Here is a 288,358-nt window from a genome sequence, read left to right as displayed (position 1 = left end):
TCAGTTGTCCGTCTGTCATTAGGCTGTACTGTATCTCATAACATAAACCATGGCAGTTTTTAAATTTTCACAGATAATGTATTCTGTTGCGGCCATAACAACAAATACGAAAAAACGGAATAAAATAAATATTCAGGACTACACTGTGGTAGAAACACGCAACATTATCCTGTTTATGTTCCTTAGAATAAAATTGTCTCAATGTTAAGTAGTTGAGAGTTGAAAATAAGTTACTAAGTAAATATTTTTTTTTCACAAAATCCTTATTTAATAACAATACAAGGAATCATATTAAAAAATGTTATTATTATTCCCTTCAATGGCGGCCTTAAGGCTTAGGCCAATGTCAGTTAAATTAGATAAATATATTCTTCGTCTTCACGTTGTACGGTGATTGTAGTTTTTGCAACTTGATAGCAAAATTCCCGACAACACGCGGAGACAACTTGCGCATTAAAAAATGTCAGACACGAGAGCAATATAGAATTTTGTAATCACTGTTAAAAAAGGTTGGCGAAACCTGAAAAGTTTATTTGACAGTGACAAAGTGACATTGAGAGATTTAACAGTGGCATATCTGTCGTAGATTTTTTGGTCTTGAATTCCAGTTTTTAGTATAGGTATATAGTAAAAGTAATGCATGAAAAATAAAAGGTACACAGTAAGTGAACAATTGTTTCCACTGTTGCTATTTCATTCCATGCAATCGAAGTGAAAAGCGAGTGTAAAACTCGAGCATTAAACCTATTTTCTCCTCGAGGTATCTATAACGTCTTGGATAAAATGGCTCATTTTATGCTCTTGTTGTGAAATCTACTATTGACCTTTGGGTACTACCTGTTACGCGGCAGCCTGTTGAAGATAATTTTATGAGCGACGAACAAAGCAGCCAATATACCCACACTGTACAGCATCGACATTCCAAGGATTGGGATATTCTGAAATTATAAAAATTGGTTGTATAAATTGTGGATGGATGATATTTTAATGGAAACACAATCATGTGCTAAAATAATTAAAAAGCCGATGATAATGCATATCAAAATATTCTAACTTAATATTCAATAATGTACAAATGGAAAAATGTTTTTATTTACGAAGGAAAAGAACGCCTCGTGTCAAGGTTGCTATTGTATGCACAATATAAACGTTTTTTTTCTTTTTCTATTTCAAATATTGCTTTGGCCCAGGGACCTTTTTCTAGTTCCTCAACTACAAATACTACAATGTTTATCAACCATATCCAATTGCTAACTGGTTTTAAATCTTCGCGTGCTAATCGCTTAAAGCATTTAGCGATTTCGCGACATTGCAAGGCTCAAGGTTATTGTTACAATAAATAGTCGTAAAATTTAATTACTAAGATTATTGTTGTGTAACCACACAGACACGACATAATTACCTTTTTGGCACATTCAAAGTCCCAGTTGATATTAAGAAGATTTTCATACAGAGTGACAAATCTATTAAAACTGCAGACTTCTCCGCAATAGGGTATTCTGAGTACATATGGTTCCGCGATTCCTGTAAAATTTCTGTAGGAGATCCTTACAAAATGTTCTGCGGTATTTTGAGCTATAACAGAAAGTAAAAAATGTTATGGAAATCTTGCTGGTAAGTCCTAGGGTAGTAGAAAATTTGCAACTCGAAGGGGCTGTTTCACCATCCGTTGATTAGTGTTAACTGGCGGTTAGGTGTGATGCCGTCTCTCTTTGTTTTGTTGGAATAGACGGAGACGGCATCACATTTAACCGTCGGTTAACGCTAATCAATGAGGGGCTGTTTCACCATCCATTGATTAGCGGTAACCGACGGTTAAATATGATGCCGTCTCAGTCTATTCGAACAAAACAAATAGAGACGGCATCACATTTAACCGTCGGTTAACGCCAATCAATGGATGGTGAAACAGCCCCTCATTGATTAGCGTTAACCGACGGTTAAATGTGATGCCGTCTCCGTCTATTCCAACAAAACAAATAGAGACGGCATCACACCTAACCGCCAGTTAACACTAATCAACAATCTTTTTCTTCCTTTTAAGGTATGGAACCCCCTAATAAACAACTAATAAGCTAGAAAAAATACTTATCATGATTTTCTTCACATAGTTTTTGATCAGATGCAGCTTGGGGCAGAGTTATTATCATTATATTAAACAGGATAATTAATCGTCAGACCATTTATTTACCAGATGCGTTTTCTTTATCAGATTTTTTTCTCATCAAATTAAGTTTCCTGTTTGATTCTTACAAAAAAATTGACAAAAAAACTGGCAATAAACTGGGACTGTAACGCGCTGACGTTGGTTATCATATTCAACATCTCTTTCTACCCTCATCTTATCCCGTGTGATAGAAAGAAGTGGGAAAGCGATTGTTATTCCAAGTGTGTTAGACAATAAGGCCTGTGGTGTCTGATCGATAGAACTCACCTGGTAATATAAATGAACCTAGTTATAATAAGTAACTGATAATTATTGAATCAGTCCAAAACCGCATCTGAACAATATCGTATCTGATGAATATCGTGAATCCTTTACTAATATTACTTACAGTAGAGTAGCTCGAAAAGAATAGTAGCTGTGTAGACAGGGCAATTGCCATCAAACATGCCAAGGGCGTGAAGTACATTCGCGACAGTAATATCGTGGGCGCTGTATATTGACAGTTTAACAGCATTGGAATAGCCAGCAGGATAAGTCAGTGTTGTGTTCGCCATTTTTGTCACTATTTCTTGTATCAGCGGACCAACTTTCAGGCGTGCTAATAATGGTGTCATTGTTGCAGTTCTAAAACTGAAAGATAAACAAACTTTACATTGAGATCATTGGAACAATTATTCATAAATGGCAATCTGACACTGAATTGAAAGTGATCACTCTCAAATTTATAGCATTGTATGATTTTAAGTTAAGCACAATAAGAGGAACATAAACAGTTATCATTGTATCATATTTCTTACCTATAACAGGATGGCTCTCTCATTTTATCAGGGTACACTGTGCGTGTCCAGTTTGGTAATGTGAAGTTGTATAATGTTTCAATATACAAAGTGTTATACACATAAGAAATATCATTATAATCTTTTATTTTAGCACCAGTATATGCAGTCAAATAACTGAAAAGACAGAATACTTGGATTACACAACTATTACCATGCCATGTTACATAAAAATAATAAAAAATATATCTTGAAAGAGAGATATCCCTATAGTAAGTTTAGTTATTCCATGTTGGACTAAGAAAAGGTCAAAATTAGTGTGATATACTTTGTGGCCCCTTACAATGATACAAAGTCTACATAAGGATTGAATAATGGTTTTCAAGTTTTGAATTCACAAACAAGAATGGCTACTGCTGACACAGACTTGTTCAGATTTAGTTGATTTTCTATTGGTTTTTTTTTTCTAGCATAATAGAGAAATGAACTTTATTTCAACTAGTGCATGTTTTCTTGGTGGAAAAAATTGTGCTTCACAAGGATAAAGGTCAAAATGAGGAATAAAGCCAATCAATATAACATACTCCATTAAACCTTGATATTGTGATAGTCTGTCAGTGTACTCCTTAGACTCCTGTAATTCTTCAAGAGCAATATCATAGGCCGGACATTTTCTTTGCATAGCTAGGACTTCGTCTCTGTTGGTAGGCATAGTGTGGACTGGAATAGGCTGCCATTGGAGCTGGTTGTCCCAAATAGAATTACCAACAGGCGGGAATAAACCTAAAAATAATAAAATTGATAGCTTTCTTTTAAAGATATTGAGGTACTTATGAGTCTTATTAGACTGATTTCGAACATGTGCAGATTTACTACCATGGTATGAACCTAATTTATTAGCTAAAAAATCATTTTTATTTTATAACTTCTTTTATAACCACAAGATTAGTTACAAAATCTTTCAAAAACAGACATCCTATAGTTTAAGCACAAGGCAGTGCTACAACTAAACTGATAGTAGTGATGGTGGTGGATTGTCCTAGTCTCCAACCCGCTTATATTCATTGTAAAATAAGTAAAGTCACAAATATGCCAATGTTGCCAAAATATCTATATTTATAAATCTTAACACAACTTACCATACAATTGGTGTATTGCACATCTAGACATTGGCCTATCAATCTCAATAGACCATAAGCATACCCTGGGGCTTTCAGGGCATGAACAATTTGCTAAAGAGTAGACATTAATACATAGGTTATTCCGACAAAACATCATATTATGCCTAATGATTAATTACCTTAATTTAGGTTTAGTACCAAGTCTTATGTTATGAGATAATGATAAAAAACCTCAATTAATTACCTGCAGTAAATTTAGTAGTTGATATGATTTACAAAATGAATTATAATTTCTTTTCTAAATTTGGAACAGTTAAGCAGCGGCATCTAGTTGTAAATATCCATTTTAACCCACTGAATGATCTTTCTATGTCGGCAGTTGTAATAGGTGCATATTTAGATTTCTTGAAGAAATCAATTGTTGCATGATGTGTTTGCCATCGCAGTTCTACTTCATTGCCTTGTAACAAGCACACTAACTTCAATTTATTAAATTTAATTTGATTAGTATTATTTCATCTTACGTTTTTTTATGTTTTAAATATCATGGTTTTTTTTTCTAATTGATTAATTATTCATTAGGTAGAAACCAGTTAGAGTGCACTCTGTTTTTTAACTCAATCAATCATCCGTGCCCCGAAAGTATGACCATAAGTGTATTGTCACAAGTTTATTAGGGTTGTGGGCATTCGTGACCACTTTTACCAGCACTTTAAAACTTTTCTAGTCTGTATATATTATTTATGACCTTGACTGTACAGTGACTTTTCACATTAACTGTTATAAATTGTAACTTTGTAATGCAAGGACTTTCCTCAACTCAGTGGACTAGCCACAATATCATTAACTCATTTTCAACATCTGAAAGGACAATTCACCTTTATTTTCATGATTCTTAATTAACTATGTCACAGCCTATAAAACTATTTACTTATATTATTCTACAAAGTTTTATCCTTAAACAACAACGTGCAGGAAAATGTGGAAACAATAATAACTAGAAGTAACAAAATAAAACATTTTTTACCTGCTAAATTAGCTTCCACTGACATCAATGTGCGGTCTACATCAGTTGACCTGACATGAATCTGGGTTGGATCGTATTCTTCAGATATCATGTGCTGAAAAGATAAAGTAAATAATATTCAAAAAGCAGCTGATAATGAGTTTGTGTAAAAACTAACGCAGGAAACAAGTTACCCTATATCGTTCTCTGAGCCATTTTCCTAATGCGTAATGCTGTTTTTTGCCGGTATTAGTAAGCTGACCGAACTTCACAGGCCACATGGATTCATTTTTATACGGGTCGGTGGGATACGGCTCTACGGGAGTCCTGTCGCCGTGCCTAAAGATAACTGCTGCATATTGTAAAACTAAATCATCCGATCGAATTTGACACAGTGATACGCTTATTAAGGTTATAATTATTACAAACGAAATCATGTTCGTTGCCATTAACATAAGAAACGCGCTCGCATTTTAAATGCACGTTTGTATATTTATTTCGTAGCTAATGTTACACTAGTCACAACTTGCGTTTTTCACAGGTGCAATGAATCAATAGAGGGTAGAAATTTTAACCAACTGGGCGCAGGACCGACGCACGTCCTTCCTATAAACTCGATCTAATTTAATTCTTCTGCCTGCCGGTATTCTCACAACGCGGGGGAATTTGTAACTGTATTACCAGTATATGTATAAAGTACTCTGTGGCTGACACTTATACTATTTAATACGAGAGCGAGAGGGGCGGTACGGTCCGATACGAACTTCGAGTTTCGAGTTTCGTAGTAGCCTTGGGTGTAGTTAATGTACGACTTGTTAATGCACGCTTAATAATGCACGGCCTGATAATCCGTGATTATGTGCACGAATTATCATGTCGTGCATTATCACCCCGTACCGAACTAGCAGGGAACCAATAATGTACGACGTTATAATCCAAAGCATTATGTCTTCCGATTATCATGCCTTACGATTTCCGTGATTGAAAAAAAAAACCTAACGAAGGGCGAGAGTGGCGAGCAAGGCTACCGCCTCGCTCGCACGCCCTCTCCCTTCAACCTAACCCGGCCGGGTCGGTTCTGCTCCGACTATATCGATCTCACTCGCTGCGCTCGCTCGATCCGCGGCGAAAAATGTCTATTCATTCGAATCGATTAGATTCACAGATTATCACGTCGTACATTATCACTACGTACATTACAGCGCGTGCAATATTTTGTACGCCCTGATAATGCGCGACCATGATAATGTACGGCATGATAATCGGAAGCAATAATGCTTCGGATTATCATGTCGTACATTATTGCGCGTACATTCCGAGTTGTACATTATTGTTTCCCGTAGCCTTGCTGCTGCTGGCACGGCTTGTTAACGTTACCAAATTCACACTATAAGTAACGTTAAATAACGGTAAAAATCATAAAAATACCTAGTACCGGTATTAAAATTTAACGTTAATTGATAACTTAACATTATTTTACGTTACCTAATTACCGTTATTTTTACCGGTAAATTTACTTTACATTGTAGGGCTTGTTAATGTTACCCAATTCACATTATTATAACGATACCGAAGTAACACTATCGGTAATTTTTGCTATGCTACCGAGTGTTGCCAATTTAGCGCATACTCGCTCGATAAATGAGGATAATCGGCCATTTAACGTTACCCAAACTTACCGGTAAATAGTAATATAAATACCGTTAAAACGATTTAACGATACTTTTGAATTAACGTTAATTTAATGAATAGCTGATAACGTTACCATTTTTTATACCGGTAAAAAGTTGTATAAGTAACGGTAAATCGTTTAACGTTAATTATCATTTAACGTTAAATCGGTTTGACAGTTGGTAACGTTACCACTTTTTAACGGTATTTAAAGCCCTGGCTGCTGGTGTCAAACTGACAAGAGTTTCTATTGGCGTGTCACAAAATATCATGTCGATATTGTACGTCCGGTAAATAATGTCACCCCCCACGCACGAAATGTACGAACCAGCCGAACTATCATTTGTTTATTTTTATCTTTATCACTATCACTAGGCAAAAGGTACTATCGGGTGAATTCGGGTGTACCAAAAAGGACGCAAGATTATATTTGTCGCCATTTTTGTATTTTAGTGCTGGCAGCCCTAAAAAAAACTATTTGACAGCTGAATGTGTAGGGTTTGTAAAAATGGCGGGTTTTACGAATCTCATTTTAGCCTGTCCTTCTACTCGTACCTCATCCAAAACATACTCTAAATCCTTTACAGTGCAATCTGCCAGGCTGTGGAATCGGCTACCGACCTTCATCAGGCAATCTCCCACCGTGGGATCTTTCAGGGAAGGCTTGAAAAGGATGTGGCTTACACCTTCTCCTTAAATATTTGAGAACATTCCTTTGTTTAATATGCTTATATATTATATGTATTATGGTTACATATATAGTAGTTTATTTAGTTATATAGTAGTTTATGTATTATATTGTTTAAAGCACTTGTATAGTAGCTTCCACTATTTTAACTATTAAACTCAATCTTGGTCGAACCCTAACGGATTGCTCCTCTCATCCACTCAAAGGTTGACTGGTAGAAATCCCTTAAAGGGATAAGTCCGCCTTTATACAAGAATGTCAAAGTTTTTCAATTATATTTTGATCATTTTCTTTTGCACAATAAAGAGTTTACAAACATACATAACTACATATTAATGTACCTACCCATAAAAACGTAGAGAGAATAGGATTGAAAAATGATATGAAATATGAAAAATTATATGATATGAAAAAACTGATAGTTAAATATTAAACACAGGATTTTTCACGCTAGTAAGATTTACCTGGACGTTTTGACCACATGCAGTGGCCGCGTGGTCACGAGTAGACTCACGAGTAAACTGTCTAGGAAGTCACTATTAGTTCCATTCCTGGTCTCATCGCGGTTTAATAAAACCTGAATTGACGAAATTGCCTCTTAATGCCTTAGGTATATCTAAGGCATTATTACAGGTAACTAGATATTGAATGAAAGTGGATGTAGATACTTGCTTAAGTTAGTAGGTAGGTACATTAGTTATGTTTGACTGAGGAGTGTACGAGTATTGCCTAATAAATGCCGGAGACGGAGATGCATTTTGAACTTTGACTTTTTAAGCAGAGCTAAAGTTTTGTTATGTAGGTAGGTTGGTACATACTTGGATCTGTACGTAGGCATCAAAACTCTACGTAAGTAATAACAAAGGCTCATATGAATCCATATTTATCACTCAACCAGTAGCAAGTATTCTGTCGGTGTAGCTGATTTCAGAGTACCTAAACTAATATGTAGCATGCCCTACTCTCCTAATCTAATATAAAGTAGGTACCTACCTAAGTACATACTTATTTAACATAACAACGTATTTCACTTTTTCATATTTTATATGATTTATATTTGTACTTTACACCTAGGTGTATATTAGTTTTTATTGGTTGTACAAATACAACTTAACCGAAAATAAATAACAACTAAATTCAGCAGTGCGTACTAAGGCTCTATTCCACCATTCAATGATAAACATTATGTGACAGATAAAATGTGATGCCGTGTCTGTTTATTCGGACAAAACAAACAGAGATGGCATCATAGATATCTATCACTTAAAACATCAATGAGCGGTGAAACAGGCTTTAAGTGTTATAAATTTAATTGAAACCAACTATTCGATAATGTCTCTTTTTCATTACACCAACACGAAAGGACTAATTCTTCATAGTGAACTCTTACGTCCTTTATTGTAAGTTAGGAGGGTAGGAAGCAAAGCTACACATATTTCCGATGAATATACATAGTAAATTTGTTTGGAATTCCTTACGAACTTTCATCCCCATATTTTCAAGTATGAAAAATGACGAAATGTGAAAAGAGCCAGAACAATGTTTTTTTAGGGTTCCGTACCTCAAAAGGAAAAAAATGGAACCCTTATAGGATCACTTTGCTGTCCGTCCGTCCGTCTGTCTGTCAAGACCTTTTATCCCGTAAACGCGCGGTGATACATGTATCGAGTTGAAATTAAAACCCTAAACTCAGGTCAATAGCCGTGAAAAAATCGAACTTCTAAGTCAACGCAATCAAGAGCTACAGTCATTAAAAAGGTCCATACAAATCGCCTTTACAGAAAAAGTTATAGGGTACTTTCAGCTGTCCTAGAAACTTGAAATTTTGTCTAAAGGTAGCTCTTATAGCAAATTTTTTTCTCCTTTGAACAAAATAAATAAGAAAAATCTGAAAAATCATAATTTTATATGTCTGACTGTCTATGTCAATAAGCCATCTAAAATGACCCCACATTGCGTGCATTTTGCTTATGAGCTTAGAAAAGGCTCTGCTTACACTGGATATTCATAAATACCCTACGTACGGAACCCTTGATGCGCGAGTCCGAGTCGAATTTAATCGGTTTTTTTTTTGTTCTTATCGAATACCTAAACAAAGATTCATCGGTTTATCTGTGATAATGACAACGTTCCATTTAAACTTTCATCCCCTATTTCATCCCCTCACAGGTTAAATTTTCAAAAACGCTGGAACAAATATCTATTTATTTTTTATAAGTGCCCAAATGCCCAGTTTCATAAAGAACCATCGATTTATCTTCGACAATGACGACCTTCATATAAACTTTCATCCCCTATTTCACCCCCACACAGGAAGAATTTCGTTAAACGCGCGAACAAATATCTATTTATCTCTTATCACGTACCTAAAAAATTGTAAAGTTCCCGCGGGACGTGAATTACTGTTATGATCTATTTTAATATTCTTATTTGTCGATGAGAGACACATTGCAGCTTTCTCTTACTGAAAGAATTTTTAAAATCTGCCCGAATTGAATTCACTTATTTAAAAAAAAGAGTCCTTGTCAATCAGGGGTAGTGTAGCTATTTATTGGTAAAATAATTATTTAAATTAGCTCAGTAGTTTCAGAGAACCCAACAGACAAAGCAACAAACAAAGTTGAGTGTTCTAAAAATCCTTCCCTAGTGCACCTCTGTATTAGATTCTTTAGGTCAATCTTTGCTAAATTTCACACTGTAGCATGCTGAACGGTTGTGTTGCTCTAAAGATGAGCTCTGGTTGAGTTCGAAACGTGTCAGTACAATGTGGTGGTGGTGATAGATGGATTTGTGTGATTTGTGTGTGTGTCCTTACAGAGTGGAGGTGGAGGGATTGCATGGACACATTTCATGCATAAAAGTGATAAAAGTAGCTATTACAAAGGTCGCGGGTGAACAAAGTACCTAATTGTGTCAGTTCGTTGAATGTACATGTAAAATTTCGTACATGTGCCCTTGAGGAGTTCCGTCATCAGCAGACGACCCTGGCTGCAGCATTAGGTGGTGTATATCATATAAACGCATTGTCATTGAAATTTAACAATTACGTGAAAAGTCTTTTGTGTGTGCAATCAACTTTTGAGGAGTTCCCTTCTACGAAGACGATCCTGGCCAGGATGAGCAGGATGTCACTGCTAAATTATTGTATTGTTACCAGATTTAGTCCCTAATTTAATTAGTTTAGCTTGTGCGTTTTCTGATCCAGTTGGTATATAAAATCCTCTTTATTCGTTTTATCCCGTGGGATTTTCTAAAAATCTTTAAAACAGTTTTTACCTGTTAGTATTATCTACCTGCATGCCAAATTTGAAGTTTCTAATACTGATAATTACGGAGTTAGGGCTACTTTGAAGCGAAAATAGAAATCCCATTTATTCCGTATCCCGTGGGAATTTGGATAAATCCTGAAAAACATTTTTATCTGTTAGTATTACCTACTCGCATGGCAAATTTAAAGTCTCTTATAATTATAGTTACGGAAATAGGGTCATTAATTGGAAGTGAAAATATAAATCCCATTTATTCAGTATCCCGTGGGAATTTCGGAAAATTCTGAAAAATATTTTTAGCAGTTAGTATTACCTACATGCACGGCCAAATTTAAAGTTTCTAATAATTATAGCTACGGAAATAGGGCCACTTTGAAGTGAAAATATTAATTCCATTTATTCATTATCCCGTGGGAATTTCGGAAAATCCTGAAAATTATTTTTAGCAGTTAGTATTACCTACATGCATGGCCAAATTTGAAGTTTCTAATAATTATAGTTACGGAAATAGGGCCACTTTGAAGTGAAAATATAAATCCCATTTAATCCCTATCCCGTAAGAATTTCGAAAAATCCTTTCTTAGTGCGCGTTATAACATATATTCCTAATTTCAAGTTTCTAGGCCTAGCGGTTTGAGCTGTGCGTTGATCTATAAGTCAGTCAGTCAGTCAGTTTGTTCAATCTATATATATAGATTAAAGTGCTTAAAGTAACGAACTTCCACCATATAATTAAATTTTCATCCCCTATTTCAACCGCTTAAAGTCTCTTTTTCGCGATAAAAGATAGCCTATGTTCTTTCCCAAGGTCTATTCTATCTCTGTACCAAATTTCAGCAAAATCGGTTCAGCGGTTTTGGCGTGAAAGCGTAACAGACAGACAGACAGACAGAGTTACTTTCGCATTTATAATATTAGTAATAAGTAATTATAATAATAATAATAATAGTAAAAGTAATATAATATAATATGGATATAGTTAACTACACCAGCTTAGAGATATCGTTTGTCACTGTCCCGCGGGAACTTTGAAATTTTCTAAGATTTAAACTTCCGACGTCCTTCCTAGGGTTCCAAGCTATCTTCACACCAAATTTCATTTAATTTGGCTCAGCAGTTTAAGCGTGAAGAGTTAAGAGACAGATAGACAAAGAGACAAAATACTTTCGAATTTATAATTATTAGTAAGCATATATCTGTTATATTTACAGGTTTTACCAAGACTTTTTTATCTACTAGACTCGCAAATTCTACACTCACGTAAAATATTAGTTCCTCTCTAACAGGATTTACTCTCAAGTTGTTAAATGCCAGCACACATCGCTATGTAGACATTGTTCTCGACGCGCGTGCGGCATACCGAACACCTTAGACTGGTGTCAGCTGGGGCGCGGGTGCGGCGGTGGAGTCGCACCACAACCGCGGTGTGCTTGTTACTTGCCGGGGTTTCCGCGACAGGAACGGCAGATCAAGCGCGGCCTCCGTCCACTGAGGACCTACTCAGAGGCGCTTCGCGGAACAACAACCGACCGTAACACCAATACCCCCTAGCACCATCCGAAACCCGAACAGGAACAATGAGGATTTTACCCTTGTAAGTAATTTCATATATTTTTAATACGCCCATTTGTTTATCGGATTTGTAGGTATATGAGAATTTACTGCTAGACTTACTTTTCAAAGTTTCGCCTTTCCATTTGATTGTGAAGGAGTTTACGCTCGTGCTGTGCGATTGCATTTGCGATGTTGTGTACTTACGGGACTATAATTGAGCGTAGGAAACTTTCTTGTATAGTTTAATACACAGTAACTTTTTTTATTTTTTACGAACATGATAATAATTAGCGCGGCGATCTAATGTTTATTTCAGATCAATATGGAACACAATTATTTCAGTAATAACTTAGGTACAATCAAGTAAAAGGTTAAACTTAAAAAAAAACAATAAGTACTTATTCCAGAACTGAATATTAATTTCACTGAATATTAATTTCATTTTCATTTATTCAATATTAGTTGGTTCTGGCTAGAATACATCAAAAAGTAGTTGTAAAAGGGTACGAACGTGGAGAACCGGTAGCTTACGAGCTACAAACCATTTACATCACCCACTTTGTACCCAGCTATCGGTAAAACGCGGTAAATAATTACTGCGCATACCAACTCAATCTTGCACAATTTAATCATCTTGTTCGTAAAAATTATCACATTATCTTCCAGATCTATTATTTATCTGTAAGAATTCATCCTGGAAGAATTGAAATTCATCTTTATTAATACTATGCTATGTGTAGGTACCTGAACTTACCTAGAACTCGATTAACGTAAGTTTCGTGACGTCTTTTTTTTTCCGACTGGATGGCAAACGAGCAAGTGGGTCTCCTGATCGTAATGAAATGAAATGACGATTGTTACATTATAGTTTTCTAGATCACTACTTAAATAGTGTTTGTTTTCTTGATGGTATGCTGTAATTCAAACCTACCCTGTAATTTTTGGTTCCGTCATATTTACAGATGAGATTACATTAAGTTGATCAAAGTTATTATATTATTTGCTACAGTTCATTATAACTGTACTACAATATAAATATTAAGTTAAGCTTGCTTATCCAAAGAAAATATAAAATAACGTTTGTTTTTACCAGACTGTCTGAAGGTGGTTTATTGCCCAGGTTTGTCGATCCAGAAAAAGTGGCGAAGAATATGGAACAGAGACTAAATATGTAACATTATTGGGCAGGCTAGACAAAGAGAGATTCCTACTGTACATATTTGTCAAGTATACATCTTGAGTCTTTGTTAAATAAATGCACAGTAATTGCAGCAATAGTACATAATTAGCAACTTACGCTTATATAAAGTTACACTTTTTTTAATTAACTCGCGCATTGAGAACATACTTTTAATAGTTCAAAACTAACCTAATTTGGAAGTAAATTGGCAAATCTTCTAAATAATCATGTCCTGAAATATGACGAAGACGTGAAATTTATTAATACTGCATTATTCATTAAATATTTCCGCATTTTAAAGTGTTCTTAGTAATCGGATATTTTAATTCTAATTTTTAGTACCTAAAGCGATCAATTCGTTATATCTACTAATGATTATTATGATAATTTTGAATGCAATGGCAGGCATGTCTCACCGAGATTTAAGTTTTAAAATTAGAATGTTAACAAAATTGATAGTGTTTAAGCTATCGAGCGCGCCCAGCGGGATGGTGGTATCTAGAGCACGTGGCCGACTTGATACACCAAACCAATTAATTTTCCAATCAAATGACCGATTCAAGAACCGGTTGATAAAATGAGTGTCCCATGTCGAAAGTTTAGTTCACGACCTACGAATACGATTAGGCAACAATGTTATGTAGGATGAATTATTATCTTGGCTCTCTCACGTTTGGGATCTCTGTAGATTCAGCGGAATCACCGTACTTACCAATAAGTCTTATTAAATTTTTTGTCGCATTTAATTCATTCTAACATCCTGTGATGTTTTCTAGTTGTGTTGTGGTGACACTTATTTACTTCACATGGGTATCGATATATTTTAACAAACTTAATATTCAATATTCGCATAGGTATGTATTGGCAACCGACGGTCTCGATTACAACATGTTACCTACCTACTCTTAATTGCCGTTATTAAACTTTCCGAAAATAACGGCAATTTTCAGTATCGATTATACTGCCTAGTGCAACAGGATACATACAAAATTTAGAACATAAGTAGGTACTTAATTACTGAATAAACCAAAAAAAATTCGACCTCAATTAAAATCTGATAAGCTTGTGAAATAGACAAGTTAAAAAACCGGCCAAGAGCGTGTCCGACACGCTCGATTTTAATGAAAATTTGCACTTTAAAGTTGAATATTTCGCAAAAAAAATCAATGAATCGAAAAATCGTTTTATCAGACCCCTAATGGTTTTAAAAAACCTATCCAACGATACCCCACACTATAGGGTTGGGTAAGAAAAAAAAACCCACACTTTACCGTAGTTTTTACGTCTATGGGAGGTACTTACTTGCCCTAAAAAAAAAATTTTTTTTTTATTGTACCATTTTGTCGGCATAGGTTACATATATATCCGTGCAAAATTACAGCTTTCTAGCATCGATAGTCCCTGAGCAAAGCCGCGGACGGACGGACATACAGACAGACAGACATGGCGAAACTATAAGGGTTCCGTTTTTGCCATTTTGGCTCCGGAACCCTAAAAAAGAAACAGAACATCAACTTTATGATGGACTTACTTAAAAATGTACCTACCAAATATTTTGTTAAATCAGTTTTATTACACGTGGGTAGAAACCAAGTTAATATCTCATGATTCACTCAGCATCAGATCAGCTTGCGGACACATTCTTTGTAGCTGCAACAGGTCTGCCCTTATTGGCTAGTAGGTACCTAGCTGCATTCTACTGACGAAAGTGATATTACATTACATTCATATTTGCATTGTTTTATACTCGCGCGAAACAAAAGCGCAACGAAGATGCGATCAAAAACAGCACTTACCCAACATCAGCATTGCCCACCTTACCTGCACTCGCTGAACATTTGGTAATAAAACAAAATTGCACAACGAGACGATTGACATTTGCCTATAAGTTGGAGGAACTCACGGAGCTTTGGTATTTCATACTTCTTTTGCACCAAAGTTTCATGGATTGCGTAATGTAAAAATTAAATTGAAACATTGTGTTAGCGAAGATCTTTTGACATCTCGACTGTTTATCATAATAATCATCTTTGATTGTTATTTTTTACATTAGGTATTCGATGGTTGCTCAATTCCTAGTTACATCACATCATTACAGCGTGTGAGAATGATCACACAAACGTGGGGGAATTTCAATGCATTACGTTCTCATCCGGGTTTTCAGTAGAGTACGTAGGTGACATATACACTTTACTTACAGGCGGGAACGTTTCAAAATAATTTGACGTTATACATATAATTTTCGGCAAACTATTAATTAGACGACTATTTTTGGTCATGTTAACTACAGATTGTTTTAGGTTAGGCGACGCTGATTTATTATACATATAATAACGCTCTAAAGTTTATTGTTAAAAATTATATATTTTGACCATTGTTCTTTTCACGCTATGGATCATAGAATTGTACCTATATATTCATATAATATAATGAAATTAAAATTAAGCTAATCTTTGAATACGTTGTTCACAAATTAGCTTTGGCTATGCCTTCTTCCTTCAAGATATGCGTAAGCGTAACGGTTTACGGTCGCTGCAGGCGCAACACGGGGCGCACGCGCTGGTCGCCGGCGCCGCATTGTACCGCGAGGTCATTTTTTACTTCTGGGTGTTGCTCGACTGACCTTCAAGTTATTTGAGGTTACAATTACAAATTCGAAGCGCCTACACACACTTGACAGTAAATGACACAAACATAGAAAGCTAAACTTTTCCCGACGTGATCAGAAAGGTAATTTTAATTTTCTACTTTAAGTACCGTTTGAACAATACGGACAAAGAATTGTGTAGTATGTAGTCATAGCCGTGGTATCTTGCAACATATAAGTTTTTAGACTTTTGATTCCTCAATTAATACAGTAATAAAATGAACTGTTAAGACTGCAATAAAAGTGACTATCGTGACAACGCATGAGTTCCAAGTTTCGATCGTGTTGTTACGTACGTAATGGGATAAATAGTAGATTGTTCAATGAGGGACTAAAACAAGCCATAATGACACGAGATTTTTAGCTGCCACATTAGAGCGAGGGTCACTCTACTTTTCACTTTGAATGCGAGGAAAAAAACGACGTTCTATACAAAATTACAATATTATTTTTAACCGACTTCAAAAAAAGGAGGAGGTTATCAATTCGGTTGTATGTTTTTTTTTTTTTTTTTTTAATGTTTGTTACCTCAGAACTCCGTCATTTATGAACCAATTCGAAAATTTTTTTTTGAGTTCGTCTAGGAATGCTTTCAATTAGGTCCCATAAGCAGCAAATTAGGATCTGATGATCGGATCTTAAGGAAATCGAGGGAACTCTTCAAATATTGTAGGGACACCTATGGTAATTTGGATATATTTAGCAGTAACTCGTGCATTTGCTCTTGCAAATCATAATTTGGTGAATCGGAACTGATGATGAAGACCAGATTTGACCAACGGAACTACTACTATCAATAACAAGTATTTCACGGGTTAAATTTAAATTATCATGATTAATATACTTAACTAGATAAGCGACTAAGAAGAAGCTTTAAGTTAATGATTCTTTCGAACTGATCTGATGCTGAAGCCAGAAGGTAGGCAACGGAACTCTGTTATAAAACAACGTAACTAAGTCGTGTTTGGGCTTAATGGAATCGTTGTGAGATGTTCTTTGGCTAAAAATCACTAAAAAGTGAGAAATAAAGAAAATTTTTAACAAAAAAGTAAAACCGACTCCAAAAAAATAAAAAAATAACAAAAAATGGAACCGACTACAAAACCCTTGAAAATATTTTTCTAGGTAAGTAGGTACGTACTAGCTCGAAGTCGGTGACTCAGCACGACCCAGCAGGAGGGATTGAAACCAACATAGTATGTAGGTAAGAAGTGAGGTAGACGACTATTGTGAATTGTCCCACTCCTGCTGGCTCGTGCTGAGTCACCGACTTCGAGCTAGTACGTACCTACATAACTAGAAAAATATTTTCAAGGGTTTTGTAGTCGGTTCCATTTTTTGTTATTTTTTTATTTTTTTTCAATACGAGTACCTAATGGACACCTGTTCAAAATTTTAATAACAAAAATATTGGTCCGCAGTTTTTTCTTTTCCTTTGTTTTTTTTTGCAGTGAAACTAAATGATTTCATGTTTAGCCAACAGATTCAAACTCGAAAAATATTTTAAAACTATTATTGGACTACTTATGGATAATAAAACGAATTATACTTAATATGATTCAATATATTCATTTTCGTAATCATTAGTCGTGTTTCACAAAATTAAATATATATTTTTTAATATTTTTGCACAGTTGCCATTTTGAGGTTATTTATACGTCTTAAAAATAATCTATGCCCAAACAATGAAAATGGCGATAATCCTCCATTGACAAACACTGTGACTAGCTGTTTAGGGGTTTCCAAAGTAAATAAAAAAATACTGTAATCCTTAGAGATGAATAAGGAGCCTTAGTTTCGATATGCAGAGAAGTGAAAACAATTAAATATCTAAGTAATATAAAATAGAGAAAGCGCAAAGGGAAGGTGTCGTAAAGTCGGAAGCGGATGCGGAATCGCTGTCCATCTGACCTGACCCTGGGGTCTGGGGTGCGTTATTATTCAACAGTCTATACCGACAGGTTGACCTTTTCCTGCGTAACTCGCTCCACCTCCATCAGTCGCTCTACATGAATTTTAAACTACAGAGACATTGAGTGCATAACTACAATCTGCATCGAGTTCATAATGTATTTGGCAAGGTCGTCCCAAAGCCGGAACTGTCAAGAAACAAGTTTCAGAGTTTTGTTAAAATAATTGATATTTACGTGAATATCTTGACTTAACTATGTTAATTGAGTTAACTACTATAATATAAGCTGGGTTTATATTTATAAATTTAGCCTGAAAAATATTATACCCATAGGTATGGTAAATAAAGCTGAATTGGCGAAAATCGAAACTGCTTGTTGAACCGGATACAAAAAGTGACAGGTAAATACGTAAGTATAGGTACAAGCAGGTGTAGTATATAGATGAACTACGACGTAGGAGCGCTCACACATCTCATCACGGCCAGCACCCGGCACCGCAAATAGAATAGGAACGGATTTAAAGAGAGACTGTATCTCAAAAAAACTACCTCAAAGAACAGAGTTATACCTACGCGAATGTGTGATCTTGCGCATGTTTACAGGCTCTCACGCATTCGCATTCTGCAGCTTCGGTCTCGACATTCACCCAGACGCAGACACATTTTGACATTTAACGTCATTGAACTATTCAGCGTAGGAGTTCGCTTTGACATGCCCCTTGAACTTCAATGTTTTTGAGTAATACTTTTGGCTTTCTATTCTATAGGTAACGTCCACCTACTATAAAACTGATTTATTAAGTACTTATAACATTGAACTATTTATGTTTATATTATTGAATAAATAACTACTTACCACATTGAAACATTTTCGTTATTGATACCTACATTATAAAAATAATAATTGACTAGTAATTTAAAATTTTTACGCAGCCGGTTTTTATTTTACTTTGACTCTGGTACTCGTAAAGATTTTCTAGCTTCGAAATCACCGAACATTCTACAAGTAGGTAACTTGCTCGAAACACCTAATTTAGTTCAATGTATTAATTTATTCATGCACCAGCCTACCTAAAGTACGTAATTATTTTGTAAAATACTACTTATTTATACCTGTTTAGTAATAGGTACTCAATTTACATACTCAGTAGATACTGGAACATAATAATAATAATTTAACATTTATTGCAGGCTTTCGGGGGTTGCGGGGGGGGGGGGGGGTGTAATATTCCCTGAAGAAAATCCCACAAATGTTATAAATGCGAAAGTTTGCAAGTCTGTTTGGTTTGTTACCTCATCACGACTAATCCGCTGAACCGATTTAGATGAATTCGGTGTACATAGTTTGAATTCCGGGGAAGGACATGGATAGTTTTATCCCGGAAAATTGCGTAGTTCCCGCGGGATAGCGATAAACGAACGAAAAACGAACGAGTCGCGGGCAACAGGCTAGTAATTTATAAATTCGAAGTAAAAACTCACATAAACCATAATTATTAGTACCTACCATACAATTAGGTCGCATAATTACAAAGTCACGGTGTTTGTTTTAGGTACCTAATCTAATTAGGTATTTACTCGTATTTGGGTAGTTTTCAAACGTGTCCTAAGGATTCTCAGTGTGATATATCGATGTCCTTGACATTTGAAAACTTGCCGAATATTTTATAAGAATATTGCTTGTTCTAAATAAAATGTAGAAACCTGATTTAAATAAGAACGTATCTCATAATATCATTTAAGTTGTTAGGTATTTTAATAACAAATTGTTTCGCAAGTCGTTCTGCTAGCACGAATACTTACCTACAAACCTACTTAGCTATATTATATCAAAGGAAAATATTTATCAAAGGAAGCCGTGGTGGCCTAGTTGTTTGACCTATGGCCTCTCAAATAGAGGATCGTGGATTAAAACCCCGGCTCGCACCTCTGAGTTTTTGGAAGTTCATGTGCGAAATTAGTTTTGAAATTGACCACGAGCTATACGGTGAAGGAAAACGTCGTGAGGAAACCTGCAACGAACCTGCGAAGCAATTCAATGGTGTGAAGTTTCCAATCCCCACTGGGCCCGCGTGGGAACTAAGGCCCAAGCCCTCTCGTTCTGAGAGAACTGTGCCCAGCAGTGGGACGTGTATAGGCTGCGATGAATAAGTCGTAAACATGTTTGTTTTGTTACTTCCAGGGCTATTCTGGTGGCTTGCCTGGCGTGTCAGGCGACAGCGAGGGCGCGTGCGCAGGATGAAGGAGAGGCGCGAGCGGCGCCTTCTCGCGGCCTGCTCAAACGCGGGCTGCTGCCCAAAGGCAAACAGACCACTACAACCACCACTGCTGCCCCACAGGTAACCATCGCAGATACATGTTTAAGGTAAGCGTCCACTGCATCAGAATCGAGCCGTACCTACGGAGCGGACGGATTTGTTGCTTTGTATAGATTTCTATGGTAGGTACCTACTGCGTGCACTGGATCGGCATTTCTGTGCTATAGAAATCTATACAAAGAAATAAATCCGTCCTGCGTACGTTCCGATTCCGATCCAGTGGACGCGCGCGCAGCTCTAAATCCACACCCGGAACTTACATATTGCTAAAATTACGTTTCGGCCACTATATAGCTGGCGTGGTCCCGAGTAGGTAAGGTACTCGTATACTGCTGCAAGACGAAAACGCCGATATAATTTTAGCAATATATCGTCGTGGTTAGGCCCTGCATGAACATCGCGAAAGTTCAAATCATTAACAATTTTACAGTCTTCCAATTTGATTCCTAGATTACCACAGAACCTTATGATCATCACATTCGATTAGCTTCGCTTGTTGTAGTTCTAAAATGATTAGCTCGGTTCTATAAGGGCTCAGGAATCAAATTAACCCACTGCAGGTACACTAGGAGCGTCCTTATTATTTACTGGTGAGTTGAAATTGATTTTGCTATATATCTCCATAGCATTTTCATTATATTTCATAGAAAGCATTTTTCATTTTCAACCTTTGTTTGGTATACTGAATAGTTGGGGGACCGGAACCTTTGAAAATATTTTATTTACAAGCTTTTATTTAGCTCCACCTGTCCCGTTGTCTGTATTCAAATCTTACAAGTTAAATTCGACCAACTTCTAGTACTTAGTCGGATTGTCTTGAAATTTGGCATACTTATGTAAATCGCGTGACAATACAATAATCTGTTAGTGACATCCTGGTAGTCCGGCCAGGATCGTCTCCACAGGACGAAACTTTTTAGCGGCATCGACTTGAATTTTGGTATGCAAATGTAGTTTGAGTGACAATGCAAGTACAGTCAGCAAAAAAGCTTGTATTAAAAATGTTATTTTACCCAGAACTTATTTTAACTAGTTTACATAAAGGATAATAGGTAGGTAGGTATCTACCAATAGTATAATGCTCAAAGTACAGTTAGTTTTTGTCGCGAACCTGTCCACCTTCAGTGACTCAGCACAGTTTTGTAATCGAACATATTACGTATTTGCAATGTACTACCACATAATGCGACAATTTGGCATGGTTGTCGGATGCCAGTTCAACGGATGGATATTTGTACGTAACGTTTTCTTACTCAATTGAATTACATGTATGTTGACTACATGAAATTAGTGATTAGAAAGCGTACTATCTTGTCTTTGCGTATTAGTTAACGGCCCTCTGCTGGTGTAATGGTTAATACTGTCGTGGAACAAAACCTACTGTTTTCATGGCTGTAGAGGTACAATTACGTTGCGCAACTTCAAACTGGGTCCAAAATCGATAGATACCTACTGCGTAAGGTATTTCACGTGGTTAGGCGTTTGGCGTTCGAAAGCCACGTGTTTTTTTCACTGTTTGCTTTTATAAGAACTCGCAGTGCTTGCTTAAGAACTGCCTTGGTGACCTTTAATTTTTTGACGGTATCTTTTATCGTTCGTTATCCTTATTTATTTTTAATGGATCAATACGATATCTTTTCGGAGCCCATATTGCACAAATGAGATGACTCGTATCGGGTCCATCTGGCTCAAGGCGAGTGGGCCGCGCGGCTGATCCGATGATGCAGTCACCTTCGCGGCGACCTCTACAGATTCCCTTTCCTCGGCGGAATTTCTACCGACAAGAATTCGATACATTGCAACGTCTAGTGGTTATGCATTCGAAACAGCCGGACCTGTTTCCAGGCAGGTCGAATAGTTGATATCTACATAGCGTGAATCTAGATTATCACAAAGTCGGTCAGTCTAATGTAATACCTAACTTACGCTTTCGTGTTTGAAAAGTAGAATATTTACTAAATTTTAATTAAACAAACGGAACTTTCTTGCTTAGTTACATGAAATCTTGTAATTGGTAAGAAACAGTTTTAGGGGTTGTATCCTTACACATTTTATAAATCCGAAAGTGAATTTGTTTGTTCCGCGTTCACGCCTTAACTACTGAACCGGTTGCGACAACATTTTGCATTATGTCGTATTAAAAGATCAAAATAAATAATGGACACCTCATATTTCAAACAAATGAATTGTAACCGTGGGCTCGTTATAAACGATTTCTTCACAGACGAAGTCGCAGGCAACAGCTACTCTTAAATAACTTGATCCATACCACATTAAAATAATCGAACACTATGGAATTAAAAATAAAGCCTTCCAGATATTTAAATCTTTTCTCGAAGACAGAAAATAGGTGGTCTCAGTTCAAATTGACAGAAGCAAGGCCAAATCTGGGGAAGGAATTGTGAACATCGGAATCCCACAAGGGTCCGCCTTTGGAAATACTCCCTTTTTGCCACACGAAAGCTTAAGCTTCTTATTCCTCTAAATTTATGATGCTCATTTTCGTTTACTCTTATCGTACGGCATCAACACAGTAGTGCTTAAAATCCAGAAGCGAGTCATCACTATAATTACAAGCCAAAATATTTCAATCAAACGCGTTAAATTATCCCTGGTAGATTAAACTCGCCAGACCGGGTGACGGAAAGCAGTTCCTCAGCCGTTAGCGCTGCTTGACAAAAACTCGCGCGTTTTGGGCCCTAGACTTCAAAATAAATGTTGGAATGAAACGTTTGAACGCAGACTAAAGAAACTTCTTTTGGAGCGTACTCCTACCTAAAAGGCCGGCAACGCACTTGTGATTCTTCTGGTGTTGCTTGTGTCCATGTGCGACGGTAATCGCTTACCAACAGGCGATCCGTTTGCTCGTTTTCCCCATATTCCATAAAAAAACAAGTCATTACACTACTCCGTAAAAGAGTAAAACGAAATCCTGGTAGTGACATCCTGGGACTGATTGCATAACAAAAGTACAAGCTAATACTATTAGCGATTTTGTATTGAAATTCACTTATACTATTAACTTGTAGTTTATTATGCAATTGGGCCCTGGTGATTCAGCCAGGATTATTTTCACGGAGGGAGCCCCCTTATGGTTAATGGCATCGACTTGAGATTTGGTACGGAAATGTAGTTTAGATGACATTGCTACAGGCACCAAAAAGTACAGTCAGCAAAAATCTTGTATTAAAAATGAAATTTTTAGCAAAAACTTACTAACTTATTATGAAATATTTTTTTACGTTAGGTAAACGATTTTTGATTCTATATTGACATTTAATTATTTCATCAATTGTTTTTAGGGTTCTGTAGTCTACTAGGAACCCTTATAATTTCGCCATGTCGGTCCGTTTGTCTGTCCGCGGCTAAGCTCAGGAACCGTTAGTACTAGAAAGCTGTAATTTGTCCTAATTTTGCATGAATATACAGTCATATCAGTCACGCCGACAGTGGTAAAAAAACATTTTTTTTTAGTATAAGTACCTCTCGTAGACGTGTAAAGTGGGGATGTATTTTTCTCTCGACTATAACTCTATAAGTAGTGCGGGTATTGTTGGTTAGGTCATTTAAAACGATTGGGGAGTTTCCAAGACGATTTTTCGATTCAGTGATCTGTTTGCGAAATATTCAACTTTAAAGTGCAAATTTTCGTTAAATTCGAGCGTCCCATCCCCCCTTAAAATCTAAACTGTTTGGTGGAAAAATTTGAAAAAAAAAACATTTTGGTAGTAAGTACCTATATCACATTTACAAGGAAAATTATAACGGCTAAGATTGCTTGAGAATTATCTAAGGTAAAAAGAAACCCTTAACTTGAAAGATTCCGTACCTACACAATACGAATCCTAGAAAAATATTACTTGATTTTTCGTAAAATGGCGACGGAACCCTATCTTGGGCGTGTCCGACATACTCCTGGACGGTTTTTTTCTTTAAATTTTACATTAGATTGTTATTTTATTTATCTAAATGTTTTATACACATTTTTGATTCTATTATATTATTTAGCTTTAAGTTACGTAGTTTTAAATTTAGAAAGAAAGAAATATGTTTAAATAGTATGACCACCTAACACAAGAAATTCAAGAAAAGAATAATAATGCAACTAACACAGTTTACATCATAATGGTGGTGACACCAATTGTCACCGGAAAAGGGTCCTACTCAGCATGTGTTGCTACATAGTGGGTGCAGCAACGCTGATTTTCTGCAGAGCCCAAATTTTTACAATCTTATTTGACGTTTAATGTTTTAAATAAAATAGTGTAGTTCATTGACAAAATAATGCCTGAATCAATCAAATACAACAAATAACCTGGAAAACATACTCACATGTGGACTATAAAATAATCTAAAGAATCTAACAAGACTAGGTACGCTATAAAAGAGCAGTTCAATTACCAAACACCAAATACATATACAGCATTGAGCGCAGCCTATACTTTCTAGAAAATTCCCAAAAGTTGGGGGCGCCGTGAACATCACGCCCAGGGCGCTGGAAGTGCTAAAACCGGCACTGTACATATAAGAGGTGATCAGTAAATGACTGGTGGTTTTTGTTGGTCAGGAGGAAGTAGAGTACGAGGATGAAGAGTACGCAGAGGGTGAGCAGCAGGAGCCGTCGACGGAGGCGCCGCCGTCCTCGACGGAAGGCAAGAAGCTGGTCGCCGGCGGAGTCCGACCCTTCCGCAGCAACACCGACCTTCTCGCTGCTCTCAAAAGGCGGAGAGCGCAAGCGGCCGAAGGTAACTTCAATTACCTATCTACCTCCCCGTCGGGGTCGTCGGTATATCTACTCACAACACCTGACAAATAAATCAAACAGAAATGTCAACCCCCATAGTTCCCATAGTTCATACCAGTTTATTCATTGAGCAGCCATTAGGGACCAGGTGCTTGGGTGCAGTGAACCATTCATCTCTTACAGCTTGGTAGAGCAACCGTACCTAGATCTGGGTTTTCTTAATTTTGATCATTTTGCTTGTCTAATTAATAATTTAAGTGATTGGTTATGATGAATTGATGATAAATTAAAATAATTAAATGAAGGTAGGTATGTGGCAGCAATATCATATTATGTAATAAGGTGCGAGTGAAACTTGAATCAAAGATTTATGTTATGAGTAGTAAGTATTTAATGTTATTTTTTAGTACAGTAAAGACATCAATTTATTTCGACGTATGTTGCGTTGGTCCTTCACTCTGATGATAGCTAGCTCAAATAACATATAGAATTTTTTTACGTATGTGGTTTGCACATATATTGATCCGGATATGTTTGATTGCAGCTAAACTGAACGGGCATTCTACGGCCGCTCCGGCCGCCGCGTCCCAGGATGGGGCCGAGGCTCCCGCAAAATCAAGTTACAGTAAGTAGATTTATATAACGAATGGCACTAAAAATTTTTTGAATATAATAATGTGTATGTGTTGTATTTATTCGTATTCGAGTATTTATGTGAGCGTCAAAGAAATAAAAAGAGAAACCTGAATAAGAATATCATCGATTACGAAAACGGCATATTAAAAAGTTTCAAACCAATGAACTTAAAAGAAAACAAGTTAAATCATTATTAATTTTAAATTACATATTTGGTATGTTCGTGAAAAACTGATAGTTCCTGATCAAAGAGTCACTAAACGGCCTCGGGGCGAAGAAACTGTATTGGCGCTAAGCTTAAGTAATTAAAGACTATTCATACTTTGAGAGGTAGGGCTGTTCTGAGCGCAAGCGCTTATTCAAGGTTTGTCACTTCACTTCAGTTAGAGTGAAAGGAACGAGCCCAAAGGCCGGGCCTGACGCGTGCGCAAGTTCGCGCATTTCCTATAACTATTTGTTTCAGACAAAGGAAGGAAAAAAGGAAAAGAAGGGATTAGGAGAGAATGGGGGGAAGGGAAGGGAAGAAAAAGGGTAGGGGTGGGAAAGTAACTATGTACTCTTTAAAAGCGAAGGGCTCTTACATTCAGGTTCGCTCAAAAAACATCAAAGATTAATAAATAAGTAAATATCACATAAATATATATAATTTTTTGGAACTAAATAATTATAGCCTAGTGATTTGAAAACCTGACAACGAAGTTTGAGGTCCTGGTGTTGACCCCCAATAGGGGCAACATTATGTATGAAACGAATGTTTATCTAAGATCCTTGAATGTTTAATATGTATTTATCTATATACATATAAATATACAAATGTGTTTACTTACATTAGTTGTCTAGTACTCATTGTTTTTAAATTTGAATACAGATAAGAAAAGATTTAACACCGCTACTCGGGAGACGAACGAGGAGGCGCCAGCGCCGAGCCAACCCGCCAAGCCCACTAGAGGGCGATTCGGAAGACGTAAGATCTGATTTAGCCTATAATATTTAGAAATTATTAACTCTAAGGACTAAGATCATAAAACATAAACTACATAAAACATCCAAAATTTCTTGACATCAGGAAAACGTCACGAAATCTTGTGAGGGAAAAATCGTAATTTTGTAACTAAGTACATCAAAACTTTCTATTGGATCCAACAACAAAGATAATCTGACTTTTTATCACTTTTACAAGGTTTTGTATATATTTAAAAACAAGATTACTTATTTTTTGTGGTGAAATAGCTTCAGGATTTTTTTTAAATAAGTGGACAACAGAAAAATTCGAAAATGGACAACTTTTTGAGAAATAATCACCTAGGAACTTACCTACAATTTAACCCAGGAAAAAATTACCTGTTGCTACTTTTAAAAATAGACGTATTATACCTAATATTAATTAGTAAATACATACATAAAAAGTATGATTTTAATATGGTTAGAAATAGGTATAATTGCTATATTTGTTTTTTGTGAGCTCCAAAAGTCACAAAGTGCACACCGATTTTTGTCGCGATATTGCTCGCGTAAATCATGACATAATGGCATGTCTGACTGTTGATACGAGTATTCAGGTATTTTACTGAATTTCCATGAGTGTTTCACATAATCACTACCCTGACACACACCCGAACTTTCACATTTATTCATAGGTACTTACATTTTAGAAGCATATTATGGTTAGTTTTAATTGTCTTTTTTGTCTTCTGCAGCGGCTGCAAGGTCTATCCCAGAAGACGAGGTCGAGGAGCAGGAGGCCGCCGCGCCCACCAGGACAGGCCGGACCTTCGCTCGGCGAGGAGGCAACTAACCATCATTCAGCTTTACCATCCCTTCGATAACCATTCCTCTATCCCACCTTTCCATCCTAAGAGACCAAACCACCGCAGGGACAACATCGAGAATAATCTCGTGCCGCGGCATCTATCAGAGTTAATTAGTTCAGTGAAAATGACGGAACTCCCAATAAATTATCGAAGGATTGTATACTTACTTTAATAATTGTAAATTATGTATGACTAAGTAATTTTTAGAGTAAACATATAGTTTACAAATACATTTTGCTTGTTTTATTTTTCAGTGGTGCGCCCCAGTCAAACGCATTCATTTGCGTCATGTTTTCGATTATAAAAAATACAATTACGTAGATAGAACTTGAACGTGTATTTTGTTTTGGATTCATATGTGCTTTGAGTTCGACAATCGGACATTAACATGTCAGTTAGTTAAAGTTGACCAAAAATACCCTGTAACGGCTTATCATTAGGTACATTTAAGCTCAATCAGCTGTCTTTTATAATTTTAGAACAAAAACTGAGCAAATATGAGGCACACGTTTTTATTGAATGTTTGATTGAGTAATACATACTAGGGATATAATAATATTTAATAGTAGAATGAACTATTCAGTACGACTGTACACGATAAAATCTGGTCATGAACGATCTGATGTTACTTTGCTATGAATTGTATGCAAGCAGCACTTTTTAAAAGTAATTAGTGGCTATGAAACTACATAATAAAAACATAATCATAATAAAAAGTTAGGGCGTTTGTGGGTTTCAGCTTTTTATATTTCACTGTGCCTAAATTATTTTGTACAACATCTTCTGAAGGTCTTTACTAGGTTTTATGTAATATATATACACACACAAATACACACACACACACACACACACACACACAATCCAATCCACTTTAGAGCTTATTTTATTATTACATTGTCTTTTGACAATAGCTAACATTTTTCAAATTTAGTTCAGATTAAGGTAGCTTGGAAGTGTTTTTGCCTTTTTGACAGAATAATGCCTCTCATATAGAAACTACTTTTGGTGCTTGGATTAGAGTTTTCCCGACTCCCCCAAGTAGAAAACAGTTAAATCATGTTATTTTTTGGAAAGATGATAATCATAATGAGCGTAAAAGAGCTTGTGAAAATATAAATACAATTGTGGCATTGAGGTTGGAAACGAATAAAAAACGCTGTAGGTACCAAGCAATTTAGCCACAGTGGAATACATGAAGCTAAAACTCACAGACGCCCTAACATATTATTATAAATTATAATTGTGTTTTTATTATGTAGTTTCATAACCACAGACTGTTACAAAAAAAATGCAGCTTGAAAATTTGCATACATTACAAAGATGTACACCAGATCATGCAAGCCCCGATGTTATCGTGTACCTATACAGTCTTTATACGATTCACTTGTTGAGAACACGAGTGACCTCGGCAAGGGGAGTGGGGTAGGTGCCGGGTTTGACCAGGTTCACAAACTGCTCTGCTATCTCCTGGCCTACGCGAACCTGGGCCTCCTTGGTCGACGCGCCTGCGCAAAACAAATAAATTCGGTGAATAACGTAACGTATATCTATAATTTTTCGCCATCAATGAATTATGAAGCCTTTTTCCAAATTATTCATTTAGGTACACAACTGTTTCATATGGACGAAACTTTTTTTTAAATATAAAGAAATCAGGATTAATATAAAAGTATGGGATAGTCCTGAAATATTTCCAAACCTAAATAGTTAAATATCAGAATAAATTAGTCGTCCTTATGAAACAGTTCAGAAATTAATCATTTGCGAAACATATTTCCGGCGAAGAGCCAGCATCCCAATATATCCCAGAAACAAGGCATTTTTTCTTCTAAATAAAGTCACAGTTCTGCCGTTAAGGTATTCACGCTACCTGAAAAAAAAAATTACAACTGGACACGTCAAACTAACTTGTGCGCCGCCAGATTAACTGTCTCAATCCCATAGTACCTACTCGTATCTAGGAGAGGTAAGTAGACGACTATTGTTCCACTCGTGCTGAGTCAACTAGGTACCTACTTAGAAAAATATTTTCAAGGCTTTTGTAGTCGGTTCCGTTATTTGTTCTTTTGTTATTATTTTGGAGTCGGTTTTACTTTTTTGTTAACAATATTATGTTTCCGTATGGTTATACTCGTATGTATAAAGTGTAGGTTTACTTATTATGGAAGCAATTAAAAGTCTAAGTTTTAGTTTACTAACCTAAATGCGGAGTAGCAATTACTGCTGGGTGCTGAATAATTTCAAGAGTCAGAGGATCCGTGGGAGGCTCCTGTTCAAACACATCTAACGCTGCTGCGCCCACCTGCAAGTGTTATTTTATGATGAGGTAATTACTTATAGAAGAAGTAGTTTGATAAATTAACATGCTCTACTTGGCAAGGGCAATCGAATAAATGTCGCGACAAATTGAAATTCATCTGCAATAGGGAATATGCGTGGAAGACAATTTTTATCTGAAAAAACTTTACGGAATATTAGGAAAAGGAATGACGTAAAAAACATCAATAGCTACATATCGGTTGGACTGGTGGCCGATGAGGTCAGAAGGTTTTCGAACGGCGTCCGCGGACCGGGAGACGAGCTGGCGGTAGGCCTCCAACAAGATGGAGTGACGAACTGGTCAAGATCGCGGGATCGCGGTGGATGCGGAAAGCACAAGACCAGTCTGAGTGGAGAACCTTGGGGGAGGCCTATGTCCAGCAGTGGACGTCTTTCGGCTGATATGATGATGATGATAAATATTAAGTAGGCGCTTACCTGTCCAGCATTTAGAGCGTCGAGCAAATCTTGCTCGTTTATGAGACCGCCGCGACCGACGTTTACTATTTTAATGCCTTTTTTGCATTTCTTCAACACGTCCGCGTTGATAAAGTCTGAAAAAAAAAAAGAGTCACTGAAAGTTTGTTCTCCGGGTTATCAAAAATAGACAACATCGCTGTCCTGCCGCCAAACCTCTTAGGTACGTGGACAGTAAAATACCATTTACAAAAAAAAAACGAAACAAGAGCTATTCTATTTTAGCCCTCTAGGAAGGAAAGTGCAAGTCACTTGTGTTGCGGGTGTCCATAGGAGGTTGAACTCACTTACAATCAAAGACTATTTTTTTTCGTTTGCCAGCCCATTTTATAACAAGTGTAAAGTGAAAGAAAAAAAATTAATACTCAGGGGAATTTAAATGTAACCATATTATACTAGCCTTTACCTGCTGTTTCGCACACTTAATTCAATAAAACTTAGTACCTAGTGAAATTGAAATTCTAGGATTTCCCAATAATTTTCTTCCGGTTCAAATTTGTAATTTTATCCCTTTCCTGTGGGAATATGGAGTTAAAAGGTAATGTATGTATTATTTTAGATACCTATCCGTTAACTATAAAAAAACAAATTTCATACAAAATAGTCCAGCCGCTTTAGCGTATAAATTTTCGCATTTAAAGTATAGGTGGACACCGAACTGGCACTAACATCATAGTTAGTACAAAGCTATCAATATGGATTCATAATATCGTTGTTATGCTTATTTGGTAAAATGGAAAATTTCACATGATTATCTATAACAATAAGTAAATAAGTAATTAACTAATCATTATCAACGAGCTCTACTCATGCCTAGACATGTTTTTGATATCGGTTCATTTAACACAGACAGTAACACAACAGATAAAAGACCCTTAGTAACTTTGATGATAAGATAACCTTTGAAACTGGGCAAATGCGCTCAGGCAATGGCAAAATAGACAGATACTATGTCGGCCGACATAGTATCTGTCTATTTCGTAAAGGTACAAAAATATTGGTGGAGTAGGTGCAGTGACTGCATGTATACCTACATAGAGACAACATGACATTCCTACATCTACTTGCAGTCATTGCACGCCAATTTATACATGTTATACCTACAAATGGTCCCTTAACTATAATAGTCCATTAAACAAACCCTCATGAAAATCATATTTTGTTAAAATCCTGCATTACAGTGATTAATAAAAAGCAAAATAGGAAACTGAAATCAGACTAAATAATATTAACGCACCGTTAGTTACTCAAATAAAAACAAAATGATTACTTCTCGTAGATTCGATGAGGGGTGTGTGGAGTGTGATGTAGTCTGCCACGGGCCAGATTTGCTCAAGCTCCATTTTAGTGGCATGGAACTGATGACATTGCTCCGCTGACACGAATGGGTCGAATCCCACGATCTGTTTGGACAAAGTTTTTATGATATTAAGTAATATCCTTTATCAAATAGCCACCGAGCCATAACATAGGTAGATAATTTCAGAAACCACAGCCAACACTATAAGTTTTCAAATCTTCCGGCACAAATGCTGGGAGAATATCAAATCATTGGCCAAAGCGTTTTATTTTATTTCAGGTGCACCTACTTCAGCACGGGACCTCTTCTTTTGCCTTATGGTGGCCTTCACCCCCATGACTATCAGAAACGACTTAGCTTAGTATTGGTATTTTATTCAACATAGACGTGCAAAAATTAAGATGCTGCCAAGTATACGAGTATCTATCCTGAGTGGCAATGAAAACATGGCAAAGATGGTTTGTATTCAGGATCAAAATAACATCATCACCTAGACCTACATATAAAGCTACGTCCTGCAGCTGCACGATGTTTTCCTTCACTTTTATAGCTCGTGATAAATTTAAAATGTAATGGTAATGACACACACGAATTATCCAAAACTCAGAGCGCGAACTCGGGCTTGACTTGAACCCGTACGAACGATCCTCTCCACTACATCGTTGACTTTTTGCCGAATTCTTCTCAACAGAGTTTTTTCCAAACCTGTGGTCGATTTTTTTGACATTCATAAGTGCTTACCTAAATTGAATAAATATATTTTTACTTTGACTTTGAGCGCTTTATACTACTTCGGACTAAGTACTAGGACATAATTACTCACGGTCATTCCGAACGCATGCATTCGGATGGCAACCTCCCTGCCGACTCTGCCGAGGCCGAGTATAGCGAGGGTTCTGCCGGCGAGCTCGGTGCCGGTGTGCTGTGTGCGCTCCCAGCGACCTGCGCGCAGCGCCGCCGCCGCTGGTACCACGTGCCTTGCCAGTGCCAACATCAGTCCGCAGGTCAGTTCGCACGCGCTCATCGCATTGGCTCCTGGCGCGCTGGAAACACCTCAATGTCAATGTATAGTACTTATAAAAGAGTAGCCCAAGTCCCTGGATTGGTCAATTCTTTTAAAAGAAGAATTGAATTTTAAAGACCTGGCCAAAGGGGGATTTGGGGTTTGCACTACGAAAGGTTCCGCATATTTTCTCGCGTTAGGAGCTTCCCTCTTATGCAAAATGTTACAGTGTGGAGTCATTAGTTAAATTACTTGTTCTGCCAAATGACGAAAAAAAAAACCGGCTAAGAGCATGTCGGACACGCCCAAGATAGGGTTCCGTAGCCATTACGAAAAAAATCAAGTAATATTTTTCTAAGGATTTCGTATTGTGTACGGAATCTTCCAAGTTAAGGTGTATAGGTGTAGGTATAGCTTGATCTAGATATCAAAGTTTTAACATTTTCTTTAATGTTGGTATGAGACAACAACAAAAAGAACAAACATCACGCCTGTATGTATTCCCAAATGGGGTAGGCAGAGCACACGAAACGTTACGGCTTCGGAGCCACTTTTAAGAATTATCGGTTTTGGTTTAGTTGGTTGGTGGTTGGGTATGAGAAGACAAGGTTAATGATTACTCTTACTTGATGACGCCGATGCCCTTGCTGCCAGCAGCGGCGACGTCGATGTTGTCGACGCCGGCGCCGGCGCGGCCCACTACCTTCAACCTTTTCCCCGCATGTAGAACTTCTTTTGTGACCTGTGACGCTGACCGAACCACCAATCCTTCATATTTCTATAATAAGTCAAAAGAAAAGAGGTCAAGTAAGTTAAAACTCAGTTTCACAATAAACATTAATTAAAGTAAGTATCATCATCAGCTCCACCTAATTTTATAACCTAGCCTTACCTAGCCTGTTGCTCGCGACTCCGTCCGCGGAGAATTCGTTTATCCTCCCCTCCTACCGCCCATAGTCCTTTTTAGGACTTAGCGGTAATTTAATTCGACATTGAACTCTCTCACAAGTGACAGAAAGTTACATGTTCATAAAACAAAAAATTAACTTGGGCCCCAGGAGGTTATCGCTATCCCGCGGGAAGTGTGCTATTTTCCGGAATTCAAACTATCTGTACACCGAATTTTATCTAAATCAGTTCAGCGGTATTTAGACGTTGGTAATGAAATGAGGTAACAAACAAACAAACAGACTTATAAACTTTCGAATTTGTATAATTAGTGGTATTTAATTTAGGATTACATTTTCAGACCTTTTCAAGTCGGTAAGAAAGTTTTTAGGCACTCGCATCTTTTTCTCTGACGTCACACTCGTAGGTACCACACACCAGCAGGGCTACTACGAAACTCGAAGTTCGTATCGTACCGTCTGTCTCACTCTCGTATTGAATAGCATAAGTGTCAGAGAAACCGCACGACACGAACTTCGAGTTTCGAGTTTTATAGTAGCCCTGCTGAGGCCGTATTGCCTAACGTTTCTGGCGCTCGTGATCACAATCAAATGACAGTCGATCGCGAGCATCAGAAACGTTAGTAGAGCTACTACGAAATTCGAAAATCGAAGTTCGTATCGTACCGTCCTTCTCACTCTCGTGTGAAATAATATTAGCATCAGCGGGACGGTACGATGTGAACTTCGATTTTCGAATTTCGTAGTAGCCCTACAGACCACGAAGGAGCCAAGTGTTAATGACCGTTTTGTACCTCCCATAACCGGTTTCTTTTTGGGATATCTTATGCATCGTGGAGATAAGATTAGTCTTCCTAGGTTCGTTCTGAAGCGATAAGGCCGCCTATTGCTTACCTTAGAAAATCTCTATGTAGTTATATACTTGTGTTTTCTATACTGTTTACTGTATTGGTGTGCAATAAAGAGTTATTATTGTATTGTGATTTATAAATATGTAGGTATACAAATAAATTTGCGACACAATGAAAAAATATCAAATTATTCATTAATCATGAAATAACTGTGCATTAAAAAATCCTTACTCTTCAATCCGCAATAACTCCTGGAGATTATTTTTTGAAATCAGTGAAAATAACATAGAAAATAAATGACATTAAAAATTTTGACTAGTCACTAAATTTGGGATATAGAGCTGTAATTTTCTATTACTTACAGTAGCACAATTTTTTACCATTTTCGAATGGATTTTTTATAGACGTTATTTCAAATTTGGTCCCCTGCATGGTCAGCAAAGTACGATACATCTTTTTACTTCCATTTATTAAATTAAGCTGATGCCTACTAGAAATAATGTTCATGCAGGTACCAGACTAAACTAAAGTTGCTCCATATTTAGCCATCCTTATACTAAGTATTTGTTTTATCGAATACTTACAGGGATTTCTTCAAGGAGTTCCTGTTTGGTTATTTTTGCTTTTGTGACCACTTTGATGCCGTGGGAGTTCAGGATTTCCTGACAGTTGGCTCCGACTCCGTCGACAACCAGGACCGATTTGATTTCTAAGCCCATTCTTACCTAGGATCAATGTCATTTGGTTAGATTTGTATCTATCTAGATATGTAATTACTGACGACACCTACTAATGTACTATTATTTGTTACCCACAAATAAAGTGCAACAGCATTTACTTACATAATTCTCTATCGATAATGTAGACTTAGACAATATCTGACGGTCTTTTGCAGCCACTGATTCATTAAAAAACAGGGTCAAGTTTGTCTCGTAGAAAGGTTAAACGTCCAATGAGTACCTACCTACTCGTTAATCTTGACTCACTATGAATTAATAGGTACATAACTCACAAATGGTAAGTAACTAAACCCTTTATTAAACAGTGTAATACTATTACGCACTACAATAAGTAGTATTTAACTTACATGCACAATTAAATTCGCAAACTGCAATGTAAATTCACAATGTTATTCTGATAACATTATAAGTAGGTACGTAACTTAAAAGCCGTATGGCAGAACAAAGAGGCTTACAAAATACTTTGACGAAGGACTTTGATTTAGAATCGCGAAATTATTCATACAAGTACATACCAGTGTTATGGAGTTGAATAATTTGATGATCGTGATGGAACCCGGCGGGCGGCTCGGCAGTGACTGACGCCATCGTCGCCGGCGCAGGATACTACAATCCATAACTCTTTGCCGACGGCTCTCTCGTTAACTACATTAAACGCTTCCAAAGCCAACCGAATTACACTCTTACACTCATGGAAATTCGGCAAGTACACGGCTGAAGCAACCGTATTATTAAGTTGGTGGTTTAGTTTTTATCATCAGACTTATTATTGTGTTGTTGTCAGACCACTTTTATAACGATCGTGTGCAATTGAATTACGCTATGTCAGTGATTGTTGCTATCAATGTTTATCATTCAAAAGTCAAAGATATTAACTGCCAAAAACAGCATATATCCAGAAATATCCAGATTTTAATTTTATCTAGAATAGTTCAAGGATAGGGTAAACCCTCCAGTGAATGAACACTTAAGAAACTTTTCTACTTTGAAAAATCACTACTCTGTACTTATTAATAATTGTAATGGCTTTATGTAATTTAATCAATCGTTATTTAATAAACAAGAATTTAATTTCTGCGATTTTTTGTTACGTGTATAGTTTTTGAGTTATGGAAGAATTTTTAAAAAAGTACCCAAAAACCTAGTAAATGAACGAAAAAGTTAATGAATGAACACAGTAAAACCCAGTGAATGAACATTATTTAGATAGTTTTAATCAACATTTAAAAAAGCATTTTTAACATAAAACGAAGTCTTCTTCTTTAGTTATTATTATATAAAAACTTGAGGTAGGTACAGCACCTTATGTATTCCAATTATGTTTCTGTATTACAAAAATACATAATATATATTTCTATTAAAGTAGGTACAAATTAAGCACCTTAATGTCTTAATTAATTAATGTATAACCTTTTTGTGGTCCAATGTGGTCCAATCACAGCCATATAATCCGAGCTTTATAATAAAACTTAATAAATAACTTTACGTTATTTACTATACTTTTAAACATATTTGGAACCTAAAATTTGAAACACCCATGTGTGCTATATAACTATGCAAGATTATGGAATTCTCGGCCTGATGCTGCAACCAGGATGTCCAGAACACTAGAGGTACACTCTTGATAAAACCATAGCAGATATATCGTGTTTGGATTCGTTTCGATCAATATTTGATTCTACATACAATGCAATGGTGATAACAGGATGAGCTGATGCTGCAGCCAGGATATCCAGCACACTAGTACGCTCTATAAAAAATAATAGCACATATGTCGTGTTTGGATTCGTTTTGATCACTACTTGATTCTACATACAATGCAATGGTGGCAACACGATGAGCTGATGCTGCAGCCAGGATATTCAATACACTAGCACATCGAAACGAAAATACAAAACAGAAAAAAAAAGAAAATACAAGACATGGATGCACAGAAAAACCAGAAAAAGAGACCAGTGCTGGGAATCTAACCCAGGTCCTCAGCAATCCGTGCTGCGTGCTATAACCCCATACACCACACCTACACACACCTACTAGTACACTTTAAAAAAAGTAATATACCAGTTTACAAAACATGAGATAAAAAAAACTTGAATTAAAAATAAAAAAAACCCCCGACACACAAAAAAACGCCTGAAATAAAAGCCGACAAAAAACGCCGCAAAAAAAGACACCTAAAAAGTAAAAAATAATTATGCACTATCTAGCTGTTGCCCGCGACTTCATCTGCGAAGAACTCGTTTATCTCTATCCCGCGGGGACTATGCTGATTTCCCGCAAAATTAGCCTAAGTTAATTTCGTATAGGTAAGTTCCTAGTAATCTTTTTTTATCTAAGCGTCGTAGGTGTCGGGGGACCGCTATGGTTAATTCTTTAAAATCCTAGAATCCTTCTCTTGCTCGGCTTTCAATATACCTAGGTACTTAAGCACTCATGCCAAACAGTTACTTTCCAGCCTTGCATAACAAATAACTATTACAGTTGCTATCAATCAACTTGATATCAATCAATTTGCACACGAAGCTTTGGAAGCAAATTTTGTAGTTGAATTCAAAGCTAACACACATCGCATAAGGTTATTCGCGGAGATGCGATGTCCGTAACTTGAAGACCAAATACGGGGTGACATCTATTTGGCATACTTTTTAATGTCCGAATCTGATTACGCATAACAGGTTTCGCATGATTTCTTTACGCCGAATCTTAGACTTGCCGAGATTTAGTTCGGCATAATTCAGTATAAGCCGAATAAAAGTTTACCCGAATTTATTATAGCATAATATTAACATGGCCGAATTTTACTATGCAAAATTTTGTTTAGCTTAAATGTAATTTAGCCGAATTTTGATAGGCAGAAATCCTGTCCAAATCTATGTCCGAAAATAAATTACCTAATTACTATTGATGACTAGAAAAATAGGTTATTAAGGTAGAATTGTATTTGTAATGGAACGAACAGACACCAGAAAACGAGGCACGGGCATAGAGAAAGAGGACGGGCGGGCGAGGCCCCCCGCATGTAAAAAACAAACAATCCTACGAAAGTTTTTGAAAAAAAAATGAATCTTGGATAGGCGAAACAGTTAAGGGGGGACGGGGGGTTAGTATTTTGTCAAGGCGCGAAGCGTCTTAATCAGGCGGAATAGGAGCTCCGCGCGGAGCCCCGTCGACTTCGCCTCAGAGTCGTTAAATTCATATGAATATTTGCTTTCCAGACATAAAATGGTAACAATATTCAAAGTTACATTAAGTATGCGTAAGTAATTTTCTGCCTAAACAATATTCGGAATTCACAAATTATGCGTAAACTGTTATGCGAAAACAGATTTAGCATAAATACTATTATGCGTAACCAGATTATGCAAAATAGAATTATGACAAAAAATATGCGTAAACAAGGGGAACCCCAAATACGCAGTGTATTGCCGATGTTAGGTACTTCTATGTATGATGTGATGCAATTCATCGTAGAGCAACAAACATCTTGTCGACCCGGGGACGCCTTCTTATCGTCGGTGTTATGACCTTATTTTACGCTTTCCATTGTAATATTTCTTCGGCATTCAATCATTAAACATATGACATAAACGTAATTGAAATTAAATAATTGTGTATATAGTTTTTTTGTGTGTGCCTTTAACTTTTCAGGAGTTCCCTTCTACGGAGGCGATATTCTGGCCAGGATGAGCAGGATGTCACTGCCAAATGATTGGCTTATTATCAGATTTATGTCAGTTTGCTAAATCTCCGGTCCCTAAGTAGTTTTATTAGTTTAGATTTCCAACTCTACGTCGCTATGAGGCCGTATTCTAAAAGTGTATTTAATGAACTCTCTAAAGCTTAGAAACCTTCAAAGAGCGTAGCCGTGTTTGTATGGAAAAGCGGCCCTTTCACCAAACGTTCACTGTATTTTTTTTAATAAGAGCCCTCATTACAAGTATTATTTCCTGTAAGTTTCAGCTTCCTATCTTTGTTATTTTCTGCGATATGATTTTTTTTAAATTTTCTCAAAACTGTTGGTGTCGCTCTTCTAGAAAGAAAGAAAAAAAACTGAAGTTTTATTTACTACATTTATCCAGGTTATTTTTTGGAATACATAAATTACTGTACTAAAAGATTACGTAGCTCGCATTAGCTAATAAGGAAAAAAAACTTTTTTTTGAAAAGTAAAAAAAAAACATATCTCAGAAAATAACAAAGATAGGAAGCTGAAACTTACAGGAAATAATACTTCTCATGAGGGCTCTTATTAAAAAATTTACAGTGAACGTTTGGTGAAAGGGCCGCTTTTCCATGCAAACACGGCTACGCTCTGGTACTAATATAGTACGGTGACTTTCAAGACTTTTATTTGCATTGCACTAAGCTTTTATGTGCGAGTTTAACCTTTTTTGAACAAAATCGGATTGAGTTTTCAAACATATTAGATATGGTAAAATAAAATGTAATTTAAATCAAAATCACTAAGGAGTATTGATATCAAATTCGAAGCAAATCAACCCCAAAATAATTTTCTGCCCCTTTTTAACTCCTTTAGGGGCTGAATTTCAATAAAATACGAAACACGTCTTCCATCAATTCCGTTGAAGAATGTTTATTGAAGTAGATTGGACCAAGAAATCACGCTGTCCCATACAAACTTTGTCCCCCTTTTTCACCCCCTTAGGAGTAGAATTTCGGAAAATCCTTTTTTATTGGATGTCTACGTCATACAAAGAACACACCCTCCAAGTTTCAGGTCTCAACGATAAGCGGCTTAGGCTGTGCGTTGATCCGTCAGTCAGTCATTCAGGACAAAGCATTTTATATGTATACATTACTGCAACCCAAGTTGAGGAGCTTAAATACCTATTTTGGAACTTTTATTTAATTATTTATTAATTAATATAAGAAAAAATACAATTAATCATTTATCTCTTCGTTAAACCGCATCACGGTTTGTATCGATGCTGCATTCCGCAATAGTTATAAATAACAATATTGATGCTTACTCTAATTTACATATTGTACTAACACAATTTCGCAACAACCCACAATTCAGACACAAAAACTCCGTACCTACATCGCACACCGTCGGATGGGCCGGCTGGCCGCGCCGCCCAGAAACCGGTTCACACGCTCTCAATACAGATGCTTCAGATATGCCATTTTTACAATTTAGCATAATTTATCTGTCAGAAATGGAATGTAAATTTGATACACTACATCCATACCATTTACATATACCATGTCTCTCCTTGGTAACACAACCACACTATGATAATAATTTAGCTTATCCGTTATCAGTAAGTAAGTAGATACAAGAAAAAGAAAGGATTGTGTTTAACTGACCCTACCAATGAATTATGTGCATAATAATTAATGGTCCACGCCCTGATGTTGTAACTATTGCGCATACATTCCTACCAAGTTGATCTGGGTTACGATTGATTTTAATTTTAAGTATAGTTTACATATTGATTTCATCCGAGATACCTATTCTATATGGTATAAAACCTGCCTGTGAACTTGATAAATAAGTGACTTTAATAAAATAAGGTAATTGGAAAAAGCCAGTAAGCCGATAACTGATGAAATGTTTTAGAAGTTAATTTAATTGGTAAATGCAATGACATCGACGCCGACGGCGGAATGTAATAGAAAAAAAGCCGCATACGTACTGATAACATCGTTACTTTAGTTAATTATGGCATTTTTTTTGTCAAATTATTATTATTATTTATGGTTGTCCAAGATCTGGGACCCTTAAAGCAGCGAATATTTGTATCAGTACCATATTGTTGCTAATGTCTCGTTAAATTCGAAAATAATTGTATTCATGCATTAACTGGTGAATATTAGTATATAGGTACTGTAGTTATGCGATGAATGATGCAATAATTTCATGTAGAAGCAAGAGGAATAATTTTTCATCAGTACAACACCCATTTACTTACATGTATTTTTCGTAGAACCATAGTAGTTAGGTACCTACATATTTTTTCGTTCATAAAGTACCACTATTAAAATTAAAATAGCTACACCATATGCGTTTGTGTTATTAATAAAAAAAAAACTAAATGTGTATTCTATTATAAGTTTATTATCACACTTACGAAATATACAAAACATATCACGATGGCACTAGCTATCAGTGCTTCAGACATATATAATCACATCGATGTCGTGTCGATGGATGTTGGGTATTTCATTTAATCAACGAATTCGTTACTAAAACCTTAACAGTACCGATAAATAAAGACTAAATGAGTATAATTTTTATATGTAGGTAAGATTTTTTTATTTATTTGAATCAAGATAGTATTTAACTTTAAGTAATTTAACTTGATATTTACCTGTCCTTATTTACATTTAGGCTGTATTTGACAGAATGAAATGCACACGTTCAGTAGGTATTAAATGTTGGTCAATACAAAGATTCCTTGACTTTATAACCAATTGATTATAAAGTCGATGCAAAGATTCAACTTTTGAAACAAACTAGGTAGGTAGTTACTATATCTTTTTTGAGCGAAATATTACAAGTCTTACTTTTTAAGATAATTTACAAAACGTCGTAGGTACCTACTTAATTAACAAAAAACTCAACTGGAGCTTAGTTATTTTCTGTTAGGTATTTGAATTAAGAAAGTATACAGAAATAATGATGTGATAAAATTGTTACACTAAACTCGATGTTTTCCTGTCGCTGTCTAAGGTACCTAAATAACGGCGTTCTTGTGACTCCCTCGTAACAATATTTATGTCTAATATGTACATAACACGTATAAATAGGGTTATGGAAGATCGATTTATCTAAATTCGTCCATTTCTTCGAAATAAAAGAACTATATCCTTAACAGAGTCTAATATGGAATGTCTAGGAATTATTAAAATCTAATTATGCTACACATGAGAAACTGAAAGTAGTAATTTGATGCAAGAATATTACTACCATTTGGGTATTAAATTGACTAAAAGTAATGACATCCTATCTCACCTAGCATATTAAAACCTCTTCAAACATACAATGAATCAGATGTTTCTTTGTGATAAAACCAAGGCCGAATTCTACCTTTCTCGTTGTCACGCTAAACACAAAAAATACTTAAGCATCGCACTCAGAATATTATCGTCTTTCTAAAGATGCATCAAACAAGTGACATTTCTTCTATTTTGCTTCAATGACGAGTTTATAAATAATGACTATATCGTTTCATTGTACGTTAGTTATGCTGTGAGTTGATATCATTGCGCATGTTATGGTAGGCTGGTTTATTTGGGGAGGGTGGCACGCGCGGGGCGGGCCGGGCGCGCGCCGATGCCGCCGGCGGCGCGGCGCCGCGCGAATAGCGCGTCGAGCCCACGGAGCGGAGGCGCCGGCGTCGTCTCCGCTGCTACTTCCGACTCCGTCTCGCTCTTCTCCCCACTCGTGCTCTCTTCCGTTGTCTCCTCTTCTACCTTTTTGGCAGCTTCTGTTGTTGCCTGGATGTAAACAGTGATTAAAAATTTGTCTTATTATCTCGGAGCTTGTGACAGAATAAAGTTTCTTGCTTTTTGAATATGAAAATACTGAAATATAAACATTACCGAGTTAGTATTGTAATTATTTTACAGCTGCTTGTGCATCAAGTTACGAGTCAAACTAGACGTCAAACCAACGGTTAAATAACTTTCAGCATTCAAAAATTATGTTAACCGGTGATTTTACAGGTGGTTTAAAATCTCAATGTGTCAATGGATTATGGTTAAATTTTTCAATTTTATTATATCATGCGATGGTACAATTGCACCCCTTAATTACATTTATTCGGAATATTTATTTGTTAATTTTGAATAGTACCTAATCTTGGAATATACCTTTTTCTTTTGAATATTGCTAAAAGTGGCTCCGAAGCGGTAACGTTACGACATGAAACGTTACCACTAAACTCGCAATTCGAAGTTCGTAACGCACCGTTCCTTTCACTGACGGGACGGCAACATACGAAGTTCGAGTTTTGCACTTCGTGGTATAGGGCCAGGCGTGATGTTTGTTTTGTGTGTGTGTGTGTGTGTGTGTGTGTGTGTGTGTGTGTGCGCGTGCGTGCGTGCGTGCGTGTGTGTGTGCGTGTGTGTGTGTGTGCGTGTGTGTGTGTGCGTGTGCGTATGCGTGTGCGTGTGCGTGTGTATGTGTGTGTGCGTGTGCGTGTTTAAATTAAGTAACTATTAGATACTTACTTCGGTGGAGGGTAATTTCCTTTTGAGTAGAGGATTGGGTCGCCTGGGCAGTGGCGTGGCGGCGACGCGTGGCTTGGGGGATGGCTGCACGGTCAGACGGTTGCGCACGCGCAGCCCGCCGCGGGGCGCCTCGGGCGCCGGCGTCGCTGGCGAGCCCTAATGAACAAACACAGGGTCAGAATGATCTCACAGAACTTGAAACTTAAACCATGTCACTACAAAAACATACGCAACTGTTGCTTTAGGTAGTTTATAGAAAACTGTAATTTTTGGCATGTTTAAGAATGGTTTAAGTTATCTCAGGTAAGGTCAAAACAGGTCAAGTTAATAGGAACAAAAGAAAATCATATACCTTGGAGTAGAGACCATCCTACTTAGTCATTAGAAACATTTGCTATCATTTAGTCCAATGGATACCAATTATTTTTTAAACACCTGTATATTGAAGTACCTATTATTTTTCATTTACCCCTTATAAACAAGTGCAGATTAACTTTTCCGCTACATTTGTACTCTCTTGATGGAATCTTTCTTTCGTTCGGACTGGTGCTGTTAGCCTCCGATAGCTTTTACAGTTTATTGCTGAAGTGATCAAGGGGAAGTTTTCAAACCACATTTTTACTTAGTTAGTTAGTCAATAGAAGGGCGAAGACGAAAAAGTTGCTTGCCTTAACGCGAAATTAAAAAGTACTATCAATTTTTTCCACTGTGACACGAAAATTATCTATACAAATGTTTACATGATTAATTTACGTGTCACAATGAAAAAAGTTAAATAGTCATTTTAACTACCTGCGTTAAGGTCTTCACCCATTTATTACAAAAACCTTGTCCGAAGTAAATAGGTGCCTCTTTAAGGTGAGTACAGCATACCTCAGCATCGGAGTCGGTGGAAACTGCATCAGGTGCGGAGGTTTCTGGGGATTCAGTGGGAGCTTCGGTGGGGGCGACGGACGCACCGGGCCTTGGCCGAATGTTGGGCCTGAGGTTCAGTCTCGGGCCCGGCCGGAGGGACGCGGGCCGTAAGCCTGGGCGGCCACGACTGCAATCGAGAGGAAACATTAGTATAATTGATTATTCAATGGTAGCGGAGAAGCAAGATAAAATGTTGTATTTCAACATTAGTGGGTATTTATAATAAATAAAAATAAGTTAATGGTAGCCTGGAACTATTTACAAGGTATTAAGGTAGTAAGAATTATTAGGTTAAGATATATCGTAGGCGACAGGCTAGCAACCTGTCACTATTGTACCGTTATAGTACTAAAAGCTGTGGGGTATCGTTAGACAGATCTTTTAAAATCATTGGGGCTTGATTGATTCAGTGATCTGTGACCTGTTTGCGAAATATTTAACTTTAAAGTGCAGTTTCAATAAAATCGAGCGTCCCCCCCACCCTCTAAAAATTAAACTGTTGGGTGGAAACATTTCAAAAAATTCAGGATTGTACTAAGTAAGTATATAATTTATAAAGAAAATTATAACGGCTAAGATTGCTTGAGAATAATTAGTAGTTTAAATAAGAGTAAATAGCACCCTAAGGTATAAAATATAAAATTGTTTTTACATAATGGCTACGGAACCTTATCTTGGGTGTGTCCGACACGCTCTTGGCCTGTGTTTTTTTTGTGTTCCGCACGGTTCGTGGACTAGGGTCCTAGGCCTTTAATCATGGTTTCATGTCATAATTGTTGATTTCTCTCTTCCACTGTACTAGCCGTTTTAACATGAAATAGTGATAATAAACACACATACACACGCGCGCGCGCACACATACACACATTCACGCACGCCACACACAATCAGTAATGGTGTTAGTATCATAGAGTAGTTACTTTTTTGAGGGACAAATGCCAAAGAGAATAGAAGCACTACACTACGTATACTATAATAGAATAGTAGCGATGGGGAAGTTTTATCCACTCTACCTACTGTACGGAATTACGGCGCACTGTTACTATATCACAAGTGAGGTGTTCCTTCACCTACCCAACAACACTGACGGGTGCGACAGTAGTCTCGGCGGCGTCGGCGGGGGCTGTGCTGTCTTCTGATGGTGCGCTGCTAGTGGAGCTGCCGCGACGCAGGTTCGGGCGCAAGCGGGCTCTGCAAAGTTAAATCGGTTACTCGTATGAAATACGAAATCCTTAGAAAAATATTACTTATTTTTTTCGTAATGGCTACGGAACCCTATTTTGGGTGAGTCCGACACGCTCTTTGCCGGTTTTTTAATCTTCTACATCCTACGGGAACGAAGTCACAGAATAAAGCTTGCGCATTAAGCACGTCTAGTAATCACATTTTGTTCTTTAGAACAATTTAAATATACTGTTTAATTTTTAACTGAGTCCTAACTGACTTGAATAAAAAATGTATTTAATTTGGAGTATATTTATTTACCTGGGAGCTGGGGTCTCGTTAGTGGCGGCACTGCTGCCGTCTTCCGCTGCGGGCGCCGCTGTCGAGGTGCTCGGCCGCGTCCTGCCCGAGAACAAACCACGTCTACCGAACGTCTGAAACAAAACACCAACTCCATAAACAAAGAGTTGAGAGCTTACTTTACAAATTGTACTTAAACAATCTCTGGACAATTTCTACGTTAACAAGTGCAACAATTAAAGCTGCTCGATGTACTCAAGATAAGTAGTAGAAAGTCAAGAGACAACGAACTAGCATTTTGTAGTACACGTAATAATATACAATAACCGTATAGGTACTGTTTGAACCATTTCATTCCTAAATTTACCGTAGAACGTTCTCACAATAAGTTTTATTACATGTTTTACAATAAATTCCCTTGGCATGCAATGTGATGATGAGATCACACTATAACCTTTTGCTATGAATGGGTCACATCGGTTCGATAGTAGGTACTCGTACATTCCTAGTTCGTCAAGCCTAGGAAACCAACTATATGAAGATAGAATCATCATTGTAACCACGACCATAAGTGGGTTTACGTAGGTATTTAATAAATGCAATACGGTATTTGGCTATTTTCTATACGTTTTATAAATTTAAACTACACAATGCCTGTTGTCGAATAGAAAAACAATGTTTAAGCTACCTTTACAAATAACAAAGTTATAAAGGTTTGAAATTCAAGATTAGACAGAGAAAGACATACTGGCATGTGACGTCACACGCCAGTACCGCCATACTTGCTGCATAGAGAAAAGCGTTGAGTAAGAGACAGGTTTCAAAAAATCACTATAAATCCAATTTTCAACCGATTTAAATTTTCTCTTCGTTAAACACTATATGTATATCTTTATTTTCATAATAATATTAAGATATGGCAAAATCAGGAGTTGTCAAATACCGTATTAGTAGGATTCTGGGATACGATGGAAAGTGGGATAACACAAGAGTTAATCTTCTATGTCTCCTAAAATTAAGATATTCAACTTAGATCAGCTCTCTGGCGCGTTTTCTACGTAAAATTATTATACCTAATAAGTAAATTCGTCACACAATCGCAATGCAATTTATCGCTTCAGCATTTAAAAATAATCTAGCAATTTATATCATTTTAGAAATAAATGTTATTCCAAGGCTTGGAAACGTACCTTTGGTAGGGAAGCGGACTTTTCTACTGGGGCTGCTGATGGCGAGGAGGATTCAGCGGCCGCTGCAGTAGTTTTGCGCACGCCGCCCGGCTTACTGAACCGACCTGTTGACAATTCAAAAAGTTCCATTTTTATCACAGGCCGATACAACTCCTTAACAAATGATTAATTACGTATACAAAGGCATAGTTTTTTTTCTAGACTAGAAATTAAAACGGTCAAACTTGTTATGTATGTTATGAACGCACAATTTTCAATATTCGTTGAACATACTCGTAAGTACTCGTGGGGGAGGCCTATGTCCAGCAGTGGACGTTTTTCGGCTGACATGATGATGACTTGATGACTCGTAAGTACTTAAGCGAATTTAACTGATAAATTTCTAATCTAGAAAAATCAGTTACAGAATAAGAAGTAAGTATAGTACAGGAAGGTAACGAATTATAGTTATAGCACTTATAGCATATACTGGGTACATATATATAACATAGCAAATGAAACTTGTTATAGCCGCGCCAACTAGAGATTAAATTGTGTCCATGAGCAGGCTCAATAAGTAAAGTATTAGCATTGCAAGACAATGAATTCGCACAGCAAGAAATTAAGTTGCAACTTAACATCGCAATAGCAATAAAAATATCGTACCTACCACTAGAAGATAACAAATAATAATCTAAAAACTGGCTTTTCATCCATCAACAGCTTTCGCCAATTCAAGAAAGCAATTTTGCATTCTTAAAGAGAAATTTACCTCGTGTTCTGGTTGAGGTTTCTTGTGGAGCCTCGGTAGCCGCGCTTGATGTGGTGGAGACGCGTGCGCGCGCGCCCGGTCGGCCGCGGAAGCGCAAGGGACGCGTGGGCGCCGCGGTGGTTGTGGGAGCCGGCGTGGTCGTTGTGGTGGTCGTGGTGGTCGTGGTGGTGGTGGTGGTGGTCGTGGTGGTCGCCTCTTCCGTCGTGCTCAGAGCCTCCGTCGTGTAAGATTCCTCGTCAGTCATGGTGGAACCTTCAAAACCGAGCTCGTCTACTGTCGGGTTAACATCGTTATTCAAATTTTCGCCAGCCAAATAAGCGTAGAGGTCAAGAGCAACCTTTTCCATGGCAGTCATGGTTGTGTATTCAGTTGTTTCTTGGTCATAAGGCGTCGTTTGTTTGTAGTCCGGAGGAAGCTTCGAATCGTCAAGGATTTCTTGGAATCGAATAACTCCTGACAAGCTGTGGCCTTCTCGTGCCGAATCTTTGCCTTGCGACAATTCGGTCGTAGATGGTACTTCAAGTATTTCTGTGGTTGTTTTGCTTTCAGAAGAATATCTGGTCGGTAACTCTTTATATTGCTGAGGGATATCGCCTGAGTTCGTTTTGAAGCTATCTAAATCAACAAGTTCAGAAGCGGGCCGCCTGAAAAATAATCAAATTAATTAACATTTAGTTAATGAGGTCATTCAATTTATTTAATAACAATAAAATATATCTGCGTGTGTAAAATTAAACATACTTAAAACAAACTTTTGCTTTATAAGCGTTTTTTATATCCGAGGCGATTGAACAAGTCATAATAATTTATTAATTCATATAGTTAACGACCATTATTATTACCATATTTACAATTAGGCACGAAGGAATACTGACGGTTAAATTTTTATCTAGGTGGCTTGTCTGACGCAGATATTGGAGTATTTACCTGATATGCGCTCGGGTCCTGCTCCTCGTTTGGCCAATGGACTCATCGGCAACATTATCGATCTGAGGTCGTCCGCGTTGTCTGGTCGTTTCCGATGATACTTCTGGTACATACGTGGTTGAGCTGGCTGGAGCCAGGTTACGACCACGAGGTGGGAATCGCGTGCTTGATGGTAGCCTATAGAGAGGGAATATCTACGTCAGCCATACAAATAACATTAAATATAAGTAAATAAAATATAGATAGCTATTTGGGCTTACCTGTCTTCAACGTTCTCCTCCTCGACTGGAGCGGGTGCGATGGTACGGCCACGCTGGCGCCCTCTACCTGATGCTGGCACTACTTCATTCTGTTTCTCTGGTGCAGTCGTAGTCGTAGCGCCGGATCTATCAATAGAACTATATTTGCTCTTTGCTTTGATTTCTTTGCCGATTTGGTTATCGGTCTCCGCTTTTTGGGGACCGTCATGAGAGTTGTGAATAGGTTCAGTGGTTGTTGAAGACCCTTTCTCTTTGCTGTCTTTTTTACTCTCCTCGTCCTCGTCATAATAGTAATAAATATACTCATATTCATAGTCTTGTCCGTTGGGTCCTTTCTTGACTTGGATACGAGAATGTTGTTTTTGTTCTGAGCCGGCAGTTTCCAGTTTAACATTTGATGACAATAAACCACTGTTTATATCTTCGATAGTATCGAAATTGATAGGAATATAATCGTAACCCTTATTAACAGCAGGTGTGGTAGTTAAAATAGGTTTTTGGGTCGTAGTCCCTGATTTATCATTTAGTTTTCCCGATTCAGACATAGCTTCCAATGCTACTTTCATTTTTGGATTGATATCCTCATCTTTAACGTTTTCTTTTATTTTGATGTCTTCTATTTTGGATACTGGAATATCAATTTCAATAGAATCGGCGATTTTTCCTTTCTGTACTTTTTTGAGTATTGCTCGTTTATCTTCCTCAATGGATACAATACCTTCTGAGGCGTGTTTACCTCCGACTTTACCACTGTGTAATTTTTTGGTGATCTTGTCATCTTCTGGCCTAAAATTTCGATGTTGTGGGTGTTTTTCGGGAATTTTATGCGAGGTCTCAAAATTTCTTAACGGAATTTGTTGACCTGAACTAACTATAACATATTCTTCGCCTTGCCGTGGCTCTGTAATAATCTGTACCTCAGCAATAGCTTGGTAGACTGTGCAGGCTAGCAAACATCTGTAACAATAAAATAGAACAGAGTTAGATTTTAATAAATTTGGGGAATCATTCTCGCATGTCTTGAAACACGCTCAGTGAGAATGTAGCTATGGTAGCATGAAATTAAACGATTTATGAGTCAGAATATCACATCTGGCTGCTGCGCCTACGAGTGGCTTGCAGCCTCGCGAGTCGCGACCCGAGACAAAGGTTCTGACTCATCCACGGGTTTCATCACCGTGGTCCAGGCGCGCGGCTCGATTTCGCTAGCATTCCTACATATATTTCAAGTGCGCCGGAGACGCTGCCATATATGCACAGCTACATGCAAGTGAAACAACACTATTACTGTTACATGTTTCGTAAACCTCCGACGCCTTTGCATACACCTATCAATAAATAGGTATCTTACACAGCCACAGTAAAGTATTGAATGTTGAGAAATTATGTGAAATGTTTCTGGATGACTAGAACACAAACAATGTCGAAACATTGCAATACGTTGTTGCAAAAAAGTGATGTGGTCGTGAGAAGTATAGCGAAAACCAGAGCGTGGGTGTTCATTACTCTTAAGAATTCCGCACAAGTGCAAATCGATGAGGTAATGCGACATCGCGAGCACTTTCGCTTATAGAGAGATTCTCACGCGACGCGACGCGACGTATGGCATCCATCGCCCGCGCGATTTCCGCTTCGTACGGTCAAGGACTTTAATCCACAAGCCACCATTGAACCATTTCACAGTAAACGTCATAGTGACATCGGATTAATTAACAAGGAAAGGAAGTTCCATGGTGGCTCATGTATGAAAGTCCTTGAGTGTACCTACCAAATAGATGTGGCTGTCATCGTGTTGCATTTCCTAAAAATATTAATCCCATTGTCAAGGTAAAGTAAGTATGGCGTTGAATGGATTAAAAAGTTGTATGATTCGTATCGCACTCGCTTTGATTATGACTCCAATTATCGAAGTCGGAAGAAGGCGGCTTCCGCCCATTTTCCTGCAAACCTCGTTGTGGCACGCGAAACTGACGTGATAACAAACGGTGATATGAGCAATTTTCGAAAAGAAATTTTTAAAATAGCGAGCATAGCCGCTTAGTTCACAACATAATTTAAAATATGTATCCAGTTTATATACTTATTAGATCAATTATACTGATAGGCTACATCTAGAAGTTAGGCATTGAAATGAGTCTCGGTGGTAATTATCCCGCCGGTGCCAATGGACCGGTACAAGTGATACCGGTTTCAAGAGTTTCAATTTCACTAGACGTAAGGTCGCACCGCTCACAAGGCTATTTGAGCGTACAGACTGACATTATCAAGCTACGAGCACTGTGATCCCTGGTTTCAGTGCGCATTCTAGGTAATAAGTACCTATACATACAAGTACGTTGTTGACAGTCGTTAATATTTGGTAAATAAATGCGATGTCAATGAGTGATGAATATATTTTGAGGTACTTACCTAAATATAAATAAAATAAACTTAAACTTTTTAAATTATTTTATGATTTCTACAACCAGTGACCACTCCATTCCCTCGTAAATAAGAAACAACGTAATTAACCTTTTTTATTTCATTCTTTATTGCATTTTCTCATCTTCCTTAACACTACTGCACTCAATAATAATATCTGTTTAACAAACAATAAAACTAGACTTTTGTTACTAAAACACGAATCTTAAATTACAAATCGCGACTTAATTGGAACGAGCTAAACGTGTTTTTGCATTATGAAATGTACCTAATTTACAAAAATTACTTTTCAAAAATGTTAGGTGTAAACAAACCAACACAGGACGTCAAAGATTGGCTAATGCGTCGAGTAGTAGGTAGTAGGCGCAAGGCTAAGCTCATTATACTTCTTAATTAAGTTACTCGTTTTAGACTATTCTTGCGTACGGCTGGTTAGGTACGCGTCGTTGGATAAGTTATGTCATTGTTAGCGAACAACGACCATGAAACAACCGTTAAATAAAAAGATCTTAATCAGAGAGAATAAAGCGATAACATTAAAAAAACGCACGTCACTCACGGTTTTTGAGGTCTCCGAAATGTCAAATCTCATAGTTTTTGGGTGAGCTACGTGGGTTTATTTATAATTAGAATAATCTTGTGGATATTTTGCAATATCTGAAATTAATTATGGCAAATATGCGTTCCGGGGCAATGAATGTCTGTGTTTTGAGACAGTTTTGTTTGTCGGAACCCTTTGTCCTCCCTTTTTTCCGAACAAAACGGGGACTATGGAACACTGTGGCATGCTCGATATTTTTATGGTACGGTTTTAAGTTGTATTAAATATGATTTTAATCTAAACTTTGTTTTCACGCCCGTAATAACAGACTTTGAAAGCCATACTTAAAAACCTCACGCAACAGTGCGCCATCTAGTGAGACAAAAAACGATAGCCCTCATTGGTAGTGCTACGAAATCGTAGCAACTCTCGTGGCGTAGCGTCCTTTGATATAGGTCATTTCGTAGCAGATGTACAGGAGACAACATGCACTTAATATATAAAAAAATGCACTATATGAATGGAAAGAGCCCGAGCAGGTCAAACTCTAGTTTCAAGGGCAAGGTGTTGCCAGCATTCGCAGCTTGCGACTTGCGTTAGCTACATAGCACCTTATAATTAGACACCTCTCGGCTCATCCCGAGGCGTGAGTGCTGCTAAAAACGCCGTAGCTAGGCTTAAGCATAAAAAGACAGAGTATTCTTTTATTATGAGACAATAACGACCTGGGGCGGCATATGCAGGCTAGTTTAGGACATGTCTTTAATGGTACAGAATCATTTTTGGTGTATTTGGTCATTTCTAAATTCGCTATATGTAACGTTGTTTGTATCACCGCATCACATTGTAAAATCAAAAATGCGTTACAGAGAAAACACATCGTGTCCGTGTACACTAAAAATATATCGATACAAAAAACACATTTCATTCTTATTAGGTACCAATTATTCACAGAGGTGACATAACGAGCCAATGACTAGAAACAGGTTTGCCGGAATATTTGTATAAACGATGTTGATTCCAAGCTACGATCGAAATTATTTGATCAAACACTGATTGTTGTTCGTGGGAGAGCAGTTACCCCAAGCCGCCAGCAGACAGTAGATCAAGGACCCAGCGTATTTTTCACACGGTGCATAGGCTAGCAAGTGTTAGTTCAACAACTCTGTGTTATGTAATTACGTTCTGCAGATGAAAGACTTAGCTGTCATCTTGAAATAATAATATATAAGTAGTTAAATATACAAATACAGGTGTCTAGACACTGAATTGAATACGTCATTGTCCCGATCGGTGTCGAGACTCTTGATCCGTGGGGTCCTAGCGCTTTGAAGCTTAAGATTACGAAATGACAACAGGTAATTAGATATCACTGGGGACTGAAGACCTGGCAGCTTTCTCAGACAAATAATTAGCTTAGCTATTCAGGGACGGAACGCTGCTACTGGACAGCTTCTAATGCAGAAGATATCTTAGTGAGTGCGAGCCTGAGCAAATGTACAGTCGAGTTCATAAACTTTCGAGCAAAAATTGGATCAAAAATATCGGAAGACGACTCTATTGTTAACAGCGTAGAAGCGTGTTCAGATATTTGATTAAATTTCTCACAAGTGTATGAATTCGACTGTACTATGAATTTTTCGGTGAAGGAAAATGTCGCAAAGAAGCTGCAAATCCTCAAGTGGCGTTCCCAATGTGGCGTACTATAGCCCAAAGCCCTTTTAAGCCCTTAAAAGAGGAGTTCTTTGGCTAACAGTGGGAGTATGTAGTTTAATTATAAAGTATTTATACAAGAAACCCAGCGTGTCCCATGTTAACGAGAACCACAGTTATTAAATCCAGTCGTGTCTGTTGTATTGTGTGATCTGCATCAGAATATTTTAAATGACCATTCAAGCAAGGTGTTATGGTGTGAATTGTGAAAACCACTAATTATCAAGTGGATAATTATTACCTGTACAACAAGTTGCTATTCTTAAGTAGGAGAGCTGGCACCAACTTTTGGGTAGGTATTTTAGGCAAGAAAAAAAACTTGTCCCATTCCTCTCCTAAACCCCAACACGGAACTGTAGACCTGGCTGGCAAGTAGCGGGGCTAAATCAACCCCTACATTTATTTGTATTTAAATGTATTTGAGGCAACTAGAAAATGTTAATAGGGTATTATTTATAATTAAAAAATAACATTTTAAAAAAGACAGATAATTTTGGTTAGACTTTCTACCTGCCAGGTGATCTAACCACTTGCCAAATTTACATTTTTATACTTTTTTTTCAAAATATTTTTGCACGCGCCTTGCAAAGTCCTGACTAAATCGTCTCGCTTTTTTTTAATTATTTTAACATTCAGCTACAAATAATTTTAGTTTTAGTTTTTTTACTTTAATAGTAGTTTTAACCCTATGGATATTTTGTATTTTCTTAACTACAACATATAAATACTTTCTATATTCTAACACATTTTTGGAAAAAAAAAATTAAAAAGGTCTGCAGGTCCGCGCAGTTCCGTGTTGGGGTTTTCAGCTTGCCTCAAATACCTACACAAAAATAGGTGCCAGCTCTCGTACTATCAAACTCATTATTTGCTCACTTTTGTACTTTATCCTTTTGCATCAAAAATGTTATAATTATAATACCTTATCGTTTTGACGACGACGATAATTCGAGAAAGCTAAAAGTGAAAAGCTACGCTGTTGTACCTAAGTTATCCAACATACATACGAAATGCACTAGGTTTTATGTTGTATACCTATATCATTTTGAAACGCACGTTATGCAAGTATCATTAAACAATAAACCAATGAACGTCAACCACTGATGACTTTTGTAGAATAAACATCTACGCAACATATTTAATTGAGAACTCGTTATGTCTACAGTCTATACGACGTACTAAAAAAAAACCGGCCAAGAGCGTGTCGGACACGCCCGAAATAGGGTTCCGTAGCCATTACGAAAAAATTAAGTCATATTTTTCTAAGGATTTCGTATTTTATACGGAATCTTCCATAGTTTAGGTATATTTTATACCTTAGGCTGCTACTTATTTACTTTTAAACTACTAATAATTCTCAAGCAAACTTGACCGTTATAGTTTTTCTTCAAAGTTTGATATACTTACTACCATTACCATCATGATTTTTTCAAATTTTCCCACCCACCGGTTCAGATTTTAGAGGGGGGGGGAAGCTCGACTTTAATGAAAATTTGCACTTTAAAGTTGAATATTTCGCAAATATATTACTGAATCGAAAAATTATCTTAGCAAACCCCTAATGGTTAAAAGACCTATCCAACGATACCCCACACTAAAGGCTTGGATGATAAAAAAAATCACCCCCACTTTATGTCAATGGCACCCTAAAAAATTTTTTTTATTTTATTTTTTTATTGTACCATTTTGTCGTCATAGTTTACATATATGTCCGTGCGAAATGACAGCTTTCTAGCATTGATAGTCGCCGAGCTAAGCCGCGGACGGACGGACAGACAGACAGACAGACATGGCGAAACTGGTTTCGTTTTTGCCATTTTGGATCTGGAACCCTAAAAGTGACAATTAACTTAATTGTTACCAAATTAATTCCAATTTGCGTATGCGTTGTTTGCGTTGGTACGTAAGTACTTAATGATGTGTCTGTGTACAGAGGTACCTATCATAACTTATAGATATATAATAATAAAGAAAAAATATATAACATCTAAATACTAATGTTTGTGATGTCAGTCAATTTCTGGATTACTTGACTTTATTAATCTGATATCGATTGATCAACATAAAGTATAATATACATAATTATTGTCACATGGAGAAACCCGGATCTGAATAATTTCTCTATCCGGATGCCAAGTTTACATAATCGACTGGCTGTCATTAAAATATTTGTTAAGTCGACGTAAGTACTTGCTGCCACTTATACATTTTTATTTAGGCAAATTACATAAAAAATTATTCGTGCCAAAGATTACTTTAATCTACATTTAAACGTGTACTGGTTTTAACGTATTATCATATATCACGCCAATCGGTTAGTTCGACTCAATCAATTCACAAGTTGCAACATCTAATGTTCATGATTATTAATAAAAATTGTTTTGTGTGAAATATTATTGTCCGATTATGCCAATTAGCAAAGTGTTCAAGGTTTGTAAAAGGCTAAATTTTTATTGAGAAAGGTTTCTCAATAAAGTTAAAGTGGTTTTCGTAAGTCCTTGTGCTCCGTTGTTCAATCGACGCTTTGGATCTTAGTCATGTTTTTACGCACCCGTGTCGTGAACTTACTGTTAGTGGCCTGGTACGGTCAGCATCGAAATTAGCTGCATAATTTTGTACTTTGTCTTTTTACAGCAACGTAGTTACTTAACACGACAAAGTAAAAAAGTGATCCGCTACTTTTGATGCTGACTGTACCTACACTCTCTGGCACGTGGGGAAACCTATGAGGAATTTCAACAAATCACAAAACTGTATTAACTAGAAGATTATTTAAAATGCGGCGTCTTTCTTTACCGATGCAATGCGATCACTTGCTGGGAGCAAATGAATGAAAGTTCAACGAAGGTCTCATCGGCTCGATCCGTAACCTGTCTATTCCAGCTGTCTCAAAGGTCACATCATCTACTTACAGTAAAGGTAGGCCGACATCTATGCTATACGTGACCGAGCATTTCCTGTCTCCAAGAATAGGTATCTTTCTATCAAGGCAATGTAGGTATCGGTTGGAGACAATAACTGTAAAGCAGTGTCCTGAGACAAGGTCCGAAGCAGGCACGCGGCGGCGAGGCCACTGGTGAACGTACGGCTGGTCCACCAATTACGTGGCAAAATAACTACCGATTATACTTATTTCCCGGATTTACTTACAAATTATGAAAAATTTAACCGATTTTAGTGAGGAGTTAGTGCCTATTTAATCCTTATTGCGTGATTACAATGGTTTCAAACATTCTCACGCGCGCATAAGCTTAGATGTGTGAGCATTCCGTAATCTGTGATTATTGGCAAGTCGTATCAAAAGCCACCTACCTACCTACTTCGTGAAGACTAAAAGGATCGGGAAAGTATTACATAATTTTATATTATTTCTACCTCGTAACACGAAGATGTAATAATGAGAGAAAATTCCTGCAATTGTCTAGCATAGACAATGTACGTACTTATTTAATATAAACGTGATAAGTAGGAGTGTGCACATTAACGTAACTGGTCATTACTTAGGCGGTGTGAGAAAATGGTTAATTGCTCCATACGCCAAAGATACAATGAGGGCTATCGCGTATGAATTCGCCACTAGAGGCGCTAGTGTAGCGTGAGGTCTCCGAAATGACAAATCTCATAGTTTTTGGGTGAGCTACGCGGGTTTATTTAAAATTAGAATAATTTTGTGAATATTTTGCATTACCTGAAATTAATTATGGCAATTATGCGTTACGGGGCAATGAATGTCTGTGTTTTGAGACCGTTTTGCCTTTCGGAAACTTTTGTCCTCCCTTTTTTCCGAACAAAACGGGACTACGCAACACTGTGGTTGCTCGATATTTTTATGGTACGGTTTTAAGGTATGATATTAATCTAAACTTTGTTTTCACGCCCGTAATAACAGACTTTGAAAGCCACACTAAAAACCTCACGCAACAGTGGCGCCATCTAGAAAGGCAAAAACGATAGCCCTCATTGAGCAGTGTTATAATAATGTTAATGTGTTGCACTAGAAAACGCTCTCGATGCACTATGTACCTGCTCTAATAGAAGTTCGTGATTTAAAAGAGCGCTCCTTAGATTACGTTGTTTTTACTTTCAAATAAAAAGTAAGAATGACCTATGAATCAGAGGATGTAATAAAAATTCTGTAGTTGTGCGGCGACGGGCTGTATTTCACGTCGGCGGCGCTTCGTGCGTGTATACCGCGGTTGTTGGCCGAAATATAACCGAATAAAATGAAAAGCAAGATTAATAAACTTCCTTTTAATGAACAAGTATTAAAATAAAACTGAAGTTGTTAATCTTTACTAATACTAACTATGGGTTTCTCTAATTTTTCGGTGAAAATTGTTTTCGTGATTATTAGTTCCCAACCAAATTTTCGCATAATACTTTTGCTTGTACGAGGCTCATTAAATATCCAGTTCAAGCTTGAAAGGTCTCTACTGATGAAATCTACGCTCCGCGAACCTGCTCAGCTCCAAAACCCGAGAGCTTTCAGCTCAAACTTCAAAACCGTTTCGAATGCCTGTGTGGCGACGTGGACAATTACAACGACGGGTTTGTGGAAGCTATACATATGGTCGGGTCTAACTTCTTCAAAAAACGCCAAACTATAACAAATAATATCTCCGCTCTGGCCTAGCTCATGGATTGACACAAAAATGCTGCTACATTCCTCTTATGACGCTTGTCGGTATCGGGTTCAATAGGGGCAAATCTCAAAGTCTCTGAAGTGTGATGTACGCCGATTTAAGGCCAAAAGCATTGAAGAGGCTATTAAGCGTAAAAGAGGCTCTAAGGTGTTTACCAGGGATCTGTCTGTTAGTCAAAGCCGGTTAATGAAGTTGAAGACCGACGACGGCAGCATTATTTCATCGAAACCTGAGCTGTTGGGGAAGTCGAGAGGAATTTATGGATAGCGACACGACAACCCGAACACATTTCAAAATCTAGCTAAAGACCCGAGCGCTAGATTAACCCGACACTATCACGAAGACATCCCGGAAGTCAGTGACAAAGCCTCGAGTGACGATGAAATTACAGCCGAACTCCTGAAGGAGGGTGGTAATCCAGTCCTTAAGGACCGCCAGACGCCGTTTAGTTCCGTCCTCCACTAACTAGAACGCCGAAATTATGGAACAGAAGACAGTGGTGGTGCTCATCTTCAAAAAAGATGATAACACATTGCTGAAGAATTATAGACCCATCTCACTTCTGAGCCATGTTTACAAGCTGTTTTCCAGGGTCATCACAAATCGACTCGCAAGCAGGTTTCACGATTTCCAGCCTCCCTAACAAGCCGGCTTCCGAAAAGACTTAAGTATCGTAGACCACATGTACGTTGCGTTGTGGCAGGTTATACAAAAGACCGAAGGTATAACCTCCCCCTTTGCCTTGCAGTGGACTACGAGAAAGCCTTCGATTCGATCGAGACTTGGGCTGTGCTGCAGGCTCTCCAGCGGTGCAACTTGACTACCGGTATATCGAAGTGTTGAAATGTCTGTACAAAAACGCCTAGGTCCGTCCGACTACAGGACCAGAGCACGAAGCCTATTCCTCTGCAGCGGGGAGTCAGACAAGGAGATGTGATCTCTCCGAAACTGTTCACCGCTGCATTGGAGGATGCTTTTAAGGTTCTGGACTGGAAACGACGAGGCATCAACATGAATGGCGGGTACTTCACTCGCCTTCGATTCGTCGACGATATTGTAGTCATGGTTGAGACGGCTATGTATACCTGGGACAAACGGTCCAGTTAGGTAGGTCCAACTTCGAGAAAGCTTACACTACAAATAAACAAAGCAAACTTGTGCGCTAAATTTTAAATTTGAAAGTTTTAGGAGGTAAGTAACTTCAAAAGCCATAAGTCTGAAGACACAAGTTATTAAAAGTGCTTGCTTGTTTGAACATTAAGTCGATTATTACTATTTAAACACAAGTCAAAATACCGAAAAGGTTTTGTAGATATTTAATACCGGTATTAAAAAAGGGGAAAAAATGTCCGGTATCCCGGTTTTTCGGTAATACCGAATACCGGTATCCATGCCCTACTCTCGATGCACTATGTACCTGCTCTAATAGAAGTTCGTGATTTAAAAGAGCGCTCCTTAGATTACGTTGTTTTTACTTTCAAATAAAAAGTAAGAATGACCTATGAATCAGAGGATGTAATAAAAATTCTGTAGTTGTGCGGCGACGGGCTGTATTTCACGTCGGCGGCGCTTCGTGCGTGCCGCGCATACCGCGGGCGCTGGCCGAATACCTACATAATATCGACGAATACCTGCTTGTTACGCTAAATCCCTCGCAAAAGGCTCTGAACGCGAATAATTTCAACTAAACAATCGACAATAATGTATAAAAAAAACTGGGCGGTGGTAATCTCTTACCATCAGGAGACCCACTTGCTCGTTTGCCATCCAGTCAAATAAAAAAAAAATAGTCTTAGTCTAAAGATATTCACAGTTCAAACATCTATTAATTAAGTATTTTGTGAAATTTAATTAGGCAAGTACCTACCTACTTACTATTGCTTATTACTCATGTTTAGGTAGATTAAGATCCCGGTTGCTCGAAATTAAATAAATTGATTCAGCAATTTAATTAGGTAGTTAGTTGATTGATCCGTCTAATTATTATTGATTTAATACTCATTCTCAACGAGATCTGAGAATGGCATGCTGGCTCATAAACGGACATTTTGTTGGGATTTTTTTTGTTTGTTAATCGATAAATAAATAGTTGGTAATTAAATTAAATTTTAAAAAATAATTAAAAATATAATTTTAAAAAATATACATATGTAATGAATTACTATTTATTTATCGATTAATAAACAAAAAAAATCTAACAAAATAATATTCATCCGTTTATGAGCTAGCATGCCACAGATTGACACAAAAATGCCCAAATTAAACTTATAAAACTTCTCTTTTGCGTCGGGGGTCAAAAATACAAATTATACAAAGTGTTTTTAAAGTCTTCCGGAATATTTCAAGAGGTTATTAGGGCAGTTTGACTGAACGCCCCTGTAGAGGGTTTTCACGGAAATTTTTGATTTAAAGTGTAGTCTTCACTCCTTTGATGCGATGCGGTAGATAGATATACTTTGAATATCGACCAATATATTTAAAAAAAATTAGCTACCCAGCTACGTGCTGAATAAATTTATTTCAGAAGTAAGAGACACGCTGTATAATGAAATCATTTCAATTTCATGCTATATTCTAAATTGTAACTTTATAATTATTTACAGAGACCTAATTTGGCATGCAATTTAATGCAATCTGCAGTTTATGACATGAAACGAGCCAACCTCTTAACACAATTAATCAACAAGTGTGTTAAATAAATAATAGATGTATTTTGTGCAATTTAATTATGTACTCACTAGCAATATCGATTTATTATTAAAAAGAATGTTAGCTACGAGTACGTTAGCGATCTGTTTTATCAGCAGATTTATAGTAAGTCGTTATTGATTGGTGTATATATCTCACTCGTAGCAAAAATAATGTTTAATTATAGAGAGTATCGATAGCCGCAAATTTTCATCTCCGGCTTGCCTAAATCAAACTGCCGGTCACAAGCCTCGTCTCAGAATGGGAGAGCTGGGGCTATAGTGCGGGTTGGGAACTTCTCACACCATCAAACTGCTTTGCAGGTGTATGAATATTTCAATGAAGTGTTTTCCTTCGCCGAAAAATTGTCAGTAAAACTACAATAGCATACATAAGTTTCGAAAAAGGCTTAGGTTAGAGACCGGAATCCACGATCCTTTCCTTAGAGGCCATAGGTCAAACCAGTTTTTTTTTCATAAATTTTAACGTAAGTATCTAAACATTTTGCTACAACGTGTCTACGAGGTGTTCGCGCGTTCGTACTGAGGGATGGGCCGCATTACAAATACTCGATTATAGTTCTAATCACGGGCTCGGTATTAATTGTTACGTGACCGTAATATAGTGCGTTAGGTTGACGAACTTTGGTAGGTACCGTTCCAAGCATTAAGAATCACGTGCAGTCCTTTGGTGGACACGTAGGCATGTGTGAAATGTTTACGATCTGTGATCGACGAGAGGTAAATAAATTTCGTCATGTTTTAATTACCTATCCTATACAAGGTGTCATAAAATGAATTCGTTATATTTCAGCCGATGTGGTTGGGCTAATTTTACTGAACACCTTTGTAAAGGTTTTTGTGGAAATGAAGATGAATGTATTTTTACGCCCTACGCTTTGAAGATTGGTCTATTGTTGAAAGTGTTTGAACATTTATATATTCAAACACTTTTAACAATAGACTAGATAGAATAGATTTTATATGTTTATATGTGGGGATTAGCCCGAAACATGTCGAGCTAAACTCGATTTAAGACGTGAGTTATCCGGGTCATTATATTTAATATAACATTCAACGTCAAAGGAGTATGTACCTACCTTGTCAACCAAAATTAGTAATATGGTTTTTTATACAGACATCAATAAGAAAGTGCTTTTGTAGGTACCTTTGTCAGCAATCAATAATCTCATACAAAATACTGAAAGAGCTGAGCTTTGAAATTACATTAAATCTTTTAACACGATAATTATTTCCACGTTATAAATGTAGTTATAGCTTTTATGTGGAGAATGTTTTTTTAGTTTTGGAAATTATACATTGACACACTTACATTAAGTTTTATTACACACACGAGTTAACCAATTAATCGTTAAATTTAAAGGCTGCCACAAATGGGCTTTTGGCTGAAGCAACGCGACAGAGAAGTATTTACGTCATGCATCAATTAAAAAATGTTTACAGCCGACACAGGGGTGGTTGCCCACGTGGCAGGCACCTTGATACTTGCCAAATACGCTTCTCCAAGCGGAAAATCAACTTTTACCACAATGCCGGGGTAACATGTTTCGTAAAGCAGGAACTGTGCGTGCGCAGGCAGCCGCCGACGATCCGGCGCCGTGAATTAACTTGAGCCACGTGCAGTAGGTAACTACGTACCACACCTTTATTTACGAAGCTATTTTCGATAATTTATTTTGTAACGACATAAATAACTGGCGAAATGCTTTGGCGACTATTGAGAGATATATCAAGTTTCAGACACGTACAGAACAATATTAAAATTTGCAAAGTAGAGCTTGTGAATTTCAAATGGGATGTCAACCTGATGTTTCAATTTAAAAATTTAACTACATATATATGTCTGTGACTTTTTTCTTAATCCGGTTTCCGAAACGTGGAGTAAGAGGTATTGTTATCACAAAAAAGTACTAAAACTGTCAGAGCAAATATATTCACAGCCTCGTGGTGATGCTGCAGGGATGTAATTTGAATAGTCAAACTAGCAGTGTGTATGTATATCGGGAATTATTTAAACTGGAAGTGATTTATTTAAACATCCTAATAATACTTACTTGCAAATAAATCATTTTCAAAGTCCAAAAACCCCAAGTTCCAAACATGTGAACTAAAATTAAAGTTGATAAATGGTAGTTAGCTTCGCTACCGCTGCGAATGTTAAACAACAAGACGAGGTATTAATTAAACGCATAAATTCCATTAAACCAATGAAGGTTGAAACAAAGATACCTAAAACTTTTCGGATCCTTTGCAACGTTATTTAATCATCCGGAGAATATAAGCAATTTCTTAATGTGACTGATGCGACGAAAGTGACGCTTACAAAATATGAAGACGCGCACGTTGATCTGGGCCCGGCGCCCGCGCAGCTTCTTAATGTCACTGATGCAACGCCGTTCAATATGAAGACGCGCACAAATATCCGCTTACGTTGATCTGGGCCCGGCGCCCGCGCAGCTTCTTAATGTCACTGATGCAACGCCATTCAATGTACTTATACTTTATTAGTCTTAATCAATACGGATGAAACTAAGTCAAACGATAGTTGGTTTTTACATCATTTCAAACGATATAGTATTAAATTAGTTTAAATTGTAGGCAGTGCTGGCAATGCTGGCATGATACTTAATGGTTTAATTGTTGTTCTTTTATACTTCTCTAATACAAATATAATTCGGAATTCCTTGTTTAGTTTTCGTTTAAAATCATATTTTTCCTTACTGTGATATAAGAATTTAAAAAAAAGTTGAGTTGAGTGATTTTCATTAAAGTCTGCTATCATGTTGGCATTGGAAAAAGCGGCAAAAAAAGTAGAATAGGCAACAATTGACAAAATGTAAATACTTACACGCTATACATTGTCTGAAAGCCACCTTCTTTGTACCATGTTTGGTTTGAGCAAATAAATTACCGATTACATGCTTATTACTGAATTTAGTTCGGATTTACAGTTTGCGTAGCCCGACACGCATTTGGCCGGTGTTTAATAAGTGATCGAGCCTTTCGCTATTGGGCCAAACTTCTTTCACTTTAACTACAGCTATCAATTTATAATGCAGTTATGAGACAATTAACTATTGCTCTCCAGCTCAGCTCACTGACATCTAAGTCACGATATCATGCGAAACATCATAACATGCGGGCTATAAGAGCACTTACGTATCTAAGTCCAACTTTCTTCAGTAGGCACAATCACGGCAGAGATGTAAACCTTTCAATCCACACTCGTAAGTAAACAATGTTACTTTATTGATTGCATAATCAAAGTAGCACGGTAAGTGGGTAAAGGATGATTCTGTATGTGTTTTTGATAGATGCATTACATGAAAATGTGCATAGCTGGTTTATTTAGGGCACGACCTGACCGCATTCTTGGTACGCTGCGATGAAGTTGCGTGCTGTTGCTAAACTGCATCGATTCTATCATTGGGCTACTGCAACTACCGACGGGGCACGCGCCGAGAAAAATGCCCCTGTAATTTACCGCTACGAGCTTGACCGCGCTGAAACTATTAAATAAGTTACGTCAACATTTATTTACGGCCGAGTACGAGTATGTATACGCATTTATAAAAACACATTTTTTTTTATTAACAATCAATGAAGTTTGAACATACGAATAAGACCGTGATAGTTTCACTAGTTACATTTCGTTCTTCCAAGAAACGTAGTTGAATAAAATCGAATGTTTTCTATCTTCTAGTCGTAGATACCTATAAAAGAGTAGTAGTCTAAGATCCGTTTAAGAACGATCTTCACCGAGCTGGTTAATGGATGAAACGTATTTTATATTAAATTTAATATGTCAATAAATATATTGTATATGGGTTGTCTAAACAATTTCAGTCCAGGATATGATTAATTAATAATTTAAAAAAAATTAACGGTTTGGTTAATAGACAAATTCCATACCAATTGAAAGTATGAAGTCCATAGAATATGCAAACGTTAGGTTGCCTATTTTTCCCGTCACAACTCTCAATCAATATATTTGTTGACATATTAAATTTAATATAAAATACGTTTCATCCATTAACCAGTTCAGTGAAGGACGGATCTCCTACTATAGCTAATTGAATGATTGACTGACAGATACCTAACGCACACATCACCACTGTGCTAGAATCTCAAATTTTCAAATTACTTAAGGATCAGTGAGGCAATAAGAAATGATTTTTTGTAATTTCTAAGAGATAGAGAACCAGCCTTTTTTTTCTTCCACGGGAGCGCAGCCGTGGCATAAAGCTAGTTTTAAAAATATATAAATATTTCATCACTCAAATACCTAAGCTGGTACATAATGATAATAAAAGTATTAGTTATGCTAATTAAGTATAGGTCACTCGTCTCCGCGAGGCTCCGGGTGTCATTTGAACAACGAGTTTTGGGTGTTGCGTAAGCGCAGCGATTAGCGAGCGTCGGGTCAACGCGTGACCCGCTGTCGGCGCCCGCGCCGGCTGCCCTTGACATATCGGTTCATTGTAGAAAGTGCAAACCATCAAACTCGACCGCTCTAATATTTCCAACAAATATTTTGCATTTTACGTTTTCTCTTGTTTGAAAAATAATAAATTAAAATCAACAAGGTTCAGATAGCGAACAATGCCGGATTAGCCCATTGTCACGTCTTGGGGGGCACCTTAATGAACAAAATTTGCTACCACATAAAAGGTAAGGCTGGTAACGGCTGCTTATGGATGGGGGGAGGAGGGGGATGCCACATGCGTGGATTGCTTAGGGCATCAAATAGGTAGTCTTAATCCGGCACTGCTAGCCAACTAAACGTTTTCGAGAATTAGCCGTAGCACACAAAAAGTACCTATGCATTGATAATACTTTTGGTAATACGAAAACAGCAATACGTCTTATTTAACACACAGCTGAAAAAAAATCTTAGGCCCTTAAGCCTTGAGTGACCGTGATCGCCGTTGAGTTGACCTATATGGTCTCTTGTACACTGCTGATAAAAAAGTTTTTCCCTATTCACGTGTGGCGACAATGTCACTCCCACGCGGTTAAGACTTAAGTAGGTATCCCATTGTTGTTGGCGTAAGGTTTAAGTAATTTCGTTAGTTTACGGTACGCTAACAAATATTTGTTTAAAATCATTGCCATTTACAATCGTCAAAAGATTGTCATTATTTAATAAGGGCTATAATATTTAATTTGATCATTATTTATTTGTCACGGAAGCTTTATATTTAGAACTCTACATAATTTTTACAACGTTTATTTTAGGTAAAAAATAATAATACGAAAACTAGTTAAGACGAAAATGGCCGGAATGTTTTATCGCATATCATTATATTTATATGAATCACGTTTTACACATTTATTCTGGTAGTAGTCATGAGATGATTCCAGTGCTAAACTGGTAAGAATCCATGTTTTTTTTTGCTTTTGGTAATGCTTTAGATTTCTCCTAAAAATAGGTACCTACCTAGTACTACTTCCACTAAGGTGAATTAGTTTTTCATTTAAATATGACGGGACAGCCGTTTGCTGCCCTTCGTAATTGTGCCATGTTTGCCATATTTGCTTTAGCAAATCTTGTATATAAATGACAATATTTTATCGCACATACTACGACTTAGCATACCTATTTGTATTACTCGTCTAACAGTGGCAAAGGGTATTCCCTTGTTGTGACTGTAGGTCTGGTATTGGCAAAATTTAAAAAAGGGTTGTGTTAAACAAAATAAAAAAGTAACAGGGGAAAGCCGCGGACAACAACTAGTTTAAAATAACATCATTTGTTAACAGCCAAAATAGCGACCACTAGGTATCAACATTGACATAAGTACAACCTATTGTCAAAATTGCCCTCTTGTTCTGAGAGGAGGCCTGTGCCCAGCAGTGGGACGTATATAGGCTGGGATGATGATGATGATTGTCAAAATTGAGGTAAGTCAAGCCGAATCTTAATGCTTAGTTCTGCGTACCTAATGGAACAGATGATTCGTGGTTATTGAAAGCATGAGAGGGAAAGCTGCTCCGTAACATCACGGCGCAGGCGCCGCCGGCCATCTGCGTGCGCGGCCGCTGGTGTGGTGTCTTCGATATGAACAACTCGTTGCGTAACCACCACATGATAAAAAGCGTCATTTTTTTTGCTGTCACTCACTACTATCAAGCTTAGGCAACCATTTCTCTGAACGATGCCTTCTTTTTTTAGGGTTTTATCTCCATGGATGGTCAAGTGTAGTGTCAGAGACTTCTGGATTTTACCTAATCGATGACATCGCATATGGTCATTGCAGTGAAGTATCTCAATATTTTTTTAAATTTGTGGTTAAATCAAAGAGTAGTAAAGGAATCATTTATCTTTATTTTTTTAGAAATTTTATTGCTTTACATATCCTGCACGGCATATGCATCCTTCTGGTAAGTAGCTATTATTATAAATCACTAACTTTTGCCGTGGTTTCGTTTGGATTAAATTCGTTTATTAGGTAGGTACTCGGTGCAACTATGCATTAAAAGTAGAATTTCGTCGAGATGTAGCAAACAGAAAAATACAGGTACAAAGTTACTTTCGCATAATTTTGGTATGGATAAACAGGTAATGTTATTACGACCACAATGAGTCATGATCATGGAATGTTGCTGTATTAAGTAAGTTATGCGATTATCGCCTAATATAAAGTAAGGCAAGTCCTTTTCGGAGACATGTTACATAGTAGGTATTTAGTTCTCAGTGCTATTACGAATTATATGTCTTAACTGAAACTTAATAATTTTAGTTCACGCTTGCCACCGAATACTGAAGTGACCGAGTGACCGACTATAATCATTGAAAGATTTATAATCATTGTTATCCAAGCAGATCTCAAAGAATTTTCTTACTTAAATAAGTTTTTGCTAAAAATTACACTTTTAGTACAAGCTTTTTTTCTGGCTGTACTTTTTGTTGACTGTACTTGCATTGTCATCTAAACTACATTTCAGTACCAAATTAAGTCGATGCCATAAACAATTGAGAAGTTCCGTCCTACGGAGCCAATCCTGCCCAGGCTATCAGGATGTCACTTCCAGATTATTGGATTGTCATTGTCACCAGATTTACAAAAGTATACCAAACTTCAAGTCAATCCCTTGATCGATCTGGATCGTTAGATCACTGAAAGTGGGTCAAATTCAAGTTGCAAAATTAGAACCGCACATACATACAACATTTTAGATACATTTCAAGTTAAATAAAAGCTTGTGAAATGCTTTTTACGAGTTTCATCATTTTTGCTGTTAGTAAGTATGCATAATCTATTTACTCTGTAAGCGGATCTCATTCGCACTACATCAGTTATCTTCAAAAGTCCTATTATACTTTGTAATAAATCGATAGCTTTTCAAGCAGGTCTTGGGTGGCTCAGAGCTTACGCGTAAAAGCGAAAGTGAAGGTCGCGCGAAGACGCGTCTCGCGGCGCAGGCGCAGCGTGGCGCGGTCCACGGGGCACCTTGCAATACCATAACACGCTGTCGAAGGATTTCCTCGCACGCACAGTCAACAACTGAATATTCAACTAAAACCCAATGGCGAAACCAAACAAAAACTAACGTGTAAATAAATACAGACTACACCCACACTGTAACGAACAGGGCGACTGCCTGGTATCAGGGGAAGGGGACCGACTTATGCAAGAAGCACGAACAATACAACCGACCAATGCGTACCACAATTGCCAATTTTGGTCACAACACGAAGCTCTCTCCACGAAACTTCTACGTATAATTGTTTTATATTTAAGTGTGTATGAAAAACAGATATTTCTTTCTTAAAACAGGTAGAGCTTGTAATCCATTTAACAAGTCCAACACGACGCTTACTTAAAACTTTAATGGGTCGTGACTAATATAAATTAAAATTGGTTTAAATACCGCTCGTCACGTTTAATTTACTTTCTATTTAACGTGTGGCTTTTCGCGTCACTTCTTTATGGAAAATCTGTATCGCGGTGAAATTCTGGCTGATTTGTATTCAAAAGCAAGTGCCGTCCAGAATTGTACATTAGTTTAACAAAGTGCAGTGGGTGGGTAGCACAGTTTGTTTTATACCGGCGAAAGTAAAGCGATTCTGTAATACAGACGTGGTGACTTAAATTGCCTAATTAGGAAGTGTCACGAACAATAACAACTCGAGCGATTGTTTGCTTACGTATATATATACGTAACTTAGCGATCCACCATCAGATACGAGGCACTTAACATTATGTTTTAATTTCTTTTACGGTGTATAATTTCTCACATTGATTTACGCTTGTTATAAAGCGTCATTGTTTGTGGTCGTATTAAAATTCGAGGTAGATATAAAAGCTGAGTTCATATTGTCTACGCACTCGGAAGCCCAAAAACTTTTACCACTTCTTTTGGCCAAAGAGAGTACGAGGGCAGAACGAGATGGCGAATGCGATCGCGAATGTCCACGTATGAGACAGTACAATCCCTGCTTCCTGCATATGGTACCTACCTACCTAAGTTATTTTTTAATTTCACTTTGTAATAATTTTGGTTGGGTTGTGAATATATAGGAGCAGATATTTAATAGTTCGTCATACCAACTTCCCATTTTATGTACAAATTAAATAATATCTAAAAAAATTATAATATTAAGTTACGTAAGAGTTAGGAAAAGAGGAAAACGCTTGAGAACGCGTATACTTTTGTTGATACAATCTGCGACTAAATGCCGATGAATAACCCCTGAGACCCTTAAAAGGATCACTTTTACTCTTACCTAATATGCCTACCTAAAGGTACCTACTAAGTACCTAAATCTGTAAGGCGATATTTGTGAATGTTTGAATTTATATTTTCCTGAATATTTATGATCTAAGTTCATATTTAAAAGTAAAACAAACTACTAACTAAACTATAACTAAAAGAAATTTGAAAAAGTATTCCCCGCGGCATGGACCCAAAGATGCTGGCAGCATTTCCTCGCTGTATAACAATACTGATAAAAAATAAAAACCATTACCTACGATTCTAGAATAAAAAAACTGACTTTATACCATCACTAATTGAGGATGTTCGGTTTGTTTATATCATTGCCCATAATATATCCTCCAAATGTGTCAAATAATAATGTTTGCGGTACAAATTGATATCAAAAGAATTATGAAATGCCGTGCTTCTGTTCTGTTTTCTAAATGTACCTCGGCAATCGTCGTAGCTACGAATGATTTTGATTGAAGTAATTGAAATATGAATGATGATACTCAAATGCGGCTATCTTCTTCCATAGTCGCATCGACTTAAGTTGGTAGGTAATAATGATGTGATCTCAAATCAGTCGTCTAATCTTAGGTTCTTCAGTAAATTTCTGTAAGTCGAAATGAAATTTACTTAAAATTCTTAACTTACTCACGTACCTACCTACATAGTAAATTTAGGCTTGCAAAATTTTACCAAAATAATCGTTATATTAATTTGCTGATGACTCACACTAGAAAATAGAGCCATTGTTACCGTCACATATTTGTTCCTTATCTTCCTATCACTCAAAACTTAATAGGAATGCCTTTTTAACACCGCATAAAGGTGCCAAATTAAGTACCAATATTATATAATAGTACATTACTGCCGAGGCTGGGAAAAAGCAATTCGTAGATAAGTAGAGTTAATTAATGCCGTTTCGTTTTGTCCGTTTTGCCGTAAAAAATAAATTTAATGCCATCTCATTAGAAATAATAATGTAACTTTAAAAAAAATATATTATACCAATAAAAATTATAAATTTAAATGCAAATTAAGCTTTGTATCACTAAATTACGGTTTAAAGTGCTACTACCGAACGCTTTTAGTTAATTCAGCCATTTTCTTTTCTTACTTACCAGTTTTTCGGTTTCATTGTGCTTGAACTTGAAATACTTATTAAAAAAACAGTGACACTGTTCGATACATTATTAAAGACGCTGTTTCTTCCTAAATTAAATCTTAGACTAGCACTTAAAAATAAAAAAGTAGAAGGAATGAGGGCTATCGCGTATGAATTCGCCACTAGAGGCGCTAGTGTAGCGTGAGGTCTCCGAAATGTCAAATCTCATAGTTTTTGGGTGAGCTACGCGGGTTTATTTATAATTAGAATATTTTTGTGAATATTTTGCAATATCTGAAATTAATTATGGCAAATATGCGTTCCGGGGCAATGAATGTCTGTGTTTTGAGACAGTTTTTTCTTTCGGAAACCTTTGTCCTCCCTTTTTTCCGAACAAAACGGGCACTATGGAACACTGTGGCATGCTCGATATTTTTATGGTACGGTTTTAAGCTGTATTAAAAATGATTTTAATCTAAAATTTGTTTTCACGCCCGTAATAACAAACTTTGAAAGCCATACTTAAAAACCTCACGCAACAGTGTGCCATCTAGTGAGACAAAAAACGATAGCCCTCATTTGATCGTTAGGCTGTTTAGACTTACCGTAGTCAAAATGTGAATTTAAAAAGTAAATAACTGTATGGTAATGGAATTTCATACAAAAAGATTTTTATTTAATTTGGGGCAGTCTATAAGGAAGAACTTCGTGTCCATGTTTGCGACAGTTAGGCGGGCATTTCCAGCATATTGGAGAAAAACAATTAAATTGAAATAAAAATTACGAAAACTTTTTATACGATTTTTTTGTTTTAATTTCCTGAACAAAATAAATAAATTGTCATTCCGCCCAAATAATGTATAATCAGCCTGTGAATTTTATTTACAAGATATTTAACACATTCTGTCAAGTGAAGTCGTATGTCATAACATAAACGTAACGATTGGCAGGAAACCTATTAGGAGTAGGTGCTATGTGGCATTGACATTTATTTATCTAAGTGAAGTGGCCAGTTACTCGGACAGTCAAGATACCCAATCGAAGAAATTTTAATTATTGACTATTAATTATCTCATCAACAGATTGTTTTTACGCAGCAAAAATGATTCTCTAAATCCCTACTATATATTATTTATATTTTAATATATTTATTATTTATATAATATTATAAATGCGAAAGTAACTCTGTCTATCTATTCGTCTGTCTGTCTGTTACGCTTTCACGTCGAAACCACTGAACCGATTTTGATGTTATTTGGTATATAGGTAGTTTGAAGCCCAAGGATCAACATAGGATACCTTTTATTCCGGTAGTGGTCGCCACCGTGCGATAACCCAAATCCGCACAGACGAAGTCGCGGGCATAAGCTAGAATCTCTATAAAATACAGTGGCGTAACTATAAGGTGGCAGGGCTGGCAAAATGCCACGGGCCCCCGACCCAAGAGAGCCCCGGCCCAAGAGGCGCGAGTTCAGAAATATTTTTTTAACATTGTACCTGAGTATTTTATTTAACTTATAATTAAACTAAGTCCAACGTGACGATTTTTACTGATAGGGCCCTATCAAAAGAATTTGCCACGGGCCCCAGATGGTACGAGTATAGTTACGCCACTGATAAAATAACATAAACTTTTAAAGCCTACTTCTAGAGACGAGTACTATCAGCTCCATAAGTATTGGTGGTTGCAAGTGTTGCAACTCGACTTACCACATTTCTAATATTTTAAATAATTTTCAATTGGCTTGAAATTGGAGCTCCGATGATTATCAATTATTATGATAATCAAATGCCTTCAACGAAATCTTGAGGGAAACTTACTTGTAGGTACGATTTGCCTATCAGGCGAAACTAAACTAAGCAAATGTTTAAAAGGAAAATGACACCAGAAAAATGTGAGAATTTGTTATTTTCTTTATAAGCTTTTGACCACAAAGTTCTCAGTAATCGGAATGGCAAGGCGATCGAGGATTAAGGAAAACATACAATGCAGATGCAGGGAACCACTTTTAAATTGAAGGTCACTTCAGGTCATAAAAAACAGCCCACTGTCGCTTTCAATAGGTACCTGCCGTGAGTTCAATGTGACGAAGTTAAGCCGTCACGACTTTGGCTCGAATTTAAAAATAACGAACGCGTTTTCTTTACTCTGGGCTCACGGCATGAAGTGTACAAGGTTCATGTAACATGTGAAAGAATGCTAAAGTAATAATACCTACCAACTAATTATTTTAACTATCAATAAGTAATAATTAGCTAGTAATTACTATAAGTATAATTATACTTCTTTGTATCGAATAAAAGCTGACTTCTGCGTCATAATCATTAAATAAAAATAAAAAAACAATTAATTTAGCCGCCTTAAGAATTTAAAGTCAAGTAAAAATTTATAAAAATGATATTTTTAAATTTGTACTGTGCCTTCGTAATGTTTCAGAAAAATTCGCTATTTATTAATAAAAGTTGAAGAAGATATTGTCACTTTCTACGGTTCAAAAATTATAAATGGAGGCTATTAAACGTCATAACTAAAATATTAATGGAATTTTATGGATGCGGAACCTTATAAATGAAGGGTATCCCGGTTCCCCATACAAAACATATTATCAATGTTTTTCTATTTATCTCAACCGTATTTAATCTATTAAGTTTTGTTCATATGTTTACACTATATTAGTTAAAGCTATGAACAAAAGTTAAATAGAATTCATCAAAGAACGACTATAACTTGCACACCGTGTTTAAATTAATACCACAACATAACATATTTGAGTTATTTAGGTGGTATTTTAAAGTAAAAGGTTGCTTTCATTAATCGGAACCTTAAACTTCTGACTTAGGTACTACAGTTTCTCTAGTAAATATAAAAATATTTAGAAGTGTCAATACAGTATCATTTAGGACTTATTTGTCTCAAGATATCTCAATAAATAAATGGACACGTAATTTATGTCGAGCCTATTTCATCAGCCTGCACATGCGCTCCGCAAAAGCTCTAAAGATACTCATCCCACAAGAATTTAGCGACGATGTAACTTTGTTGTTGTATTGTCATCACTTTCCTACAGAGCCTTATTACATGACTATAAATGTTAAGATGCAAACATAACTTTCTGCTATTGTGTTATAACGTTATAGCACGTCATCCACTTAACACTTCGTGTCGCAAGCTGTCGGTTAGAGATCTTTGACAATGGAACCCGTTAAATTGACTAGGCGATTAGTCATCAAATTCATCATTAATTAGTTCTTAAGATGTTAAGCATAAAAAACAGGAATAGTTTACTCAAGCAAGTTACTAAGTTAACTAATATGCTAAACTTCCGTTCAGATCAGAATAACTGATAAAGATTTTCTCTTGTGAAATGGGACAAGTCTATCCACTTTCTGGTGGATGCGTCTAGCAATAAACAACTCGTCACATTTACGTAGCGATGTAGGGAAACCGTGCCGGAGCGTCTCTCGCCGGCAGAAAGTTGCACGGTGGTTAACTTTGACCTGCACCCGGGTGCCGCAAATTTGTGGTAACACCATTGTTTATTGCCTTTGATCAATTATAAGTATTATAACTGCTTATTGCCAATTAATAAACATAATTTATTGCGTATGATTCCAGTTTTATTTTCCTCGGGGTATATTTTAAGTTTGACTTTTGTAATTTAGGAGCGGTCTGACGTCGCGCGTTTCGAAAGAAATTATGAATGCACGCACGCAGTTACTGCAATATTTACCCAAACAATTTATGTATAGGCGTCTTGAGCCTAAGTAGGTATTCAAATATTTTAGTTGACCTAGGTACATGCTTAGTAGGGACACGATCAGACGGGAGCAGCGCAGCGCCGGCGCCGGCGCCGCGGCGAGGGCGCGAGGGCGGCGCGCCGCGGAGACAATGTACTCGGTAAGTCGTGCATATTTAAAAGCAAATGTTTCGCAGCCTTCATTGAGAAACACGCGCCCTCATTCGTGATGTCAGGCAGCTGCCGTTGAGCAATGAAAACCTGATTTCCGCGCAAGAAATCAGATCATATTTTCGTGGTGACGGGCACGATGCGACAGCTCTATCCCGGAACACATTGCGTAAACCGGAGGTGCCGCTGCATGTTACCACACAATTCATCTATGCAAACATCCGATGAAAGTGACAACGCGCATTGACAGGTTTGTGGTGCTAAATGCTCATCAGTGGCTTTTCGATTATGTACAATTGCACTCGCCACTATTAATTAGAAAGTGATTAAAACTTTCTGAGTCGTTAAATTACGTGTATTTGGTAATTATTCTGTCAATGCAAACTAATTTAAATGTTATTGTAACTTAATAGGTCCTTAAAAATAAAACTTACAGCGTAATCCTGGCGATCATAGTGGTGTCGTTGCGTTGCGTTGCGTTGCGTGAGTGGTGGCGCGCACGCCTGCCCGGCTCGGTCGGGCTGGGGCTGCAACAGAAACTCACGTCAGCACACGCGCCTTTCCCAAACACAGTTGCGACAGTTTAGCTCAACGATGAGGAAGCTCCATCGCACATTTAAATGCAACGTTAATGTCAGAGAGCGTTTAAATGCCAATAGCGACGACCTTTGTGGGGTTGCGCAAGTGAGGATCGCCGGTCGTGTGAGAAAGGCGAGTGTGTGGGGGACGCACCGGAGGGGGAGGGCGACGCTAGCGACGCGCTGCCGAACGGCGACTAACCTCGCCTCCGCGTGCGCTGCTCCTACTTATAGCCGCGCGCCCACCGCCGGCGCTGCCGGCTCCGCGCGCCGCAGCTGCCAGCTGCCAGCCGCCAGCCGCCGCCACTAGCCGCCAGCCGCCAGCCAGCCCTAACACACTTCTGGATCTGCTACAATCAGAAACATTCTTCTCCTTCCAACCCTGGAACTTCTAGGACTGAACAGTGAAAACAAGTGTCCATTATACGCTTCATTGTGAATATTCGTAAACCTTTCAAGTAGATACATCCAGCAGTGACATAATATTTTATATGATTAAAGACGAATATAGGTGTGTACCAAAGCTTGTCTTTAATTATATCAATCTGAATCCAAAGTCACCCTGCGTAGGAATAACACGTTAAGGTAAATAAAAAAATTGATAAATCTTTTATCCAAGTGAAATATGTGAACACCTCGGAATCTTCGTTCATTTAATAGCCGCGTAGAGCCGTCTGCTAGATGCTACGAAAGACATCAACGCGCGAATTGTCTCGTACTTTACCATCGTGGAGACGCAGTTAGACTGCCCTGCCTCATTTGGAATATATTATATAGTTCTATCTATTATATATCTATTTAAAAGTATTGACTTTAATGGAATTGAAGGTTTTATAACTATATTTATTTATTGCAATGACCATTTGTTTCCAAGCAAATAGGACATCCTATGGGAAAGGATGTCAGAACATGTATAAGTAGAGGCTTGCTCGCCAATGCACGTTGTTCAATAAACACAATTACCTGATAATGATGAAAGGGATTTTATTGATTTAAATATTATATTAATTATTATTTTACGTATTTTCAAACCACCTGGACAGAAATGGCCATAGTGTCACATTCATGGCTTGACAAAGAAAAGTATTACAATACGATTTTTTACGGTGGGCAGGAATCAAATGATTTATTTTTAGCACATACCCATGGCATACTTTTAGAACCGGGTACATTACGAGATATTGATGTCCCATGACGGAACGAAGAGAAGTTTTTGAAGTTAGAGGTTGTATGTTTTTGGTGTACCCACCTACGTCTGTTTCCAATTTTATCAGTAGGTATGTGCTGACCAATTTTTACTAGTTTATACAAACTTTTATTAACTTCACCTCGTGTATTTGTTTGTTTGCTTCAAATCTTGCAAGTTAACTTTGATCCATTTCCAGACTTAAATTCACTTTATAACGTTTTAAACTTTCGTGATTCTCACTCATAGTCAAAATACCATATAATATGATATATATATGCGGGTAGTTCGAAGAACTCGCGCTGCTAGGCAGACTTGACACCCCACACTTCAGTCTACTCGTGACCACGGCAACTGTAACGTTGCCGAAACGTCGAGGTAAATATTACTTGTGTAAAAATTGCGTGATAAGTCCCGTATAAGTATGGTATTCTTTAAATTCACTTTATTTATTATTCATATGATACATACATTGGATCTATTATTTATTTATTTATAGTCAGCAAATAAAGATTGTACCTTTTTTATTGATTGTATCTTTTTACAGGTACTTGCTACAAATAAAGCTAGGAGGGTAGTTCTACGAACGCTTCAAGCGGTATCAGTTTCCTGACGCTTATACCTACTGATGAAACAAGTCAGGTAGAATGGAAGGATTTAATAAAGCGATATGGTGTGCATGCGGTATACTATTTAATTACAATTCATTCAAATTTCTTGCTTACGGTCTGTCATTTCTTCAATATATGCGACAGGAAACTGATAGTGGGTGAAACGCTCGTAGAAGTACCCAGGATAAAACCCTGGATCTATTAAAAGTTTTAATTAATTCAGTCGAAACACACTTAATAGTAATAGGTGGGGACTTATTGAGTTGCACAGGTGAACTTACAGAAATGAATGAGCTAATGCAAAATTCGAACTTCTTATCTTGCCGATAAATATACGAGATTACGAGCCGAATACAAGAGTGATATGGACGGTACGATACGAAATTAGATTTTCGAATTTCTTTAGTAGCCCCCCAGATGCGTCGGCGCAGCGTATTACGATTGGGCAATGAGGAAGCGCGAATCCGTAGACTAGCCTGTAAGCTACTGGCGAGTAATTCTCAAGACTCCCGAGTTATCGCAACACTATAGGTGCTTACTGTCGTTTCAGCTGCCGTCTTTGTATTTGCATCATCATCATCATCTCAACCGTAGGACGTCCACTGTTGGGCGTAGGCCTATCCCATAGATCTTCAGTTGCCATGTATTTACGTAATTTATTTTTATTTATTGGTAAAAACTATGTTCTCGTGGCATGACAGTTTACACTAATGCACCACGAAAACGAAAATAATGCAGGTATTTTATATTATAATCGCTTTAAAATTATAAGTATAAACTATAACAAAAAATAGGCGAAACAAAAGGTACGTAAACACGAAAAAGAGTCGAACTCTCACTCTGAAAATTCCGTAGAAATTTCAAAGCAATCAAAAAATAATCTTGAATTTCATAGTTATTGTATGACAAGTTATTTCTCTTCTCACTCGTGGTCGCCCCCACGCCCAAGAGTTTCAACTCCAAGCATGGACAAGTGCCCTCACCAAGATAGCTAAGTAGAAGTGAACTACTGCTCAATAACAACAGACTTCGTAATAAATAGGGAGGGGACCGTGTTCTGAAGTCAAGTCGCTCCAACATTTGTGCATTTGAGTTCCTATAGTACTGTACCAAAGTCGTGGTACCCAGTGGTTTGACCTATGACCTCTCAAGCAGAGGGTCGTGGGTTGATCACGGGCTCACACCTCTGAGTCCTATATTTGAAATTTACCATGAGCTTAGTGAAGGAAAACAACGTGAGGAAACCTGCACACACCGGCGAGAAATTCAATGATGCGTGTGAAGTGCGTGTGAAGTACGAGCACGGGTGAGGATACGTCTTAAAACCTCTCATTCTGAGAGGAGGCCTGTAGCCGTGTGATGTATAAAGGCCAAGGTGACCTACTTATGTATAAGTAGTAGAAAATTCCAGGCCCCTGTACCACAAAAGTTACAAGTGCTAAAATTCGACAAAATTGTAACATTTTACTAAGAGAAACTTAACAATTTTGTCGAATTGTAGCACTTGTAACTTTTGTGGTACAGGGACCAGCTCTAATTATTCTTGTCAACTTATCAAAAATTTGATTTGAGCTGTAGCTTTGAAATAGGTTGTAGGTAAAATACATATATAAGTACATACACCGTTTTTTTTATTCACTTTAAATAAATAAATAAATATCACGGGACAATTCACACCAATTGACCTAGTCCCAACCCAAAGTAAGCTTAGCAAAGCCTGTGTTATGGGTACTAAGCAATATCGATAGATACATACTTAAATACATATTTAACGCCCAAGACCCAAGAACAAACATTCGTATTTTTCATACAAATATCTGCCGCGACACGGGAATCGAACCCGGGACCTCAAGCTTTGTAGTCAGGTTCTCTAACCACTAGGCCATCCGGTCGTCTTTCGAACAGTATTTTCGAGTAGTGTGATTTAATAAAATCGATCGCCAGGAAGATTAAATCATTTTTACATTAATCTTGGATCTCGTCTATCATGAGTTGTGACACTGTACAATGTCGTTTTCTGATCAAAACTGGTTTAGCTGTAGGTACACTCATTATTGGAGAATTCTGGGCGGCTTACGAGTCTACAAGTTGGAAACATTGGTGACGACAGTTGTGAAGAATTTTTAACGCAATACCTCCGCATACAATGCGCCGTTTAGCTATGGGGATGGCAGAGGTCACCGAGGGTGAAAGCCCATATCGATGAATATCATACATAAGCTTCGATATAACGTTTTGTGTCCTTGTTATTGCGATTGCGCATTAAACGTGTTTACTTAACGCATCATACACACCTCCCGCAACTTGCAAAAAGGCTACAGATGATTCGATAAGATCTATGTATCTAAATAGTGTTAAATTTTTAGAAAAAAACTGGCAAGAATTTAATCCGGGATTATTAAAGGGAGCATACAAAATAAGTAATCTAATCACCAAAAAAATATTACAGAACACCTGAGAAAAATCTAATCTTATTGTTGTAATCTATAGCATTCTAAGTTGTCAGATTTAAAAAAAACTCCCTCAATTTTTTTCCACCGACGCTGCGAGGCTACTACGAAATTCGAAGTTCGGTCCCTGACTCCCTTATACTATTTAAAACAAGAGTGAGAGGGACGGTACGATACGAACTTCGATTTTTTGAATTTCGGAGTTGGCCCTCTGTTTTTAAATAGGTATTATGTCACTCCGAGAGTTTTGACGAATCTATTCGCGCGATTTTGTCAAAATTAGACATTAATGACATTGTTTTAAGAACGCTGAAAACCGTCGAGCCGTTTGGGCTACGGAGAGGAACACATCACTTTACTCTCTTACTTAAAACCAAGTTGTACTGACGAAAAGTTTTGTGTCAATAGATTCAACATCTTATAAGTCATACCTATTGATTGACAAAGGATCAATGTTCATCGATTACTCTTTTGTCTCGATTGATACATCGACCGATTTAACGATTGAGCGACATTGACTGATGCAGTCTACGGTTTGTGATCGACAGCATCAATCGAAGTCTTAACGTATCAGTACGATAATATACTCAGCGGCACAAAATTTGGCCCTCTCTACATACAAAATTACCTATTAGGTACCAGATTTTTTGCCGCTCAGTTTATAAATATTATCTATAGGGTATAAACGATGAGAGATCTTTACGCCATTGAGTTTTCTAGCATTAAAGATTCATACTAGCTTTTGCCCGCGTAGAATTCGGTTATCGCGCGCTGTTCCCTCTGGAACTATGCATTTTATCGGGATAAACAGTAGCCTATGTCACTCTCTGGCCCATAAACTATCTCTATGTCAAAAATCACGTCGATCCGTCGCTCCGTTTCGACGTGAAAGAAGGACAAACATACATACAAATACACACACTTTCGCATTTATAATATTAGTATGGATGGATTATCCAATGATTATATCAGTGTCGGACGCTTTCAGATTGCCCGTTTCTTACTTATGCCGAAATTGTTGCCTCGTCCTAAACCGATATCGGGTCAGACAATGTGAAGGTGTTCTTACGAATTTTCTTATATGTAAATACTTAAATAGGTATATTAATCTAAGCTTGACCTTATCATTATGTATCGCGTCCACTGTCAATGAATCAAGAATGTCAAGGAGTCAAAAGTCGATCTTCTCCATTAGGGTTTCGACTAAATTGGTAAAAACCAGCCAAGTACCTATGTATGAGACGATTAATTGCGGGGCAACTGATTTATACTTGAGAACCATTTCGAAACAAGGGATCAGAGGTAGGTACCTACTCGAACACATTTAAATTATATAAAGCGACAGATAAAGTCATGCGGTTATCGCGAGCCGTTTATGTACAACTAGCTGTTGCCCGCGACTATTCATTTATCGCTATCCTATCGCGGGAACTATGAAATTTTCCGGGATAAAAACTATCATAATGTCCTTCCCCGGGACTCAAACTATCTATATACCGAATTTCATCTAAATCAGTTCAGCGGTTTAGACGTGATTGAGTAACAAACATCCAAATATCTTCACTTTTTTATTTAAGAGTATTTAAGAGTAGGATTAATCTTTTGTAAAGCTTGTTACCATAAATCAATTAAAAAGCAACTGGTGAAATATTCCTGCCATATTTACATAACATCCTTGCAAATTCTGCCAAGGACAATATACAATTGATGGTAGCTAGGTACGGTCAAGGACTTTAATCCATGAGCCATCATGCAACCATTTCACAGTAAACGTCATAGTGACATCGCATTAATTAACAAGGAAAATCGTAATGACTTTTTCTATGAAAGGTTCCATATGGTGGCTCATGAATTAATGTTCTTGACCGTACGTAGGTACTCCTTGATAATGGTCACAGTAAATATATAATTTACTGTGTAATGGTGCTGTATTTAAAATTATTATCACTTAAAACAGGTACTCCTATAATGGTTCTTAACGTTAAACATAATTTGATCTAAACGTAATAAACTCTCCAATTTAGTAATTAGAATTAGGTAGTTTACTAATTATACCAGTTATTCAAGTGTTTACAGAGAACTCTACCATCAATACAAAACTTAAATCGTAAAAACCGGCCAAGAGCGTGTCGGACACGCCCAAAATAGGGTTCCGTAACCATTACGAAAAAAATAAGTAATATTTTTCTAAGAATTTCGTATTTTATACGGAATCTTCCAAGTGAAGGTATATTTTATACCTTAGACTGCTATTTACCCTTAAACTACTAATAATTCTCAAGCAAACTACCTATGTACCTGTACTATATACCATTTTGTCGGCATAGTTTTCATACATATTGGTGCAAAATTACAGCTTTCTAGCATTGATAGTCCCTGAGCAAAGCCGCGGACGGACGGACAGACAGACAGACAGACAGACATGGTGAAACTATAAGGGTTCCGTTTTTGGCATTTTCGGCATTTTCAACATATAAATCGTGCTACAATATTATCCTGGCAGTGTGTGCAAAAATGTGAAGCTTATTTGAGCGTGTTTACCATTTTTGTGACCTAGCTATTACCTACCCGGAATAACTTTACGCACTAGCTATTAGATTACCTACCTACACCATATACATAATTATTTACTTGTACCAAAATAAAATCTTAAACGCAGTTAAGCAGTTTTACCACGTTCAACTGCCTGCGTGGATTGACAGATAAATCGGTCTATTTATTAAATAGTTAGTTTGGTCAGCCTCTACAGAAATACAGTCATCTCATTCACGTCAGCGTCCGAACAAGGTCCCCTGCATCTTTGTTGGGTGGCGCAAATCGATGTTGGTACCTACGTCAATTAAAACGTGTTTCGGTACTATTATTTTTACACCCCGTATTGCAAGTTGGTATAAAAACAAAGTAGAAGGGTAGGTTAATTAATAAATAATTAACTGTAATAACTTGCATCGCAACCGGACCGTCCAATTTAAACGAAAATGATATGACTAGGTGGTATAGTACCTACATTTTCAGAACTTTCAAATATTAATTCATTAATTGATAATTAATTTATGACGCATATTTATTTTATTACCAATATTGGGAAATCAGCTACATGATTTAAGTATGACTAATAATTTCATAACAAAAGCATAGAATACGTACAGAAGTTTTATCCCCGCCAACAAAAACGACATTTAAGCATGAGAATCGTGCCTAAAGTATATTATGCTTTTATGTCTATCGCCTAACTCATTATATACTCAGCGGCACAAAATTTGGCCCACCCTTCATACAAAATTACCGATTCTGCATACATTTGAGGGCCAGATTTTTTGCCGCTCAGTATAAGTATTATTGATTCATACACTCCACGTGTAGGGCTAGGGTTTTCGCGAAAGGAATACATCAATGAGATCCAGAAATATTCTAGCTTACCAGTAGATGTCGCTTGAGGATAGTTGCCGAATTTACATTGTGTTCTTAGCTAGGCTATGAGGGCTGTCGTTTTTTGTCTCACTAGATGGCGCACTGTTGCGTGAGGTTTTTAAGTATGGCTTTCAAAGTCTGTTATTACGGGCGTGAAAACAAAGTTTAGATTAAAATCATATTTAATACACCTTAAACCGCACCATAAAAATATCGAGCATGCCACAGTGTTGCATAGTCCCCGTTTTGTTCGGAAAAAAGGGAGGACAAAGGTTTCCGAAAGACAAAATTGTCTCAAAACACAGACATTCATTGCCCCGGAACGCATATTTGCCATAATTAATTTCAGATATTGCAAAATATTCACAAAGTGATTCTAATTATAAACAAACCCGCGTAGCTCACCAAAAAAACTATGAGATTTGACATTTCGGAGACCTCACGCTACACTAGCGCCTCTAGTGGCGAATTCATACGCGATAGCCCTCATTGTCACTTGGAAAAAAAAATTACAACATTTAATATCGTGGATGTAACTTCAATTAAACTTTAAGTGTTTTTTCTGGAGTTATGTGTATAAATATTAATGCGTTTAGACGAAAACAGTGTGTCGGCTAAATTAGCAAATCAAATGGGGAGTTCCATTTTCGATTGCGGATAAAATCTCATAAAACAAGGCGCTCTCCGTCCAGCGCAACCCCCTGCTCGCCTAAAGGAACTAAAATTATTCACCCGGTCGACTGCGCACTTGCGGGTAGGTACACTCAGGCGCACTGCACTTAGCCACTTATTTGAAATCTCACGTGGGATCTTAGCCCACTGCTGATCCTTTTCATTCTACATGACAGTACATTACGTCGTTTATTGTAAAAAGGTTCTACATCTCCTACGCATTTTAAATGAAGCAACTGCAATTTTATAACAAGCAGCAATGCTTTTTTTGCTTGACAAAACAAAATGCGTAATAACTTTAGTCCCGAGCTATAAATACATCGTAGCATTTGTGTACACGCAGTGCAGTATAAAAATATTACACATTACGACGTTGTCAATTACCTATTTTGTTGCGAAATGACAATAATATTTACATTTAATTTAGCACAAAGTATACGATTTTTTAATTGTCACTAAAACATGATAGCGCCCTAAATAATTATAATCGAGTACCATCGTGGAACCTTTTCGATGCAAATAATGTCATATCAACATTCCATACTCCTGCCAAGTACTTAGTACTTGTCCGCGAAATTGAGAAAAGGTTTCAAATCTGGGGGTGACACTCTTTACCGGCCCGGCTAATACCGACCCTGTTTTTCGTATACACGCCCATAGAAGCTCAAGTCAGTTTCTATGAGCGTTTACACAAAAAACAGGGTCGGTATTATCCATGTCGGTATTATTCGAGCAGAGAAAGAGTGTCACCCAAATCTGGTACACGTTTCAGCTTTCTCTTTTGTATACATCTACCTGTCGCTCTTTGCGTTACGTTATATAAAAGACCAAGAAAGGGATTGATGTGAAGGTCAATAGTTTTCGTACCGAATTAGTGACAAATCATAGCTAGAGAGTGCATATATACTGTACACTGAGTGCATTATAGACTGGCGAAGAACGAGAGTTACAGCTGTTGCAGATTACTAAACTCAAATATCTACCTACTAGCAAGACAAGTGCTCTACTATTTAGCATTAGGTTGGGAGCATACCTACTAGCTTGACGTAAAAAGGTTTTACCAAATAATAAGAGAAGATTGTTAAAAAAACATTTTATTTACAATGCGCGTAATGTTTCTTCTTAGCAAATATTGGTAATACGTTTACAAACGATAGTGGATTGAATTACTCGTAAATAGTGATTAGATATAGAATTGTCTGACTATACCTTCGATTTAGAAAACTAACTAATTTTGACTGGCACGAGCGCTAATCCTATTTGAGAAGTTTGCCACCATTAGGTATTTATTAATTTAGTGCATAATTTTTCCTCACAGCTATGCATCCCTGACATACAATGCGAAACTTAAAACTAAAAAAATCCTAATACACTGAGTTGCTGTTTAACTGGGATTACTAATATTATTTAGATCAATGGCTCGCAATGTACTTGCCTATTTCATCGTCGCCCTCAGATATATCTATCAGAGCGGTGATGGTATGTATTACAAATATGCCAACTAACTACAACGGTCTCGACAACAAGACAGAGTAAATAGAATATCATATTTTGACACACCTTCACCTCTGCGATATTTCTAATCAAAAAGATAGGAGCATACAAAATAGAGAAGCATTTTGAGATCAGTACTTATAGCCTAAGATTCCAACGTAAAAACCTGCACTTATCTATTACTTGATCGAAATGCAGCACCTTGAACGTTTTATTTAAGTCACATTTCGATCAATTGCATATAGTTAGGTCCAGAATTTAAGGGTGGTATTTTACACCAGTACTGTGAGACAACCTAAGCACGAACCTCCATTTTAATAGTTTAGCGTTCGTGCATGGTTTTTTATTATTTAAAAATATACATGTTGACAAAAACAGGTAATTGATATAACACAATACTGTCATTAAAAAAATTACTAAATATTAAATTGAACTAAATATTTACAAATCAAACATTCCCTTGTGGCTGCGAGTCGATGACTAATAGGGAATTACTCACATTTTAGATGCTTTCAGGTTTTTGTCAATAATTCTGAAACACTCGTAGTTATACTTCTTACGAAAACCGTTATCTTTTGTGGGTAATAATTGGACCATAGCAGCAACATCCGGTAAGTGAAACGTCGAAAAATTCCCTCATAAAGCGAAGACATGACTTAATATATATCAGGCAGAGTTCGTATGAAAAAGTAAGCCGATAGAGCTTAATATTGTTAATCATGTGATTGCCGATAGGCCGGCCAGGCAAGCTAAACAACGACACCCATACACAAACAGCCGCAGTATACCGTCAAGTCATCAACAATTTTAGCTCCACCTCTCAATACACTTATAGACGAAAACATTTAAGTGACGAAAGGCATCAGGATAACTATCATTGCAATGTAAAATACCTGGATGCGTTAATTTATTATTCCTACTACAGGGCTGAGAAATAATTAACATCGTAACAAAAATAATTATAGATAAATTAGACTTGACCAATAGGTACACACAAATATTTATTAGATCCTAACACATTGTAAGTATATTTAATTATGTTATTATGCCCGAAAACCTACGAACAAGTAATAAGTCAGGAGGGCATTCCTATCTACCGATGTACCCTGAGTTTATCTCTCCGATTTCAATTAAATTTCGTAGGCAGACTCAGTACATGATTCCGAGCTCGGAATCATGGTCTGAGTCTACCTACCAAATTTAGATTGGATCCTAAGGAAATCGAGAGAACTCTTCAAATATTGTAGGGACGCCTATGGCATTTTCGATATATTTAGTAGTCCTCGTGCATTTGCTCTTGAACGTCATCATTTGGTTAAGTGGAACTAATGATAAAGACAAGTGAAGACCACAGTTGACCACCAGAATTAATAACAAGTATTTCACGGGTTTAATTGCAATTATTTTAACAGAGTTGCTATTTAATTGCTGATGTTTTATTTAATTTATGCTCCTCTTAATGCATATGGTGAAATGGAAATGAAGCACCAGGACTCTTCAATAACGAACGTCTCTGCATCGGAAAAAGCAATCTTTTGTAAAAGGTGATGAGCAGTTGACATTAACTATGGTATCTTATATTATTGTGAAAAAAAAATTATAACAAAAGTCAACGAAAAACTTTCAATAATGGTGGTATATTTGAGTTTTGCTGACAGAAAAATAAAGACTGTTTGTACCTATTGTTTGGGCGATACAGGAAAGAAGAAAGTATGAAGAGGGGTGAGGAAACTGTCATTTACATTATGTGAGCCATAGACTTGATTTTGCATAATACTGACCATCTCCAACTAATAATGTATTTGAACATTTTTGAATATAAATCTAATTTGCTTTTACGACTACTTACTAGTGGAAAGTGATCCCTGGACATTTTAATTTTAAACACTTAGGGCACAGTTTCCCTTTTTATAACGCAGTTACGCTTCCTGACTTATTATTTATTCGTAGCCGAAAACATACTAAGAACACATTACGGAACTAACGTAGGTAGGTACACAAGATTTTATATCACATTAATGACGCAGTTCATCAATTAATCACAGCGGGCATTTACATAGGACATAAAAAATAAGCTATTCATAAAATAAAAAAGTGTAAAGTACTGAATGCAGTCGGAATATGAGTTGTGGCGCACGCGACCATCACTCACACACCACCGTCACTCACTCACTGCAGTGCACTATGGCACCTTGCCTCGTGGCTTGAGTTTTGCGAAGTGTGGCGCGAGCCACTCCGATACACAGACGGCACTCAAATCACGCGCGCACTGATGTTTTATTACATTTATGGTACTAAATACAATCAAATTAAAATGTAATTTCATAATAACACACATAAATATGGCAAATACAACAACTGCAGTTATCTTTATCAGATTATCATATAGGTATTTTATAAACAATATTACAAGGATCTATATTAATTGTCATTTAAATACTGAGGAAACATCATAAGCGTAGCCCTATTTAGGTTATGAATAATTACAATCTTAATTGAATATCAATGTAAGTACTAAAAGGTACAACGATTTCTGTAAGTATATGTACATGCAATAGAAGATGTTTTTTTAATTAACTGACATTTATTCTTAAGTAGGCAAATATATTATTGAATTTTTTATTTATCAGTTCTGATTTACAGTGAAATACGCCTTCCTTCAAGACTGGAAAGTTTCCAGTGTTTCCAGTTTCCAGGGGAAACATTGTAAGTATCAAAATATAAATTAAGAGCAGTTTAGTTTGTTATCAAGATCCATAACAATGGTTATAAAGAAAAAGTAGAAAATCATCATAATGACTTTAAAAATAACAGTGCTTTCCCATTAGAGATTGACGATGTTTATCAGCAAAGTTTCAGAAAGGATTTGTCATATGAGACTGAGTGGTCGAAATGTTAAAGAACAATAGAAGTGTTATTTCTTTGTATTCAAATGTTGTGAGTATTCTAACTTTTATGTATAAAATATAGTTAAAATGTACATGCATAAATGGACATCAATTCCTTAAAATATAATGCATTGCAGCATTATGTGTATTTTATAACTATCGGTCGATATGCAAAAATGTTCATCTAAAATACAACAGAATCCTACTACATTGTCGAGGCATTCATTACGATCCAATCTGTACAGATCTGTCGTTTTATTTAGCGATGAATATAATCATAATCGTTCTTCGTCAGAACAATTTTGGTAAAATGTTGTTTTAATTCAGAGCCGATTGACCTGCGTATTTTATGTTATAGTAATGCATCAGCAGACGCCTCGACTCGACCACTTCAATTTTTTTTTTCTTTTATTCATCATAATACAAAAGAATAGAAGCTTAGCGTTATGGTTTTTATCAACAGCACTCAATTCAACCTCCGTGTTTGCACTAGTTTAATTTTTATTTGTGACAAGTTAAAGCAGGTTTTGGATTTGTCATTCCCTCAGTATTATAATGGGAGTTGCGAACCATTTATTATTCAGATATTTTTAAAATTAATTTTTTTATTTGCTACATGTTTCTTAATCTGCAACTAATTGGACAGATCATAAATTGTACTTTATTTTCGATTTTCAGGATATAAAACAGGTTGGTTGCCTTTATTATTCATCAGTTACACAGAAGTACATTGATAATGAGTAGAAATTAAATAAAAGCGTATTTAACTTATTTCTTCGTAACTGGCACATTTTAGGTGATATCTGATATGGCATAAACTTTTTACGAAAACTAGTAAATATTTTATTGGATTTCTACTCTTTAGGGCTGAACTTCAAAAATTTTGCGACTTGTTTATAAAATTTTAAATTAATATTTGATTATGATTAACTAACATAGTATTATAATATAAGTCAACCTTGTTACTAACAAATTATGGATTTAATTGTCTGTTTTTTTTTTATAAGCGTGCTGCCAGGTTGAGACATTGCACATTAAATCACTCAAACGTACGTTTATCAGTGACGCGTCAATATTGGGTAGCTAGTGGGTAGCTAGTGGGTATAATATAAGTTTTGGTGTTAAGATTGTTTTGTTTTTTATTTAGATCTAAAAAAATAAATGTACTTAACCTATTTCATAAAGCAATCACAAGTAGACATTATTGAGCTACTTAAAAATATTAAATTATAATTATAAACATACTACCTACGTCAGAATGATTTGGAAAGCGTTTCAACGACTGTCACTGCTTCACATCTTTTCTCTTCGAAGGAACAATGGCTCAGCTTCTGTCACAAATCAAAAGGATATCCAGGGCCAGTAAAACGTGGATACTCGGTGAACGATTTAGATTGTAGTTGAAATATCTAATACATTTTTGTAGCCTCATTGCAACATTCATAATATAGTTAAAAACGCAAACCTAACATTAATTGAACTTAATTATTTACTACACAGTAGTACATACAATTACCTCTTTTTTGTAGAGTAATAAACTAAGAACTATTTTCTAAGAGCGGTTTTGTTACAAAGGCATTAAATAAACCCCAACACTTTCGAATTACTCCGGTCAATAGAGACATTTCAATTTACATAAATTCCGACAACGCTGAATTTTGGTGGAGACCTTGGGTACACCAGTAGGAATGAAGTGTCAAAAGTCCCCATGGATCCCATGTGTGCTAATAAAGTTATTTGGGGTCAAATTTAAGATTTTTTTTTTCGAAAACGGTAAGTTTTATCAAAAAGTAACCTAGGCAAAAATTATAAATCTTAAAATTATCTACAAAAATGGTACTATACTTTTTTTTCTAAGAATTAACATTCCTGCGATATAGCGATTCTAAAAGTTGAAGGAGTCACGTTCTACATGATAGCACATTTATGCCACGTATACAGGGTGACTGCTAATTCGACCTATTCCTTGAAAGGGGTTATTCTAGAGCTTATTTGCAATGTTTTTGGCCCAGTAAACCAGGAGTCGAAATTCAGTAGTTTAAGTGTTATTCGAGTTTTAAGTTTTTTCGAAAAAACACCACCATCTCAGAAATGATTCTTAAAAAAAAAGTATATGGGCTTTTTTTGTAGATAATTTTAAGATCTATAATTTTTGCCTAGGCTATCTTATACATAAAACTTATCGCTTTCGAAAAAAAAAACCTCGAATTGACCTTTGACCCGAATAACTTTTTTTAGCACACATGGGATCAATGGAGACTTTTGACACTTTATTCCTAATGGTGTACCCAAGTCTCCACCAAAATTCAGCTTTGTCGGATTTTTGTACTTTTACCACTACTTTTATGACTAAATTTACCGGATTATAAAGTCGGAATAAAGGTTCGATGTCGGCCAGTTTCTGTTAAAACAATGTGATTCGGCCAGAAATCGATTGAAACTTGCGGCGCGGTGTTTAGATAACTTCATGACTCGTTTGTGGTCGTCCGTAAATTGGTAATAAATATATCATACCTACCTAAATAAAAAACTTTTGTTTTTACAAATTGATGTAGTATTTTAAAATTATTTTATGATGTCTGTATCTGTGCAAATATATACTGAGCGGCAAAAAATCTTGTCTTTTGTTCTAGTATGTAGAGTGGGCCAAATTTTGTGCCGCTGAGTATAATTAGGTGTCAGGATACGATACCATAGATGTTATTTCTAAGCATATGTTTTGAATTCAGTTCGAAACAGTGGCCGATGTTTCGGTTTCGGCGTCATCCGAAAATCCTGTTATGGTCGGACATTACTGTAATGAAAAAGATGCGGTTTTTAATAATTTAAATACAGGTTTTTGTATAACTTCTGTAGCGTTTAGAACCGCGTTCTAAATTACTTGACTGAATAACTGAGTAAGAATTGCTTGTTCAGTGGAAGACAGCTTGTGTATGTGATACATAATTGTATACGTATTGTCTTACGACTTATTTTGACATGTAAGCTACCTAAAACTTAAATCTACATACCCTAAATGACTTAACCAGTGAAACAATCGACTCTAGCCATGCTTTTATACTAAATAACTGTTATTAAATTTGAGTGTTTACGCTATAAAGGTTGACCAGAATTATAAAAAAACCTCGCCATATTGCGGAAAACCAATAGAACTAATTTCTTGCATTGGTAACAATAAATTCAAATGTTATCTATCTATTGCTGTCAAAGTTTAACGTTGTTTGTGCGTCGTATTTTGAAATGTTATTTTGTGTTTTTGTGCGTTCAAATGCCGAAGATTATCCGTAGCCTTGGAAGGAAAATAATTCACAATGTATAGAAGTATTTGTCATAGAAAAAGTCAGAAGGATTAGAAAATATTCCTTTCAATAACATCACCGATACCGTTGTCAATATGACTGGTATAATATTCCTGGTCAGCCTAATAAATTCGAAAAGAATATAACACATGTATGCGTAGATGTTATAGAAACAACCTGAAGTGCAGTTGCGGAACGTTAAATTATTATATATTAACTTTATTTTTAGTCGACGGGTTCGTCTGGAAATTTTTGCTTTTTCTCTATTAAATCACTTAAATTAACCTTGCGTTCCTGAACCAAAATAAAACCAGTGGCCTGAGCGCGGTGACTATGCCTAAAATCATTTCCCGACGTTTTTCGGACAAACGTTCTCGTTTCCTCAAGAAAAGTAGAAATGTAAGTTATACTAAATTCAAAACATACCGTGAATGAATTAACGCCATTAAATGATATGGTAGTTTTAAGTATACTAGATCCCAATGAAAACTATAATATTATTGCTTAGTCATAGAAATAGGCGGGTACTTTTGGTATGATATGTTCTACCAAAAAGCTATAAAACTCCTATTTACATAATCGCGGCATGGTTTGCATATACACTGATAGTAAAAGATAGGCTGTTTTCTGTAGTAATATCAACATTTAAGCATAGTAAAACCACTGTTTCCTCAGCCGGTAAACATATCAGTTTTTTTTTCATCATGTTACTTATAATTACACTGGTGTTTTGGAATTAAGGTACAACTTGACAATTATGTCATTGAATAATGTTTTGGCTGACATATGTAATATCGATCAAAACCCTCTATTTAATATTAATATTATCATAAAGGTCCTCGTTCATTAGAGCAACATATCAGCAACACGAATTTGTGTGGTGGAGGTCGAAAAAAAAATATCAGCAACACGAATTTGTGTGGTGGAGGTCGAAAAAAAAACATTCAAATAGTAATTTCTTAATTTATTGTATCGCTATTGTCTTTCTCCAAAAAATGACGAGGTTAACCTATGTACGCTATAAAGAATGTTCAAGGACCAATCATGTGTTTGAATTCGTGCATGATTGATTCCTAGACATTTTTGATGTGTATACAAGCTATTGGAGCTTATCACCTAATGCAAATTACAAAGCGAGTAGCATACAATTTGGTATACACACGAGTGGAGTAAAACTCTTGAGTCTCTTTTCGCACTGTTACCGATCCCTATTATGCAAAAGGGACAACGCAGTTTTGTCACTCCGCGTTTGGTATAGAACAATGCAGCGTTTTAGTTTTGTTTGGGGATTGATCGATCGTGTAACTGTATCACAGTGCGGCTACACAAATAATGCACATAGAACTTCGTTACAGTTCGGCACGTTTTATTCCGAACGCTCGGAAGTCTTGAACCGTGTTCTCCGCACCTTTATGCCATGAACTATTGCAATTTACTAATTGTAAAAAAGGATGTATTACAAACGTAACAAATTACACTGGTGATTCGCGCATTAGGAACACATCTTGAAGGACCATAGACTAGTCTGTTCTGTACAAACGTGACTGACCCGTTCAGTTTATTAATGTCCAAGGCAATGTATTAATTTAATTGTTTCTATCGGAATATCAGTACGAAATGTGTTGAAAATTCGCAAGTGCGACATTGTGGTACAATAATTTTGTATAAAATAGTTAAGTCCATTGGATGATCGATGAGTATTGTAAAGGAGGGTGGGGGGTTATACCCAGACCGGTCGCGGCGCGCGGGGCGACGGCCGGGGTTATGGGCGGTGGAGGAGCGGCATCTCCTCGCCGCTGCCCCAGCCCGCTTCGCCTCGCCTCGCCTGCCGCTCGCTGCAGTTGTTGACGCAGCATGCAGACTCCGTTGGTGCGGCCTGCAAGGTACAACGACATGTAAACAATGGACCAAATATCTCAAAAACAGCATAAACCGATTTTAATGAAAATCTTGATAAAATAAAACGCATCAAAATGGTTCCATCCGCTTGGGGGAGTTATACCACAGACAGGCACAGACGCACAGCAGTGAAGCTTATAACAGGCCTATTTTTGGGGGTTAACAATGAAGTTCACACTTCTGATATATGCAGGTCGTATAGATGCAGTATAGCCAGGTCGCTAGCGCCGAGCCTGCTCCCAATAGACTGCCCCATCAAGAGCGGCCCGGCGCTGCTCGATGGCTGGGTTTTGGGGATTAACAATCAAGTCCTCACCTGTGATATATGCAGGTCGTATAGATGCAGCGTGCTGACGGACATGTCGCGCGACTCGTCCGGCGGCGGGTCGGCCGCGAGGCCGAGCGCGCTCGTCCCGAGCCCGGTCGGCGCCAGCCCGCTCGCGCCTAGTCTGCTCCCCTGAGACTGGCCCATCAGGCGCGGCCCGGCGCTGCTCGAAGCCTGGGTTTCCGCGTCTTCGTCTTCATCACTAGTCTCGTCCATATCCTAAAATGAAAACAAAGGGTTGGTATGATAAATAAGGTTTATTAAAAAAATACAAGCTTTTTACTCTCTACAAGTAGGTGAAGTTTGACTTGTATTAATTAATGTTGTGTGGGTGAAGTTAAATAAATGCTTTTAAAATAAGTCTAAGTGTTGATATGTCTACCCTCGGATCCATTCCATTATATTGATGAGGATGACATAAGTATGACGTCTAATTCAAAAATTTACACCCTAGGTTACCATACGTCGCTAAAGGTATAATTTTCATTGTCAGATTATACCTCATGGAAAAAGCTAGTTACGCGGTATTGCAGTATCATCGACGCATACACACTTTAAACCTCCAGAAAATGCTGAAGGCTGAGCTGAGTCCTTTTGGCATCACACTACAGCGCAACGTCTCTACGTTTTCTCTCTTCTTCTATATAAGTTTTTTCTGTGTTTTTGTTGTGTTTTGTTTTGTTTTTGTTTTGTGACAATAAATGTTGCGAGTTTGAGTTTACTATACTTTTACTATATAACTATACTTACAGGTAATCTGTAGGGTTGCCGTTGTTGGTAATATGACAAAACGGCCGGCAACGGCGTATTTGTGCCGAATATACTCTGTTGTATGTACGATCCGAGCATTGTTTTATTCTGAAACACATCATTAATATTATGGCTTAGTGAGAATACATGTGTAAAATTTAACACCTATTTTATAAGTGGGCATGTTAACTAGAATAAAATCTATTATGTTTTTGCCAAATAAACGAATATGAAAAAACAATTAAAATATAGAGTTGTAAAGCTCAAAATGATCTAAACTAGGATCTTTCCTAGGTAACAATAGTATGTCAAGATCAATTAAAGCTCTTTGTCTGTTTATCTAATTCTGTGTCGACCGTATAATAATATTAATAATTGTAGTATTTTTTTATCTATTGTTTGTTACGACAGCAATTTTGTGCTCCAAGTATCTCAACTCGCATGAAAGCCAAAAGGCAAAAACATGTTACAACTTCTGAGCTTATTGGACGTTCAGACATATTTGGCATTTTTTCACAGAAGCTGACAAAACAAATCCATTAAAGTGAGTGAATTCTGGTTCCCTTTTTACAAATTATTTCTTGCTACAAGATGTGATGATTCAGTAGCACAGCACAGGGTCCGTAAAGTTTACTAATAGTCGTAAACACTGACAAATCACTGCTACTTGAACTTATTTACTGATTTCGCATGTGAATGGATTAATAGCAATATTATCTCGTCGGTCGGCTCATGAGGGTACTGCACTTAGTCGACATTAAATAATTAATATGCACTGAATTTCTAATAAAACCAGATATACAAAACTTAGCTATAAACTATGCTTTGCTTTGCTTACGTGAATCATCAGATCTGCCTGTTAATTTTAAATTAAAGTTTGTTATTCCCAAAAAATAACTTTAGTTTCTGATTAAAAAAATAGCCTGTTGTCCGCGACTCCGTCTGCGTAGAATTCGTTTATCGCTAGGGAACTGTGCAATTTTCTGGGATAAAACTACCGGGTGACATCTATTTGGCACACTTTTTAATTTCCGAAACTGAGTACGCATAACAGGTTTAATTTATTCACGCCGAATCTTAAACTAGACAAAATTTAGTTCGGCATAATTCTGTATAAGCCGAATAATGGTTTACCCGATTTTTTTTAGCATAATATTAACATGGCCGAATTTTATTATGCATAATCTTGTTTAGCATATCTGTAATTAAGCCGAATTTTGATAGGCGGAAATCCTGTCCAAATCTATGTCCGTAAATAAATTACCTAATTACTATTGATGACTAGAAAAATAGGTTATTAAGGTTATAATTGTATTTGTAATGGATCGAACAGCCACCAGTAAAAGAGGCACGGGCATAAAGAAGAGGGACGGGGGGCAGAGCCCCCCGCATGTAAAAAACAAACATAATCCTACGAAGGTTTTTGAAAAAAAAAAAATTACTTGGATTGGCGAAACAGTAAACCGGGGAACGGGGGGGGGGCTCGGGGGGCGGAACCCCCTCAATAAAGAAAACCCAGGTATCGTGATTGCTCAACTATAGGTTAGGTTAGTTACTAACCGTTAGTATTTTGTCAAGGCGCAAAGCGCCTTAACTAGGCGGAATAGGAGCTCCACGAAGCGGAGCTCCGTCGACTTCGCCTTAGAGTCGTTAAAAGTAACATTAAGTTAAATATGCCAAAGTAACTTTCTGCGTACCTAACTAATTTATGCGTAAGTAATTTTCTGCCTAAATAATATTCGGAATTCACAAATTATGCGTAAATCCCATTTGGCTTACATTGGTTATGCGTAAGAGAATTCTGCGTAAACTGGTATGCCAAAACAGTTTCGGCATAAATACTATTATGCGTAAACAGATTATACAAAATAGAATTATGACAAAAAATATGCGTAAACAAGGAGAATCAAAACTATCCTATCTCCTTTCGGGACTTCAAACTATCTGTATACCGAATTTCATCTAAATCGGTTCAGCGGTTTAGACGTGATGAGGTAACAAGAAACAAACAGTCTTACCTTCGCATTTATAATATTAGTTGGAAAAAGGTTACTCGATAGGTGAAGGTCACCTATAAAGATTTTAAGACTAACACCACCCAAATAAGCGGTGAGGTACCATCGGCCAAATAAGTCGAACTTTCAAGTTGACAGACACGTCTATTGGCATTATTGTTTTATGACATGCGAAGTGATTATCAACTTCAGGGTGGTATAGCACATATATGGCTGATGGTATCATAAGTAGTGTACGGGACTCACGAGCGTGTTGTTGGTGGGCATGGCGTGGTGCATGCTCTGGCGCAGCGAGCGCAGGAACTGCCGCTGCGTGGGCTCCGCGGGCTGCCAACCCGGGTGCCGGCACGAGAACGCCACCAGTGACAGCTCCGTCTTGCCGCCTTCGCCCTGGTTGTATTGGGTATTGCCTGCGAACAAACACCAGACAATGACGCATCAAAGCGTTAACCACACATAGGACGGCAGCGGGTCAGGTCTGGAGCGGGTCGGGAGTGCGGCGGGCCTATTTACGTGGCTGGATATGAACAACATCGCACCGAAGTCGGGCGCGGGGCGGATCGTGCGCGGGCGGCGGTGTTGTTCATATTCACCCATGGAAATAAGCCCGCCGCACTCCCTACCCGACCCGCTGGTCCTATGCGTGTCCTTTAGAGTTCTTTCACAAAACACAGATAGTTCAGAAATCAATCTCCATACAAGTGCGCTCGAGCAACGCACACATAGACACGGACGGACACGATATCTCGGACCGGTTGGGACCAGTGCGAGCGCGAGTGCCATCCGCTTGAGACACGCGTCTGTGAACTTTTTTTTGCAATAATGTAGCAACAAAAAATAGTAGATTATTGTCGTGGCCTGGAAGTAGGCAATTGCTGGCTGAGTGCGAGTCCGTTTAACTAATACGAAACCAGCAATTGCTATTCCAGCCGAGACTAATATAAAGCTTTTCTCAAAAATGGTGAATAATTCTGAAACAGAATAAACTTTTTCTCAAAATATATTATAAAATTTAATTTTATTCCAATACTTTTCTTATGCTTTCCCGCCTTTTTTTATTAAAACTAAACTGCAGGTGTATTTTTTCACCGAAAATACCACAAGCTATTTCAGACCCAATAGAAAAAGTCCGGAGTTCCAACAAAATATCTGATATCTTGGCTGTATACGACTTGTGCCAACATTTCCATGGCATTTTTAACTTAAAAAAAATGTGACTGATGCAGGCGCGCTAATTCATTATTGTCGAGCTAGCGCGCCTGTAATCTTTTTAACTTTTTAATTTTTCGCTGACCATAAACTATGCACTTCACCTTCTGATATGTAAAGAATAATGTCAACTTTTACGGACATTTTTGAGAAAAGGTTATTATACATATAATTGTTCAGTGGACGGTTGTTTAAATTAAATAATCGTGAATTTCGCCAATAACGAAATCGTCGCAAGATATTTTCTGTGACAAATTTATAATATAACAATTAAATTAAAATAGTTTGGTTATTAATTTATATTTCCATTTTTCCCGTTTCATTCTCAACAATAAATCAAACAACTAGATACGAGTGCCACTACCACGATAGTTTTTTGGTGCATACGCCATAGTTGACAACCTTAGAGCGACCGCCGAGCGTAGGTATAAAAAATTAAGTACGAGGGGCAGCAAAAAAAGTTCTAAGCCTAAGGTAGAAAAAAAATATTCAGTTTTTTTTTACTATTTTTATTTTTCAATATTATCTCCCTTTAATTCAATGCATTTGTTACATTTTCTTAATAATGCTTTTAGACCGTTAAAAAAATAAATTTTATTTTGGCTGTCGAAATGTTCCTGTACAGCCGCCTTCATTTCTTACTGCCAAATCGCTTTCCCCTTAAATCTTTCTTCAAATTGCTGAATAGAAAATAATCGCTAGGGGCCAGATCTGTAGGGTGGATGATCAATTTCCTCGAAGCCAGTTTCCTTCAAAGCAAGCTTGGCACCACGAGCGGTGTGAAAGGGGCGTTGTCTTGCAAAAACAAAATGCCTTGGCTCAGTTTGCCCCTTCATTTCTCAACTATGGCTTGTCGCACCTTTCTTAATCGCTCGGCATAATAAACTGCATTTATTGTAGAGCCTTTTGCCAAAAAGTCTATTAAAAGAATGCCTTCGCAATCCCAAAACACGGTGGCCATTAGCTTAGACGCCGATCTTTGGACCTTGAATTTCTTCGGTGGCCTTTCACCCTTTTCGATCCACTGCATAGATTCAGACTTCGACTCGTTACTATACGGAAACAAACTTCATCTAAACCATCTTCACACAATTCTAAAAATGCCTGACAAGTTTGAATACGACGTTGTTTATCGAAAGCTGTGAGCATTTTCGGCACCCAACCAACGCGCACTAACTCACAACCGATATTGGCCTCCCTGAGCGAGGATCGTCTTGGATCGACTCCCGTCCAAGTTAAAAAGTCGAGTCCATTTTTTAACAGTGGCATGAGAAGGGCCTGATACGCCGTAAATTTCTTCAAAAATACTTTTCGGCGATTTGTCACTTTTCGTGAGGAAGTTAATGACTGCAGGTGCTCAATTTTCGTGCCATGACCTTTACCGTCGGATATCTCGAGATGTAATAAAAGAGGCACGACATTTTTTCTTTTAATTATTTACATTTTAAATGGTCTTTTTAGTGGCCAGTACCGCTAACACATATGCAACCTCAAAGTACCTTAGGATTAGAACTTTTCAGCCGCCCCTCGTACGTACAGGAGATTGATTTCTGAACTATCTGTTTTTTTGGTCCTTTAGAGCCTGATTTTGAAAAACCCAAAAAAAAACTATAAGCTAGAATTCCTAAAAATTTAATACTTTTTCTTACTTGACTATCTACTTACATATTTTAGCTATTTTTGCAGTTTTTATCTATTGACATGTATTTTTTATGTTTCTTTTTCTTACCTTTTGCTTTTTCGGCATATTTCCCGGGAGTCTGCCAATCGGGGTGACCGTGTCGTCGTATATCCAACTGAAAACGTTAATTTGTTTCATAATACATTTTGATCACTACCAACACAAAAAGAAGTCATACAAAAAATGGTACTAACTAATGATGTTTTTATTATCTTTTGAACCGTAATACGTAGACAATTGTCATTTTTACAAAGACTATATTTACCGAGACCGCTATTATAGCAAATAAAAAAAATAAGAGAGTCCCATAAAATTGACTTATTCTTTTGGTCCGGTGCGAATACTTTTATCATCAAGTGTGTACTGTGTGTGGGTTCGCACCCAGTGTTGTTTTTCGGAAATTACGTGCGAAACATTCGACTTAAAATAAACTTTGTGAGAAAACCTTCACATGCCTGCGAAGTGAATTAATAATTTGTGTGAAATTCCAAATCAATACTAGGCCCGCATAGGGACTGCAGCCCAAGCCCTCTTACTCTGAGAGGTAGTCCCAGCAGTGTGACGTATAATATGTATAAGCCGGAAATGTGGTGTGTACAGTCTGGCCTACACTACCAACACTATGCTGAGCTGGGACCGCTGGGCGATTTTGCATATTGTTTTATATACGTGCGAAAAGCGAATAAATATTTCTATATTTCTATACAGTCAACGTCATATAGTTCGTAATAGTCAAGATCACCAAATGCTGGGAAACATCCAAATAGCCAATAACATTGACCCAATCAAAGTGATCAAATTGCTCAGGCCATCCATCGTGTAAAAATGTACCAGAGCACGCACATCGCCAAATACTTGGTTGGTTGGTAGTAGTGTCGCTGCTTCAGTGACTAAATAAGAAAACAAAACAAGCTGAGATATGTGGTGCATAGGAGAAATTCGTGTCTGTATCACTGTTCAGTGGTGGTGTCACTACACCACCACTACCATGCAAATACCACTGTATTGCACGTGGCACGGAATGCCGAGGACCTGGGTTCGATTCCCAGCGCTGGTCTTATTCTTCTGGTTTTTCTATGCATCTATATTTCAGTTTGTATTTTCGATATGGGTTTTACGGGATGACCGTAAAAGTAACAAAAAATTTTGAATTGGAATAAAAAATACAAAAAAAATCCAAACAAAAAAAAAACAATCTTGGCTTGAATGTTACCAAGTATTTGGCGATTTGCGTGCTCCAGTATATTTGTACACGATGGATGTCTCGAACAATTTGACCGCTTTGACTGAGTCACAGTTAATGACTATTTTGTATGTTTCCAAGTATTTGTTGATCTTGACTGCTACGTATTATATAACGCTGACTGTACCTGCGCAAAGGAGCAGACGTCGCCGATGCCGAGTACGCTGACGGTGAAGTTGCGGTAGAAGTCGACGACGTCGAGCGCGCGCGTGCGCAGACGGAACAGCACCACCGGACACAGCAGCGGGCTCAGCAGCTCGAACAGAATGTACACCTGAGGGGATATTTAACTATCAGCACTTTCATCTAAATTCGTGTTTACATTTTGTTACGAAATATTTTAAAAAGTATAGTCGCAGTAATCGCCTCAGAAATCGAGAATGAGGTGTTAGTTGAAATCGAGAAACTTAAAAGGTTATGGCAAAGAAAATCACTAAAGAAAGGCACTTAACAACTAATTAACAGGTAAAAATAGACCGAGCGTCTATTCAATTTACTTTACACCTGCACTTGTCACCTGCGCTTGCCAGTTATCAAAATGTAAACAGGCCTAAATAAGTCAAGCTATATTTGGCTGATTCCGCAAGCGTTTTAATCGCTAGATTAAGGGCGCTAGCTGACGCGGTTTGCACGGAGCGGGTGGACGCCTATTGAAAAATAGTATGAGCAGCGCTAACTTCACGCGTCGCGTGCGACGGATTATAACTGTACCCGCACCCGCAGGCGTGCGCCCGCTGCGTGCATCCGCGCCAGCTAGTAGCCCCTAGATTTTATAAATTAGAAAGCAGATTGTTTTTATTTATCACGTAAGCAATTCTGTCGCTAGGCCAAGAACTATTTCATAGAACGATCAATGATTTTATACGAATTATATAACAGCTTAGGACTGACAGCGGTTGAGACGCCCGTGGATTCACCTATTTTTTTTAGCAATTAAAATAATCATTGATTTTATTTTTATCGAAACATAAATTACATAGCAAGTAAAAGCTAGGAACAATTAAATAACAATGCGGTGTACTTTTTATTGACATGAATTTAAACATGGTTTCATAAAGAGCACTACCTAACGGTATCAAATAACATAATACATCTCAAAACTACCTTGTATCAACGAGCTTTGCTGTTATTTGTTCACTTCCAATTACCAAATCACCGGTAGCTTTGTTCTTCTCATTTGAAAGCAATAATGTAAGAGTAATCAAAGTACTTATACGTGCTTATAGTGCGGTATAATGAACAGTGTATAGTGACGGTAATAGTATTTTATGCAACTGTACTGTAATACGGGGCCTTAAAACACGAGTGTGGGTTTATGATAATAATAGGGTCACATGAGTGTTTTAAGGCCTAATTACGTACAGTTGCATACAATATTTTATCTATATCCATATATTAAATCCTGAGGATTTACTATATATGGGTGTAGATAAAGTTATTCTTGTTGCAATGCGCGTGTGGCATACTGACCGCCCTAAACTGGAACAGCTGTTGGAAGTGCGCGGCGACATCCTTGGTGTGCGCTCGCCCTCGCCACGCCGCGGGCAAGTAGTGCACGTGTCCCAGAACTTGCACGAACAGTTCCTCGCCTCGCGCCGGGCCCGTGCAGCCGCCGCCCAGCCGCTCCTCTTCGCCTATCAACGCCCTAACACCACAATCATGTTAAAACATGGGAACTCGACGCAAGCAATAACGTAAGTACGTTGTGGGTAAGAGGACAGTGCCAGTAAAACGCTCACAGAAAACTCAGATACGTAGTAAAGAAAAAGAAGAGCTTAAGAAAAAAATAATCAAAGGGGCAGTGGGCAAAATAAAGTTGAGACCCCGGCCTCACTTTGCTGGTTGCAAAGTTCTGCCATTACATTTTATTTGATCTGAGGTAAGGCATATCCATAAATTATGACACAAATTTAGGGAAAGGGAATGTGGTGATTTGTGACACACGAATAAAATAATTGTGGCATTCATAACAATAAGTAAGACAGGGCAAGAAAATGCTTTCGTCGAGTATCTAATTGAGAAGATAATTACGAGTATGAGGACTAAGGCTTTATGCAATTCAGATGCACATTTTTTTTACTCCTTCATTGTCACTGTTAAAACAAACCTGACGAGCTGCCGATTAGTTAGTCCTGATTGGTTCCACAGCTTTGTCATATATCATTTCAAGAACTAAACTATTATGTACTTTGACTAGATATTCTAAGTGGGGTAAGTATATAATTCATGAGGCAATTACTAGGTAGGTACACCTATTGCTCTAGTACCAAATATTTAAGCTGAGTTTGTAATAAGAGTACTAGAAAACGGATAAATACTTGAGGTAATATCCATGAGTATGTAGTTATATTCGCATTCATTCTACAAGTGTCTTCGTCTATCGAGATTTACACCCGGAAGTCCCGAAATCTCAAGCTTAATAGTCAGGGTCCTATAAGGACTTAGTCTCCTGGTTGTCTTAAAAGAATGAATTGTTGATTGGTCTTTAGACTCTATCTAGATGTGTATACATAATAAATACCTAGCACCAGCCAATATGCATCCCAGGATAGTAATTGTGGTGAGAACATGCTCCACCGTGAGAACGTCTTCGTCGTAAACCGAGAGCACGACCAAAACGCCGAGCACGCTCGCAGAAAGAAAAACGACATTCCTGCAAAAATAAACTAGTTATCAACGGCACAAAAGACAAATACTGAATGTTTATAATATAATAAATAAGCCTTTCACTTTATCAATAATCCATTGTTTCAATGAGGCATTGTTTCTATAATTAAGTAAAATTATCTAAATGGATGAGAAAACAAGTAGAAAGTTCAATGCTTGAATCGACACACCCTGCCCTGGCGATTGCTTCAATCACTAGGGTGTGAAAGAAAATATAATATCATACAAAAGTGGTAAAAAATTATGTTTTCAAAATTGGACTTTTAGAAAATTACCCCTGTTATATATTTTCATAAGCACTTCGAAAAAGAAGCTTCAAATAGCGAACCTATCGTGTTAAAAATAAAATTGTATTAAATACTTGTGATGTATAGATATCATTTAATAATATTGTAAATCTGTTTAAAAAAAATATATACCTCCTTGAGTTTCTTGCCGAATTCTTCTCAACAGAGGTTTTCCGAACCGGTGGTAGATTTTTTTTGACATTAATAAGTGCTTGTTATAGCCTAAATTGAATAAAGATGTTTTGACTTTGAAGTTTCCAGCGGTATTTTTGTAACAATACTAAAGCTACTGCTACACATGCCAGTTACTAGCACGAAAGCATGCCTCTATTGAGCAAATGCTACCTACTAGCAGGTGTGTATAGGACACGTGCTACTATTAAACATGCTTATTTAGTGCCTTTAGTGGCATACTGGTACTTAATGTACTAGCATGCTTATAAGCATGCTTATTAGCATGCTAGTAACGAGCATATGTAAGGCGGCCATAAATTCCACAGATGTGATTTCAAAGGTCATGTGACCACATTTTATTATGGCTGTAGGATTGGATGACATTTTTGATAATTTTTTAGACGGTCCTGTACTTCTACTACATAACCTGGAAACTGTAGCAGAATCTTCTATACTTCATTTTTTGCGTTAGAAAGAAGGTAAGCGATCTAGACGTGTCTTTATATTGAAAAAATCACTGTTGAAAAATAAGTTACAGCAAATATGTAACAATTAGCAAGGACAATGATCATTTACATTTTTTTTGGTAACATACTCGTAAGTAATAGTTACTGTTTTTTAAAACGTTTTTCAATAAAAAAAGACTCATCAAGATTGTTTACCTTATTTCTAATGCTAAAAAAAATGAAGTATACCATGTTACCAAAAATGTACCCACGTAAATCAAATAAAATAATCGCTCGAATAATGACCCTTTACACAAAACTAAGGCCTTATTATCTAACACAGTTGAAATCACAATTGTTTTCACCACTTCTTTCTATCACACGTAGTATGTGGGTAGAAAGTGATGGATGGTGACTGCGAGCGTTAGACAATACGGCCACTGAGCTCTGAAAAGTAATCAGTAACTTACTTAGCGATAACTGTTGTGATGGGTGATGAGAAACTCGCTAAATATTTGGTGGCAGGCTTGTGGGCGCGGTTTAGTCTGTCTCTAAGTTCGTGTTCGAGCTCGTTGAAGTGGCGCAGTGTTACTCTCGCGTACAGGGACCACGTGCGGAGGCCTAGCGACGCTGGCGACCTCTTTATTAGCTAAAAAAAACAGTACTCAAGACTATATTTTCTACCCATTACATTATTACGATTTCAAAAACGAAACCACCAAGGTGTCATGCATTTCATATCTTGAGTCTACCAGCGTTTACAGAAAGATAACAAAAGTCAAATATAACAAACCGCAAGGAACTATAGTTGTTAGCTAATGTTTGAGCTTTCAATGAAAAATGTTGGGTACTGACCTCAGCATAATTGAAGAAAAAATAAAGAATCTGCCAAGCTTGTATAAGAGGTGTCAGCAGTAGATTTATTAACGCCAGAAACATGATTTGTCTCTCCAGTTGCCTGGCCAGTATCATTCGTTTGGAGTGGTCCTTGTAACACTCCCGGAGCTGCCAGCAGTTTTCCCAAGGGCTCCAAGGACTAGCTAATGGTACAAATTTCATGTAATGGATGAAAGATTCAGAATAAAACAAGTTTTTTATGGTAAGAAGGCCAAAACTTACAAAATAATAGGAATTCCAAATTCCACTTCAAGCCTTTGGACAAGTAGTGAAAATCGCCCGCAAATGGTACATGGATTTGTAGTGGTAATAAGCTTTTGTTGACCATAGCCACCATATAATTGTTAAACCTGGAATGAATATCAAGATATAATTAAGTGGTCTATAACGTGGTGGTGTGGTGGTGGTGGTGTGGTTTAGTGGTCATGTTTCTATATTTAATTCCACACTATATGTATAACAACACTCACCTAAGGATGCGATGGTATATGTCTAACTCATTGATTTCTTGCTTGTGCACACACATATGATGTTCTGGCTGTGCTTCTCTTACTCTATCTTGAACTGTACCCCAACTTACCCAAACTAAATCACTCTGTAAAAACACAGCTTTATTAATGCACTGAATCAATACATTGATATTACAATTTGTTCAGTAAATATTACTTACATCTTGGATTTTTAGTGCACTATTATAAAACTGCTTTGTATCATATGCATAATACAAATGATATATTGATAACACTAATCTCATCAACCAAATAACTGAGCACAAAATGATGAGACACCACCTGAAAAAAACACAACTTTATGCTTAAAAGCAAGTAACAGCTGGCAGAATAAACATTATCTTCCCACAATTACTATAGTAATTGTTGTTGTTGTGTTGTTGTTTTTTTTACCTATAGGTAATAAAACTTAAGTAAATGACCTGTTGTATGTAGTAGTGCACAGAATTGATATGAAGTTTAAGTCATTTTTCACATTTGGAACGTCAAATTGTTTATATGGATATGTTACTACTACATAAAACAGAGGCTGTATTGCCTAATGTTCATGATGCTTGCAATCACAGTCAAATCACAGCTTTTGTATGCAAAATCTGTCATTTAATTGCGATTGCGAGTGTCAGAAATGTTAGGCAATACTGCAACAAAATTTTGATTGTAATTTTGATCAGCCATTCAGTCATTTGTTTATATGAAAAGTTAACTCTAAGCACAAACTCTCTTTTTAAAGTATGTGCTGAGAGAATAATCACTAAAAATTGGTAGAAAGCTGATTAGGTAGGGCCCACTTCTGACTGTTCTAGTCTTCTACCAGGTCAGAGTCCCCATACAATAACGAGTATGAATAGGTCTCTCAACCTAACCAAGATAGGACAGGTTAAAGCTTACTTTTTTATGCTTGTAACCAAGACTATTAAATTTGCTTCATAAATTGCAGTACATGTTCATTATTGTCAATGCAGATAATAAAGATTATTATTTATTTAATTACAAAGCTTTTATAATTTTAACTGCAAATTATTATAACACAATATTAAATAAAACTAGATGTCTATGATCAGAGTCCGGAATTCTCGTAGCCATTTTGAGCTGTCATAGGGACTTATCATTTATTGACTACCGATCATGTACATTTTATCGATGCATTATGCAAAGATTAAAAGTAGAGGTAAACAATTATTATTATTATAAATAATGTGGATTTCTTATGCTTTATGACTATCTATTCATTTTATCGAGAAACTAATGATGAAACACTTGTTAGCACGAAAACAGACTTTGAACATGAAATTGACAAATGTTATACACTGAACTGAAGCGATTTAATTTGAAATTGTTACCTTATATTTTTTCATTTTATTAATTGCAAATCTCTATTTAATATTTTCAACTACTCAGAGGTTTTTATTAAAAAGATTGCTCTTTAGCGATAATGCCACGTGTTTCATTTTTAATCTTCTATAATATGTTGGTTCTATAATGCATTGATTAAATGTACATAATCCGTAGTCGATAAATGAGAAGTCCCTATGACAGCTCATAATGGCTACGAGAATTCTGGACTCTGCTTATGATTGATTTAAACATTGAAGTAAATGTACAGAGACTGAGCCCTGGACACACTTGCATTATAAAATGAGATTTTGAGAAAAAGCACTAATTTTTAAGAAGTTTGAAAATAATATACAGCACAAGCTTTATAGAGGATATAATAAATAAATAAAAAAAGGAAGGATAATTTTGGTGCTTACCAATGCCATGATATAAATTCAACACATTCTGAACATGAATAAATCACATCATTAAAACTGAGCTTCTCGCTCCTGTTCGCATTTGGGTCATTTCTGAATAACACTGGGTAATTTACACAATGTACCAAAAATGTTGAGAACCATATGATGAAGACAAATTGCAGGAGGTAGAATAAATCTGAAATTATCATTGGATAAAATCCTCCTCGAATGTAATATGTGTACATCCTTGTGAAAAAAGAATCTAAATCTTCTATATGGGTCCATCCACCTAAAATCATAAAGAAGCAATTAAAACACTAGAAAATTACAGGATAGTTGTATTTCTTTTAAGACCAAAGCTTGGAAGTAAAAATAACATGTTGCTATTCAGACATGTGGTATTTTTGGGATAAAAAATTACCACATGTCTAAGAATGGTAATTTAAAGGCCATAAATAAAGAATAAATATGTATATATATTTTTAGGCCATAAATATATTTATCAAGTTTGAATAATTTTAATTGGCATGTGATAAGTTTAGCAATAAAATCACCACATGCTGTATGTCCTAGCAAGTCCAGCAACAAGAAGGGATTTTGGTACCTAATTAGCAAACTGCATGCTTACCTTTGTTTTTAGGTACTTTGTGGATGATAACGTTGGTGGCATCTTCATGTTCGTGGTCCAGGGTGAGCATCATAGGCGCAGCATTGGCAGATTCTACTAAATTACGAAGTGGCGGAGTTGGTTCATTGCTCAGAGCTCTATAATTATCGCGTCGATTGAAGTAAGTCATTTTGTTTTTTTTTTCTATACCTAATCACTATTATATTCTACGCCTAATTTTGCATCAGAGGTCATTTACTATCATCTACATATTATTGACTTTGTTGCAATAACGTAAAAATAACTTTTGTAAGAACAAAGCGCGAAATTCATACAAAGGATTTTCATCGATCGGGTATATTTTGATCGACAGTAACTAACAAATTACACGACACTGCATTTTAATTTCAAGCAAATGTATTAAGTTCAAGGATACAAAGAATTTCGTGTCTACAACAGTCCACAATAAACACTTCACAAAATGATTGAAATGAAATGACGAAAATAAACCAAACCAAATGACAGCACTACACTGAAATGAATGTTTTCCTTTTCTTTCATTCGATTCGAGATTCCATTCCTTTCTACGCGTTAACCTTTGCGATAAAAATTACTTGATATGGTAAAAATATATTTTAAATTAAATAATAATTTTATTGAAGTCTCAAAAATTGATATCGTTATTTTATTAAGCTATGCTGAACAATTTTTGCGAATCAAAAAGATGCAAAAGTTTCAAGTTTCGTAGTAGCCCTGCTGCAAGTGCTCAGCAGAGCTACTATGAAACTCGAAACTCGAAGTTCGTGTCATGCGGTCCCTCTGACACTTATGCTGTATAATACGAGAGCGAGAGGGACGATACGATACGAACTTCGAGTTTCGAGTTTCGTAGTAGCCCTGCAGCTCAAAAGCACGATGAACGATATAGTTGTACCAAGTTAGTACCTATGTCATTTGTCCCTTTTAAATAGGGTGACAATAGGATTATGTGAGACAAGTTCAATCTTGCAATCTTCCTGTTAATTGTTTATCATAAATGCTGAAGATTTTCGTTAGCTATGGAAAAATTATTAGGGATTACGAAATAAATAAAACAAATAGTACAAGGTATCGATTTACTAATGTGAAATAATAAGTGCAGCGACTAAAATTTTATTTGGGTATTACGTCCATTCCATGCCCCAACCATCGACTTTATAACCCAAAACACACATAAAACAGCAGGGCTATTACGAAACTCGTAACTCGAAGTTCGTGCCATGCGGTCCCTCTGACACTTATACTATTTAATACGAGAGCGAGATAGACGGTAGGATACGAACTTCGAGTTTTAAGTTTTGTAGTAGCCCTGCAGTCCATCCGTCCGTTACAGTGCTACAATGCCACAGCAACTCAAGGTGGTATGAAGTAACATTCTTTAGCCTTTACCAGAGGGATAAATAAAAAAAGTAAAAGCATTATTAAAAAATCTATTTGTCAAAATTACAAAATTGTTTTTTCTCATTCCTGTCGGCCTTGTGCTGATGGACGAATTAATCCGCATTTACGGAGAACCACATCTGGTCCCGCTCTCTGTTCAAGAGCTGTTAAAGAATCATTCTACATATGAACCACTGTACAACTTCATTGTATCAACAGTAAAAGAAATATAATTTGTTTCATTAATGTACAAAGTTATAATATTGCTTCATTCTTTGTATATTCCTAATTTTCTATCGTTTCAGTGAGTGTAGGTTAGTTTAAGTAATTGGTAAATCAACTGACAGGCGTCAAATCAGAGCTGTCAGACTATTTCCTTACAGGGATTTTTAAAGGATCATCTATGTAGGTTACATAGAAGTTTTTTATCTTGTATTTTCTGGATTGAATATTTATACACCGGACTTGACTATAACTGAAGAAGTTTTATTGGATGTGACAACATAGAAAGCAAACACTGAAGAAGTTTAACTGGATAAGACAATATAGAAAGAATACTAAAGAAGTTTAATTGGATATGACAACATTGAAAGAAATACTGAAGAAGTTTTATTGGATATGACAACGTTGGGAAAGAAAAATATTGAAGAAATTTTATTAAATTGACATGGAAATAATATATAGAAGTTGAAATAAATTATAAGTATTAACTGATGACGAGGCGATATGGTCCCTGACTTTAGCCTGTCCGAACGGACGAATTAAAAAAAAAAAAAAAAAAAAATCATTCCTGTCGCTTTGCATCAAGCGAGTTTTGTTTATCTATTATTTTATCATAAGGTCTAAAACTAAAAGTGACCAATTAAATATATTGATGTAAATTTCCTAATTCCTTAACCAGGGATTTAGATCATAGGTCATATCAATATTCTTGGGACCCTAAATATTTTTTCTTATTACTACAATGTTCATTGTGGGTCTTACTGGGGGGCTAGCAACGGGCAAAAGCACAGTATTATCAATTTTTCGGGAGAACGGAGTAGCAGTAATTGACGCCGATGAAGTTGCTAGGAAAGGTATCTGTAACTTTACTAAATACTTCTATCTATTAGCAACTATGTACTTACTTGAAGTATCTATATTCTTTTACTATTATGTTTTGCAGTTTTGGACCCAGGAACAAAAGCTTGGAAAGAATTGAAAGAATACTTTGGAGATGAAGTTTTAAACCCTGATGGAAGAGTAAATAGGGCTAAGCTAGGAGAGATTATTTTTGATGACATTGAGAAGAGGCGTAAACTGAATGCAATCACGCACCCTAGGATCCAGAGTGCAATGATAAAAATGGCGGTTTCATATTTTTTCTCAGGGCACAAATATATTGTAATGGAGGTGCCATTATTATTTGAAACTGGGAAAATGCTGACATTTATGCATAAAATTATCACTGTTGTCTGGTAAGCCATATTTTCCTCTTGGCTTTCTTTAATTTTGTGTTTCTGAAAGTACATGCATTGCTTTTTTTTTATTTGTTTTGTGCCCATATTGTGTAGAGATTGACAGTATGTCAGAGTAACATTGTTCTTAAAGTTACTAATAGATTATCTTATTAAAATTCTGGTGCAGCACATTTTTTATTAACAATGTTTTTGTGTCATCTGTGTAGCGAAGACCACCAGCAGCTGAAGCGGTTATGCAAGCGCAATGATTACTCCATAGTGGTTGCCAAAAAACGTATAGACTGCCAAATGCCGCTAGAACAAAAAATGGCCAACTCACATTTTGTTGTTGATAATTCTGGTGAGATTGCCAGCACAAAACATCAAACTGAATGCATCATCCGCACATTGAGAAAGTCAAAGTTTACTTGGTAAGTATACAAGTTTTGGTTGTGTTATAATATAAATGTTTTTTTTTTTTCATAATTCACTATGCTAGAAATAAGCATTTTTTACCATTGTTTACAAAAACACTAATATTTGTAATCTTTTACTTTCAGGTATTTCCGGTCAATTCTGTTGATTACATTTTTGTCAATAATTTTTGGAATTACACATGTATTTGGAATCATTTCAAATCCGAAATAGTGTAAGACTGTTATGAAATTATCACATGGGTGCTAAGACCCAATACAGCTCAAGGCATATGCAATAATGTAGACATAAGTGCACAAAAGATGGTTTACAAAGTTCACTAGCTTTTGTCCACTTGCTTTGACTGTAAAAATATTCTAACATTCACTCCTGGCAGAAATTCTACAAAATAACTTATTTTACCACTTTGAGACAGTGAAATTTTGTTTGTACTTGGATCTTCATTGAATCTTATTTTGAAATATTACTAGTGTTGAAATAAGTTAATTTGAAGAGAATGTCCTGTGTGGTTATTTAATTTATATTGGGTTATAATTCTGCACTGCGATTTTATCACTTTTGTAAAATAATGACAGTAGAAACAAATGAAAGGAGAACTTAATATTTTCATTCAAAATTGTTGCTACTTTTGTGCATTGCACATCAAAAAAATGCTAGCTACAATGACAACATGAGACAGCACAGAAGTAGAATCTAAATTGATAGTTCCCTCTCACTCGGTTAAGACTAATGTGAGCAAGATAGTAATCTATTTTAGATTCTACTTTAATGCTGTTTAATAAAGCTACATAGAATGTGGTGCCCTTATTTCATTTCTACTCTTTTACGTCAGAGTCTAGATAAAATGTGTACTAAATTCCAAATAATATGCTTTTGCAATTATTAGTTAAAAATATTAATAATATTTTGATTTTGTTTATCATTCAGAGTTATTTTTCTACTCTTAGAGGCTGTTTCACCACCCATTGATTAATTTTATTCAACAGATAAATGTGATGCCATCCTCTGTCTATACAAACAATACAAACAGAGTTGGCATCACATTTGTCCGTCAATTAAATTTAATCAACGGGGGAACAGGAAACAAGTGTGCATTTTTGTTTTAATGTTTAATGCAAGGTTTAACTAGATATTTAAATGTATGTGAAACATTTATTAAGCAATAATAGTATCAGTATAACCATTATATTTGAGAAGCACAGACATGATATTATTTAAGGGTCATTCATTAGATAATAGACGACCAGATGGCCTAGTGGTTAGAGAACCTGACTACGAAGCTTGAGGACCCGGGTTCGATTCCCGTGTCGGGGCAGATATTTGCATGAAAAATACGAATGTTTGTTCTCGGGTCTTGGGTGTTTAATATGTATTTAAGTATGTATCTATCTATATAATTATATTTATCCGTTGCTCAGTACCCATAACACAAGCTTTGCTAAGCTTACTTTGGGACTAGGTTAATTGGTGTGAATTGTCCCGTGATATTTATTTATTTATTTATCAGATTATATTTATCGAAATCGAGAAACTGTAACCAAAATTTGTTTGTCTATTCATAGGGAGTGTCTAGAAATAGGAAACTAGGTAGCAATATAAATCTACGATAAATAAGCTATATGAGCGCATAAATTATAAGGCCGTCCTTCAGCAAAAAAATAAATCTAGTTTTGGTTTTAAGCTCAGTTTTAAGTGTTTCATAATGTTTAGATCCGTCAAACTTAAATCTGGTGTAGCAGGCTTAAATTAGTTTTAGTTTTTTGCTGCAAGCTGCCTTAAGTCTTGTAATATCTTTAGCTTCGTATTGTACAGTCAAGGGCAGAGATATCGACACGGCCAAAGTTGCAAAAATATGTATACATGGCCTTAATGTTAAGTGCATAAAGTCGTGTATACATATTTTTGTAACTTTGGACGTGTCGATATCTTTGCCCTTGACTGTACGCTATATTTAGAAATATGTAGTTTGGAATGTTGTTAATATTTTTTATTTCGTTAACATAATAGTTGCATTGCGAAATAATCATTTGCTGCATCACAAATTATGCATAGTTACCATAATATTGGTGGTGGTAAGTCATATAAGTATTATTTACCAGTATCAGTTATTGTTTTGACTGCCTAGCAGCTTACAAAAGATACCTGCCATCAAAATATTCACTTCTTATTCATAGTTACCGAATGAAATACCTGTGATTGTGGACTTATCCTGATTAGTTTATCTAGACGGGTGGCTTTTCTGCGACTTATCCAATTTTGCTTTTCTACCGCATGATGGGTTGGTGACTTTTCAATGAGTCTATTGTTACCTATCATCACTAATGGACAGGAAACTCCACTCTTGGCACCAGCCTAAAGGTAGGGCCAGAATTCGGCGTCTGTGGGAGTGGCAGATGAAGCAGTTCAGGTTATTCCAAAAGAAACTGCGCTGGATGGCCTGGACGGAGACAGGTGCGCATACATTTTGTGATGCATTAGGCAACCCTCTAACCTAAGCTCTTCGGGTTTGTGGTCGCCACTTGAGGACTTTTCTCCCCCAACGGTTGTCTGTTCTTCAAGCGATCCATTGTCACTTCCACTTGCATATTTTTCCAACTACCTATGTCAGTTTTTCCTGTTATGCATTTATTTCACTACTTTATTTATTTTTATGTTTGTTATATAGTTATTTTATAGTTAAAAGGTTATATAGTTAACTAAAGCTTCGGGTAAAGTAACAGTATCATTATCATAATCAGCCTCTCATCAGGACGTCCACTGTTGCACAAAGCCCCCCCCACCTGTGTATTCGTCCGGTGTCGGTCCTAAAGGCATTCATAGACTAACAGTTAATATGACATTGACAAGCTGAGAAAGACGCAGCTCTATGTACATTGTACAGTCAAGTTGATAAACTTGTGAGCAAAAATTTGACCAAAAATATCTAGACAAGCTTCTACACCGTTAACAATAAGGTCGTGTTCAGATATTTAAGATCAAAATTTTTGCTCACTAGTAGTTTACTCGACTGTACATATGTAGTAGTGTGTCGTCTAATGTGCTCGCAATCACAATCTCTTTCCCTATCTCTTGCCATCGCCGTCTTACATCGTGATGATTGCAACGGACCGCACGACAGACTACGCGTATAAAGCCTATAGTTACATTACAGTTTTATTTCGCCACTAACATTTACCCGCGGCTTCGCTCGCGTGAATGATTAGGGTCTGGCAGTTGGATTGCAATTCCAGTATTTTAATAAATTCTCATCAGAATCCCCAAACATTACATTGTGGTCTTCATTAACTTTGTATGGAAAACACTGGCATAATAATATCATGTCTCTAGACTTAGTGGTTCAAATTTCGTGATTTTACTTGCGTAGTAAGTACTACTTACGCACATGTGTTTCCCGTGTGAATATCTGAATAAAAAGAATCATGTTTTATTTTCGAAATCCATAGCTCGTCTACATTCCAAATGTCATCCAAAGCCGTCCAGTAGCTTTAGCGTGCGATAGAGCAACAAACACACATTCGTAGAAATGCTTTTGATGCACTATACTGTAGGCATCTGAGGCCATGTTGCCTCATGTTTCTAGCGCTTGCGTTCGCAATCAAATGACAGATTTCGCATGCAAAAACTGTCATTTGATTGCGATCGCGAGCGTCAGAAACGTTAGGCAATACGGCCTCGTTGCTATATCAACCTTATACATACTGCATCGCACTCTTCGATTGCCCACAAAACAAGACAACATATTCAAGACTTTCAGAACGTGTTCATATATTTTTGACCATCTTTGGATGGAGATTGTTGTCCTCGGTTCGGTGGTATACAATACACCAATGATACCTATGTTAATCAGTATGAGTCGCGACTGACATACATTCCTTTTTAAGCAGTTTGCAACGGATCTCTTGGTAATAAAATAAAATAAAACAGCCAACATGAGCCACGTACCTACATACTGTTAGATTATACCAGAATGTGGTAACAATAGAAGGTTGCAGAATGTATCGATATCAATGAAAAAAAATCATGTTGCTTATTTCTTGCTTAACATTTTTTTATTTACAATTAATTACAAAAGTAAAATAAAATAACTTTTTCGATATGAAAGTCATTTAATACCCATCTCACTATCAGTACAAAAGATTTGGTTTTAGTGGTTCACTAATATTATGCTAATATGTTGCATAAAATCGAATGTCATACTTTCGTTTCGCATGGCAGAATCATCATAATCACCGAATTACTTTTTGCATAATAATATATTGATAATCTAAGAATAATATTTACATGTCCGAATATCTATTACGCAGAAAGATATATCTGATAGTATTTAGTTTATTAACCATACCTTTATTGGCATAAATAAGGTGCTGGCACTTCGCCGGCCGCTGCCGTGCGCGCGAGCTGGCACGCTCGCTTTGCTCGCGCGCTGGCTGTTGTGGTCGCAGTTCTAAACTAACCCAACCTATTGTAATATTCTGAGAAATAACTAGTATTATTTGAGCTGATAATTATGCAAAAGTATCATTCGACTAAAAAATATATCTGTGATACCGTTATGCGAAGTGTATTTTGCAGAATCGATATTATGCAAGATAAAGGGAACCCAGTTTTATTTAGTGCGTGTTCACACAATGTTTGTTGGTCTTTCATTCTGAAACGAGTGAGTACACGGATGTTGTTGAAATTTAGCACACATGATGAATGGCTCCCAATGAAAAACAGCGTTGCGGCTTGCCGCAACATTATGCTGAGTGGGCCCCAATTTATACTAATCGATGTTTTTTTTTAATTATATTTTTCCTAACGTGTTTTTCCTGTGTACGATTACGAATTTATATATAAGTAATGTGTATATACGAATAATATATCAGGTACAGTCAGGCTTGAATGTTATAAAGTATTTGGCGACGTGCGTGCTCCAGTATATTTGTACACGATGGATGTCTCGAACAATTTGACCGCTTTGACTGAGTCACTGGTAATGACTATTGGATGTTTCCATATTTGGTGATCTTGACACTACGTACTATATGACGCTGACTGTACCTACATAGATGTAGATGAATATATCGCTACTTTTGTTGGATAGATCCAGTGGCGTAGCTGGGTAACCTAGGGCTCTGGGGCCAATAAAAAAAATGGGGCCCACTGCTATCAAAACTGGTAAGGTTTTTTGAAGTAAAATCGTTATATATACAAATACTTTAAAAATGCTAAGCAACTTTATCATCAGCTATAAAGCAGAATTTCGAGGGCCCCCTGAGCTTGAGGGCCCCGGGACACTGCCCCGCCTAGCCCCTTGGTAGCTACGCCACTGGATAGATCCAACTAAAGCAGCAATAGGTATATTATGTGTATCAATTCACTCGGCATTTAAGTGGTTACTGAAACCGTAACAATACCTTTAAGTGACTATAAGTATGGCATTATTATTTAATTGTTACTTGCTGTTTTAATTATTTTGCATAAGTATTTTTCAATAAAATTACAGGTCCAGATTTTTCATCTTTTCAGTGCTTAAAAAATATATTGTACTGTGTGGTGACCAAATTAAACTTTTGCGATTAGTTATGTATGTATTATGTATTTTCTAATGTCAGATTTGCAAAAGTTATGGTACGAATCTTGGGTCTGTAACGCAAATGGGCGGTTTCATTTGGCTTAATCCCAGGCAGATAGGAAGGCTGGCTCACTTGCTTAACATATTTCCTATACGGAGGAAGCAGCGTGGTGGTATTTTCTGCAGCGGATGTCGTTGTATCTTTTTCAAACTTGGTCGATACGTCCTTGTTTACTAATTTGTTTCGGTTTTCATTTGACGCTGCAGCAGGATGATGCACTGGCGGTTCGAATATTTGCTGTATTGGATCATAACTGTAAGACCCGAAAATTGGTCTGAGGAAAAAAAACAAAAGGTAATAAATAGTATTAACGAGTTGGACAATCGCCATCAGATATTTTGGAGTGGCCAAGGTGGTCTAATATATCGGTACATGCACTATTATTATGGTATTAGAGTTCATGTTTCGATATTTTTGATCACCTTAGCGGATCCGAAATACCTGATGGCGAATGTACTTGCCATTTTTGCATAAAAACACAATATCTACAAATATCTTATAATGACCTACCAAATGTTAACGAGCAAAAAAAAATAAGAGTAAATTATAAAAATGAGGTAGGGTTTTCCTTACGGTTTGAAGTTGTCATCAGATAAAAAACGCTGTACTTCTTGTTTTTCTCCAAGTGTCCTTGAAATAAACAAAACAGCTTACTTCCTTATCTATTCCTAAACGCGTGTTGAGACTGCACCGACCGTACGATTCGGTTGCACATTACGATACACTAAATAGCATTGCTTCATGTGTATGTATCTATAGTGATCATTATTGTTAACACAAAAAAATGTTTTGAAACGAAACTACACAAAGAACACGACTGGGTCGTACGCACGGCGCAGTTTTAGGCTCTAAGTACGTGGCGTTATTTTGTACGCGCAAACGACGCGCAGTTTGCGCGTGTTATTGCGCTTCACACGAGATTAAGACTCTTTTGTACTAACTTTTTGAGAATTTGCGGCATACGTCGTCTGCGCCTAAAAAATGCGTATTTTGTGTAAACCCTCAAGCTTTTATTTTATTAGTGCAACATTACATATTCGTTTGTCTTTATATGTCAATTTGACGTTTGCCTTTGTTATGCCGAGTTTAGATCTGCAGAAAAATCGTGCAAGTTGCATTAGGTACATTATGCGGCGCTCGTTTGACCACTAGTACAAACTCGTGGGTTTTACGGCCTCGCAATGTAAAGCAACTTGCACGATTTTTCTTGCAGGTCTAAACCAGGCTTTAGACAGTCAAAAATCATAATTAGGCTAAGGCCTTAATAAGGGGGGTTGGCATTTAAAGTAGATTTACTGATGAACTAAAAAAAATTCCTTGCTTTTTCACAACGGCACGCCTGTGCGACACATATGTGTTGTAGATATATGTGATAGAGACAACGTTCGGATATATCGGATTGGTCACAGTGCGACTACAATATGTAATTAAAGAATAACACCACAAAAGTAATGATAACAGGAATAGAAATGTCACACTCGTCGTTAACTTCTATCCCGCTTATATGTATAGTTCTGTTAATAGACTAACGAGCGCGAGTCCTGTTAGCTCCTTTACCTCTCTGATGTACCTGGCTACATATTATCTTTCGTCATTATGTTTATGTATGGAAGTATTATGCTGTAAGAACTAAATATTTGTTATTAATTTTGTGCTCTAAATAGGTAATCTGGTCGCACACTATTATGAAGTTCGAAATTCAAAGTTCGTATGGTGCCGTCCCGCTGATGCTAATACATAGCATTTAATGAAGTAAGAGGGACGGTGTGATACGAATTTCGAATTTTTTACCATTGGTTAACCACTTACCGATTTAAAATTCAAAAACTTATTTTGAGTGCTACACTCGATTCTATTCGAAATTCAAAATTACACATAAGTAGGCTATTTTTGAGTTTCAATCTGTCGCATATACGTCGCATACCTACCTACAGTTGAAAATATTGGTCGCGTTTCAAAATCTGTTCACAAGCGAAAAACGGGAAGAGATTATAATGGCACCATGCTCGTTGTGTCTAAGCTTAAAGGGTTAAAACTCAACCCGGCTTCGTTTGAATATAATAGTAAACAACGGCTTTGAGTTTTTCTACCAGTCGGGGTAGATTTTAGAATATTCCCTATTTTTCTTTATTTTAATATTCCATCTGTTTTCTTCGCACTGCCGTCAGTAGCAAAACTGCGCGCTTTTTTCTATGGGAGACATTATTTGCATGGATATAATATACCTATAGTAAAGTAGGTAGGTCCTCTGAATAAATCGCCGGGTGTCAGTGGCGCCCTTTATGGGTCTCTAAGTGGTTTGATACGCGTTTCACTGTAGGAACCAAATCGCCGGGTGTCAGTGGCACCCTTTATGGGTCTCTTAGTGGTTTGATTCGCGTTTCACTGTAGGAACCAAATCGCCGGGTGTCAGTGGCGCCCTTTACGGGTCTCTAAGTGGTTTGATACGCGTTTCACTGTAGGAACCAAATCGCCGGGTGTCAGTGGCGCCCTTTATGGGTCTCTAAGTGGTTTCATACGCGTTTCACTGTAGGAACCAAATCGCCGGGTGTCAGTGGCGCCCTTTACGGGTCTCTAAGTGGTTTGATACGCGTTTTACTGTAGGAACCAAATTGTAAAAAGCATGAAGCAACTTTTTCTTGATGTCATTCTTAATTTTTCTCGATGATTAACTGACCAAGTGTACGACATAAAAAATACAACCGAATTGATAACCTCCTCCTTTTTTTTGAAGTCGGTTAAAAATATTACTTATAATTTAAGGGTGCTTTTTCCTGATAAACTGTCACATTTTTGCGGAAACTGCTTAAACATGGCAACAATTGCCTATACAACTTTTTAGGTAATATTTGAGTAAAAAATAACGTAATAAGCGTTCCTACCTGTAAAAACGACAATATTTGCAGAAGGTATACATAATAATTTATCTAAAACTAATTATTTATCTAAATTTTAAACGAAACTCAAATAATACTTCTATATAACTCTTATTAATCAACCAGATTAAACATTAGTGATTAGAATAAGCAGAGTACGACAATATAGAGTAGAAATTAAACGATGGCACCACTTACTTCGTAAATGTCATAATTACGTAAACTTCGACTACAGTTATTTAAGTTAGATTTTTTTTAATTCCTCGTTTGTGTTTTTTCTACTCTTTATTGTTGAAGGTATTCAATAACAATAATGTTATTAGTTAATACATACAGACTTATTATACGTAGAACTGCATAGAATAGTAAGAGCATTTTCTATGTTATTATCGAGCAAGACTGAAAAAGCCTCAAAAAAGTCATTTTATGTTTCGGTTAAACTTAGAGTTATAGTGATAATAAAGTTTTTATTTATATTGGATTTAAGTCGTTTCAATGTTTTATATCTTTAGCCTTTTTAGTTCATGGCTGTATTAAACCAACACCGAATATCGAATGTAAAGTTCGCTAGTGCCATTATAATATTTGCCGAAATTCCAGAAACTATACTGTCAGTCAGCAGCTAGATTAATAGCTATACACACACACACACACACACACACACGCACACACACACACACACACACACACACACACACACACACACAAAACATCACGCCTGTATTCCCAAATGGGGTAGGTAGAGCACACGAAACGTTACCGCTTTGAAGCCACTTTTAGCAATTTTAGGTTTTAAATTTGACAAAAAAGGTACAATAGTGACAGGTTGCTAGCCTGTCGCCTACCTACGGTGTACCTTAACCTATATCCTCAATATAGCTATATTAATAGCTATATAATATAATAGATAATGAGTAGAAAATGTCCAACATTAAGAAATATCAGCCTTTATTCACACAAGTCTATTCTATCTAAAATGTATTAATTAGGGATGGACAGAAATTTGTTTTACATTCGGTTTTACCGAATTTCGGCAGCTTGAGACGTACTTCGGCATTCGACTGAGATTCGGTTTAAATGCCGAATATTCGGCACTAGAAAAAAAGAACCTACTGCTACTATTTCGACTGAAATTAATAGAAAGCATGTCTGGCATATCAGTAGGTAAAATATGGAACAAAAATGAAATAAACTCAGCTCCTATTATTTTAATAAACATCTTGAATTAAAAAAAAACATTGAGAAGTATTAAGTATTTTAAATCATTAAAGGTGTTTTCAACAATTAAATTTATCAATTTCTTCTTATCTGAATTTAAAATTTACTGAGGCAGGTTATTGAACTGAATTCGGCCGATTTTTTCATTTTTGCCGAATGTTCGGCCGAAGTTCGTATTCGGTTCAAACCACATTGCTCAGCTTTAGATTAATCAACCTTTTAACAATCAATAATTCACTATGATTTCCGTGACAAAAGTAAGGGATGTCAATATAACATTAGTAGCACAAAGGTTCAACCCTGGTACAGTCAGCAACAAAGATATGAATACAGCCAAAGCGACAAAAATACGTACACACGACCTTAATGTTCAGGCATTAAAGTCATGTATGCATATTTTTACATGACTTTGTATGCATATTTTTTGCACTTTGGCTATATTAACACTCATATCTTTGTTGCTGACTGTACATGAATCAGTTTGTTCGACTGTAGGTAACCTACCCCAACTTGCGACGCTGATTTTGAAAGTTCACCTTCAACCAGTAAAATAAAACCTAGGCAGAATACAGTCAACAACAACTGTCTGTTTCACCACTATCTGATAATAAGTTTCCGATATTTGATACGGCATATATCTGTAAAGCCGTCTTCCGGTAGGTACTCTTCTTTACTCAGCCAGAGCCCGGCTCATTTGAGTGATTTGAACAGTGTTTCGTATTTCTGCCGTTGGTCGTTATACTCGTATTATTCTTCTCCGTCGCTCACGTGACACGACAGGCATTGTTTAGTACTGCATCTCTTTCATCCTCGCAAATACGCAACCCCGAGCACGAACTATCAACACAGAATAACTAATAGTCTACCACTCTATCTAAAATTGTATTAATGCTACCCTAACCTATCATTGGCAAATTCTTAATTCCTATTTTTTCTGACGGTTTTCATAAAGAAAATAATCATAAATGCTTAAAGTACTATGTAACTAAGCTTCTGAAGAACCCTGGTTTATCATTCTTGACAAAATGTACCGCTAAACGATTAAACTTGAACATTTTTTTTTATTATTTGCGCAGAAACGGATGAAATCCTATCTTAACATCCCTTTCTGTTTCATACAAAAATGTCAAACAAAGGGAGAGGTTACTTTGACGTTTGATTTCCATTCCACGGCCGCGGCTGTTATGTGGGCGTGAGGCAACAAATGGGCGGTGCTACCCCGTCCTACGTTGCCTCCCGAGCCCTCCCTTTGGAAGCCCTCCCGGAGCTCACTACGAGTTATATTGTCACACCTACAACTCGCCAATTGGTATTTAATACAAATAAAACAATTCGTAATTAGTTTTTGAATTACAAAATAATCGATGTGTGATGACGATATCTATGAGTTAAGTGACGCGGTAGCGGTTAGGAAAGTGCTACATCTCACGTGCAACATGTTTAACATGGATGGAGTGAACGGTGACCACCGCTGTCTACCTGTGGAGAGCAATGGAGTGGTGCCGGTCAGCCTGGGCGGGTCTCCGACGTCGGCAAATAGTTCCGACCTTTTTCTGTACGACGACTCATCCATGTCCGACGGCAGTTTGTACGCCAGCGACCAAGAGAACCTGTCCATACCTAGAAAACGGTACGTACCTATTACTTTTCTACCGTAAATTCTTTAAATGTTGTACTGATTACCTTTATACCTATAATGGGCATAAATTGGATTTTATATTTCAATATTTTGAAATTTTTAATTAATTATATTATAACTACGGCAAGCTTAATGCGCTCAGCGATTTCATTGCTTATGTTAGTTTCACGTGTATCGAAATTAAATTAAATACCTATATCTACTTACCTATCTAGATGGGGTAGGTAGGTACGTAGGTAGTTTCTTACATCACCATTTTGTAAATTTAATTTAGTGGCTGCAGAATCAATTGCTAAATTTGTTAACTAGTCTTAAATTGAAGTAGGTGCTTATAATCGTACATACCTGCTTATAATCGTAGTTTTGATTTTGCATAGGTGATGAAAGATATTAATGTGAGAGTTGAGTACCTACCCTGTTATCCTTCTTCTCATAATCACTTTTTTACAGTCTGTTCAGTTTAGGAATGGACAGAAGGAAAATAGGCTCTTTATAGTGCACGCTTTGGCAAGTAATTAAATAAATTGCATTTTTTTAGTGTAGGTATACAATCCAAACTTAATTCTAATCAAAATATCGAAGACATCAATATTACTTTCATTTATTCATTGACTAGCTGTTGCCCAAGACTCTTTTAACGTAGAATTCGTTTATTGCTACCGGTACTCAATTTTCCGGTATAAAAACTATTCTATGTCCTTCCCCGGGACTTGTACTATCTGTATAAGTACCTACCGAATTTCATCTAAATGGTTCAGCGGTTAAGACGTGAAGAGGTAGGTAACAAACAAACATACAGACTTATAACATTTCGCATTTATAATAATTATAAGTGAGATTAACTTTGCTATTTTTCATATCATAATTTAAAAACAATAAAAAACTTATTCTATTTTGTTAAAATTACACATACATCTACCTACAATTGTACTAATATTCCATAGTCGGGTTTCCATATAGTAAATGGGCTTTGTTTTTTTTTTGTGAGTACTTACCTCTTATAGTGAAGAATATTTATGCTGAGGATGAACATTCCTACTTGTGACGGTTTTGGACTTATGATTTTTTTAAAGATTTCTTGTAATTTTATTATTCAAGCGATTTGCTTTAAATGTTGAATTGATGTTCTTTATATAGATTTGTATCACTACTCAAAAAACTAATACTAGTTATCATAAGTATACCAAAAAAAAAAAAGAAAATAAAAGACCAAATTAAAAAAGAAACATTTTTTCATGTGGTTGTGAAGTGTGACACCACAAGATTTTTTTCTCGGAATAGACCATATGTTGGCTAATATTTGCCTAAATATCAAAATTTTCCAGGCGGTACTTCCAATCAAAAATCAGCAATACGTGTGACCAAGTTCTGTAGGTATTCAATCGGTGTTTTTCAGTGTCGTATACAAACTGTTGTTGTTATAAGGTGTCGTGTCATTAGCATATTTTACTCATAAATACGACAAACTGATTAGAAAACTCAATCATAATAGAGGAGTTTGAATACCTACATACGACATCGAAAAAAACACCGTTTGCATACACATGGCTGATTTTTGATAAGAAGTAGCGCCAGGAAAATCTCTCGAAATTCGCTCAAATACATCCCGAAAAAAAAATTAAGAGATATATTTTAAAAAATCATAAGTCTAGAACTGTCACAAGTAGGATGTTCATAATCAGCAGAAATATTCTTCACTAAAGAGGTACTTACTTAAAAAAAAACCCAGGCCCATTTGATGTAAGGGCCGACTTAGGTACTATGGAAACCCGACTATGGCCCTTGTGCCACAACACAAGAAGTTTTTTTCAAATATCCAAGGAAATGTCGTCCTTATCTTCGTGATCATAGAACGCGAAGTCCGTCATTGTATAGTACTTATTGAAGATTTGTTCTAATTTCAAAGTAGAGGACAGTAATGGAATTTCATACAACATTGCTGGCCAAGGCCAGCAAAGAGATCGTCTCTTGTTTCAGTGGGTTTTTTTCTTTTATTGACTATCTGTGGCATATGTCATACCTACTGCCAATTTAGAAAAATATAGTTAGTGAATGTGTACTTATTTACTTTTCAATCTATTAATTTGACTAGATTATTTAATTATATTAAATCAGATATTCAATACAATAAACAAGGATTGACATTTACTGTTAATAATTTATTAAATGAAGTGTTGACATTTTTGGTGAAAAAAAAAACATTAACCCGAACAGCTTACAAAAAAATAGTTGAAAAAGAGTATTTTGGCGGGAATAGAAAAAAAACAAATAATTACTTAGGTAAGTATACGGTTTATATCTAAAACGAGTGGTTTTGAATTAAAATAAGTGTTATTGACGCTATTGTTTCCGATTTCCTTGGATTTATTTGAGAAAAGCACTAAACAAGCCTCTGCTGCAAACAGGAATTGTCAACCTCGTATCTCTAGATGGCCTTGTTTCTGCCATCTATAACTACTCGGCCGGCAATCCCCTATTTCGCGGCCTCTGCAGTAATGTACTGTTTTTTGTAGAAACTTTAACTGCCGGTTAAATGTATCCAAATTTTTGAACTCCGTCCAAATAGGTAGAAAATGTTGCCCAGTATTTTGTAGTAAAATTCTGCAATTAAATACAAAATGCTATCATTTTTTTCATAGATAAGTATTGCTATGGGTTACCGGTACTTACGAAGAACTTTCCAAATGAACTTGTATGAAAAGGAAGAAGTAGTGGTTCGAATAGATACCAACGTATTTTTGCGCTTGAATGTACCTACTAGGTATAGCCTAACTACACGCCTACTTGGTTAAATTACAAATATTTAGATCAAAACACAAGTAGTTCGAATAAACAAGCTCCAAGACAAGTCGGTACGTTTTTCATTAACTTTCGATTTTGCAACATTTTACGTAGGCATGTTATAGTTTCCTTTATTTTCCTATATTTTATTCCTTGTATTATTTTAACATCCTTCGCAATTCTTATCATCTAGCCGTGAGACGCAAATATGTAACTAGCTGTATGTAGGTATATTGACATAATGGGAGGTCATGAGAAGTATTCAACAATATTCAAATTCAACTATAGGTACAGTAGGTATCTAACTATTCGCTGACAGGGTTTTAATATAAATAAATAATAATAATAAATAAATAAATATCACGGGACAGTTCACAATAAATAAGTAAATAACTAACCCTCCTTTGGGCAATCAGATAAAAAGTCCGACACATTGTTTCAATAATTGCTGGAAAAACTGCTGCATTTCTATTAATTACCTAAAATACATTACGCGTATATACACGAAATAACTACATATATAGTTACCTACCTATATTGAAGGTGTGAATTGATCATCATGCAAGTTGTTGCTTAGGTGTGCAGCCGTCACATTATATCTACCTTTGCAGATCAGAATTCCGTCGTCACCATAAGCGGCGCTCCCGTTGTCCGCAACAGCAGATCCAACAGCGGCAAGCGGCCAACCTGCGCGAGCGCCGCCGTATGCAATCTATCAATGACGCCTTCGAAGGCTTGCGAGCGCACATCCCCACCCTGCCCTACGAGAAACGACTTTCAAAAGTTGACACTTTAAAACTGGCTATAGGATACATTAGCTTTTTGGGAGAACTGGTGAGTTTTTCACGCTACGGTTTTTCAGAGACATTTAACATGTTTTTCGAAAATACGACGTGGGGGGAATTATAATGTTCTGAGATGAATGAATTAACTTCACTAATAATTTTCCACTGCGGCAGGTCCGAGCCGACCGGAATTCCCCAAGCAACATGCTATCCGGTTCGTGTAAGATGCACAACAAAGACGAACAGAAGAAAGTGATCATACGCGGTGAGATTTTTGTAGTTCGCTAATTTCGTGGTACAGTCACCAGCACCAATATCTGACACAACAAGCGTGCATAAATATCTGATACGGCTCTATTTCTAGGGCTGGAAGGACGTGTCAGATATTTTTGCACGCTCCGCTGTGGCAGATATTAATGCTGGTGACTGTACCTACTCGTATCACTGGTCATCTTTGAGATGTGCTGTTCTTATATCTAGCGACTTTTGTTTGATTGCGAAGGTATTTCAGATATAACTGAATGCTCGGCTAAAAAATAACGTAAAATAATGTATGTAAAACAAATCACTGTGATCTTACTAATCTGAACCAGTTTTTATTCTGAATTCTGACTTGATGCTGACTAGCAGTGTCATGACAATGCGATAATCTTAACCCTGTCCTCAGTCTTACTGTGTTTATTTATTTTATTTTCTAAGTATATGTTCTTTTCTTACATTTCGGCCTTTTTGACTTCGAATTTCTTTTTTATTTTGGTATATGTATTGTACCTATAGTAGGTATTGTGTATTTATGTATTACATCTGTATTTATTTTAATATTATGGATATTTTGTTTCTCCTGTGTTTTTGTTTCCGCCACCTATTTTTAACATAACTATAAGTTCCTGTGCCCAAATGGTTGTCTGGAAAACACCGCTTTTAAGCGTTAAGACCGCCTATTGTAAACCCTATATTTTGTGTCCATGTTAAACTTTTGTACAGATTTGTGATGTGCAATAAAGAATATTTGCATTGTGATGCTGAAGGAATTCAGCTAAAATATTTAAATAAAATCCAATGGTTCAAATTGGAATAAAATTTACGCAGGATTTTTACACACTGTCGACAAAATCCTGCCGACTTCATCAAATGATATTAGGTATATAGTTGTGCTCGTCAATATAAAATTGATTACATAGTTACTGTGATAGTTACAGGCATTGAATTTGTTTTACCGACGCTACATGTCCAATGTCCATGTTGATAAATAATGAGACAGCCGGCAGTTTAAGACTTTATTATACGGACGGATTCCGAACAGAAGCGAAGGGAATTGTTGCTTTGTCATAGATTTAGGCCGTCTTGCAGGAAAAAATAAATCTAGATTTAGTAGTTAATCCAGGCTTAAGCTTGACAGTTCCATAACTTCCACACAATGTGACACTACTAAACTGTGCTTAACGCTAACCCGAGATTTATGTGTTTCCTGCAAGTGGGCCTTAAGTATTTAAACAAGATCTTAATTCTAGGTTTAGCTTTGTTTGATGATAAATCGTGCTGTTGCCAGTCTCGAAAATTTAATTAGGGGCTGTTTCACCATCCACTGATTAATGTTAACTGACGGTTAAATGTGATGCCGTCTCTATTTGTTTTGTTCAAATAGACGGAGACGGCATCACATTTAACCGTCAGTTAACACTAATCAGTATGGTGAAATAGCCCCTTAGTATGCTAAATGTGCTATTACAAGCCGATAATGGGACCTAACTTAATTTAGTCAGCCTACTTTCCCCTTTCTCTAGTAAATGATAAATGATACAGAAAAAATATTTCTATTGGTTTCGTTTTGTTTGCTGTAAAAAAATATCTAGAGAGATTATTGATATACATAATTAAATATTTCCTGCCTCTTTAACCTATATATGCGAAACCTGTATGGCGGTATGCCGCATCAGCCGCATGTACCTACCTCTATGAAAGTTACACTTGACACAACTTGACTTGACTTGGCTGATTAATTCGTTTTGTTAATGTTAATTCGTTACGGTTATGATCTTAACTTGTGACCCATTTTGTAAGATGAATTTTGAAACTTTGAATTGTCACACAAGACAAGGTGACGATGTTCGCTCTCGAGCGGGTTTCACAAATAAAATTCGTGACTATACTAATACTAGACCTCAAACCGCATTTGGTTCGGGTGGGAACTACACACAGACCAAGCCTGAACGTAGGTACAGGCCAGAGATAATGATGATATTTGTCAAAACAAGATTTGTATCTAACAACGTAAATTTAGGGGAAACAATCTACAACAGGCCATGAAGCTGATAACGTAGTAATGAAGTAAATAACGTAGGCTAGTACTTAACTAATAAAAGTTTTGCTGTAAAATCGTACAGCTTGTCGTTTTCTAAACATTTTGTGATATTATGTGGAGCGGATTGCATTCTGAAGCTTAATTTAGCGTAAACTAATTGTGGCAAGCGGGGCCCCGCAGGCCCGCCGGCGCCGGGACGATCGTGCCAGGTTGTGACCCCTGCACTACGCTCTCCAATTTGTTGTACACCTTTTAATGATCGATAACATGCGCTGATGGTCTTGTCATTTACATACAGTCGTATGTATACATTAATGACTACTTAATATATTTAGAAAACAAAAATGCGAATAGATAACGCCTACGAGTAAGCTTAGATATTTGCTGTGAGAATGTGGGCTCACCATGATTCCAATTTAGCTGCGGCGGTAATTATTACATTTTGTCGTATCTTGAATTGTAGGAAGTTACGGAGAATAATAAAGAAACCTTAGGTGGTCAGGAACTCAAACAAAACATTCATCGTCGTACTAACCTAACCTAACACAAATTCAATTACTTTGCCTACTTAAGGGCGCTGGATGGATATCGGTCAATATTGTTCAGTAATACTTCTGTTATTGTGCGTGTCTACACACACAGGCGCACATTATCATACTGACAATCGATTGGTCCAGGTGCGTCGCGCGCGAATTTCTCACGCGTCGGTCGCGTGATGCACATCCCACAGCCCAGCCTAGCCGTGGGATCAGGATCCTCCCACGCAATAATTAATATCATCTAATTTAAACTAACAACGGGGTAACATGACATGTTACAGCCGAAATAAAAGCTTTCGCACGGTAGCGATAAAATATACTTTGGCTAAAAATGAGAACTTCTGCCTCTTCTGACTCTATCGAAACCCAAGTCATAAAATGTAAAGAATTAAGTAAATTAACGGAAGCTTAATTGACGGTCATGTAAAAGTTCTCGGATGCACGTAATCTTGTTGTATTTTCTTCCATAAAAACCTTCTCCTGATAGTAAGGAACACAACAAAATAAGAATAAGCGAAATCGGCCCAGCCGTTCCCGAGTTTTGCGCTTAGCAACACATTTTACGATTTATTTTTATTTATATAGAAGATTATTATTATTATTATTATTATAATTATATTGTATTATATTATATAAGATATAAGAACAGAGATTAAGGTTAAGGTTTCTTCGACAGCCAAGAATTAACAGATTTTTTTATACTTAAGTAGCTCATTAAGAGTATTATTAAGGATCAACAAAAAGGTTATCCCTTTCTACCCTGCAAGCTTGTGCGTAAGGAACGCCTGCTTTATTTGAGAACACTACAAAACGCTCCCTACTGCGCTAGGTCATTCGCGTCTTTTCATTCAAACGTTATAAGACGTTGCGTAATTTAATTTATTCGTACTCAATTGATTCTTTTCATGGCGATCGGCTATTCGATGCACTTTATGCACTTGTATGCACAGCGGAGCCCTAAAAGTGTAAACAAGGGCGAGAACCGACGTGTTTGAGAATCACACCGTGTAGCAAATTGAGAGATCGCCCTTCGCTTCATAAACTGTTAGGCGGAGTGTATTAGAATACTATTAAGCTCTCGACAGTCTCACACCCCTTTATTTGTTACGCACTTAATACGTAGTTACCTACCTATCGCCGTCGTCCTCGGACACATAGAATAATGGCAGTTTTCAAAAATAAATATCTGTAAATCGCTTTTGATTTCATTTTGATGTCGATAAGTTTCTGGTTGATAAAAATTTAAATAGTACCTATTTAAACCGTTACACACATCTTTGCTTGAGGCTTCAGTGTATCGGCGGCCCTAACCTCTCGGCCAAACAAATCTAACTTGACGCTACTCGTCTGCTCTACACAACGTCCATGGCTCTACATGTTCGGCTTTACAGAAAGCAGAACATCCATTGGCCAAGAATTAGGTACACCACACATTTAATCCCTTTTTCAATTAGTAAAAAACGCTTTATCGGAATAATGTAGAGATTATCATGCACGTGCGTTCTGGGCCGGGGGTGCTCCGTCGGTGCCTGAGTGTTGACAAAGTTGTTAAAACATTCGTTGACTAGGTACTCTAAATCATAGATTTGTCGCTCTGTTTGTCGGTATCTGTAAGAGTTTCAACTAACGAGAGTTTAATCAACAGAATTCAATTTTAAAATTGGGTTAAAACGTATTCTTGATCTGTTCAATCGACTATCTTTTATAGTTGGGAGGGAAAGGCGAAAATGAAAGAATAGAAGAAGGAATGTTTTTAATACGGTTTTTAACAAACTCATTCCATAAAAGGGTATAAAAGAAACTACTGGCAGCTAGGATTTTCAAATAACCGCTAAAATCTTTTAAAAAAGTCACTTAATGTCATTTTAGGAATATTTGCATATCAATTAATTTTTATACCTATTTATTTTTTACTACCGTATTTTTTAATAAAAAATGCCGATTAAGTTACTTTTAGCTCGTCAAATATTTGATTCGACTGGTGTTCCAACTGTAGAGGTAGACATGGTTACCGAGCTTGGTCTATTTCGCATCGGCGTCCCTTCCACCGATGTCAAAAAAATAGGTGAAGCTGTGCAGCTGCGTGACAACAATCCCAAAGAGTACCGAGGAATGGGAGTATCGAATGCAGTGAAGAACATTAACACTATTGTTGCTCCAGAACTAATCAAGCAAAACTTGGAAGTGACAATGCAAAAAGAAATTGATCAGTTCCTGATTTCTCTCGATGGTACTGAGAATAGATCGCGGATAGGAGCAAATGCCATGATGGCGGTGTCACTGGTCGTTGCCAAGGCCGGGGCGGCCAAGAAAGGAGTGCCGCTGTACAGGCACATATCGGACATGGCAAGCATCACTACAATAATACTACCAGTACCGCATTTCACTTTACTGACAGGCGGTATCCTTTCATCGAACGGCCTACCGTTCCAGGAATATGGCATAATGCCCACTGGCGCCTCTTCATTTGCTGAAGCAATGAAAATGGGAACAGAAATATATCACTACGTTAAGGATGTTGTTAAAAATAAGTATGGTGTAGAAGCCTGCTATGTGGCAGAAAACGGTGGCTTCTCCGTGCCTCTGCTCAGCCACCGCGACGCGCTCGTCTTCCTCACTGACGTCATCAAGCAGTGCGGTTATGTTGGAAAAGTTGAGATAGCTATAAATGCGGCTGCGTCCGATTTGTTCAAGGATGGTGCATATGACCTGGAATTTAAAAATCCTAACTCCAACCCTCAGGAATACATGTCTTCAGACAAGCTCGCTGAGACGTACCTTGACAATATTAAAGAGTTTCCTGTGATCTCCATCGAAGACGCTTTCGATTGGGACGACTGGGCCGCATGGTCGACTCTACAAGCCCGCACGCAAACTCAGTTGTATGGCAACGATTTGACACAAACTAATGTTAGGAGGGTGGGACTGGCAGTGGAGAAAAAGGCATGTAATACGATTGGGTTGAGAATTAATCAGTCGGGAACGATTTCTGAAGTGATGGAGTGTTATAAATTGATAAAGGCGAATCAGTTCGGGTGTGTTGTAACGGACCGCTGGGGAGACACCGAGGATCTATTCCTAGCCGACCTGGTGGTGGGGCTGTCGGCCGGTCAGGTGAAGTGCGGCGCCCCCGCGCGCGGCGAGCGCGTCGGCAAGTACAACCAGATCATGAGGATCGAAGAGGAGCTGGGAGCCCTGTCCAAATATGCCGGCAAAAACTACCGCAACCAATAGGTTTTGTCTTACACTTAAATACTACCTATGTTACTTTGAAATGCTTAACAATAGAAAATTGAAATAAATACAACATCTTACATTTGACTATTCTTCGCCTTTTATATAGATACAGTCGCCATCAGATATTTCGGTCGGAGCGGCCAAGGTGGTCAAAAATATCGGCTCATGCACTCTTATTATTAAGGTACCTACCTATTAGAGATCATGTATCGATGTTTTTAACCAAGGTGGTTAATGACTGTACAAGCGTGACCACGATAGCGTGTGATATTGACAAGGTGGAACCTTATCGCAATCAATTTTATGATGATTTCTTTGATAGATGTATTGAATTTCACATGACATTTGCTATAAAATAGGTCCCATCTGGTACAGTCAAGGCCAAGGTATCGACACGGCCAAGGTTACAAAAATATGTATACTTACACGACTTTATGCACTTAACATTAAAGCCGTGTAGGTATACATATTTTTGCTTCTTTGGCCGTGTCGATATCTTTGCCCTTGACTGTACGTGATTCAGTTTCTGTGACTGTACTTTGTAGGTATGTTACCAAAGAAAATCTTTATTTATATAGGTACGCAATTGCGTCGTTCCGTGCATGTTAATTTTTCTGTCATTTCATAAGGACCTTTTGGTATTCTCGTGATTCATGGGCATGGGGAAAGTAATTTAAATTTAGGGAACATTAAAAATATCCTTAATGGTAATCCCTCTTGCCTTCCTAGGAGGTAAGTGGTAACATATCTTACAGGCACCTCGAACTCTGCATGCGTAAGTAGTAAATTACCAGTTTCATGTTCTAGGTAGGAGTTTAAAATTACCGTAGGTACAAATCCATACGGTCAGCCATATGCGACAACCGGACAAATTACCGGAAACACTCATTATTTCCAATGTGAGATCGCCTAAACTGTTATTAATGCACTTGTCGAAATATGAATAGAGCCGTCACCACATTCATCGATAACTTGTGAATACTCGATATAAAGTGGCATTCAGAGTTGCAGGTTGCAGGGGAGCAAACACACACTACCTAGATGTATAGGTTCTGGTGTGTAGGTTACAGATATTACTACGAACGTATTTGTTTAAGAGAGCAAATCTTAATTTTTCATCTGCAGACCTCATTACAGTTTAGCCAGCACTTAATTCGAAACTGACATATTTTAAACGTGAAAGCTTTGAATAAGAAAAATTTCGCAGTCTTTCCTGTTGGCTAGATTGATGGCCAGACCCAGTGGCCAGATCAGCTTGGGATCTAGTGAAGTACTGTTGGGATCTAGTAAAAAAAATCCCGTTGGCCAGACTAGTCTGGCCATCAATCTAGCCAATGGGAAAGACTGAAATTTCCCGTATGCAAAACTTTTGTTTCTTTCATCTGATTTACTTTCTGTTTATTTTTGTCACTTGGTACCGAAACGTAAATGCTATGAAACAGAATAGTCTTTATTGAACTAAATACAATGAACTGGAAAGCGTAATCGTCTTGATTCTAATATAGAACAATATCGGTGTTATCAAAACAGCTATTCTAATATTAGTCGACATGGACAGGTCAAACCCTATCACACTATCGAGCTATCGAGAGGGGCGAAGGCCGCGTAACAGCGCGCACGTGCACGACCCTCGCATTACACCCCACGAATAAAGAATAACACCCCGGCATTATACCACATTCGCGAATAGTTCGATTGTCTCCGGGGCACTCACGCTCTTGCCTAAATAATTGTAGATAAATAAACCTTAAATATACTTACTCACGTTAGGGACACCCCAATTCGATTAAAAAAATGAAAGAACTACTATTAGAGATTAGCCTTTTACGGTTCTAATTACTTGGGAGTAAGGGTGGCATTAATTCCTTTGTTTTTTGTGTATATGTTTTTCTACATATCGGGTATTTGTACGGATCTACCGGGTTACTAAATTAAATCACCATCGTGTCCCAGTTCTTTTGTTTTATTAAAACATTTTTTATCAAAAAAAAAATGTTAGGTAATAGGCACATACCGTCGTTGGTCCCGCCACAAATATTTGCAATGACAAAGGATCTCTGTTGCAAACGAAATAAATACCTATGCACCCCGATCCCGAATGAAAGGTCTTGCAATAAGGCAGGTGGCAAGAGTCAGGTGGTGAAAGAGAGGGGGTTAGTACTCTGTAACAATGTATCGCATGAAGCTTTAAATTTCAGGGAAGAACTTCCAGTCTCACTCGCTGTCGTGGTCGCGGCGCGGCGAGCGGCCTCCCGGCAGCACACTCCACGCGCAAATCTGGATCCCGGAGGACCCCAGATCCATCACCAAAACAAATGACAAAGAAGAACTAAGATAAATAAATATTTGTTCCCAGAATTATCTATATTAGGGACCCTTTATATTTATAGATAGCAATAACTTTATTTAATTGATCTCAACTTTGGACTGCAGTGGTAATGAGTTATGATTATTCTGAAGTTTATAGTGATTTCTTGTCAATTTTATATTTTTTTCTTGTTAAATAAGTAGGTACAATATAATATCATATTTATCAATGTAATAACTATCATTAATTCATTTGTTGCCGTTATAGGCAATAAAAGACTTACACTGATGAACAGATATGATGAACCACAAGTGTATTTTTTAATTGTGTGATATGTAAATTTAAATCTATCTACCGCATATATTATAAAAATATTAAATATAATATTTATAATTATAAATATGTATGTTAGTCTGTAAGGTATTTATTGTATGGGCCAAGTTGCCTGAAATAAATGATTTTTTTATTATTTATTTATTATTATTACGAGTACTTGTCGTAAAAGTTAAGGTCCTCAAAATGTTTAATTACCATTTAGTATTTAAGTAACGACGATGGTTATCGCTGAGCAAAATTTTAGACATTTTGAACACCTCGACTACCTAGTTGGATAGGATAACAATTGCTCTTTCTGGACTACGTTAGAAAATCAGTGCTCAAAAAACTGTTTCAAATGGGCTCTACTCTACTCTTACCCTATCCAACTTGAAGTTTACTTCAAGCTGTCGCTAAATGGGCTTACTTTAAGCCCTACAAGTTACTTCATAGAAAGTAAAAAAAATATCCTGCATGCATAGCCATATACGATTGGCATTGGCACTGTAAGCAGGAATAATGTAAGGCTTAGAGTCGGTAAATTTAAGGAATACCAAAAAAAATTTTTTTTTACTTACGACTTTATAATTAATTTTAGCAACTGTTCCTATTACGTAAAAAGGCATGAAAGCCAATATTTATATTTAATTGCAAACCAATATATATATACCGTTTACAATATACTTAATCGTATCAAAGGACGCAATAAAAGATTTTCTCTGCCATGACATACCTATTTATTTTAATTCTCAAAGGTGTGCTTTTCATTGATTGATATCAAGACATGTAAACATGAGAACTGGATACTTATACAGGGTGTTCGGCACATGGACCGTCAAAATTTTTTTGAGATATTGTTAGAATTATTTGCTATATTTTCGCCCTTGGACCTCGCGTATGAAATAAAGTTCAATTTGTCCAACCAGGATTTCGAACAGTTTGCGCCCTAGCGACGGGATACCTCCGTAATTTGACTCAAATTTATTTTTTATCAATGTTTATAGCATATCGTTAGAAAGGTCATAAGCTACAGAAGTAACTCAAAGAAAATGAACTGCTCAATTGTCTTTGTTTTTTAATAATTGATTTTCGAAGTAGGTTTTTTTCACACCATCAGTAATTTTTTGGAATAAAAATTCTCGTACGTCCCTCTGAGACTATGAATTATAATAAAAACTGTTATTATTTAAACAAGCATGTATTACCAAGTATTAAATATAAAAAATAATAATTTTACATACATTAATAATAAAGTTACGAACGCTTATAGGTGGGATTTCGGGAAATTTGAGAAAAACATTTAAAAAATTGTGGGGGGAGGCTCCAATAGAGAGATCTCTCTCCAGGCAGGTGTTATGCCTGGGGACCGAAGTCCGAAGGAAGAGCGTCGGAGCTTGTATATACTTATGCGACCGCGTTGAGAAACTTCGATAGCGCGATGTAGAACATGGCCAGAGTTTCTATTGTTGTTCACTAGATGGCGCTAGGAGTCGCTACAAAATCATATCTCCAAAACCGTGACCCTTAGGACCCAAGGTCCAAGGGCGAAAACAAAGCAAATAACCCCAACAATATTCCAAAAAAACTTGACGGTCCGTGTGCCGAACACCCTGTATATAAACTGTGTTTTCATTACACGCTACGTTTCACCATAGGTAGGTACCTATCTAAATACTCGTAAGTGAGATTTGTAACTAACCTACTGTTCTGCCTCCTCATACCTACTTCTAGTTCAGACAGCAAATATTGAGGCAATAAATCTTTTATTAGTCGAAAGGTCGAAACTAAGAATACACAATGACTTAGAAAAAATAACCATGAATAAAACTTAAAAAACCGGGCAAGAGCGTGTCGGACACGCCCAAAATAGGGTATTAAGAAAATTAAGCCCATTAAGCCCATTAAGAAAAATTTAAGTAATATTTTTCTAAGGATTTCGTATTTTATACGGAATCTTCCAAGCTTATAGGTAATATTTTATACTTTAGGCTGCTATTTACTCTTAAAAACTACTAATAATTCTCAAGCAAACTTAGCCGCTATAGTTTTCCTTGTAAGTTTGATATACTTACTACCACTGTGAATTTTTTCAAATTTTTCCACCCATCGGTTTAGATTTTAGAGGGGGGTGGGGACGCCCTATTTTAATGAAAATTTGCACTTTAAAGTTGAATATTTCGCAAACACATCACTGAATCGAAAAACCGTCTTAACAAACCCCTAATGGTTTTAAGAGACCTATCCAACGATACCCCACACTATAGGGTTGGATTCGAAAAAAAATCACCTCCACTTTACGTCTATGGTATCTAAAAAATTTTCTTTTTAATTTTTTTATTGTACTATTTTGTCGGCATAGTTTATATATATATCCGTGCAAAATTACAGCTTTCTAGCATTGATAGTCCCTGAGCAAAGCCGCGGACGGACAGACAGACAGACAGACATGGCGAAACTATAAGGGTTCCGTTTTTGCCATTTTGGCTCCGGAACTCTAAAAAGGCCCCCGTGGTATGGTGCCCAAAAGGTTGAATAGCGATGGATATTCGTTGAGAGATATAGCTGCCAGTCCTTTGGTCTCCAGTACTGTCGACCAGACCCCCAACAGGTCGCCGGGACCCCAAGGACCCAGAGCCTCAAAACCTACGAGTACAGCAAAGAAATACTGAACCGAGACCCAGGTATTTTATATTTTCCTGCTCTTGACCGCCTCAGCCGCTGCGCCAGTTTTTTTTTGTTGTAAGTACCCTGGAGCTGGAGGTGTGAAGGGGCTATAATATCGACGCAGGTTGTGTGAGGCTAATTTAAAATGACCTATTACCGAGACGTGTGTGATTTATAAATTTCTAAAATTCCTAAGAACGGACATTATCTAGCATTATATACATAAAAATATACAATTGAGTATTAAACATAATTAAAATTACTATGTTATCGTACGGAATATCTTTTTACTGTGTACTGTGACATTCATGTGACGCGCGGTGCGGGACGCGGGGAGCGCCCCGAGTAGGCGGTATCAAACCGACCTCCCTCACCTCACCCCCTGTGTTTCAGTCTCTCATTGAAATACCTCGCCTTAACAAATTTGACTCCTTATTCTCGATGTGCGTAATAATTAATTATAAGCGAATTCTTATAAGTTGGTAATATGTCCTTTTTAATCACCGACCCAAAAAGGTGTTATTACTACTTAAATTAATTTTATAATGTAGATTTACAGGTATACCATACTTATACCTTTAAATTCATCGTAGCCCAGCTGAAACTTAAATTACGGGAGCCAGAGACTTGAAGTTTGGGACTTAATTTTTTGGGGTCGTAAAGCTGAGATTTTTTTTTAAATTTCTGCGTAATAAATAGATATCAAAAGGGATTTAATTCAATTTGAAAAGGTTCTATCTCCATAACAAATTAATAAGAAACTTCAAATTTTGCATGCAAATAGACCTAACTATAATATTATTACTTACCTAGATAAAATCAGTTTACAGTTTTTTTTAATGGTCGCGGGAAAGCAGCTCTATATATCCAGATTTTTTTTCTGAATTCCCAAGATAGAGAATAAAGGATTGTTGACACTAGGTAACGGAGAGGTGATAACTGATATAGAGACCGTCGTATTGATACAATGGCAGATATAATACTTATATTCTTTAGGGGTCACAAAGGTGCACTAAGAAGGGGTTTTTTGGAATTCCGGTGGTATAGAAAATAAATGGGATATTTTAATACGTACCGTATCTAATGTATCTATACGTATGGGAATTCATTAGGCAAGTGTGCTCCATCGTAGTCCATTTTATTACCTTCGGTTACCATCGGGCGCGATTGTTTAAAACCTAGCTAATATAGAGACTTGATATTAGACACATAGTAGAGGTGCACTAAGAAGGGATTTTTCGAAATTCCCGATGGATGGGGAATTAAAAATTTTTTTTTCTTTCGAATCGACTATAATAGCTGATATCGCATAGATAGGTATATATAAATAGTTATATTCTTTGGAAGTCATACCTACAGGTGTAAAAATAACTTGGTGCTTACTTGGTTTTATTACTGAAAATGATCATGATTCAAATTATAAATGAAATCAACATGGACGAAGTCGCGGGCAATAAACTACTTTTTAGGGTTCCGTAGCAAAAATGGCAAAAACGGAAACCTTATAGTTTCGCCATGTCTGCCTGTCTGGCTGTCTGTCCGTCCGCGGCTTTGCTCAGGGACTTTAATGCTAGAAAGCTGTAATTTTGCACGAATATATATGTAAATTATGCCGACAAAATGGTACAGTCACCAGCACCAATATCTGACACAACAAGCGTGGATAAATATCTGATACGACTCTATTTATAGGGCCGGAAGGACGTGTCAGATATTTTTGCGTGCTCCGCTGTGGCAGATATTAATGCTGGTGACTGTACAATAAAAATTAAAAAAAAAATTTTTACTTAGTGCCATCGACGTGGGGATGTTTTTTTTTCTCATCCAACCTTGTAGTGTGGGGTATCTTTGGATAGGTCTTTTAAAACCATTGGTTGCTAAAACTATTTTTCGATTCAGTGATTTTTTTGCAAAATATTCAACTTTAAAGTGCGAATTTTCATTAAAATCGAGCGAGAGGGGGGTCTCTAAAATCTAAACCGGTGGGTGGAAAATTTGAAAAAATTCAGGATGGTAGTAAGTATATCAAACTTACAAGGATAACTACAACGGTTAAGTTTTCTTGAGAATTATTAGTAGTTTCAGAGTAAATAGCAGCCTGAAGTATAAAACATACCTAAACTTGGAATATTCCGTACAAAATACGAAAACCTTTGAAAAATATTACTTATTTTTTTCGTAATGGCTACGGAACCCTATTTCGGGCGTGTCCGATATTCTCTTGGCCAGTTTTATATATACATAAGTTTGTAAATGATTTCACTTGATACAAATTTATAGGTACATTAAGGTATATAGGTAGGTAAGGACAATACCAATGTTTATCTCCACAAAACGTCGTCTAAAAAAGTTCCTCTTATACCCAGTCCTATGTTAAACGATTATACTCATATACTATCTATACGTATTATATAATTCGTTCTTAAACATACAGTCCTCCCTAGCATTAACCAGATGTTTCCGTTCCCAAGGGGCTGAAGTATCAGTACCTAGTCAATAGAAGCCTGTACATATTAGAAGGTAGATAGGTATTAGCTTTTTGTAAGCCTAAACCTTTCAATGCAAAAAGAAAATAAATCTCATTGAACTGGAATTGGTAGAGATATTTATGTAACAAGAAAAAAATTATGATGGAAATTATGGTGGGTCTAGGTAGAACATTATACATAAGTATGCATGCACTGTTCCTGTAGGTCCTTTTAGCAATATTTTTTCAGTACCTACCTGCTGAAATTTTGTGCCTGTCAAAGCTATATTTTTATAGTGGAAAACGACCGTTCCACTAAAGTAACTGGGTTGCTGAGCTATGTTAGCACGTAATAGGTATTTTATCTGGCATTAAATCATGTACAATTATTATAATATTATTACAGTAGGTACTTACTTAATATTATTAGTATAAATAATTAACGGTTTATATCAATTCTAGATTAGTTTAGAAACTAATATGTAGGTGTACCTACTTGGTTTGGATAGGTATTTATTTATTTATGGTTTATATAACGAATTTAAGAGAAAAATTATCATAGAGTTAGCTCATTGCAGAGCGGCTGGATTTACTCGGATGAGTAGGTACTTAGGTCTCGAGAATTATACTTATTATTTTGTACCTATTCATATGCTAACTTATTATTTCGATATTCCCACGTGATCAAGATGAAAAAAAAATCCAACAAAATAAAATCTATCGTATGTTTTCAGGATCTTTAACTATTTCCACACCAAATTACATCTAAATCAGTCGATCGGTTTAAGCGTGAAGAGGTTGTTACAAAACACAGTTACTTTCGCATTTATAATACCAGGAAGCTTAGTAAGAATAACATCACTTTTCCGGTATCGTATAGACTCCAGAGACCCGCTAGGCTTTCGTGCCGGATCAATACTCGAGCAGAGTAGGTATAGCAGGTGACTATTCCCACGCTCGAATCATCGCGTGCCTGCGGGCGGCGAGGATTCAATTAAATGCTACAACTAACGACCACTGTGGACACCGGTTGCGAGCTTGCAAATTATGCATTAAACATTGAAATCTAGACTTATGAGCAACTGCAATTAAATTGGGAATAGAATTTCTTTTCGTTTAAGTATATTTTGCGTTGAGGAAAAACTTGCAGATAAATAGGTAAGTGCGAACTTACCTACTTATCTAATGCCGCGGGTGCGAACTACAGGGAATGTGGTCAGTGCAGACTACTACCTAGCACCTACTGATATTTTTTCCGGCTTGTCCGCAATGCGAGCAAACAGCTACATCTACATCAGCAGGTGATTGGTATTCACAAGCCAATTTAGTTTTAGTTCACAATCAATGACTATTAATATACATAGTTAAATAATTTTTGTTTTAACCACAATATAATTATTAATTCATGAACCAATTATTAAATGAACTAAGATACTTACACTTTTTACAGTATGCTACTTTACCAAATATAAATAAAATTCCAAGGGATATTCTTAAAAAAAACTACGTAGGTAAGTGGACGAGCGAAGACAGGAGTGTTTGTTTAGGTTAGTAAAATTGCGATCACAATGAACGAGCTCCAGGACCAAGTTAAGTTATTAATTTACGCTATTGTGTCATCAAATGTAGGTATATCCATATTAACTTTTGGAGTTTTAAGGCTATCGGTTCCTTATGTAAATTTGGGTAAATCCAAATGTGATTTTTTTAAAGATTTTGGTATTAAATAAAAGGGTAAAAAACTAGTTTTGTTACAATTTTAAAGTTAGTATATTTTAAGTTCCTATAATAGGTACTTACCGCGTGGTTTTCGAGAAAAAAAACAGTTAAAATCATAATATTTTATTAAAATCAGATGAATCCACATGAGCTTTTCCAAATGTAGGTAAAGCCAATCAGCGAAAGTAGTTTTGTTTTTCTTTTTATTTTGTCAATGGATTTATCTGAGTTTGAAGTTAAGCGACTCGTAGGTATATTAATTAAATACCTAAACGTTACTCCGAAAATCGTAAAATGATCAGCCCGAATTGGACGATCGGGCGACGACATAAATAATAGCCGGAAGACATCCACTGCTGAACAAAAGCCTCCTCCTATTTATACCTACCTATATACTTGAAATTCGTAGTCACAAGCAGATATCTTTCTTAATTAGGTATTAATAAATAGGTGCGAAGCGAAAATGTAAGTACTTATTCGGACCAGGTAAACACGCCAGATCAACTCCTGCCTGTCTGTGCTGCTGTCACACATTGGGATGGAATGGTTGAAAGAACACCTACAGAAAAATGGTGTTTTTGGAATTCCCATGAAAATTAGATAACCGAGAAGTATTTTAATTGCCGAACTTACAGGTAAAGGCTTGTGCTTCAATAAGTTAATAAAACAGGTACCAAATTTTTCGAGATTTTAATAAAAAACCACTTTTCTCTAAATATACATATAATATAATGAAACTATTTTGCTTAAATCAACATTCGACCTAAGGTAGGCAATAGGATAGTTTTATAATGTACTGCCGATTATCTGATAATCTAGACTAGATAAACAGTAGGTAGGTAATATTGTAATTAGCTCGCGCTCACACTGAGGATAGAGTGTATTCTAACCTTACATAGATAAGAGTATATCGAAGGTTGCCAAATTAAAAAAATATAACGACAATCTGTTAACGGCCGATAACAAAAAAATGAGAACGTATTTACCAAGCTTTCAGAAAAAACAACTGGCCCAAGGAAAAAAGTTTGTTTATGGTGTAGGTAATTGCCCTTTGGAAACCTTGTTTCATTTTTACTCGAATACGGCAAAGCCAAAGGAAGAGTACCTAATGATATTTTTTTCATGTTCTAATATTTCAAAAAAATGGCGTCGAAACAAGAAGCTTTGAGAAAACGTGCTGTAAATTTCTATAATTCAAATTTAAACTTGGTGAAAAAGTACACAGTGGACCGTTTTAGTAAAGAAAATAGGTAGGTATAGAATGCCGGAAGAAGAGAGCACCAGAATATACTGACAAGCAAAAATCGACTAAGTATTATGTGACAATGCCCCCAGATGACCCAAAATTACGAAGGAAAATCGGTAATTTTCTGTAATATCCCATTTTTGCCAAAAATCCGCAACCTACAAGTCTTCCACAATGTCGACCGAATGAAAATTAGGTATTTGAGCTCTTTAAATAGTATAGGTTACAAGAACAACTGGAGAGCTGAAAATTGTGCCCAGCTAATAACAATTAAAAATTTGTGCGGAAAATGGATAAAAATGCCGTCCAACGGTCTTGTTCTGGGATTATGCCTAAGCTACGTCGAACTGCTGATCACGGGTTTTTTTGTAACATTCATTAATAGTTTTGTAGATAATACTTCAACCTTGTATAAATTGCACAATAAACAATAAACATGATTTATCTCACAGAAAATATACGTTTTTTTATCACTGAAAACTGTTCTAATTTTTTTGTTATAACCCGTTATGTACCTACCTACATTAGTTTTTTCGATTTACACTAGTCGAAGCAGATACAACTTCACATTAAATTTTACAAGAGTAAGGTGAATTATTTCCGTAAAATATCTTTTAATTAAAAATTAAACTTTCTCAAGTATTTCTCTAACACATCCTCAAAATACGGTTACTGATACGAAATAGTATTTATATTTAAGACTTATTAGCCTGTATTATACAGTTGAGGTCTAAGATATTTTTACACTTTGGTACCTTGTCATGTCACTATCTGCCTTCTGATAATTGTACAAGGTATAGTAAAGTTCAAACATATCTTTGACCTGGACCGTACAGTCGCCATTATATTTGTCGATGTAAAGATGCTTAAAAATATCTGACACGAAAGTACTCGATTGATAGTATTATCAAATAGTCATCCCAGCCTATATTAGCTAATTATATTTTATCTATTCTTCTCGATGCTGACCTACCTACTCCTGTGTACTCACCAGTATACTTATTAGTGGAACATAAGAAACAATAAATTTTAATGCATATTTAATGGAATTGAAAAAAGAATATATTTTGACGTCATTCTTTATTAATGTAGTGGCTTAAAATAAACAAAATTGAGTAACAATACGTCTTTCGTTATGAAAGCCGTTTAATAAAGCAAGGTATTCAGTGACATCTGATTTTTCTTCTCCTTCCTTCGATGCGATCCTTTCGGCACAAAAGTTTATTAGCTAGAAAATCTTTCGTAAAATTTCGAAATTTTCTTTAAGACTTAATTTTGTTTAATCATTAAATTAAACAGAGAACCAACAATACCATAACCTGGAGGGCCCTTTCTTGTATTAAGTAATCATATACGATTAGACTCTAATAAGAAATGCTTCCATTAATATCATAGTCCCGTGTAGTCCATGTAGGGCTTACACAAAACAAAACTCCTGAAATAGTACATTACTGTAGAGGCCGGTTACCCCGCGTTCCGGCCGAGGCTTGTATAGTGCTTTTCTCAAACATGGTTTTGTTTCAACGCGAGCTGCGGCACGGCGCGCGCCTGCCGCCAGCAGCCACACAACACGGCGACGAAACTAGCGTCCCGCCAGCTTCATTTCTTGTTTTTTTTATTTTTATTTTATTTCATGTCATGTTTGTGAAAAGCACTATAATACAAGCCTCGGTCGGAACGCGGGGCTGCCGACCTCGCATCCCTATCCGTCTATATCTGCTTGGCCGGCAACCAACTACTTCCCGGCCTCTACAGTAATGTACTATTGTAATGTAGGCGTTTGCAGGAAATTTGCTTTAAGAATATTAATTGTTAAAAAGTAACTTATACATTTATAATAATGACAAATTTTGTGTGAACCAAGCGAGTGATTTAGGGAATTGATCTTTTAGGCCAATATAAATTAATGAAAGTAGAATTACCACCACAAAAGAAGGCGGTAAATCAAAACTGCAATAAATAGCGGTAACTTTGAGTTCATATTATGTATTTCTATGCAAAGTACGTATTCGCAAGTAAATGTAAGGTACTTAGGTACCTTGTATACCTACATGTTTTAAAACAATACTAAATAAATACATTAGGGATCCTGCAACTTCCAAGAAATTGTTACAGCTTAGAGATTGTTTCTAGCTATAAATTATAATTATCGACGACCTAGATTAAGACAATGACTTTGAGGTAAAAGAACATGTAAAGGTCTGATGTACTTGAATTATATAATAATAATAATATTTTGGGTTTTTACAGAGGCGGAATATCGCTAGATGGCGTAAGTATCGTGAGGTCCGTTTGACGTTGGTTTGCGATGGGCTCATTTAGTCACGACCAAACGTTAAAGTCAAACGGACCTCTCACGATACTAACGCCATCTAGCGATATTTCGCTTCTGTGAAAACCCTCATTGACCTAGCCCCCAACAAAGCAAAACATAACACGGTATATTCTTCTTTTACTAAAGCTCTGCTGTTGATTGATACAATAAAATGCATAATCGATGTAAACAGTAAATTCATTACATTTCATCTAACATTGGATTTGTTTTGATCACGAAAGTACACAAGACCGAAGGAAAGTTAGCTTAATTCTAAACTTTGTGCAAACTGCCTCACAGCCTTAATATGTTGTGTAGAAGAAAATTTAGTGAATCTAATATACAGTATTAATCTTGTATCTAGAATTCTAGATAATTAAATAGGCAAGAATATTTGGGTTGATTATTTTTGCATAGAGGTAATCACTATTGATAATAGATTATTTCTTAAACATGTCTTAATGAATTGAGAAGAAAGAAGTACCTAATCAAAATATAACAGGTACATTGTTAATTACAGTAAATAATGCGAAATGGATTATGCATTAGATATTAGCTACGAACAAATAATAAGTCAGGAATTGTAACTGCGTTATAAAAATAGAAACTGTGTCCTAAGCGTGTCCTACGCTAAGGTGCGCATGCGCGACATTTAATTTTGACTGACATTTATTTTGCAAGTTTAGTGAGCTCACGTCAAATTTCGCACTTTTGATTGTGAACAGCTCTAAATTATCATGCCAACGTGTGTTATGAAGTGGTGCAGGAACAATGCAAAATTAAAATGTCCAGGGATCACTTTCAACTAGCAAGTAGTCGTAAAATTAGATTTATATTCAAAAATGTTCAAATACATTATTAGTTGGAAATGGTCAGTATAATGCAAAATCAAGTCTGTGGTCAAGTCTCACATAATGGAAATGACAGTTTCTATTTTTATAACACGATATATTCACGATTTTTAGTGTGAATAATATATAAGATAAAATAGTTTAGGTAATGTCAACTGCTCATCACCTTTTACGAAAGATTGCTTTTTCCGATGCAGAGACGTTCATTATTCAAGAATCCTGGTGCTTCACCACCCGTTCCATTTCACCATATGCATTACGAGGAGCATAAATTGCTTAGAAACTATTTTAAAATAATTAAACCCGTGAAATACTTGTTATTGAGTAGTACCTAACTCCGGTGGTCAACTGTGGTCTTCACTTGTCTTTATCATTAGTTCCACTTCATCAAATGATGATGTTCAAGAGCAAATGCACGAGTTACTACTAAATATATCCAAATTACCATAGGTGTCCGTATAATATTTGAAGAGTTCCCTCGATTTCCTTAGGATCCAATCATCACATCTTGATTTTGTGCCTATGGGACTTAATTAGAGGTACAAACAGACAAACGATTTTTTTTTTCAATTTGGTTCATAAATGACGGAGCTTTGAGGTAACAGCTAAAAAAACACATATATGGGTTCGATTCCCAGCACTGGTCGATTTTTCTGGTGTTTCTGTGCATCTATGTTTCAGTTTGTGTTTTCGATATGGAAAAAAATACAACCGAAAAAATACATCGGAAAAAAAATACAAAAATATAACCTCCTTTTTCTTTAAGTCGCTTAAAAACAAGCTGTCATTATCAATATATGAGACGTCATTAAAACGTTAGATGTAAGAAGTGATCCATCTGAACGCCAGTAGTCTAAGTATTTTATGCATCTGACGTTGCATCACGCGAGCCAACCAATCCATGCTTTGTTCCTGAATTTTAATCAATACACAAGCACGTCTATTTGCAACCTTGTATTTGATTCGTATTTGAATCATAAGTCGTTTTGGTCTTAGATATGGCGACTTTTTGTATGGAATTTGTTCTGAGTTACGCTTCCTGACTTATTATTTATTCGTAGGATATTAGTAAAACGATTCTATCTATTTACAGTGAAAACTCTTATAAGCAGAAACCCTTTTCAAGCCTTACTAATCTTTTATCACGTTCCTAAAACTACAGTAGTTGATCGAGTAATTTTTTTGATAGGTGTTACCTTCGAACATTATATACTAAAGATAAATAGATGAAACTATACCAACTTGCATAACGATACAACAGTTTCACAAAAGTTTTAATCTAAACCTAATAATACACAAAACGGCTAGTGACAAGTCTTCAACATAATCTAATCTTTCGTCACAGAATATAATATTACTAACATCAGGAATTATTTCAAATAAATAAAACAAAAACTTAGATAGGTACTCCACAAACGTGTCGCTCTTTGCCGAGACATGAGACATGGTTAGTTAGTATTATTGATCGAAGGCATTGCAATAAGTGATATCGTACCTATTGTTAAATATCTATATCACTCTATGAAATAATAATATTAATACATATTCTGAACAGGATTTTGGAGCGCTTTAAACGGTTGTAAATTACTGGTCGATTTGCTTTAGCTAGCTCCGAAGTGTCACTTTATTGTTACCCTCTAGTTTAATTATTAGTTAATAAGTCGGGACCCAATTGCATAACAAATTGCAGGCTGATAGTATTGGTATTTTGTATTGAAATTCACTAATGCTATTTGCTTGTGGTGTGTTATGCAAACTGGACCCAGGTGTAGTGGTTCTGTTCCAAAAGATTTATGCTATAAGCAATAACTGAAACAAAGTTATGCGCCTGCATCGGTCATAGTTAGACATTGTATGTACAGTGTATCTCTTTTTAATCTAATTACTGTGGTCATAACAAATGTATACGCCTGCCGTCGACTTTAAGAGGCGTCAATAGCCTGTAAGTACCCTTAATTTTAGCAAATTAATATAGTTGTTAGCAGCAATTATATTCGTTCCAATATGTACCTATTCAGTTAATAATAAAGAACTTTGAAAAACAAACAATCAGTTGTAAATGTCGGGTAAGTAGATCGTGACGGTAAACAGAGTCTTTATTGTCTAACACACTTGGAATCACAATCGTTTTCACAATTTTTGTCTGTCACATGGTAAAGGCCGAAGGTAGAAAGAGGTGTTGAATGTGATCATAAACGTCAATGCGTCAGACACTATGGCCTCAGAATAAATTAAGTATGGTCGCTGTTCTCTTTGCAACCGTTTTCTGACGTAAAATGTTCGAACACTCAAGAATTTTACCTACATAATTTTATTTCTGTTTATTACTCTCTCTGTTTAGTACTCTACGCAGTGTTTAAACCATACATATTGTATTATTTTAAATCTAATGGGACACAAGATATTAATTTGACTCATCACTGGATACGTTGAAACTTGTAAACACATACTTACATGTAACATGATTGAGAGTACTTACGAAACTGAATTTGATTTTACTTTCATTGAGCAGTTTATTCAGGTTTAGTCTTCAAATACTTTAGTCCTTTAATTAATAATGGCTTATAAACAAACGCCCATGGTACAAAAAGAACGAACCCTGAGAAATAGAGACTGCTGTATATGGCCCACCATTTAGGATATACTTTAAGATCGAACGGAACCAAACTCCATCCCATAAATACTATAGAATATAGCTTAAGCACCGCATATAGGATATATTGTATTATATTGTTAGACCACATCTTTTGGTAGATGTCAGATTTGACCAGGATGGATTCAAATTCTTTCTCCATATAAATGATGATGAATTCGTTAAAGAAAGTCACGTAGTAGCCCGATCTGGTTCCGTGCCAGAGTGCTAAAAAGAGGAGGGTGAAGAATTGGCTGAGGTGCCTGTTGCCGAGGAATTTGAGCCGTTTGTAGATGTACTCAGCGGCGAAGTGGTTGGTGTTGCAGTTGAAACTGTCGATGTAGTGCTGGAACTTTGTGGCGAACTCGAAGCGCAGCAGCTTGATGTTGCTGCAGCCGTCCCAGCGCGACCCGCCGCCTGCCGCCTCGCCCGCATACGACAGCCCAAACCGGATGCATGACGCTGAAACCACACACCACCATACTCGTACAACTCATCGATTCAGCGCCGCTACCTACAAGTAAGCGCTTGTGACATAGTGACCCTTATTGCGACATACGTATATACTCATTGTTTACACTCGTCTGGTAGGAATATAATTAACATGGTTAAGCAAACAATTTGTTCAGAATTTCAATTTGAATGTGATACATTTTTGCATTTATTCAACCTAAGTATTAAATTTAATAGACGCCTAAATCTTCTAAATGCTTCATCTCATCATTTGATGTTTTATTATCAGAAATTCATGACGCGTAACATTACTAATACAAACCTTCAGTAAGAAGCCAGCAGGAGATATACTTGTAAAGAGCGAAGTGCGCCCAAAGTCCACAGTACAAATGACGATAGAAAATAGATCGTTCCCAGAACTCGTCAGACAGCATATAGTTCATGCTGAATACAGAGACTGTAAGAAAAAAACAAGGTTTAAGTTACAGAAACAAATTTGGTAAAATCAATAAAACATATTTAAAATAATGTTTTAACATTATATATTTAAATAAACCTTTAAAAGTAGCTATCCAAATTACTTATTTATTTGTTGGTTATTACATGTTGCAGTAATAACATTCATTGACATTTAGAATAAAGTATATTCTTATAGATTTAGTATATCTCTAGTATGAACTAAAACATAACAGATGCAAGATATCAAAATATTTACCTCCTAACTGAAATGCTATCAAGTACAGAAAACCTTGCAGCAGCCGTTTGATTCCTTCACTTTCATAGACGCTGGCCTCTTTGTCCAAGGGGAACTTTTCATATACAAAATCAGTGTATCGGCAGAATGAAAATTGTGGTCCAACCAAGAAACAGGATGGGAAGTACACAAAACCAAGCAACTCTAGTAAAGTTGGAGGCTTTTCAATAGCTGTCTTTTGGTTGTTAGCTGACAATTCTTCTCCCTTCAACATTCTTTGGTAATCCCACATATCAAATGACAAAGCCATCAATTTTAGGGTCAAAACACAGTGAGGCATAGTCCATGTAATGTCATAGTCCTCAGATTCAGTCAAAATATAACCAGCCAGTAGGTAACCCATGTTCAACACAAAAGTTACAGTTGCATTTGTCTTTCCTGGACCCAGCACCATTGTGCTCAGATAAATAGCTAATGTGGGTATGAGGTTATGGTACATCGATATGCCGAAATTATAGAAAGCCATATCAAAGCCAGTTACGACAAAGTAAATGTTTCGCCAATCTTTGTTTTGCCTAATATACTTGTGGTATACAATTGCCAGAGGGTAGCCCATCACTATTGATAAAAGGAGTTTAAGAGCTGGTTCAGTTGTTCCTATTAAACCAGCAAAGAATGGAATTGGGCTGAGACCAGCCCAGCCCAGCAGGGACAGCGCCAGACCCCACATTATCTGAAAACAAAAATGGACTTTATTTTTAACCATCCAAAAAAGGAGGATATTATCAATTTGGCTGTTTTTTTTTTCAAATATATTTTACTTTGTTACCTCACAACTCTGTCATTTATGAAACGATTTAAAAATGTCAATGTCACTTGTCTAGTTTGTTTATTTCACAATTTAACACAAATTAACAATGACTATGAAGCTATTATATGCAAAAAAAAGAAATTTATTCTCAATAAAAAAAAAACCATTATTCACAAAAAAATATTATTAGGTAGTTCATATCATAAAAAAACACGGTGTGTTTAGTAAAATTGTAACTTATACATTTGCTCTTGGAAATCACCATTTGCTGGACAAGGAAGACGACAGTTGGCCACAGCCAATGTATTAATTTGCATTTTTTTTCTTGTTTCCTCATTTATTCATTATGTATTAGGGTTCCATACCTCAGAAAGGTAAATTACAAAATTAAAATCTACTGGACTGTTTAAGGTTAAATCTAACATGGATGCATTCATTAGTGAATTTAGAATAAGAGAATCACTTGTACAGGAAAAGAAGAAAAATCACAAATGGTATGGTTGAGCTGTGGCACAATACATATCATGGACAACAACAGTCTTGCTGTATACTGGTCAAGGGCTAAGGTTGGTACTGCTTTTATGTCTCTACTCTACTGGATTAACAATCGAAAAATTTGTAAATTTAGCTTGTACGGTCAGCATCAAAACTAGCTGGTTACTTTTTTACTCTGTCACATTATCACATTTGTTAATCTTGTATGGCGCTAAGTATGTGTCTGTAAAACAACAAAGTACAAAAGTTGCCACCTACTTTTGATGCTGACTGTACTTATGTTTTGTTTTTTCTCATTACTAAATTTTTATTTATATAATTACTTTTGGTGCTGTAAGAAGTCACATCAATTTATTGATTCACTACCTTTTTATCATTATATGTCTTTTTGAAATAAATACTACAAAAAATTGTGAGTGATAGGTACAATTAAAATTTTGCCTCATAAATTGGTCTATTGGTTTATTTTATTCTAGTTTTTGAGATATTTATATGAAATGACCATTCTAACTTAATTAAATATATGGAACCCTTTGTTATGCATTTGACAAACACTTGGCAAGTTATTTTGTCATTAGTATTCTACACAGCCGTTAGTGTAACCTTTAACCTCAGCTTTAATTTTAAAGTACCTTTACAATTAATGTTAAGGTATCAGTGACAACAGAAATACAAAGCGCAGTTTTTAAATGAAACTGATGCAAAACTGGGTGTTTTATTTAAATAGTTAATTATGCTCTAGCTTAAGTCAAGAGTCAAAATATCTTTATTCAATTTAGGCTACAACAAGCACTTATGAATGTCAAAAAAAATCTACCACCGGTTCGGAAAAACCTCTGCTGAGAAGAATCCGGCAAGAAACTCAATGCTCTAGCAACGCAACGCTTAGCTCTCTTTCATCAAAAATAACTGTTGCACATTGCTGTGTGTAAGAAGTTTTGTAGCAAGTAAATTGAAAATATACAAGCTGATGGATGACATGAACAGGTTACCGCACCTAAAACTGGCAGATACTGACTAAGCAATTTGTCTACATGCCGTGTCTTAGTCAATCCTAAGATTGGCAGAACCATCAAAAAGCTAAATAAATAAATATCATGGGACACTTGAAACCAATTGATCTAATCCCAAACTAAGCTATACTATGGATACTAGGCAATGGATAAACATACTTATATAGATACTATTCATATTATTCATACAAATATCTGCCCTGGCCGGGAATCGAACCCGGGACCTGAAGCTTCCTAGTCAGGTTCTTTAACCACATCCAGTCATCTATGAAATGAAATGAATTGAGTCATGAAAAGAAAAAGTACTTAGAGGAACTTATTGAGTTTATAAAATAAAAAGCAACCTATTTATCTTCCACTTTGAAGTAAACAAATAAAGAACAGCCTAACAGACTTAAAAGTCTTGATACAATGCCAATTGGAAGAATCTGGATCAGTTACATTGACAAATAAAGGTAAGTAAATTAGGTACTGGTGAGCTAGAATAACTAATTGTACTTATAATGGGTCAGTTTAGGTGTTCTTAAATAAAAGTGTATCAAATAAAATGGGCTTTGTTTCACTAGGGACGTACTCTGCACTATGCTCTGCACCCACAAATATAAACAAACAAAAGTAAAATAATGCTTTATATAATTTATAGGTCAGCGTTTTTCCGCAACGATGTCGATAGAGAAAGTCACAAATTGTTGACGCAAATAATGCTAATCATTTAATTAGTAATAATTATGCTTACCTTTATATTTTAATAAGAACGAAGTATCAAAAGACTGTATCGATTGAAATAATAACAAGGATGATACATATAGTTCTTGTTATTATGAACCAGATTGAAATGATTGCGTAGCACGTACTAACACAAGTACTTTAATATTTTGTACTGTTACTACTACTAACTACTGCAGAAGCAGAAGACAAGACAGTACTGCCTGCCTGACAGTTCGCAAAATATAGAACGAAACGCATAAATTCAATTATAAATATCGCAATGCACTTTGAGCTGCCTTCACAGTAGATAATTATTAGGGACGGAAAGCATGAAAATCACGACCACGTTTAATTTGGAAATAATGAACGTGGGAAAGCAAAGGATTTATTATCCATACAGCCATGTTTGTAAACCAGTTTAAAATTATACACTTTATACTTTATACGGTGCTCTATACTAAACGCCGTATTTAGTTGCGTTTTTTTAGAAAAATATGGCTCTGTCTGTCCATTGGAGGACAATTTTGCCAGTGTCCAGTCCTTTGGTCCTGTCCAAGTGAGTATTGTGATGTTCTAGATGTAACCAACGTAACCAACCCATGCACATTAATTCAAAAAAACCGGCCAAGAGCGTGTCGGACACGCCCAAAATAGGGTTCCGTAGCCATTACGAAAAAAATAAGTAATATTTTTCTAAGGATTTCGTATTTTATACGGAATCTTCCAAGTTTAGGTATATTTTATACCTTAGGCTGTTATTTACTCTAAAACTACTAAGTAATAATTCTCAAGCAAACTTAGCCGTTATAGTTTTCCTTGAAAGTTTGATACACTTACTACCATTCTGATTTTTTTTAATTTTTCCACCCACCGGTTTAGATTTTAGAGGGGGGGGGGGACGCTCGATTTTAATGAAAATTTTCACTTTAAAGTTGAATATTTTGCAAACAAATCACTGAATCGAAAAACCGTCTTAGCAAACCCCTAATGGTTTTATAACAGACAGACATGGCGAAACTATAAGGGTTCCGATTTTGCCATTTTGGCTCCGGAACCCTAAAAAAAGAGAGGAGGGCCTCTTGGCATGATGCCCATCACGCAGGCAGCATTCCCGCGTTGAACTGCCACTGAGATTCTTTGCGCGTGAGAGCTGTCGGCGCGAGGGTTGCCTGTTGCCTCCCTTAATATATTGCTGAGCTCCCTGTGTAGCTCCAGCGCACCCTTACCCCAAGGACCTAGAGTCTCGACGATGAAAGCAAAGAAATGATATTGTGCGCCGAGACAGCTATATTTTGTGACCTTGAGGCTTTCCCGGGCGTCTGCCGCCGCCCCCGCACATTTGGTAGTTGCTGGTAGGTAGGACGCCGCTAGGGTATCTGTACAGGTAGCGTCCCACACTAGCGCACGGCCAGTCTTCCAGGGTATCAACGACATTCCGTCAGGGCGTTTGCCATCGATTCGTACAATCTGGGGCTCCAGAGCAGCGGGAACGTTGGCACTAACGAGCGCCCTTCTGAGAATGTCGTTGAAAGCGGCGTGGCGGGACAGGCGGCCAGCGCCCGAGGAGCAGGAGAGGCCATGGTGGCCGAGACGGTCCACTGGAGCCCCACAAGAAACACAATTGTGACTTGTGCAGATCCCAACTCCCAGCCGGAGACCAACTTATGTTTTAATTTATAACATAACATTTTAATTCTAACATAATCTTATATAACATTTGGCATTTTGAGGATGGTAGGATATTGAATTAAACAAAAAAAAAAATCTTATCAAAAGTTTTCGAATTTTCGTATCGTATCATTCTCGTATTAAATTCTCAGAAGGCCGGAACGAAACGTACTTCGATTCTCGAATTTCGTAGTAGCCCCTGCTGCTGTATAACGTCTCGGCTCTCGCTCGGCAGCGTCCTCGATGGCTTGCTTGGTAGGTTAGGTACAAGTACACAAACGCGCGATAGGGCTGCCACTATTACTAACTGCCACTTTTCAGTTATGTTTATTTGGCAGCGTCACATGATTTTTTTTATCACACTTGCTCGTAAACAGTGTCGTAACATGCAGGCTACCTTGGTTGTAACCCCCCAAATAAAACCCTCGACCTTAATGTGCTTGCCATGAAACCCGTGGTCGGTAAATGAGTCATTGCCCGTACTAATTTGCATGTCATGAAGCCCAAGGTCGGTAAATGAGTTTGCTACTGCTGCTGCTCCGTGCGCGCGCTGCACACGCACGCCATGCACGCACATGCTGCGTAGGGGGAGGGCGGCGGGCAGCTGGCGCTGCCAAGAGCGCAGTTAGCGGTATCGGCAATTTTTGAAAAATATTAGTTTTTCTTTTACAAATATACAATTTTACTCGCAAATGTGATGAAAAACATTGTATGTCGCACGGGCGGTACTAGAATTACGAACATCGGCTCATTAAAGCCCTCAGTCTTCGACTTCGGGCTTCTAAGAGACTCTCGTTATTTACTTACCGCCCTTAAGATACAATGTACTATAAAGTAGGGAAAGGATTAGGAGCTTTAGGAAATTATGGAAGGAATGGACTAAGCAGTGTTTAACAAAAATGTATTTTACGTTATTTTAATAAATCACAAAACGTATTGTTTTTAAATGGTTTTGTTTAGCTTCATATCACTACGTACCTATATGTATCTGTTTGTGACGTAAACTTAAATTAGCTAAGGAGCAGTAGGTATTTGCGCCTCTTCTGGGATGTGCGAAATACTACTTATGCCTAAATTATAGCTAGGTAGGTTAGGTAGGTACCCGCATTGATTCAATTTTGGTTATTGCGTTGCGTTCAATGAGTACTTAACAGTCGCGAAACCAATAGGTAACTTACACTAATAAAAAAGAACTTAACACAAAATAAACACGGAAAAATAATACATTATTAATAATCTATAGATATGATCATTAAATAATTGTAAATAAATATTACACCTGTACCCTACCAATTTGATGAATGTTAATAGTATTAGTCTAAAGGATAATGTGTATTGTGTCATGCTACGAGACAGACTTGCGATACACCGAAAAATACTGTTTATTTCGTCCTGACATGATATGTCACGAATACAGGTCCTGATACACTCATTCGTTCACTGACTCATCAACGCCCAGCCCAAACCCTTGAACCTAGAAAGCTGAAATTTTGCACAGAGGCTCCTTTGATGACATGTACATGAGATAAGAAAGGATTTTTCGAAATTCGTCCCCTAAGTGAGTGAAAAGGGGGGGGGGAGAACGTTAGTATGTAAAATTGTTATTTCTAAAGTTGTGACTATGAAATTTAGGAAAAGCATTCTTCAAATAATATAAGTGAACAAGTATTTCGCAATTTTTGAAAATACTACCCTTAAAGGGTAAAAGGGGGGGGGGGGTGAACGTTTGTATAGGAACATTTTTATTATTGTAATGGTGTTTGGTTTATGTGGTTTCTAGGCGCCTGTTGTTAATTTCATCCGTTGCTTTGCATGCCGTTCTAGGCTCAGAAAGCGATTATACAATACATACGAGTTGAAAATTTTTGGAGTTGCTGGATTTGTGCAAGATCAGAGGCCGTATTGCCTAACGTTTCTGACGCTCGCGATCGCAATCAAATGACAGAGTTCGCATACAAAAACATTTGATTGCGATCGCGAGCGTCAGAAAGGTTAGACAATACGCCCTTAGGATGGAGCGCGGAATTCATCAGACGCTAGATTGTTCAAGATTCATGTCGATATTATACCTCTGGCAATACGATGATCGCTACCGGTGTTCTGTTCATCTTGCCTATGAAAATAATACTAATTATTCGCTTCCTTGCCGTAATGAAGAAGTCAATTTCATTAAAGTACGTAATTTAAACAATCGGGGCTAATCTGCGACCAGTATCTGGTGGTTGAAGTTGAATCCCCCATAACAATAACAGTAAAGTATGTTTCGGAGGTATGTATCGACTGGGTGTCTTGAGGCATACATACCCGTATGACCTTATCAGATACCGGTCGGTGAGTATCAGATATCCTACATCGCTCGAAAAACTTACGTCTTTTCAAAAACCCAGCCTATAGGTATACGTCTCACTGATGGGTACAGCCCTCTGACTTTTTCTGTAAGTGAACATGTACCTCAACCGTCAGGTTAAAGCAGGTGTTATTTTATCAATACCTAACAGTTATTTACTTAATATGCTAGGTATATTAATAAAGGCAATAAAATAAAATAAATTACGTCTTAAAAAATATTCATTTTATTCATCTCAGCACAGCAAGTTCAAAAAAGAACGCGAAGTGAAGGGTAGTTCTTTTAGTTACGGTTTTCATCAATATATATATATATATATATATATATTTAAAATAATTATTTACAGCTTAATTACAAATTTACCTTATATCTAAATTAACACCTAATAATGATGATGATGATGTATGGAAAGAAACAGTTCATGTGTCAAGTTAAAATGAACAATAAATTAATGAATATAAAGTGTAATGTGGCACGCTGATCTGTTATTTACAACGAGAAAAACTAAAGAAGAATTTCGATCTAGTCTCTCTCCTGATATTTCGTGGTTGTTATTTTAAGAATAATTTCGAGTACAGAAAACAAGAAAGACTTAATTTTATTAAAATACGATTTCGCAAAATAAAAGAGTTCCTTAGTTAATTCAGTTTTCTCTACTACAATATTTGAATGTTCTTTAGGTATAGAAAGAACATGAAACAATGAATGATTGTGAAGAATTAATGTGCAGAAATAAGTAAGATAGGATTCATTTGAGCGAATAACTGCCTTTCGAATCTTAAGTTGTCGCGTGTATAGCGGGAGTTCCGCAATAGAACCAGAATTAAGTTTTTATTATACATTTTATATGTACAATTGGAATGATACTAAGTTGGGAATTGAAATCTTATTCTTTTATATCACAGACTGATATGCTATTTATTCCGCTGAAAATGAATGATGATTGTGTTTTCGATATGATTTACTTTCAAAGGCGGCACATGATCACACGAATGTAACCCAGATCATATACAGGACGTTTGGCAGTCGGGTGTAAGAGTTTTAAGGGATGATAGTTGGGGTCACTCTGACCATTTTTGACCACATTACTATTCGGTATGCTAAGTTTCACGGTTCTTGAGATATAATATTTTTATTTTTTTCGACAAATAACTCCGATTGCCAGTTTTTTTTTTTATAAATATTGTTCCTCTATTTTATAAATATTTTTATGGTGCTTTTTAAATTAATACAAAATATCACATTTGAAATCCTTACAGTAAGACGCGAGTTAAATACAACTAGCGCTATCTAGTGGTGTTTCAGTGAACTATTTTCCGTAAGTGAACGTATTATATTGAGTTTATTACTTTATTTTTAATTGATATAATACTTATAGGTTTTACTGTAATCTACAAGTAATGGACTATATTTTGTATTTTTTTTAATTTTAGGCTCAGCGGTTTCGGAGATCGGAGGGGGGGGGAGTAGTCAATTTTCGTTTTCTTTTTCCATAAAAACCATCTCCTGATAGTAACGAACACAACACAAAAAGAATTAGCGAAATCGGACCAGTCGTTCCCGAGTTTTGCGCTTAGCAACACATTTATGATTAATTTTTATTTATATAGATATGACACAGTAAGGTTTGAATTTTTTTATTAAATTTCATAATTTTTCCCCCGAAAATTAACCTTATTTAAAAAAAATATTTATTTACTTTGCATATCTGTGTTTGGGTCATAGGATTACACCATCCTACCAAATTTCACCTGATTTGGACCAGTAGATTCGGAGTAAATTGGCTGTGATAGACGGACGGACAGACAAACAGCCGCACGAGTGATCCTATAAGAGTTCGGTTTTTTTTGTACGGGACCCTAAAAAAGAGACCCTGTACATACAGTGCAATTGTGCACGAATACGACAGTACCTATTGACAATAGGTACGACTAAAAAACTGGGAAACTTGGCATAATAGGCATAATTATCAGAATGACCCTTACTATCATCCTTTGAAACCCTTACACCTGACTGCCAAACACTGTATAAAGCTCATTTCTGAGCGAAACTCTACAGCACCGCATACATACAGATACCTACTCGGTATCTATTTTAGTGTCGCTAAAATCTAACTACTATACTTATTTAAGTAGTTTCTTGTGCAACACTGAGAAAACTCATTTGATTTTTTATTGGTACACTCATGGACCTTAATTCATGAGCCATTTCGAAGGAAAAATCATTCTTCTTCTTCTTCTCTTTTAAAATATGGCTTTTCTGTCCTAATAGGACAATTTCGCCAGTGTCAAAGAACTCCCTTTGAGAGGGACGTTGTACGGTGATTGTAATTTTTGCAACTTGATAGTAAAATTCAAGAAACCACGTGGAGACAACTTGCGCATTAAAAAATGTCACACACGAGAGCAATACAGAATTTTGTGATCACTGTTAAGGTTAATCGCTGCATAAAACACTATCAAAATTATACTTCAACTAGCCAAAGAAACAGAAATAGCAAAATTAGACATTGTCTACATCCGCCATGTTCGAATGCTACAAATCGAATCCCGAAGGAAAGTCATTACGATTTACATTGTTAGTTAATGCGATGTCTGTCACTATGACATTTAGGGGCTGTTTCACCATCCATTGATTAGTGTTAACTAGCGGTTAGGTGTGATGCCGCCTCTATTTGTTTTGTTCGAATAGACGGAGACGGCATCACATTTAACCGTCGGTTAACGCTAATCAATGGATGGTGAAACAGCCCCTTACTAGGAAATGTTTCCATGGTGGCTCATGAATTAAAGTCCTTGACCGTACCTATTAAATTGACGTTCAGTAGATATTTAATTGTAGTCGTAGTTTAAAAGTTGTTATCCAATATCAACTTTAAACTTATGTGTATAAATAAGTTGGCAGTTAATGTTAATTCCAAGAATTAAAACAGCAATGTGAAACGGTGCGGGCGTATCACGTGTTTGGCAGGAGTCCTTTCGGCTTGATCATCATGGACGCTCGCTTCAGCGTGTAGTCCCATCCTCGCCAGCGGAACCAGACGATGCCTGAAAATTAAGAGCAACTATGTAAAGTTTTGCGACTAGTGTAAAAAAACCGGCCAAGAGCGTGTCGGATACGCCCAGAATAGGGTTCCGTAGCCATTAAGAAAAAACCATGTACTAATATTTTTCTAAGGATTTCGTATTGTGTACGGAATCTTCTAAGTTTAATATGTTTTATACCTTAGGCTGCTATTTACTCTTACACTACTAATAATTCTCAAGCAATCTAAGTAGCGACATGGCGAAACTGTAAAAACCGTCCAAATAAGAGTCAAACTCATAAGCATTTCTTATACGTGAGTGAGTGAGGTAAGTAAGGCACTAAAATCTGGATATCGATAACAAGCTGGATAATGAGGGCTATCGTTTTTTGTCTCACTAGATGGCGCACTGTTGCGTGAGGTTTTTAAGTATGGCTTTCAAAGTTATTGTTCGTTGTAATTTATTTATTTCTTGGTTTGTTATAGTTATTATTATTATTTTTTCTCTTAAGTTTATTTGTGTATGTATAGATAAGTGGTTTATTTATTTATTATATTTGTGTATCGATCCGTGAGTCACAGACGGTTCTGGCAGAAAATCAGCGCTGCAGGCGTTTAACGCTTCAGCATAATGCTGAGTCAGCGACCGTTTCACTTTCGCGGGGACACACAACATTGTGTATATTGTATTTAATGTTTTCATGTGTTTTTCTGTAATTTTTTATTTTATTTGTGTTAATTTTGCTGTATATGTGTGTCTTCTGTGTAAGTGAATAAATGTCTTCTTTCTTCTTTCTTTCTTTCTTTAAAGTCTGTTATTACGGGCGTGAAAACAAAGTTTAGATTAAAATCATATTTAATACACCTTAAACCGTACCATAAAAATATCGTGCATGCCACAGTGTTCCATAGTCCCCGTTTTGTTCGGAAAAAAGGGAGGACAAAGGTTTCCGAAAGACAAAACTGTCTCCAAACACAGACATTCATTGCCCCGGAACGCATATTTGCCATAATTAATTTCAGATATTGCAAAATATTCACAAAATTATTCTAATTATAAATAAACCCGCGTAGCTCACCCAAAAACTATGAGATTTGACATTTCGGAGACCTCACGCTACACTAGCGCCTCTAGTGGCGAATACATACGCGATAGCCCTCATTTCGACGTGTTATCCAAATAAATACCTACGTCCAAGTGCGAGTTCCAACGAGCTCTAAACAACGATACTCTACTCGATGGGGTAGGTAAAAAAATGTTTTTGTGTCCCCTTTAGCTGTATGGAAGCAACTCTTTAAAAACATTTAAATATTTTTTGAAAATTTGTATGTCTTTGGGTCAAAAAGATACTTAAACTGTGAAAATTCGAAGATTGTTGCTCCAACAGTTTGGCTGTAAAACCGATCTAACAGACGACATTCCTGCCTCTATCTTCTTCAATACCTTTGTGTTGCTAGAACAATACACTAAAAAAATCTTACAGATGTATTGCTGCAAAGACGTATTCGATGAATGTGTAGGTACTATAGTTAGAAAACAATAATCAGCACCTTGTCTGGCAGTGAGGTCCTGAGGATCGTGCAAATAGAGCCCATTTAGGCCCCTTCCACAAGACTTCCACCACCAACCGCCTTTTAACATAGACGCGCAGTTCAGGGACGATCTGTCGTTATCTCTGCAACACATTCGGATAAGTCATTGTTTATAAAGTTTAGGAACACTTGTAAAACATTATGAATAACTGAACTTATGAACTTGAGGGCCTAGCACGCTAGTTTTTATCGCAGATCGCAGACACGAAGCGAATATTTTAACCAGTTAGCGATGACGATAGAGATGGATGCTTCAATTCGAAAATTAATGGAGTGGTAGGGCCATTGAACATAGGACTGTTTTAAGATTAGAAGCTAAGGTTAATCAAGTAATTATGCAATTTTTATTGAAATAAACAGTTTAAAGTTAAGTTAAGTTAGTTAAAAATCATAGAAGTACGTCATACCTGTTGTAAGTAGAAAAGGGGCTGTTGTTAGAGCCATACCACGGGTCGTTGAGAGAATCGCCAGCATTGCCTTCGTAACCATCGATCTCCAACTTGTAGTATTCTCCTTCGGAATAGATTTTGAAGTGTGAATATTGTGCGTATCTGAAAGTAAACCACAGAATCCTAAGTAAGTAAGTAAGTAAGAATACCTTAAAGGAGATATCTATTCGGAAAAATAGCTGAATTGGCTATACCTTTACCTTTCTCGGATTTTAAACGTGCAGAAAAGCAAACTTTTCGCAATCAATAATTATTTTTTGATCAAAGTACATAGTAATTTAATGCGTTGAAGTAACCTCATAATAATTAATTTAAGTTGATTTACAAGCGTTTCAATCACCCGCTATTACCAACGCCTAATTAGTATCAACTAGACATTTCATTAACTGGTTTCCTTTGAGTTAAATAATATTAAGTAGTCCTACATCCTACTCCTACCATTCATGACACTCGCGTGTATTTTTGTAAAGCGTGAACAGTGGTTGTCACGCTTACCTCTCTCCCGTGCTAAGTAAGTAAAGCCGAGTTTAGACTTGTAAGAAATATCGTGCATGTTGCATTATACATTGCGAGGCCTAAAGCCAATGAGTTTGTAGTGGTCAATCGAGCGCCGCAATGTAATGCAACTTGCACGATTTTTCTTGCAAGTCTAAACTCGGCTTAAGTAGGTATATCGCGCGCATGGACTGACAGATAGACAGGATGGACAACAAAGTGATCTTATTAGGGTTTATTTTTAGAAGGGTTTGTTTAGTGTTTTTTTTTTGAGGTAGGTATGGGACTCTAAAAAGCGTAGGTGTAAATATCTAGATTTTAACATGGTCATTTATAAAATCTGCTATTCTGGTATGTAATGTTAACGGAGAGGTTCAATTCAAAACTTTCGCAGTAAAAAAGAGTATGTTCCAGAAAATAATACTTAATTTAGCCAAGGTTAAAGAAGAATTGCAAGCGGCTTCGCAACAATCCGGGTCCGTAGTAGGTACACGGCAGTTCTAGAAAATTGCAATTCGTTACACAATTTAAAAGTGAAATATCAATTAAGAACTTTGGGTAGTTCTACTAGCGTTTCAACCGCTATCACAGTTTCCTGTCTCATAAATATGTATATTAAAGAAAGGAGCTAACAGTTTAGCATACAATTTAAGTAAATGGATATTGTACCGCCAGAAAATTGTATCATTTTGTAAAGACCTTGCGTTCGATGTGGTTCACTTAATATATGCGAGAGGATGGGTACCTACTGATAGTGATAGGATAGCATATGTCCATATATATCCATTTGCGTTAAGTACATAGACAGACAAGAGGTTATGATCTTACCTTTTGTTTCCATCGAAGTCTTCAAGCTCGACGCGCAGCATGTAATCGTCGTTGTTGGTGAGCATGTAGATATTCTCGTTGCCGAGCCAGAACTCTTTGCTGGGATCGCCAAAACCATTTTTGTAGTCACCCCAGTCGCGGTTGAAGTTCTCTGCAAGGGCACCGTAGTCATCTCGACGATGTATAACCTAAACGTATAACATACATACATATTTAAGTACCCACACTCATGGTGTCTTCACACAAAGACTAATGTGTTGAACTTTACTAATGTAAAAGCATTCATATTCATTTTCACGTTGCGTAAACAAATACGCATCTGGAGGACATCGTTCTTGTCAATCAATGGGACGACTCGCGTTACGAAATTAACGATGCTAATCGTGGTCATAAACTCTGCAACATCGACATTCAAAAATGCACATCTATTGAGAGACTCATAAAGATACTAAATAATGGAGGCAGGTGTCACGTCGTTCATGATAGAGATTTATATCGTTGGTGTTGAGCGGCCAAATTCTTAAGTAAAATTATTTCTAACACATTATTAGGAGTGAGGAAATGCTTCAAGTAATACTTACAGTCCATCCGCCTTCAGCTACGTTCTGTTCACAATATACTTTTAAGAACCAGTAAGTAGTGCCTCTGATTTGTAAGTAGTACACTCCCGACTCCCGCATACCAGCATTTAAAAGATCGACGCAAGAATATCCCTGTAAAAAGAAAGAAATCGCATTATAGACCTTGAGCGGACACGTAAACATTGCATAACTAGTTATGTGAAATTCGCTGGTAGCATTTTCAGCACATGTATTTTTATTAAAAGAGGTTTAACAGACACTATGAGAATTACTGTGGAAGTTTGTATGAAAACAACCATTTTAACTTTGCAGTGGTCCAAGCCCAGACACAGGTCAATGTCCTCGCTCTCTAGCAGCACGCCCTAGCGCGCCTTTCGAAAACCACCGTCAATTTGTCAAAATTTGCTTTTTGCCCCTTTCCAACTGATTTTGGCGCCCCTTACCACTGTGCGGCTACCCCACTAACTCTTGCCTAGAGCCGGCTCTTCTTTAGTTTGTATAAACTGTCATATACATAGTACGAAATTCAAGTCTTTCTTATGTTTTCTTTTAATCATGGTATAAAAGTGAATCAGGCACCTAGCCTCGCTCACAAAAAATCTGTAATTCGTCAACTTTTTAATTACCACAGCAAAAACGTGCACAAAATTATGTGTTAGGTACTCTAATATACAAAACTAGCCGGGAAGCTACCACAGACGCATTTGCATTGCATAGCTCTACGCTCGCTCGCTAACTTTATGAGTATGAGAATTCGATTCGCTTAGGCTTAGACCAATGAGTACAAATATATACAAGTAATTAACAGTTGGTATTGTTTCTACATGCTTCAGGTTGAAATAATTATTTTCTTAGATTAGATTAGATTAGATTATTTATTCATTCAGTATAAAATTACATCATAGTTTGTACTTGTCAAAGTTACGAGAATTTATACTGGAATTGTCAAGAATACACAAAAAAAAATAATTGGAAAACAATTGAATGTCACAATATGTTAAAATTGAATAAAATAATAAAAAAGCAATAAAACAATTAAAATTCAAAACTTAAGTAATTATATTAAGTAACTAGGTAGGTACTTCAGTAATGGAGCCTAGAAAAAAAACAATTGAACCTAGTAGAGTACTTAATCTATTAGGTTTAATTGCTCTACACTTACATATTTATGTGAGTTACATTTTCATTTTTGTATTTCATTAATTTGTATAAATAATAGGTATTATATGCAGTCGGGTGACAAAATTGGATCGTAAATATCTAAGCCAAGTAAGTGCAGTGCAACTACCTATCTAAATTTATGTGATAACGACATATCAATTACAGAACTATTTACGAGCATGTCAGGACGGCTTTCTTCTGAGGTATGTTGCCGTTTTCTTAAGATTTAGAGTATTGGAAATGAGTGGATTTTGGATATGATCTAGGTATTGTGCGAAAACCATTTGAGTGACTCAGATTGAATTTTCGGAACTGTTTATAGAAATAGAAATGACAATGATCATTTTGCTAACACTTAGCGGCATCTTTAGTTAACGTTCAAAGGTAGATAAAGTAGGTAACTATCAGTTAAAAATGAGTTAGATACTTGATAGAGAACCGACTTGTTAACGCAAACTAGGTATTTGGCAAAACTTTGAATGGAAACCTGCAACTTTGTGGTAAAAGGTTAACTTAAAAATCTATTTACCACTTTTTTCTTTTCAAAACATAAGGACTGATGGTGATTAGAGCAGTGTTCTAGCGACAGCCCATTAATATCTCAATAGTGAGTTGTTGCTAAACAGTCTATTTGCTGTCCACTGTGTCAGTGGCATCTGTGTCTGCGTCCAAGAGCAGATAATTATTCTTTCGGCTTTAGTTGCAGATTGCGCAATGGTGTTTGCGAAGATCGAGAGCTCTCCTCAACACTACTTACATCTTGAGGCGCAAAACCCACATAGAAAGTATTTTGAACCAGAGTGTGATATTACTATTGTTTTAACGCTTTATCCCGATATAATCCAGGCGCATTACATTAAGTGTAGGTATACGTTTCTCATTTTACTTTTTAGATAATACATAGTTACCAACATAAGCTAGGTACGTAACGTAATAAAATGTTATTAATTATATAGGTACTTAAGTGTTGTAGACAACCACTTCTTTTCATTGAATAACTTCGTACCTATCAATGCACAGAAAAAGGAAAGTCGTGGCTTATTTCCATCATTGCACAGCACAGTGTAGAGCCGTCACGATTCTTCAATTTCCTGATTATAGAGACGTCTTTGTTAGTGGTATTTACAGTACTCAATGCCGAACTTGTCTTCAATCCTAGGTACCGAAATAATAATGAGTTTAAAAAGTATAAACATAGGTATTAAGTGAGATATCAGCTACTTAAGTAAATATAAATACTTATTAAGTATTACAATTAGAGTATCATTATTCGCATTTTCTGATTACTATTTTTCTCCCTACCATCGAAGGTACATAACATATATGAGGTAAACTTGATGTTTTTATATTGCAATTTAAAATAAGAGTGGTAGCATAACAATAGGTACTGATTAGATTATTCATCAGTCATGTGATTATTCGTCATCGTCATACTTTTCTAAAAACGGGCGTATTATCTTATGGTAAAATAAAATATAGTGATTTATCTTCGTTACTGTACCTTTATAGGTAGGTAAAGGCTTATGCCGTCCATATGTATAGGTTGATTGTACGTACATATACCTACATTGTAGAGATAGTATAGAACCTTAACAAATATCCCGCTGAAGTATTTTTTTTTGTACATAATTGATAAGAATGCAATGGCGTAAAAGGCCAATATTGTAACTTATCTAATCACAAGATCGAGTTTGATAAAGCTCTCTAGGTCACTGCAGCTGCGACATTTGAAATTGGGATTAATTCGTTTATTAACCGACTTCAAAAAAGGAGGAGGTTATATGTTCCAATGTTTGTATTTTTTTATGTATGTTCGCCGATTACTCAGTCAATTATGGACTGATTTTTAAAATTCTTTTTTTATTCGAAAGGTTACTCTTCTGAGGTGGTCCCATTGTCACCAAGTCAAGATATGATGATGGGATCCTAGGAAAAACGAGGGCAAACCTCAAATTTTATAGGCACACCTATGGCGATTTTGGCATTTTTAGCATTAATATAAGCATTTACATTTAGTAAGTATCATTTGGTAAACTGGACCTGATTAAGAAGACCGTAAATGACCAATGGAACTCGTCAAAGCTAAGTAATGCTCGCTCGTCTATAAACGATCATTATTAATATACCTAGATAAGCGACTAAGAAGGAGCTTTAAGTTAATGATTCTTTCGAACTGATCTGATGCTGAAGCCGGAAGGTAGGCAACGGAACTCTGCTATAAAACAACGTAACTAAGCCATGTTTGGGCTTAATGTAATCGTTGTGAGATGTACTTCTGCTATGATCACTAAAAAATGAGAAATAAAGAATTTTTTTAACAAAAAGGTAAAACCGACTTCAAAAAAATAACAAAAAATGGAACCGACTATAAAACCTAGAAAATATTTTTCGAGCACTAGGTACCTACTAGCTCGAAGTCGCCGCGGTGTCTCAGCACGACCCAGCAGGATGGATAGGTGAGGTAGACGACTATTGTTCCATTCCTGCTGACTCGTGCTGAGACACCGACTTTCAGCTAGTAGGTACCTAGTGCTAGAAAAATATTTTCTAGGGTTTTATAGTCGGTTCCATATTTTGTTATTTTTTTGGAGACGGTTTTACTTTTTAGTTAAAAAATTTCTTTATTCAGTACCTACACATACGGGGATATAAACCTGTTTTAAGAGTTGCATCACGCGAAACATAACAGCAGTTCTCGTATGCTAAGAACAATAAACCCGCTGTAATCATTGGTAACTGTCGATTGGTGGGAACAGCCGGTTTTTACGCGAGCACTGACAAAGCCACGGAAAGCACTGTTTATGTACATGAACCAGATTTACGTAATAAGCCCGTCGCAACTTTCTTACAGCGGAACTCATGTACCACATTAAACCGACTTCTATTCACTGGTAATCTAGTAAAATGCTTGGTTGCCTATGCCATTTTAAGATAATGTGATATGTACAGTCGGTTCCCTAACATAAGTATCTACTTTTCTATGCAACTAGTATGAAAAAGTGGATACATTGATAAGTTAGGGAACCGATCGCACATATCTACCTACGATTTTGTTAGTTTGTAGCAGTTTACTACTCCGTTGCAGTACTTAAGTTCTTCTCAACGATTTAAAGCTTTAAATGGTAAGACATATTTAATAACCCCTTCTATTGCATATTATATTATCTATAACATACAGTCTGTAGTTAAGACAATTTGTAGCGGTTATGGAGCAAGAAGTATAATTAAGTACCTAGTAGGTTAAGTTGATTCGCAGTTTATAGTTTTTACACAGTAATTAATGATAATCTAAGCTGCAGTAACTAATTCTGATTCAGGTAGATACTGTCACAATCACACGTTTACTCGGAGTCTTTAGTTAGCGTTGAGATTGCAATGTAGTCCGGAGTGCAAGATACGAGTAAGTAAATAGTATTTAACTTGAACCTATGCCAGTTCAAAAGTATATATCCCATTGCACAGTGAATACCTAAGAACACCTTATTGCTACACCCGGAGACGTAAATGGTAGTGTATAGAACTAGGTGCACTTAGTAATACACATTTAGCACGTTGTTGCTACTAACCGAAAACTAGTAGTTGATTTAAATTTCCTTAAGACAGCACGATGATTGCTTGAGGATATGATGAAAGATAAGAACGCAACACGATTTTAAAGATATGAGAATCCGTCAGTATCGCCATAATGGAATCCAATACACACACTTTTCCAATAACCGATTGCAAAGTTTACAACACCCATTATAACGCTTTATTAAATTGTTTTAAATAATTATAATGCCGGAAGTAGTAAGTAATAGAAATTTAATGTTATTATATATAAATTATCTTACACTCGTAAGATTCTATAAAGAATAATATATCACAGTAGGTACCGTAAAGGAAAAGCTTGTCTGTATCGAAACATTCGAAACATTATGACAAATTAATATTCGTCGTGTGACATTATGAGTAACAAAATACGATACCTTGTTATATCATTCGCATGGCTATCACATTTAATGGTGGCACGTTTATGATTGATTCAGCGGTAGATAGATATAAGTAGGTATGTATGTACCTAACTACTACCCATGAGTAGTAATAAATAACAGTTTATGTAACGACGACTCACTTTCACGTCTTTATAGTTGGCGACGATCTCTGAGGCGAAGGTGTTATTGCCGATGATGGGCTTGTTCTTGACGCTCGGGAAGATGATGCCGCCCTTGCGGCTAGCGGCGCGCGCGGCGGCGCCGGCGCCTGCGTTGGCTGGCGTCACCGGCGGACCCGCGCTCGAGTTGCTTGCCGTGCTCGGGCTGCGTGCGATACAATCATTAGTCACAGTAGACGCACGCCCAAAGCCTCGCACTTCGAATCACCAATGCATTAAATTACACAGATAAGGTCAATGGTAATAAACAATCGCACAAATCGCTCTGCAAATTCGCTAGCATTTTTCATGTAGTCGCTAGGGCAAATAGGTACAATAAGACAAATAAGACATAATGTGTCACCTGATGTTGACAGTGGAGGACGGCACGGTGGTAGCCGCGGCGGTGCTGGTGCTGGGGTCGGTGGAGGGCTCGTCTACGCGGTACCGGTTGGGCGCGTACTCCACGAGCCTGTCGATAGTCGGGTCCAGCAAGAGTTCTGCTGGTACTGGTCGCTGTGCTAACGTGGCTACATCATCTTCTTGCTTCTTCAATCTTTTCTCGACCATATCCAGATTTTCAATTATAAGATTTGTTTTTAATCGTAAGTCACTGTGTATTTGCCCAATTGCCCGCTCCTGACGTTGGGTTTGAGTCAAAAGTTCATCCGATTTAGGAACCAAATCATCTACTGAGCTTTTCGTTCCGACTACGACGTCCCAGACTTCATCCATTTTTTCAGAAACGCTCATCATGGGAATTATTTTATTCACCAAAGTGTCTATTTTACTACCTTTTGTCACCGGAGACTGAGTACTAGTAGCAGTACGATTTTTAAAAAGACCATTGACATTGATAGACGCTGCTTCTGGTTCTACTATTGCGGCATGAACGTCGGCCATCATGTACAACACTTTACCCAGATTCTCAGAAACGAGATTAATGTGGAACTGTAGTTTACGATCGACTGTTGACATTGATGTTCTCAACTGGTCCACCTCTTTTGTAATTTCCGTTATGACTTCAGTGTTTAATCCTTTGGCAATTTCTATGACATTAAGACTAATAGGTTTCTTTTCACTCGCCTCAGCATTGATATCATCTACTGGTAAAAAGTTATTATCTATCTGATTCTTGAGGCCTACCAATTTTGAATCAATGTCTGTTACTTTTTGATCTAATGATTCCAGTTTTTGATCTAATAATTTTGCGTCACTGATTTGATGCAAAGCTTGTCTTTTTGTGGTAGTTTCAGCAAAGGTTTTTTCTTCGTCTTCAGTTAAATGGCTAAATAGCTTAAGGTCCAGATTTCCCAGTTTTGAAATGATAGCATCAGTTTTATGAATATTGTCGTTTACTCTAGAATCCAGAGCTTCAACTCTTCTCATAAGATGCTCTACGGCTTTGTCAAGATTTTCAATTCTTTGCAATTTAGTTTCTAATGTGCTAACGATAACTTCGAATACGTTGAAAATATACTGTTCCCTGAAACAAAAGAAAAAAAGTGTTAAAATTATAGTATACTGTCTTATGATAAGTTAAGACAGAGTGCGTAGAAAGTTTCAATTTACGGTAATTTGTATAAAAAAAGATCAGTACTATTCGATCTTATTTCAGCAATCCAGTCTGTAGAAGTAAAGTAACAGAATTAAAAGTGGAATAAGTAGATAACTAAACATTCTGTATGCAAATGAAACATCTACATTCATGTAGAATATAATCGACGTTGGATATACTATACCTACCTGTTATTGAATTGATCGCTAAAAATCGCATAAAATGTTCCTAAAGCCAGAGAATTATAATTTAACGACAGTCTTTAACATGCAAATTACGGCAATTATGTTGTCGAGGGAAATCATCGTTTTATTTACATAACCGAGTGCGATATGAAACTTTTTAAATGTGAAAACTGTTTGTTAAGGTACCTAACCTATCATCACGTGAAGGTAAGCTAGAGTGCCAAATACTATTTGGCAAATAATGAGCAAACCAATTGAAATTTTCAATATTAAAGATGTTAACTGTACGTAGGTACTCGTAATTTTAGTGACCTATTAACAATACTGGCTCTGGACACGAACGCAAAGGACTGGCCTGACATTGCGTCAGAACGAGAGTTGTGGAGGTCAAGAGGGGAGGCTTTTGCCCAGCAGTGGGACACTATACAGGCTACTTAAAAAAAATAACAATATAGAAAATATTCATTCACGGCCAGTTAAGTATTTACAATAGTGAAATATTTGTATTACGCTATTTGACTATAAGTACAAAAAGCCGTGTGTAAAAACGACGTCTATAAGGGGTAAAACGTAGGTAGGTAGGTAGGTAGGTACGCATTAAGTGAAGCGTGGTATCATACGAGTACTCTTCGTTTTATATGATCATCGATAAAGGTTTGTTTTAACGGAACTAGGCCTGAAAAGTGGTAGCGCGGTGACAAAATTTTATATTCGTGGTAGATATAGGTACTGCTTTATTCTCGAAACAAACCTCGTCCACGAAATCAGCGCTGGACTCGGCAGACAGACAACCATAACACAAGCAAATGGCAGTCATATGTGGCACTTAAATTGTGGGACTATATTTGACAGAAAATATTTATGATATCCCCGTCAAGCTAATGTGATTAATAATACAAAATAACTGAAACATTATAAATTAGCAATTATTACATTAATGGTCGTCCAACAAGTTGAAGAAGGCCGCTTGTTCGAGCTCGTTATATTATGCAAACTCGCCGTAAATTCACACCTGTGAACAAACTGCCCTTGTTTGTTGCTTTTTCAAATTGACTCGTACTTACAAAGGTTTTCTTATGAACTATCTTGGAACTTATTAGTGCTTATTTTGTGGTAAAATAAACGCATATAGGAAATTGTGTATAGTTATGTATGTAACTACCTATATTATGTTATTTGCAGTGTCATTTGAATTCAGTGTTAATCGGGCTAAATGTAATTAAGTATTTAGTCGCTATTATTTTGGAACATGGCTGCTACAAGTTGCTCTGAGTTGATTCAACTGTGACGTGAAGGAAATCGCAATTCTACAAAAGCAATCTTCAAAAAAATCAAATCTGCATTTCCTGGGTTTCTATATTTTACTTGTCAATTTTTCATATTTAATGGAGCATAAAGAAGAGATTGGACACAAAAAGTAAGTGCCGCAAAGAAAGGCGATGATATTAAGATTTCACGACAGAAATGCGGTTGCGTGTGTGTTTTCAAACAATTTTAAATGGAGAGATTTTCTTTCATAGAATAGTTACTAGCCCGTGTCTATGGATAGGGAAGCAGCAAATCCATCAGCATCGGTTCGGTATTCGTTTGTTAACGATTCGAATGTGGCTCAGGGTCTCACTGTATTGTATAGCAGCTTCGATTGCGAGCGTTCGGCCCGCGCAATGCTTTGTTATGCAGTACTTACTAAAGCACCAAGTATTGTAAGACGAATATTCGCTACGGTTAAGCTCTAATTGAACTATAGTAAGTTAATTTGCATTAGATAATAGACAAGACTTGGACTATATTATAAACTCTTAGGCGGATGTTCACTAGATATACCTATACAAGAGTTGTTTTAATTGTAATTGAAGGCCTTGTTGTTCTATGCAATATTAAAACATAAATCAGTAAAAGGCTCCACCAAAGTAGTGCCACATTATTAAAAAAAAGTCTTTAGTAATTTATTAGGGTCTTACATAAGTATGCTACCTACTATAATGTTGGTTACTGAGTAGGTAATTAAATATTAACGAGACACATGTGCACTGCCGATCGCGTCGATTAAGAGCAAGCAAAGGAACCTTGTGGCAAGTGTGTTTGCCTTAAAGGTTGTCGGCGCAGCGACCAAATGCGTTCGCGTATGTAATTCGCGTATGTGATAATGTCACTAAATTAGTTAAATGTTCTTTTCGCGTAATAATGCATTAAGATCTGCGGGCTCAAGCGCATGTTGAGATTGTTATCTACGTTAAGTCAGCGTTATGTTAGCTTATCTTAACTGTTCGGTAACAATCAAAAATTAAGTTGCATAGTCAAATAATGTAGCAATAAAACTTATATGAAATAGTGAATGTAACTAAAACAAGAATGAAGCCGATGTTGACGTGACCGAAACTGAGATATTTTTGAGGGTCCCGTAAATTGGCAAAAATGGAACCTTTATAGGGTTACTTTGTAGTCCGTCTGACTACGTCCGTCCAGACCGTTTCTCTCGGGAACGCGAGGAGGTATCAAGCTGAAATTAATATCAAATGCGCAGGTCTGCTAACCTTAGGCGCAGTGAAAAATAAAAATTCTAAATCAACGCAATCAAAAGATAGAGTTATTAAAAAGGTGTTTCCATACAAATTGGCGGGGAATCAAAACCTATAGGGTACATCCAGTTCTTCTAGAAGCTTGAAATTATGGTGTGAAGGTAGTTGCGGACAACCAAAGAACAGTATCAACATCCTATCTTTTTTAGTCTGTCTGGGTATTTTAGTGGTCGTCTAAAAACCCACACTGCATAATTTTGCTTAGGGGAGGGGCTCTGCAAACATTGATATTCGTAGATAGATATCGATTTTATATGGAACCCTCGGTGCACGAGCCCGACTCGCACTTGACCGGTTTTAGTACAGATATTGATTAAATGTACTGGAAAATAAACATGCCATCAAAACATTACTTGTAAAAAAAAACAAGTCTCGTTACTCAGTTCTTCACCTACCGTAAAATGCGCATCGTGGGTACCTTTTATGCACGTATAAAGTACACTGTGTGGCCATGTGCATGGGCCCTTGGCATTAACATTTTAATATCAAATCTAGGATATTCGAGAAGAATATTTAATAAATTTAACAGGTTCTTTTGAGTATTCTGACTATCAATTAATTTTATACTGTTCTGTTTATATAGATACTTATTCAAATAGCTGTAAGAGTCCAATAAACCTGCCTAAGACCGCGACGCAGACACGGTACCAGTCGCGAGTCACTATGTCGCAAATAAGTGAGAATAAGTTCAAGTAGGTACATATGTAGGTAATGGATTCGCTACAATTTCCTTTTACAATATAAACGACGTTTTGCGCAACAGTTAACTCAAAGTTCGGCGACTTCAAGCATAGTAGGTTAATGTTCAAAGTCGAACCGTCCAAACCAGTTCTGATAGGGACCATAAATGTTTTGAAGAACGTGCTTGTAAGAATTCACATAATCCAGTCTTATTTTCTAGGCATCTTTTTAGGTTTTAGTATTTGGGAAATACTTAAAAAGAAAGAAAGGGAGGCAGTAGCCGGCATATATAGGCAGGCAATATCAGGCATTACGTGGAGAAGGAAGGAACATGATCGCACTCTCATGTGAAGTCTTAGGGGAGGCCTATGCTGGTAAGCAAATTAAACTTCTAGTAACCGGTATCCAGTGAAATTTAGTTTCTATGAAAGTATTTAGTGTAAAATTAATGAATAAAGGCTTTTATTATTATACTAGCTTTTGCCCGCGGCTTCGCCTGCCTGGAATTCGGTTATCGCGCGCTGTTCCCTCGGGAACTGTGCATTTTTCCGGGATAAAAAGTAGCCTATGTCACTCTCTGGCCCATAAACTATCTCTATGCCAAAAATCACGTCAATCCGTCGCTTCGTTTCGACATGAAAGACGGACAAACATCCAAACATACAAATACACACAGCTCTTTCGCATTTATATAATACTAGCGACCCGCCTTAGATTTTTAAAATCGGTCTAGTAGTTTTTCGTAACAAACAAACATCCAAAAAAAAAATCCAAATCTTTCCTAGCTTTCCTCTTTATTATATTAAGTATAGATAAGTATGGATGAGTAATCGCGTTTTGCTCATAGTATATCTACGTAAAACCGGAAGAAACCGTTATTGTAGAGATGAGATTACCAAGCTACTAATTTATATATTTCAATAGAAATAAATAAGTTTAAGTTATAAATTTTCATTTTTTGATAGAAGCTTGTTCTGCTGAACATGCTTTTTTTGGTTAGTTGTATTTGCACTATCATCCAAGCTCCATATTCTCGTACCAAAGTTCAATTCAATCCGACCGCTAGAAGTTCAAGTTAGCAAATATATAATATCACACATAACCACAGATAGTCGCTGATACACAGTGAAACTAAATAAAGGCTTCCTAATAACTTGTGTGAACCTATCATTTCCAACAGTATAATCTCGTAGCGTTTCACATTTTCTTGTGCAAAAACGTTAGCGTTACTTGACATCCAATGCCTTTACTAATTCTCCCATGTGATTGTTAATCAACTTCACAAAAGGAGGAGCTGTTTATTTTTTCTTTTCATGTTTGTTGCCGCAGAACTCCGTCATTTATAACGTGATATGAAAACATTTTATTTCATTGGAATAGGAAAACTTTCAATGAAGTTCTATTATCACCAAGGGAAAATATTGTAGGGACACCCGTCAATCATTAGAAAATATATAGTAGTAACTCTTGCATTTGCTTTTGGAAATCCCCATTTGATAAAGTGAAACTAAATAATGATAAGGAACACCATAGCTAACCACCGGAACTTCTTTACCTACTAATAGCAAATATTTCACGGGTAGAGATTGGGTTACTTTAACACAGTTGCTATGCAAATTTATGCTCATAGCAATGCATATGGTGAAGTGGAACGGATGGTGAAGCACTAGGAGAATACCCAAAAATAACGTCTCTGCGTCGTAAAATCAATCCTTTGTAAAAGCTGAAGAGCAGTTGATATAAACCATTGTAACTTAGATCATTCTTTTACAGTAAAAAATGAGAAAAAAATTATAGCAAAATATCTGACCGACTCGATAAAAAACGGCCAAGTGCGTATCGAACTCGTGCATCGAGGGTTCCGTACAAAGTAGGTATCTATAAATATCCAGTGTTATCAGAGCCCCTTTATTTCACAAAATGTAGTAGCATGGCACCACTTTAGATGGTTACCTACATCACTACTTAAGTAATGACCAATGAAAAACGTTCTTTAAAGTTAAGCAAAAGTCAGTGCATGCGTGCAAGCATGACATTGTTTGAAATTTGACTTAGAACATTATTCCAAACTTTCTGGATAGTAAAAACCGTACTTTCGACTGGCGACTAAGGTCGAGTTAGATTAGAGTACGCTTACGAACGAGGTGTCAATTGTACAGACCTACCTACGAGTAGTAATGCATTTACTCAATGACGCCGCCACGCACACAAAGTCGTTACGTTACTGACTTGAGTTTCACACATACAATCACGGTCTACCGGTTATGATGGGCATCCATCATAAACATAATCTCATTACTCTTTGCAGATTCCTACTATGAACGTCGTTGGCCTTTGCAGTTTTTGTTATACCTAATCAGATACTTGACGACACATAGAGAAAAAGAAATAAAAAATAATAAAAACTTGATATCTTTAACCATCTTTTTAGGGTTCCGGAGCCAAAATGGCAAAAACGGAACCCTTATAGTTTCGCCATGTCTGTCTGTCTGTCTGTCCGTCCGTCCGCGGCTTTGCTCAGGGACTATAAATGCTAGAAAGCTGTAATTTTGCAAGGATATATATGTAAACTATGCCGACAAAATGGTACAATAAAAAATAAAAAATATTTTTTTTTAATGGTACCTCCCACAGACGTAAAGTGGGGGTGATTTTTTTTTCTCATCCAACCCTATAGTGTGGGGTATTGTTGGATAGGTATTTAACCATTAGGGGTTTGCTAAGACGATTTTTCGATTCAGTGATTTGTTTGTGAAATATTCAACTTTAAAGTGCAAATTTTCATGAAAATCGTGCGTCCCCCCCCTCTAAAATCTAAACCAGTGGGTGGAAAAATTTGATAAAATTCAGAATGGTAGTAAGTGTATCAAACTTTCAAGGAAAACTATAACGGCTAAGTTTGCTTGAGAATTATTAGTAGTTTAAGAGTAAAATAATACCTAAACTTGGAAGATTCCGTAAAAAATACGAAATCCTTAGAAAAATATTACTTAATTTTTTCGTAATGGCTACGGAACCCTATTTTGGGCATGTACGACACGCTCTTGGCCGGTTTTTCTCAATGAAACTGAAATTGAAAAACATCAAGTCACAAATTAAGGAAGCTATGTATTTCATAATGGGTGCTTATATTTTAAATGGTAGGTACTTACGAGCTATACAGGGTGGCCCATTTATATCGGTCAGTATGGGAAAGTCTGAAACTACGACATACGAAAATTTATTCTTAGGAACCATGACATCGATTTTAATAACAAGAAAAACTGCATTCATGCATTTAAAAAAAACCTGTACTCAGCTCGGGAATCGAACCCAGTTGATTTGAAAAAAAAAAAACTTCGAACACTTACTAAAATAAATTAAATTATGTGAAAACAATGCATTTTATTAATTTTAGACATAATGTTTCATGGACACATTTACTTCTTAAGACGTACACAATCGATATCTAAATAGAAATAGTGTAAGTTTTTTTTTTTAAAACAACCGGGTTCGATTCCCGAGCTTAGTAAAGGTTTTTTTTTAATGCGTGAATGCAGTTTTTCTAGTTATTAAAATCGATGTCATGGTTTCTAAGAAGAAATTTTCGTATGTCGTATAGTTTCAGACTTTCCCATACTGACCGATATAAATGGGCCACCTTGTATACTAGCGTCATAAAGAAAATTATTTTACTTGACCTGAAAAAGTTTTCCATAAAGTAAACTGAAATTAAAACCTGGTGTATAATAATTATTTCAAATAACCTTTGACTTTGAACAAAAAATCTGAACTATCGCGAAATATTACCACGCTAGTGTTACTCGTAGCAGTAGAGCCTTGTATGGTGTCTCGGGTGATTGAGGACCTTGTCGATATAACAATTAATTGCCTCATTTACATATTAAATAGTTTTACTAACATAAACTGATTGTTTTATTTTTAATATAAATGGGCTAACGTCATGTTATTTTTAATAACCGTATCTATTTAGGTTCCGTAATGACTTTTGTTTGCATCGCTGCCTAATAGACGATCCTACTTTTTATATTATTATTTTTTATTTGATGTCGACATACGTACAATTGCTATAATCGCTAGAACAAAACGTAGATTTGATAATAAATAACTAAAGCGGGTACTATTTGACAAGTAACGTAATTAATTATTTACAAATTATATTGTCTCAGATCCGTATTAACCATTTACGTGCTTTGAGCAACTACGGTTGCCAAATATATTTTAGCAAAATGCTTCTGGCAACTGTGGTTGCCAGACATACACTGCGTTGCTATTGCAGCGCAAGACAAGAGCAATTAATAAATATTATATCGCGATTAAACGATGATGTTACTACAATTTATTTTAATTTGGTTACAGTCTATATTAAAATTGCTCTAAATTACAAAATAGTTATAACAACACAGTTACGGAGAACCAACCACACGTAATCCTTTATAAACTGCTCCAAAAATAGCATCAATTGAAAGCCAGACGCCGTGAACACTTCGATAAAATTCGATGTTTAATTAAAATGCATAAATCTATTTGATCCAATTCCACGTTAGTTGTGCAATTTATGAGTTACTTACCTAAAAAGACGCGAAGATCGAAACTGGCATTTCTACAACTATGTAAGACTAATTAAGTAAGGAAGTGTCGTTAATTTCAATAGGTATCTTGATTTTTTAAATATAAATAACATATCGTATCCGATTGATATTTATTGGTTGTCGGTAACCAAGCAACTAATCTAATAAAGAAAGGTTATTAGCATAATTTTCTACTAAACACGACTTCCTAATCTTTAAAATGCATGTTATTTAAACACCTGCGTGCGGAGATAGTAGGAGGGCATCATTTGGATAACAACTATATATTTATACTGTTAAAAGGTTACATAAACGTTATAGGTATTATTAGAAGCGGTCAAATTGAGCGCGGTGTTTATCTACCTAAAGCATCGTTGACATCGAGATCAATATCTATCGTGAGATTATTAGAAAATCGATTATGGAATATAGCTCTTCGTAATCTCATTATCACGATGGATCTCGACAGTACAAGACGGGCTCAGCATACTAAAGGGCTATTCATCCATAAATTACGTCATTTTAGGGAGTTTTAGACTGCACCACACTCGCCTTACAGTCCGTCTCTTCTTTCGGTATTCAATTAATACGTCACAAGTGACACATTAAATTTATGAACCATGTAAATATAATTAATGCGATAATAGTCTGATAAAAGCAATGCAAGAGCACATACATTTATGCGGCACTACATTGACTAAGACTTAATAAAATAAGAAGATTGGCAATTATGGTATGGTAGCCGTAGTAGGTACCTAATCGCCTTTTCTCAAAGAATTATGACTGTTATGAGTCAGTGCGCATATATCGTTAACGGTGTTACGTCTCACGCTCAGCTGGAAAGTTATTCGGAGTCAACCAATAAAATGCACTGTAAGACTCGTAAGGGCTTTTTAATTACACACACTTTCATGGTTATTTTATACACTTGGATCCCTAGAAAGCAACGCGCTCCTGCACTCTATGCATGTCAAGTAGGTCGTGTCCAGTCGTTCCACGTAAAGAGGAAGAGGAAGGCAGTTGTCGCTGACTTGATCATTTGACGCAGTCATAGCAAATGAAAGTGGTTAGTTAATTAATTCATCATGTATACTGATTTTTCGCTGCTTATTCAAATGTAGGAAGGTACTCGTATGAAGCCTTAATTTGTATGTACGGTTTAGTAGCTTTTAATTGCGGCGGCTTTGTTCAAGTGAATCAATAGATTTTTAGGGTACGTATACGTACGTATAGATAAATTACCGAGAGCGTGGAATTACAGGCATTGGAGAGAGAGAGAGAGATCTCTATATTGTTGTCTCTCTTTCACTAAAGTGGAGTGCCTAAACACTCAATACCACTATTCCCACGCTCTCGGTATGTATACGTAGGTACCTATATACGTACTTCCAAAGTGAAAAACTGGTAGGTACAGAATCACTTTTTTGTCCGCCTGTCTGTTTGTTTGTCAGTCTGTCAAGATCCTTTTAAATTAGGTATCTCAAGTACGCGTGGCAGTTTCACGCTGAAATTAATAGCAAATACTCGTACTCAGATCTGCTACCCCTTGGAGTAGTGAAAAAAACCAAACTTCTTAATCAACAGAATCAAAAGATACAGTCATGAAATTAAAAAAGGTGTGTACATACAAATTTCCTGAAGGGTACTTACGGCTGTCCTGGCTACTTGAACTTTGGTTTGAAGGTAGCTCTTAAAGCACAACCAATACGAAATTTCTGAAAATCTGATTAATCATCTAAAATGACTTAAACATGCATCAGCCTAGCTATCCAGAGAGGTAATGCTGCCAGCCTCCTAGGAACGGCCCCCCAAAGCAGCAGCCTTGAAGACGTTTTCTATTTAGTATAAGTTTTGTAAATAGTAAGTAGATAGTAGTTGTATTTTTTTTTTTAAATTTAATATGTGTTATGACTGAGCTTTTCTGTTATGACATAAATATAATTAATATGAATAAATAAATGACTTCATACTGCGTACATTTTGCTTAGGTGAGGGGCTCTGCTAACACTGGATATTTATAGATATCCACAAATTTCGAATTAAAAGGTTTTTTCTTAATACAGGTATTGATTTGGTTTGGTGTTCTGGAAAAATATACATTTTCAAGAATTCACGTATGGTTAGAGTGTAAAATAAATAACGACGTTAGTGAGCCTTCAGTGTGTAAACTTATTAATTTAATTTTCGTTGAATTCGCACCCAGTTAATTATCGATTACCAAAATAAGCATACCCAAGTCGCGAATATTGTTGTGTACAAATAGGTACTAAATAAGTACTTCAGAGCGCTCGATCACGCATTAATTATTGCGTATGTGTTATCGAAACTCTCGGGAGAGCGCTTAAGATTTCCGTCAAAGAATGAAGAAACTCGTTGCGGCCACAAGACAAATAAATATTATTTTATATGCCGCGATCGATAAGGACGAAGGTATATATAAATGTGTGCTGTCTGTGTTTCACGTTCATGTTATTATTGCGCGATACATAGAAAGGAATGATAAAGAATCTGACTATTCACCATCTATTCACTGAGCTTGAGGGCCCGCGTACCCGCGCTCGATTCCCAGTTGAGCAGATATTTGCATGTAAAATACAAATGCTTGTTCTCAAGTCTTGGGTGTTAAATAATGGCTTTAAGTATGTCTATTCGTTGGCTAGTACGAGTAAGTAGATACAGATACACATACTCATAACACAAGTTTAGCTTACTTTGGAAGTATAGTACATAATCGGCGTGAATTTTCATTAACACTGGTTAAGGCTGCGGCTCCACTGGGGCGGAGACGAGCGGAGCGGAGAGGAGACGTGTAGGGATCGACCAATCTTCGCCTCATTAGGTACCTATCATCAGACGTGTAGGGATTGGTCGATCCCTACACGTCTCCTCTCCGCTTAGCACGCTGCGGCTCCACTGAGGCGGAGACGAGTATTTAGTATGTTCTCCTTGTAGCGTAGATACAAAGCTGAAAGCTTTTTGCGTTGTATTGTTAAAACTAAAATTTAGTCAATTGTAAAGAGTATTTCTTTCCGTTATGTATAACTGTGTGTAAGTACAGTTTGTCGAATCTAAACATTGCATGCCCTTCGGGTTTTCCGTTATACGGAATAGATAAGACCGTATGATTAAATTATATGTATGATACAGGATAACGTGATATATGCAAAATACTCGTAAGATAAGAATACACTCTACCAAAAAATAAAGACCCTAAATTTTGCTCATCAGTTTCAGTCATCAGTCAGACGAACCGGCAGTTCCATTTTTGCCAACTGAAGTACGGAACCATAAAAAAAATATACAGTGTGTTACCGCAACGTATTTCTGTAACTTAACCATGAAAATATTTGAATTATTAAATTAAAATTAAGACTGTTAACTTTCAAACAAAATTATAATTGCCAGCAAAGTAAACTGACAAAAGTGTAAATAATAGCCGACAGATACTTTGATTATTACTTATGTTTAGTACTTAATAATTCAAATAATTTCATGGTTACGTTACAGAAATACGTTACTTTATCCTCCCTTAAAAAAAGCCTGCCTGCCGGTAACACACTGTAACTGTATGTATATTTTTTAGAAAAAAATATGTACTATGTATGCTCTAATAGTACTACCTACCTACTTAGTTTCTTAATTCCATAATCCTTCGTTTTTCTATAAAACTAATAGTTACTTATCGACAAATAGTAAATTGTTGCACCAAGCAGAAAGTTATTTATTATTGCACTTATTTATGTATAAATTACTTAATACGAGGTGCATAATTTGCTTTTCTTTCAACTATTACAAGAATAGTAGACGAAAAAAAACTCATGCTAAACTATAGGTAGAGTCATTCACGATGACGTGTGCCGTGGTTCTTATTACAATGTCATTAAAGGCTAATTTTGACAAAATCACGCGTCTTCGTGGATAGCGCTAGGTATAAATAAATGCTTAATAGGAAAGAAATGTCACTAGCACTCGATGATTACATTTTTGTAAGTTTACATTCGCACTCTCAAAAAATATCCACGGAAAATTTGCAAGGTTCCCGCCAATTTGTTTTTTTTTTTTAGTTTTTCCTTTTTTTGGCAGAGTTAGTAGCCAGTAGCAGATATTTTAACCCGCGATCTGTCAAATTTCGGATGGGCGCTAGGCTGGCCAACCAAACACACAAAGTTTTTATAACATATACGGCTCCTTATTGTTTTTGGTAGGATAGGTAGCAACAATTTTTTGTACGCAATCTGACAAATTTCATAAGACCGTCAGGTTGACCAACCTAACACTAGATTTTTTTAAACTATGCAGGCAAATTTTAAAGCAAAAATACTTGTGTTACCTCTTTGGTGGTGCAATTAAAAAAAAACTAAAACAATGCAATAAAGGATTTTTATACATTTTTTCTGCTCTAGAGCAGAAAAGTCCCGCTTTGTGCTGGGTATTTAGTGCGGTTATGATGAAATTAAAGCATTTGGCAGAAATAACTATTTCATTACCGGCTAGTGACAATGTTTTGATTCCTGCCGTCGATATATTTATTTGACACCAGCATTTCTGTTTAGATAAGCAAGGACGTGAATAAATTACATGCACAAATATGGCCAATTAAGTATGGCATTATGTTGAATGCGCGTTGGCTATTCGAGTAGCCACGTCGCTAGCTGTTTTAGGATCAAAGTGACCTCAATACACTATTTAGAACTGACTCGAATCAATAAGGCAGCTTAGTCGTGGCTGCATGCACCTAATTTGCGCTAGAGATCACTTAAAAGCGTTTGTGTTCAATAAAATATAATTTAATCAATTGTTCTGCCACTGCGAAAGTATTATTAAGTATTTAATGCACACTTGCCCAATCAGAACAAAAACGCAGTAGCAGAGACGTAACTTTAGCGGCGGTAACTCGTTTAAGCGGCCGGCGCGCCCAGGCGCAGGCGGCGCGCTCACATTTAGGTACTCTAATTGTATTATTATGTTGAACATCGATTATTTTTTATTTTTGAAGGTAAATTGATTTCGTCAATACATCGAGTTAAGGACAGGACTCTGGATTACATTTATAAAACAGACGTCTGATCAAGACTGAGTAGGTAAATGCTAAATTATGAATGTTAAATTTCATAAACAAATAGGTATTATTAAAAAATAACCAACCGATGTAACATTCAACAAAATACAAAACAAAACCACGGTTGCTTTGTACTTTTTATTAGTATTACAGATGGGCACAACGAAATTGATAAATAGTATATCATACTTATTTGCTTTTCACCCTGTATTAGGTATAACTAGCAATTTGTTACCTGTCAAGTTTTAATCCCTTTTGAATTGACTCTCTGATTGATTGATTGATTGTCACGATACATCATTTTCGTGTTTTGGTTGTGATTATCTCCGATTTAGTCGTGTTTTCAAATAACTTATTCCGTGTCAGTAGCTCAAGTCTGGTCTATATTTTAACTCCAACTTCAGAATTAATAGCCGAAACAAACCTATCAATGCCTGCACTCGCGTCTTCGCAAGCGCAAACGACTAGGCAGCTAATACGAAATTCCGATATTTTACCAAATTCCCACGAAAATTCTAGAAAATTACATAGCAACATATACAGTGTGTTATCGGCAGCCAGACGACTTTAATTTAATTAATAAACTAAAATTCAGACTTTGTTGTAACTGCCAACAACACAAAACTATAATTGCCAGTAATTTACCACCAAAAAAACTAACAAGAAGAACTAACAAAAGTCCACTAATTGTGAACAAGATAAAACCAAAACAATACGACACTCATTCAATGAAATCTTAGAAATGCAATTATCATAACGATTCACAATAACTTAAGGAAAAGCCTAGATAATAATAAAGAAACGCGTAACAGTTCCTGAGACTCGGGCCAGACTTCTTTTACAAACTGACAATTGACGATCGCTTTTCCCGCGTCCAGATCTCAGGCTCTGTCAAGCGCGCCACGCATGGCAACACTGGCGTTTCGTAAGTGCTATAATGCCAATCCTTAATAAACCACACATAGTAATGACCATACAAGGACCATACTCATAATTCTACATACATGTGTATATATATATATATATACAAGAAAGTGTAAATAACTATATATACACTTACACTACTTACACTTAGTTATTTACACTTACTTGTCAATTTACTTAGCTGTACATTGCTGGCAATTATTTTGTTAGAAAGTTAACAGTCTGAATTTTAGTTTAATAATAAAATTATAACCTAACCAACAAACAGTTGGAAAACCCCAGACTTTGTCACTTCAAAGATATTTAAGTATCTCCAAAACGGCTAAACCGATTTTGATGAAACATGTCTAAGAACCATTCTGACCTAATCTTAAGGTTACCTCATTGATTTAGCAAATTGGTTAGGTGTTGCCAAATTCCGCAATACAGTTGCCTGTCATAGATAGGTAGATAGTACGAGTAGCCGACGGTTGTCACCAACAATTATAATGCTTTGCTTATTTCGTAAGATAAAAGGCACGTCCTGACGCTGTTACGGTCACTACGTGTTTTTACGGTCCTGCCTATTATTTTTACATTTTGTTGGCGCTGACAATTTCGTAATAGCACGAGACCTTGGCGGAGAACTCTTTGAAATCGGCTCGCATTATACGGTGAGTGGGTCCGGAGGCTGCGCACGACAATAGCCGCCTGCGCCTATATCGTCTGCCATCAGCTTTAATCAATCTCTGCGTATTTATTACCCGCCGCCGGTAAAGTAACGGGATGACGTCGCATCTATATCTTAAACAAAGCTATTAACTATGTAACAAAGGACTCACAAGGAACGGTGCGGCAACGCACCAGTTGCTCGTGAACGATGGTCCCAAGTGATCAAAGTCACAGTGAGAATGTACTTGGAATTGTAAATTTATAACAAAGAAGTAGTTTACATTTAATTTGTATTTAGATCAAAAGCATTTATTTTATGTTTCTGCGATAAGTACCTACATAACCTACACCCCTTTTGTTGACGGCACGTCATATCGCTTTGCACCAATTTAACGTCAATCGGATAATACCCTTATAGGTACATTATTTGTTTTTGTAAATCATCTGCATGGGATGCTGAACGATTGATCAAAAGGAGCTACACTGGTAATTTTATAATTAATACCCTAAAGTGTAAATTTTGCAGGGTACATATAAAAGTCCGTCTCGGGGAGTCCGTGCTTTTCAAAATACATAATGTAATATTTATTAAATTATTACCTACTGTAGATTTAGTATTACCTTAGGGCATTAGATATAAATACCTAGATTGTCACGGTTAGGTATATCAACAGGAAGATATCTACTACTAGACATAGACCATAAGAAAATTTTGTGCTACCCGCAGCCAATGGCTTCCCGTAATTTTTTCCAGAATATCCAACTAGGTACTTAAATACCTAGCGGGAGGCCTATCTACCATTATTTCGCCTTGCAGTACGTGGTCGCAACTCTAGGCCACATACGTGCCGTCCTGCTCACGCTAAATAGGTAACGAATAGGTACCTAAGTAATTTCAAATTTCAGAATAGCCCCCCAAAGAAAAAAAATTTGGTTATCATCTTAGTGTACTTATGCTATGTATGTAAACTCTTTATTGCATATAAAATTAAAAATAGGTACTTACAAAAAGTAGTACAAAGGCGAAATAACCCAATCTTCTGCTAACCTAGTTTTAAGAGTAACATTTTTGTGGCCTTCTTCAATACCTACCCATCTAACGGTAATATTTTAATAGACACATGGTTGGTGCCTAATCAGATCATCGATATTATTAATTTATTGTCAACATAATCAAATTTTTCTTAATAGGTAAATGATTTTGGCCAGTTTTATTAAATTTAGTTTATGCGATGGCGCTTTAAAACTTGTTCAAACAGCGAATTATTTAAATTATTCATTTTTATAGTATTGCCGAATTTGTGATCGTCCTTGAATAAGTTTACATATTTAAGTGAATACGAAAATGAGATATATGCAGCCAATCGTTATTTTATAAACACTCGTAAACAAATACTTAGCTTTGATTGTAATATAAATACAAAGACTGAGTAGAAACGTTGATTAGTAATATTTAAAACTAGCTTTGGCCCCCGGCTTCGCCTGAGTGGAATTCGATTATCGCGCGCTGTTCCCTCGGCAACTGTGCATTTTCCGGGTTAAAAAGTAGCCTATGTCACTCTGGCCCATAAACTATCCGCCACTCCGTTTTGACGTGAAAGAGGGACAAACATACAAACACACACTTTCGCATTTATAATATTGTATGGATTAGGTAAATTTACCCAACTCCACAGCATGAAAGACTGATTAACAAACATACCTGAAACAATAAATAAGAACAGATAAGTACCTACAATAATTAATAAAAATAGAAGATGATTTAAACAGTAAAATATCTATAGAGTGCTCTGGCGTTTGCAACAAGTACCTTCCTATTTTGTACATGTTATATCTTTAATCTTGAAAACGGCTCTAACGATTTCGATGTAATTTGCTATGTGGGCCGTTTTCAGGGGCTAACAATTGATCTAGCGTGGTCTTATTTATGGGATGAGGCGCATTTTCGAGTTTCGTCTAGGTAATATTTAAGTATATTCTGAGTCAGAGTCCGATATCATAAAGTTGAAGTAAGTGGGATTACTTATTTAGCCCGTTTAGATATGTAGGTCGGTAAATGTAGAAGCATCCTTATTCAACGAGTATTCGTTCCGCGTTTAATGATGTTGTTTACAATAAATAATTAATTATGTATTAATTAAAATGGTATGGTAAAGTTGTAAAACATTTCTCAGAAAATTAAAAAATGTACGGTCTGCCACACCAGGGCGCGGTCGCAGTGATGTTATCGTTAAATGTCGTTATCAGAAAATCAAATGCTTTTAAAACGAGTGGGTATAAATTTTTCGTCGGAAAGGAAGTTTAGGTGAGTGGTTTTTGATTACTACGTCGATTGTTCTGAAGCGATAAAGCTCGCTTATTGCTTACCTGTTTTCTACAGTGCTTCTTACTATATGTTGGTGTTCAATAAGGAGTCATAGTTTTGTATTGTATTTAAACCAAGAGTGTTCTTTTATTTTATGAATACTTTCATATTATACATACATGTGTACCAACATAAATATCTGCTCCTAGCGTGATTCGAGCCTGCTATCTTCAGCTTCGTGGTCAGCATGGTCAGGTTGCCTAATCCATCAACAGGCTGGCCGGTTGTCAAATTAGAAGTTGTAATCCTAATTAAGTCATAACCGCAAACATGAATCACAAAAAAAAGATAACTCATACGTAATTGACAAAGGATAACCATTAATACGTGTCACCGCAAAATTTAAAACAGCATCTTATTTAGGTACATCGTCCGGTCTAGGATTTTTTTTTTCAACTTTACATACATAGTGTAAACCAAAAAAATAAAAAAAACATGGTACTTATCTAATTCACCGCAAAATCAAAAGACTTAACATAGGTACCTAATATTATTTCTAGAATTTAGTGAAAAGTTTACCTATCAATAAAAGAACGTATAGAGGCAAACAGCGGTTTCCGCAGACGCGTAAGTCTTTTATAGGTGCGTTTCATTTTTTACATTTCTGGGCAGAACCTTACGTTGGCGACCGTTGCTTTATTTCAGTAAGATAGTGGGGTAGGGTGGGATAATTTCAACGGAGTCACGGCACTGTCCCTTCCGCGTGTGTTAGATAATCGTCACCGCTTCTTGCATTGTGTGTCAGGCCACTAATCTAATTAAGTAACGTTTTAAGTAACAACGATGAATTCAGGACGTTGTTTTTGTTACTTAAGAAGTTTAAAAGGTATGCGCTAGTGATCTGAAAACCTTTAGCCTGACCTTTCAAAATGCAGAAAGTTTTATTAATTCATTAGCGACGAAATAGCATTTTTTGCCAAGTGGCACTGCACTTAAATGTGAATATGTTATGTACTCGTAACAAAAATTACCCTCACCTTGTTTTTGTTTCGTGCTCGTAGTAGAATTTAATCTGTATATAAAAAGCATGGTGCAGAAAATTAGCCCCCTTAACTTATGAATGCATAACACCATTTTGTTTGAAGTGTGGTTTGAGCCCATTTTTTATGAGTCGACAAAGTTCGTACGCTGTCGACTAATGTCATATTGTGAAATCATAAGGACTAATAAGGTCTCTATTATGCATTATGAAACAAGGGTTAGACTGTCAGATTTTAAAAACGACATGCGTTTTTCCTATACCCTTGTCAACAACTCTTTGGTTGCCTTGCACACAGTTAAATAATTAAATGCAAGTTACGAGTAAGAGCTAACCTAGAGAGTACTAGATATTAGTTATTCTGTGCCTAGAGATAAGTAGTGTCATACAACTAACCTAACTAACAAAAAGTTGGGAACCCCCGACATTGTCACTTCAAAGTTCAATATCTCAAAAACGGCTAAAACGATTTTGATAAAACATATCCGAGCCATCGCTAGAAAACCTGATTTCAAATGAAAAAAAACGCATTAAAATCGGTCCACCTGTTTAAGAGCTACGGTGCCACAGACAGACAGACAGACACACATACATAGCGGTCAAACTTATAACACCCCTCTTTTTGCGTCGGGGGTTAAAAATGACACTACTTATCTATCATTAATAACATTCTTATTCATTCATATGGGATCTGTCATTAATAACTTAAATAGGACAAGCCGCTCTATGTGTCTACTTATATGTACAATATGTACCTATTCATTGCTCTTAGCAATATGTACACTAGTTTGCAAGGTTATAGAAGTCCGACGTTGTTTAATACAGTAATAACCCTCTTTCGGGCAGTCGGGAAAAATAAATAGTCGAGTTCGGATATTTTTGATCAAAATTTTGCTCACATGTTTATGAACTCGGCTGTACAATTTATTTTTATTTATTTTTTTATATGTACTTTATGACATAAAAAAACTAACTAAAACCAATTAATTACCTAATATGCCGGCATCGTTCCCTCTTTGAATAAGCTAAGCTTATTCTATTTCGTAAGAAACTGCATGTTCTTCGGTACCTACCCTGTAACGTCTACTAACCTCGTTGTTATTTCCTTACAAAGCTACAAAGTACTAGGACTCCACGTACCAAGGGTGTCGAGTCGACACCGAACGGGACAAAATCGTATCCGTGCCTAAGAGTAAAACCCTGTAAATATTTGTATAATTTCGTTTTTGCTGACGATTCAGATGCTGCAGGTTCCAGATTCAGGTTTTAAATAAAAAATATTTTTGTAAGTCAACTAACTAGTGCTAGTGGCACAGTATAACAAGTTTCCCTACAGTAATCCGACGGAGACGTCTAGACAGAGCAATCGTGCGGGGCGTGAGGAGTGAGACGCGGGTGGGTGGGTGGAGCCCCAGCTGCATACTTCCCCGTTCTTAGTAGCTTGGGACAAGTCTTCAAGGGCTATCGCGTTTTTTAATATTTAAATGAATAGAAAAAAATATTATGGTGCCATGCACCAGGTGCATACGACATGTACTGTGAGTGCGTGCAGCAAATCATCATCTCGCATAAATAATGAACTAAGAATTAATCTATTTATTAATATATTTCTTTTTAGGGTTCCGTACCCAAAGGGTGCCAACGGGACCCTATTACTGAAACTCCGCTGTCTGTCTGTCCGTCAGTCACAGGGCTCTATCTCTGAAGCCGTAAAAGTTAGACACTTGAATTTTCACAGATTACGTATTACTGTGGCCGCTATAACAACAAATACTAAAAATATAATAAAGTTACAAAGTAAAGGGGGTCGTCATACAAGAAACGTGTTTTTTTCAGCGTTTTTTAGTTGCTAGGCGTTATTAGCCGTTGCTAAGGCTAAGGCTAAGGCTAGCTATGTCGTTTGAATATTTACCTTTAAGTTTGCGATTTTAATGTTTTATAAAAGCTTCGATAGTATAATATAGTGACTGTCTGATCTAATATCGTTTTTGTGCAAAATTAATAAAGCAATTTATGAACCACAAACCTAAATGAAGCAAACTTTGATAAAGCGCTCGCCAAATCCACACCGTATTAATCACTATGTTTACCTATTGTTTTTACACTAAAAAAATCATACTAAGTATTCAACACTATTTACAAGGTAATACAGTTTCAAATTTATTCACACTAGTCGAGTTCCTTATTATTTAATTACCCAACATACGAAGTCCGCCGAATTTCCCGCGAATGAACAGAGTTGACAGATTTTTTTTTGATCCGCGCGCGGCACTTTTAGGGCAATGGATTCAGAAGCAAACAGCCAGAACCAAAGAGGATGAGAATTCAAATTGTTTTTTATTCGAAATACTTGCACAAGTGCTTACGGCGATATTTTTAGAAGCTTTTCTTTAGCTGGCCTTGTTTGTTTATTTATTGTTTGTTTAGGTCAAATCTTAGAAGCTAAATTTGACCCACTTTCAGTGGTCCGATCGACTTGAAATTTGGCATATTTATGTAATCACATCTTGTAGTGACACTTGGTGGTCCTGCCAGGATCGTCTTTAGTTAATACTACCGACTTGAAATTTGGTACAGATATGTAGTTTAGACGACAATGCAAGTATAGTCAACAAAAAGTACATTCGGCAAAAAAAGCTTGTATTAAATTTTTTTTTTTAACAAAAACTTATTACAAGCATTCTATTTATTTGTAGTGTAGGTAATGTAACTATGTTTGCTCGGGTGGAATCTTTTAACTCAAATTTGAAGTGGATATCTTCAACCGATTGAGCTGAAATTTTAAACGCATGTTGAATCCGATGACAATGCAATATTATTATAACATGGAGTTGATCTGATGATAAAGCTAGCGGGTGACCATAGGAACACTGTGATAAACGACACGACCATATCGAGTTTGGACTCGTTTGTCGTCTTGACGAGTACTTTGGTAACCAGGGGCATAAAGTATAGTCAGCAAAAAAAACTTATATTAGAAGAATTTTAAGAAAAACTTTTACTGAACTGTTTACGGAACCCCTCGCACTTGGCCAATTTTTTTATATAATTAAATTCAACAACAGGAACTAAGTCCGTTAAGTCTAGAAGCCGAAAGTATTGTCGGTGGTTACTAATTTATTAAAGTATACTTTGTAGAAATTTTTTTTATTTTTTATTTCAAAAATAGTATATTTTGATACTTCTTACCCCTAGTAAGTATGCCACCCCTAATTCATTTTGTTTTATATAATTTCGCAATACCAACCAATATGTACCGATTCGTAAAATACATCTATACCTACCAAATTTTAAATTTGTGACAACCCTTCCCTACTTGCGTAAATACTTAAACAGGCTGCGGTATCGCTCAACTTCAAAGGTGTCGGCCTACTGTAGGGAAAACTTGTTATACTGTGCTAGTGGGGTGACACTACGAGCATTTACCGGCCCGGATAGTCCCCACATGGAATACCCGCACTCGACCAACACCGCCTCGACTTTCGGCGTCCACTCGTTGTCGACAAGTGGTCCACGGGTTGACGCCGCGTTGACAACGAGTGGACCTCGTGTGGTCCACGAATTTCGTAGTAGTCACTATGGCAGTGAGCAGCGGGCTATCACCGAATGGTCCACTCGCCGTCCGCGCGTGGCAAGGCAATCTCACGAGTGGATCCGGTGACGGTACGGAGTTGATGTAGTGAGCGCATGCCCATTTAAATCCATATGAAGAAAGTAATCTTTGGTTAGTGAACCGCTCGAGGCGAGGCGGTGCTGATCTGGTGCCGGGTGATTGTAATGAGCTGTGACCTTTAATCTTTAGTTTCGCTAAAATAGGGTTGCACTACAATGTTTATGTTTGTGTTGATGTCGTCTCATGATCATGGCGCATGCAACTGTGCGAAAATATCGAGCTTCTCTAAAATCAAGGTACGCGGAACAAAACCCGAATTTAAATCATTTTTTTTTTTCATATGACTGTGAACTATTTACGAGTGCACTTTCTTTTATTTTTGTTACATTTTGCATAAATGAATCGTTTTTTTTAATACTCTTATTTTCTCTTTAGTACCCAATCAATCACAATCAATTTCTCTACTTGGCGCAAGCGCTGCCACACCCCTGGATTATGTATATGTCGCAAAGCGTAATACTCAGCGTATGAGTGCGAAGTGGCTGTTACAACAAACATTTTACAAGGCAATACGACAAGGAAGGTTACCTACAACAAATATTACAATGGGTAGGTAGGTACCTAATTAGTTCAATTTTATAATAAGGCTTTAGATCACGTATTAAAATAATTTAATTGCCGTTTGAGGAGATCAGCCAATGGCTGGAATATAATAGGCCCCTACTTTCGAAGAATATTTTTCTCAAGAAGAAAAATCCCAGCATATTACTTAAGGTAGGGTCCATGTCGCTGGGGTAATCTTTGCCCAGTAGTTTTTTTTTAGTTTTAGTTTAGTAGTTATTAATTACCTTTCTTTTATGTTTAGGTAAGTAATTATACTTTCAACTTAGTTGAAGTAGGTAATTCTTTTATTGTCACTATTTTAGAAATGTGTACAACGAATGAAGTAAAACGAAAATTAAATAAAAAAAGAATAGTACCTTCACATATTGTATGAGTCTACTATTATTTAGTATTACAGTAGAAAATAAAAGTAGATAAGTAGGTATGTTAACATTTAAGTAAATAGTATTAATAATAGTAAATCCACGACAGTATAAAATTTAGGCGGCAAATATTGTTTTAAACATGACTACAAAAGGGTTCCAAGGAGCTACACGTTTTTGAATTCGAATAAGGTAATAATTTATAAAATATGGAGGTGCAGGCGGTTTTGGCGACAAAGGCCATCTTCATTTATAGTCAGTTTCTAAAGACATCATGTTCTGAGTTGGTCAAATCCTCAGTGGCATGAATAAGTTTGTAAACAACTTAGATAATAATGTTATACCTATTAATAAACAGAAAAGTTCGGGTGTTTCGCGGAATTGTAACCGCAGGCTGTAGATTTTACTCCGTTGCAGATAATGACATCAACTTATTTGTCTACAAATTGTAATTTCACGAGTTTACTTTTAATTAATAATTAAGCATGATCGTATGTTCAGTCTAACTAAGTAAAACAGCAAGTTTAAAGTGGTTTTAAAGACGCGTGTCTTTTCTTCTTTACCACATTGTCGTATGTTTTTATATACGAGTACACTCTACGCAATGGACGACGGTTGTAAGCTCATGCCTTTAATGTTGGTAAGGCTAGGAAGGTTAGCACTTGTCCTAGTGTAAGAGTACCGAGTGTTGGGCGGAGCCAACGTCCGCCGCAGCTCTCAGCGGAACTCGCAGCGGAGGTCACAGCGAGCGGTGTTTATGGGCCGTTTATCAAATGCGTCCGCGCAAGGTCTCCGGCTCTTACAACTCGACTCGTAACTGTGCATTGCTAATATAAAATACAAACGTAAACGCTTTATTTTCAAACCATTAAGACGCATTTTGCTCGCTTAAAACGCATAAGATGTTAGTTAATTTGGCTGGATATTACTGAGTAATACTCTCAAATGCCTACTACGTACCTATGTGCTATGTACGTACATACCTACCTTAATAATACGAGATCGAAAGCCGTTATCGGTGTACAGTCAAGGAATTTAATTCTTGGGCCACCATGGAACCTTTTCAAAGGAAAAGACATTACGACTTTCCTTGTTAATTAATACGATGTCACTATGACGTTTACTGTGAAATACGAGTAGTTCAATAGTGGCCCATGAATTAAACTCCTTGACCGTGGTAGGTACTATTGTATTTTTTCACTCCGATTTCCGACCTGAGTGCGGCTAACTTTTGTTCGTTAAATGCAGTCTTCATTACGTTTGATCGTGGCCAAAGTTTTTTTGTTGCTTCCGCTTCTTTTAAGCCTTGTTACCAGTCCTTCTGTTTTGGCCTTTTTACCCGACTGCCCGAAGGAGGGTTATTACAAGTTTTTTTTATTTAACTCTCTGTGTTTGTTGTTATTTTTGGGTCAGATCTTGTAAGTTCACTTTTACCCACTTCAAGTGGTCAGATGTTGATAGTGGTCCACTTCAAATTTAGTAGCTATACAATTATGTAAATTGAATGATAATACAAGATTATACCTAGTACCTAGTCAGCAAAAAAACTTGTATTGAAAATGCAGTTTTTAAGAGAATTTTGATTTTTATGTACACTCTAATAATTTGTCGAATTCGAAATGATATAGGTATGTCTCATTTTCCTTTTTACCAACAAGAGTATACTGACAAAGAAGATTATATTTAATATATTAACCCGGATAACTCACGTCTTAAATCGAGTTTAGCTCGACCTGTTGCGGGCTAATCCGTAGCCCTTCGTCTTCGGAGCAACGCGACTCAGCGGCTGCTGCAACACGCGCACACCGCACACCGGGGCTACGGATTAGCCCGAAACAGTCGAGCTAAACTCGATTTAAAACGTGAGTTATCCAAGTCAATATATTTAATATGAGTGAGTCTCACGGTAGTTTCATGTTCAAGATTATATTTTTTGAGAAGTAATAGTGTTTTTTATGTTGGCCTGTAAATAATGAGGCTTACACTCATACGTTGCATTTTACGCCGTCATATAGTTATGTATGAGCAAAAACTATGACAAAACTAAAACGGAACTTTAGGACCGGTTAAGCTAAGCCATAGGTTTGCTCCGACAAAGCGATTTCGACGTAAACCCTATTGTTTCTCTAATGATGTAAAATGTATTATGGGTTGTCAGTAAATTATTTTTACAGCCAATGATGAATGACGGCGTTTGAAAGTGAATTGCGATGAATGAGCCTTGTTTGACGGTGTGCGGATAACTTTGCAAGACAGTTGAGAACTTATACAACACCGCAATAGACGAAGATTTATGGGACGTATATTGCTGTTGATTCCATAGACACAGTATTTATTTACTTTGGCAGGCTATTAGCAGTGAGAAGTAGTTAAATAATAAAGTAATAAGGTGTTCTGAATCTGAGAATAAGTTATGCACCTATGGATAGTAGGTACAGTCGCAGTCGAGGCCACAGATAGGTTTATACTTTACTACCTTGTCACTGACACTTGTGTTTGGTATTTTCTATAAAATTATGAGGATGGTGACAAGATTATAAGTGTAAAGATAGCTTTAATTTCGACTGTACTACCTACTAGTTATATAAGATCAGCCTGATTTGGAATTTACTCGTAATTAACTTAAATTTTTGCTCTATTTAATTAACTGCTGGTAAAGCTCGAATAGATAGTTCAAAATATTTTCCATTAAAAATATATAAAAGATTGCTACTAACAAACGATGAAATGAAAATTGAGCCTGTCTCCGAGTAAGTATGGCTGTTAATGATTGCAGCGATAACAGAACATATTACATTTAACAAAGATACGCAAATGGTTTTTGTTGCATCAAGATCCACGAAGCCTATATAAATTAGCGAGTCAGTTCGACAGCCGCTGTTGGTGTAAATTAGAGCAGCAGGTTGATACGCAAGACTTCAGAGGTTTACACGTTACGCAAGTCGACGTTCGAGTGGAGCGCAGTGGCACTCGCGCTCAGAGGGAAATATCGATCACTATCTAATTGCCGCCGCGCGTGCGACTCGACCTGCCCGCTACATGTCGTTACGACTGCTCTCGGTACCTTATATGTATTGCATATACTTTGCAAATTACTAGTGCTTTTTAAACGTCACATTCGGCATTCCTCGCAATAACTACCGACATAGCTCTAAAACCATTTCTCAATACTTAACGATCTGAGTACCACCTTCGGCTTTTTACCAAGTTAAGCAATTAATATTTCAAGAATTTGTATTAATTTTCTGATCGCTTAATTTATGAATTCAATTAAATGTTTCGTATAATCTGACATTGACTTTTTTTTAATAAAATAGTCTCGTATTTTATCATGTCAATTCATCAAATCATCATATTTTGTCATATCGGTCGGATTACCTGGTTTTATTTAAAAAGAGTCGATATCGCATCCTTTTTGGATTGTAAAGGTCAGTGTAAGAACAGCTGAACCAACAGAACAAGTAGCAATATAATTATAATATCAAAACAATGTGTTCAATATTTGGAAAAACCTTTGAGAAATATACTTCTTGCTTTAAAAATATTATAATAACAGACATACTACAATACCTATTATATACGTACGTAGTGCAATACAATAACTAAATTTAACGCAGTATGCTTGTACTTAGGTACAGTCGGAGAATTCTGATTCGCGTAGTACACTGCCCGGTTGACTATTTTCACATGAAATATCGTCAGCACTTCCTTAATAATTATCTAGGTATTTGCGATTTCTGTGACATTCATTGTGAAAATATCTCACATAGAAAGCGATTCAACCTTATTCTATCTTCTTCTTAGCCTATATAATACCTACATATACACGTCACACTGCAGAGCAAATGCCTCCTCTCGAAATAATATCAAATTTATAAAAATCACCAGCTAAGAAGTTATAAAACCGTGTAAAAGTAAAACTGCGTGAGTAAAACCGTTCTTGACAGTTCGAGTTTCGTGACATTAGGTAAGACCCCTTCATGGCATGGAAGCTATAAATAGTTAAGGTTTCTACGATGATTTAAATTGCAGACCGAAAAAAAACCAAAGCGACCTAGTGATAAGTAGAGAAAACAAATTATTAACATGTATGTTACGTAACATCTTTGGGGCAAGAAAAGTTCAATGTCCTATTAAATAATAAAACCACTTTTTAAAACGAGTTATATTTAAGTACTTGTTTGACAGCAAGCAAAACAGCCCATTTCTTTTTTCTGTCATTGCTCATGTCATTACCTACTCACTTTGCCCATAGATACATATTATTTTTTAACCATTATTGACAAATAAACTTAACATCAACCCTCATTATTGGCTATAATGTATAACTGATCATTCTAAATACAAAGCCAAAGAAAAATATTTAAATGCGTCAAATGAACGAAGTATGCTGCACTAGACTGGACGCAGCATCAAACAAAGCGGGATAATTAAACAACCCAATAGTAAACTATTTAATGTAAACACATAATATAAAAATGTAATGATCCATTTAACGCATTATTACTACATTTATTTAATAAACGCTAAGATAAGTACTTTCTAGGTGGCCCCATTTAAATTTCTAGGTATATTACTTTACGATGATATTCTTAGGAAATGCTGATAATTCTAATAAATACTTACAAATAATAACATTATGTAGGTACCAAATTTGTGAAATTCTTATCATGACTTCCTTCAAACTTAGTCGACAACACGGTATCCTGATGCCGTGACATCAAGTGAGTAATCACTTCAGATGTAAATCTGAATTGAAGTAGATAGGTAGGTATAGTCGGGGTAAGAAAAGGTTCGTCACGTTTGGACCTTAACGTAATTGAAATAGAGTTGAAAAGTGACGAACCTTTTCTCATTCCGACTATACACTACGAAAACTAATACTACATACATCATGCGCTTAATTATTCGTCCGTTATACCATTGATTTGGCAGTTTAATCTCTAGTAAGTCTTGAACCATCAAAGACTTTAATTGTATGCTCAATACATTTAACGTTGTCATAGTTGTCATTCTGCCTTGCACTCAACTTGTACTGAGTGTTTACAAACACGTTTCTAAGGATTGGCAATGTTAAACAACGGCTCAACAGATTAGTGTCCGTGACCGTATAAGTAAGTTAGGGCAGAAGTGAACAGAACTTACAGAAATCTAATCGCTAGGTCAGCGCATAATATGGAGGAGATGAGTTGAGACAACGATGTACGATGTGCCAGAATGCATTGTCAGTAAGGGTTCACTAATATGTTGCATAAAATCGAATTGTCATACTTTCGTTTCCCATAACAACCCTGAGCAGAATCATCATATCACCGAATTACTTTTTGCATATATTTTTTCGCATACTATCACTTCTCATAATTTTGTAAAGCAGAATATTAACATGACATAATATAGATGAAAATAATATTTATATGTTCGAATAGTTAATACACAGAAATATATATCTCATAGTATTTGAAGCGTTAAAAACACCCTAATGTTGTTTAATTGTAATTGGCAGCAGTAAGATTCTGGCGCTTCGCCGGCCGCTGCCGCGGCACGCTCGTTTCGCTCGCTCAGCTCGCGCGTGGCCGCAGTTCTAACCTGACCCAACCTACTCATGTAGCTGCTGTTATTTTCTGGCGCTTCGCCTGCTGCTGTTCGACACGCTTACTTTGCTGGTCTTAATTTAATCTTAACTTATTTTTGTGGTAACAGTTTGTTCCTTTAACTATGTCACTATGCCATGTTAAGGTAAGCACAATTTAAAATTCCGTGAAAATACAATAGTCCAAAGTAGTATTTTGCTATGCCATATAAAAATAGGCGATACTAATGCTTTGCTATTTACTATTCTGCAGAAGTATATTCAGCGAAAACTGTAATTACCTAGACCTACGAAGTACCTAGATGATTATGCAAAAGTATCATTCGGCTAAAAAAATTATGTGATATGGATATGCGAAATGTATTTCGGAGAATCGGTATTAGCAAAATAAAGGGAGCCTATCAGTAAGACAGTAAGGTTTTTAAGGGGCTGTTTAACCATCCATTGATTAGTGTTAACTGACGGTTAAATGTGATGCCGTCTCTATTTGTTTTGTTCGAATAGACGGAGACGGCATCACATTTAACCGTCAGTTAACGCTAATCAATGGATGGTGAAACAGCCCCTAAATAGAACTGGCATAGTTTCTACTTTATTACACTTCATCATTCATACGATCTCGTAAAAAAAAACAGCATGAGCAGCATTGTTGATAGTAGCACGATCGGATCATCTAATGTTCGAAAGATTGCTTTAAAATTAAGTACTTCTGCATGGTATTTTTTATGGTTGATTTGAAATGCTGGTCATATGTTAGTGTTATTTGCTATGTTAGAAATAAGTTAAGCTTTTCTAGCTAGCAGTCACCCATTGATTAATGAATAATTAGTGTCGATTAATCAAAAGATAATTGGAATATGATGGGCAACTGGGGCGCCCGCACAGCCCGTTCACCGCCTTCGGATAAATACATCATGCGAGTATCTGTATCGAGGAAAAGAGTTCCCCGTGGTGAAAGTTCCAAGTGGACATTTAGCGAAACGCCCGGTTTCACAATGTGATCTCCAAGTGTTTCGTAATAAAATACCAGGGAAGGCATTTTATCAAGTGCAGCGAAACGAGGCTAGTTGGTGGTAACTCAGCGAGGGGGACAATTTCAGTAGGTAATTGTCTTTGATGCAAATTCCTTAAACAATTTCTGCTATAAATACTGCGTGTTTTTGTAATGGAGTCGGGTGTTAAACGTCTGCCTTGACCGAGTAAGGCACCGCGACCCTGCACTATCTCGAGAAGATATTAACAATAAGTACCAACTCCATTGTTCATATTTTTTCTCATAAATAACAAGGGCAGAAAGTTAGGCTCCTATCTGCAACAAACATCTCATTGATCAACTCTTGGATAAGGTGATAAATAATTATTTTACAATAGAGTTGTTATTCTACAATGTACATTATGTACAATACATGTAGGTATTTAGGTACGTAAGTACCTAAACACCTCGGTGTATCATGACGGGTGTCGGTGTCAAATATGTGTAAGTTCTCGAGCTTCTATATTTTTAAGTAAGTATTTGAGACAGCGTCGAAACATATAGGTACAATACTTTCTTTATATCTACATATATCTATACACAAAAATACCAATCCGGCTAAACAGCAGTGGGGCTTAACCGGCTATACTTATTTATTATTTTAAAATGTGAGATATTTTGTATTAACAAACGCAAGACTAAAATAACCTTTATTCTAACTTCTATTAATGGAACCTTCTGTAACTGAGTCACGTAAATATTTAGCTTTAGGTACTTGGAATACTTACCTGGATATCAACGTCAAATATTCCTTTTTGTAGGTACCTACCTATTTTTTCAACATATGTACAAGCACGCTTGCCAATAAAGTGAGCGCAACTGTAAACGATAACACCGAAAACACACTCCTACTTATAGTAACTAGGTACCTACATACGAGTAGTTCCATAGAGTGTGGTATCGACTTGGACGTATATCTACAATACAACTGGAGACCCTATGTATGTAGGTAAGTGGAAGACATCTAAAAATGACACAAACTTGCTGTTTCTTAAAATCCTAGTTATCTAGGTTTTGCTGTATAATCAGCCTAGCAGATAGCATGCCCCACCGAGATGAGATGGCTTTATGGATGTAATATTTTGAGTTACCAATCTTCTTCTGTGTAGGTATTCTGTTAAAATCTCAATGAGCCTCAATTTTTTTCTAAGGTAGGTATTCTAAAAACACTACCTGCCAAATTATAGATCTGACTAAATTATCGAGCGTTGGATATTATTTTTATTCCTCAGTAAATTTTGAGAGTATTAAAAATTCAACTGAACCAAAAAATCATCGTATACCTTTACTTGCCCGAATTTCATTTGTCCGAATTTCACTTGCCATACCTACGTTTGCCATAAAATATATAGATCAGTGGTGTTTTCAGGATTTTTAAAATGTCATCTTATAGAATGCAATAGGTTAGGTTGGGTTAGTTTAATTATCTACTCTAAAAAAATTAATAATTGAAAATTTAATATTATATAATTGAATAATAATATTTTTGTTGCAAAATGTCCTTATAATAGATGGAACTAAATAAATGGATATAATATTAGAGTAGTAGTAGTATTTTGTTATAAATATAGTAAATCTTAATATTTGCATGACTTATAAAGTTTGAATGTATGAGACTCATAAATCATTGAACATCGTGTAACGTACTACATTTAAAGCAAATAAATAAATTTCATTTCATTTAAAAAAAAAAAACTATTTCAGAAATTAATTACTTTATGGCAAATGAAAATTATGGAAAACAATACATTATGGCATATGAAATTCGGTCAAACGATAGATAACCGTTTAAATCCCTAATTTAATAATTAATAAGCAACCTTGAATCAAGTGTAAAACAATAGATTGATAGAATTCCTACTTCCCCAACAATCGCATTAAGAATGATTGACATAAAATACTAGTTTTGTCTGTGAGCATTACATATTCATTACCGTTTATTAGGTCGCCAACAGGGATTTAATGATCCGCGGCACGCTCCGAAAATAGAAAGAATGGATCGACCGCACGCCGGACCACCTTGTTACATTTAAAGAGCCAATGAATGTTTTTACTATTTTAAAGTTACCATTTTTAGCAACATTGATTGCAGATTACACCTCGTAATTAAAAGTTAAGTTTCGTTTGCAATAATTTAGAAAATGTCTGTTACTTTAGTTAGGGTAACTTGCAATTAAATTTTAATAAAAGTTACCAGTTTTACGGCTGCATATATTTTTCAATAAATAGGTACTTGCTCACGTTCATCATGCTACCTAACTAGATAATTTTATTTCTTTCATCTCTAGGTACTTATAGTATATAGTCGTATGTACCCTACCTAGCTTATGTCTTAATCATTCCAGTGATGGATTGTTTAGACTCGTATTATGTTATTAACCCGCGGAACTTTAAGATAACGCACAGACAATGTGAAGCAGTCTTACTTTCGAGGATGTTTTTCATTCATCTCAATAGGCGTTTTTCTGGAAAGGGGCGTAGTCGAATTTATTAAACATAGTTGTTCAAAATCATTAATATTTCATGTGGTTAAATGTACTTACTTAGCTTTATGCAATACAATGGCCACCCTACAACTTTCCATCAGTTAACCAGTGTCTTTATAAACATTACATCATACAACATGATCAGTTTGTACTCGAATCTTAACTCATAATCATAACTCATAATGGACCCCGGCAGCACCCTTGCCATCATCGACAGGAAATAAATTATCTGTAGCATTTTGATAAAAATGTTCAGACATTTGCGTCACTTTTGTATTAGGTCAACTTGGTAGGTAAAGGGTTAAATTGATAGCCGAGTAACTTTGACGCGCAATTTAAATGCGGTCAGAAAACAAGCATAGCGTGGATAAACATTGTTACATCCAGCGCAGCACGTAGGGCACGTTTACTTGCGTAATGGCGTCAATAGGAAAATAATTAAATTGAGTAGACAAGTCAAAGGTAGTTATTTAAGGCAGGATCAATCGTAAAAGTGTTAACGTTACCTACTTGAAAAAATCAAAATCAGGTTTTCGTGACACTGTACCCCAAAGCGGCTCAAGTGCTTACTCCCGCACTTATCTGTCAACCAAAGTGAATGATTATGTGATTTGCGTTTCTTATTAACATATTTTGCTGTTAATGTTAACAGTACTTACCCATATATTTTTACGTATGAACGTCATACGAGTAAGTGTACATGTTCAAAGTATCACCGATAAAAATAAAAAGTTGCGAAGTTTCAATAAAGTGTCCTTATGCTGAGCACAGACATCCGATGTACCTACTCAATACATGTAGCAAGGTTTTAGACGTTGCTCAGCTTTGTCATGAACTTTGTGCAAATCGTCTTTTTTGGCCTTGCAAAGGCACTTGTTAGCCAATACGAGTAAAGTCGTACGTAGGGAAGTAGTGTTTTTAAATGAAAATCGAAAACTGATTTAACTGACTGGTATCTAGTCATTCAGTAACAGAAACTCATTGAGTTTTCTGAGAAAACGAGGTAGGTATCTAAGTACATTATTGTAGGCGCAATTCGATGGCACGCGAGTGGATCTCGGCTTGCGCAATGCGCCGGCGCGGCTGCGGTGGACGCCGCGGCGTTGGCAAACAACCGCTGTCCTGCCCACTGATCAGCCACAGGAAATATTTACATACACACCGTCGATCTTACTTACATGCTTGCCGACGACTAACTGTTTCACTTACTCCATCATCTACTTACAGCTTGCTTGACAATACGACCGGATCTGTAGCCTGGTGGTTACAGAGCATGACCACGATTTGTGACTGTTTAGGCATAATACGAAATGTTTGTTCTCAAGTCTGAATTTCAATATGTACTGTTGTATTGTATTTTCCTAAATACTCGTATATGTATAAATGTGACGGTAACATGTTTATTCTATCTATTATCCGTAGTAGGTACGGTTAAATATATTTATATCGATACAGCCAGCATCAAAAAAATTACACATACTCGTATGTCCACTACTTAATATACCTACATAAGGCGTAATGGGGAATATCTTAATTAAACTGACAAGCCGTAGCTGTTATACCACCGTAAGAGACCACTAAGAAGGTACCTATTTTTTGGAATTTTTCGGCGGACGAAGCGGAGCAGAAAGCGGGAGTTAACGATAAATTTTATATATTATGCGCGGAAGAAGTTGTGGGGAAAACTAGTTAAAAATAATTATAGTCATAATTATATGCATAAATAATAAACATGTCACAACCGAGATGTAATTTAAACGAAAACGACCTCGTTTTATTTTAAACATCGAAACATTCGTCTAATCGTTTGAATGATATTTAGATTTAACGCAACATAAACCAAATTGATTACCATATCTACTGCAGAAGTTTACAAAACGATCGGATCGGTCATGGTGTTAAATAATAGATAACCTACATATTTATTAATCTAATGCGCGAACTTTGAACTCGAGTTGGGTCTAAGATTTTGTCACAGTTTAGTCCAGTTTATTATTTATGTAGCCAAGGTTTAGAATCTTCACATAAGGTGCAAAAGTATAGTATATGTTACGAGTATAAATGTTATAATACATGTTTCATAGAAATTTTTGTTGGTTACTCTTGTATTGTCATTTAATCTACAGCTTGTCTAAACTAAAATGATGCGTCTCTCGCTCAACAAAATTAGTTCTAGTTAGACAACAAATCTTTACATTAACCGCCTGAGTCTACCTACCTATCACATTTCAAGTCGACCCGAGAACTGGAAGTTGGTGAAATTCGGCTAGCAAGCTTTAACTTAACCCAACATGAGTACCTATATTTCAAGTTTCTTAAAATTAAGTAAATAATCTTGTAAGCGCTTCCCAAAGGTAATATAAATATGTATCTCGGCATGCACATGTTCAGTGGTCTTTGAAAGCTTTTTGATATTGATATCTTACACCTTTAAACGAGCAATTCATGTATATATATTTACATATTTATTTAAGTCAGGAATCTCGAAAACGGCTGTAATGATTTCGATGAAATTTGCTATGTATTGGTTTTCGGCGACTACTTTACTGGGAACACGCGTGTTTTCGAGTTTTAGCCCGAGTGAAGCTCGGTCGCCCAGGTACCACTTTGACGTAGGAATCATGACAATATCTATGGGCGAAAGTTTATACTCAATGGGCTGAGAATGCATTAACCCCGTAGAAGGAGACTTCATTCTTACAAATAACATAAGCTCTGTTTCTAATGTAATATCCCCCAAAAAGGTATAGGGTACTGGGTATAGAAAAAAAGATTGCCGAGTTTAAATAAAAAAATGACGTTGCGTTATGTGTTTTGATGATTTTTTATACATTGAACAAATACTCGAAGAGTGACGAACATACACTATTAAGTACGTAGTTTTTGAAAATTTTCTTCTATTCAAAAATGTGAGAAGAAAAAATTGAGCTGGTTTTGCCCATTAAATTGATGGAATTCGTCAAAAATGTTCGTGTAAAACATTTTCGGTTTTTAAAATGCAACTTTTCAAATAGGTAGATAAATAAACAAGACTGCCTACTTTTCTTTTTTTAATTATACTATTTATTTATTTTAAAAAGGAATATTTATTCTGTTAATTATTTCTGACCACCGTCTAACGTTTAACCGTGGCATTAAAAATGTAGAAATAATCAAGATTAATCGTGATTATTATTTTCAACGAAAATTTGTAGAACAAATCCAGGTTTTACCTACAGTGTAGTATAAGTACAAATCACCTAAAATGGTCCTTCTTACATAACACAAAAGACCTCGTCCTATTCCATGAAGATATGCCCGTTTGGGTCAACGGTTTAGTGATTGTAATGTTTGATCGGTTTATGTTAAATCATTTTTTTTTATTTCATAGTATCTGACTGGACATCAAATACCATCATATTCCATGTAAATCGGGATTAATAAAATATCAATATGAATGTCAAATCTGCAATAAAAATTGTATGGAACCAGTATCCTACATAAATTAAATAAAGTTTTTTTTTTAAGTCTTGAACTAACTATAAGATCTTATTGCCCTTTAAATATTTACACATAAAATATATTCTACTCGTATAATGTCTTAAACTTTCGTGATTTTCACTCATAGTCAAAATACCACTCACAGGACTATCACGCTAACACACACGAGTAATATTTAACACGACGTTTCGGCAACATTACAGTGGCCATGGTCACGAGTCTAGTCTTAGTAATAAGTCCTGTGCGTGGTATTTTGACTATAAAATATATTCATCGAACACGTACCATTATATATTTTTAGGTAGGTTAAGTATACTCAAATTATTCAGTTTGGGGTATTTAATGTTAAAAATTAATGCATAATCAATCATTGAAACATTATGTATCATAAGTATTCATTATGTTATGTTAAATGTGTATGTAACGGTGGCACTACACACGGCATAATGACCTAAACTATAGTTATGAATATAGAAGTGTAATTCTACAATAGAACTCTCGTCACCTCTTTAATTTTGCTTCTGAATTAGCAGTTTAGGCTGCTTAATTAAGCTGCCTCATTAGGCCCGACTTAATCCATTGTAACTGTACCGAACTGACAGCACCGCAGCAGAGAAGGGTATCTACGTAAACTATACAGAACTGCTAAAATTAACTATGTAAGTAGGTAGTTTACATCTAAGTCAAAGACAATGAAACATTGAACAACCCGAGATTTTAGCAAAGACTTCTATAATATTAATTATATAACTTGGCCTTACATTTATATAAGATGTTAGATAACACGCAAGTGGATTCCCAAACCTTTGAAAAGGAGTCGTTTTGTTTCATTCATTGTTGTATATTATAGTAAATAAGAACAAATTAAATTACTTTATTTCTAAGTAACCTTATGGAGAAACTACTGTAATAATTAATGTAAAAGCTATAATAAGCGTGATCATCATTAATTGATAATTTTAAAGTCACAAAATTAAGTGGGTATTTCGATTGTTTGATATTATAATTTATTTGCACATTCGTAATCAGTTTGTTACAGCTCCTCGCGAGATAAAATAAAGCTGTATTAGAAATCGAACATATATGTTTTAGTAAATCTAATTACTGAATCTAGTAAATTCTTATAATGTAACTTTGTTGATAGATATTTTCTGTACATTACTGAGCAAAAAAGGTAATGCTTACTTAAATGGTGCGCCGTGCAAAGCCACAATTAATAATTGTAACGATTACTACTTCCGCAAATTGATTGAGTTACTTTAACATTGTCGTGTTAAAGGCGCGTTAAATGCACGCGTAATTTAATTTGTATCTAACAGCGCGTTATTTGTATAAGGAAGGAAGAAATAAAAACGCAACTCGATGTTATTATCAGCGCTTTAGTGTTTTATGTTACTGCAAAGTATTGAATTTAAATTATTGATTGTCACTATGTGCAGGCATCTAGGAAAAAATAACTGCATTATTTATTTATCATATTTATTACATAAATTAATTCACTAAACAACATTGTTTAAAGCCCTTCTTACTAAAATGTTGCATGACACTATTTTTTATTTTGTGTGTGCATGGACGTGTTTATTAATGAGTAACATGAGAACCATTTAAAAAAAACCACCACTAAGGGGTAAAAAGGGGGGGGGTGGAACTTTGTGTAGCGAAAACGTTATTTTTTAGGTTAAATGTATGTAATGTGGTGTAACTTACAAATAATTTTCTTTAAAGAAAATAAAAAAAACATGTATTTCACATTTTTTGTAAACTCAACCCCTAAAGTGAACGAATATTTTATTTATTTCAACCCCTAAAAGGTTTATAAAGGAGGATGAAAGTTTGCATCAGAAAAAAAATGATATTTTTGAAGTTATGGTTCTGAAACTTAGTCAATAACCTCTTGAATAGAATAAAGAGAATAGGTGATTCATCACTTAAAAATTTCACTCCTAAGGGGTTAAAAAGGGGGCTGGAAATTTGTATAAGAAAAATGTTATTTTTTTATGCTAGGATTATGACAATTTGTGAATCAATTCGTAAAGAGAAATAAAGGAACAGATGTTTTCTTTGTTAAGATTAGATAGTTTTTTCTTCGAAACTCCACAGACATACTTCTGTAAATTTATATATCTAGGTATATATATATATATATATATATATATATATATATATATATATTTGGATGAGAAAAAATTTCATCTATGGGAGGTAACATAAAAAAAAAATTTGAATTTTTTATTGTACCATTTTGTCTGCATAGTTTACGTATATATCCGTGCAAAATTACAGCTTTCTAGCATTGACAGTCCCTGAGCAAAGCCTCAGAAGCACAGACAGACAGACAGACAGACATGGCGAAACTATAAGGGTTCCGTTTTTGCCATTTTGGCTCCGGAACCCTAAAAAATAAATAACATAAATCAACGTTTAACTTATATTTCGAGAGGCCTTTTGAAAATACTGAGTTTGCATAGATTTTTTTTATTAGGTGAATATTTTCGGAAATAATGGCTCCGAATGTTGCAAATGTAATGTGCCCCTCTTATCTTCCAAACCATATGTTAAAAAAATATGAAATAGAATCACAAAGATAAAACTTCGTAAGTACTTTTAACTAAAATTAGATATAATCGGATATATTGTTAAAGTACCTATGGTCTAAACAAACGAAAATAAACAATAAATACCTAAAACTTCTGAGCTGAATAAAAAATTACTTCACCAATAGCTTTAGCTACACTATCCTTAAATAGCAAAGGCTTTAAAGAAATGAAAAAAATTCGCGGGATAATAATAAGTGAATTCAAGTTCGAGGCAGACTTAAAAAAAATCTTTCAATAATAGAAACCTACAATGTCTTAGATTGTCAATTAAGAATTTTAAAGTCGAATTTCTCTGGATAAACCTTGGCTATGTCAATCAAAAGTAGTGTAGCTTTCTATTAGTGACAGATTTTTTAATTGGTCTTAGGTAATGTAAAAGTCATTCGCCCAAGTATTGTCCACGCAGAACAGTCCCCAAGTGCCCATAATAAGGTTGATGCATCTGATCTCGTTATTTATTTCACATAGGAAAACTACGAGTATGGAGAGTGTAATGACAACGATTATAGTATACTTTTCTAACAAAATAACAATACAATACAATATTCTTTATTGCACACCATAAAGCAGTAGAAATAACTAAAAACGATAAACGAAAATAACGATGGTTAATTAACGGTAACGCGCTGATATATAACTTAGATACCTAAGAGATGATTGTTTATCAAAGCTAAAAATTAAGTTTTATGCGGGTTATGTTTTTCTGCACTACATTTTATTTTTATTAATTTTTTCAACAGCTTGGGTTTTTGGTCAATATTAGAATGCGTGCAACTTACTACCGGGAGCAAGTTACTTTGCCTATTTAAAATTGTAATAGATAAATTAACTGCAGATTTTTAGTTATGGTTATGTGCGCAAAAAACGTCTGTCCATTCTTATTGTTATCCGTCCTATCTAATTACCGAACGAAAGCGATTCCATTCTGATTTATTCAACACTTGGCTAAACGCTATTTTGACCAATACATACGATTACCTTATAAATGTACTAAAAAGAATTTCGGTGACGGAGTCCTACAAACGTTTGCCCGGCTCTGTCTTATCTGGAACGTAATCCAAATTGAAATGCCGGTCTCCTACAAAAATATTAACCTTCAAATGTTTGTCTTATTTCCTTGTTGGCAAATTGATAGCGAATCGGCAGGACACTTTTTACCTTGTTCTACAGACACATATACTCGGTGATAATGATAATGCAAATTTATTGAGAAATATAATTTAATGGGCTATAACCGTCAAAGGTATAATAGTCATAAACAATTTATAAAACTAACAAACTACTGGCGATGACAAGAATTCCGCTCGCGGCGAATTTTGGATCCACCAAATATTCATCCGCTTGAATATTTTTGGTGGATCCACAATTCAAGGCACAAATGCGTGAATAAGTAAATCTTTATTAACATCATGATTATTAACGTGAGTATGGTTGTTTGTGTGTTACTCTTTCACGCTTAAAATACTAAATTGATTGACTGAAATTTGGTATGGAGATAGTTTGTGACCCTGAGAAGGAGATAGGATAGTTTTATGCCGGGATTGTTGTACATGAATAGCGCGTGATAAATGAATGAATGAACCAAGCCAACTGTTAACATGGTCAAACTATTTGGCAGACTTTTGTAACAAAATACTTAACATTTTATATAAATTTGCAAGTTTGGCTGTAACTGTATCAGAGCGGTCAAGGCGCCCAAAATTGAGTTAATTAGGTACCTAACTTGACGCACCAGGAGTAGGTACTGTAGAATACATATTAATGTTTCAATAAAAGCTTTGTTTTATATCTCTGGTATTTTATTTCATAGCCGTTCGCTTTCGCTGCTGGAATACCAGTCAATTCCAAAACCTTTTCCAAATGTTTGCTTATTATTTTTAAACGTTCAAATTTCGAACGCGACCTTTCAGCCAGATATAAAATATTTGGTAGAGGTCCCGTTACTCACAACAGTATCTACTGGAGTAATCTGGAATCCTGAAAATTAGGAGAGGCTCCTCTCATAAAATTGTTGTAGTTTGGTGTAGATAGTACCTCTATCTATTATCAAAGTTCTAACACATTTCATTTTTTTAAAACTTGATTTAAACAAATTAGTTTAAGCCGTTAGTGTTAGGTAGTTGTAACTATGAACAGAACACAAAAATTAAATTATTTACCGTACTCGTAACGCATAACAAAGACGATGTCTTTCAGGAAGATTCCCAAGATTGACATTAGTTATTCTGTGGATTGACCACGAAACAAATGATAGTAATTATTTAAAATGCGTGTCGTGGCCTATGCAAAAATCAACAAAAATAATCGTCCTTGGCATTAACACAAAATTTTAATTTGCTGATCGCGATAAAATATTTACGACTGATGGTGAACCGATTCGAGTTTTAAGGATGTGCTGAGCAAAATAGAGGTCTTCTGCTAAGACAAATTAATCAGCGACGTACCGAATCCTATACTTGTTTGAATGTCAGTGGCTGTACCTACTTCAAGCTGGACTTCGGGAATAGTGATACGACAGCATGCCTATACCTATCGAAGTTAAAATGTTTACTGATAAAATAATCACAACGCCGCTAGATGCTTTGTTTTCTTTGCTAACACTAGGTATGGTAAGTTGTAGCGTCATGAGCTCAGGAGTCTTGGTCGACAGAATTTTTGCTTTTGTAATATTATCGCACATTTTGTATTATTATTGACCTATGGCCTCTCAAGCAGAGGATCGTGGGTTCAAACCACGGCTCGCACCTCTGAGTTTTTCGAAATTCATGTGCGGAATTACATTTGAAATTTACCACGAGCTTTAAGGTGAAGGAAAACATCGTGAGGAAACCTGCACACAAACCTGCGAAGCAATTCAACGGTGTGTGTGAAGTTCCCAATCCGCACTGGGCCTGCGTGGGCAGTGGGACGATGATGGTGATTATTATTATCGCAACATGGTTCGAAAGCTCTATCAAGAGAAAGACAACAATATGATCCACACACAGGCATTGACGTTACTACTTTTTTGCAATATATCAACAACGTATATAGGTACTATCAAATCGTACACGTTTTTAGAGTTCCGTAATCACACAAGGAACCCTTATCGTTCTGCCAAGATGATCCGTCCGTCCGTCCGCGGCTTAGCTTAGAGATTGAAAAAAAAAAGAAAATCGCATTTTAATCACGTCGAATGAGAGGTAAAAGTTAGAAAATATTTTTAAAGGTCTCTCGGGCCTCCAGCCTCCTACAAGTAAACTGGGGATGATATTTTTCTTGTCTAAATTCAAAGTATGGGGTACCGTTGGATTTATGTCTATTACGCTATTACAAAATAACAATTTCCACAGATCAGTTTTCGATACGTTTGCGATAATTTTGCCCTTGTCTACAAACTAATTGATGGCTGTAGATATGACAAATTTAAAAGGAAAAATATCACTATAGGCAGTTTTTGGTCTACTTTAATTTAATTTTTTTTAACGTACTTTTTGAAATCCCCGTTGCTTCTATAACTCGGTCTTGAACCTTATTAAAATATTAACGATCAACACTTTCCTTTCCAATCTTTAAGAAAAAACTTCGGAGAGTGCTTATTGAAAAGCAAATATCAATGAACTAAAACAATTACTTTGCTCACCCGCGACCTGGTGATATCTGCGCTTATGCAACATGTTCGTGTTCATGCGGTTCCTCCACCTCCTCACTGTGGGAGCGCGCATGGGTCACGGGAACCCAGCTGTCGCCACCACCACACTATACTGACGCGTTTCGAACTCAACCAGAGTTCATTTTCAGAGCTCCAACCACTTGGCCTTAGACAAAAGACTCGCAATGATGCCTTGCCACCTGTTCTGTTCTTTTTAATTTTATTTCATGCTCATTTTCTTTTTTGATCTTAAACCAATGCAGCCTTACCCGGCTCTAGAGTAAAATTGTTACGCTGTGGGACGGGCGCAGGCTGAAAATCAGCGCTGCAAGTTTCCTTTGCTCGCAGCTTATGCTGAGCCTGAGCCCATTGCCACCTGCTTATGTTTTTATTTATTTATTTTGTAACCTGTCTTATTTTCAGTGGCAATAAATGTAAATGATTTTATTATTATTATTATTATTACTTTTCTTAAAACTTTCAGCTTTACAAAATATTTATATATATATTATAAACAATTTCCCGTGATTGGCTATTTACAGAAATACCCTGTTTGAGTTGACTCGCCATGGAAATCAATTTCCGAAAAAAACAAACTAAATAAATATGTAAGTGGTGGTTTTAACAGCTCTATATAAATCAATGAAACACAACGAGTTGACTCTTCGCGTGATGCATTGCTACTAAGTAGAGGTGAGACGTACTAGGCAAAACGCGGACTAAGTCTTGCGAGTACGCGTCCACAAAAAGACTAGATCCAAAGACTAGGTCCACGAGTATCTACGAGTACTAACTCAATTGACTCATTGCGTAAACAAAATGTTTCCCGTAAATACGCTCCCGTGATTGCGTATACATCGTACTAGTTTTAGTAGTTTTACGAATATTATCGAATCGAATTCCACGTCATAGTTCAGTCTTCACACATCATATTTTTTTAATTTTAACTTATATTAAATACCGACTAAAAACTTCCCTTCATACTTCATACAGGCTTAGGACTGTCAGCAATTTTTATAAATTTTTCAATTAAAAAGTGTACATAACAGCTTGTTTTCAAGTTGGCGGAACGTTGTCAGCCGCCGTACTCCTAAATACTCGTACGCTAAAAGAATCGCGGGCGGGAACGCGTACTCCAAGCCAAAACCTATTCCAGTAAATACGTCTCACCTCTACTACTAAGTCAAAAAGACAATTAATTGTTATTTTCTCCTGACGAATCATAGGAAGATTTCCCTCGAAACCCGAATTCTAGTAACAGAGATGACTGTAGGTATATCACATTCATAGTTTGTTAAGATTTAAAGAACCCAATGGAAAAAAGGTCAAAGACTTAACAAAAAAAAATTTTGCGCTTCAACATTTATTTACCTAAACACAAGGTCATTCGGAATCATCTAGCCTGAGCCATAATGTAGCTTGGATTGAAGCTCACAGCGCTTTAAAAGTTAATGGGGCCATTCACAAAATCTTACCTAACCTTTTAAACGCGGTGGTTAGTGGAGCGGTCGTGGAGAAGCGCCTGATTTGCATCGCGACACGACGCGCGTGCTGCTCGCCACCGACTCAGTAAATCTTCTTCAGATAAAATCACGAACATCAGGAAATTTGAGCTCTTAGGTTAATGTTATAATTTGGGAGTAAATAAATGTCCTAAACACTAATCACAGTTAAAAATTTGATACTTAATTTTGCTCTATATAGAAATCTCGAAATCGATGCATAATTATAGAGTACCTACCTGGGCCACTAAGCTTGTTTCGGGCTAAAACTCAGTAACAAGCGTTTTCACCCGAAAACCCCTACAGTATACCTAATTTCATCAAAATCGTTGGAGCCGTTTCCGAGATCCCCGAAATATATGCAAGTTGAATTGGGAATAGGCGGACCACATCGCTCGTAGAACAGATAACCGTTGAGGGAGAAAAGTCCTCGAGTGGCGACCACAAACCGAAAGACAACGTTGGCAGGCCTCCCACCAGGTAGACTGACGACATCGTGAGAATTGCAGGAAACCGGTGGATGCATGTGGCGAGTTTTCGTTCATTGTGGCGTTCTAAGGGGAAAATACAGGACATCTCCATGAAATAGAAGAGACTAGCATCAGTACTCCGATTTTGTGTTCAGACGGTGCTTTATTCAGGCACCGTAAAGGACCTGAGTGTCACCATAGTCAGGACTCTCTTATTGTAGTAGCATATCAAGAGGTCATTCATCCCAAAATATATCTACGCGTACCTGTTTCCGTCCAGGCCATCCAGCGCAGTCTCTTTTGGAAGAACCTGATCAGATTCTTCGGCTCTCAACACACGACAGCCACTTAACGCACTTCCCAACAGATCGCCAAATGCTGGCCCTACCTTCTAAGTAGACTGATGCCAAGAGTGGAGTAACAATAAAGCCGTTGAAAAGCCACCAACCCATTATGCGGAAAAAAAGTAAAATGGGATAAGTTTTTTTTTATTCGACTGGATGGCAAACGAGCAAGTGGGTCTCCTGAGGGTAAGAGATCACCACCGCCCATAAACATCTGCAACACCAGGGGTATTGCAGATGCGTTGCCAACCTAGAGGCCTAAGATGGGATACCTCAAGTGCCAGTCATTTCACCGGCTGTCTTACTCTCCACGCCGAAACACAACAGTGCAAGCACTGCTGCTTCACGGCATGATTAGCGAGCAAGATGGTGGTAGCAATCCGGGCGGACCTTGCACAAGGTCCTACCACCTGCAGAAAGTTGCAGAAAAGCCACCCGTCTAAATAAACTAATCGGGATAAGTCCACAATCACAGGTATTTTTAACTGAGTTCAAAAAGGAGGAGGTTATCAATTCGGTTGTATTTTTTTATCATCATTAACTATTATTATTTTTTATGTTTGTTACCTCAGAACTCCGTCATTTGTGAACCGATTTGAATTTTTTTTTTTCGTTGGTATAGGAATATCTTCAATTAGGTTCCATAAGCACCGAATCAGGATCTGATGGTAATTTGGATATATTTTTAGTAGTAACTCGTGCATTTGCTTTTGAAAATCATCATTTGACCATTGGAGTTACTACGAGTACCTACTCAATAACTAGTATTTCACGGGTTGAATTTCAATGAGGGCTATAGTTTTTTGTCTTTCTAAATGGCGACACTGTTGCGTGAGGTTTTTAAGTGTGGCTTTCAGAGTCTTTTATTACGGGCGTTAAAACAAAGTTTAGATTAAAATCATATTTAATACACCTTGAAACCGTACCATAAAAATATCCAGCAACCACAGTGTTGCTTAGTCCCGTTTTGTTTGGAAAAAGAGGGAGGACAGAAGTTTCCTAAAGAAAAAAAACTGTCTCAAAACACAGATATTCATTGCCCCGTAACGCATAATTGCCATAATTAATTTCAGGTAATGCAAAATATATACAAAATTATTCTAATTATAAATAAACCCGCGTAGCTCACCCAAAAACTATGAGATTTGACATTTCGGAGACCTCAAGCTACACTAGCGCATCTAGCGGCGAATTCATACGCGATAGCCCTCATTACTTTAACACAGTTACTAAGCAATTTATGCTCATCGTAATGCATATTAATGGTGAAATGGAACGGGTGGTGAAGCACCAGGACTCTTCAATAATGAACGTCTCTGCATCGCGAAAAACAATCTTTCTTAAAAGGTGACCAGCAGTTGACATAAAACTACTGAATCTTAAGACTATTTACACTAAAATGCGTGGAAAAATAATCTCCGCGGCCAGTCATCAATGGATATTCACGCACCACATTCATGTCAATAGGTATTGGCCACTGCTGCTGCAAGTGTTTTTTTAAAGACTCCAAATTACTATGAGGTTTTGAGCAGGCCTTTTGCTCTAAATCCTACTATTCCTGCCAATATTATAAATACGAAAGTTTGTGAGTGAGTATGTTTGTAACTTCTTCACGCTGAAAGGGCTGGATGGATTTGGATGAAATTTGGTATGTAGATAGCTTGACATCTGGAATAAAACAAAGGCTACTTTTTATTCCGATATTCCCACGGGATAGGGATAAAATCTCGAAACACCGACCGCTGGGCTAAGAGTCGTGAAATTTGGCATGATTATTTTAAATGTAACGTCAATGAAAACCACGATTTAATTTTCGGGAATTAACAAGGGAATTTTTTAAAATCCCGAAATTTGAATTCAGCTACAAGATGTAATGATTAACGTGTGCGAAGCCGCGGGTAAACACTAGTATTACTATAATTTGTAGTCCAGAGGATTAAGGTTTGGGCTAGAGGATGTCCAATTTTCATGCCTTATGAAGTGGATGTTATTAACTTATTATAAGCAAGCCACGCTTGAGTAGACTTTGCTTTATGAACTAGAACAGAGTCCTGCTGGAAAACCCATATTGGTTTTGAAACATGCTATGGGATAGAGGTTTCACGATATTGCTTAACATTGTGTCCTGATAAAATTTGGCACTGGTTTTTGCTCCCTTTTCACAGAAGTAGCCTCAGTTACGCCCAAATGCGACACTCCCAGCCAAACCATAACAGAAGAAAAATGGTGGCCTCTTTGAACGTGTGGAATTTTACTTGCTTCTTTACTATTGCGAGCATATACCCTATCATTCTGTTTTTTACAGTTTTATTTTTAACTCAGTGCTTATTTTTAACAGACTTCAAAAAAGTAGGGTATCAATTCGGTTGTATTTTTTTTATGTTTGTTACCTCAGAACTCCGTCATTTATGAACCGAATTAAATTTTTTTTTTCGTTCGTCTAAGAATGCTTTCAATTAGGTCCCATAAGCACCAAATCAAGATCTGATGATTGGACCCTAGGGAAAACGATGGAACTCTTCAAGTATTTTAGGAACGCCTATGGTAATTTCGATATATTTATCGTGCATTTTCTCTTGAAAATTATCATTTGATGAAGTGAAACTGATGATGAAGACGAAATTTGACCAATGGAGCGACTACATCAATAACAAGTACTTCACGAGTTGAATTTCAATTACTTTAACGCAGTTGCTAAACAATTTAAGCTCATCGTAATTCATAAAATATGGTGAAATGGAACGGGTGATAAAGCACCAGGACTCCTCAATAATGAACGTCTCTGCATCGGAAAAAGCAATTTTTCGTAAAAGGTGACGAGCAGTTGACATTAAACTATTGTATCTTAGATATTTTACACTAAAAAGGGTAAAAAAAAAATTATAACAAAAATAGAACCGACTACAAAAAACCATGAAAATAATTTACTACCAGTCTGAAGTCGGTGCCTCAGCACGAACCAGCAGGAGTGATTGAAGCCCAATATACCTACTCGTATAGTCGTAGGTGAGGTAGACGAATAGGTCCACTCCTGCTGGCTCGTGCTGAGGCACCGACTTCAGACTGGTAGTAAATTATTTTCATGGTGTTACTGGCAGTAAATTATTTTCATGGTGTTTTGTAGTCGATTATAATTTTTGTTATAAAACTTTTTAGCGTACTTATTTAAACAAAGCTCGCGATCTTTTAAGCCTAAGTTGTTTTTAATCGAGCATTATGACGATGGCATGTTTTTTTCTGTAAGCACGGACTCCCAGGTCTCGATTGAGTACTCTTTTTATAATATTTTTACTTAAACCTATCTGCAATGCCATCAACATCTGTTTCCGAGCGGAATTTCTCGCTATTCGTGCCTTAGTAGCTTTAATGACCGCTAGAGTCCTAGCTGTACACGTGCGACAAAATCGTTTACTATTTTGTATACTTGAAACTTCAGTGTATCTTGTAATTGTGCGGTAAACAAATCTTTGGCTGAGTTTTAAATTTTTGATCTGTTTGAAAATTTCACTAGGCTAATATCCGCAGCAGCGCAGTGCAAATAACCGCGACACGATTTTCTATTTGCATCCACTCTATCATAGATGTAAGCGAAGACTCCAGAAACATGGCGTCTAATGTTCGAAAAATATTTGAAAATCGAACGCATTCAAAATTGCTATATGTGTTCGAAATAAAAAAAATACCAGTGACAGAACTTATGAGCCCACTAAGCACATATGTACCATCACGATTTTGTTTTTCAGATTTTCAAGCTAATGGTTAAGCTTTTAGAGATGGCAGGAGACACTTACCTATATACTCGTAAAAAATAATTGCTCTTTAAGCCTAATATTTTGACCTAATAAATTATCCCTAAATTAACAATTATTCGTAGCAAACTTATAATGTTTTTAAAAGACCTATCCACACTATGGGTTTAGACGAGATGAAAAATCTTTCCCACTTTACGTTTATGGGATGTATTCTTTTTTAGCATTAGTCAGCGTGGTTGACATGTAGGTAGGAACAATTGTGCAAAATTATAGCTTTCTAACACTAACAGTCTCTAAGCTAAGCTGCGGGCGTACGAACCGGCACGTGGCGAAACTATAAAGATTCCATGTAGGACTACGGAACCCAAAACCGTATTTACAAATCGAAAATACTAAAATAAATAAGTGCAAAAGACTACTTAATGTCTTGATAGCCAGATGATGGTGAAAAGAACGAAGGCTAATAGTTGCTTCGATTTGTTAATAAATGCACATTTTAAAAGCCAAACATGTTAGTAATTAAATTCCTGCCGAACGACGTTTCTCGATTCCATAACTATGTTTTTCACTTCTCATACTCGTAAACTTCGTATTTATGCTGGATCTAGGCGACATAAAATGGTTTTTATGTGCGCATAATGTAAAATCTTTGTCAAAGGTCGTCGCCGTATACCTAGGCTATATGAACATCTCGAGTCAAGTGGCTCGTTGTATGGTCTTGTTGTACTGTACAGTCTACTATTTTACTAGTTGGACATAAAATGGATGATTCTTGTAAGTTGAGCGTTGGCCAAACTATTCCACAAGGAAGCGGTTTTACTATGTTTAAAACAATAGACAATCGTGGTAAGCTTCTATGTTATTATTTTCTTAGCACAATAGTTAACATCGTTCTCAAGATCTAAACATATTTGTCGAAATATCTATCACAATAAATGGGATATTAAAGTTAATGAAATCAAAAGGATTAGTTAATAAAATGTTTATGATAGTCGTAAAAAGTAGCATCAAATCGATCACGTCTGATACGAACTGCGTCGCTCGATTACAGCTCCGTGTTTAGTATGGAAATTTATTCAGACAAATAAATTCGTCAATGATATAAAAATCATCCATTGGAGTATCGGATAAAGCCTAACGCAGGGTTCCGTAGTCGAAATTAAATTTGAATGAAAAGAACTAGTAAGTCAGAAGAAAAATCATGATGATTACTATACTATACGGCGCTTATAAGGTCACACAACATAAAAAGTAGGTCTTTTATGTGTTTGTGTATTTGTATTGTATGTGTTTTTTTTGTAATTTTCTATATTTTTAATTTAATAAATAACAATATTATTTTTTTGTTTTTTAACTCGGAACTTACTTATAGAACCGATTAACGGCACAGTTTGTAAAACTTTTAAAGAAAAGTTATTTTATTATTTCTACCCAAAATGAATTTATTATTCTTAATACTAAAGCCTACAAACAAACATGAGGTTTACCTGTTGAAAAGTGATCACCGCAGCCCATTGACATCTACACCACTAATTGGACTGCTGATGGAGTTCCGGCTTTGTAAGAAATGGTACTTATACTTACTTACTTTAATATTTAAATAAATCTTGTTTTTCTTTTTCAATACAACTTATTTTATGTTACAAGTTCGTCTTAGGGGTGCATAAGTAACGCCCTAATTAAATAAGTAAATTTTGTGTAACAATTTTCAACTTAATCGATCGAATAGAAGACACAAGAGAGATCCTATAAGGATTCTGATTTTCACTGTGACATACGGAACCCTAAAACTTGTCCTACTTACAAAAACCGATCTAGTGCGTGTCAGACCGCGAATAACGAAGAGTTCTGTACCTAATCGATTTTAAGTTTATTTATTTAAGAAACTAACATAGAACATATATATACTCGTATATAACATGACATAGTTACACAAACAGTTTTGTCATTAAGTACATAGTTTTAATAGTATAGACATCGATTCGGTATGGCCCAATTAAAGATAAACTCATCATTAATTTACGATAATTCGTCTTTCATAATAAAAAATGCATAAACAATTTAATAAAACAAAATTTTGTTTTAGATCGGTCCACAATTGACTGATAAATCGGTGAACATACATAAAAAAACAGATTTGATTTTGATTTTGAAGTCTGTTAAAAATACGATAGCTAACGTAAGAAATTATCTAAAGAAAAAAAACAGACAGTTTTTATTGCGCCTTTGATATGTTAATCATATCAAATGCCAGATCTAATGGTTAACGCAAGCAAAGCCGCGCGGAAAGACTATAATAAGTTATCATATGTAGATACACAGGTTCATGAGAGAATATGCATGCGTGTGTTTGTTACCTTTCACGCAAAAACGACGGACGGATTTAGATATTAAATTTAGTATGTAGACTGTATTTTGGAAATGACACATTCTCGTACTCTACTTTTTATCCAAATATCCCACAATATCTATGTTTAGAGAGAAGAAAATTGCCACTCGAGTGTTTTTATGCAACGTTAAAAAACACGTAATTTTTGGAACTTTGCGAAATCCCGGAGAGCTAGTTAAGTAGGTAAATAAGTATAAATTGATCTAGAAAAGTGACAATGGCGTCGTTAGACCGAGCTGCAACGAGAGACATTGTCCATAGGAGTTGGCCGACTTGCTGCTTACTTGTAAAATTGCCCAATCATCGGCATCCTATTATAAGTCCCTCCCACAGCACACAGCTGCAAGCGAACAGCGATCAGCGAGAGTGATACTAAACTAAACCCACTGGTGATGGTGAACTTCTGGGTCACGAATTGTATAGAAATAGGTTAATACATATACAAAATAATACATTAATACAAAAAGCAGCGAGGGGTCTTTCCGCGTTGGATCGAGCTGCTCCGATTACCTTGTTGTTTGTCAATCGTGCTGTCTGGTCGGGCCTAAGTCGGACAATGCGGAATAACCAGCGGTGAACAAACTGTGCCATTAACAGATCAAAACGTATTGCATAAAACCGATAAGATAAACAATACAAGGAAATATCTTTTAGTATACAAAATGTCACAAGACATGTATCATTATTTTTATACCACTGCCCAAAAAATAACAAAAGACTGTACTTAAATACTTACCTATTATAATATAAAAAAATAACCAACGTGAAAAACTAACCAACAAAGCATAGCTTAACAAAACACTTGTGCGTTTATTTCCAAAAGACCTGCTAGAGCTTGAAGTCGGTAGGTACTATTTAGGCTTGACTAGGAGCTTGAGGCGCGCTTAGTTTCCAATTGAAACTCCCCTATTTTGAGAGCGCTGCACTGTCCAAATGCACTACTTGCACCTGCATCTGACTGGGATGTGTTTGCAAGTAGTTGGGTAATTGTGTGCCGTGAACGCATGAGATTTTGTGAAAGGATGGATGTCCGGGCTTCGTCTGTGATGTCCTAAGTCTAGGTCTACCTATGTATTTTTCTGCTATGCTGGCTGTGTAATCTACATTTGTTGTTAATTTGTGTTGTTTGTTTATTTTTAACTGTAATGCTATGAAATTAATTGGGAATACATAAAAATAAATAGATAGTATGTAGCTGGATAATATGTAAAAAAAAAACAAAAACAAAAAACCACTAAAATATATGAAAATTACTGAAACTTGCAGTATCAAAAATAAATAAAAATAAATAATAATAACATGTATATGTGTGCCCGATTTTTGAAGTCGGTTAAAAAGAACTCAATGCAAATTAGGACTAATAGGCCTAGTCAATGAAAATTTATACCGCAACAACTTCGAATTGCGTAATCCACGACACGCAAGCAAAATAAATAAATGTTTAGAATAGCACGAATGGCAATCATCAGTTAGTCTGGTTTTGGTGGAAATAAATATGGTGGTCAGTTTCTAGTCGGCCGTGAGCTTCAAAGGCGATGGCGATGAGACAAGATTGATTGAATGCGAGCTTTTATGAGTGTCGTAAATAAGACGCGTGAGTGACATGCGTGAACTATTTCAATATCATAGTTTGTAACATGCCTTGGTCGATAAAAAGAATTCGGATAAATCATAAAGTTTAACAAGCATGTGCTCTGGTAGGTATCACACTACTAAAAAATGTAGAACTTAAATATGATGTCTCCCGAGGAATGTCTCTAGTACTCGTAATCCGGACAATTTACTCATAAAAGTAGTGGTCAAATTACAAAAAATCCGACAAAGCTGAATTTTGGTGGAGATCTTGGGTTCACCATTAGGAATAAAGTTTAAAAGTCCCCATTGATCCCATGTGTGCTAAAACAGTTATTCGGGGTCAAAGGTCAATTTTTTTTTTGAAAACTGTAAGTTTTGTCGTAAAATTATCAAAAAGTAGCCAATGCAAAAATTATAGATCTTAAAATTATCTACAAAAATAGTCACAACACTTTACTTAATGGTGTACCAAAGGTCTCCACCAAAATTCAGCTTTGTCGGAATTTTTGTAAATTGAAATGTCTATATTGACTGGAGTATGGATTCTATACTTGGTATATGTATGTACAAATGCTCCTCTTAACTTGCGGAAAACTGGTGCTCTATAGAAAGACATATCTTAGATTACGTTCATGGAAGCGATGTCAACAGTAATCCACAAAATGTGAAAATTGGCTACACTGTTTATAACTTTATTCACGTTTAATTTCGTCACCACATAGAATCTAATTTACAGGTCACATGAAAGATTTGTAAAAGTTTAAAGGTGAATGTTGCCTTCACGGGTCGGTAGTTCGTCAAAACAAATGGCGGTTATCTAATGCTGAGATCAGGCACGCTGCGTGAGCGCCAGCTTGCGCTGCGCGCTGCGCCTGGCGCCACATACGACTAAAGATATACCACGCCATGCCACTACTCGAAGCTCATCACTTGCGACTTCAATGTTTGGCTCATCTCAAAACATCTGAGTTGCCAAACATATGAAATCGTAGATTACTGTAATATTGCAATCTTTACGGAGGAACGACAAACCAATGATACTGTTATAAAAACAATAAGACTGACGTGCAGGCGGACTAGTGCAGCATTGCATAACATAGATAATGATGCTATGATACGAGTATTAGCGGTTTTGTAGCGCTTTGCACCAATACCTGATTGTAGCGTATTATATATTGGGTTTCTAACCAGTGCAATTTCAGTGCAACTCGTCTAATACTAAACATAAAAAAAAATGAGGTGACATCCCAATATCCTAAAGTTATAAACAGGCGATGTGAGGCAGAAATTCAATAAGTAAAGAGATCACTTTCAATATGTCCAAAAAGCGAAGTTTTGTGTCCTGCAAGTGTTCTGCTCTCTGTTCTATGTAACAAATTTAATCAAATAAAACAAAAAAGATGGCATCATAAATATCCGTCACATAATTAATAACAAGAACTTAACGTAGTGGTAGAACAGAAGAAAAAATATTAAATTATGATAACTACATGTGGAGGACGCAACTCACCTAGTAGCTAAGTAAATATCAAATGAGTGAAACCCGTTATGGTTGACTGTGCGTATGTACTACTAGCTTTTGCCCGCGGCTTCGCTCGCGTTAAATTTGGGGTAACAATTAACATACATTTACTTTCTGCGATCCTTTTTTTCGTGTTTTGATTGATTTTTTGGAGGATTACATGGAAATATAAATACAGTAAGACGTTGTTTTAGACAGATGGTGCACATTTTGGAATTTAAAGATCAACCTACGTATACGTAATTAATCATTCATAATTCGTACCAACTTTGAAACCCTGTTTCGCTGAAACGTTAAAGACGTTAAAGTACTACGCGTTTCTTTTGCCGGCGATATAGGATTGTATCTCGAGAAATTGTAAAGTCCCCGCGGGACATGAATTACTGTTATGATCTATTTTAATGTTCTTAATTGTCGATGAGAGACATATTGTAGCTTTCTATTATTTAAAGAATTTTGAAACTCTGCCCCGAAATTGAATTCACTTATATTTATTCTGCGGAAATTTTGCATTAAAAAAAAAGAAGTCTGTCCATCAGGGATATTGTAGCTTTCTATTGGGTAATAGAATTATTTAAATCAGCTCAGTAGTTTCAGAGATTACCCCCAACAAACAAAGAAACCAACAAAGTTGAGATATTTTCCTATTTCATGGGATTTTCTAAAAATCTTTCCCTAGTGCACCTCTGTATTACTTTAGGTCCATCTATGCTAATTTCAAGTCTCTAGCACCAGTAGTTTTGGCTATGCATTGTCTGTCAGTCAGCCAGTCATGGTACTGTTCAGGAAGAGTTAGGTATACAATTATAAATAAATCAACCTTGAAGTTGAATTCACTTTTTGCTATCCCGCGGGAATTTTATGTTTTTCCGGTGAAAAGTAGCGTATGCCAATCAGGGATAATGTAGCTCCGAATTGGTAAAATATCTTTTTAATTGATGATGAATTTACTTATGTCGATTCTGCGGGAATTTTGCATTCTTCTGTAGAAAAGCAACCTATGTCAATCAGAGATACTGCAGATTACTATTAGTGAAATTTTTTTTAAAATCAGCTCCGAATTTGGATTGTCTTACTCTTACTTACTTCTATATCCTGCGGGAATTTTGCATTTTCCCAAAGAAGAGTAATCTATACCAATCAGCAATAGTGCAGCTTTATATTAGTGGAAGAATTTTTAAAATCAGCTCTCAAGTTGAATTCAGTTTTTTCTATCCCATGGGAATTTTGGATTTTCTGAAAATAAAGTGGCCTATGTCAATCGAGGATAGTCAATTATATCATATGAAAGAATTTTTAAAAGCAGTGCCAAAGTTGAATTTACTTATTTCTATCCCGCGGAAATTTTTCATTTTCCCGGGAAAACGTATCTTATGTCAATCAGGAATACTGTAGCTTACCTACTTTTGGTGAAAGAACTTTTAAAATCAGACACGAAGTTGAATTCACTTATTTCTATCCCGCGGGAATTTTGCATTTTCCCGAAGGAATTTTTAAAATCATCTCCGAAGTTGCATTCAGTTTTTTCTATCCCATGGGAATTTTGTAATTTCCCGAAGAAAAAGTAGAAAAAGAAGCGAAAAAAGTTTAGATATTTCCCTATCCCGTGGGAATTTCGAAAAATCCTTTCTTAGTGCGCGTCTACATCTATTAAGATATTTTATATTCCAAATTTCAAGTTTCTAGCCCCAGCGGTTTGAGCTGTGCGTTGATCTATAAGTCAGTCAGTCAGTTAGTCAGTCAGTTTCTTCTTTTATATATATAGATTTGTAAACAGTAGACAATAACCACAGAGGAGTACCGAGAGCACCCTGGCTTACCTTAGCGGTGAGTAAAACTTAAAACACCCACCCGGTTCTTATCGGACCAAGCGATGCGTTAAACAGCCGAAGCCCTTCCTGCTGTCTCGCAACGATCCACTACTAACACGTTTCTTAAAAAAATCAAGAGCTGCCAGCCTATTAAAACTATTGTACAGTCGAGTTCATATACTGGTGAGCAAAATATTGATCAAAAATATTTGAACACGACTCTATTGTTAATGGCGTAGAAGCGTGTTCAAATATATTTTTTATCAAATGTTTGCTCACAAGTTTATAAACTTGACTGTACCACCAAATCCATATCAGTGAAGTTGTTTTAGTGGCGCGAACCGGTATCTTTAGTTTAAACCATCTTGGTAACACTGTAATAATTAGCTAATCGTGTTGTTGCACAATTATCTAGTCTTGCTTGCTGCTATTTGACTCGAACTAATGGTTATTACAGCAGGCATTAAATAAAAACATCATAAAAGTTAATTTCATACAGTTCTTTTCGATATTATCAGCCGTTAAAATGTTATTTAGATCGTGAAGAATTATTTAGTAAGTAAATACTAAATACTGCAGCTCGCGTGCACTCGTGAGAAAATAACGTATGGAATCCAATCGTATTATAGCGTGGTATGGTAGAAGCTGCGCCACCGTTTGTTAATTCATAATTGTCAATAACTGAACTACAAAATAGTTCTCATTGCGAGCTCGAGCTCGGAGGTTACGCAGCGCGGACGCAGAAAAACTCCCGGTCTCGTAACGTTGCGCATTCTCCAGCGCCGGTGGCATTAGCACCTCTCATGATTAACGCCAATACGGCTAAGGTTCGATTATAGTTCTTGACATTTTAGCGTTGACTTTATATCACTGCCGTAGGTAAGTATACCATAACTAGACGAAACAAGACAACTTGACCTTAACTGTAAAGACTATAATGGGTACAAAAAATAATGCCGCTTAATAAAATTCGTCGGTTCGGTTTCGGTTCGGTTTACATAGCAGCATTTGATTATTTCAATATTCAATACTTTCTTTTTAGGACGGAACCCTAACTCAACGGGTGCCAACGGGACCCTATTACTGAGACTCCGCTTTCTGTCTGTCAACAAATACTAAAAATGAAATAAAGTTACAAATTAACGAGGGTCGTCGTCGTCATACAAGAAGCGTGTTTTTTTCAGAGTTTTTTTGGTTGCTACGCATTGTTAGCCGTTGCTAGGCAGCCAAGGTTGTCACCTAGCAACGGCCCTATGCCGTTTGAATGGTTACCTTTAAGTTAGAGATTTTAATGATGTTATAAAAAAGCTTCGATAATATAATATAGTGACTGTCTGATTGTGTGGTTTATTAGTTTTTGTGCAAAATTAATGAAGCCATTTATGAACCATAAACCTCAATGAAGCCAACTTTGATAAAGCGCTAGCCAAATCCGCACCGTACTAATCACTATGTTTACCTATTTTTTTTTACACTAAAAAAATCTCCAACCTCCCACGGTACCTTTTCGACTGGCCACTTGCCACGGCCGACTATAAAAAAAATCGAGTTGGTTACGACCAAGGAGCTTATACTTATACAAAACCGGAGGTTGAACACCGAACGAAGAAGTTTGGCCTTTATTACTTATTTATATTATATTCCATCTCTTTCTTTCATATTTCACGAATGACTTCCATCTCTTTCTTAACGTAACTAAAGAAAGAGATGGAATATGTTCGTGACGTAATAAAGATCAAATTACTTGTTTCAAATGGATGTTCGGCCTTCAACCTTCACTGTTGTATATCAGATCCTTGGTCACGACGTGCATCTATGGCCATGCCGAAACGTGAAAAAAAGTGTCTTTGAAGTAACTCAATTATCTTCGACTCCGTAGCTAATCGAAAATTTAAAAAAAAAATACATTCCACCCTAGAGATGAAAACGCAATTTTCCACCCGGCTATCTACCCCTGAAAATTAAACTTTCCGAACAGGAGAGATGAAAATTAAATTTGTTGTATGACGAATAAAAGAAGTAATAAGATGATGTCATAGTTTTGTTTATTTTGTAAGTAGATAACGTAATGTACTTACAAAATAACACAATATTAATACGTAACATAATATTAATTCGATTTATATTTATACATTTAATAACTGTGTTTCGTGGACTCAACCACTTTCATTCCCTGTTTAAAAATATTCTAATCGTAGTTCCTGCTATGAAGTTCAAGCTTTTTTTCCATTCCAAATTTCAACAAATTTGGTGCAGTGCTTTAGTTGTGAAAAGTTTACTATTTTTATATGATTAAAGGTCACATTTAGATACAAACTGGTGATTTAAAAACTATAAATAACTAGCTGTTACCCGCGACTCCGTCCGCGTAGAATTCGGTTTTCACTATCCCGCGGGAACTATGGCATTTTCCAGGATAAAAACGATCCTATGTCCTTCCCCGAGACACAAACTATCCGTGTACCGAATTTCATCTAAATCGGTTCAGTGGTGAAGTAACAAAAAAACAAATAAACATACAGACTTACAAGCTTTTGCATTTATTATATTAGTGGAAAGTACGATATTAGTGGGATGTACAGAATATTGAGTTAATAATATTATAAACGTTACGGTTCTTACAGAATGTTGTTTACCTCTGCCTCTTTAGGTTCTTTATAGGAAGACGTTTCTGTTTTTACCCGACTGCAAGGAGTGGTATTGTTAATAAAAGAGAATAAGTTTTTTTTGTTTTCAAATTATGATATGAAAAATACTAAAGTTAATTTCACTAATATTTATTAAGTATAAATGCGAAAGGTTGTAATTCTGTAAGTATGTTTGTTTGTTATCACCTCTTCACGTCTCAACCGCTGAAACGATTCAGATAAAATTCGGTATACATATAGTACAAGTCCCGGGGAAGGACATAGAATAGTTTTTATACCGGAAAATTGCATAGTTCCCGCGGGATAGCAATAAAGGAATTCTACGTGAACGGAGTTGTGGGCAACAGATAAAGTAATATTGGTGTCTTCCACTGAACAGACTGTAGTATGTAAAAACAAATAATGCGGTCTCGTATTTACCGCACATTACGAGTATTGTCTCTCCCTGTGGATATGGTTTAGCCAAGTTGCAGATCACTTTATTAAGGAAATATTAACTGTCTCCAAACTTTGACCTACCTTATTTTATTAAAAACATTTAATAGAAAATTGCATTGTTGTCACGACGTAATTTAATGTTAAAGTACCTGGGCGACCGAGCTTTGCTCGGACTAAATTTCGATACCAAGCTTTTTCCCAGAGATAAGACCAAGCTAGATTGATTTATCATCCCCGAAAACCCCCATATAACAAATTTCATCGACATCGTTGGAGCCGTTTCCGAGATCCCGGAAATATATTTATATATTACTTATACAAGAATTGTTCGTTTAAAGGTATCGTTTATACGTAGTTAATTATGTGACAAAGAAACATTCAATTCATGACGAAACTGAGTTGAAGCACGAAGTAGGTACCTCAGCTAAGGTTATGCCCTGCGTTTTATTTTAACTATTATAGAACAAGGAACCTTAAAATTGACACTAAATATTTGTAGCAAAGCAATACCTACACTTCATTGTCTAAAAATGTAAAACCGGCAAAATAGTGTTACAGAATTATGTTAACTAGTGATTATGATGCGAGAACAGAGCCACCTTCCGCAGAATGGGAAGGCGTTGGCGTTAACGCGAACCCAACAATCGCGTTGTTATCAAATCTATCTGCGCGAGTGCCCGCGGCCACCACTTGAGTTTACAGTGACCGTACTCGATAGCGACGGCGTAAATTATTTGTATGGAGAATTGTACAGCGCCCCAACAAATAATTTACGACGTCGCTATCGAGTACGGTCACTGTAAACTCATGGTAGTGGTACTGCGTCCGAGGCCGCGCGGCCGGTAGTCGCTGGCCACTAGTACCTATCTAAATCCGATCAATGAAAAACAATGGAACTATGGTAATAACAGAATTATCTGTAATAAACAATTACTGCATACACGAATCGGTCAATTGTAGGTCTAAAGAAACTGCTTTGAAGGTCGATGAGTGATATGCTAGTATGTATATATAAACGTTCTATAGCAATTTAACGTGTGGGATTCTGTTGAACTTTCTAGAGTCTGCAAACCTAGTTTTCATTGCCTTTGAGTCTAGTATTGAGGAACAACGAAATTATGCTTCGCGTTGGGTGACATGTTTCATACGTACCTACGTAGATGATGGATGGCCACAGGTTTAATTCACCAATAACTTTACGCCAAGGTGAAGCTCAGCATCTAATCGGCGACGAACCCGTGTGTCAAAATACCGGAGCTTTATTATTTGTGGTTAATTTGTTAGTTTAACGGCCTATTTCGCCACTATCCGGTCCTTTTATTATATGAGACTGTACCTATGTAATGCCTTCTCTGTTTAGAAAAATTAAATAAATTGAGACGACGGCATAGTAGGTAATCGGTCACTTAATTTCTGAAACAATCAGAAAAAGTTGACTAAAGCCCTAAATGTAATAAATAAAGCTATATTCCAATTGGGAGTTTTCTTAAAAAAAACTTTAGCGGCAAATAATCTGGCCCTCAAATGTATGCAATAATAGGTAATTTTGTATGTAGAGGTGGGCCAAATTTTGTGCCGCTGAGTATATAATTATAGCTTTTTAAATACTGAAAGCAGGCCGTGATTTGATTAGGTACATGTTATCGTGGCACTGAAGTGAATTTCAAAGCGGGCTGTAACAATTCCTCAACGCCAACTTATCTTTAACAAAGTTCGGAAAAAACAAGTCCTAAAAAATAGCCAGCGTTTTTGGGATCGTAAACCTACACTTTTCATGTCATGACGTAACAACTAGTAACAAATGTGTACTGTACAGGGCTTGCATGCCGTGTAAACTCGCAAATTAATTATATGCCGCCTACGCAGATGGCATGAGACGAATGAGTAATAATAACTTTCTACTCGTAAGTTATTATTAGGCCGTAATTACAGCTTGTGATACCTATCTTTGAATGTCGTTTACGCGTCCGACCTTGCACAGATTCGTTTAGAGTAGTTGTGTCATTCATACACTCAAAAACGATTAAAACGGCCCGAATCCTATGCATATAGACGGATAAATATACCTAAGGATATTTTTTATTTTTCTTGACAATTGCCGCCGTCTCTCCAGTTTAATGATAATAATACATGTACTATAAGGACGAAAGCTTCTAAAACTTAAAAGAGAAAACGATAATAAAACAGATTTGAAACTATTTTACATAACAAATTATATGGTTCACAGCATTTTTACAAGTTCAATTCATCAAAAAAATGTACAGGTATAATTACATTGAAGGAAAAAGCACAATACCAGCTCTAGATAATTTAGGACTCCTTTAAATACTCGTAGTTTATTTTACGTTTAGTTTATTTTTTCATTTACTTAAGTAAGGACACTTAGGGGCTGTTTCACCATCCATTGATTAGTGTTAACTGTGATGCCGTCTCTGTCTATTCGAACAAAACAAATAGAGATGGCATCACATTTAACCGTCAGTTAACACTAATCAATGGATGGTGAAACAGCCCCTTATACTTATAACCTAACTGTATAAATAAAATATAAAAAAATTAAAATAATATATTGCATAAAAAACTTGTAAACAAGAATCTACGGCTCCGGATCCTGTGCTAGGAGTCCCTGTGTTACAGGATCTAGGAAATAATTATAATTACAAAATAATATCAGCTAAGATTGAACCCTAAAATTACCTTAAGTTTAGTTTTGGAAGTCATTGCGAATGGATTCGTTTTTAGGTAATGAAATGAGTAGTAATAATATAATATCGTGTATTGTAATTGAGTAATGTTGGTATACTTAGTGCCATCCACGAATACGCGTGATTTTAGACATTAATGACATTGTAATAAGAACCACGGCACGCGTCATCGTGAATGACTCTACCTATAGGTAACTAAATTAGCAAATTTGTGTGTAGAGAATCGGCCAAAACCAACTATAAATCATCGGAGTTACAAATATCGCGCCGACTTTGGCTTGAGGCTTCAATTAGGCAAATTATTTGCAGCCGCGGCCGCGCGAGCAACTAGTGGGTACTAGAATATTTACCCGCTTGATGTGGGTCTTGGGCAATCAATACGTACTAATAATTGTCATATAAACTGACTTTTGGTTCGTCTACCTACATTATATTACCGTGCGATCAGTTGCGTATTGCGCAAGTGGGGCAGCTTTATTTGCTATTAACTACCTATTTATACTTCAGAGCCCGTCAATTGTAAGAGTTTAGAGAATCTGATGTTTCAAGGTCGGTAGTTTTGAAATTTAATCTCCTTGAGCTTTATCACGCCTGTCTGTCATCATGTAGGTACAAATAAAGAGTGCTTTGTGTCCGAGTCCGATTCAGATATTGAGTATCATATCTGACTTCATTATAATAATACCTATATCATGTGACCATGTTCAATTATATTTTATGACGGAATTAATAGTTTTGCATCGTAAACTACCTTCTATAAATGAAATATTTTCCGATTAAATATACATACCTAGACATATTAAAATAAATTAATTCTTACTTCTAATCAACATTACGAGTAACTTGCCTGCTGACACCTGCTGATACCGACATCATTCTAGATAGCTTGCATTTTAAATTTTACGCTTCGATGATATTCCACATCATTAATTTACAAACTAAATTACATTCTAAATAAGACAGAGATGTCAGTCTGTGACATGTAGTCATTTTCGAGATAGACATGAGATAAAACCAATCGCCATTGACGTGGGTTTCTTATTAGCAATGCGGCATACCTAATATATAACGTACGCTGCGCTACCTACTGTTTAACTACTCAATAACTAGTCGCATTGAGAAACTACTGGAGCAATATGCTTAGAACAGTAACGACATTAATTTGTTGTACGTAAGTATGTCACACGAGCGCTTAATCGCCATGTTATTAGAACTAGTTGTAATCGAAGGCTAGTTGTAAAGTCACCAAATATTACATTGCACAAAACATAACACATTATTAATCTTCAATAAAATATAGATCTTGAATGGATAAGAAAGACTTTATCAATCATGGGGGTATGTTCTAACTGGAAAACAATAAGGTCCTTGTGTATTTATATATATAGTAAGTAAACATAAAATCAACCAAAACTAAGTTATAAGGAGGGTTATTTTTTTTAAACTACTTTAATAATCTTTTTCAGCAACAATCGGCTTGACACCCACACGGCGTCACACAGATTTTCTACTCGTAACATCTGTATAACGCGCGGTAGTCAATCTTAAAAAGTAGTACCAGTAGTACCAGTGGTAGTTTACAGGTGGTAGGACCTTGTGCAAGGTCCGCCCGGATTGCTACCATCATCTTGCTCGCTAATCCTGCCGTGAAGCGGCAGTGCTTGCACTGTTGTGTTTCGGCGTGGAGAGTAAGACAGCCGGTGAAATTACTGTCACTTGAGGTATCCCATCTAAGGCCTCTAGGTTGGCAACGCATTTGCAATACCCCTGGTGTTGCAGATGTTTATGGGCGGTGGTGATCTCTTACCATCAGGAGACCCACTTGCTCGTTTGCATCCAGTTGAAATTTTTACATACTTATTGTTTCCTCTACCGTCCAAAATGTGGCGCATCATAATAACAACAGTTTTATACGTCATTTACAGAAGTACCTAAAGTAAAGCAGTTTTAAAATTGAGTTTATACTGTTAGATACGTAGTTATTAGGCAATTTGCATCTGATTGTTACCCATGTGAACATTTACCTACAGAGAGAGTGGTGGGAAAAATGTTGTGAAAGTATGAAATAGTCACAACAAAAGTTATTTTAGAGCCAGTACTATTGTCAAGTAATATTTTACAATTAATCTTAATGGCAGACAAAAACTACTAACTATTTTTTTCTTATCTCGACTTGTACAGGTATATTAGAAGATTATCTCTAGGATTGCATTATTTTATAATTCCCACCAACAGTTCAGTAAAATTAGTGATCGAACTTCGACGTAACGATGTCTACATATTCCCGTGGTGGTATCCTGCCTTTTCTCAAAAATATTATTCACAAATGTTTTAGGTATTTGCCAAATTTTTATTTCCTAACTCTCAATTTTATTTTCTACGAAACCACAAATTTTTCTAAGTGCATTTTCTTATGGTGCTATATACACAGTAGGTTGAGCCAGGGAACCTCCAGTAACAGTTTATAAGTTCAGTTTTGGTCACAGATGTTATATTTCTCCTGTTTCGAACAAGTGACAACGCTGTCTCTGAATTTCAATTCGTTACTGATGAATAATACGTACCACGGGGGTCGATATTACCAAAAGTGGGCTTCCGTCCCACAGTCGGTCAGACTCACGTAAAACGATTTATGTCCCTACATATCTACCTTACAAAGCACACTTGTTCATAAGACTGATAGAGCCGAGCCAAGCTAACTCTGCAGAGAATAATATGGTACCACTGCAAATGTAACACATATTATGTACGTGATCTGACGTTAAAATACAGTGTTGCCAAATTATTCCGTTGCCGACTTAGGTTGGCCAGGCTCTAGAGTTCTTGCACAGGTATAATAATATACAATAATGATAAGTAACTGTCAGTGTTTGATCCGCGTACCTAATATGTAGATTATATTAAACAAGTTTTTGTTAATGTATTGTATAGCATGATTATATTGTCACCAGATTTACATAAATAAGCCAAATTATAGCTCAATCGGTTACCAGGAAGTGGTTGAAAAACATTAGCAATTTTTAGGGTTCCGGAGCCAAAATGGCAAAAACGGAACCCTTATACCTAGTTTCGTCAAATCCGTCTGTCTGTATGTCTGTTCGTCCGTCCGTATGTCACAGGCATTTTACTCGAAAACTACAAGATGTATACCTATCAATTAAATTTGGAGTATAGATGTCTTGTTAAATTACAAAAATAAATATTTATAGGGGTGCACGTTACACGTAACAGAAATTGTTTTTTTTAACTCGCATCAACGTGTGGCACATAGTTCGACAGCTCTTTTGAAAAGATAGTAAGGTTTCTCAAAAACTGTTTTGATTAAGTGAAGATTTCCGGAAATAATCGCTCCCAAAGTAGCAAAAATTGTGCCCTCCCCCCTCTATCTTGTAAGCCGTTTGTCCAAAAAATATGCAAAAATATGGAAAGGCAACGCTTAAGAAATACTTTCAACGAAAATTGGTTTCAACGTGATCGGATATACCGTTTTTGAGTTATTGCCGAAAAACTGCGCTTCTCAACAAAAGGACGTAAGTGCCGTGAAGATACGCTCTTTTTCTGGTATAGATTTTAAGACTGTAGTAAGTGTTTTAATTGTGTTATGTTATAACGCACATAATATTACTTGTTTTTTTTTCGTAATGACTACGGAGCCCATCTTGGGCGTGTCCGACACGCTCTTGGCTGGTTTTTTAAATTACATCTCTCGAACTAACATTATGTACCTTCAGACGTCGCAAGTTAAATAAAAGCTTGTAATAATGAGCAAGTAAGTTGGCATTAAAGCAGTGGCATTTAATTTATCCAGTAAATACAAAGCAACGATAAAAATATCTAGAGTAAAAAAAACTTGACGGCGTTTTTAATACTTACCAGTTTCAATTCTGTTGGCAAGCAGTTTCATTCTGAGCGCATATCGAAATAACATACGACTAAATAACACACGAATACGGAAGACAAAGTTAACCGAGGGAAATCATTCCTATCATTAGCATTACGTCCTTCTTCAGGAATTAAGTAATTTTATTGTCTCATCGGCGAAATACACAATAATTATGTACTTAATAAAAAACATGATAATCAACTCCTTAATACATATTAATAGTTATACCTATGTAAATCTAGGAACCTATGTTAAAATAGCAAAAGTGATTGCTTTGTCTGCGTGTTATAAAGTCAAACGTCAAAGCGACCGAGATCAGTGGACACTGCCTAACGATAAAAATAAGTATTAAGAAACTGCCGAAAGGAGCTAAACCAGCGTTTAAAGATAAGGGGATAATCACATGAATAACTAGTAGTTAGAATCTTAGGATCAATTTTACATACAAATGTGACGATGTGATGCGATGCAGAGGCCGGAATTCTCGTAGCACTTTTCAGCTGTCATGGGGACTTCCACGGGACTTCTCATTTATCGACTTCCAATATTCATATTATATCGATAAGAATATTTAAAGTAGAGGTACATTTGGAAACCAACTTCTTGAAAATTTTGAATAGGAATTATAATAATATCTTCAGAGGTGTTCGTGATTATTACTCATTTAAATTAAACAAATTTAAACAAATTATATCGCGTGAATTATATTTCGAAACGTCGGGATAAAATAATCAAATATACGCGAAATATAAGAGGTTGCAAGGTTGCAACAAGAACAGCTATCGATATATTTCGCGATAAGACCGCCTGTTGTTTCCCTCTACTTTTAATCCTCTTTAAATATGTTGTGTTCTATAGGCATATGTAAACGAGAGTCCCTATATGACAGCTCTAAAGTGCCACGAAAATTACTGCCTATGATGTGGCATAGACGACAGCGTCGCCTCAACGTTCATATATTGTATTTAAAATAATACCTTGTATAGTTATCTGGTTACAGTTAACGTTTTACGATATGATTGCTATACTTATAACTTACTTTCACTTTGTTTATTCAATGTCATTTCCACGCTATTTTACAGTGCCGTTTACCCCTTGCCTTGATGTTTCCTATCATCTGACTGAATCTCATCTATAGCCCATAAGTTAGCTAAGACGAAGTACATCATCATAGTAATACTAACGCAATATCGCTCATAGCGGCGGCGCCCAGTCGAGGGAAGGCGGCAGGGGCTCCGTGCCGTGACCCCATGCGGTAACTTGTCCCGGAACCGACTGACTGCGCTCTACAAAGTTTATAAGTTTTACTATCACGACGCAATGTGATTTAACACATTCGCAATACAATGCTAGAGAAATGGTAAGTTTGCCACCCTCGGAATTCATTACGAACATCAACATTACGTAATGAAGACAGTTGCAGTTTAGTGTCGTCATTGAATGAGTTGAATGTGTTGAGTGAGGTCACTCACAGGAACCCAACACTCGCGTAGAGCAATATCCCACCAAAAACATAAATGTAAAAAGGAGAGCTAAGTTCAATACAAAAATTATGCTTGGCTGTGGGCTTCGCCGCAAAAAGAATGGAGATCTAAATGAGCGCCAAGTTCTATGCAAAATCCAAATATGTATTTATAGGAACAAAATAACATTATGAACAAGTATTAAACAAACAAAAATTGTTATAGGTATCCAATAAAGCAAAGAAATAGAGTTTAATACTTGTTCATAATGTTATTTTATTCGTATAAAATACTTATTTGGATTTTGCATAGAACTTGGCACTCATTTAGATCTCCATTCTTTTTGCGGCGAAGCCTACAGCCAAGCATAATTTTTGTATTGAACTTGACTCTCCTTTTTTACATTTATGTTTTTGGTGGGATATCATTACTTTTTGTAAAGAAAACTAGGCAGGTATTGAGATTTAATGTATTAAAAGTTTTTTGTATGGGAACACCACTTATTTTTTGACTTAACTTTATTTTTATATTTCTGTTAAATAGCAAATATACACATATTGGGATAGTTTCAAATATCTGCTTGTAACGGTTCCAACGCTACAATTTTTTTTTTGTATAGGGACCCCCTATTTTTTAACCTAATTTTATTTTTTTTCCTACGCTTACACACAATTACCTACCGAACTGGATTCCAAATTTCATCTTTCTAGGTCATCTGGAAGTAGGTTATATTTAAGTACTATATGTCAGTCAGTCAGTGCTAAAATTTACGACTTTTTGACCTTCATATCTTTATAAACGTTTGAGCTAGCTTGATGAAATTAGGGCTTCTAGGTGTCCTTATGGATATAATTAAACACACGTAGTTTTATGTGTTTACGTTAAAGAGGTTTTGAGTTATAGAAGGGTTTATTGAATCAGGCGTTACTTTGCGGAGGTCCATATCAATGAACTAAATTAATTTCCTTGCTCACCCGCGACCTTACGATAGCTAAGCTTATGCAAAATATGCGTGTTCATGCAGTTCCTCCACCTCCACACTGTAAGAACACACACAAATCACACAAACCCATCTATCACTACCACCACACTACACTGACGCGTTTCGAACTCAACCAGAGCTCATCTTCAGAGTGACACAACCGTACACCATGCTACCAGTTGTTAGACTCAAACAACTAGACAACTCAACACAAAAACAACTAGCTCTAGTTCAACAACTAGTCGCGCAATTCATAGCCGCGCGCCAGCAGGGCTACTACGAAACTCGGAACTCAAAGTTCGTGTCGTGCGGTCCCTCTAACACTTATACTATTTAATACGAGAGCGAGAGGGACGGTACCGTGCAGATTACGTACTTTGTTGCGATGCCGATGCTTCTGCAGAACAGACGCCCATCGGCGTTTTCGGCACTCCAAGTGCAGATTTGTAGATATGCATAAGAAACAGTGTTCATAAACCTTTTGTGAATTTTAGGGTTCCGGAGCCAAAATGGCAAAAACGGAACCCTTATAGTTTCGCCATGTCTGTCTGTCTGTCTGTCCGTCCGCGACTTTGCTCAGGGACTACCAATGCTAGAAAGCTGTAATTTTGCACGGATATATATGTAAAATATGCCGACAAAATGGTACAATAAAAAAGTCAAATAAAATTTTTTTTAGGGTACCTCCCATAGACGTAAAGTGGGGGTGATTTTTTTTCTCTCATCCAAACCTATACCGTGGGGTATCGTTGGATAGGTCTTTTAAAACCATTACGAGTAAGTTCAAACGATTTTTCGATTTAGTGATTTGTTTGCGAAAAATTTAACTTTAAAGTGCAAATTTGGTGGGTGGAAAAATTTGAAAAAATTCAGGATGGTAGTAAGTATATCAAACTTACAAGGAAAACTATAACGGTTTAGTTTGCTTGAGAATTATTAGTAGTTTCAGAGTCAATAGCAGCCTAAGGTATAAAATATACCTGAACTTGGAAGATTCCGTATAAAATACGAAATCCTTAGAAAAATCACCTAATTTTTTCGTAATGGCTACGGAACCCTATTTTAGGCGTGTCCGACACGCTCTTGGCCGTTTTTTTATTATCACTGTTTTTGTACAGAAGTAATGAATAATGTATTTTGTCGGAAAAGTTCGTATTTAAAGCCTGACCAGAAATATACACTACGAGTATTCGCCATGTTTATATAATAATTAATTATACTAATTTCTTATACTGGCAATAATTTTAATGATTGTCAGTGTCACTGTGACGGTTTCTTTGAACTATAACAAAAAATGCCCAAAATAATTCGTAGTATCGTAGTCAACAACGGATCATTGTAAATAATGTTTATAATAAACTACTGGAAAAAAAACGCTTGGGGAATGAAACTATTTCGCTACAAAACCTTTTCAAATTAACATCGGAGCTAACAGGTAAACGTAGTAGACAAGTCAAGATGTCATTGTAGTCTGGTAAAAATAAGCAGTAATTATAGTTATTAATAAACTTTCTAGGTATATCGGAGTCATCGATTACGCGAATCACAAGGTTTTAGGTCGCCAAAGAAAAAAGAAAGCATTGTTCCGACTATACTGAACTATCCATCTATCTATACTAATATTATAAATGCGAAAGTGTATTTGTCCGTCTTTCACGCCGTAACAGAGCGACGGATCGACGTGATTTTTGGCATAGAGATAGTGTTTAGCCTTTTTTACGTTATTTTCTTATGTACGATGCTGTCAAAGATTTAAAAACGAATAAAACACATCAAAAAAGCAATTTGTACTGTCATTTCCTCGGTCAACAAAATTTAGATTATTTAAACATTAAACAGATAATTTATGGGCCCGAGAGTGACATAGGCTACTTTTTATCCCGGAAAAATTCACAGTTCCCGAGGGAACAGCGCGCGATAACCGAATAGGTACCACGCGGGCGGAGCCGCGGGCAAAAGCTAATATACAATAGCCCTTATTAACCAGGTAACTGGAGCCGGTGACATGTAGCTACAATTACAATGCTCAGTCATTGCATTTTTCCTGCACTAACATAGGTTGACATTGACATTTAGGCAAACGGCGCGGTGGAGTAGCGCACACTGGTCCGCCAACGTTCGCATGAGTGAGATGCAACATTACTTATTCGATACTAAAAGGCCGCTTGCATTGAAATCAGTCTTTTTAATCAGACCCAAAGTTCACGTGTGAGCCATAAGTCCGTTCGCTTAGCGTCCTTGGCTATCCCTTCCAAGCTGTTATGGACGCAGTTTAGTGTATGTAACAAACAGCACGCATTCACGAAAATTCGATGTCGTGGAGCCATTGGTGTATGCATTAGGTACAAATACAAATAGGCAATCTTGCCTTGAGGGGCCTTCGATGATATTGTAAAGAGTATGGACCACGCACTTTGTGGCTTGGCGCGGGAACCGGCCGATATTAGCAATCATAATTAGCGCTAAGCAGCAACAATACCTACTGAAGCGTGACCTTGATCTCATTTCTAGCTTCTAAAAGTCCACCTGCTAAAAATTACGTACAGGTACAGCAGAGCATTAGTATCCTCGACCAAGGAACGAAATAATGTACATTGGTATTACTTATAAGCCTGAGCTGGGGTTATTATCAGTAGAGGTAATTACGTATTATGTCGCTTTTCAAGAGTTAACACAACTCCAAATGCGTTCGGCGTAATAAATGGCATTAGCCGTGTGCCAGGCAAGATTTCATGCCATAAGGCCTTGTCTACCTACATAACACTTATCTATGCATGTTATGAAACTTATAAAGATCGAATGTTATCAATAAATTTTAACATTAGAACGAAGATCGTGGTGTGAAATTCATTCGTTTTTAGGTTTTTGTAGTCAACTAGGAACCATTATAGTTGCGTCATTTAACGACCGGATGGCCAAGTGGTTAGAGAACCTGACTACGAAGCTTGATAGGTCCCGGGTTCGATTCCCGGCCGGGGCAGATATTTGTGTGTATAACACGAATGTTTGTTCTCGGGTCTTGGATGTTAAATATGTATTTATCTATATGTTTATCCGTTGCCTAGTATCCATAGTACAAGCTTTGCTTAGTTTGGGACTAGGTCAATTGGTGTCAAGTGTCCCATGATATTATTATTATTATTGTCTGGCCGTCTGTCTATCTGGCTGTCCGCGGATAGGTAAGCTCAGAGACAGTTAGTACTAGAAAGCTGTAATTTGATATGATTATACATATCAGTGTCGCCGACATAATGGTAAAATAAAAAAACGTAAAGGTAAAGTAGGGGTGTTTTTTCTCGACTAACCCGATAGTGTAGGGTCTAGGGTATCGTTAGATAGGTCTTTTAAAACCATTGCGGCGTTGCCAAGACGATTTTTCGATTCAGTGATATTTTTGCGAAATATTCAACTTTAATATGAAATTTTTCATTAAAATTGAGCGTCCCTATCTTGGGCGTGACCGACACGCTCTAGGCCGGTTTTTATTAACTTCTAGCTGTTGCCCGCGGCTTCGCCCCCGTTGTAATTTTTCTAAGTTTCTTCCATAAAAACCTTCTCCTGACAATAACGAACACAACAAAATAAGAATAAGCGAAATAAAATATGTTGCTAAGCGCAAAACTCGGGAACGGCTGGACCGATTTGCGAATGTTTGTCCGTCTTTCACGTCGAAACGGAGCGACAGATCGACGCGATTTTTGGCATAGAGATAGTTTATTTTATGTGCCAGAGAGTGACATAGGCTACTTTTTATCCCGGATAAATGCACAGTTCCCGAGGGAACAGCGCGCGATAACCAAATTCCACGCGGGCGAAGTCGCGGGCAAAAGCTAGTATAATTATATTAGAGTAGATAATATGGAGTGCCTGACACTAGATAATGACAGACTCAACAAATGAGCAACGTAATGAATTTACTTTTAAATGGCATTCTTCTCAGAGTAGAAACTTTTTTGTTTTCTATTGGAAACTTCTCTTTTTGGTCTCTGTTCTGAATTCAAAGATGGTTACATTAATTTAATTTGGAACATTAAATGAATATTTTTTTTGTCACAATTTGTGGATATACTTATATTAGATTAAGGTTGTCAGTATACATTTCAGAGGAAATGTAGCGGGATACATAAATATTGCACATTAAGAGGCATACATGTTTCTGTCAGGTTCGGTGGATACCATGTTTGTCACATTCTATGGCTACTTAATTATGGCATGCGCAGGAATACATCATTTTATAAGATTAACTTGGATACATCTCTTTGTAGTTGACTGTACAAAGACGTAATTCGCGTTCTATCATCACGAATATAAGGACGACATTTACTTGGATGTTTGAGAAAAAACAACTACTTACATTAAAATACGAGCTCATTTCGGTAGGAGTTACAGTCCATTCAGGATAACATTGGACTCTAGAAGGTCACAGAAGAAGGGGTTCTAAACATTTTTGTGAAGTCAATAAAAAAAGTAATAAGATGAAGTCATCATTTTGTTTACTTTGTAAGTAGAATAATACGTAATGTACTTACAAAATAACACAATATTAATACTTACGTAATTTTCTATATTATATTAGTTCGATTTATATTTATACATAATGTAATACGAGGGGCACACTGAAATGATCGGGAATAAGAAAAACCACATGCACGGTATAACTAAACTGTATTTTATTGTTTTTCGAAGTATTCTCCATTCAACTTAATGCACTTTTCCATTCGTGAAAACCAATCATTAAAACAGTAATTCCAGTCTGAAGTTGATGTTGACAAAATGGCTGATTTGTACGCTTCCGCAGCTGCTTCGGGGTCTTCAAACCGTTGACCGCGTAATAAATCTTTCATTCTAGGGAATGTAAAGAAATCGTTTGGGCTCAGGTCAGGACTGTACGGAGGATGGCTCATCAGCTCAACGATTTCCTGCTTCAAAAAATCATTTGTCTTCCGAGCCGTATGGGAGCTCGCATTATCGTGATGTAAGATGATGAGACGTTTCGGGTTATTTTTTCGGAGTTCGGCTATCATTTCAGGCAAACAAACCGTGATATACCACTCAGCGGTAATCGTTCTGCGTTCCTGTAAAGTAATTGTAGCAACATGCCCCTTTTTCGAGACAAACGTAGCGACCATTTTCTTTGACACGCTGCGGGAGCGGACCACTTTCGTTGGTTTGACCTCGTTTTCGAAGACCCAAACTGCTGACTGATGTTTTCTTTCAGGTTCGTATGAATAAATCCATGATTCGTCACCTGAGACGATATTATAAACGGCATTTGACTTCCCTCCGTTGAAGCGTTGCAGAGTATTCCAGCACCAATCTACACGAGCCGCCTTTTGCTCTTCGGACAAATTGTGGGGAACCCAGCGGGAAACTAGCGTTCACAGCTCATTATGTAATATCGACTGAATTGCAGTCATTCCGATACTGACAACAGCCCGAATCTGCTCGTATGTCACAATTAGATGACCGTCATCTAATATAATAGTTCGCACAGCTGCGATGTTTTCAGGCGTGACCGCTGTTCTTGGTCGACCTGCAAAAGGAACAGTGCTGAGCGACACACGACCGCGACGGAACTCGGCATACCAGCGGTATATTGTCGTTTGACTCGGTGCTTCAACATCATAAATCGAAACAAGTTCGCTGAGACATTTATCTTGAGATAAGCCGCGACGAAAATTGTGATAAATTATGCCGGAAATGCATATGCACGGAAATGTTGACGCGTGAGCTCCATTTCTGTTAACGACGTGTCAACTTTAAACCAACATAGTTCTTGTTTTAAACATTTTTTTTTAAATTGTTTGAATGTCATTAAGATTCTAAGAGGCCAGTATTCAAATTCTAAAAAAGGTCTAATTGTAACTTCATCCGAAATATTCTATTCACGATCATTTCAGTGCACCCCTCGTAACCGTGTTTCGTGGACTCATCCACTCTGATTCCCTGTTTAAAAATATTCTACTCGTAGTTTCTGCTATAAAGCGTAAGCTTTTTTAAATTACAAATCTCATCAAATTTGGTGCAGTGCTTTAGTTGTGAAAAGTTAACTATTCGTATATGATTAAAGGTCATCACATTTTGATCCAAACTGGCGATTAAAAGCTATAAATAATGTACAGAATATTTCTTGAGTCAGCAATATTATACACGTTCCGTTTCTTGCAGAATGTTCTTTACCTCTGCCTCTTTAGGTATTTTATAGGAAGACGTTTCTGTTTTTAACAAAATAGATAAATAAATAAAATAAATAAAAATAGCAAAGTTAATCTCACTAATATTCATTATAATTGCGAAAGATTGTAAGTATGTATGTTTGTTTGTTACCTACCACTTCACGTCTTAACCGCTGAACCGATTTAGGTGAAATTCGGTATACAGATAGTACAAGTCGCGGGGAAGGATATATAATCCTAGTTTTTATCCCGGAAAATTGCATAGTTCTCGCGGGATAGCAATAAACGGATTCAACCTGAACGGAGTCGCGGGCAACAGTTAATGAATAATTGAAACCAATATTGACGTCTTCAATATTTTAATTAGAATTAAGTTTAGACCATATACTAAAAAAAATCAATTTATTAAATGACTTACTAAAGCGTGCATTATAAAGAACCTATTTTCCTTCTGTCCATTCCTATATTGAACAGACTGTAGATTGCCCAAATGATCGAGAATATCACATTATATAGGCAAAGGTTGGTTAAACCTACTACCCTACAGCCAGCTATGTGAGTTTGTGTTCATTAGTTCAAAACGGAAGCATTGTGCGTGCACCCAACTTTAGGCGCTGCCTCAAACACCCTACTCCATATGTCTATCAGCTCTCGAAATATAATAAGTAGGGAATCGTCTGAACCCAGTCATACATAAATCAAAATGCTCATACTGCCACTGAAAAGAATAAAAGTTTGCTGCATTGATGTTACGAGTATAAAATTATACAATTTTGCGGTGTTTGATTAACTATTTGTATTGTCAAACAAGACTATTTCAAATAAAATTGAGTTAATATGCCGAGCGGCAAAAAATCTGGCCCTCAAATGTATGCAGAATCGTTAATTTTGTATGATGGGTGGGCCAAATTTTGTGCCACTGAGTATATATCAAAATTATATCAATAGGTAAATCAAACTATTTAGGATGTGGCCTCGCATCGCATGTTCGGTAAATAATCGGAAAAAAAATACTTTCGAAAGTCATATTAATGTGTAAAATCGTTCTATCTATATCGCGTGAGATCGCATGAGACAAATTTAGTCAAAGGTCTTTCGTACTGTATCTTGTATTTTTAATCCTAATCCGATCAATTTACTAACAGGGATTAAATTTTATTCTTAACCTGAACTTGTGGGGAAAAAACTGTCTTTACCTTTTCGCGATATAAATCCACGTGATAGATAACTTTACAAAACTTAAGTAATAAAACTATGTGAAAAATTAAGTAAGAAAACTAAATGTGAGGTAAAGGGCTGGCTGAGGAATGTGACAAATGTGTTGAAACTGGCCATTTAACTTACTTTGCATTAAGTTAATACTCCCCGCAGCGGCTCGTTTTATTCTGGCAAGGTTTCAGAAGCGCCCGAAATTTCGAGCTTTCAGGTCGACATTTCACTTCAGGACTATAGGATATGAAATGGGCTTTGCAATGATAACAGATATAGGCGGGAAATTAATTTCGTCATACATAAAATAATGTATTCATTGGTATTTTCCTCAAGTTCAGTACATAACCACGAAATTATTTTATTTGGCAATGAATGACCACTGAATAAACTAATAGTAGTAATTTCAGCTCTGTTATCTAAATCTAATTAATACCTTTATACGAGCAATTCTTTTATTTATTTATTTAGCACTATTAAGAAACAGCTCTAACGATTTCGATTAGCTATCAATTAGTAAATTATGACAACTCTTCCGTCATAAACAACAATAGGTACTCAAAAACAAAGGTAAAAGGAACCTATAATTACCAAAATTACTTTCATGCATAGCATAAACACTCGTAAACTGATAACAAACATAAGTAAAACCTGAAACTAGAAAATGAGTGTGAGCGTCAAACTGACCTGTTCCGGACCGAGTTCCTGGAGGAGAGGGTGATATTCCTCGGGGGTAACCGGGGCGCCGCGGAGGGAGCGGGGGGCGCGGGAGTGGACGCGGGCGGCGAGGTGCGCGGCAACCGGCCGCCGGCCGCCGCCGCGCCCGCCGCCAGCATCACCACCAACCACCACCTGTACATCACGAGAGCACGGTACTCACGGCACGAGACGCGCGACATACGCTCGACCTACAGACACGATAGCGACTGACCAACTCGCCAAGTCTACACCCGCGACGACGTTCACTTTTGTTGTGGCACTTGCGCTGGTGACGGCTGACGACTGCCCCACTCCCAATGAAAGTGAGGGCTTTCACTAGTAGTCGGCACACGCAGACCACCCACCGGACTGGTCGCGCGTATTTTCATTCAAAAAACACTCTTATTTATTACACGGGTACATGTAATCTACGTACGGATCTAAACATGTTTCATTTTACAATACGGTTATTAATGAACCTGTTACGGTCCTTAGATGACTATCTTGAAGTTTTAACGCGAAAGTTATCGTATTTAATCAATGCTGGATGATATTGCATAATAGGTACGCGACATACATTGTAATATGTATATGAGTACTTATTTACATATTTGCTTTTGATTCGGACCTTTAGGATGCAACACGAATAGTCAGTAGCTACCTATATCTATATTATTGATTTTAAACTAGCTGTACACGCGACTTCGTTCACGCGGACTTAGATTTATCTGAGTCGGTTATTGTTTTGACTGCCTTATAGCAGTTTACAAAAGATACCTACCTGCCATGTGCCGACAAAATCTTCCTTCTTATTCATAGTTACCGAATAAAATACCTACCTGTCAATTGTGGAGTTTATCCCATTTTGTTGTTTTACCGCATGACGGGTTGGTGGCTTTTCAACGGCTTTATTGTTACTTATCGACTAACGGGCAGGAGACTCCACTTTTGGCATCAGTCTACCTAGAATGTAGGGCCAGCGTTCGGCAATCTGTTGGGAAGTGCGTTAAGTGGCTGTCGTGTGTTGAGTAGCCGAAGAACTCGTTCAGGTTCATCCAAGAGACTGCGCTGGATGGCCTGGACGGCGACCGGTGCGCGTGTATATTGGTTGATGAATGACCTCTAGATATGCTACTTCAATAACCTGACCCTGACTATAATGACACTCAGCTCAGGTCCTTTACGGTGCCTGAATAAAGCACGGTCTGAACACAAAATCGGAGTACCTATAATTTGAATTCAATGGAATTAATCAATCTGGTAAACAAATGTGATGACTGACATTGACACTTGACTGACGACTGGCTGACTGGCTGACTGACGTTGGCTCTAGTGATGTGAAAGCTCTATAAGATACTTCAATCAGCAGTAAATAATTATTTGAATTTACTCATATTTCATTATTTAATGTTTTCCCTAAGTTTGATTTTAAAAAATGGCGAATCACGTATTCTCTTAGTCCTGTTGAAGAGTCATTCACAATGTTTCCATGTCCCTTTTAACTTAAAATGTTTTATAGCATTTTCACGAAGTTTTAGAATTATATCTTCAAATATATATACCTAAAGTTTTTTCCATGCAAACTTACACTCCCCTTTATACCCCTTTAAGGGTAGAATTTTTTAAATGGTGAAACATGTATCCACTTATATTTTTTGACGTATATTTTCCCCAAGGTTTATGATGGAGTATTCTAGAATTGACAGCCGTGGTGGCCTAGTGGTTTGACCTATCGCCTCTCAAGCAGAGGGTCGTGGGTTCGAACCCCGGCTCGCACCTCTGAGTTTTTCGAAATTCACGACGAGCTTTGCGGTGAAGGAAAACATCGTGAGGAAACCTGCATTAACCTGCGAAGCGATTCAATGGTGCGTGCGAAGTTCCCAATCCGCACTGGGCCCGCGTGGGAACTATGGCCCTAGCCCTCGTTCTGAGAGAAGGCCTGTGCCCAACAGTGGGACGTATATAGGCTGGGATGATGATGATGATTCTAGAATTGAAAGGGTCAGTTAAAATATGGATTAATTTAGATTTATTTGCAATAATAAAATATAAATCTACATAATTTGTACTATAATACTATTTTATTGTCCAATTAGTGTTTACCCGCGGCTTCGCACACGTGAACCATTAGGTCCAGCAGCTGAAATAACGAGATTTTTAAAAATTCCCGTGGGAATTCCCGAAAATTAAATCGTTGTTTTCATTGACATTACATTAAAAACAATGATGGTCAAATTTCATGACTCTAAGCCCAGCGGTTATTAGTTCGAAATTTTATCCCTATCTCGTGGGAATATCGGAGTAAAAAGTAGGCTATGTTTTATTCCAGATGTCAAACTATCTACATACCAAATTTCATGACTCTAAGCCCAGCGGTTGTTATTTCAAGATTTTATTCCTATCTCGTGGGAATATCGGGATAAAAAGTATCCTATGTTTTAATCCAGGTTATATGTATACTAACTTTTTGCTAAATTTCATCTAAATCCGTCCAGCCGTTTCAACGTGAAGAAGTAACAAACATACTCACTCACTCACTCACAAACTTTAACATTTATAATATTAGTAGGATAAGTAGGAATAGTAGGATATAGTAGGAAGTAGGATAGGATAAGAAACCTTTATAAACCTTCATTAAATAGTGTAACTTAACACAAATAATTAATATCTACGAATAAATTAATAGGTATGCTTATGAATACGCTCTACGACCTGAACCAATAAAATTTCCCAATTTGCAGAGCCAGCCATAATTATCGGTAGGTAAGGTTGGTTCAGTCAAATAGGTGCAGCACTAAATTTCCAGACTAGACCGACTTCAGTGAGGAAAAAAATATCATGTCAATTTGACAAATATAACGTATTTTCGTCTTCCAATTAATTCTATAAAATAAACATATTTACACGATTATTTAATGATAAAATGATTGTTAAAAACAGTGGTGGGTTCATTGAGATGTGAATATGATCGGGATTGGCGTTCAAATTTAAGTAACTACGGAGTAATCGTGAAAAATTGCTTTGTTTACACGATTGATTTTTTCCATTGAATAGTACTTTAGGTACTCATTTAGGTACCGATGCTATTATTTCATGGAGATATCCTGTGTTTCCCCGTATTCGTTAACAATCTCTTTTGTTTGAGAGGCCAAGAGAACCTGGCGCTCGGCACACTTAACACCCTCCAACCTAAGCTGAATTCTGTTGGATATGCTTAACCATAGTAATGTGAGGTCAACTCACGTTGGTTATGTATTTCATCATCATCAGCCGGAAGACGTCCACTGCTGATCAAAGGCCTCTCCCTAAGAACGCGGCAATGAACGACAACTCGCCACATGCATCCACCGAGTTATTTGTCTCATTCGTTTTTCGTTCAATTCGTCTTTCGTCTCATTCTTTATTCGTCTTTGTTCGCTATCTGTCCCTATCTTCCTAAGTCCAATTAACACGTTCTGTCCTAGTGACACAAAGTCTGCGACTTTTTAGTTCTTACTCCTATGCCAGTGACACGTATACGTGATTTTATGTTAGAGTAATTTTTCTGCGATTTCGTAATATTATAATTTAAAAATGTACCTACTTACAGCATCGTGCGTGATCCTTTTTTTAACTGACTTCCGCTTTGGTTTCAGCTTTGGTTGGTTTTTAAATTACGAGGGCTGCACTGAAAGTTTCAGGAATCCAAAACTTGAAACTTAATTATGGCACATAATATTATACCTTTTTATAATCTCTAAAGTTTCAGTATCTTAACACACTGGCCACATAGAAAAAAAAGTAATGGTTCGGTTTCAATTGTATTTTTGAAGTCGTCGAGTCGCTGATGAAAATGGAATTGTCCCGTGAAAACTTAGTAATGATTTATTACGATTTTAAAAGTGGATTAACACAAAAACAATGTGGAGACCGGGTGATTGCTGCTTTTAGAAAGAAAGAAAATCCATTTATTCACAACACAAGACACAACAATAGTATTAAGTACAAATAAACAACACGTAGGAAAGTATATGTCATTGCGGTTGTGACTCGGACACTGGCTCAGCATAATGCTGAAGCGTTAATAATAAACACCCCAGCGCTGATTTTCAGCCAGCACCGTTGGTGACCCTCAGACCGCTACAAAGATATACTACACAGTTTTATTACTATACATAAAACTACATAAATAGATAATTTGTAAACTATGAAACATATTATTTATTTTATGGCTTTTAAAGACATTAACATTAGTACATAAACATAATTATTATACCTATTATACACTCACTTGCCAAATATACAACACCGTTAGGTACGCGGGCTAAAATGAAAAATGAAATTAACAACCGAAACAAAAAAGAAGTTTTGTGTAATAGTGCTGTATAGGAGAGGAATTATAGCTTTTGAAATGCCAACAAATAGCCTTTAAGCTGTCGCTCAAAGGTATACCTGCTAGTCACTCCCGAGTATAGGAGGAGGTATGTCATTCCATCACTTAGACGCCGCGAATCTGAAACTACCTCGAAACGCCGCCGTCCTGTGCGGAGGCACAATAGCCTTAAATCTGCGCACACTTTTTGACCATGTGATTTGTTTCAAAAAGGTACGAAGGCGTCTTGTGCCGCACTACACCGAACAAAAGGGTCGCCAGGTGCAAGCGCCTGCGAGCGTGCATGTTTAACAGATCAGCACAGCATTCAAGTACGGAGTGACATGGGACCGAGGAGGGACTTTGGAATAAAAACTAGCACATGCGTTTTGAACTCTTTGAATCAATCTCCTAGAACTACCAAGTATACAACCATCATAAACGACATCGCAATAGTTCAATATAGACAATACGAGTGACTCACACAGTTGGACACGCAAATCCACACTGAGGTAGTCAGCGTTATGACATTTTAAACCCAACAAAAATAAAACACTAGCGAACGCAAGGAAAAAAAATAGCGTCCAGTATTTAAAAAAAAGTACGAATTTTACCATGGAGGTCAGACAGACATTGCGTTTAAAAATGTTGGAATCCCAGATTCCGGATACATAAGTAGCAGCCCTCGTATGTTATCGAAGCTTTTTATAAAACATCATTAAAATCGGAAACTTAAAGGTAAATATTATTCAAACGACATAGCTAACGGCTAATAACGCCTAGCAACCAAAAAACGCTGATAAAAACACGTTTCTTGTATGACGACCCCCTTTTATTTGTAACTTTATTTTATTTTTAGGATTTGTTGTTATAGCGGCCACAGTAATACATAATCTGTGAAAATTTCAAGTGTCTAACTTTTACGGCTTCACAGAAAGAGACCCGTGACAAATAGACGGACGGATAGACAGACAGACAGCGGAGTCTCAGTAATACATATAATAGCGGTAATACATATAATAGCGAAGTCTTTGGGTACGGAACCCTAAAAATGATTGTTTTCAGTAAAATTAGCTATCTGAAGTATAAGGTACATCAGGGCCCACCATTTTTTCCTCCAGGTTGCACCAGGAAACATCGCTTCATAAATTATAGGCAAATTCGTGGCAAATTCAAAAAGAATCAAAAGCCGTAAAATCCAAAATTGTAATTTATTCCTTAACTAAACCCGGATTTTTAATCCCACGAAAAAAATGTAAACAGTTTCGTCATTGTCAAAGTGACATTTCAGGGGATTTCAAGGTATGAACCCGCTAGAAAACATTATATAAAGTTCTGTTGATGCCATGTCTTTTCCTATTTTCGATAAAAGAGCCGTTTTTATGGGAGACAACTTTACAAGTCGTCTTTTGACCGAGAAGTACTTGGACCGGAGTCCATCCTTTCATACAAAAATGAACGAAAAACAACGGAAAACGTAACCATGAACAACTAAACTACAATAACAATATAACAACAATGTCGACAGTAAAAAAAATAACAGAACAAGTCACTGGAAAACGATTACGAATTCAATCTCGAATTTTAGTGCATTGAGTGACGTCTCGCGGCAAGCGGCCCACAGCTTAAAAACCCGGGTGTAATACCAGGACAATAAATAAATTATGCATACGAAAACAGTACTCTCTTTGTAAATTTAAATATTTTATCTTGATTAAGAAATACAGTTTTTTTATGGGAAGTCTATTTCTGGCAAATGTAGAAAGAATAATATATCTTGAATTCTGCAAATGTTTTTTGATAACGGCAACACCTTTGTTTATATTTTTTCCATGGGATTAAAAATCCGGGTTTATGAATAGCCGATTCAGTCAAAAAAGATATGAATAGCGAAAAGACGATCGAAAGCGACGAGTAGCGAAAGTGCCCTAAAAAGAACGAGACGAGTTGCCAAGAACGCCAAAAACGAACAACGAACGAATGTGATTAAATATAAAGTGATAAAGTGCGGCTGATACTAAAAACAAGAGAGACAAACAAAAACTTAGGCCTAGGAAGACCGTGGCGAAAAGCGAATTTAGACTTATTAAGAATGAGACAAGTTACAGAATTGGACTAAGGAAGATAGGGACAGATAGCGAACAAGAGTGACGAACTCTGATGAATTGTAACTGGTATAATATCGAAGGTGACGATAATATAGAATGAGATGTAATAAGAATTTAACGAAAAACGAATGAGACAAATTACTCTGACACCGGGATTGCAATTCGAATATTCAAAAGAACTAGCCATCAAGAGTGAACCTATAGTCGTCTACCTGAAGGGCTTCTATCACTTCTCCTGGCTCGTTCTGAGGCACTGACAGCAAACTAGATTAAGATTACCTAGATTAAGGTTAAATAGGAGAGAAAAGAAAAAAGGTTTATTATTTTTTGCTTTTCAGTTTTTTCGGCGATTTTTTTTTTTGTTAAAGAGTTTTTTGACAATTTTTTTTACACCTTGGGTTACATTACTGAAGTTTTAGTATGGATACCCAATTTTTTTTGAATATGTTATAGCCTATATCAATCGGAGATAGTGTAACTTTCCAACGGTGAATGATTTTTTTAACGGTTACACTGCCACCTGACTTCCACTGGTGCCACCGACGCACGTGTGAGTTCAAAATGTATGAATAACTATGATAGCGGCACTGGGCGAAGTTCCGAAAATGCATATATTTACTTCAGAGCCCACGGGTCATTACATTTTCTACAAAATAAGAAGAAAAACATATGGAAAAATAATTAAACTTTATTCAGTAATTTTCCGAAGGAAACATTAACAATAATTATAAACATACATGAGGAATTAACATCAATCAGTTGAAATATTTTTCGATAATTCTGTTAAAATATAGTAACATTGAAATTAGATCTTCGGACAAGGAGTCTTGCGCAGATAGTTTTTGCCGGAAGGTAGTTTGACCACAGTCACTCCACTAGGGAATACCTTACTCACCTGGTCCTCGGGAACAGTCGGAAGCACCATACAGTCATCTCCCATCTGAAATATTAATAACACAGTTTAATTAAGCACTGCATGTGACGAGAAATCAGAGTGTGGATTTATAACAGTTATAACTCGTATACATATGTTAGACAAAAACATTTATTGCTACTAATATGTATTGGCTCTGTGCACGACATCAGCGCCACCTAGCGTTCGCAACTTTTTTGGCTCTGATGCTCTGCCGTTTTGAAATTTCATCTCGACGTTGTGATAAAAATCAAACCTATAACAAATTATTTTTTATTTATAATACAAAATTACTGTGATACCGTGATTTGGGTGGACTTTAGGTTGTGAATTCATTTTTGTTGGTCATTAAAATTAAATAAGGTAAGTAAAATTTATTCAAAAAGTGTGCTTTATTTTCGTTATGTCAGTGTTTGTTTACTTCATGTTTAGTTGTACTTTTACTGTAAAACGAAAATATGAAGCTCTTTTTTTTTTTTTTTTTTTTGACTGGATGGCTTATCTTTTTGGTTTCTTTGAATAAAAGTATAATTATATAATTGTTCTTATATCGCTAGTAATAAATTAAATATCGTTTTCAGATCAAAATGAGTATCATTTTGAAGACCGGTTTTGTGACTCAACATAAAATTTCAACCACAAACCGTTTCATAAGGAAAATTGTTGCTGGTCATGTCCGAGATGTAGAGGAATTAAGAACAAAACAGGGACAGTGTTCAGAAATTCAAGCTCGCATCATAACACAAACATCTATAACTAAAAATAAGTCTAAGTAAGTCTATACAAATTATTTTGTTGATGACAGATTCATATGAGTATGACAGATGACAGAGCCTAGATTATTTCTTCTTTTGGCCACTATGAGCGCTGCGATAGATTTCACTACCCTACCTAGTACTTCGCATCCTCCCAATACGAGGGCTGATGTGAACGTATGCTGAAGGCAAAATACTATTGGCCTTTGACATAGTCTTGTACAGTCACCTACATTAATATCTGCCACAGCGGAGCGTGCAGAAATATCTGATACGTCCTATATTCTAGAAATAGAGTCATATCAGATATTTATGCAATCCTCGTTGTGTTAGATATTGGTGCTGGTGACTATACGGTAGCAAACCGTATAGTGAAATTAAGCGCAAAACACACACAGGACGGGTGCGGGTCTGGAGGAGCAGGTCGGAACTGCTGCGGGCCTATATACGTAGCTGTATTGGGAGGGTGCGAAGTACTAAGTGGGGGTAATTAAATCTATAGCAGCGCTCATAGTGGCCAAAAGAAGAAATAATGTAAGCTCTGTCATCTGTCATACTCATATGAATCTGTCATTAACAAAGCAATTTGTATAGACTTTAACTACCAAATTTTAGTAATAGATGCTTGTGTTATGATGCGAGCTTGAATTATTGAACACTGTCCCTGTTTTGTTCTTAATTCCTCTACATCTCGGACATGTCCAGCAACAATTTTTCTTATGAAACGGTTTGTGGTTGAAATTTTATATTGAGTGATACTCACAAAACCGGTCTTCAAAATGATACTCATTTTGATCTAAACACGATATTTACTTTATTACTAGCGATATAAGAACAATTATATAATTTTACTATTATTTAAAGAAACCAATAAGATAGCTTTATCTTTTCGTTTTACAGTAAAAGTAAGTTAAGTACAACTAAACATGAAGTAAACAAACCCTGACATAACGAAAATAAAACACAATTTTTGAATAAATTTTACTTACCTCATTTAATTTTAATGACCAAAAATGAATTCACAACCTTTTGTCCACCCAAATCATGGTATCACAGTAATTTTGTATTATAAATGAATATGTTATAGGTTTGATTTTTGTCACAATGTCGCGATGAAATTTCAAAACGTCAGAGCATCAGAGCCAAAAAAGTAGCGGACGCTAGGTGGCGCTGATATCGTGCACAGAGCCAATAGGTACATCATTCTTTCATCAGGTATTATGACATGGTTGTTTACCTTCCAGTCTACTGGTGTAGCGACTTTGGCCTTATCAGTCAACTGCATGGAGTCCAGAACACGTAGAATTTCACTGAAAATCAAAATGTTAAGTTTATTAAACAAATAATTTTGTAGGTGCAAATACGAGCCCCAATGCAAAAGAGTTCGTCTACTTACTAGTAAAACTGAAAGAAACGTTTGTTTAAAATTTAAATATAGATTAGTAATACTAGTTTAAGAGTGTAGTAAAAAACACTACGTACATTATTACTTCATAATCTTTATTTCCAATACAGTATTAAATAATAAAAAAACTTGTTTTATTATTATAAAAATAATTCTTCTACCGATGTCCACGCATAAAAGTTCGGCTACCGTAGTCAATCCCGCAAAATAGTTCGTCTACCACTTAGTTGAATCTTCTTTACTACCAAAACTGCCTTCGTAGGGTTTTTTTAGAGCTAAGCCAGGCCATCGTCGCCTTTGCTGTGAGACAGAAAGCACAATCTTGTTGAAGTGAAGGCATTTTGATGTTTCAAATTCGAAATGGATGGCAGTAAACCCGTTTCCAAAATGTTTTGGTATTTCATCTCATTAACAGTCCCTCCTACAAATTGCAGGCGACCCACACCTTGTGCTGACATGCAATCCCAAATCATTACCGAGCCAGGAAACTTCACCTTTGTCTTAATTCAAGCTGTATGAAATACTTCGTCTTTAGTTCGTATGTTTTTTTTCCGTTCATGACCGATAATTATATCAAATTTGGATTCGCCACATCATATTATTTGCCGCCACTGATCAGCAGTCCAGTTTAAGGGATCGAGAGCGAATTTAAATATATTTTTTCCTGTAGTGCTGTGACTGTGAGCAATGGTGTTTCTTTAGCTGTACACAAATCATAACCCATTCTATTCAGAACTCTTTTGCAGTTATCGACCGATACATTTTTCTTAATCATATCACGCAATTTCACTGTAAGTTTTGCTGCCAGGGCACGACGGTTTTTCTTGAAAATTTTCTTCAAGGGATTATTTTATTAATCCCCGACGCAAAAAGAGGGGGGTGTTATTTAGCTGCACTCTTAATACGAAGGCGGCCCGGTCTCTTGAATAAGGAAGCTGTGCCGTTATTTCCGTCATTCAACGATTCAGGTGTAAGTCTTTGGTGATTTGGTAAATAATTTTTCCACTATTACTACTACAAATTTTAAGTTTTCGCATTTCTTCAGCAATGGGTTTTCCACAACTCGTATTGATCAAAATAATTAATGAAACTAACGAATACTTATTTGGAACATGTCTTTTTATACCCTGTTACATCTTTACTGTCAATTAATATAGATTTTTAATTTTAACCATATTTATATCATATTGCTAAATAAAAAACTTAACAAATAGTTAACGCTAGCCGTAGACGAACTATTTTGCATCAAATAAGAACTAGACGAACTGTTTTGCGTGAGCATTCGTAAAGTAATATATACCTACAGAATATCTATAATTATGAAATAGTGATTATTTTTTTAGTGACCAAATAACGTCGTTTTGATGAAGCATTATACAATATAAATGGTTTATAGCTAATGTACTTCCGTAAAACAACAAATTGATATTTTATTTAGATTGGCTTCAAAATGTATAACTTGGACGAACTCTTTTGCATTGGGGCTCGTATTGGCGGCAGAGTAAAAAGTAATTATAGTGACATAACTAACTAAGTACAATAGTTGAACATATAATATCGCAGTTTTTTGTAGACATTGATATATTCTTCAAAATTGTGCAACGTTTTTAGGGTTCCATAGTCAACCAGGAATCCTTATAGTTTCGCAATGTCTGACGTCTGTCTGTCTGTCCGTCCGCTGCTAAGCTCAGAGACCGTTTTAGTAGTTAGTTAGTTAAACTAGAAAGCTGTAATTTGGCATGAGTATAATACATATCAGTCACGCCGACAGGTAAAATATATTATATTTTTTTAAGGTATTTTCCATAGACGTAAAGTGGGGGTGTGTACCTTTTATTTTTCTTGCATTACTATATAATTATAGTTTTATTGATTTATTTTGTTTGATTTCCATAGATTTTTATTTTTATATAAATTAAAAATGATTAAAAATATACTGATCGAAAAAAATCTGGCTCTCAAATGTATGCAGTACTTTATAGGAAATTTTGTATGAAGGCAGGGCCAAATATTTTGCCGCTCAGTATATATGTATATGTAGTTTTTTTTGTTTGTGGCTGTTGACACCTTAGATGAAGATTTTGCTTTATGCACTAGAATATAAAAAGTCATTTTATGTCGCGTAGATCCAGCATAAACAAGAACTTTACGAGCATGAAAAGCGAAAAATTAGTTGGTTTATATGTTTGGTTATTTCTATGAAGCCTAAATTGAAAAGGTACTTACTCAAAATTACGGCCAGTTGTAGCTGGATACAAAATGGAAAGCCTGAACTTCTTGTTGGCATCTACTATAAAAACAGCCCGGGCAGTCAGGGGCATGCCTGCTGCATCTAGTTCATCTTTGTCCACCATTCCCAGTTGGTCAGCAAGCTTCCGCTCCTTGTCTTCAATGATAGGATAAGGAAATTTCTCATCATCATTACATCCTGGAGTTTAGAAAAAAGATCTTTTATTTATGGAATTTTAGACTGACCAGTGATTAGAATAGACTGTCAATTTACTTACATTTTGCAAGAAGAAGTAATATAGAGTTGTTAATATCACCTAATCCAGTGATTAAGGATGAAAACAATAAATCTGGCACCTATACTAATCTGTATTTATTTACAAATCCTAGGATCACACTATTTAAGGTTTAGTATTTTACTTTAGGTACTTTTTATTTTAAGTATAAACATGAAATATGTTTAAGTAGTGACAATAAAGGTTAATTAAAACAAGCCTAGACTAATACATTCCTATTGAAAATGAAATGTAATACATGATTACAAGATTCAGCTTCTTAAAAATTAGTAACAAGTTTCAGAATCCTAGGATAATGTGGTATATTCACTCTTTTATACTCCAAGTGCTGGCTAAGCATCAGCCGATGTTCCTGCACCCTGACTTTTGGCCGGAGGGTGTAGTCTTCCATCGCTTTAGGGAAGCAATGATAAAAAAAAATCCCTCAATAACGAAAATACAAACTGAGACATGGATGCACAGAAAAACCAGAAAAAGAGACCAGCACTGTGAATCAAACCCAGGTCGGTCCTCAGCAATCCGTGCTGCGTGCTATAACCCCTACACCACTGCTGGACAGGAATCTAGACACGAATTTTTCCTATGCATACATATCTCAGGTTGCTTATTTCTACTACCCTCCCTCTCTTCCTCAATAACTTTTTCCAAAATTTTTTTTTTGTTTTTTTTATATAATTTGAATTTTACAGTGCATTAGTTTTACTGTAATGCTGTAATTTTTTATTGGCAAATAAATAAAATAAAATAAATAAATTACTCAGTCATTACTTTTACCCACAAAGTGTAGGTAAAGTTATTTGGCCTATCCCATCACGGCTATGACTGAAAAATTTGCATTCTATGATGGCTTAGGTCAAATGCTCGCTAGCTTCAGTAGCTAGAGTTAAAACATAAGTTGGCACAGAATTCTGCACTGGACAAGCCCAAGGACTATGAAAAAGCTGTAACCATCAAGTGTTGATTGTGACCAAGCTTGAAATGTTTAACCGACTAACAAGTATATAAAAATAAGACTAATTGTGTATGAATAGCATGGCAACTTTGTAAAAATCATCTTGTAAAAACACAAAAGTTGAAATCTTGTATACAGGGCCACCCTCCAGTAACTGGCCATGTAAAATTATTAAATTGATTAAATTTTGAATTCTATAATATATCCACACATTTAAAGTGAATACAAACAGTAAGTAAACTAAGAAATAATTTGAATATGTAATCTATTTTAGTGATTCAATTTATACACATACAAATTAATCATAATTACCTGCATAACACTTAATGTCCTTGCACCAGTTATGGTGAGAATCTATGGTATCACAGGATAGGCCAATCACCTTGACATTACGTTTAGTAAACTCTGGATAAAGTTGAATAATTCTGGCAAGTTCAGTTGTGCACACTGGAGTGAAGTCTGATGGATGTGAGAAAAGTATACCCCAACTGAAATATACATAAATAGGCATTGGAGTTTTCATCGCATGGTAAGACGTTAGTGAGCCACAGTCGACATTAGCAATAAAATTAAAACTGTATTCATACTCATTCTCAATAATTTCTTTAAGTAGTGAATTTAATTTTATAATCAAGGACAAGAATGTTGACGAGTAGATGTATAACTATGCGCAAAAATATTGCATCACTTCCCATACAGTTGCATGAAAAATTTAATAGTGATGTGGTAGTTTTGCTCGTGAGTATATCACAATCTTATAATTTGGTCTTGAGTCAGCATCAAATAGTTCGTGACAACCAAAGTTCAATCAAAAACTAAAAATAATAATTAATAAATAATATAATTTGAATCAGATATTGCTCACGATTTTAGAATTAAAAAAATGAGTGAGTATATAATGAATAGGAGTTAGATTTTATTGCTAATGTCGACTCCATGGCTAGCTAACGTTTTACTGTGCAATGGAAACTCCGATGCCTATAACATAAATATCAAATCACAAAATAATATGACAGCTTGTACCTTAAGAGGGTTTATACCTGCTGAGCTGGCATTGTTGCATTTTTGTTAGTTGTTCTCGATTATTCCATAAAAATTGAATGAAAATCAATGATAGAACTCTTCTTAATATATTTAAGTAAATGTGTCTACTCCAATAATTATTCGTAATAGACTTTTATTTTCTTTAAAAACCGTTAATAAGAAAATAAAAGACTATAACGAATAATTATTGGACTTGACACATTAACCTTTTTATTAAAAACAGTTCTAACATACCACATTTTTAATTTTCATTATTTTTTATGGAACAATCGAGAAAAACTAACAAAATGCAACGCTGCTAGGTCAGCAGGTATAAACGCTCTTAACAGCACAATGGTTTGAGATGGCCTAAGCAGTATTTACCAAACAAATACAGTATACCTTGATATGGTATACTAAGTTTCTGATTAAGTACCTATATAGCTCTATCCTGACGGTAATGAAACACCAAATTATACAACTTGATTATGAATATGGAATTAAATATATTAACAAAAACCTAACCTGAACGATAAAAATAATTACTTTTTTATATAACTTACGATTCGCCCAACCACTCGTGGAAATTTATTTCTCCTTCAGTAGTGTTTGATGTGAAATTAGGAAACACATCACCCAACAATAACATTTTTAAAGCTAAGTATTCGTACCCGGCTCGAAAAAGTTTTAACTGTAAATTCAAAAAAACAGGTGTTGAGACTGCTGTTAGTGCTGTTTGCAGTCACTGATGTTTGTAAAGATGGAACTCGAAACACACAGACTTTTCACACAGAACTATCTTATTCCGCCGGTACAGAAATTTATTTAATTATCTTTGCACTGATCCCTTTTTTCTCTTGTTTTAAAATGGATTTCAAAATTTTTGAATTTGTCAAACTTTTCTTCAGTTTTCTTTTTCTTTTTTTAACCTGTAACCTGTTTGGCATTTCATATTCATTCTGTGCCCTATTCTGCCAGGCCAGTTCTTAAAGTTCGTCTGTTTTTAAAGCGTCTATCACACAAACTGCACAGCAAGTATGTAAATTTTTTCATGTGTGGCAGACTTATAATTCTAATGCATAGATTTTATGGTCGGTTGGATGGATGGTTGGATTGGAATGGTATTAAAGTTACGTTGGCTATAAGCTTCGTTCGTAGTAAAAGGCCTGTAGGGCGGGCTACGCTACTACGAAATTCGAAAATCGAAGTTTGTATCGTGCCGTCTCGCTGACGCTTATACTATTTAATATACGACAGTGCGAGGGACGGTACGATCGTTACGAACCTCAACCAATTTTTGTAGTAGCCGTGCTGATCGAGCACAGTTTTAGAGTGTATTCACATTATCCGATCCGATACGGTATCGGACGACGATGGACGACACGGGATAACCGAAACCATGTGCTGTTTTCACATATTCCGACAAAATTGCTCCGATACGGCCGGCTCAAAATGGCTGCCACGCATCGGGCCAATATCGGGCTCTGCGCACACAGACAATTTAGATACACGCAAAGCACACATACAAACATTATCGTCTAACAGCCCACGGGCGTCCGATGGTGCTGCCAACATTCGGAGTCGGCTTCGACATCCGAAATCGGGCCGGAAAATGTGGAAACGCTCTAAAGCCGTGCTCGATCAGCAGCACTACTACAAAATTTGGTTTGTAACGATCCTACGAGTAACGATCGTACCGTTCCCTCTCACTCTCGTATAATAAATAATATTAAGCGTACATATATTATCATACCTTACCTTATCATACATTTTACTTGCCCCGATTTTGGGTCGGATATGTGAAAACGCTCATAATAGCGCGATTTTTCGATGAATCCGCCACATGAAGTGCTACTAGCGCTAGCATTCGTATGTGCGTAAGAGATTCACTATATCGTTTCTGACGTGAGCGACAGAGATGTCAACAGCAACACCATAGACCTATACTATTTAATTTTGTATTTATAATATACCTAATATCTCTCTCTATGTATTTATTTCCTCTGAGAGCAACACGCGCTTAAGTAAAGCAGACAGAAAATTGTAATTAAAATTACTTAAGTTTATTTAAGTATATGAAAAAACTAGCACGTATTTTTTACAAAAATTATAATACGATACTTAATAATAATGCACACATCATAATCTTCACTCCACAGACTACTAAGAGATACTAACGCACAGTGTCGCACAGCCACGCACACGCAAACACGTACACAAAACCAAATGAGGGCTATCGCGTATGAATTCACCGCTAGAGGCGCTAGTGTAGCGTGAGGTCTCCCGAAATGTCAAATCTCATAGTTTTTGGGTGAGCTACGCGGGTTTATTTATAATTAGAGTTATTTTGTGAATATTTTGCAATATCTTAAATTAATTATGGCAAATATGCGTTCCGGGGCAATGAATATCTGTGCTTTGTGACAGTTTTGTCTTTCGAAAACCTTTGTCCTCCCTTTTTCCGAACAATACGGGGACTATGCAACACTGTGGCATGCTCGATATTTTTATGGTACGGTTTTAAGGAGTATTCAATATGTTTTTAATCTAAACTTTGTTTTCACGCCCGTAATAACAGACTTTGAAAGCCACATTTAAAACCTCACGCAACAGTGGCGCCATCTAGAAAAACAAAAAACGATAGCCCTCATTACATTGGTTTGGTAGCTACTTACACCCGACCCGACCGACCAACACACAAGTCCAACCGAACACGAACCGACCGAACCAAAACTACCAAACTGAAGTTAACTGAACTGACTGACTGAATCACAATCAGTCAATGGCGTCACCGTCAACGATTTAGTTCGTTACGCGCTTTTTGCTCTAATCATCTATTATTATCGCAAGTTGGGAGTTGATATTTTGCGTATATACAGTTTCTACTTTCTCAGGTAAGTCGAAACAGTGTTATGATTGCATATCTGGCTATTTCCTGTCGCGATGCGTCTTGCTGCCCCTGACTCGACTTCACACAAAATGGACGTCAAATTGTATTTTGTCGTGGTTATGTAAAAAAGGTTTTGTACGCTTTGTGATTGATCGCCCTGCTAGAAAATCTATCAGTATAACAGGAAACCTTTAGCAGATAATAGAAGATTTAAATTCTAGTGTCTATTCTATCGATAATTCATTTCGATTGTTTGACTGCCAATGATAGGCATACAGAGGCACGGCATGGCTGGCTGGGAGTTAAAATTATTGAAACATATCTTTGTGGTATCATATCAACATATTGTCGCTCTCTCTATTACTCCTGATAGGGTAGTTCTAAGAACCTGTAGCTATATTAATAGCCACATCAGTTTATTTACATGACATGGTTAAGTGTCATTGTCCTCTTTTATTCTGAACATTAATAAAAATATCTATACTACATACCTATTACTATTAAAACTAGAAAAGTATGTACTAGCGCATGCATAAACCATACCTCAACTTGATTCACTTCACTACCATCCAACTAAGAGTTGATTATGATTAGTAATAAAACAGTATTTTGGAATTGACAAATTTGTTTAGTGTTGATTATTTACAAAACATTAACTATCTTAGTAAAGCTCTTTCTGTTTGCATTATTGGCTGGAGCGATTGTTTTATGATATGATTTGCATTGTTTTTGGTGTTGCTTGTAGAATATCTCATTATGTGAATATTATATTCAGGGGCTGTTTCACCATCCATTGATTAGCATTAACCAATGGTTAAATGTGATGCTGTCTCCATATATTCAAACAAAACAAATAGAGACAGCATCACACCTAACCGCCAGTTAACACTAATCAATGGATGGTGAAACAGCCCCTTAGTCATGTGTACCAAATGATAGTCGAAATTATTATAAAGTTCAGTTAATATATTTTAAAATTGTTCATTTGCTTAGTGCCTGGCTCTTTTTTTACATACATAACTTAATCAAACATAGCACTATAGGAGGCATTATATGGGCACTTCAGTTGGTAATGTTTACATAAAATACATTTTATTATGCTATTATCCATACTAAGTATTTATGAATGACCTAGTATTTTAACCTGTTATGTCGAAGTAATGTAATATCAAACTTAAATCAATAATTTGCCAACATAATGTATAAAAAATTGACCCTCAAAATTTTTGAAAAAATAATAATTATATATTCCCAAAATATGCCGAGGTAATGTATAAAATATTTATATAATATTCAATATTACTTGTTTTTTTTTTTCAAAACATATTGGTTTTAGTACATTTGGCTACCTAGGTACCTAACGTACAGTGCCTATTAATAAGTAAGGAGTAAAAATACTAAGTATAAATACTTTCTTCTGACAACTCGATAATATTTTTTTTCTTTGTAAACACTACCAACTGACGCACCCGCTAAATGCCTCCTCTAGTGCTATGTTAAAACATAATACAATGGTTAAGGGTCCTTACTTCTTATACCTATACAGTCACCAGCACCAATATCGGACACAATAAAGGGTGCATAAATATCTGATATGACTATTTCTATGGCCGGTAGGACACATCAGATATTTTTGCAAGCTCTGCTGTGGCAGATATTAATGCAGGTGACTGTACTTTTTGCACTTAACCTATTTAATATCCATGTGAACTAAAACTGAAGTAGCAGTAAGATTTTTGTTTGTTTTGTCAGTGTTAGTAACAACAAAAATCTTATTTTGTATCAATCATGTTTGTTTATTGGTTTTGGTGTTATTATTCACAGGTGTTTTGCTATTATATGAATCACAACTTAGTATCAGTGAATGTGATCATCTATTAAATGCAAACAACTTTGAATGGAATCCAAAATGTAGTTGATTATAAGATTTTTATTTTTATTTGTTTCAGATAAAATACCTGCAGAGGTTGCTATGATCAACAAATTGTTCTGTAAATACATACATTAGTAAGTTATACAGTAAACCAAAATGCAGACCATCAAGTGTGTTGTGGTGGGTGACGGTGCGGTTGGTAAAACATGCCTTCTCATCAGCTACACTACCAACAAATTTCCTTCAGAATATGTACCTACCGTCTTTGATAATTATGCTGTAACTGTCATGATTGGTGGAGAGCCATACACCCTGGGTCTCTTTGATACTGCAGGTTAGTTATAATTGTTTTTAGACTGGTGTTTATTTCTTTCAGTAATTGCAATATAGTCACAGCTACTGTTCATAATATCTTTTATAATGCATATAATTGAACCAATCGACTTTGCGACACCCACACAGAATACATTCACAGTAAATATTCTCTAGTAATTTCCCTTGCCAGGCTGTGCAATGATATTGTATCATGAATGGTTTGAATGTAGTGGATAGTGTTTTAACTGTAGATAACCATTGTTATTTTGTATATGAAGTATTTGTATTGTCATCTGAAAGACATACAGATGTTCGATTCACAAGAGGGGGCACGAATGGATTGAACAAAAGTAATGTCACTTTGACATTTTTGTTGGAAAATGACAGGTGCATGACATTTTCATATTTGTGTTATGTTTATTCAAATGGGTAACACAGATACTTTCATTCACTCATTCGATCCATTTGTGCCAGCTCTCATGAATCAACCTGTACATACCAAGTTTCAAGTCAATGCCAATAACCAACCATTGAAGAGTTCCCTCTTGTGGGGATAATACTGGCTGGACCATCAGGATTTCACCAGATTATTTGTATTGTCTTGTCATCAGACTTTCAAGAGTATGAAGTATGTCAAATTTCACATCAACTTGATCGCTGGAAGTGGGTGAAATTTGACTCCTATGATTTGATTAGTGAGACACATTAGGTGAAACTAAAGAAAAGCTAGTGAGAATGAAAACCAGAAAACAAGAACCTGTTAAGTCTTGTGGCAAATTAGTGCTGCCCTACATCAAAAAGGCTTAGGTAAATGATGTATTTAGTTGCATTCTGGTTTTTAAGCCATGACTAAGGGCATTTGGTACGGCACCATAGAGAGTAAAATCTTCAAAGTACCCTGGTTTGATAATTCCAGCCTCCCCACGGATCTTGTGTGGGCTTTTGTGCGGTCTGGTCACATTCCACAAAACTGTTTTTCGAATTTGATGAGAGTTGTACAATCACCTCTGTGTATGTATAGGTTGTAATAAGACTGAAGACTATTCATTTTCTTTTGGAATGTGATCAAAATAAGGACATCAGAGACAGGTATTTGGATGGTATGGGCTTGTTTAATGGAGGTGTAAATGTAATTCTAAGTTGACCGCTTTCAGAAGAAGCGATGCTGATTTACAGGTTCACTAGACAAGCCTTTGCATCCAGAGACGTGGCTCCAGTGCAAGGGAGAGCGTAATATCTGTAATGTGTTGTATAACTGAGGCTCCCCATGAGTACATAGTCACATTTGGTGTACTAAAGCCTCATTAAAATACTAGATTAAAAATATATAAGTATATCTTTTTAAGATATCATTGGTGATAAAACCGTCCAGAGGTACACTTTCCCTTACATTTTTGCCAAAATAAATGATTTTGTAAATAAAAAAGCAAATAAATAAGACTGAATCAACTGAAAAAAAGCTTATTACAAAAACTACTTTGGACTAAACAACATTTATTGATTTCACAAAAAATATGTGATAATGATATGATAATAATCTGGTCCTCAAATGTATGCAGTAATAGGCAAGTTTATATGTAGAGTGGGCCAAATTTTGTGCTGCTGAGTATATTTCACAAAACTTTGAAACAAGAAAAGAAGATGCTGCTGAAAAGTAGTTGCTAAGTATGAACTCAATTCTAAATTTCTAATGTTATTCTGAGAAGACTTGGTGAAGTCTAAGAATTTCCTGGGACTTGAAAACTATAGGCAGAGATTAATAGTACTGAATATTTTTATTACAAGCTTTTATTTAACTTGCAATGTTTGTATGTATGTATGCATGTCAAATCTTGCAACCGAATTTTGACCCACTTCCGGTGGTCAGAATGACTTAAAATTTGACATACTTATGTATGTGTAAATCCGGTGACAATAAATGAATCTGGTAGTGAAATTTTGGTAGTCCGGCCAGGAATGTCTGCCTGCAAGACAGAACTCTTCAATGGTTAATGGCATCAATTTGAAATTAAGTACGCAAATTTAGTTTGGATGACAATGCAAGTACAGACAAGAAAAAGTACAGTCAGCAAAAAAAACTTCTATTTAAAATGAAATTTTTAGCAAAATATTTTATTTGCAGGACAGGAAGATTATGACAGGTTACGGCCACTGAGTTATCCACAGACGGATGTTTTCCTTGTTTGCTTCAGTGTTGTGAGCCCCAGTTCATTTGAAAATGTTAAGGAAAAGGTATATACCTACTGAAATACTTTTTTTTAATATTGCTTTAAAGATTTTTTTTATTCCAATATTTACGTGATCATCTAATGGCACTTAAATATTTTACAGTGGGTTCCTGAAATAACTCATCATCAGCAGAAAACACCATTCTTACTGGTAGGAACACAGATTGACCTTCGAGATGACCCTGTAACTATGGAAAAGCTGGCTAAAATAAAGCAAAAGCCTGTTTCACTTGAACAAGGGGAAAAACTGGCAAAAGAACTGAAAGCTGTTAAATATGTTGAATGCTCAGCTCTAACACAGGTCTGTACTAACTGTCATTTCAATAAATCTATTTTATTCTTTTTCCACACACACACACACACACACACACACACACACACACACACAGGAAATCAAAAGTGAAATCAAAATGCCTTTTAAAATAGTAAAGCATAATTAGGGCAGCAGCATAATTAGTTTTTGTGAAATAGTGCATTTGGCTTAATATGGATAAATTATCTTTGCCTTTTCCTCATAAATTAAATTATAAATAATTAGTGAAAATACAACAAATTATATACATCATAGTTAGTTCATATAGAATTGGTACGGAACAACCCGACTCATAATTTTTAAGTTGTCAATAAAACAAAGTATTTTTGGTAAAAAAGACAAATAAATATATACATTTATTTTTAATTACAACTGACAATATTCATTTTTCTTTGTTGTGAAACAAATTTCGGGGTTTTGTCGTGATCGATTTCATATTTAATCAGCTGACCAACATTTTTACCAACTTACTTGGCTTGTTGGTTTGACGTGGATCGTAATGAACCAATGTTTTGAACAATTCTGCCGGTCTTGTTTAATTTTTCTTTCATAATTGCCCAATAATTTTCGATTGATTGACACTGACCTGGCTAAATCAGGCCAAAATTTCCCATGCCTGTTGTGGCTTTTAATAAAACTCCTTTATGAAGGTACTCAGCTTTGATGTAATATCATCATCATCATGTCTTCATTTTTGACGCTGTAATGAAAACTTCTGTCTTGAGACCGCAGCTGCAGATTCCTTGCCATATCAATTTTTTTTTTGCGAACTTTTCATATTTGACTTACTTATATTTCTCATCAACATTTTCTCTTGTGTTGGCCTTCTAAAATTTAGTACCTGGTAGTTGATTTAAATCGAGTTTTACGTACGTCTCGTCGTCCAACAACAAGCAAAGTTAAAGTTTGACAATACTTGGTTTTTGCCTGTTTGGTTCTATTTATCTGTCCGAGTTGGTTATTTTATATCTCTATAGCTCTTGTAGCCTGCTCGAAGGTGAATCCTGTAGTACTGTGACTGTGTGAGATAGTTTAGGATTTGGCTTGACTGACCTTATAATTTTCATCTCCAGGTTTTTGTCCTTGGTTCCCTATATTTGATTCGTTTGAGTCTTCCTATCGAAAGAAAAGGTCTTCTTGTATCGTTTTATAACTCTGCAGACAGTGGTCTTCAGAATTTTAACGGCCTTAGCAATCTTGGTTCACAATTAATTTCCTATTTTCGGTTTCCAGTGTCGAAAACTAAAATACGCATAAAGCAAGCCCTAAAGTCTTGTCATCAAATTGCGATAGTCTTTTTTTATTTATCCCTAATTATGTGCTATTACATATTCTAATTACTCAAAAATATTGACTTTACATATCAGAAAGTGAAATGCATTGTTTATGGTCAGCGAAAAATTAAAAAGTTAAAAAGATTGCAGGCGCGCTAGTTCGACAATAATGAATTAGCGCGCCTGCAATCAGTCACATTTTTTTTTTCAAGTTAAAAAGGCCATGGAAATGTTGGCACAAGTCGTGTACAGCCAAGTCTAATGGCCGGTATCAGATATTTTGTTGAACTCCGAACTTTTTCTATTGGGTCTGAAATAGCTTGTGGTGTTTTCGGTGGAAAATACACCTGCAGTTTTTTTTTAAAAAAGGCGGAAAGCATAAGAAAAATATTGGAATAAAATTAAATTTTATATATATCTTGAGAAAAAGTTTATTCTATTTCAGAATTATTCACCATTTTTGAGAAAAAAGCTTTATATTAGTCTCGGCTGGAATAGCAATTGCTGGCTTTGTATTAGTTAAACGTTTAATAGTCATACTCAGCCAGCAATTGCCTACCTCCAGGCCACGACAATAATCTACTATTAATGTTCCAGAAAGGGCTGAAGAATGTGTTCGACGAGGCCATACTGGCAGCTCTGGAGCCGCCAGAGATTGTGAAGAGAAAGAAATGCGTGCTACTGTAATAACGAGTCGCGCACGCATGCCGCCGCGCCCGCCCGCCGCCCGCCGCCTGCGCACTTGCGGCCCGCCCACACGTATAAAACTAACACTGTAATATTCAACTTATTTTTATAAACTTAAAATTATTAAATATTATGCCATAACTAAAAATAATGAATATTACAATACGATAAATGGGTTTTATGCTAGGACATATGTTATTCAGGCCTTTACAGTTTTCCATTTAATATTATTTGTAATGAAGACTATTTTATACCCAATATGTCTTTTATAGAAATTAATATTATTTATAAATATTACAAAGTCTGACGTAGGTATTACTAATTTTCACTATTGTTTGTGCAAGATGAGCAAGGGACTTTGTAAACAAATCTGAAAAATAAAATTGCCTTTGCAGTGTTTGCTGAAATGTCAGGAAACTTCATGCACAATTTTGCTATGCACAGTATCGACTATGCATTTCTTATTATTTAATTACGATTTAATAGTTTCACGCACGCTTGTTTTCAGAGACAAATCCATATCTGTTTAGTTATATTTTAGCGGGTCATAATTTATTTTTTAAAGAGCTTTATTATAAAATAATCCTAATTTCTTTGGATATTGCTGATCCACTATTCGTCATAATATGAATTAGGCTGTATTATTTATTGTCCTATAAAATGATGTACCTACCTATACTTGAAACGTTTAGGTAATGAGGGCTATCGCGTATGAATTCGCCGCTAGAGGCGCTAGTGTAGCGTGAGGTCTCCGAAATGTCAAATCTCATTGTTTTTGGGTGAGCTACGCGGGTTTATTCATAATTAGAATAATATTTTGCAATACCTGAAATTAATTATAGCAAATATGCGTTACGGGGCAATGAACGTCTGTGTTTTGAGACAGTTTTGTCTTTCGTAAACCTTTGTCCTCCTTTTTATCCGAACAAAACGGGACTACGCAACACTGTGGCATGCTCGATATTTTTATGGTACGGTTATAGCGCGAAAACGGTAGCCCTCATTGAGTAAATGTAAACAAACAACGTCAATTTGGTGTCTTAAATATTGAAATATCCCCATTACACTATCTAAACATTTACATATCTGTATTGAAATACACTAGTCTAGTTTGTATTACAATGATAGATTAGTATAGATTGTAATGAAAAAAAGTTTTTACACAGGTCGAGTAAAAATCAATCTTAAGTCAATGTCATAAAGACTGACATGGAAAAACATTTCTCACATTAACTATAAAATGTTTAAAATCCTTGAATGTACCAAATCTGGCAGCTGAAGTTTGTTTTCATTAAAATTGAGTTAATTACCAAAACGTTTCAAGTATAGAAGGTTTGAGAATAAATTCGATTTGTTTTTATTGAACAATAAGTTCTTAAAAGTAATGAAATGCTTCAAAGTTATTTGGCTTCCATACTTAACTTATATACACTATCTCGTGCCGCATCTGGAACTTTATTGGGTTTGGTAGTAATTTTAATAGTTTATAACTTCACGACCAGAATTTAGGGTATTTTGACTTATGATTATAAATGGATTCATGAATATTGCAACTGTGAATCTGCGAAACAACATGTTCGGGAGACCTACCACTACCACCTAATACAAAATCTTATACTGTATTAATAAAGTATGTGAAATATCTGTATACAAAATACTAGATCTTGTCTAAGTTTGTCACTAGGTATTTAATGTTATTACCTAAAGTGTAGCAACAAACTTGTCCTCATACATGTGTGGCCCAGAACCGGGGATAATATTATAAACACAGGTTCTAGGTCACCGGTAATTGGATCATCATGGTCCCACTTACTTAATTTTTTTTTTTCTAACAAACTTAACCGTAAATTCAATGTACGCCATCCTAGAACCCAACTGACGTCGCCTGTCACGCTACAAATATCAAACATTTTGCTTTACATTGCTTCTTCGAATAAACTAATGAAAAAAAACGAATTCTTTTTAAAAGTCGCTGAACTAATGTTGTTCAGTTTGACGAGTACGATCTATGTTTTAATTATTTGCCCGTGTTACAGGCCACACCCGTATTATTGTTCAATTTAAGGAAGTGAATGAAACAACTAACATATACACTACATGAAGTTTTGTGGATTTTATACAGAGTATCACTATTGCATATATCACATCCTGTGACTATACATTTTGATTTTAATTACGATGGCATTGCGATTTTCGACTGAGTTAAATTGATTCATTCCATTTAAGTTTGTCCTATTTTTACTCGTTATTGAGCATTATTTCTAAATGCGATTAACATGTATGTAGCTTCATTCCATGAATTAAGTTTCCTTGTGTATGCTCTGTATATGCCACGGCACTACATCACAACGCACATAGTTGTCATAAATTGTAATGATGTTTAGGTTCAACCTAACAACGTTCTTATTTGTAATTTGAGGCATAGTGAGAGCGAAGTGGACTCGCCTAATATGTACATTCATTGTCGTCAAGGAAAACACGTTATCAAGATGATCTGCAGCGGCGTCTGAAGTAGTCTTTTGCAAAATTTTGTAAGAATTTTTTAACAGTAATACAAAAACAACCGTTTTTGTTTAATCGAAGTCTACTTTAGCCGACACCGTTTTTATATCTTTACATTATTAATCATTGTATGTAATCGAATGCGACACGACTATCTATTTCCCTACGAAATCTTCTAAACTAGAAAGTAATTTATATTTCAAAATTCATAAAATAATGTAATTTAAACAATTTTAGTAATATAATAATACTTACATTTACAACGTAAGTAAGACAAAAAAACACCGTTCTGAATTACTATTCGGAACGGTGTGTTTTTTTTCTTACGCATACATTTGCTAGCATCGCGGTAGTACGTAAGTGATCGAATGTTTTATACCTACTCTCTACCAGATGGTCCTTGGCCAGACAGCTAGTTCCCTGTCCCTGATTGATATAGAGCATGAAGTGGGGTTGTCGTCGGTCGTGCAGTGATGCAGTCGACGTCGAAAATACTTACCGATAGTCAAGACACCGCGATGCCTATGCCGGATATGATATAGCCGCGTATAGAAAACTCACTGGAACAAGCTTACTGATTGCTGAAAATTGATTGTTACTCTCTTGCGCCTCTGTCCTCAAGGCGTGTGGGAGCAAAATTAATTTAAGTAGTTCTAACAATTAAGCTAGTAACACACTAACGCCGGCGGCGGAGCGATGCGGCGCGGCGCGGGGGCGGTGCCGGTTGTAATTAAATAATTATTCGAGCTAAGGTGAAAGAGGGCACACAGAATACCGCGCCACGCTTATTTCCCGAGCGGTATTGTGTGCCCTCTTTCATGTTAGCTCGAATATTGCAACCGGTACCGCCTTCGCGCCGCGCCGCACCGCCCCGCCATCGCTCTCCGTGTGTTTTAAGCTTTAGTTCTTTTTTGCACCAAGCTTACGAAATATTTTGTAGTTATCGACTTGGTAACGGCAATTCCTTACAGACAGACTGTATACACAAGAATTTATTCGTTTTGACTCGTAAGTTAAAATGGAAAACTAGACACAAACAGTCTTTAAGTAGTTGTTTTTAAAGTTAGATGGTTCAATTGTGGAAACCGGAACATGACAATAATTTTTAAAACTACTTTTGTACAAAGTAGCGGCAAGTATTTACCTATAGTTCGGAGGTGCACTAAAAATCCATTTGATTCGGGATCAAACTGTTCCAACAGATATTTTTAGCACATAAACTTTATTGTAATGATATGTTTTAATTAACTAACTGAATTCACTATCTCTTTATGAATAAACAATGGACAAATAGGACTAGTTAGTTCATTACCTCAAATCAAAAGCATAAATTCCTTGTAGCGATTCACCGAATCGCATTTCACCCTACGAACAAATAATAAGTAAGACTTAGGTAGACTTAGTAGATTTCACCTCGATCGTATATTTAATTATAGCGTTGTCACAATCGTTCATTTTTTTAATCGCTATAAATTTTAGTCGCACTTCACCTCGATCGTGCATAAAGTACCTATCCCATTGCGTCTCAATCGTATTCTTTTTTAGTCGCATTTCACCTCGATCATGTATTACTTAGTGTATTTTAGTGCAAACATCAATTGAGCGCGTCATAATTAGAGTCCCACGCAAACATCGATCGCGGCGAAATGCGTCTTGGGTAAAAAATACTGCACGAAAAATGAGATGCTAAATTTTATTTATACTAATGTACAATCGAATTTATTTACATCTGCACACTTACGCTATCAAAAATATCTGAACACGCCCTTACGAGTAAGCCTCTACAATAGAGTCGTGTTCAGATATTTTTGATAGCGTAAGTGTGTACATGTAAATGAACTCGACTGTACATTAGTAAAATTAAAATTTAGCACCTCATTTTTCGTGCAGTATTTTTTACCTTCTACATGTACCTAAATGAACGCTACTGTAAAAAGCTTAGTTAAGTTAGCTCGAGGTGATATGCTATTCGGTGAATCGCTACAAGGAATTTGTGCTTTTGAAGTAGAAGACTAACAAATGGAATAGGAATGTCCGTATTTTGACGTCGACTGTAACAACAATTGCTAGTATCGTTTTTATGACATATTTATAAACATTAAATTTAGATTTAAACGCAAACCGTTAACACATGACTGAGATGGTGCAATATAAAGTAGTATTTGTAATAATTTACGACCATTGGGGCCCTAAATTACGAGGAATCGAACGGAGCATACTCAGCACGGTCTTGTGTTATTATTATGTATCATTTCACTGAATATCGCAATTACATAGGATACAAGAAAAACTTCACCGAAGTATTGTTTTATTGTGTGCATATTTAAATACTACGTGGGTTTTTTTAAAACATTATATCACTTTATTATTATTGGATATATTATATTTTCTTGTGTCCGCAAGGTAGTTTTAGGTGTATATTGAATTAAATATATAAGTGAAAATATTGGAGTGTTTTATTTTGTGGTTACATAAGTATTCAACTCATCTCACTTATACCAATATTATACAAAGGAAAGATTTGAATTGTTGGATGTTTGTTACGAATTAACTCAAAAACCCTTGGACCGATTTTAAACATTAATTATTTCACTATTAGAATGCTAAATTATTCTTAAGTACCGTAGGCTATATTTATTAACCAGAAAAAATGAGGGTTCTGTACTAAACTTCAATAATGTGCCTCAAAGTGTAAAAAAGTTGCCATAAAACATTTCATCGCATGCGCTTTGGAAACTATGTAATTATATTGATGATAGAACAAAAAATGTTCTACGATATAATGGAATATATCTATATCTACAAAAAACTGCGCGATACCATATTATTAATTATTATGTCCAACTATTGTAGTTATGTCACAACTGCTTTTTAAAAATTTAAATGTTGACTGAAATGCCGACTAAAATCATACCACCGTACCTTTGTATTAATCCGTATCCAAATAAATACTTTCATATTCAAAAGATATTACGAATTTAAAAATATCAATCTAACCAAAAATGCATTTACTCTACGTTGACGCGCCCCGGCTTCGCGCGGGTCGGGTGTTGATTTTGGGGTTTTGGGTAATGGGGCTGAAAAATGTTTGTAAAGTGCCCTCGATTAGAGACCTTTTTAGAGTTCTGTGCCGAAAGGGTCATAAAAACGGGACCCTATTACTAACTCCACTGTCTGAATGTCTGTCACTAGGATGTATCTCATGAACCGTGATAGCTAGACAGGTGAAATTTTCACAGATGATGTATTTCTGTTGCCGCTATAACAACAAATACTAAAAACCGAATAAAATAAATATTTAAGTGGTGCTCTTTACATCAACAGGTAGTTGCTTGAAATATTCACAGAATATTAATTTATATTTTAATTCACTTAAAAATAAATAATTAAATTAACGTAGAATAAAATAAATATTTAAAGGGGACTCCCGTACGCCAAGCGTGTTTTTTGTCTAATGTTGTACCTATAGGTACGGAAGTCCGACTGGTACTGGGCCGTTTTTTTATTTTGGCCGTGTGAAGCCGGGGCGGGCCGCTAGTAATATTATAAATGCGATTATGCGAAAGTTTGTAAATCTGATGGTTTGTTACTTCATCACTGCTAAACCACTGAACCGATTAAAATGAAATTCGGTATACAGATAGTTAGGACACCAAGGACATACCTACTCGTAGGATAGTTTTTATCCCGGAAAATTGCAATTGTTAATAACAAGTTACCCACGATTAGCAAATACATTTTTCTCAGTCATTCTACTTTCCGAAAACAAGATGGATCACCAATAAAATAAAAACGCTACCGCTACACATCCTTGATACGCATCATCGCACCGCTCGTTACCTCGCACATCTTTGTTGGAAACAGTCACAACGTTGGAAATCCTCGTAGGTACCACTTAGCTACCTCGCATATCTCCGGTGGAAAGGCGACCTTGGGTTCCACTTTTGCCAATTTGGCTAAAGAGCCCTAAAATATGGTGAAATAGGATCAACCTCTGCTAAGCGCAAAACTCGGTAACGGCTGGACTGACTTCACTAATTATTAGTTATTGTCAGGGAAAGGTTGTTATGGAAGAAAATTTCAACGGGGCGAAGCCGCGGGCAACAGTTAGTATGTAATAAATATACCGCGTAGGTAAATACTTCTTTCTTTTGGAACTCTGTTGCGCTGCCAGTTGCGTAATCAAAGTAGTTACGCCTACTTTGTTAGAGCCTCGTTATAAATGCTCATAGATTTCAGCGATTTTGAGACACCGAGCGACGCTCTCTTGTTTCTAGTCTGATTTATTTGACAACTTTGACGTGATGATTTTATAGTGCCTTTGCGGTTACAACACCCTTTTTATATTTATTAATTAATAATCTATTTATTTTGAAATTAGTACGACTTCCGCTGTCGTGTGATATGAAAATTTCAAGTTAATAATGGGCGACGGTTTAAAACTGTCGAGAGGTTTGTCATAATACTATTACTTAGGTAATACCTAATCGTTACTTCTAGAACGCTTAAAGATTTTTTTTTAACATTCCAACGTTGTGCGGGTGTCCGAGCCAATAACCGCCGTATCTGTCCAGATAGATACGACCTGACTGATTTAAGTTGGTTCTGGGCACACGCACACTGACAGCCATTGTAGAGTGACTTGGCATGAGCATTTCACATTTTTGTAGGTTTGTGAAATATGCAAGAATGTAAAATACACGTTTGTAAATAGTCTTACAAAGTTAGGTAGCCTTTGCATGTATCTGCATGGAGTGCAAGAAAGGTTCGCTACAAAAAAGAAACAAAACCGACTGACTCCTGTTTTTATACAGTCTATTCCCTTCTGTAACGTCTGTAACTTCATGAGACAGACCTCTATGGCATGAATTTGGAGTTTTAGCGCCAAATTTTTCGCTGTGCTTAACATTTTTCTGTAAGCAAGCAGGAACCTGGTGCACTCGGAGACAAAGAAATTTCATCCTACGTCATACTTTAATTTCAAGCATTAAAACATTTAGTTGGCAAGTTTGTTTGACATTGACTACCTACTTACTACTAAATAAAATAAGAATCGTAGTCATAGTTTTTATATTGTTTACCTACCTATGGCGTAATAAATAACGAATCATATTTTTAACGACTTCAATTGATTTTGTACCATATTTATATTTTAGCAAGGTCTATTATTTGTGTACATTTATGTGGTCGCTAAATGCACTACGGAGACGATCCAACATTGGTTATTTTCTAATCATTAAACATTTCATTCTGCATCCATTAGAAATATTAACAAAATTATTTTAATCCTAAGCATTACTAAACTAAATGATAGAAATAAATAGATGAAAAACTTACTTAAGTAGGTACCTATATAAAAGTTTATTCAAAAATCGCTTCGTGGTAAAACTTAGGTAAGTCGTGCAAGAGTCGTAGGTAACAGATATCAGAAGTTTTGTTGTGTCAGAAATTAATGCTGATGGACACTATAGCGAAGCTTAAGTCACCATTTTGCGGATACTACTGTGCATGGTCGGACACGCACTATTGGTCGGTTGGTTATAATATAACTTTTTGCACTTGACTGTACCATTATGAAGTACCTACCTACCTATCCGTATAAATCATATTATGATTAGATACCTGTTAGGATATATATATTAGGATACCTATTAGGTTAGGTACAGTCAAGTGCAAAAATATGTATCGATTCGAATCACTCAAAAATATTTTACCACGGCCTATGGTACATATTTTTGATGGGTCATAGGTCCTCTTGTACCTATAACAAATCTCGAAATTTTAGACGAATGTAGGTATTTACGAGTAATTGAGCAACTATTCTCCAGATAAGCGACACAGGAGCTCCAGTAGTATTGCTGGAGTTGCGGTAGAAGGAACTCGTTCAGAACGAAAACTGGAAATAAGAGGTAGGCAGTTTCACATACTTTAGTATCAGTATTTTACTATAGCAAAATGAAGAAATTTAACGTACCACAGCTGGTGGGAATACCTACTTAGTTCTGTTTTATTTATGTATTAATTATGAGGCTTAGCCACTCGAACTCTTTACTGCATTTTTGCTAGGTTCCTAGTTTATCGTAGTTAGGTGTTTTTCCCGCGAATGCATATCGTAGAAAAGTAAAAACGAAACGTTATGTTCTAGGATCTATACCTGAAGTAGATGATCAGTTCGCATTAGCTGAAGCGCGATGCGATGATTTACAAGAAAAAATCGATTTAGTGAAAGTGGTGAAACGAAAAAAAAAGTTAAAAAAACGAAGGTTGGTATTATTTTCCATTTATTCAGAAATAAAATATATATTTATTTTAAATTGGGTCTAATGTAATTATGTTCAATTTCAAGCATGACTCGAGTAAATGAAACGCCTGTACCTGCTGAAAATATTCCTTTCATAACAGTTCGCACACAGCCGAAAAAAAGTAAGTCAATGCAATGAACTCTTAATATTAAAGATGACTAAAGGTTTTTTCGATAAGATAGAGACAGAAAACGACCCTTAATTTCATAAACGTGAAGTGACTATAGTCCATTCAGGATAACATTGGACTCTAGAAGGTCACAGCAGTAGAGGTTCTAAACATTTTTTTTGAAGTCGTAATAATGATGATGATGATGATGAATAAAAGACGTAAGAAGATGAAGTCATAATTTTGTTTACTTTGTAGGTAGATTAATACGTCATGTACTTACTAAATAAGACAATATTAATACGTAATTTTCTACATAATATTAATTCGATTTATATTTATACATAATTTAATACCTGTGTTTCGTAGACTCATCCGCTCTCATTCCCTGTTTAAAAATATTCTACTCTTAGTTTCTGATATAAAGCGCAAGCTTTTTTTCAATTCCAAATTTCATCAAATTTGTTGCAGTGCTTTCAAAATTCAAATCATTTATTCAGTAAATTGTCCGCAATGGGCACTTTTACACGTCATTTTTTAAACTACCAGCGCTTTCGAAAAGACTATCATTGCCAAAAAGAAAGCGCCGCAAGAAACTTAGTTGTGCTAAGTTAAGCTTGGTTGTGATAAGTTGACTAACTAATCGCATATGATTAAAGGTTTTGATCCAAACTGGCGCTTAAAAGCTATAAGTAATGTACAGAACATTTCTTGAGTCAGCAATATTGTAAACGTTCCGTTTCTTGAAGTATTTTATAGGAAGACGTTTCTGTTTGTAGCAAAATAGGAAAAGTTTTTTATTGTATTTAAATTATAATATGATAAATAGCAAAGTTAAAGTTAAAGTTAAATTGCGAAGGATTGTAAGTATGTATGTTTGTTTGTACCTACCACTTCACGTCTTAACCGCTGAACCAATTTAGGTGAAATTCGGTATACAGATAGTACAAGTACCGGGGAAGGGTATAGAATCCTAGTTTTATCCCGGAAAATTGCATAGTTCCCGCGGGATAGCAATAAACGGATTCTACGTGAACGGAGTCGCGGGCAACAGTTAGTTAATGAATAATTGAAACTAATATTGACATCTTCGAAATTTTAATTAGAATTAAGTTTAGACTGTATACTAAAAAAAAACAGTTTATTAAATGACTTCCTAAAGCGTGCATTAGAACCTATCTTCTGTCCATTCCTATATTGAACAGACTGTAGGTACCATCAGCTAAATATGTGGTCTACCACCCTAAGGTTGATAATTTTTTGCATGTCATAAAACAATAATGCCAATGGACATGTCTGTCAACTTGAAATTTCGTCTTTACCGACATAAATATCCATTTGATAGGAACTTTAAAAAAAAAATATAGACCACTTATTTGGCTGACGGTACATCTGTATAAATAAAAATGAATCGTAAAATGTTTTGCTAAACGCAAAACTCCGGAACGGCTGGACCGATTTCGCTAATTATTTTTTAGTTGTGTTCGTTATTATCAAAAGAAGGTTGTTACGGAAGAAAATTTAGAAAACTTACAACGGGGGCGAAGCCGCGGGCAACAGCTAGTTGGAAATTTATATTGCTAACCCGAGGAGTTAGAATTTTCAGTGTCGTTTATCACGTTTAATAATACGTTACGTGTGTAATAGGGCTTGTTGAGTCAATAAATAATCTCACACTACAAATCTGTTGTCAACAATCTAGAGACAGTTTCCCTACGAGCACATTTCTATCTCCGGCTGTCTTACCCTTAGCAACACGCAATATATTGCAGTATATTGCCGCTCAACGGCGGAAAGATAGTAGAAGTGATCGGGAAGAACCTTGGGCAAAATCATGCATGTCACTTGCAACATCCGTTAAGTTAAAGTAGAGTTTGAATTTCAGAGGCGATTCAGGCGCGATTGCGGCGTCTAGAGACCCCACCCAACCCCGTGCGCGGCTATGTCGATCCCGTCACAGTTGAGCAACACCGCATGCTCGGTCAGATGCGCGGTTACGATCAACCCTACCCCCAAGAACTGGAGGCCCAGGTTACCGATAATTTTTCTACCAAATCGCCAAAGTCTCAGTCGTGGTCGTCAGCTGAAGGATACTGTTTTGAGTTTTTTTTTTAAGGAACATAGCAGGATGGTTGGTGTCTTTGCCTTCCACGTCGTGAGATGGTGCAGTTTGAACCTACTGTTGCAAATAGAACTTCATTGGAGCAGTAACAAACTAAAACTTCTAAATTACGGCAATCAAAAGATACTGCAGTTATTAAAAAAAGGTGTTTCTCCATACAAATTGCCGGGTAATCAAAACCTGTTAGGTACCTACCTTTAGTTGTCCTAAAAACTTGAAATTTTGTATATATAGGTCTTATAGCACAACCGATAAGAAAAGACTGAAAATTTTATTTTTTATGGTTTTATATCTCAGTAGGTAGAGCTTGTCTAGGCTAAGATGACGCGCTCCTCCACCGAATCAGTTCATTTAGATGTGTGCGTGCAAATATTAATTACGATATCCCTAATATGATTTAATGTAATTTGTGTGATTTGATTTTATGACATTATTTAATTAAGTAAGAATATAAGTTGTTGCTTTGCCCTAGCAGGGTCCATGTAGCACTGTAATATTTATTTGCCATCTTATAATACCATGGCTGCAACGAATAAATGAATAAATGAATAAATGAATAAAACGATTCTTCATCTGTTTGGGAGCATCGACTATTCCGTGAACTATGATCAGTGTGCTTACATCTCGATTGACAAATCGCATGAAAAATCCGACAATGCTCAATGTACGGAGCAGCGCTGTCACGTTGTATGAAAGATGATGCCCGCTCTCTCGCGCGTTGAGATCAATTATGACAAGTTGGACAACAAATCCGACGATAACCGCTTGTCACCAAGGAGCGGTACGTATGGCATGCAAAAAACAAAATTAAATAATTTTAATTATGAATAAGTAAATTTAGTATCTTCTCCCTTACTAGGGCTTGGGTCTAATTTGAGTATTAACCAAAAATTCAAGGTAGTTTTATGTGACGATTAAAGTTTGTTAATTTTTTGTAAGTTGTTTCTTTGAGAAAAATAAAGTAGTTGGGGAGTTACAGTTGCAAATTAAAAGGTTTATTTGGTTTGTTAGTCTAACATCTGGTAAATGGTGAATGGTTGTCTTGCTGTGAAGATGCAGGGTTCATCTTCAGAGCAACACAGTTGAGTTCGAAACGCACCAGTGAGGGTGGTGGTGGTGATAGATGGGTTTGTGTGATTTGTGTGTGTTCTTACAGTGTTGTAGTGTATGAACTGCATGAACACACATTTCTTGCATAAACGTAGATATCATAAGGTCACGGGTGAGCAAAGTAATTGTTTCAGTTCAAAGTATATTTTGGTTTTAATTATATTTACCAGACTTCGAAGGCATTTTTTGGTTGACATGCTGACGGTACTTTTGCGACCTAGATATGCGTGCTCCTACGTCTGAGTCAAACGGGGAACTGAATGACCAATAACAATGTATGCCGTCTGTTTTCTAAATTTGCGCATGGGCGCGTCATTTTAAATTAGACAAGCTGTAATCAAATCTTAAATGACCCTTCACTGCGGACATTTTGCTTAGAAGTTGGGCTCTTGATAACACTGCATATTCATAGATACCTACAAATTTGTACGGAACACTCAGTGTGCGAGTCTGACACGCACGTGGCCGGTTTTTTAGTTGATTTTTTATCCGCATTGGGATTTCGAATTTCAATAGAAATCAAATTGCGTCCATGAATCACGGGACTGGAACTTGCTAAAACACACTGAGAAACTTTCCAAAATTAACAATGTTTTATTTACACAGGTCATGACAAATAGTCAAAATCCTACGAGGCCGCTTGCTCGCCGGGCTAGGGCGGATGGCGATAGTAAGTAATTACGGAAACTAACAAAGCTTAACGTTTTTACATATGACGTTTTTAAAATGAAAGAGTTTAAAATAGCGTTGTATGTACCTATATCAAACCGTCTGCTGGCTTTTCTGCCTTGTGATTCGGTAAAACGATTCAATACTTGTCTAATCTCTGGCAGTTTATTCGGACCGCAAAATTTACTCGACTTTGATATCATATTTTGCAACAATACACACTTCGAAAAGTCTTGGGATACCTATTTACTTATCCCTAACAAATTTGATGTTTTTATTGAGTAGTAATAAGTATTATTTGTTATTATATGTTGTTATTATTTGATTCTCAAGCTATGTACGGGCGCGGCGTCCAGATCAGCACCAACCACCCTCTGCTAGACATGGGCACCGGCGCGACCGACGCAGACTTCTCCGACAACGACGCCTTTGATGAGCGCCCCGATGACTTGTATGTTATACACATAAAATACTTTTTTCACTACTCATGCTCGTAAAGTTCGTATTTATGCTGGATCTAGGCGACATAAAATGACTGTTTATGCCCTAGTGGATAAAATAAAATCTTCGTCTAAGACCAAGGTACCTAATCAGTCAACAGCCACAAAAAAGTTTCTACTTTTTTTAAATAAATTTATAATTTATATAAAACTAGAAATCAATGAAATCAATCAAAATAAATTATTAAAACTAAAAAAATATAATTATATGGTAACGCATGAAAAATAAACTGTACATAGTAAGTGATCAATTGTTTACACTGTTGCTATTTAATTTCCTCGCCATCGAGGTGAAAAGCAGTGTAAAACTCGAGCATTAAACCCATTTTCCCCTCGACGTGTCTACTATCCACCGTGTAGGCTATATGAACGTCTTGGGTAAAATGGCTCGTTTTATGCTCTTGCTGTACAATCTACTATTTTTTACTTCCCTCATAAGTCCAGGGCACTGTTTTTTTTTCTAAATACTGTCTAGTTTTTGTGGACAATGTTGCTTCAAATGTCACCGTTTGAATATTATTGACCGACGGTTATTTAATAACGGCTTTTGTATTTGACGCAGTGGCATTAAAAATCATACATTTTGAATGAAACGAAATTATTAATTACTTATTTTGGCATAAAATAATCAGGGAATATTTTTCATTTAGTTTTGCGATGCACAGCAAGAAGCCAGCGGACATAGGTCACAATGTCACCAGGCAAATGTCTTCGCCTACCTGTCGTCGGAGGCATGTGCAAAGGGAAGCTACCATTAAAGAAGGTATGCACAATGATATTCTATAATTAGTTGTGTCCCACGTTTAGGGGCATACATGTCCAAATGTCAGAAAGTCCAGGTGTCACATTGTCCATGGTCAAAAAGTCCGAAGGTTATAATGCCTTAATGTCGGATAGTCCATATGTCCGAGAGTCCAGGTGTCACATTGTCCATTGTCAAATAGTTCGAAGGTTATAATGCCTTAATGTCGGATAGTCCATATGTCCGAGAGTCCAGGTGTCACATTGTCCATTGTCAAAAAGTTCAAAGGTTATAATGCCCTAATGTCGGATAGTCCATATGTCCGAGAGTCCAGGGGTCTCACTCATTCTAATTTGGTTTTGTTTACACCTATTGCAATCGAATTGTTTTCGACTCGATCGCCTTTACTGTCAAGTCAATAAGAGCTGCCACCACGTAGACAATACGATAACAATATGGAAAGAGACAATGTAGAATGATGCCCCAGTCCATCTGCATGACTGGATCAGCTGGTCAATTCTTGTCGACTCGACATGACATGTACGAAGCATCATAGATGCATCTGGATCTTACTGAGAATGGGTCTCAGGGTGTTAGATAACAGACTGGAAATAATGCAGATGAGCAATCTAGCTCTCTAATCTATTTCAGTTATATTTATCATTTAGTTGTGTTAGTCATATTTTTATACAATGAGACATTATGGGATTCAGGCCTTCAGAACTAGGACGTTTTATCCCTCGGACTTTTTGAGTATGGATTTTTTGACGCTAGGACTTTCAGACACTAGGATGATTCATCCTTCGGACTTTTTGATAATGGACTTTTTGACGCTAGGACTTTCAGGCACTAGTACGTTTAATCCTTCGGACTTTTTGACCATGGACTTTTTGACGCTAGGACTTTTAGACACTAGGAAGTTTCATCCTTCGGACTTTTTGACCATGGACAATGTGACACCTGGACTTTCTGACATTTGGACATGTATGCCCCTAAACGGTGTCCCATTAGTAAGAAAGAAGCTTAACTTGTGAATAATCACACACTAGGTACAGTGCTGGCGTAACACGCACGCAACAATGTTACGACGCGCATTAGTAGGTAGAACACGACAGTATCTATTACCTACGTCGCGCTGCCTTCTGAACATCCTCTACCTACCTAATGTTATAAATAATAAAATAAATGATGGCCTTCTGTCTGGCCTTGAATGACTTTAATGATGCGTATATATTTACGAATGTTATGGTGTTTCTAAATTCTTTCGTTGTTTGACATTTTATCACGCTGGTTGTAAGTAGGTATGTGTATCCGTTGCCTAGTATCCATAGTAGGTACAAGCTTTGCTTAGTTTGGGACTAAGTCAATTGGTGTGAAGTGTCCCATGACATTTATTTATTTATTTGTAGGTACTTATCTTTCAAACAATGTAGTATACATATTCATCATCTATCATCCATGATCTTATGATTGATGACGTAATTTTTTGAGATTTTGTGGTGTAACTTTGCCTTTGACTGTACGTACTAAGAGTTTTCTCGAACAACCCAAAGGCTCGTTATACATAAATCAGCAGTTCGTACCACCCTTTTCAGCAATGCATAGATTTTCTATGATTATAATTATCAAGCACTCAACAACCTACGCATATTGACTGTTAAGTATTTGTCTGTCAGCCGGGACAAAATGTACAGACGACCGAAAATGCCAAGAAAACTGGCGTTTGACCGCGACAGCAGAGCACCGCCGTCGCCAGCAGAAGCACACGCAAAATAACGGTATTAAAGCGTTAGCTTCTACACTTACACTAGCTTGCTAATTCGATCGGAACTCGAAAAAGATTGGTTTTATTTTTCTTTACTTAGACTCTTCAGGAAAATGAAGAAAACCGAGCGACATTCATATTCTGGTTGTAGGTACTGTATTTAGCTTTACATTTGTACACACGTACATGTTAGATGTTGCAAGCTGACTTGTATCTACTTACGCTGTGCACAAAGGTAACATCTTAGCTTGATTCTCATTCTCATATGCGATTCGATTCTAACATCCTCCTTATTCATAAATGGCCTGTAAATGTAAATTATTATCAATAAAAATAGTTACAGAGTAAATTGTTTTCAAAATTTGAGTTTTGTCTGTATCTGGCTAAAGCTAATATGAAAATAACTGGCAAAGTTACGAACGATATATAGGTTTCTAACTGACTGTTTGCACGGAGGTGGACGCCTAGGTATTGAAAAATAGTACCTATGAGCAGCGCTACTCTCTGCACGCGTTGCATGCGACTTATTTTACCTGCACCCGAATCCGCAACCCGCCCTAGCGCCCCGCGCCAGCTAGCATAGGCCCTGCATAAAGTGATCTATGTCTGTTCTTGTTAAGTATTTGTTTATATATCAACGTAATGAGTTGTGTTGTGTCTGTTCTCGTTGAAGCAGCAACTTCACCGTTGCGAGCGGAGCTCGACGAGCGGCCTGTCGTGGAGCTGTTTAACAAGAGCCGCGGCAGCACCTCGCCGCCGCCGACGCTGCTCAATGACAGAAAAAATAAAAAGAGTACGATTTTAATTATTTTGTAAAAAGGTAAACGTCCGAGTGATCGACACGCTAATGCCTAGTAGACGACACCCTGCTGTCATCTCTATTGATATGACAAAAGATTAACGATGCCAACTATTGGGACAGCGACGAACACTCGTACTTTTAATTAATTGTTTCAGACAGTGCGACACAATTAGTTGGTTTTATTCGGCAAACGGGTAGAGTCCTGTGTAAAAAAATCTATTTAGTCCATTAGTTAGATTCTCTTATGATACTTGGACACATTTTTTTCATTTGTCAATCAAACAAAAAAAAATGTGCGTCAAAGCTCGGGAGTGTGGGCCTGTGTACTGATGACCCAAAGGAAACTTTCCAAAATTGCGGAATTTTTCATATAGGAAAACTTGGTCATCTGTAGGCCCGTGATGTCACTCCTTAGTAAAAAGTGTACGTAGGTCACGTCACACGGAACTTTAATCGGCTATACCTATAAGCGTAGGAAAAAATAACTTTCCGATATTTTTTGAAAATCTAACCTACACGGGCCAATTATATATTTTTAGGAATCTAGTCCATTCCGTACCACCATTAGTGCTTAGAATCGGATGATAGGAGAGAAGGATTTTTTTCTTTCGTTTTTTTAATGAGCTCCTATATCTTAGTTAGGGGAACCAAATTAGAAACGGGCAAGCTCTTGACTTTGTTATATTTTTTATGCTGATATTCACCTTTTTAATGTGCTAAACGATAGTATTTTCAAATTTTGGTATATTTCTAGTTCGGGAAACTAGGAGATCGAACGATCAAACTACGGGCCCATTAGGAGACATGTCTGCCGACTCACCAAAGAAAAATAAGGTAAGTGCTTCTCCCGTATTTCTTATGGTAAATTTAGTCGTAAATTTCCAGACAATATTAATTCTTTGTGGCATCAGAGCAGACAATGTATCCTGTGATTCGGCATATTACGTCTGTATAGGTACACGAACCTCACGCAAATACAAACTACTTAAGTATCTAATTTGCATAGTAAGTGTTGTTGGTATGCGTACACAGGACGTGCGCAATCCTCGCAAAATAAAGTACCGCAGTCGCCGCTACGAGCTACCCACTGTCGCCTCGCAGATGAAGCAGGCCGGCGTGCGTTACTACTATGGGAACGCAAACCACACCAACATTCCTTTCATCGTCAGCAAAAGTACCGCCCCATCGCACAACATCGGTGTTAACATACAACAGGTTTTTATTATTCTTCAGAATCCTCAATTGCCTACTCAACACATACATATTGGCCGCTCACAGCGGTATCGTTTTTGTGTTTTTTGTGGAGATATTTATGCTTCTTTATGAATGCATGCGACATGTTGCCATTGGGAGATGCAAACGCAGCCGTCGGCACCTGTTACCGGTGCCGGCAAACTTCTCCAGTAATGAAGCGAAGTTAACTTCTCTTGGACAGTAAAGAACATTGTGCAAAGTTTCCACTAAAGTCGCCCAAGATTTCGTACAAATAGTTTTTTATACTATTATTTTGCCCTAACAAAAATAGTAGTTGACACAACTATTACTGTATTACATAGTTACAAATATGATAAAATACCTACCTACCTATGCGCGTTATACTTGACTTTGTAGTAAACGACGGTATACGAGTGTTAACATTTTGACTATTTCATTGTATTTGCAGGTTTTGAATGGTCTTAAAATACAGCAGCCGCTGTCAGGTATTCCCTCCACGATCGCTCATCACATGGGTAAGCTTTTTACAGGAAAAAAGTCAATTTTGTGTTCACCTATATTGACCTATACAGTCAATATTAAAAGTAGTACCTAGTAGTAAATAATATTAAAAGCACTCTTCGCCTACCTTTTATGACATTTCGCACGTATTTACTAACGCACGTTGGCACGTTACCTACTTTTGATGATGAATATAATATAATGGTAATACAACATAATTTTTCAGGATTATTCCATATTAATACTAACGGAACGAAAAGCGCGACTGTGGTGAGTGAAAATAAGATCTTTGTAAAAATATTATTTTTATACAAGCTTTTTTTGCAGACTGTACTTTTTGTTGACTGTACCTACCAGTATTGTCACCTAAACTACATTTACATACGTACCAAATTTCAAGTCGATGCCATTAACCATTAAAGAGTTCCGTCCTGTGGAGACGATCTTGGCCGGACTACCAGGATGTCACTACCAGATTATTGTATTGTCACGCATTTTACACAAGTGTACCAAATTTCAAACCAATCCAACTACTGCAAGTTGGTCGAATTTAACTGACAAGATTTGATTACAGATAGACAGACAGACTGACAACGGGACAGGTGAAACTAAATAAAAGCTTGTAATCTTCTATATTAATAATTTCGTACCGGTCTACGGTAGACTCGAACGAAATGCACATCAAATTGAAGAGCGTAAAAAATTAGTCAATCCGAGTCTACAACTTGTAGGCGGAAAATTCGGATTATCGAGTATTTTCAATATAAACTTGAATAAATTACTAAGTATATAATGGCGTTGCGAAGTAAACATGTCAAAGTCATCACATCAAAGTGGCGTTAGTGTCACGTCATCACGTGTCACAGGTGTCATAGGTTTGCATTTCGTTCTTCATTGTGACCTCTTAAGGGCCCCACACACGGTACGATTCGTCGATTTTCATCAGATCGATCGTACAGACGAACCGTACCGTATATGGGGCCCTTTAGGTCTAATTTCTTTGATTGTGAGACAAAGACATCATAGTTATT

The 288,358-nt window shown here is 36.4% G+C and overlaps 14 protein-coding genes and 1 long non-coding RNA gene across 18 annotated transcripts in view; 7 read left to right on the top strand and 8 right to left on the bottom strand.

Annotated features, from left to right (window-relative positions):
• The window catches only part of LOC141433675 (prostatic acid phosphatase-like), a 7,972-nt gene extending 2,227 nt beyond the window's left edge, over window positions 1–5,745 (bottom strand). Inside the window, exons 1-7 of the mRNA XM_074095779.1 lie at window positions 5,265–5,745; window positions 5,092–5,185; window positions 3,528–3,726; window positions 2,965–3,120; window positions 2,556–2,797; window positions 1,403–1,575; window positions 838–938 (exon numbers count right to left, since the gene is read on the bottom strand). Of these exons, the coding sequence (XP_073951880.1) occupies window positions 838–938; window positions 1,403–1,575; window positions 2,556–2,797; window positions 2,965–3,120; window positions 3,528–3,726; window positions 5,092–5,185; window positions 5,265–5,525 (1,226 nt within the window). The 5' untranslated portion in view covers window positions 5,526–5,745. The remainder of the gene's footprint in view (window positions 1–837; window positions 939–1,402; window positions 1,576–2,555; window positions 2,798–2,964; window positions 3,121–3,527; window positions 3,727–5,091; window positions 5,186–5,264) is intronic.
• LOC141433695 (SPRY domain-containing SOCS box protein 3-like) overlaps window positions 1–7,791 on the top strand; it is a gene marked incomplete at its 5' end in the record, with an annotated part of 20,961 nt that extends 13,170 nt beyond the window's left edge. The window contains 1 exon segment of the mRNA XM_074095796.1: window positions 7,329–7,791. Coding sequence (XP_073951897.1) covers window positions 7,329–7,409 — 81 coding nt within the window.
• Window positions 7,792–12,096: 4,305 nt separating this feature from the next.
• Window positions 12,097–27,732, top strand: LOC141433703 (uncharacterized). The gene is made up of 6 exons (XM_074095801.1): window positions 12,097–12,292; window positions 20,174–20,330; window positions 24,877–25,054; window positions 25,598–25,678; window positions 26,558–26,653; window positions 27,387–27,732. The coding sequence occupies exons 1-6, from the start codon at window positions 12,276–12,278 to the stop codon at window positions 27,482–27,484; spliced, it is 627 nt and encodes a 208-aa protein (XP_073951902.1). The 5' UTR covers window positions 12,097–12,275; the 3' UTR covers window positions 27,485–27,732.
• Window positions 27,733–27,996: 264 nt separating this feature from the next.
• LOC141433686 (D-3-phosphoglycerate dehydrogenase) lies at window positions 27,997–35,721 on the bottom strand. Its single transcript, XM_074095787.1, has 8 exons — window positions 35,614–35,721; window positions 34,943–35,083; window positions 33,226–33,377; window positions 32,420–32,639; window positions 31,567–31,699; window positions 30,258–30,373; window positions 29,700–29,802; window positions 27,997–29,005 (listed from the first exon to the last, which is right to left on the bottom strand). Exons 1-8 carry the CDS (start codon window positions 35,713–35,715, stop codon window positions 28,881–28,883), a joined length of 1,092 nt encoding a protein of 363 aa, XP_073951888.1. The 5' UTR covers window positions 35,716–35,721; the 3' UTR covers window positions 27,997–28,880.
• A 5,441-nt stretch (window positions 35,722–41,162) lies between these two features.
• Window positions 41,163–75,347, bottom strand: LOC141433661 (uncharacterized). 2 transcript variants are annotated; one of them, XM_074095767.1, is made up of 11 exons: window positions 75,285–75,347; window positions 74,987–75,079; window positions 48,805–49,761; window positions 48,545–48,721; window positions 47,618–48,261; window positions 46,867–46,970; window positions 45,698–45,810; window positions 45,287–45,403; window positions 44,171–44,339; window positions 43,298–43,453; window positions 41,163–42,562 (listed from the first exon to the last, which is right to left on the bottom strand). In XM_074095767.1, the coding sequence occupies exons 2-11, from the start codon at window positions 75,004–75,006 to the stop codon at window positions 42,353–42,355; spliced, it is 2,667 nt and encodes an 888-aa protein (XP_073951868.1). In that variant the 5' UTR covers window positions 75,007–75,079; window positions 75,285–75,347; the 3' UTR covers window positions 41,163–42,352. The 2 variants fall into 2 exon arrangements, with proteins under 2 accessions (XP_073951868.1, XP_073951870.1); XM_074095769.1 differs by having other exon boundaries at window positions 75,219–75,328.
• Window positions 75,348–92,092: 16,745 nt separating this feature from the next.
• Atg9 (autophagy-related protein 9) lies at window positions 92,093–108,126 on the bottom strand. The gene is made up of 15 exons (XM_074095757.1): window positions 107,605–108,126; window positions 106,995–107,265; window positions 105,405–105,525; window positions 105,205–105,329; window positions 104,957–105,084; window positions 104,693–104,877; window positions 104,308–104,486; window positions 102,785–102,916; window positions 101,734–101,908; window positions 100,391–100,537; window positions 99,069–99,135; window positions 96,377–96,540; window positions 94,116–94,223; window positions 93,357–93,584; window positions 92,093–93,017 (listed from the first exon to the last, which is right to left on the bottom strand). Exons 1-15 carry the CDS (start codon window positions 107,771–107,773, stop codon window positions 92,904–92,906), a joined length of 2,313 nt encoding a protein of 770 aa, XP_073951858.1. The 5' UTR covers window positions 107,774–108,126; the 3' UTR covers window positions 92,093–92,903.
• A 1,666-nt stretch (window positions 108,127–109,792) lies between these two features.
• Dpck (Dephospho-CoA kinase) lies at window positions 109,793–113,356 on the top strand. Its single transcript, XM_074095740.1, has 4 exons — window positions 109,793–110,078; window positions 110,168–110,459; window positions 110,669–110,872; window positions 111,002–113,356. Exons 1-4 carry the CDS (start codon window positions 109,967–109,969, stop codon window positions 111,087–111,089), a joined length of 696 nt encoding a protein of 231 aa, XP_073951841.1. The 5' UTR covers window positions 109,793–109,966; the 3' UTR covers window positions 111,090–113,356.
• A 3,081-nt stretch (window positions 113,357–116,437) lies between these two features.
• On the bottom strand, window positions 116,438–119,846 carry LOC141433642 (uncharacterized). Its single transcript, XM_074095749.1, has 3 exons — window positions 119,705–119,846; window positions 117,068–117,124; window positions 116,438–116,768 (listed from the first exon to the last, which is right to left on the bottom strand). The coding sequence occupies exons 1-3, from the start codon at window positions 119,743–119,745 to the stop codon at window positions 116,453–116,455; spliced, it is 414 nt and encodes a 137-aa protein (XP_073951850.1). The 5' UTR covers window positions 119,746–119,846; the 3' UTR covers window positions 116,438–116,452.
• A 1,172-nt stretch (window positions 119,847–121,018) lies between these two features.
• LOC141433620 (enolase-like) lies at window positions 121,019–131,948 on the top strand. The gene is made up of 4 exons (XM_074095732.1): window positions 121,019–122,218; window positions 125,620–125,842; window positions 125,968–126,058; window positions 130,592–131,948. The coding sequence occupies exons 1-4, from the start codon at window positions 121,953–121,955 to the stop codon at window positions 131,866–131,868; spliced, it is 1,857 nt and encodes a 618-aa protein (XP_073951833.1). The 5' UTR covers window positions 121,019–121,952; the 3' UTR covers window positions 131,869–131,948.
• An 11,705-nt stretch (window positions 131,949–143,653) lies between these two features.
• nes (lysophosphatidylcholine acyltransferase 3 protein nessy) lies at window positions 143,654–152,897 on the bottom strand. The gene is made up of 4 exons (XM_074095719.1): window positions 152,590–152,897; window positions 149,556–150,267; window positions 149,163–149,297; window positions 143,654–148,849 (listed from the first exon to the last, which is right to left on the bottom strand). Exons 2-4 carry the CDS (start codon window positions 150,262–150,264, stop codon window positions 148,269–148,271), a joined length of 1,425 nt encoding a protein of 474 aa, XP_073951820.1. The 5' UTR covers window positions 150,265–150,267; window positions 152,590–152,897; the 3' UTR covers window positions 143,654–148,268.
• Window positions 150,370–152,345, top strand: LOC141433612 (uncharacterized). Its single transcript, XR_012451941.1, has 3 exons — window positions 150,370–150,719; window positions 150,817–150,911; window positions 151,620–152,345. It is a non-coding gene; the product is annotated as an uncharacterized lncRNA (long non-coding RNA).
• Window positions 152,898–156,784: 3,887 nt separating the features above from the next.
• On the bottom strand, window positions 156,785–245,653 carry LOC141433596 (uncharacterized). Its single transcript, XM_074095708.1, has 8 exons — window positions 245,365–245,653; window positions 169,205–170,326; window positions 168,823–169,006; window positions 163,548–163,679; window positions 162,967–163,154; window positions 161,602–161,745; window positions 161,153–161,277; window positions 156,785–159,623 (listed from the first exon to the last, which is right to left on the bottom strand). Exons 1-8 carry the CDS (start codon window positions 245,574–245,576, stop codon window positions 159,532–159,534), a joined length of 2,199 nt encoding a protein of 732 aa, XP_073951809.1. The 5' UTR covers window positions 245,577–245,653; the 3' UTR covers window positions 156,785–159,531.
• Window positions 245,654–252,503: 6,850 nt separating this feature from the next.
• Window positions 252,504–261,193, bottom strand: Prx6a (Peroxiredoxin 6a). The gene is made up of 6 exons (XM_074095696.1): window positions 261,167–261,193; window positions 259,972–260,099; window positions 258,698–258,873; window positions 257,135–257,336; window positions 254,741–254,813; window positions 252,504–252,775 (listed from the first exon to the last, which is right to left on the bottom strand). The coding sequence occupies exons 1-6, from the start codon at window positions 261,176–261,178 to the stop codon at window positions 252,641–252,643; spliced, it is 726 nt and encodes a 241-aa protein (XP_073951797.1). The 5' UTR covers window positions 261,179–261,193; the 3' UTR covers window positions 252,504–252,640.
• Window positions 261,194–262,107: 914 nt separating this feature from the next.
• Cdc42 (Cell division cycle 42) lies at window positions 262,108–273,936 on the top strand. The gene is made up of 5 exons (XM_074095689.1): window positions 262,108–262,302; window positions 264,248–264,505; window positions 266,609–266,718; window positions 266,818–267,015; window positions 268,899–273,936. Exons 2-5 carry the CDS (start codon window positions 264,328–264,330, stop codon window positions 268,986–268,988), a joined length of 576 nt encoding a protein of 191 aa, XP_073951790.1. The 5' UTR covers window positions 262,108–262,302; window positions 264,248–264,327; the 3' UTR covers window positions 268,989–273,936.
• A 1,822-nt stretch (window positions 273,937–275,758) lies between these two features.
• The window catches only part of LOC141433545 (uncharacterized), a 16,207-nt gene continuing 3,607 nt past the window's right edge, over window positions 275,759–288,358 (top strand). For 2 of the 3 annotated variants that reach the window (XM_074095650.1, XM_074095634.1), the window contains exons 1-14: window positions 275,759–275,942; window positions 277,319–277,399; window positions 277,636–277,753; window positions 277,837–277,913; window positions 279,787–279,932; window positions 281,740–281,803; window positions 282,136–282,253; window positions 282,953–283,065; window positions 284,721–284,822; window positions 285,483–285,602; window positions 286,366–286,445; window positions 286,644–286,826; window positions 287,275–287,341; window positions 287,554–287,597. In XM_074095650.1, coding sequence (XP_073951751.1) covers window positions 275,915–275,942; window positions 277,319–277,399; window positions 277,636–277,753; window positions 277,837–277,913; window positions 279,787–279,932; window positions 281,740–281,803; window positions 282,136–282,253; window positions 282,953–283,065; window positions 284,721–284,822; window positions 285,483–285,602; window positions 286,366–286,445; window positions 286,644–286,826; window positions 287,275–287,341; window positions 287,554–287,597 — 1,341 coding nt within the window. In that variant the 5' untranslated portion in view covers window positions 275,759–275,914. The remainder of the gene's footprint in view (window positions 275,943–277,318; window positions 277,400–277,635; window positions 277,754–277,836; window positions 277,914–279,786; window positions 279,933–281,739; window positions 281,804–282,135; window positions 282,254–282,952; window positions 283,066–284,720; window positions 284,823–285,482; window positions 285,603–286,365; window positions 286,446–286,643; window positions 286,827–287,274; window positions 287,342–287,553; window positions 287,598–288,358) is intronic. The other variant, XM_074095642.1, reaches the window with a different exon arrangement.

This window comes from Choristoneura fumiferana, chromosome Z (genome assembly GCF_025370935.1).
Source record: "Choristoneura fumiferana chromosome Z, NRCan_CFum_1, whole genome shotgun sequence".
In the NCBI taxonomy this organism is placed as follows: Eukaryota; Metazoa; Arthropoda; class Insecta; order Lepidoptera; family Tortricidae; genus Choristoneura; species Choristoneura fumiferana.
Note: the sequence above shows the minus strand (reverse complement) of the source record. Positions and strands in the feature narration are given on the sequence as shown.

Bases quoted from the DNA above. Each gene is read 5' to 3' on its own strand.
- LOC141433703 (XM_074095801.1), top strand. The intron at 25,055-25,597 runs GTAACTTCAATT...GTTTGATTGCAG, and splicing joins GAGAGCGCAAGCGGCCGAAG to CTAAACTGAACGGGCATTCT. The intron at 26,654-27,386 runs GTAAGATCTGAT...TGTCTTCTGCAG, and splicing joins TAGAGGGCGATTCGGAAGAC to CGGCTGCAAGGTCTATCCCA.
- LOC141433686 (XM_074095787.1), bottom strand. From the start codon at position 35,715: ATGGATTGTAGTATCCTGCGCCGGCGACGATGGCGTCAGTCACTGCCG. The intron at 33,378-34,942 runs GTAAGTATTCGA...GACTTATTATAG, and splicing joins AACTCCTTGAAGAAATCCCT to AAATATGAAGGATTGGTGGT. The intron at 29,006-29,699 runs GTTAGTAAACTA...TGTTTTGCGCAG, and splicing joins AATTGCTACTCCGCATTTAG to GCGCGTCGACCAAGGAGGCC.
- LOC141433661 (XM_074095767.1), bottom strand. From the start codon at position 75,006: ATGATCGCCAGGATTACGCT. The intron at 48,722-48,804 runs GTAAGCCCAAAT...CCCTCTCTATAG, and splicing joins GAGGAGAACGTTGAAGACAG to GCTACCATCAAGCACGCGAT. The intron at 45,811-46,866 runs GTACGTTTCCAA...GTTTTGTTTCAG, and splicing joins AGTCCGCTTCCCTACCAAAG to ACGTTCGGTAGACGTGGTTT.
- Atg9 (XM_074095757.1), bottom strand. From the start codon at position 107,773: ATGACTTACTTCAATCGACGCGATAATTATAGAGCTCTGAGCAATGAA. The intron at 104,487-104,692 runs GTCAGTACCCAA...TGTTTTTTTTAG, and splicing joins TTTTCTTCAATTATGCTGAG to CTAATAAAGAGGTCGCCAGC. The intron at 93,018-93,356 runs GTGAGGACTTGA...TGTACCTTGCAG, and splicing joins ACGACCTGCATATATCACAG to GCCGCACCAACGGAGTCTGC.
- Dpck (XM_074095740.1), top strand. From the start codon at position 109,967: ATGTTCATTGTGGGTCTTACTGGGGGGCTAGCAACGGGCAAAAGCACA. The intron at 110,079-110,167 runs GTATCTGTAACT...TATGTTTTGCAG, and splicing joins CGATGAAGTTGCTAGGAAAG to TTTTGGACCCAGGAACAAAA. The intron at 110,460-110,668 runs GTAAGCCATATT...TCATCTGTGTAG, and splicing joins AAAATTATCACTGTTGTCTG to CGAAGACCACCAGCAGCTGA.
- LOC141433642 (XM_074095749.1), bottom strand. From the start codon at position 119,745: ATGCTCTTACTATTCTATGCAGTTCTACGTATAATAAGTCT. The intron at 117,125-119,704 runs GTATGTATTAAC...GTTTATTTCAAG, and splicing joins GTTCTACGTATAATAAGTCT to GACACTTGGAGAAAAACAAG. The intron at 116,769-117,067 runs GTAAGGAAAACC...TTTTTTCCTCAG, and splicing joins TCTGATGACAACTTCAAACC to ACCAATTTTCGGGTCTTACA.
- LOC141433620 (XM_074095732.1), top strand. From the start codon at position 121,953: ATGTGTGATGACGATATCTATGAGTTAAGTGACGCGGTAGCGGTTAGG. The intron at 125,843-125,967 runs GTGAGTTTTTCA...CCACTGCGGCAG, and splicing joins TTAGCTTTTTGGGAGAACTG to GTCCGAGCCGACCGGAATTC. The intron at 126,059-130,591 runs GTGAGATTTTTG...AGTTACTTTTAG, and splicing joins GAAGAAAGTGATCATACGCG to CTCGTCAAATATTTGATTCG.
- nes (XM_074095719.1), bottom strand. From the start codon at position 150,264: ATGTGGGGTCTGGCGCTGTCCCTGCTGGGCTGGGCTGGTCTCAGCCCA. The intron at 149,298-149,555 runs GTAAATATTTTG...TTTTTCTTACAG, and splicing joins GATAGCATTTCAGTTAGGAG to TCTCTGTATTCAGCATGAAC. The intron at 148,850-149,162 runs GTTTGTATTAGT...GTGTGGTTTCAG, and splicing joins CTGCTGGCTTCTTACTGAAG to CGTCATGCATCCGGTTTGGG.
- LOC141433596 (XM_074095708.1), bottom strand. From the start codon at position 245,576: ATGTCGCGCGTCTCGTGCCGTGAGTACCGTGCTCTCGTGATGTACAGG. The intron at 163,155-163,547 runs GTAAGTATTACT...TTATACGTTTAG, and splicing joins TAGCTGAAGGCGGATGGACT to GTTATACATCGTCGAGATGA. The intron at 159,624-161,152 runs GTGCTGATTATT...CTTAATTTTCAG, and splicing joins GGACCTCACTGCCAGACAAG to GCATCGTCTGGTTCCGCTGG.
- Prx6a (XM_074095696.1), bottom strand. The intron at 258,874-259,971 runs GTAAGTTATATA...TGTATATTTCAG, and splicing joins CACGAGTGGTTGGGCGAATC to TTGGGGTATACTTTTCTCAC. The intron at 254,814-257,134 runs GTAAGTACCTTT...TTTGATTTTCAG, and splicing joins ACAACTGGCCGTAATTTTGA to TGAAATTCTACGTGTTCTGG.
- Cdc42 (XM_074095689.1), top strand. From the start codon at position 264,328: ATGCAGACCATCAAGTGTGTTGTGGTGGGTGACGGTGCGGTTGGTAAA. The intron at 264,506-266,608 runs GTTAGTTATAAT...TTTTATTTGCAG, and splicing joins GGGTCTCTTTGATACTGCAG to GACAGGAAGATTATGACAGG. The intron at 266,719-266,817 runs GTATATACCTAC...AATATTTTACAG, and splicing joins TTGAAAATGTTAAGGAAAAG to TGGGTTCCTGAAATAACTCA.